This window comes from Plodia interpunctella, chromosome Z (assembly GCF_027563975.2).
Source record: "Plodia interpunctella isolate USDA-ARS_2022_Savannah chromosome Z, ilPloInte3.2, whole genome shotgun sequence".
In the NCBI taxonomy this organism is placed as follows: Eukaryota; Metazoa; Arthropoda; class Insecta; order Lepidoptera; family Pyralidae; genus Plodia; species Plodia interpunctella.
The window spans coordinates 9,031,191-9,274,983 of NC_071324.2; the positions used below are offsets into that span (position 1 = coordinate 9,031,191).

Consider the following 243,793-nt stretch of genomic DNA (forward strand, 5'->3'; position numbering starts at 1 on the left):
CTATAAATATAATGAACACAGAATTGGAGTCACCTACGGTCAATTACAGAGTCATGTAAATACAGTCCATTTTACACATTTTGAATAATGCGCAAAAACGAAGCTAGAACTTTTCCTATTAATTGTTAGATGTGAAACAATTCAACTGCTTAAATTTCAATAAAATCACTATAAGCAATATCATCTATATATATGATAATTCTTGTGAAGCATGGTCAAAAGGGAAGTCTTATTTGGATGCCACTAAACAAGAGAGAGAAAGAGCTTCCTTTGCACTTTCAATATTTTGTATATTATGAAACACAATGCGAATTCAAACAGCATTGGGCCACCCTTTGTGCTAGCAAGATTAACTTATATTGACAATCGTTGACGCACGAAGTTTTTGTTCTTTAATAACTTGATATTGGATCTGGTGAGAGTGGTTAGACAGTCTTTTCATCTTTCCTCTATTCAATTTTGACGGCATAAAGTTGAGAAGATTTCCATCAACTTAGGATTATGTGAGATCTAAATCAATTTACGTTTTCTATTTTTTATCGGGAAAAATATTAAGAGAGAACCAAATATTAAAAAAAAAATAAAAAAAACTATATATGCTTGTAAAACAAATCATCTGACAAATTACACCCATTATTAAACTACACCTTTCTCGTATATCCACTCATTAGTATTTTGATTAAGTTCTTAGCACCAACCCCCGGCCGAACCGCTGATAATGTCGGGATAATGTTTCAACACTGGAGTTAATAGTGAGGCGGCAAGCATTGCACCTCACCCTCCTCCCGTGGGAGCATCTTGGAGGGGTGACCTCGCAGACAAACTCTTAATCATTCCCTGTCTCCTAATGCGCCAAAATACGCATGAAATTTGAATGGCTCGAAAAAAATCGCAACAAAAGCTGTACCACCAACGCGGACGCTCCGCACCCCGCAGCGATACGCCTGAATAGAATAATATCATACACAAAACCCGTGCTAGCGAAACTCATCAATCAATGTAAACTCGAAATGTTTCATTAGTAAACATTAAGATGTTTGCTTACATGTCCAAGTGTTGTCCGTAATATGGCCAGATTCCGTGAAATGAGGGTTTAAAATATTGTCAGTGAAGATGTTTCTGGACAATAAGGTAGAGGTGAAATATAGCCGTGTGGCCACGCGGTAGGTGTCTCGATTTCCCTCTGTGAGAATATAAGTCATTACAAATGCAGTTCACCCATTATACTCCGGACAAGATCGTCCCTTTTTGGCCAAACATCTTTCTGCACAGTGGCAACTAAGTTATCATTTTTTTGTGCGACTATTGTGTAGGTGGTCATCCGTTTTGGACAAAAATCGAGCAATTTTAAACTAATGCCTATCAGTTTGATCTATTGTCCGGTGCCGTGGGACACTTTTATTTGGCATGCCATCGTGCTTTTGTTTTAACGATTTCTATCTATAACAGCATCTGGAATAACTCAGACTTTTTCTTTTTGGGGTCCATTTTGCATCCTTCAAATAAATCTAAATTAGATGACTAAAAAGAAAACGATTTAACAATGTGTGAACTGAATTAATTAGGAGGGAATGAAAAATAAAACAAATTAATAAAGCTTTTTTTTAGTACTACATAAAATTAAATAAATATAGACAGGTATGTGGTAACAGTTACTTACTTTATCCGGCTGAATTAAATATGAATTAGATTATTATTCAAAAATTTGAAAATAATTATTAGGAAGGTAAATAGGTATAAAAATGTTTATCTAAATATTGGAGTTGTATCATCGACTGACTTATATTACATTACAACTAAATGTAGCTGTTAGTCTTAGGTACACTGACAATTAAAAATTAACAATTCAGACTTAGATTGATGCTATATCATCAACATATAAAAAAAAAATTATCGTTGAATACGTGTAAAGTCTTAGATTTCTGTAGGTGGTTAATTTACGCCTACCGCAAAGTTTTAAAACAAACCTCCTGGCAACATTGCTTCTTGCGCTTGCTCAGGCGTTCCTCTCTTCAACCATTTCAACTTGTGATCCCAGTCACGGTTAATATATAACACAAACACTGCAAGTGACAAAGATAATCTTTGGGCAGATACTAAATAAACATCACAAACGTACACCTACCTGGTATAAACAGGTGTTACTTTTGCAAAGAATCTAAGGTTAGCAAATATACGAGCTATATTTACAAAGTTACGGGCGGTCGTTTAGTGTCGATTTTTTGTTGGGGACCTAACTAAATATCTCGGAAATCTGCAGGCTGCAGACGTGTTTTTATATACGTAGATACTTATGACACTTTGAGAGTGTCAATCATGGTACAATCTGAAATTTGTCGCCTAAGGAAAATGGTGACCGCAGCGCAGCGCAAGTGGCTAATTAATCGATAAAAGTGATAGATTCTCCTATGATTGTTACTATGGTTTTCCAATAAAATTCGTAGATTCTCGAATACTCGAATTCTAGATTAGGTATGTGTTATGAATGATAAAGATGAAGAAGATAAGGAAGATTTCCTTGTAAATCACCTAATCCTGAACTTAAATCCTCTCAAATTAGGAAATAAGAAATATGATCAATAAAAATACAATCAGCGTACTGCCAACAGTATATTGAAATAAATAATGATCATTAGCGATGTTTTATTAAGAAAATTAGTTTGTATAGAATTGTAAGTAATATCTTACATGCCTTTATGTAAGCAAGGTATATGATGTGAACTCAGTGATCGATGACTGGCAGGCAAGGACACCCACACGAATGGCTGCCACCGATTTATATGTCGCGGATATGACAAGAATAAGATTATGAATTCAATTCAAGTACCAAATATTTATTAGTATTAAACATTACAAATAGGTAGTATTAAACATAACAAGCATTTTTTTTTACTTAAAAGACGACTCCAGCATCTAATGTTGAGTTTGTTGTTACCACATAAAACTATTTTGTTATTATAAATAAGTTTGAATAATAATCAGGCTTTGGATTTTCAAAGTTTAAATATTCTCATTGATAGTAGTTAGTTATTTCCAATTTCAGAAAATATAATGTGTTAAATGGTTGGTTATATACCTACTATTTTCAGATCTATTTTGATGAAAATACCTGGTACATAACGTATAAATACTTCCCGGTAAAAAACAATACTTATAAATATCAGGATTAATTTAGAAATTATTAAATGAAATCCATAGCCGCGATACTTAGTTTATGTTTGATAACAATACGTTTGTAGGTATATACCTAGTTAGATTTTTTATGTTTTTGTGGGGTAAAATTTCTTTCATTTTTTTTTCGGAATTATGCCCGCGATCTTCTATCGATTCCAGTCAGCGTCACTGTCGTTCGTCGTCGTCGTCGTTTGGTGTTAGAATTAGATTTTTTTTATCATGTCACCTCCAGTAGAGTAAATACAGTTTCTGTGATCGATGGTGTTGGAACTCAACTCGATACATCAGCATCATTGACCGCGGCACGAGTCGCTCGCGTCATGTTTACTAGATCAGACATGAACAGAACACCCCATGTTGTTCAACTCTCATTATCAAAATTAATGACGTTTCGCCTTCGTCTTCAATCCATTGATGATTCACTAATGAATCGACAAACGATACGATGTTTGCCTAAACTATTAAGGCATGTTTAATTTATTTTCGGGCTGTGATTAGAATCATTAGTCTAGTCAAATAAATGGGAATGTGTTAACGATTAGATTTATTTCTTAATTTCAGAACTATAATACTAAAACTAGAATTTAAAATAAACATCTTTTGTTTGATCAGTCAAGTATGTTGAGTTAAAAACTGTATTCATTTTCATCATGCCCGTGATCGATATCTAATTATGAATTTGTGACATGAAACAGCATTTTATTAAAAAGTCACTTTATCAACGTATCGCTTCAGATCATCATAAAAACTCGCACCACTGCCAAACAAACATTATATGGTATACGGTCTAAAATAAACTTTAAAATAAATCGTATTGACAACTCCATAATAACTTCATAAAAGAACAAAAGTATTGGTCTTAATCCCAAAGTTAACAATAAGGAATAACAAGCAAAATTAAATAAAAAAGCTATTAACGACGTACTCGTACAGGAGCATTTCAATCATCAGAATGTTCTATAGGACGATCTTTTATTCAGTCCAAACATTTCGAAAGTGGTCACTTAACGAACTCTTTTCTTTATAAAATTATATTAAATTGAGTTCTAAAAGTGAATAGGTAACTAAAATGTTTGTTTTAGAATTCAGAAAACTTTTGCTAAGATTGGATTTGCTAAGAGATTATAGTAACATCATGTCAACAACATGGTATTTTATTAAAATCTGATATTTGTCTCAGATATTAGTAAAATGTTACATCATTACATCTTAACAAAAGTTTTCTGAATTCTGAAAACAAACATTTTCGTTACCTATCTTACTGTAAATGTTTACTTTACATAACTATCAATATTTACTTTTCATAAAAATATCAACCTGTATTGGAAACCCTTTGGATACGTGTGCGTAACAGTCGTTTTAATTTTTATTCTCTTAACGACTGGTTTTAATAACAGTGCTTATTGAATAGTCCTGCCCTTTTACTGTCACAACGAACTTATACAATATCTAACGAAGGCATAAATTTAGATTTATGTTTCCTGAAGTTAACTAAAAATATGCGAATAGTGTCCTGACAGGACGAAAATTTCTTTTAGGAGTTAGTATTAAAATATTATTATGTTAATACTCAGCTTTATACAAGATATCAGTCACATAATAAAATCATTTTAAAAATATGAAATGTTATCGTGTTACATCAGACTAGCAGTCAACAAGATTATAACCTAACAGTTCATAAACCCAACATTGGGAAAACCATTCCAAACCAAATTACCATTTTAAACTGTCAAAACAGCTCATAAAATCGACACATCAAAAATTATTACCAATACAAAAAGAACTATATCTAAATCTTCATGTCAACACAAAACAACTAATAAAACTTAATACGTACACGCATTCCTCAGATTCAAAGCATATTTCTAAAGTGCCTGGTAATGATTATAACACACATATATTCATTAATCTTTGGATAAATTATAATTTATAATTCCACGTGAAGGCAGCATTAATAAATTTGGACGAGTGTATTGAAAAGTTTCGGGTTATGATAAATAAATAATTCCATCTTTGGATTAGTTCCCTCTGCATCCTCCAGTTGTGGGAAAAACAAATACTGCAAAAATGTATTTAATAGTCAGGAGCACTTCGTCAAAATTTCATTAAAGCCCTCCTTGGCCTTGGTTCACTGGATATGTCCAGCCTTTGTTTGAAATTTAAGCACTTTTGCTTGGACCCTAATACCGGAGACAATGGGACAAGCACTATGGGGTAGACATAGGTCGACTCCGAGGTCCTGAGCGCGTGCCACGGCTTATTCATATTTTCATTTCAAAAGCCCTTGTCCGAGTATTTCCCTTGTGCCCTTCGATATCTTTCTTTAAAGGCACATTTTGCGTGGGAGAATTTAATTTGTTGCACTTTGTTAATCGCATTATGAATTTCGTATCTTCATTTACATGGGGCCTGTTATCTCCCATTCACATAGCAAATTTTAGTTATTAATAAAGAGGGATTAGTCATATAAAGTTAAATAGATATGTTTGCAAATGACGGTCGCCCGATGATATTGCTCTTTTACTGCTGTTATTTGCCGGTCGAGGTTGAAGTGTAATCGTTACTTTGAATGATTTAATAAGGTATAGTTTTAGCCTTGTTGCTTTCAACTAGAATCTACAAATCTGAGTCTACAGAACTCTGATAAAAATATTATCTCCTTATCAATGACGATAATATAATCAGAAACCATAGTTGCTTTAATACAAACTTACTCATCGTCCTTATTTTATTACTAAATACAGTAAATAATAATTTAAAATCTATAAATAATTTGTTTGCTAAAGATGTCAACCCAATATAACAAGCGGAATCTGTGTTTCAAGGCAACAAGGCACGGCCAAGCAAGGCAAAATGCGTGACCCATCGGAGGACGACATTATACGATTCGCGGTGGACCACCAGCTTCGGCATTGTCAGATTTGTCCCTATTTCCATGAATTTTGTTTATTCAACATTGCCTGTTTGTTTTGTTCTTTTTTTCATATGATTTATCCCCGCCCATTAGGTCACAGTGAGTAATGCATCCAGCCTGGGCCTCACCACAGGGCGCCGATCTCACTGCGAGATAGCGGCTACACGTGTTGTCAACTTGTATGTTTTCATCCAAATACTACGTTTTGATAAATTTAACATTCTACATTAGTATGATATCCCGATAATGACACCGTTTTATTTCGAGGTGTCAGTTAATAAAGATGTCAAAGCACACGTTTATGCCGCTTGATTCGGTTTGATGAAATATTTTATTTGTATCAAATTATTGATGAATCGTTTGTTGTTTTCATTTAAAACTGCCAAGGTACACAAAATGGTTATGAATTGGTAATTTCTTCAACTTGAGCAGAATTACTCGACACTTTTAAATTAGATTGCAAAATTTCTAAACTAAAATGAACGAACTGTGATAAATCAAAATAAGTATTATCTGCTTTGCTATTTGCGGCTGTAGGAAATTATGAATTCGTAATTAATTTATTTTGATCACTTATTTCGAGATCAAATTTTAATTATAGAACCGAGTAATATTCCTTATTGTTAAGTTGTTTGTCATATTTCTCAGGAAGGTCCTTTAAGGCTCTAGACGAATCATTGCACTCACAATACATTATTTATTAGTTATTGTGATCACTCCTTTATTTTTGAACATCCAATCAATAAGTAATCTCTGAGATATGAGTTGATTTTAAAATAGGGATTTTTTAAATTTTTGATTTGTATTAAACATAACGTTTTTAGGCCGGTATTACACATATAAGTTACTACGTTACTTTACTTTGAGAAATTGCAATTAAAGGAAATAATATAGATATGAAGATATTGGGAGAAAGTAATGATGAAAGCAATTTACAGACCTTAATTTACATTTGGACGCTTTATCTTTCTGCAACGCTATTAACAAACAAACCAAGCAGACAATGATATATAATTTTTGACACAATCTTTTATTATTGCCATAGCATTATACAAATGTTGATGCATGTCATAATAATTAATTGTCATCATAGATAAAATTATATTTCTTTTATCTATGATTGTCATCCGAACTAAATGTACAGAATTCCAGCTCAATTGGTTGACAATATCTGCTTCTAAATTAATTTTCAACACTTCACTCGAACAATCATACTTAGTTGCCCTCGTCATAGGAATTACAAATTTAATAAAAGTACGTAAAATGATGATGTTGTCGAATCACTGTCCATTTATAAAGCAAGATTTCCAAAACATCTTAGAGTTATAAAAGTATAGAGCAAAGTAGACATTTCCGAAGTAACAAGAGAATAACTCGCAAAAGAGGATCGATCCATCCATTATCCGTCGACAGAGCGGCCACCTCTAGCAAAAGCACTTTGTATTAAGTCAACAAATCCAAAAACCATTCAAAGTACATTTGTTTCGATGAATAATAATATGTAAATACCTTTGTTTGAATCAGATACTACTTTTGTTTTTAAAATCTGGGTGGTTTCAGTCATATGTAGCTACAACCTCGTGTCGTGGATGGATTCTGGTGTCTACTCAACTTCATTTTACTGCCTAATACTCGAACACTATATTTTTGAATGTATAATAGTCTATACTAAAATTGGTGTGAATATTTTTATGGACGATGTGTACCGCTCAGTCTTTTCAACTAATTATGAAAACAAAAAATGATCAAGTACACGAATATCAAAGTACTTGTTACGCAATCCCAATGTTAAAAAAGGACGAATCAGCAAACGTTACCTCATTCTCAAAGGTTTTCTATTAACAAATGCGCATTTGTCCGCGGGACGGTCCCAAGAGTTTTACAGATTTGAATTTTCCTTTTGTCTTAAGGATCACGAAATGTTTTGTATGTACTGGGACCCCGGGAGGGCAGGACCCCTGCGGCGGCTTCCTTCCTACCTCGTCCCAACAAAAACTCTCGTTATAAAAATGCGAGATCAAAAAAAACGCTTACTCTGGCCCTGGGTGACAAGTGTTCTTTGTTATTATATTTGTTTATGTTCTTGTTGGTAACGCCTCGTGACGTTGCTCTTTTGGTTTCGGTCCGCGCTGTCGATCAAGTCTACTTGGAGTTTGTAGTTGTTCCCAATTAGTTTTCATTTATTAGTATACAAATGTTTTTCCTGTGTCTTATTTTTAATGAACTAAATGCAAAATAATTTCACAATGTTAATTTAAGCCGTAGTGCCTACATATCTAGTACGCGCGAACGTTATTCTATAAACTCTTTTTAGCACTAAGATTAGGTATAATGATGTGAAAATTTGATTCTTAATTGTGCATTTACAAATTATTACTTAGACAACATTTACAATCTTATTTGTTTGCAACAGTTTTATCATTTTAATTCCGGTACGTTGTAGAGCGTAGGAAAGTCGTCGAAGTCCAGTGCGCACGCGCACACGTTCACATCGTCCGGAAATCATATCATATAATAAAGAACAGCGCCATAACCCGGCCGCGTGCTGCGAGATCGATGCCCAGGCACAACGACAAAAAAACAATAAAATCGACTTAGCAAACATGTTTCATAAAATGAATGAGACGCCCGTATATCTTCACCTGCTTATGACATAAATTATAATAACATTATGTTTAAGAACTCCCAACAAATTCTTGAAAATAAGACGTTTCACAAAAAAATATTATTAAGATGACTTTCAAAATAGAATAAAAATAGAAATTCTTCTAATGTCACCCCGCTGTTGAACAGAGCATGGAGTGCTTTTGTATGTTTACATGAATAATGCGATGTGATTTGAGCTGGCTGTTAACTTCTTGTGGAGTAATTTCGTATACCTACCGAAATCGAGATTTATTTTTGTAAGTATATTAAAATTTTAGAAGTTGTGTACTCCTTCGTGAAAGTACCGATGAGCATGTTGTTACACGATACAAATAAAAAAGGAATAACTTGTAGGGACCAACTGCAAAATAGTGATTGCCCCAGTCAAGGAAGAAGTTAAAGCTACAGAAAAGAACAAAGCAGGTGCTCACTCATTGTAGAATGTAAAATCCACTTGGGAGTAAAAATGTCACAATGGAGTGAGTTAAAACTGAATTTCACCACATCGCAGTAGCCATATCAATAAATAAGTAGGGTTATGGGGTAGTTAGAGTGCTATCATGCCAAAGATCAAGTAATTAGCAACAACAGACTCGTCTAACCCTTATTTACCACCGATAAACCCAATGAAGCGCTTTTGCGAGAAGTCACAGAAGCAGCCATAAAGTCCAATTAAACGGTAGAATTGTCTCATTTTATTGACCACAGGGGTTCGATCCGGCTGAAAACAATAAACGAATAATATTAAATTAGTTTTTGGAACATCGTACTTTAACTTGTGAAAAATTTTACATATTAGATAGATGTCGATAATATATACCAACGGTATTTTTTTACTACAAAAGTTAAAATTTCAAAAATTAGAATAAAGTCATATGAGCCAAATGAAGTGTAAAATTAACAGTGTGAAAAGACTTAGAATCTCGTTAGTCCGAAAGGGAGTGACGCAAAGTTGAGTCGTATTGAGTCCCGAATTACTTTTATTATCAATTAGATAGGTTTATGTGGAGAGGTGCGGATTATCCTGGGTCTAGCGTGCGTGTCTCCGCTAGCCTGCGAGAGCTTAGCCCCGAGGGACGGGCGGCCCCTCAAATACACGTTGACAGCTGCCTTTGTCATGTCCACAGAGGAATTTTATGCTGCGAAATTGACAGTGCATTGCGGATCGTGTTACCTACGGAATCTAGGGACTTGGATGTGGTAATATTTTTGAACTTATATTTAAAAAAGGTGTTTTGAGCAGAATAGCCTGCTTAATGTATGCTTAAACCAGTACTTGTAAATACAGTTTATAAAAATTCAAGATGGCAATTACATTTGTTATTAGAATTAGAATCAATCTATAAATCTTCTATACGAAAAGATACATAGAACGTGGTTGAGTCGTATAAATTGTACAAAGACCCGCTTCGCTTTCATTCGTCATGATCTCGTAAGTTTAAAGGTAGTTGGTATGTTTTCACTCGGACCAACTACGTCTGAGTTTGCCTGCAAAATTGACAGTAAGTAACACCGTAAGTCAGGTCCATGATCGATGGTATCAATAAGCCACGGTTCTTTTGCGCATGGCTGCAAAATGACGAAATCGTAGAATTGTAATAAATAACAACATTTAAAACGTGAAAGTAAATTTGTTTTTTTACTTCCTTCTCTTCTTATTTACTTAACCAATCTTCTCGAAATTTTGTAAACATGTAGTTAAAAGTACAGAGAAGGACATAGCATACCATTCATTTCGGAAAATATAAATGTTCGCGCCGGTATTTCACACGGGTCGAGCTTAGTATAATTTTCAGCCAAATAGAATTTCAGAAGTGATATTTTCGGTACGATAATGAACAAAAAGTAAGTATAAATCAACTACCTATTCTGTAAATTCCATCTTTCACAACATGAGTGACTTGGGTTCACGCGGCGAAGCTACGTTACATTTATATCGTAATATATCGTGTCTGCTTTTGTTAATGCGCGAACTAAATCAGTTTGATTTTACAGTACGTACCTACATAGGTACCTTATTATTTTATGATCCTATTATTTTCATTTGAGCTTAGATATTGTTTGCAGATTGGAGGATGGTGGTGGTGGTGCATGTTTGTGTAAGGATTAAAAACTATTTTAATTGGAATTATATAATACTAGATGTTGCCCGGGGCTTCGCTCCCATCGAAATTTTGAGATAAAATGTAACCTATAGCAATATTGGATAATGCACCTTTCTAATGGTGAAAGATTTTTTTTAAATTGGTTCAGTAGTTTGAAACATTACCCGCCTCAAACATACAAACTCACTAACGCTTACCTTTATAATAATAATCTATATCAGATATGTGACTGATAAGTGCTTCTGACTTTTTTTTTCTACCTAGCATTTTAGCCAGTTATTTAAATTCTACTATCTTTTTTCATTAATTACAGATGTTTATTTATTTTTTATTAAGAAAAATGATGATTTTTCCCAAGCCAAGAATTTTGAACCTTGATTCAAATAACTTGGCGCAATGAAATCTTTCGATTCTCGGCGGAAGTTGGCAAGTCATTTGAAGCCTCCGAATCGAGGCGTGAAGGAATGTTCTATTGATTTCTGGATTATTTTGCATGGAGGTATGCACGGGGATCCAATCCTAATATAAATGGGGAAATCTTTGTTCCTGCTTCTTTAGGAGACTTGTGATTACGGTATTTGCATAGGTTCTCTCTATCCATTTGGTTTCCCAATGTTGAGATGATATACCTATATTCGAATAAAATAGAAAAATGTATTTTGACAAATTATGTTGGGGATTTAATACTATTTTAAAATAACTAAACTGTTTGTTGTTTTTGATGTAATTATGAAAATATTTGCCAACAAAACAAACCAAGCAAAATAAATAATAAGCAACAAGAATATAAAGAGTACATTATTAAAAATCCGGGTTGCTCCGACGGGTCGGCAGACGTATAGCTACAGATAAATTACAATAATGTTTCAGTTATCTCCGATGTCCCCGGGAATGTGTAGATCTCATCACGATGAGGACGATACCGACACATCTGGTAGCAGCCTCCACGCGAACCTCCGTCCAGGCCTATTTGTCCAAGTCAAACAGATATATTAAGTCCATTTACTTTAATATTGTTCATCAACTACTAATTCGTTCCATAAATAAATGTTTGATACGAATTTTAAACGAAAATTCAAATGATCGATGTTTATTCTTCCATATGCACTTGTATTTTAATAACTGAAATAAATGGCAAACCAAAAATGTAAACAATTCAAAATGTCTAATTACATGACCACATTAGGTATGATAAAATAATAACATCATCAAACTATAGGTCGCTCAGTAAAAAAATAATAATTCCGAGCATACAAATTGCTAATCATGTAACTTCTACAGCTGATAGTATAGCGGTCAACGTTCGAATGATTGTTAAACAACAGCTTGGTAAAACATTTTAAAAAATCTGTTTAGAATCGCTATAAATAAAACAGGGCCGGTGATATTCATGCATACGGGGGATATTACGCAATAGTTTGATTTATTGTTTTGGGCAAGGTGCACGGCGAATTTCTAACGGGCCCTCAGGAAGCGTGATAGAATTTTGCCTCGGCAATTTTCTCGTATGAAAAACTACTTGAGAGACTGTCGATGATAAATGCGAGGGTATGAATAAATTTGCCTGTCCGTTAAGAAATCTGGTGTGATTAGGCTCGACACCTCGGGCCATCAGGTGCTTACTAAAACACGTTACAATGTTTAACGCGTTATTGATAACTGTATTAAATAATGTAATAATACTGATGCTGTTTAGAAAGACTTTTCAATACAATTTAATATTGTTCTTAGTGATATCTAGGTCTGCCTCTGGAACTTTCATTGGGAATGCTAAAGATTGTCCAGAACCAGGAAACTCCTAAAAGAGCAAAGCTGTGGGCTGCCGCTGATGATTACTTTTAATTTTTATTAATTATTATTACTAGATAGGTGCAGAAATTACTTATGTTTGAGATGATGATGCACAGATTTATTTTTTAATCTATGGACAGAAATAGTACACACCAAAAAGTTGTATAAATTAGTTTTAATGTTATAATCAAATTCTATTTACCTCTCAAAACAGTGATCTCATTTAAGTTCATATTTACCAACAAAACAGAATTAATTATACAGTATACAGTTGCGGATATTATGATAATACTTACTGTTTGATATCTGAGCGTATTTCTGATTGCTTCCTCAGCTGTTGAGCGTCTATGTCCAGATTTCGCTTATATTCATGTGACAGTAAATAATTAGATTTTTTAAAATAACTTACCAAACAACAAATATAATTTATCTCGTTCGATGTTTTTTTTGTCTTGCTCTAACGACGACGATCCAGAATAAAGTTTGCCTAAGGATATATTTTACGAGCACTGACTTCGGCTACTGAATGCTCGCAGCTTCTTGATGAATTATAGGGGCAATGGATATTAAATATTTGAATGAAGATAGTAAAGGGAAAGATTTTTTGATGAGCTTAATTTTAACTTATATTAGAATGTAGTTTTACAATAATATGATAATTTATGCCTGTTGTTTTTTGTAGATCTGTTAAACTTATATACATATACAACTGTATATGTATATAAGTTTAACATTTTAGATCTCTTCTTCTTCTTCACATACTGAACTTAACCCCGCATTCTCTACCGGTACTAAAAATATTCGTCGTTTTAAATAATAATGTTCCTTAAGTTTTAGCGAAAGAGAAATTTTTACTTCTGTTTTTACAAAATTGTTCAATAAAATCTGTAGGAAATATTTAGTAAATTATGCAATAGCCTACAAGCCTTTCACAGCTTCGTTACGCAATAAAATTTAGCTAACATTAAACACGCAGTTGTAACAGTTAAAGCCTATATCGCTCGTAATGAACTCTCAAATATCACTAAATCACGGCAGTTGGCCGTGCATTTGTTTTTATTCCCGATTCCACGGCAATGTGTGTGCACCTAATAAATTTAACAAGCCTAAAAAAAGGTCGCATTTGCAATAAGGACCGGCGAACAATAGAATAACATAAAGCGGTATCGTTGGGAATCTAAATATTTATATGAATTACAGGCGGGCCGCAGCAGCCGACGGTTCGGACCGGACGCTCCCCACTTAGCCGAAAACTCTAAAATATTTACGGCTAACCGTTTATTATGTAATATTCAAACGACGTGGGAGATCAGAGGGTTCATTGCGGTTTTATGTCCTTCTTATTTGCCAATTGTGAGATAAACAGTACAGAATTAATGTACTGCTTACTAAACTTGTTATTACAGAATTGTTACGAATTGTTTCTATAGAGGTAAACATTGTATTTTATGTAAGAGCATAAGATATTGGGGTTTTACAAAAGAAACATGGAAAACTAATCGATATGAAGTGAAGAGTGTACCTATGTATGCAATTGAAGGTAGCACCGGGTCTGCCATCTGTCGGGCTCCGATGGAAACACGTGGAGCTGCGGTAAAGCAAGTACTTACTGGCTACTGGGTATGCACTTTACCTGGATTTTGAAGAGAAACTATTAGTTCTGAGTAATTATTGACGATGGGGTCAATGATTTCTCTATTTCATAACCAATTCTATGTACTTTATGAATCAGTTTTCTAAATTACAAACACGATTTCAGGTTAGGTACCTTCAAGTAAGTGAATACATGTTTGCTTATACATATTTATATCAATAGATTTATCTATCTATATATATTGGTCTATTAAGGACCATAAAATTCGTACAGTTATTTTTCTATTACAGAGGATAACAAATTAGTCATGATTACTAGAAATGTAAATATCCAACGATATTAAAGCCGTGAGTCTAGCAAACATCTTTACTGCGCCAATCATGAGCCACGCTCTCGGATCTTATAAAGGTGTCTATAAAATATCTTCTGCTGTGCTTGTGGTCTGATTGGTCCTTTCATTATTAGATGCTATTTGTGTTGTCAATGTTTATGGCTATTTTATGATCAGTGTGGTTTTATTGCACGTGGAATTGCTATAGTAACGAATTTGATTAAGTAAAGCAATCGTTATGTTTTGTTTGTCGCTAAATGAGTGCATTTTATTACCACTATCTGATCTCTATATAGAATATTTTATCGTCCACGCCATAAAATTAACTTACCGATTTCAATAGCACATTTATTGCTTTATAATATTTGGTTATTACAACAGTTTTATTTTCTTCAAACTTCAAATATTAACTCATAAATAATAGGAAATGTGACCTCACTCAAAACCTGTTATAGTGACAAAAATTATGTGATGAATTGTTTCCTTTTCTAATTTCTTGTTTCTGCTCTAGAACTTGTTAAATTAGTCTTTCTTGTTCTAAATGTATACCTACCCTACATTTACACTCTCGGAAGCCTTGTGTTGACGTCACTATTTACACACAAAAATCATTCTTTCGATGCGAACTAAACGTGTAATGTAATCAATAAAAGTAACGTTATATTAGTCAAGTTATTATAAGTAGAAAATTTAAATCACTGAACTAGGTATAGTTCAGTGATTTAAATTTTTTACGTCTTATTTTTTACCCATATGAATTAACCATTTTTATAACTTTGTTTATGTTTTCACAAATATTTTGAAAATATTTCAATCAATATCAGTACTTGATGGCTTTTCGTAGAAAATCCTCCAATAATCCATATCCTCCCGTGGATGTCGTACAAGGCATAAAATATAAGGGACAAAAGCATTTTCAAAAAGGCTTAGCGTCAGACAGTCGGCCGCTTGTAAAATCACATTTTAATCTTGATTTTAAGTTTTTTTTACACTATCATCGTGAAGCCTGTGTTGTTGCGTCACAATCTTGAATGCAACCAGGATCAAGCGCAGACGGGAGAGAACTAATGAATGAATATGGGGGAAATGTGGTGAATGGAATTTGATAATTATATCACTTATTAAATCTTAGTTATTAGACCGGCTTTATAAAGTTTTTACAGACTGTAAGTAATTGTTATTAACCTTAAACGTACTGAAGTTTGTTTAATTTGCCACGTAAGTACACCATAAGGTACCTCGATAAATAATTTGATGACTAACGTTATGGCATATCTAATAATCTGTTTGTTTGTTCAACATTTCTAAATACGTATAATTTTTTGTCAAAATAATCTCCAGAACTTCACTGCAATTATCATGATCTCCGGCATTTAATTAAAATCCCTTTAATCAAAGTAATTCAGTAAACTGGGCAAACGACGGACCCCATCATTTTGCTACTACGAAAGAAAAAAAGGAGTTCTTTTATTACCCTTTAAGCATTGTTTAAGAGGTAAGGGAGAAGACCCTCCTCACTTCGGGTGTCATTATCGACTTTTTCACGTTTTGTTTAAACATTCTTCAACAGTAAACCGTTTCTCGGTTAACCCTGATTTTCTTAGATCATTAATGAGTTTTCATTAGTTTATTAGATGGTTTGTTTGTTCTTTACTTAATTTGAGTGTCTTGTTAGTAAAATTATTATAATTGTTTTAATAACTAATTTACTTTTTATAACAACAGAAATCTAGTTTTCTGTAAGCATTACCATATTTTTTTAAATTGTCCATCTTATTTGATTGACACCTAATCTTATTACGGTTTCTTCTTCAAATTTTCCCAACTTTTATATTTATATTTTACATATATATGTAACGGTAAAATGGAATGCATCCTGAGCACCGACACTTAGCGGCGGCGGAAGAAACTGACAAAACGCTCTGATGAGAGAAAGAGAGAGGGTAAAATGAAATGAATTTTTGAAATAAAGATTTAATTACAATCGTTACATAATTTTACTCATAATAATAATAAGTATATATTCTATAAATATCTATATAGAACATTTAATAGTAAGCGAATGTATTCGATTTGGTCACATAGAAATGTTCGTTTGATTGCGTTGTGTTTCATAAAAAGCCTCAAACTATTAAATTAAGTTATTTTGTGACCTGTACCACATACAGACTAAAAAATTTACAAGAAATTAATATTGCTGGCGAGATTAGGCCATTCCCAACTAACGAAAGTCTGTTAGTTTTTGTTACTCTAAACAATATGTTCGGTGTTTTTATCTTAGTCATATTGAATATTGTTACACACCCTTACAGAGTAGGTACTTATTGAAATTAACAGAAAAAAATAAACTTTTGTTTTGTCCCAGAACATTGCTGAGTGTTTAATTTATCTAGTGTTTTAACTTGACTGATATTCTAAAATATTCGACTAAGATATTTTTCTCTGTAACTTTAATCCAAAGTAACTCTAAATTTCTTGTCGATGTACGTAACTATTTGTAATTCCAAAATATTTTCTCCATTATACCCAGATGCTTACTCATACAAATATGGCATCACACTAATATTATCATACCTTCCATAAAACATATCCATTGCAATATATAACCTTTATCATCATTTTAATTAACTAAATTTAACCCACATGACTAAAACCGACATCAAACAAATAAAATTCTATTTCAAAACCCCGGATCCTGTCGATAGACTGTGACCGATTTGAAAATAAAAATATTATAAGTATATATTTATTTACATTGTATTCTAATAATACTTTAAACAATATTTATAAAATACAATTCGATGCGTCACACCTCAACATCGATGTTAGAGAAACCATATCAAATACTTTGTACACTTGTCAAGAAACTGAATATAGAAAATCTACAAAACATTTTATTTACAATGACAACAACAATAACCAAATCGACGATTGTCTGTAGTCTATCGATATCATCTAGGTTTCACAAAATTAAACTGTTTCAACGTGAGAGCCAAAGTGCAATTTATCTGAACACACCATCAAAGGCGCTGAGCTCACAATATGACATTGTAATACATAGATTTTACACAGTTTTATTTTGATGATGATCTTCACCGGGTTAGTCTGTAATATGTCTGTATTGTTGAGCTGTCTTTCAAAATTATTGTGTCAAAATTCTATAAACTGTGTAGATACTGTGTACGAATTTACAATGCACTTAACTACTAATGAAAAGGTGGCACCTGAACAGAACTAAAAATTTAACTTATCTTTCACAAGATAAAATTATATTTAGACATGACGGAAGAACTGAAAAGTAATTATTATCCCTACTACAATCACTTAACTTACAAATACCCATTCGGGTGTACAATGTACAATATTTACTAAAAAACCAATTCTTTTAGGTCAATTTTACACATAATTGCGCGTCTTTTGTATCTATAAATAATTTGGATTATCATTTTCGTAATATTCTTATATCTATAAAAATACTGAGCAAAGTTTATTCCACACGACGATACGTTTACAGTCACATGCTTAGTTTAGGACAACCGTCGATTAAAACCTGAACATAATTAAGTACTTAACGAATTCTTTATACATTATAATAATCTGTGCATTAATTTAGTAGTTTAGAAATTACCCTATGCGATATACAAATAAAGGTATTTACCAAATGAATAGTTTTACAATGCACGATTGAAGTACGTAACAAAGTTCGGAGCCCTATTTTGTAAACACTGTGCCACTAATTGTGTTGTCCCTGATGATGCGCCCCGTGGCGACCCAGGTTTCACTTGCTTTACCTGAAACAAACAACAATATCATTAGTTGTAACTCAGGAAGCTTTTAGCGAATCATTCGACAACTAATGTTAAGAAAAAAAAATACAAATCGATTCATAAAGTACCAAATAATTTTGGTTTACTCTGTTCTCAAATAGAATAAATACATTTTTGTCACCAGCCAAACAAAATGTGCTTTATATTAAATCAAATTTATATGTGAACAATAACAGACCCTTAAAAAGAATAGCAGCATATAAATGAAATAAAAAAGGGTGTCCAGAGGAATAGGTGCCGATTCTATCGCAGGCCGCGAGCGCCCGCCGCCGCCGCGTTCACACAACAAACCCGCGCTGACCCAAAAAGTAAAAAGCCAAACCAATCGAGATGAGGTGACGAAACGTTCAGTCTCATTATCTGAGAATTTATTAACGAATCGCCCGGACCGGAAAACCTAAATGTTAAAGAAATAAAAATTCGACCTCGGCCGCGGTCATCTAAAGTTTGTACGGCGTCAATGAAAAAAGAAGTCAAACAGGTTGGCCCAGCGACCTGGGACTGAATGAAACAGAGGACCCGAGCGAGGATCAACAGATAAGAGGAAAGATTAGAGCATCGAAAAAAAGTAAAGCGGCTTTAATGCAGAGGTAGTGTTGTGAATGAAGAGGATCCATTGAGTTGCGCCCACGCACGCTCGGGACGCTGTGTGTTATCGCGCAGACTCTGGCGATGCGTACCGCAACAATACTCCTTGTACGTCTTGCATTAACGTTTCTGTCTTTCGAACAATTCCATCTTTGTATTATTCAAATTGGGCGCCGGCCGCGGGATTAGAGCTAGGAGCGCCCGCATTACACGATCGCATTCAACAATTATGCACTTCCTGTCGGACGAGAAAGGGTTAAAATAAGGCCGAGTGCATACCAACTGCTAATATTTGCGTGCTTTTTAGCATTGAGTTGTGGGTGGATGCGTAGACGCATGTAACTCCATACAAAATTGCGCACGCGCACGCGTTACATAGTATAGGTATACCGGTCTTAAATCAGCAGCCGCAGCGCTGTCTCGAATTAAGTATTTAATGGCATAAACTCGCGATTTGGTAGCGATAACATTTAACAAATAATAAGTTAAAACGATACAGATGCAGGTATGTTATTTAAGTCGAAGACAAAAACTGTTGATTTCGATGGGTTCTTTTTGGGGCTACTTTAAAAGAATGCCGCGATAAGGAGTTATTTTCGCGTCAAGGAATTCGAGGGACAAAAAAGCGTGAAAACGAAAATAATACAAAAGGTTTATAGAAGTGAATTTGTGAGCGTTTGGCTAAAACAAAATTCTTGGCGAATCCGTTCTGTGCGGCGGCGTCGCCTCTCCGGATTTATTGTAATGAGACGAGGATGCCGATACTGTTAAAGAAACTCTTGGCGACTCTCAGAAATATGCGGGCCTAAAGTTTGAATGGCTCTCGGTATTTTCGATTCCTCTACCATCGACTTTAGCAATTTCCTAGTTATCACAATTCTTTAAGCATGAATGGAATTTTACTTTAAAGACAGGTTAACAAATTTTATTGTAAGTTAAGAACATAGATCGTCATTCAATATCCTTAGATTGTGAAATATGAAATACATTACTTTGATACAGTTTATAGCACCACCATTTTTATGCTCAAAATTGAGCATGATATTGTTGCAGAGTGTTTTTCTGCTGACATGAAAATAACAAGTTCATACAGCTTAGAGCTAAATTTGGGCAGGTCACCGAACACCGTGGCGTGGGCGTACGAACGCGCACCGCTGACACTGACAAATGACGCAAGATTGCAATCTTGCCCTCGACGCGACGCTACGCCCTTCCGCGCTACTCTACTCCATTGTTTTCAATTACCGGCATGACACCCCGGCGCGACTTGGCTACTAAACCGCAACTCTGTTTATGGCTTCCTCGATATCTTTACTACGATCATCCATTTACGAACCTCTCATTTACATGTGTGCGTTACTTTCCTACTCTCCACAATTTGAATCAATCAGACACTCACCGCCAGTGGTGCGTGGCTCGCTTTCAGACGGCCGACACGAAACCGTTGAGATGTTCTTGTGAGCTGGAATAGGAAATTCACTCTTTTCACGTGGTGTTGGGGTTGATGGGCTTACCATGTTATTTATGAGCCTGTTACTCTATCTAAAGTAAATCAAAAATATTTACCTTTTATAGAAGGGCTTAAAAGCGGCAGATCCTTCGTTGTGGTGCGGCTGGTTAGGTTGATGGTTGTTTGCCGCATGATGAGGATTATGGTACGGGTCACGCTGAGGCGATTGCTGATGTCTGGGGAAGCAGTAGCCGGAGCCGCCGCCACTCCCAAGTGGATTGGCGACGCTCGGCACTTTCATGTTGGGCGGTGTCTGCGGCGGCGTATCAGTCTGGACGTCGGGGAATGCAGCTGGATGCACGCACGGGTGCTGGCCGCCGTACTGTGCTCCGGGAAAGCCACCGTATCGTCCGTATGCTCCGCTAGCAGGACTGGCGGCTGCAGTTGCCGGTAGCGCGAATCCATTCGAGCTCCCGTCTCCCACGCCCGATCGGTCCGGCCCATATGCATGCTGGGGCCATGGCTGTGCTGCAGGCGGAGGAGTCTTGCACGCTGCCGTATCCGCCAGGGACCAAATTTTCGGCTTAGATGCTGGAATAGGCACGCCGCAATCTGACGTGCCCCGCTTCGTTTCCTCCTTTATCCCGTACCCCAGCAGCTGATGATGCATACCCTGCAGCATTTCGTCTCCCTTGCGCTCGTCATCTGTAAAGATAATCGTATTCATCGATCATATTTATGTCCGATCAGCAATAAAAGCGTGGGCACACGACATTGCAATCAGATTAATCGCAACGGCTAATGTTATAGCTAATGCGACAACAATAAAAGGAGCTTAAAAAATCGATACGGTTGGGTCGGTGTATTGAATCGTCGACGTGACCGTTACAAGAGGGACGTAAGTTTTAGCTCGTAAGATGCGGAATCACTGGCTCCCTTCAGAAAAGTCGTGTGAAAATACGTTTGGCGTGCAGTGACCCATTCGTTAAGTGGTTATCCGATTAGCGAAGTGAAAATACCACTTTGGGGCGCGCCTCCCCTGCCGCGGGCAGTCGATCCCTTTCGTATTTAAGCTGAGCATTTATTTCGCATTTGGAGGCGCGCGGGCGCCCTGTGGCAGTGTGCACTCACTCCACGGAGTGTACCCGCGACACAATTAATGGTCAACCTCGCTTCTCACATATTCTTTTATTTTGACCGCTTTTTGAGTTCCGTTTATGATTTCCGCAAAATGGGAAAGCGATTGTTTTCCTAAAATCCGAACGCAGTTATCCTACTTACGATCGCGAGTCGAGGCATAATCCCCGGCGGCGCTGATACGATCTAACATTAGGTCGACTCCGCTTATTTTAAAGCTGCAATGAAATTAATCCAAACACCGATTTCGCTTCGAAAAAATTTTATGTTATTGTACAATTACACAAAAATGTTTATTCAGCAAAATTTTATAAGGCTCTAAGTATTATCATAATGCCATTTTCCGTTGTAAAGTGGCTTTCGGAGGGCGCGGGGCGGGTTGGGGCGACTAATGAAATTCAGAGGCCCGTTCTGGCGGGGGTGCGGGCGCAGTGTGCGGGGGGGCCGCAACCGCTCGACTTCATTCTCTTTATTCCATTTAATGCTGACTGCTCCTAGCTTTTAAGAGGGGTTATCCGCGTTGCCCTTCACTAGGGATAAATAGGGACGCCACTGATACTCCGCGCGAAGATATTTATCCGGCAAATTGTTTTAATTTTCATTGTATTAATCTAATAAAGGCCCACAACGACGGGAGATAAGCGAAAATTGGATGATTTCGTAATGTTTTATTTCAGCAATATGTTTAATGTGTTCTCGTGTTAATTTCTTCGCAAATTGTTCAGGGAGTTGTTTATTGAATTAGGCTGTCATATTTAGTTACAGATTTCTATTACCAGTTTTATGAACAATAATTTAAAAATTTTCAGCTAAGAATTATGTACCTAATTACTTATTTAAGTACCTATATAAAAATATTTTATACAGTATTTCCATTCGGTGATTTATTTTAAGTATGGTGGGCGAGAGCATTTGGGTACCTGATAGTAAGCAAACATCACTGCTCATGGACACCGGCATATAAAGATTATAGTAAAATAAGCAGATAATGTTTAGTTACTGTTTAGGTATATGTCCTTATTTCTCTTGTATTGGGTATCCTAGTTATATATGAGCATCTGACATGACTCCACGACCACCTTTTTTATACAAAAAGATCAAAAGAAATTGTAATAATAGGTTTTTTATTATTACAATTTGTTATTTTAACCATCATTAAAAACACAGAACAACTGTAAATATTCATTGAAAATGTGGCGGTTAGTTCGGTAATTGTCATTCATATTTATTGGATCGTCCAATTCCTGTGGATATGCAAACTAGTTGGGAGCCGCTGGGAGCGAGGAAATCGGGGATGCTCACACGTCGAATCGAGTGGTTTTTACCTTTAGTCATCGAGGGCGAAGGCATAATAAAAACGCGTCTTGCTGCCAGTGAAAACCCCCAGTACCCAAAGCTCGAGTGCAATACACGACCCTGCAATTTATTACTGCTTCGGACGACGTCCGCCCCGACGTTCACTTGCTTGTGTTAGCTAAACTCGTTTGCCATTAACGCCAGCGGGATTAATATTTTGGGATGCGTGCGCGCGCTACAAAAATTAACATTTATTGGCGGGGGTCACAAAATGAACCTTTTATTCATGAGTGGCTTAGTCCGGGATAGTTGTGAAGTTTGTTTGCCGACGACGTCCTAGGGATCGCGTGTGAAAGCTTTTATATTGGCGTTGTTTGCCATGACTCCAAATGATATATTACATGTCGCTAACATTGATGTTTTAGAACGGTTATGCATGTCGAGTGAATGTTACGCTTTATTTGTTCTGCAAGTCTGGTTCGTTCGCGAGAGTTTTTGCTATGCGTGCCTTGAGTAATAACATGTCGACGACGGCCGACTCTTGTTACAATTTTTTTTCATTCCCAACTCACTTAATACGACTTAATGAAATACATAAATCGTAGTTTCACTTGTATTTCTTTATTACTTTTCGTTTCTTTACACGCATACGTCAAATTATATGATTAATTGAGGCTTTCTATTAAATTGTTTTTAACCAGATCGGAAAACTAATTTCACTATTTTCAAAATACCTAGTTGCTTTTGTGAAAAATGTTTCCAAGGTTTTGCGTTATGGTAGTCTTCAGATTTATTAATCTCTCTAGAGATCTGTAACAAATCTTCTGTAGAATAGGATTTTAAAAAAATATTGAATGAAAACAGCAGTTTTGTGAGAAAAAATAGGAACATTTAATTAAGTTCCAGTAACTTTTTTTTAATGCATGTTAACTCTACAAATTTAACCTTAAATAGAGTATATATTGCGTTTTGATATATAATAACAGCTATTTAAAGTATTAATGAAATGCTAAACCTATCTAGTGGAAACATAACAAGGAGCAAAATTGAAAAACTTTCAAGGCTCACATGTCGTTGCGCACTTGAAATTTCAATTAAGCAAGATTTGCATCGGCGTCGAAATAAAGTGAGCTGGGCTCAGTTCGTTTGTGAATTGTATTGAATTAAACAGAGTCATAACAATCAGATGAACCCCCACACGCGGAAGTCGCCGCGAGGGCGCGTGGCGGTAATCCCAGGCAACGCCAGGGGAGCAGTCTTGCGATTTTTTTGTCGCAAACCTAGGGTTGGTGTGATGTTATCGATGTACTGTTACTAGAAGCACTACACGAAAAAAAAATATTTTAATTTCATTAACTAATTTATAAAAAAAAATTTTTTTTTCATACCTATAGATGTTTTTTTTTAAGTTCACGTGAAATTATTATATGAAAATTTTAAGAGTGAATGAAGGTGTGAAAGGATATGGATAGTTGTGGAAGGAACATACATTATGTCCCGTTACATTTAGAAAACAAGAATAAGAAGACTAATCCCATGATTGATTTCTGAATCGATTGTGTATCATTAACATTGTTTGTTGTCGGTTTCAGAAGCGACTTAAAAGTAGATTAGCTCATATGCTTTACAAAAGCTAAAGTTAAACAAGATGGTTTTAAACTAGAGCCCTGAGGTACACCAGTTTAAACAAATAATACCTAGTTCTTTATGTATTTTGAAGAATGTTGTTATGGAATTTTAACTTAAGCCTCTCAATCCGTAACTGATTTCGATGTCTATTGTCACATTAAAGTGACAGAAATACAGAAATATAAAGCAAATTCATTAAATTACTTTTGAGTACGGTACGGAGCGACTAATAATTCGAGGCGTTTAATTGTCACTGTGATTATTAGTTAATATACCTTATTACGATCTTAGTGCGACTTAGTTTAGGTATTTTTTTGAGGTCAATAAGTGATGTATATCATCCTAAATTGAATAAAGAATTTTGAATTTGAATTTGAATTAATCTAATGATCACTTTCTTCAAATGTTTTATTTACATTACTGAATTTTTTCAATTGTTATTAAATCCATCTTCTATTTACGTATCTTTAAAATAAAATAAATATGCATTCATTACAATATCCTCATTTGATACAATATTTACAATATTTTAAATCATGCATTAAATCTTTATTGTTTAATCACCTTACTAAAAGTGTAGTTCATTTTTTACGTTCTACTGCACTTGACAACGCTTGTAATTCCAGCAATTGAACATCTCGGTCACAATAGGCAAGCGCATTTCGGCTCCCTGCCATCTCGACACTTCGTAATATCGGTATTTTATGACCCTCGCTCCCGCGCGGCGGCGTGCGGCGACCGAGACGGCATTCAAACCGCGAATTAAGTATACTCGTGTCCCAACAATACCCAGCTTCATTAGCCGGCGTATGGCAAGCGCTAGCCGTGACGCCCTCTAACACTTCCATTAGCGCCGTGAAGTTTGCAATGAAAACACTCCATTCCAAACCATCTTTATTGTTACAATGCCTACTTATAATTTATGTTGTTGACAAGCGAAACTAACATCCACTTTTGTTATTGCAGCTCGCACGCTCTGCCTGCAGTTTATTATTGCACTTACTCTGTGGAAACAATCCACATTATCACAACACTCTTGAAAATACGCGCCGTTCGAAGCGAAGGTGATGACAAAAACCACAGAGAAAACGTTCCACATTCAATTGGAACACATTATAAATCCCCAAAACCGTACTTACTTACGTTCCAACGGAATATCCTCATAAAAGAAACGATCCACGAACTCGACAAATCCTTTGGCAAGAACATGAAGTAGGGCAGATCGTCTGACAAGCCAAACGCGACCTCCGCGCGGCGCCCCGATGTACCGGCGAACGGAAAAAGCGTTATATGAAATTTGGGAAAGGCGCCGCCCACTACTACGAATAGGAAATCCGGGAGCGAGGAGCGGTTACGCACAGTTACACGCCTGAGACCCACTCCCCCTCCGCAAGCACCGCTGCCTCCTCTCACCTCCTCCGTATCCCGTTCACCCTGCAGCCCTCAGTAACGCCAATTCACTCGACGATTTATACACCGACAAAATTAAAGCAATTTTAAGCGTTCAACACTGACTTCATCTGAACTTGAAAACACGGTTAGAAGAATTAGCGTAGCAATAAACGTATATATTCGCTGCAGCATTAAAATATACTATATATAGTCACATTTTTAACTTAGTTAATAAATGATATTAGGTATATTCGCATTGCAAAAGACACAGACATGGGAGTTACAGACAATTTTCATCGGCTCAGAAACTTATAGTGACACAGATAAAACAACATTTGACAGTGAACATAGGTAGTTGACTATCCAATGTTGCGTAGCATTGTTTAAAACCATTCAGTGTCACTGATCATTCTGTTCTGGTTGAGCTTGAACTCATGCTTCGAGTAAGCGTACCATAGAATAGGTTTAAACAGCGCTGATATAATAGAATTCGGCTCACCTTTGTGGCTTTTTATTTTTTCGTCTTGCTCGTCTTTGTCCTTTTCTTCGTCAGAGAGCATTGTGTCGTCATCATCATCGGTTTTATTCTTGGGCTCCCACGTCATCTTGTTTTCCTTCTTGAGCCGTCGACGCGCGTTCGCAAACCATGTCGACACCTGCGTCAGTGTCATCTTGGTGATTATTGCGAGCATTATTTTTTCCCCTTTTGTCGGGTAGGGATTCTTCTTGTGCTCATTCAGCCAAGCTTTTAGCGTCGCCGTCGATTCTCGCGTCGCATTCTTCCGTCGGGCCGCTAAATCGTACCCAGCGCCATATCTGTCGACAAACATGTTTATACTTACATAAACCTAATGGGCAAAATTATCCGCTTCTGGCCTTAAACGGAAAACATTCGCTTATGCAACAAGACATGTTAATAATTTGGAACCATGCGACGTTTCATTTAGTGATAAATTGATTCATACATTTTACGACTTTACAAAGAAAATATATATGTATGTCTACGTAATTTTACAAACAAGCAGCCCAATTCATTGTTTATATTCACATAGTAGGTACACCCATAAAGTGCTTCTAAAATCGTAACAGATAGGCGCTTTATTTGGGGCTATAGATTTCTCGTAACGACAGAAAAAATAAAGCTACTGTGGCAATGGCAACAGAACGACACTCGATATACCTTTTACGGGTATAGTCCCATTTGCATCCGCATTCTGAAAGTAATTGTGGCGAGATATTCGTCCCCCAGCAGCCTCGCGTCTACCTGATTTCGATTTCTAGACGACATGACAAAGGCGCGGTCTAAAGGGCCCAATAAATAGGTATCACGCGTGAAAATTGTTAAAAATGAAGTGATCCGGTGTAAGTTCTTGCAAATTGTGTCTTGGGGTTTATGCTTTAGAATTGAATATAGAAATATACTAAGATTTGCGTTTCACAGACTTTATCACGCGGTGTAGAGTTAAAAAAGTGAGTTGCTGTATTTATTTTGTACCTTGGGTAGGTATGTTAATATCGACTCTGCATTATGAACCATAATACAATCTATTTCCAGTTTATTGTAGTTTGATTGAATATTTTCAAGTAGGTGTATTATTTTAAAATTTTCACTCTATAACGAAAATATTTCGTTTCGTAGACTATTTAACAACGAGAAAAAAAAAGTACGGCACTTTTTCCAGTGAATGGCCAATTAATCTTTCATAAGGAGCAGAGACCGTCGTTCAAGAAGACACTTGGACCGTGGAAGGCGGTCCGTTGCACCTCTGCAACTGCAGGGCGGTGCAGCGCAGGCGTGGGCAGCGTGGGCGTAGTCGACACTCGACACCAATCGATTGAGACGCCATCTTGCGTGCCGGACACCGGTATTGTTAGTCGTTCAACAACCGCCGGCCGCTGGTGTTGCCTATACTCACTCCAATTAACGAAACAGTAAATATTTTTTAAATAACCTTCTTAACACCAACTCATGGTCTAATTTTGAAAACTACTTCGATGTCAAAGTTGTCTCTTCAAAAAGCAATTTTGTTCAGCCCGTAACAATTACAAATCTAATCGATCTTAAAATACCCACATCGAGAAAGTATTAATACGTGTGTCACAGGCGCGTCTTCGCTAAGCCTCTGAAACCATACCGCATTAGTTTGAACACGAATAAGCTTTTCAGATATCTACGGCGGTTAGTGACGACAGGGGCGCGGTTTGAGAAAAATTCAGCGTTTTGCCGCTGAAACATTTTGTGGGGTTAGCTACGCGCCGCCGGTTTCAGCGCTTCAGCCGCTGTCGGCAGTATACTCCCTTAAAGCTTTCTAATTAATTTAGACAGTCCACTTACTCTTCCCGCCCGCCTGTGAGATCACATGCACTTGGTTTGGATATGTTAATACTTCTATGGCGGAAATGCTTTGTCTCTTCGTTAATTTGAGGACAAGAACATAATGCCGATGGTCGAGTTAAGAAGTTTATATTCGTACCCAAACAAATGGTTAGATTAATTCATTGTGACATTTCCTGGCTCAACTCTGCTAAACGAATTCTCAACTTTAAAATGTCTACTATTACCACCTAAGTCAAGATTACGCGTGATAAAAATTTAAAATTCATGACAGCGTGTATAATTAGATGGCTAATTTGATATTTTAAACAATTATCGAGCATATCGAGCCTGGATACTGGTTCTGATAAATATATTACGTCCTTGATTTTCTTATTAATTAAAGAGTTGTTAACAATAGTTCTGTTTTTGTTAGCCAATGTGAAACCGCCATAAAACAGTCATTACGTGTTCTGATAAACAGTTGTAAATTTATTTTATAGCTCTTTGGCGTTTATTAGCGGGTATGTGTAGGAATAACTTAGATTTAGCTGTACTAAAGCAAGGCCTTCGGATGTACGTCAAGCCTACTAATATTGGAAAACGCGGAGGGCATTCAATTCGCGGTATCAGAGGTTTACAATCTGCCCGCTTAGGGGAATTGCGGCCTATACGTGCCCTCCCCCTAGTAGGTACGTAGGAGTACATAAGTAATGTACCCCCTTCTCGCCTACCGCTCCGGGTCGTATTAGAATTAGGATTCGCTACACAGGCGCGACTCGAGTATCGTTTATACCATTGTATCACTTTATCCTTTGTCGTATACTTGGCGACATCCTATCCCTGTGTTTATCAAGTGACGTGTATAGTATTATTAATACAAAAGAGAGGTGCAATAAGGTGCGGCCGACTTAATTAATATATTTATAAAAAGGTGGTATTATAATACCACCTTTTAAATATTAACTATAGTTAACTATAGTTAACCGACTTCCAAAAATAGAACAAGTGTATATGTACTTTTTTTTAGTATGTTCAACGATTTCACTGCCAATAATTGTGGGCCGACTTTTCAAAATTTTTATTTTGTTTGAAACAGTATACTCTTCATTTCGTTTAATTTGGACTTGGGCTGAGTTTTTTATATAGAAATAGCTATCTACCGTGGCTTCCCCCGTGGTCAAAAGTAGCTTCAGACTTTTAATATAGTCTTGAGACCTGATAGCATTTTTTGTTGATAACTTTTAGGCGCCATTTATGCTAAGTACATTGTCATCATGTTAAACAGTTTTTTTTTATTTATATGTATATTTCAGTTTAACTGGTCTATTGTACCTTGTTAGTTTTCGTAAAAACTTTCAATAAGTATATACTTATATATATACTTATATATATTGGAAACATCTTTTCTAAGAAACATTCGCCTACTTAGCTATACTGAAATATTTGATAAATGGAACCCATTGAACAAACAAAATATTAATATATTGCCTAAATATGAATATAATATCCTCTACATTATATTTTCTATGATGATGATAAACAACAATCATCCGTACAAGTTCCCCATGGTGAAACGCCAGCTCATTATCAAACGTTTTAAATAAATTGCTATAAATTTTGCTCAAGCAGTGCCTTAGATTTGGTTGCACCGTCAAATTTGACGTTGATTTTAACCGGTGCTCCGCTGACAAAATGGCGTATTTCACTTTTTAGTGCGCACGTTAAAGTTAACGTCAAAATTTACGGTGCAACCCACCCTTAAACTGCCGTTTGAACGGCACATTTCTTTAACAAGTGTTCCGTACTCGGTTTATTTAAAGGTAACAACCCGGATCGCTGGCACACAAAATAATTCCCAAAGAATGTAGCTCGCTCGGGGCACAGTAATTTCCTGCTTATTTTGATCTCAATGGAGCTTCAAGTGCTCCCTCGTCTCCTTCCTCTAATTTTTGTACGTTTTCTCTGCATCAGAGTTGTGTTAAAAATAGCTGAGTAATTTTTCATTTCGGCGCTCGGCGGGCGTGGCAGATTACAGGCTGTTCCAAAAAATACGCCAACGGTACTTAACTGAAGTGGGCCTACAGTCACAGGCAACTTTTGTTGTTCATGTACACTTTTCATCGTACTTGTTTCTTTGTGTGGAATTTTATTTGGCACGGCTAACTTATTGCTGCTGGCCCCGGTGACTTTTTATGGCGCTCACTCGTAAACTTTCCTTGCCAAAACGAAAACTCAACAAACCCACGTCAACCCTTTCAGTTTATAACTGAATTATGCTTTGTACAACTTGAATGTTGAATTATGTCGAAATAGTGGGTGTGGTTAGTACATTTTTATTAGTAGTGCTGAATACATTGCCGCTTACTGACGATTTGTGGTTGAACAAAATCATCCTATGGTTCGAATAGAGCAGTGAACAATTGGGTATGAGAGCGAGGGCGCGATATATCACGAAGTATTTCCGTGCCTGTCCCGGTACGCTGCCGTATCGCTACGTCTTTTTTACGTATAAAAACTAATGTCGTTTCTAATTATTTTTAGATTACAACGCACCGCCTGCAATATATTAAGTCGAGCGCGACCGAATTGTCAGCGTAACTCCGCTTTGATGTATCATGATTTGTTTTTATTTTCAGCCACTTCCAACGTGATTCATGGACGGATAAATTTCAAGTACGCCGTGAAACGTATAATTTAATCGATGCGTCCGCATAATACATTGTTATGACACTCTTACGACGACTCCACCCGGATTATAGATGTCTCTTTTTACAGCCGGCGACTTGAAGTGTGACGGCTTGTTTTTAAAATGCTAATTATCTACTTTTAAAAATTAAGTATGGCCTCTGTAAAAATTCTTAACGATTTTATCTTAATATCGAGTTTGATATTTATCTTTTTTAGAATCATTATAATGACAGTTGAGTTTCATGACGGTTTATCTATGTTAATTAAACTAAGACGTCCGTTCTCAAGAATATATTATTTAGATAGAGTTTTCATAAACGTAAGTATATCTGTATAAGCCTTGAAGGTAAGTGAGGATACGAATACTGGGGTGTTTGCTCTGATACGTCTGTCGGGTTGATAAGTTTGCCGAAAACGTCAACACAAGGCGTCGAGCGATCGCGTTTCAAAGAAAAAACTGTGAATTAATCAGGCACTATCGCAGAATGGATGTAGTGTAATTCGTCTCTGTCAGTCTCGTGGGTGGGCACATGAGGGACTGAGATGGAGGACAACCAGGAGTGGTTACCCAGCCGTTTGTCCTGGCGAGTGACACGCACCAGCGCGGCTACGTGCTTTCACAAAAAAAAATAGAATTTTAACGGAATGGGCTGAGGTAATTACAGGTGTTTACTATGAGTAACTATAATAAATTATCAATTAATTTCTAATTATTGATAATAATCATTATCAATTAGTAAAAAATACACATAAATGAAATTTACTTCAATCTACTACGAGCAAATCTATGTACTACCTTGTCTGTAGGGTGAACACAATTTGGGGTTATTCATTTGCACTCTCAATATTTTTTTCTTCAACTGAGCAGCTGAATATTTTGTATCAAATGGATTATCAAAACTTCATTATAAGTGTGTAGAGACACGCACGCGCTGCACGCAGCCTTATTTTTCGTACTCGTACAGGTGTCAACGCAAAAGCATGTTTCGTAAAGACCTCATTACACAGTTGTGAATAAGAATGATTTATACAGCTTGCACGCATCAATCATTAAATGAATATTGGAGCAGTTTCGATGGATATTCTTGACAAAAGTTTTTGGACACAGCTAGGCTTTTAGTCTATAAATAATTCGTCACTTACTGCAACATTAATCATGATACCATCAAAAAATAATTGAATTGTTATTAAAGAGGAGAAGAAAAACTAAACTGAAAGGTATAAGATGATTTTTAATATATTTAAATATAATTTATTATTATGAATATAAATATAAAACTGAAATGTGAAACATTAGCGAAAATTTGTACAGCTTCGTTATGTGTCATTGAAAAAAATCGGATTCATATTATACATACCTAATTGATGGCCGATAATAAAAGTACTAGTTAACAATCTAATCACACGATTGACAAGTGATTTTGCGATGTCGGCACCGAATCTGAAGATCGTCTAATTATATGTGAGATCAAGTATATTTCCAATAATTTAGTCCAAAGTAGCAATAATTGGGAAGTATGTTGACAGTTGACAGTTTTCTCAAAATAAACATATATATGTGGCTTGAAGTATTTTCCTCAACATAGTAAATACAGAGAGGCAAGTGCTAGTTAGTACAATATCGTAGTCACATTTGAAATTAATGAATTGTCTCAACACTATTGATACGGATTAGTATCGATAAGCGTGAGAATGCTTTATACACATCACTAAAATAAACGGTCTAATAACTGCTAGACATATCAATATCAATATCTCATCGCGTGGAATATTTTAAAGTTTGAACGAAAGCGATTCATATTAAATTCGTTGTAGGTATAATCATAACAAGCCGAACACCTATTCCATCTTATTAGCATATTAAAAGTTTAGTTCAGTTTTTTCTAAACATGTAAATTTTGAGATAATTCTTTAACTCGCAAGGGACTATCGCGTACGAACAGGAGTAATTTAATTAAATTGACGATAAAAATATATATGCAAATTAAGTGTTTTCATTTCAATACGCTTTATAAAGTATGGCAATTTATCACTAAACGAAACGTAGCCTGGCTCTATCGAAACCAAAAGGGGGTAGATACATTTGCACAACATTACAAAATTTAATAAAGTCAATGCGAGCCAAATACAAATACGATCCTTCGCATAGCACACTATTAGAGAGATAAGTCCTGATAGGGTAGTGTTATGTTAATCCGGATGGCTTTATCTAAAGTGGCACGGATGGACCTATGGGCCTGATAGACCCTTGGGACTTACCCGTAGGCAGCCAGTGTGGGGTCGTACGGGTAGTAGCCGCCCGAGGGTTGCAGCCCTGCGGATGTCCACGCCGACATCTCTCCTCCACCCTCTTTCAGGGCGTAAGGGTTGCTCTGAAACACCACAACAAACAATAAAGTCAACATCACAAAGGTAACTAAAATAATAATAATTAAATATCTATTTGGTTTTGGGATTATTGTACTAAATATAATTGATGTAAGTAGTGATTGATGCGGTATTGTAGACAAAATTATCATCATCTCAGAAATAAAACAAGTCCACTACTGAAATAAGTCTCATACTGTGACCTTAGGCCTCTCCCACAGATACAGATAAAGGGACACGATGTCCTTTACTTACAAATTGAAATGTTTTATGATGTAAATTTCCAAAAAAGCATAGAAAGATACAAAATACATAAACGATAAAAAATAGTAATGCTGTAGTAACATTTTTCAGCTCGTACGCATTCTTAACTCGACATGCTCCATATGGATTCCAATTTGATTAAATCAGATTAGAATCAGAGGCACGCGAGACCGGTTCGCTCTTGACCTAATTTTGTAACTGCCCTAAGGATTCAATATAAAAACTAAATCCAATTCCATCGTCATTATTAAATTGGCACTTCCCTAACCGTACATGTAATCTGAATCTTTTTTAATGCCATCAAATACGCCATTTTGGATTTAATTAAAGTTAACTCCGAACAGGCTAACAATAAAAGTCCCAAGTGTACGAGCATATCACTATCCTATTTGCATAATGCCGGGATAAACTATTAGGCATTTGCACCCTCAGTGACTGATAGTGAGGGACGTCGTAGGGTTGACAGATATTTTTGTCATTTATTTTCTACCACTGAACACAATTTATTTTACTTCTTTATGATCCTAAAATCTAAGTTTCAAGTGAAACTAGAGCTTAGTTTAATAAATAAATCCTAACTATAACATTGTAACTTGGATAATCCGCTTTAGATTAATTCGGGGTTTGATTAGACCCGGATTATCGTATAATGTTTTAAATGTTGTATGAAATCCAAAAATTACTATTGGATGAAATTCCTAAACACGTTACAAGAAGTCATAAATTAGTTTTTCAAATGATTTATTTTATTTTATATTTTTTATCACTGGCAGCCCTGAAGACTGCATACATTAAGACAGACTAAATTAAAAGTGTGAACCCCAATCCCGCGCATTTCGATAATACGAGAAGTATTATGATACATATGGTGCCCCGGAATGGAGGGCCGAAGGAAGAGGACTTATTTGTTCCCTCTCGGAGGGTCGGTCCTTCTTTGGCGCAACATGTTTGTTTATTGCTTGCTCAATCTTTTACCAACTTTATTGCTATTTGAAAATATGAACTCAATTGGCGAGAACTAATTAATTAATATCTTTTTTTTGAGGCCCAATTTGTTAATTAAAATAATACTATTTAAAACAACAGAGTAATAGTTTTATGCAAAAATTGCCTAGTTTGGATCAATTTATCGGAAGATAAATTATAACTGAGTATTGAATTTGACCATGACATGACCTGACAAACCCAGAAATAGCTCTCAATGAGGAACTTTAAGTATTTATGTACTTTAAGTATGTGTGTTATTATGAACGTTATGAATGATTGCATGCCAATAGTCTGACATTAGTTGTCGAGCGAAGTGGATTTGAAAAAAAAACCGGTCAAGTGCTAGTTGAACTCGCTTGAAGAAGGTTACGTAGAATTTATAAATGTTTCATAGGTTTTCCTGTAATCGAAAGTTAATTGCTTATAGGTAAGCAATTAACTTTATTTTGTAGTATTCAACTTTGTTTCGGAGATCAGGGGGCATCACGCGCGTGCAAGTTCAAGTGCGTATTAGTTTTGTATGGCAGTATTATTAAACTTTAAACAATATTTTTAAATAAAAACAACAGAGCGCAAACTCAAAATCCCTAGCGCCAGTTGATTCGGAGCAAATTGGCTGTGACAGACTGATGGACAGACAAATGATCCTAGAAGCTTTCCGTTCTTTTAATTTTTTGTGTCTATCTGTGAGTTGTCGTTGTTTTTTGGATAGTAGTTGTGAAAATACTAGGCATAAATCCATCTATGTGATATTTTTTATTGACTACACTACAATATCTGTTCTCAATTGAGTAGTGAGAATGTGTAAATTCATAACAACAATTTGTTAGACAGCGATATCTCTGCCGCGATCTAACCTTCCCTTAAACTTGTCCAGTGACATTTTAGCATATTAACGTCTTGGAATATCGCTTAAATTGCAATTCCAAGTAAGAAAATACATATATGCAACATCTACTGGCTGTAATGAACAGCTGTAGGTACGTGGAATAAGGCAATACGGTAACTTAATAATACGATATTTATAGTATTGATTATAAATGTGTTTTATATTTAAATCGAGGTGCACATATATTATATTTATACACCTGATTCTAAAGGGTATAATAATCTCTACCTAATAGGTACTTCTACTGAACAAAATGTTATAATTTTAAGGGAATTTATATATCTATATTAAAAAATAGCATGCTGACTGACTGTCTGATTGTCATCAATAGAGAGATTGAGCATTCTTTTATAACGAAATTGTGCACTAAGAAAATATTTTTGATAAAGAGGTGAAATAGGGGGTGAAAGTTTGTATGAAAAATAAATAAAATTAATACTTATTACTACGAGCATAGTTTTGAGCAACAGCTACTTATTTCTATTATAGAAATAAGTGCCGATGATTTGGGATGAGTATAATACTCATGCCAAATCTTCGGCAAAAATTTTTCATTGCGAAAAATTATATTATTTCAGAATTGTGATTCCCTGGTGCAGCAGACATTCCTAAGAATTGTTCACTATGCGCCTCTCTTAGTTAAAGCTAAATAAAATAATATTTCACCGCCTTTACATAAAGTCAAAAGTACTGTTCAATTAATTTGCGGCTTTGGTATAAACATACCTAATATGAGTTACGAATACAAATTGCACATAAAAAATGAATTGTTGATGCAGAAATTATAGCCTTGAAAGGACATAAAAAGAGACATCAAATGGTGCCCACGCGTCTTGCATACATAATCGTAGTTGTATTTAATCAGTTAATCCACTCAGTGGATAATTGTTGTGAATGCCATTATTATTTTATTATTAAATATGATACTAGCCGTTTTATATCAACGCATAATTAAGTAAACATTATACAATGTTATGTTTAACTAGAGAGAATACCACGCGGGCGAAACCGCGGATAAATGTTAGAATGTTCACGATCGTAGCATTGACGATAACCTCTGACGTTTTTGACATAATGTTGATGTTAATCGTAGTTTGTTATTTATGTATGTTAAATCATGTGAATGTATTACCTAGTTATTTCTATTATTCTGCGATTTATAACCAATTCTTACATGTAAATTACAACTAATTCTTACGTACTCGCTCACTTATTTAGTCTGTGTCACAAATTATACTATTTGTACTCGAAGCCATCATAATTACTAGCAGAAATTCAAGTTCTCATACATACACATTAACCTTTTCAGTAAAACATAAAAATAATAATTTAACTATGCATGTTAATTGGAGACTATTTTGCTAGCTCGTACACGGTGCCAAGTTTAGCAGTATAAGTGCCCTGGGTGAAATTTTGACCTCACCCCCTAGGAGGTCGGCCGCATGGTATGCGACCTAAATAGCTCGGGGAAGCAATTACTAAGTGATGGATTCAGTAGACGTAAAAATATAGTACAACATTGATTAAAAAACGTAGGACCTGAATTAAAAACATGAGTCATTGTTTTTTCAATAAATATTATGTATTGTGTATTAAGTATTGGGATGCTTACTGACATATTCGTAGTAAAGGTTAAAACATCAAAAATATTAGATGCTATATTATATTAAAGTTGGCAACCCTAACGCGATGTAGTATTACATTACATCCAACGTATCGATTATTCTAGGATGGTGGTATGTGTGATCGACTTTGCAAAAGAAATTCGCAAACCCGCGGCGGGACGTCCTTTTGTAGTCAGCGCCCTGAGCATTAGCCCAACCACGCCCGGCGCTGCTCGCATTTGTAATTACAAATCACTCGGTCAATGTGAAGTATTCTTAACGAACTGCATGTACTACTAATTGGTCAAGTTAAGTAAAACGTTATCGACGTTAATTTCTTATAGGAATTACTTAAGAGTTTACTTCAATTCACGGAGGTAATGGCGAATGTAACTACGGGATGAAAATTGCATCAGCCTGTTACACCTGCTTAGCATATTTTATAGCACATACAAAGAATACTAAAGTAAATAATTAAAAAAGTGTAGGTAGAAGCTCTTTTTGTAACAGAGCGAGCGAGACGAGCATAGGCTGATCATAAAATGACCGATAAGTTTTGAAAATCAACAACATTTAATATTGTATAGAAAGAAAATCAATAACATATATATGTTATTATATTTTAAATGATTTATTTCATGATAGACTCAGATAGAATTTAGTGGTAGTATACATTATATTTCTTTTTTTTTATTTGTTGTATAGTAGATAGCATGCTCCTCTTTATTTATTTATATTTGCATACCTATATTCGGTAAAACTTGTAGGTTTAATTCATTTTGACATCAATTTGTATATTTGTACTCATGTTTTTGGCAAATAAATGTTTTCTTTTTTTTTCTTCTTTCTTTATTTCTAACACTGTACCTATTTGAAATACATAAAAATGTACATAAAAAATCTAAATAAACATATAATTATTTTTTAGCTAATTTCTTGTATTTCTCATTCTCCGGTGTCTGGTGAATTTTCTAACACTTCAAGCTTAGATGTAAAGTTTTGGAAAATACCAAAACAAAGCTGGTCTTAGAAACCTTATTATCCTGAAAGGAAGGCAGCTGCAAATGATATCTGTGTCATCAATATCTATCAGTGCATATAAACAGTCGCAAAAAGAGTGACAAATTCACATCCGCAACTCTTTAGCGGGGGAGATAAAAATCCTTTTTCCTGGGTGTGACGTACCCCGGTCCCCGAGGTAACTATGACTGATGGCTGCCTCTCCCTCAGCATTACCCCAAGATACGTGGTTGGTCATTAATGATCATTGTGTTACCGGTAACATCGCCTTTTCCAGTTTTTCTGAGATTACATTTGTTAAAGACATGTTCTTCGTTTCGCCACACTATTAACCGATATTAATGAATGAAAATAGAGATCATTCAATATCACAACTATCTCACATAATGGTGAGGAGTGCTGATTTTGGCTCTCCATTTTAAAGGCAAGGATTTAATGATAAATTGTCGGATTTGGAAGTTAATGCGTATTGAATTTTAAAGTATGAAAAATGTTAGTTATAAAAAATTTAAATGCATGTTATAATGTTGATTTAGTGAAGAAATGTCAATGAACAAACCTAATAAACAAAACGCGAATAGGCTACAAATCATTTCCAAGCTAACCGTGTGATAAATCTCATATACAAACTGAAAGACTACCCTTCTTTCCGTAAGACTGAGTCCTAACAACATTTTAATCAATTCTCCACAGAGTTCGCGAGTCAGCGCACAGATAGACTCATTACACCAACCCCAAATAAATATAAACAGTAGCAAAGGGGCCGACCCCACTATTAACGTTATTCACACGACTCGGTGGCTCCATAAATAAAACGCAAACTAGGACCCTAGAGCAAAAACAACTTCACGTTTGGGTGATAGTGGTTCATAAATAAGGCTGGTTTTCATTGCATTATCTGGTGATAAGTTATTTGACGCTTCATAAAGCGGAGTGGCGCCGGCGCGTCCCGCGATGCTGCCAAATTGGAGACTCTTTGCTTCTCAGATAGTGTCAGCTAGCGCTGGTGATACCATTTTCTGCCCCATAAACCGGGATTTAGTGCATGGCCACCAGAGCAGGCAAGTGCCTCATTTAGCCGCTCCGCTAGTGTGATTTGGAACGATTTCCGTAACTATTATGCTTGCCATGCTTGCCAGTAATGTCCAAATGACTGAATATCGTTAGATAATTACCGAAAATATTAAAAATTTTCATGTGACATACTGTAATTGAACTTTGAATTAAAATTGTAAGTGATGACAACTTATACTAGTTAACATCATCAAAAGGGAGAGACAGAAATTTTGCAAACATTATACCAAAACAAATTCATAATCAAAATCAATTGATCAAAAGTTATAATTAATATAAATGTTTATGTTCTCCGATGCTTTAATTTTAACATTCTAAATAGGGAAATATGAAATTCAAATGAAGATCGTAATTGATAGCCTCCAAAATAAGTTAAACTGGAAAGCAGTTGGAGTTAACATAGTCCATAAAAGTCGTGCTCAATGGAAATGAAGAAGTAGATAGATACTTTTATTCGTTAGAACGAAATAATATTCATGCAATAAAATAATAAAGGCAAACACCACCGTCTAGCAAAATCTGAAAGTGAATTGTAGCGAGTGGAAAAAAGAATGACTCTAAGTGGATAAAAAGCGAACACAAGCGAAAAAGTCATTTCATGCCGCACAGCGGTGACGCAACCGGTTGCAGTTACACGAATTACAACCTTGAGCCTAGCAGGTTAGGGGTCGATATCGTCACGGCCGAAGACAACGTGGTTAAGTTCAATAAAGCTTTCCCCCAAATAAGCCATAAAATGGTGCGGGCGCCCGCTGCCGCGCCGTTGCCGGCGTAGGTATGTTCCTGTTCCAATTATTTGTTTGTGGAGGCACAATAATTTTATTTTACGTTTTATTTAACATTTATTTCGTTACGGCAATTTCACGGGTATCAAAGAATTGCTAGATTGTGATTTAAACGAAATTGGTTATTTTCCACATCGACGAATATAAGTTGAGTATATTTCATTGGGTATCGAGTTAATTCTGTTTTATTATGCGCGATATTATGTCCATAATCGGAAAACAATCTAACAATAACTTATTATTGGAAATTGAGTGGTCAATCATGATTGAAAATTAAGTAGGGTGTCGCCGATTAAATTTCCAATATAAATATTTTATGTTCAGAACGGCGCAGTTGATTGTATGTGTGTGCAAAATAATTACTGCAAAGCCATAATAGCTGCTTAATCAATTTTGTGATTGAACCCAATGGTTGTAGTAATTTTAATCAATAAGTCATTAGTGGAACAGCAAACACAGTAATGAAGTTAACACATTCATGCTTGCCGTATTATTTTATACTAGACTTGACATATCTTATGTAAAAAGAAAGTGTACTATTTTGAGTGTAAATAGGTATGATCATTGTCCTTAAGTCAAAATACTTCAATTCGATTACATGTACATATGAGTAATTACTAGGCACTTTATTAGTGGTGGTTAGGACAGGATTAAGTTCGGTTGAGGCCGCACTCAAATCAATCACGGGGCCAATAAATTGATCGGGCCACCCTTATTACCTCCCCCGCACTCACGGCTCATTAAAGGCCGTCTGTTGTTTGTTTTCCTAATTAAACTGGAGCTTTATCGGTCTCAACCGTCTAATTGATACCGTTTACGATGCCAGAGTTACGGCCCGACACAACCTGACCGCACATTGTCTGCAGAGCTCCAATTGACTTGTTTAATTCCACTTTATTGTTTATTTATTTATGGGATGGCGACAGCATGACGCTAATATATATTTAGATCAATCGAATTACTTGTTAATTGGTTATAATAATATCTCCTACTCATAATTTTTTAGATTGTGTAATTACAAAGTCAAAACTCATTTAATTTTAATAAATGTCGTTACGTTCCTACGTTTACTAGCATCATCTTAATGTTCGTGAAAAGAAAAAGAAAATGTAGCCACAGCAAACCGCGCACGACTCTGCATAATAATAGCTTACGATTCACAAGATTATAAATTATGGTTATCAGCGAGCTACTCCATGCATGACATATGAAAAAGTCTTGTTTGACGTCTATAATGCGAGTGACAACGTACAAATTAAAAGTTAAGCAAGCCGCGGGTTTCCGGCTCGCCGTTTATCGCATAACATATTTATCTGATGCGCAGCTAATAGCCATCACTCGGCCGTCGAGGGTACAAAGCAGCTGTATACCTCGTATAAATTACTTATAAAATAAGGACATTAAAAACCATTTAGAGCAATAACTATGAATAAAGCTATATAAATAAATTATACTTATTATTTAGATACAAAAATAAATGTTGGAGGTGTCAGTGTTAATGGGCGACGTCAAAGTTCGGGAGAGGACAATACGCCCCCGGGGATCCTTTGTGCGGGGAATCCTGGCTGTGACATCTGTCCGAAGAGTTACAATAACTGGCAAAAAACTCTCTCCGAATTCACCAAATGTAAAGCTGTGCGCGATTATTTTCCGCTGAATGTACAATGACTAGTGGTGCCATTTCACGAAATATCTTCATTGGCTTTGTTGTCACTGACGTATCATTTATTCTGCTCTGAATTAGGGCCCGCTCCGCGGTGGTCCCGGATCTCTTCAGCAGTCATAATATTATAAACGGCATTAAACTCGCCATTTCAAGGTAATTGTATTAATTTTTTTGCGATACGGATGTAGAGATGACAAAAACACATTGTCGACTAATCTTATTCATACCAATCGTGAGTATTATTCAATTTGAGTAAGACGTTGGACAAGACTTTCATAACTCATAAAAAAAATCTTACCTAAGTAAATTTCACTACACGATGTTTTGGGAACATGTAATTATTTTCTTATATCTACCTCTAATACAAAGTAATGTAGGTACTTAAAAATTGGAGACAGGTTATGTTATGTGGTGATAAACGACAAGGTGTAAAATTAAACACGTCGTTTCAATTTTTTACCCACGGAACTCTAAAACAAACTTGAAACTTAAATTAAATAATAATGTGGCTATCTCAAGTTCAATCGACACCTTATTTTTTATTCAACTAATGCGCAGAGGTGGTTCTTCGGCCGGCGCGGTCAGAAATTATGCTCGGATCACGTTTTTTATTCAACTTCCGGCCAAGATAACGGTCGAAATAAGCACCTTTATGTTGTTAAATGGTCACAGAATGCTTCGTAAACGACACGTCTAATATAATTGTTTGTATTCAAAGCGGATGCGACCCTTTCACCCCGTCGCCTCCTTTCAATTATCTCCCATTATGCGATTTCCTTCGGTCAAGCGACCGCGCAAACTTTTCGCTTAAGATTAATCGCGCCGCCTCATACTGCGGAAAGTCCATAATATTCTCGGTTCCGGACCAAAACAAAGGGCTCTAACAAATTTCCGGTATCGTCCGCAGATTGCTGACTAACGTCTGCCGTGCAACCTCCGATGAAATATGCAGCGCCGATTACGATAGTTGTAGGTGTATTCAAACAATAGTAAATACATTTAGGCTGGCCATTCTTTGATTTATAGTGAAAGCGTGTTGGTAATTTATAAGAGTGTGAGTGGACGAGGGACGGCTCGACGGGAGTCCGGGGAAATCGGGAAAAGCCGAAGATTTATGAGCGGGCGCGGGCGCGGCGACCGCGGTCAGCGCGCGCTGTTTGCTTACTCATTAAAGTCAGCAAGTGAACGCTTACTGCAAAGACGAGTATATTTGTGGAGTAATTAACGCGTCCGAGGTGAGATTAGGGTTGCGGCCTGCCGACCTATTGTTTGTAAATGATTATGAATGCTAAATGGCCAACGACAGATGACACAGTTGACAGCCCTTCCACTTAGTGCGGAAGTGGAAAACTTTGTGATTTATGTATCGTTAGAACAGTTGTTCTTTGTTTTTAAATTGTAAATCTCGTTTAAGTAGCGGGACCGTTTTGATGTTCCCAACGATGGAACGTATTTATGTGTTCTCTCGAAATTATTGCGTTTTGATGGCAATGGAAAACGGGGAAACGATGTGCGAAAATCGTTTCAAATAACATCAAATTTGTGTAATTTTGGAAAAGGAGACAGTGCGGTATTTGATTATGTTAATGAGTGTTGACATGTGGAAAATATAGGTATTTTAGGCGTTAATTCAACCATCTTGGTTGGAAAGCGTTGTGCGGCAGATAAGGCCGACACAGAAGACCGTCACGATATCACAGTGTAAACACGGGCGATGTCAATCACTGCGAGGCGGCGCTTCACAACATTTTATCGGTTGTCACATAGGTAATCAGACTATAACGCATTTGACATAAATCGCTGATGTACCTATAGATAAGCCCACCCACGTTTCACTGGCGATATCGTAAAGCGATGGCGGCCAGCATTTGGACAAATAGGCCGGGGCAAAATGACATATGTCGACATGTGTCGGTTTATCTTGCACATGGTATAGTGCGAATGTTATTAAAATAGGTAGCTGATAATCCGTTAATCAATAATAATACTACATAATGTTTCGAAAAACAAAATGCTACTGATTGCTAAAATTAATATACTAGATATTTTAGAGCATTAACTAGAACAGGCAGTGAAGCGCACCTGTAATTTCTAGTAACTATAGTGACACACTCTTATAGTGAGACCACACTTCGGTATTTATGTCATCTAGGTTGTCAAAATTATAATGTTACCAAAATTATAAAGACACAGTGTTATCAAAATTATAAAAAAAATATGAATGGATGCAATAAAAAAATAAGCTTCTTTGGATTTTATTCAGGTCTGATCATTTATAAGTTTTAAAACGAATCTTGAGTCTAATTAAAATAAAACTGTCTCTTTATATTTGGGAAGCAAGGTCGCTCCAAACTAATTTATGGGATAGGAATGATGGGTCATTCTCATGTCATTCTCGTCCGGGATATAAATAAAACTCCGGCTAAACATTACAGTCAACCGCATGTCAAATTACCCTACATAGGTCTCTAGGCCGTTGTAATAGTGACGAATTTTAAACGAATTAGGATAGGTTTATGTGCTATAGACTGTACCATAAAAGGCCACCTTTAGAACATGGGCCATTAAAATAATAGTTAAATAAATACTTTATTCTTTACAACACTAATTAAGTATTAATTTACATTTCAGAACTGGTTTTATATCTCTTTCTCATCTCAGGCTATATTATATAATATACGTGAGTGTCCCTTAGTCGCCTGGTACGACATCCACGGGAGGATATGGAGTTGTCCTATCCTAAAGGGAAACCACTCGCTTGGAACTGGTTTTAATATTCTATGTATCGAAAAACGAAATTAAAGTTGAATGAATGGTAAAATTATTATTTTAGTATAGGTACTTTAATACCACAATTGCTTAATCTGTAAAAAAGGCAACTTCACATATTTAACATATTCATTGGATGTTAGATATTATATTAATTTCAATTTTAGTGCAAATCAACTTTAGTGACAGAAATCTTAGTAATTAAACATTCCTTCAGTGAACACACCAATGTCGTAACATTTAATTATTTTCTATAAATAAAGCCAACGTTCACATACTATGTGGTACAGTCGACGCCACATCAAATCGACCTAACCAAAATTGCAAAATTTATTACAAGAAAAAGTGAAGGAAAACACCGTGTGGGATCCTGCACTCTTGTTAATAATTTATAACGTAGTGTGTGAATTGTAGAAGCGATGGATATTGCCAAGAAGGTTGATGTGTGTGTTTCATTCCACTTAATGTCGACGATTCTCTACCATGAAAGAATTCGAGTGTATGGAAGGAACCTTAGTTGCTTGATGACAATTATTTAATGAACAAGCATGGTAACTGGCAATACATTTTACTGTAGCTACATTATTGTATCAGGCTGTGTTAGGGTCAGGCCTCACTGCTACGTTGCGTCAACGTAGCGAGTTGCGGCTCCGTTGTGCTTCATTGTATTCCATAGGTTGTCATGTTACATTACATATCTTGACATTCGTCGACGTACGTCAGTAACGTCCGTTGACGGATGTCAGAACAATGGACGCGTGCTCCGTAACGTCCACGAACTTCATGAGCGCGCGGTTTGCTATAAGTCTATGTCAGTTCTTAAATTTTTCGTTTATTTGTTTGTAAAAACAATACCTACGTTTTTTCCACGGAAATAATATTTTTGTTTTATTTCATTTTTAAACGTTTGCAGAATATTATTATCAATTAAGCCAACAATAATATTGAGATCTAAAATAAAATAAACGCCAGATTTTAACATTTAATGAGTTGGCTTTTACACTCCTGTAATATCAGGCATAAATGCAGGTAAGTAGGATAATGCGGTCATCATAAAAGCGGAATTCTGTATAAATCCAATAATATGAATTAGTTAACATGAATGGGTACCTATATGCCATTTTATAGAAATTACTAGATTTTATAAGAATCTCCTATACAACATGATTGTCATTCGTTGTTGGGTGCTTATTAAATTATAGCACCATAATCCTATAAGAACTATAAATACAATTATTCTCAATTCATTGTGTAAATAGGCTATGCAGCCAGCCTTTTGGGCACGTAGCCGAAGCTGAACAAATTGCACAGCCCATCAAGGGCGTACCTTGATGGGCTGTGCAATTTGTATTTTTTTAAGATCATATTAAGTTTGTATTTAATTTATTAGTCATTAATTTATGGCACTTATTTTAATTTAGTAAATATAGGTATTGGTAAATAATTTTAATTTACTTAATTAGTGTTCAATGCAATAATTTAGATAATGTAGTCGGCCAAGATGATTAATATCACTATAATCTGATCATTTAGACATACTAATTACATTATAGAAGCACAATTTATAACCCTATCCTCACTTTTGAACAAAGAGCATCAGATAAGGTATCAGAAACCGCGGGCTATTGTTGTATATCGATACAGATTTGATAATTAGGGCGAGCTTTAATCTGTGATTAATGAACAAGCCTCTTTCGACCACCCACTGGGAGTAGACGGCTTAATAAGGTTCTCATTAACACCTTAATGGCTATTCTCAATTCGCCTGATTCTTTTAAACTTTTATTTATTTTCTCCCATCTCGTTCTTTCGTCGTCTCACGCGCATCGTCCCATTTCCTTCCAACGCCCTTGTAATTGAATCAGGTCTCTCCGAACTTATTCTCTTTGACTTAAGATTAGTGATGTATTTAAATCGACGTTTTGTTACGTTTTTACAGTCGCGACCGACTGTTTCTTCCTTCGCTTATCCGCCGTTTAATTTAGAGTCGTGATAATGAAATGGCTAAAGTTTCGTGCTTGAATACCGACTTGTTAAGAGATTTTTTTTTTTGGTGTTTGACGTCATCTTTATGATTTCATCAATAATGATTGATTAAATGCGAGATGAATTGGGATGATTAACTACTACTCAAGTATTGTTTGACAGCAATTTTATTGTTGTTCTTTGTTCATTTCAGTAATAATACATACTTTTACGTTTACTTCACCATAATTTTCCATATTTTTTATCGCCGATAGACATTTAAATGTATAAGTAGCAATTTCGTGGTTGTCGCCGTTTTCCATATTGAATTTTGATTATTACTTGAAATCAGCCGTGATTATTTTAACGTAATGGACGGAAATTGAAAACAATTGAATATTTTTTTATTAATAGCGTGCAATCTTTTTTTGCTCTTTATTTTCAACTTGTCAGGGTTATTTTAAATTTAATGTAAGCATTGCAGTGTGAACAATAATTCTTCTAAAGTTTTTTGCTTTTCAGATTGAGCTACTTCACATAACAAGCTGGCTAAATGTTTGGGCATCCTTCTTTATATAATACTTGTACAATTCATCCTTACATATTATAAAACAAATTCCTTAGCCGCGTCTGTTTGCGATAAACTCAAAAATTACTGCGCGGTTTTTTATGCGGATTTCTCGGTACATAATTTATTATAGTTCATATAACTGAACGTTCACACATATGTTTAGACTATGGGATATAAGTGAGTCTTAACTGGCTAAAGCTAAAGCACTAAATAATTTAGATATAATGACAAATGTCTGCGCAAGAGACATCAATTCGGAATGTCGTCGTCATATGTCCATCATTCGGTTATAAAGTATAATGCAGCGAGGGTTGAGTTCAGAGATTTCCGCTTGCAATAAACATTTGAGATGCGTACGAGCACGACACACATGCAGTTGGTTTGACGACGGATTTTATAACGCACATTCTCAGTGCCAGCAGTCGGTTAAATGGAGATTAAACTGTTTGTCATGCTCTACTGGTTGTGAAGCTTTAACAAAGACTGAACTTTTAAATAGCAGAATGTGAGAATCTTTACAAAATGTTTAGCATTTGTTATAAAAGAGAAAGCTGACTTCCATATTCAGGAACTGAAGCCGATGAATGAAGATATTTAAAATTGAGTGTGAACACAAGATAATTTTGCTTTTCTACGTAAAAAAGGTCTAATACACAAATTTTAAGCTGCTAGAAATTAGTTCTATTTATATAATAGTCTTACCCAGTCAAGTAGCGGTCAAAATTAATGATCTTATTAAAATAAAAAATCTTACGTCAACTAACAAAGTATTAAAGACCATATAGGTACCCCAAAATTATTACAAAACTAAAGGAGTTATTTGTCAGAGTTCAAGAGGAGTTTTCCATTTTCCAACTTTCAGGATATTTCTATGGGAGAACCCATTTAGCCCAGAAGCGCTGATAAATATAAACACTTCATTGTTTTACAACTGAAAACGTAGTAGTAAAAACAAACTTTACATAGGTTATATTATCTAAAACATGGTTTATTTACGTTGTCATTACTTTGAAATGTCTGTGAAAATGTGACAGCGTTGATAAGCAACACCGTGACACAATGTATGTATGTTTACATTCATGCACAACATAAAATATCTTGTTTGCAATTAATTATGACCTAGTAAAACGTACAGGCAGTTTTTATTCAAAGTAATATTCCGTGACTTCAATGGAATTAAAAAGAGTGGCTTTTAAAACACCTACTTTTTTGTTTAGTTTTATTTTATACTATTTTCTGTATTATTTAAATAAATAGGTTTTCTCAACCAAAGCATAGTTACGTTTAATTTTTCTGTAATGTATCGATGTATGTACACCTAACACACACGTACGATATATATATATATATAAACTTCGTCATAGAAAGTGGTTACCGACAATGTTCACTAGCAAGGTCGATGCCCTGCTTTCCCTCAAGAAAAGATGGCATGTCCATTTCCAAAAACAGAAGTAATTCTTTTAAAGACCACCGAGAGTTAAGAATCAATATGCGCATTTCAATAAGGTATGATAAAATTTTGCATTGCGTTTGCTTAGAATACACGGCAAAAATAAATTTACTCATCTCAAGACATAATATGGACTCAATCCACTCTTTTAATTTTAATGATTATTTTTTAAATATTGACAGCACAAACCAAGGACTCCTCGAGCGTTTTATATTTATATCCGTATCAATACCAAAGGTAGCAATTCCATAGTAGTGTTAATGAAGAAACCTGTTAACCGTTGAAACGGCAGCGCTAATACATCGTTAAAAAAATATGAGCGCGGGCCCGACTACACAAACCAACCCTTTATTGATTATCAAAGGCGCACAATAGATAAAAGATGGCGCTGCATGCATTGTTAGTAAGTCACAACTCAACAGGACGGCGCCACCGGCGTCGCCAGTCTACAAAAATGGCAGTTGAATATTTTCTCCTTCAACCTTAATCAGACTTACACCCCTGAAATAAACCTTATTACTCAACTCGTAAAGTTTTTTTTCACTTAAGGTGGTCTTACTCACAGCCGCAAACAGCGCAGCGTGTTCGTGGCAGAGCATCGTCATTGTTCGCTAAATTGTCGCTGGCACGAAACCGGCCCGGCTTGGCGTGAGTTAGGTATGAGCACAGAGCACACAATGACACCATATTATACATACATTTAAACACCTGTTATTAAACATGCACAGGTCACAGTAGGTACAGGCGGGCTCGTTAAATACAATGACAGATAGAGATCTAACTGTTGCCGCTTTAGGATGCATCCACATTTATCCAGTTGCCAGTGCCACTTGATATTATAATTACCTTGAGTTGACTGAACTCATATTTTCATAAAAACGTCCGGAACGATTCGCGGCTTACTTATCTCTACTGCAATCTACAAATTAAGACGGAACGCAATACGCAATCATGATGATATGTAAACCGCGACCAAAGGCACTAAAACAAAGAACGAAAATAATTATGAAGCACGAGAAAATGTTATGAGCGCTTTTCAAGATTAAAGGGAGAATATACCGCTTAACTACTTGACGAAAAAGGATCACGCATTGAATAGGATTTTCAGGGCTTAACGGATTTCACATGTATTCAGCAGGAAAAGGTTTAAGTCTCGATAACACAGTAAAATAGCCGGAAAACGAACTGGTTTTATCCGAAAGACAGATTTCACACAATGGCATTTCTATAAAAAGTTATATTTATAGAGTCCTCGTTTGCACTGGAGAACGGACAATCGATTCTTTCGCGACTTTAGTAATCCCTTATAGGGATTACGAGCGGCACACACAGCGACCGCCCATTTGTCCCCTATACCCAGACAAGGTGTTAACCGAAGTAGTTTCACCGCGCCATCGACCGCAAATTGGATACATTTCATATTTTATAGATCAAAACATCATAGATAGACACGAATTTTTGTGTCACCTTGAATAAAAGACAAAGAGTGTCCGATATAGGTAATTGGTGTAATAATAGCGGTTGGATTTTACGTTTATTTGGTGTTTAAATATTAATGCTTCGTGACAGGGCGGTGGCGCGGGCCTGCGAGGTGTCGGTGGTTTTCTGGGCGAGCGCGCACGGACCGGTTAGCGCGCTGCTGGCACGCTACGCCAGAACAGCCAAACACGTATCCGAGAGCGATAAACCTTGCTTCATATACGGCAAACGGCCTATTGATACCAATTTGCACTTGGCTAAAAGAAATTGGCTATTGGACTCGATTGTTATTTACAATGTGTATTTTCAATAAAAATTCTAGAATACGGAACCGGTTAGTACCGGAAAGTAATGTGCAAGCTACATACCAGTGGCGAGTAGAATGCGGAGCTGTCTACGCCGATGCTAGGATAGGGGTTCTGGTCTGTCGACGGGTAGGGCGTTCCATAAACTCCCACAGCTGCGCTCGAGAGCCTCGGATAGGACGAGAGGGCAAGTCTTGCGCCGTCGTACTGACAGGAACAGACGGTCTGGCCGGAGACGGGATCCGTGATGATTGGCCTCGGGGTGTCGCAGCAAGACGCGGCGGGGGTGCTTGCGTGGCTGCCGGCTCCGGGAGACAAGGCCCCTCCGGCCACGGCCGACCCGCCCGGGGACAGCGGGGGCGCCGAGCTGGACCCGCCGTCAGGACTGGTCGCCGCTCCACCCGTGCCCGCCCCGCTGTTGCTCACGAGCAACTGCAAACACAAATTGCCTCATCACAATTCATCCTTACTTCGGTACATACGACCACAAACGATAAGACCTTTACTTATATGGATTCTAGATAAGCTCGCAGCTGCATTAAGTGTCACCTGTCTGCTTACGATGTAATTATTTTTAACGTCAAAATGAAAATCAGCTCTTGAAATTAAGTGACTTTTAACATTTACGTCGCGCAACTATTTTCAAAATTTCCAAAATGTTTCCATTCTGAAGATGCAATAAAGAGACTCCGGATCTCAGACTAAACTGTCTCTAAATCTTAAAATAAAATTAGGACAAAACAGAACATGCAGCCATATTGTCGGAAAACATGCTATATAAAAAGAAATTTTGAGTAATGAACAATTTTTTGGAGCTTGCTGAGCTGAGAATGCACACACACTGTATTACGCCTAATTTACAGAAGATTGTCGAACGGTCGATTAGAGAGCACCGTACCCACATAAATGGACCGTTTTTTAAGTAAATAGTTTATCTTCGTTATTCAATCCATTTCTATTAAGGCTTGAAAATTATTATGTACCTACATTGAAACTGTCTTGATTCATTAGCTTAGGTCACATAGGGATTTTTTGTGCATATAATTTAGTAAAGTACCTAATAATTGATACAAAAATCAGAAAAAATAACACTCAATTAATCAAACGACTGTGTGATCATTTGTTATATTCCATTTAATGTCTTGTTTAGACACTTATTATTGCGTGTTGATTATGTATAAATAGTTAATCTTTAGATTGATGATGGCGTGTCTGGGATACTTAATAAAACATTCCTCATTGGTCATTACGATCAATATTTCAAGATTTAGAAAGAGGTGACTATTAATTTAAATACAATTTTTATGTCAGTTCCTTATGTACAAATACTAGATTAATATTTAAACTATTGACGATGCAAGTGTACGGGTGAAGTAATAAGTTGAACGATGCATATAGCAAATAAAAGATATTTATTGAATAAATAGTATCGTAGATTGGTCGGTAAAAGATTAAAGAGCAGAGAAGGGACGTCAACAGATTTGGTCAAACACAGGGAAGGTTGACTTAGAAATAATAGCATAAGTTACTCTGCACACACAACCCCACTCAAACTCTGAGAGACGTTGAGTGCCCAGACTTGTTTTCTTTAAACAGAGCGGAATGTCGACAAAGACTTGTTCACTTTCTTTTTCATGTAAATTTAATTTCAAATTTCATATTTTTATGTTCAAATTAGACATAAATAAAAAATTGCCATGTTTTTCTATATATCTAAAACATTTATACACATTGGATGTGATGTGAGAAATGTTTTGGAGAGATCAAGTTTAGTAATTGCAATGTTTACAATAAGCAAAAAAATGGTTATTTTTGTGATCTGGTAACAAAACTACTATTAACTTGAATACTTTTAAATTTACTTTGGCATAACAAAATCGTTACTAATAATATTGGAAATTGAAACAACTTTATCGATACTGAAGCGCGGTATCATTGGTTGGCGCCCGCGCGTTCAAACATAACGCTTATCTATGGATTTATATTATCTATGATGGTTTATAACGCGTATGTAAAAATTATGTAATGATAAAGTATATATTTCAACCCTGGGGGTTGGTTGGAAAGTGTTTATTGAAGGCGCTATTCTAAAGGACTACGTTAAAATAACTTAAGAATTCTTCTAGTAAGAATAACTAAACCCGCAAAACAAGCTGTTTTCCGTAGGATTCCTTACACTGTTAGACTAAATAAGTACACAATTTGAGACAAGTTACATATAAATGTAAAGATTTACAATATGCCACTTTGTGTTTCTTTTCTTGAATACGAAAAAAGTAATATACTACAGAAAATTGCCAAGTATTTTCACTCCTAAGAACTCGAGGTATTTTGAACGAAACGCAGCTAAAATATTGTCGCAGCGATAGGAGATATGGATGAGTCCCATTAGAGTAAGAGATTCAATAATAGAGAACCACTGAAGGGTACCAATAAAGGCCGTTGACATAACTAAGGCTTCGTAATTGCTCCACTCCGAGGTGGTCATATTTTGTCATATGGTGTCACCGATAGGTTCAGTGTTGGTGTGGGTCTACACCAGGGATGCGGAGGCATTAAGTCCTTTTCTATTTATTCTTATAATGGATGCACTAACATCAGACATCCAAGAGGAAGCGTCCTGGTGTATGATGTTCGCTGATGATATCGTTTTAGTTGGAGAAGATGGGTCGGAGATACAGAGCAGACTGGGAAAATGCATGCAAGCATTTATTCAACAGAGTTTAACCTGGTTTATTAAAACAAATTTTGAACAATATCGAAACCGACTCCAACCCAGGACTCCACATATACAGACCCAGGACTGTGTTTGTGAAACCGGCATGACAGAGTATAAGGTATATAGCATACATACATAATATACATAGCAATTAGGCATAGGAACTGATATTAATAGCCATTGTAACTCCTACGCCAAATAAAGTCAACCCAATGATGTGCTATATTAAGATTGTGATTTTTAATATTTTACCTGTGCGACTTGCAAGTATAATGATGATAATAAGGACAATAAATATGTCTTTCCTTGTCTTTCCATTAGCTAGAAGCTTGCGTGTATTGTTGTAATTAGTAAAAACATAGATAAAGCAAGGAAACCACTAACGATGTACTAGTTCTATACGTATATAATGTACCTTTTATACATTTGTGTTCGAATGACATTACCTTGTGTCAATCTGATTTTTTTAGCTAAATGTTTTGGGATTCAACATGTATTATTAATTACATATACAATAGTACCTAATAATCTATTTTGATATAGAATCTAAGCTATAATAAGAGATACTAATGTGGTCACAGAAACTGAATTCCCGTCTTTTGCCGAAAAATAATTGTAAAAACGTTGCTCCACAAGGAACCTAACAATAAATAAATAAACTCGAAAATTACTCTATGAATAATCTAATTCTCTATTCTCATTTTTATTAAATCTAGTATCACCTGAGATATGACTTATCTGTATTGATAGTATATGTTACATTAATACATCATAGTACAGTACTGTGATAAGCATACGCTTTGTCGGAACTAAATATTACGATGCCATTAGCCCGTAAACATACATTTCTATGCTAATGCATTATTGCTAAAGTATTTGTTCAATCGTTTATGATTCATTATTTGGATTTCATAGACAAATAATAATTGTGTGTTTCCACGTATCGTCCATTTTAGCTATGGATATAACGTGTAATGATTGTAATTAAGCGATAAATAAAGGCGCCATATTTTATGGAAATAGTACGAAATAAAAGATAAAGTAGATACAACTGGAGAAATAAATATTGTATTTTTGGATAACGAAATAGTTATCGATGGATGGTGGAAATATAAAAAAATATTTATCTGTGGAGTATCAAAGAAATTTCATAAATAAAGAAGACAATGATAGAACTGGAATAGAATGATGCAATACCCATCCGTCTATAAAGTCACCAAGAATTAAACAGATATTATTTGTTTCTTAAGAAATTATGTTGTGAAAAAATCAGAGACAAAATTATTTTATTCGGTCTAATCTTACCTACTTGCTAACTATAGTAGGTCCCAACCAACACCCTTTTGTGCACATAGGTAACTATTTATAGGCTACAGTATTACTGCACAAACAAAGAATCGCTGTAATAATACGGCTTCCTAAGCCTTATACGAAGGGCTCATCAAATCAAGTATTGTACGCCAATAATATACCAGTGCAAACAAGGGCGGAAGGACAGTAAACATAATAAAAACACACTTGGAAGAAATAAACACGGAAAATGAGTATTGCCCTAAAATTAAATAAAAAAAGCTTTAATAATTTATTCCGATCTGTCAAATGAAGAGTACTGAGCAAAGAGAGGGGAGCAAAATTATGTTTTATGTGTGTGGCTATCAGTTGTCGAGTGGGGGTGCTAAGATGGTGTCGAGTGTGTTTGCCGATTGTCAGTTTTGAGTTGGATCTGTTTTAATTTACTTTGAATGATTATAGATAGCGGCCCATCCTCCACCTTCCTCAGGAATCTCACTATCTATTGGTGAAAACCGCATAAAAATAAGTGAAGTATTTTTCAGTATATCGCGAACAGATAGTTAGACGACGCAGAGGACTTTGTTTTATAATATGTAAGAATTATTGATGGTCCTTTGTTTGTCTATCTTTAACTTTGAATAGGATCATTGGATTGAGGTAACCTTTTTTGATATGCAGATACGGGCTACTGCACGGATGGAGCCGCTGGCAACAGCTTGTATGTGAAAAGTATATTGTGTTCTTCATAATTTTGTTCAATGAATAGGGTTTGATTAAGTGTAGGATATCTATTCCACTGAAAATTGCCTACCATTCGCGCCAACCCAACCTTCAATCGACAGTCGATCGTCAAGCCTAATCATTTATGAATGTATCGAGTATAATACACTGCAAATGGGCGTGGTCTCATTTTATATGCGTCTAGCAGGTATGCGGCTATATGTATATACATGTATCGGGAAGGGAAGCTTTCAGTGCCATCAATAATTGATCACCCTTGGACAGTAGTTAAGCGAGTGGCCGCGCCATCATACCTACCTTTATTAAATTGGTTTATTTTCTTTTCAACGTAGGTACATCACACTGATTTTATCGGAAGAGGAAAAAAGTCATATTTATTTTGGGGCAGTAGATAGATGAGCATTATATATGCAATATATATATATATATATTGTATACTCTTTTGTACGAAATGAGTTATTCATTTTCATTTATATTCAATTCAATTTCAGTGAATACATTTACGTATAGTACATTAAGGTATAGACAAGTTCACAAAAAGAGCGCAAAAGACCCTGGGTTACAAAGGCGGCAACTTGCGTGTGACAACTATATCGAGAATCGTATAAAATGTACATAGGACATACTAACATAGGTGCATATATTTGACCTCGCGTCGCGTCGCATCGCGCTGTCTTGTCTCAATGAGGAAAAGCCGTTAATTCAAATTGATTAGCTACTATTTTAGATCTAAATCAAATGTAAGATACCTTTGGTTAAGATTTTGAATAGCGAAATGGTGAAATATCCTAGATAATTTAATCGTCATAAATATCTAATGAAACGAACCGAACCTGAACTAGGGTAGAATCCGAAGTGATCTATATAATATGAGGTTTACCGTAATGTTGCGGACAAAACTTGAACCTGCGTCAAAGCCCCTAATTAAAAATAGCTAGGCTCTACTAAAATTGCGGCAGTCTACTTTGACGTTGACTTTGACCTGCCCGCCGCTGACATTTATAAAAAATTTCTTGCGTTTTTCTGTGCAGTGTTAACGTTAAAGTTGATTAGTGCAACCCACTCTAAGTTTATCTCAGTTAAATTAATAAAAATATGACGATCAAAGATACGTGACTGCACTATGAGTTGTATAGAATTGTGTAAGCAATTAAACCTATCATAAATCGGTAGTAGATAAATTTGAACGTTTCATTTTCTGTACCTACGGTTAATTAAATTACGATTGTAATCTCGATTATAACCATTCTAGTTTCTATTTTATTCATATTCGCATTGCAATCCCGTATTTTTATTAGTTTTCAACTCAGTATAGGTATTGTCATATAGAGCGCGCTGTGCCACGTGGTCGTAGTTACATATTGGCGGCTCATACAATCTAGTAAATGTAAGGAAACAAATGGTATAAAATAAGTAATATGTAAAAGTAGTAGTACTCTTCTATCACTTTTTATTTCATAAACGATCCCAACAAGAGATAGTCCGCTTTTTTATATTTACCTTCTTGTTGTATAATATTAGCGGCCTACCCCGGCTTCGCTCGGGTAAAACCATAATTTTACAAAAAATGCTATGTTACTTCTAAACGTTTCGTCTGTCTCTGTGCCAAACTTAATTAAAATCGGTTCAGTAGTTTATAGTTAATTCATTACAAACAAAAATACAATCTTTATAATTATATGATTCATCCTTTGGGTTCTTTATTTTGGTATCTTTTCACAATAAAAATACTACAAACGATTCAATAATCCAGTGATAAATAGAATCTCCCTTATAAATAAATATATTGAAATTTCAAAGTTGTGTTATTTTAATTCTTCAGATTCAATTTACGTTACGTAGATTAGTTGATTTATTTAAAGGCTCACTGTCTCAGTTGTATTGCGTGCGCTCTACTACAACTCTAGGTCATCTTAGCTCTAACTTGAAAGGCTGTGAGACTGTCTTGTTTTATTAATGTTAATAAGACTGTTGATAATAAGTTAACTGATTTATTGTGAATATAACGGTTGTTAACATTTCCATAAAACTGTTAAATTACGTCAAGCATTAAACATAATAAAATTCTATTTTTGAAATGAAAATTTCTTTGGCGGCCATGTGCACTTCGTGTGATGAGTAAAAAATGTTACAACTCGCGTCAGGACACGTGACCCGAAAATTCGTAAGACGTATAAAAATCACGTCGTCAAGTTTTCACTTCTTCTAGAACTCCCGGAGTGCAACCCGTTATTTTTTGCTGTTTTCTTTAAAGTGAAAATATGGAAATCGTATCAAATATTTACGAAGAGAAAATTAGAATGTTTTTATTATCATATTTTTTATTTTGTGTTTCAAACTAAAATATTAGTAAACAAGAGGTAGAATGATAGTAAATGTTATCTTTATATGTTGGCAATACTTGTTAATGAAAATCTAGTACCTAAATAAACTTTTCCGTGCGTCAGGGTCGATGGAGGTCCGAAAAGCCTCAAGTAACTGCTGACAATAAAATCGCTATAACTGTAACACAGTGTAAAATCTATATTTCAACGTTACACTATCAAAGTTTTGAATATAAAACTTCGTAATTACAAACACGTGCAATTTTTTTCACCACTTGTTCCTTAAAACTCCTAAGTCCTTAAATAACTTTCCTAAGAAAGGGAATAAAGGTCAGTAAAAACAATGAATGGCAAAAAATGAGTCAAATAGGAAGACGTTGTTAATTAGACAGGATGTATAAGTGGTTTCTTTTAATATGAAAAAGTAATACAATGGTTAAGAGGAAAAATATTCTCTTTTATTTAGTCGGATTTTTGGGGAAGACAAATATAAGACTATAATGCCAACATCACAAAAAGTCAAAGTTAACAGACATAAATCAGTATTACTTGCCGGAACCTCGGCTCGAACACTCATCGGCTGAGGAAGTAACCGGGAAAACGCTCAGATGAGAGAGAGTCATAAACCAGTAGTTTTTCCGTATTAAATAATAACCGAAGTTTTTACATTAGTTTGGTCTTTATATATTGACTCCGCCATTGCACTCTTTATGTTTGAATATCTTGTTGTAACTTATAACTCCTTTGAGAATGGTGCAATAAGGAGTTTATCTATCTATCTACTACTAAAAGGAGTTTTTTATTTTTATTTTTTATTGTAGTACCTAGGTACATATTTTTTATGTAGTTCTCAGGTCCCACTGCTGGGCAAACGCCCTTTTTGTTTCCAACCATTTCTATTCCTCGCCAGGTTGTTGGGAGCAACATAAAAGAAACATTGCATTTTATTATATATTTTTTATTCTACTTTAAAATAGATGCACAGACTAAACCGTGATATTACAGTAAAATTAAATTCTTCAATTCGCGTTCAATACTATAAGACGCGTAAAACAAATGAATTTTATTTTATATGTACAAAAAATGTAAACATATAATTGCAGAACTATTGTATGGTTTTCTTGTGAATTCGACCATTATAAACCTTGACCATGACCACAGAACGGGAGCATAATGTGTTTATTTCGAAAGCACTGTTAAAAGATACAACGATCATTTTAAAATTTCCATGGCATTAGCACAAATATCAGAGCTGAGATGCTGCCTCCAATTTTCAACTTCGGTTATGTTAAAGAGAACATTATAATAATTAGGTTGTTATCAGATCTTATTATATGAATTTCGAAAAAATTATAAGTGACTATCTTAAAGTTTGTTGATTAGTTGGGAATAGCGGTGAGCCGCAGGCAATGGGGTCTCTCAAATTTGGTCGTCTTAAACATGCCAATCGATGGCCGATCATTATAATGATTAGGGTCTAGACGCTTCCCCAACAGATCGAACGGGAGTCGGATTACTTGTTCATGGTGTGAATCCCGGTGAAAGTGAAATTAGAAGCTGTTTGCGTTCATGTGTATTGAATTCAAAGTCATTTTTAGCACGCTATTCATTACTGTTTTTTTTTACCCCCGACGAGAGAAGTTATAAGTTTAATGTGTCTGTGTATCTGTATATCTGTCCGTGGCATCGTAGCAGGCCAACGGCTGCTTTTGCTATTATAACTTTAGTAAATTAAGTAAACTGGATTATCTGAAGAGATGTGAATTATAAGATAGTATAAGATATTTAATTTTTTTAATCGTATACATGACCTCGTAAAATGTAATTTGTATGTTGATGTAAAACTACTTTCACAAAATAAATAAAATATGGAAAAAGAAATATAATTGCATAATGCGTGTTGTGAGTAATATTAAATGTTTAGTAAAAACGCGGGTATCGGATATATAAATTTGTTACCAAGTTCTTTACTTTTCGGTTTTGTGCAGATGGGTTTTATAAGATACGATCTTTGTCTCTTTCTCGTTTGAGCGTTTATCGGCTTCCTCAGCCTTTGAGCTTCGGAGCCCAGGGTCCACTATCTCACTTGGTCATCAACTTCGCGCACGGTCGTTGGCAACTCTAGTTATAGGACCACTTCTTGGGTTTGCCTTTCGGCCATGGGAAGTGGGAGGATATTAGAATATTCTGCATACGGTTGTGCTGTGACTTCATTTACCCCACTTTGACTTAGTATTTTTTTTAATTGATCGCTCTAAAGTTTTACTGAAGAATCTAATTACTTATTTTTTTTTAGAAGCCAAATGAATAAATTTAGAAGTAATTATAACAATTTCATATATTTCAAGTAATAAAATAATAAGTAATAAAAAAGTTATGCGGCATTAAAATGTCATGAATTTGTTTATTATATATTTTATATTTTTATACTAACTTTATTAATGTAATCAATCATGACGTTCAACTAACAATTTTCTTTCAAACTCAGCACATACCGTATACCTAATCTATTTAATTTTAGTTTGATGACATCATTAATTAATTAGTTTAAAAATAACGTAATCATATAACATGTGAACTGAATGCGTATTATTCTTTTAGCTGTAGCTACACTTCTGTTGTTTATATGTTTTGTGCCACTGGATATTTAATTAATTTGTACCTTTCCGTGTTATCGAAGACCTCACATAAAATGAAGAGAGACTGAAAGACCCGGAGATAAAGCCTCGGATGTTGGGTTAAGGGCAGTAGCCGCTCTTTTTGTAGCTATATTGCTATTAATATGGTGTAATTTAAACCCATATAAATACAGGACTAATTGGCAGGCGAATAGGGTGTACTAACCTCTATATCTGCCATACGACGGAAAAAAACTAATTGTAAAATGCAATTTTTAATTGCATAACATTTAACGTATCATGTAAGCCGCTTTTTAGCATTAAGAATAATAATGAATGTGAATTGTGGTGTGTGGTTCCGCCCTAAAATTGGACTACTCCATATTCTCCCATGGATATCGTACAATGCGACTAACACACATAGGTGTATAGTTTTAGCAAATGATAGGCAATAACTGCATTCCCAAAGAGGATTGACGTCAGACGGCCGTACATAAAATCAGAGCCAAATCTCCCACTTTTCACACAAAATGGTGGAGTTCTCTCGGTCTTTTTTAAAATCCCAAGATTGCCGTAACGTTAACTGAGTAATGTCGTACGTGTGTAAGCCCCTTAAGGGCAATGCACATGAGTGGAAGGCTCGACGCAGAAGTGGCGCGGATTAGAGACGACGCGGCGCACAATGACGGCTATGCGCCGGCAACATGGGAATACGTTAACCCGCCACTCCCTACCTATCACACCCAAATAAAATACTCTCCAGAATAACAAAGATCCCGATCATTTTTCTCGTAAACACATACGACATCCTTTTTTCATGTACTCAGTATTTACGATACCAAAAAATTATTTGTAACTTTATAAATGGGCAAACAATGTGAGATGTGTTTTAGTATGACAAAAATCCTCGCCCCCGCTGTGCCGGTCGTGCCGCCCGCTGATACTACACTTACTCGCCGTGTACGACTTAAGTGCATACATTCACAGACCATTTCAGACTATAGAGTGTAGAAAAATAACTACACTGCATTTTAAAACCAGCATTATCTTAGAAATGTCTCTTTACTTCGAAATCACAAACACCTTCCTACATCACAATAATGTGTCCTCGAGTGAACATTTACATAGCGTTGACATAATGTTATTATGTGTACATACTAGAGTGCCAGAGCCAGGAGACAGAGACATAATGTGCTACATTGCATTATACAATGTGTCATACGTGTAGGTATTAACGTTTACTTTTGTCAGAAAGTTTGACGAGGCTTCATAAAGTCGAGCGTATGGTACCTTAGGAAATGTTAAACATCATTAACAATACTAGCCATTATGCGGTGAATATCTTGGTTCATAAAGTAAAATTGAAATGAGGTGTGTGCGTGACGAAAATGGTCACGAAAAACGAGTTGGCGTGGTGCTTGGTGATCACAACATGACACACGACGAGGAAATAGCGAAGCGCATTAGTGATGAGTTGCGGTTCGGCACTTCGATCCATCGGCCTATCGATAAATTTCAGCCGCAATCGCTGCAACTATTAATGGTTATTTAACGCGCTTCGGTTTAACTATTGTCAGGCGGTTTGCACCGATAATTCCAATGAATTCCCAACAGTTCATACCGAGCCGGTATTTCATTATGCGGCTCTTGAATGTGAGCGCTGCAAACTCTCATAGTGGCTGTCCATTTGACAGCGGCGTAACAATAATTCTGTAATATAACAATCGACGTGCAAAATTATGCTAAAATAACGTATACTTTTATACGAGTAATAAACTGAGCGAGCAAAAAGTGACACCTGATATTGCATTAATTAGTCGTCGGAATACGATGACAAAGTCACGATAACGATTATGAAAATGAATATATCAAGCCGTCTCGGAGCGGTGCCGTAGTCTCACGCCGCCGTTGTCGATTTAAAAATTACAGAAACAAAAAAGCATCACTCACACGTATATGAAGTCGCGAGTAGTCGTGCGTGCCATACATCGCTAACAAATCACGTCTAATCGCTCGCAACCAACACAATATAAGCAAACGCGAAAGAGCAATCGGCCGCGAAGAGCAATTTGAGACTCATGTTCCATCTTAAATTATCGACAAGTTTAATAACAAGCGTAAAGGCAACGGCAATTATTGCTGCAAATTAATTATCAGGTGGCACCGTGTGAAAAAAAAAACAGAAAAAAGTAATGTCGATGCTGAAATGCCGCGTACTACTTACATAGGGTGCTAGGCTTAAATTTATAAGCGACCGGAGTATGGAGCGGTGCCGGCGGCTGTTTGGAGTTTGGGTATAAATAACATTTAGCGGGCGGGGCGAAGCGCGGATTATGAGGTCGGAGGACTCAATTAAACTGTGCTACCGGTCCCGGCTTTTATTGTGGACTTTTCCCGTGACCTCCCGCCGGATTCCCAAATAAATGGGCCCACTTTAGGCGCAACGTTGCGTTCGCGCGGGACTCGGACAAATTAACGATAATGATTGTGCCGCAATGAGAGTGCCAGTTATTGTGTATTACGCGCATAGATTTCATGCTGTCGTTTCACTACTTTATTTAGTTCGTAAATGTAGATAAATAATAATTAATAATGCTGTTATTACACAACATAAATATCATAATAATAAATATAAATATATTAGAACAAATCACACAGATTGAACTAGCCCCAAAGTAAGTTCGAGACTTGTGTTATGGGATGATACTAACTCAACTCAAATATAAATTCACAACATAAGAATCCTATGGATAATATTCCATTAGGATTAAAAATTAAATGTACATTATAATATTGTTTTTTTTTTGTCTCAAATAACATAGGCGAAGTCGATTTAGTTCAGGAGCTAAGTATTTGTGAAGAAGCAACTTGTATATTTATTTTTGTGACAATTTCCTATATTGTACAGCATTTATCTTTCGACTATTATCATGTCTGATATGTGAATAACTGAATTGTTTAATATTAGTTACACAACATGATTGTATATTCAAGAGCTGGTGAGAAATTATCGGGCGTATAGCAAAAACTATAAGTATAGTGGTGCAAATTCTTCGCTTCACTTACGACGATCATTATATTTTACATAATTACTAACAAATTTTAGTGAAGTGTTTGTTTTACACGTTGTTCCTATTTATTAATAACACGTAGAAAAGATATTCAGCTTTTTGCAATTTCACATCATATAGATACCTAGGTTCTAAGTGATTGTCATTAGTTTCATTCAAAATTCATATATATCTATAGATAAAGATCCAAGACCAGGGTCAATCAGAAAAATGATCATTTTCCATGACTGGGTATCGAACCCGAGACCTCTCGGTTCAGAGGCAAGCACTTTTCCACTGTGCCACCGAGGTCGTCCAGGCATATACTCGTAAAGCACACAATCAATTAATTATTTTTATAACAATACTTTTAAATTATAATTGTTTTTACATTCTTCAAAACGGTATAAGTTAAATTTATTATTTAAATTGAGCTAACTATGTAACTTAGTCTAATGATCCTTCATTAGACTAAGTTACATAGTTATATATATGGACAAAAGTTTAATAAAAAAATTGATCAAGCGCGAGTCGGACTCACCCATGAAAGGTCCAGTGGTAGCAAGTATTTTAATATAAAAAAAATAAATTTGTTTTTTTAGTTTTTTTATAGAAGACAAAGCTATATTTGTAATTTTGGAAAATGTGAAGAAAATTTTGCAATCTCAAAACCTACCGGCTGTGTCTCGTTCAAACCAATTTTCGTGGAAAGTTTTTATTGAGATCTATATTTATTATAATGTAGATCTCGAAAGAATATTAATTCTTTTTATATTTTTCACGTTATCACTTTAGAAGTTAGAGGAGGGAGACAGGCATCACCGTAGTCATCAAGTGGTGAGAAGCTATTTTGGAAACGTCCGTCATTGAAATAATGAACTATAAGAAAAAGGGTTTTAGGAACCTCATCAGTGTCATATTTAAAGACTTATCTGCAGATACTCTGAAGGATGTTCTTATCCTTATATCTAATAAAACAAAGCCCTTTATCGCGTCTGTCTGTTTCTTGTGATTTATAGAGGTTGACAGACAGATATATCACGAATTTAAAAAGTTATTTTGTTACGGAACCCTAAAATGCAACAACCAAACGTAACATCAAGCATCATTGTCGAGACTAAGCCAATTATGAGCGTTAAATTAATGTAATTAGCTGTTAAATTCATTAGACATTGCAGATGTTTGACTTTTTCAAGCGTTATCGCTCATAGTTCTTTGGCATTTATTTTTGCGCCACGTCTGTGAAGTCACGCGCATCAAAGACCCTTTCTAGTCGCCGGAGGGAGTAGTTTCTTGTCCACTGGACCTCAATTGTTCGACCTCAACTATGCTGTAAATAGAGTACCGATTCCACCTCCAATTAAAAACTTGGTTACACATTAGAAATTCAAAAACATCTTTCTTATCCAATTTTGATCACCGTGTCGTAAAATCTTATTTTTTTTTATTTAATCGATCATTGTTATCATTACAAGACTAGCAAAGTGTTTCACTAATTCTTACTAAACTGAATAAATAATACAATTGAGGGTTGGATACATTAAATGAAAATTAAAATAAGACCAAAATTACAAAAAAACCTTCTCAAACGCGCCGCACCGAGGCAACGTGCCGAGAATGCTGGCAGCATTTCCTCGCCAGACTTATACGCTAAGTAAAAAAAATACTTGATATTAATCTTCTTTGGTCTAATCTCGAAACTGGTACCAGCTAATTACGTAGGATGCCAATGTTTGGCTGTACCGCTTCTGTTTGGCTCTGGCAGACGTGGATAACCCAAGAAATGCTGGCTCGATGTAGTCAATAACTATTTGCGTGCCAGAACTAAGAATGCAGAAGACATTGTGAAAACCGAGAAAACACTAAGTTGAAAGAGAGAGATGTCTAATCTCAAAGGTCAATTGTAATCAGTCAAGTGTACCAGATAAATTCCATAAAATAAGTTTAATGGGAAATTATTAAGTCGGGTCGAATCTTACAGGTTCAGTGGGGACTCCACCATTTGCGAAAAATGCAAAATATTACTGGCTTTGTAAGCAGGTATAAACTGTTGTTTGTTTGACTTCTACGTGGCCGTATCAAAAACGCATTAAAAGCTCTCGCCCACTCAAATGCTCGATTGCATTGAGTCAATTAATCGTAAAATTGTTACGGAATTGCCGCGTTCTGGACGCCATTGTGTTCCCGAGCTGATGTGAATGAAATATTTTGTTTTGTACACCAAGTCTAAATGACCTAACGATTCCGTTTAGAGTATGAATATTTTTCAGATGTTGTCCGTAAAACTGGTACTAGGTATTATTTCAATGTTAGTAAATAATTAAAAAGATTTTTCTCCCAGATTCTTTTTATTACGTTCCTGTTTGGTGAGAAACGTAAAATGTGTATGTACCTATCAAATTTTATTTTGAGCGAATACTTTTCAAGGCTTAACCTTATCATGTTCAAAAATTTTATGTTTCGAGGAAATGCGAGTATTTGCGCCTGCGTAATATTTTGATTAACACCCGTATCAAGCATCATATGCGTCAAGATAAAAATAATCATCCGTTGATTAGTTAAAAAGACAATAGTCCAACATTTGTATTATTTAATTAGAATCATTATATCGTGTTATTTCATACGTCAGTAGCGGCCCGTCTTGACTTCACTCGGGTAAAAACTATAAATTACACACCTAATCCTTTCTCAGGAATCATACTATCTATTGGTGAAAACCGCATGAAAATCCGTGCAGTACTTTTTGTGTTTATCACGAAGAGACAGTTAGACGCGGCAGAGAACTTTGTTTTAAAATAAGTAATGATTACTTGGGGTAATTAATAGTGAATCATCAAATAACATAAACAATTATGGACAGTCATAGTTAAAGTACTACTTTATTCCCAACTATCCATAATCAGTCGCATTATTTACAATAGTATTAGGTTAAATTGAAAAACTGAGTTTGTTTCATGCTCTATGTGTAACGTGTTGTCCGCATTCTGACAAAACGACGCGGTGCGACGCGATACTGAATTACCAAATGACTCGTATGAACGTATGCCTGTTCTATAAAGTCGCTTTAACAATCTACAACGCGACTATTGCCGTATCGCGTCGCATCGCATCGCGTAGCATCGCATCGCGTCGCGAACTTTAAATAAAATAAATTCATATATCCGACGTATATATATATATATATGTGAGGTTTGTATAAATAAAAAAATAAGATTTTAAAAGGCTTGCCAACATTGCTTTGGTTTACACACAAAATTTTATAGATGCTGTCTGTTTTTTTGTGCAATAAAAGGGGTCAAATCTACCTGACTGTGATCTGATTTCATAGATACGGAGGCGCCAACTTTTTTTTAGCATTGGGACCTTTTTTGACTGTAAATGGGTCTATGAAGATTTATTATGGACAAATACAGAGTAGCGACAATGCATCTATAGCCGCTGTTTTCCTAGGTAGAAATCAAATTTATATATGTTCAAAAGTCTAAAAGTCCTCATAGGATTTTAGAAAAAACCTTATAAATTTAGAGGAAGCTTACTACTACTTACATCTGTTACATAATATGTGTAGGTATAATTTGACACTAAATGAACCAATGAAATTGAATCCAATTCATACAAAAATGTTATCCAACCACACAGCGCAGGTCGTAGTTTATCGATCGTTGTAATTATTTTTAATAGGTAAATACTTTTTATTTGTATGCATAGTAGCGCCATCTACTTTATAAAGCGCCATTGACTACCTATCAGACTTTTTTAACAAATCCGTACTTAATGAATGAAAGAAGTCCAAGGTATATTTCATAACCATTGGCCCAGCTGTTTTAGCGTCAACAAGTAGGTAACAAACATACTAACAAACTTTCGCCTTTATAATATTCTATAATTAAAAAAAAAGTAAATACCATATTGTTTTGCAAGCTTTACCAAATTTCATCAAAACCCATCTAGTAGATTTAGCGTTCTTTACAAACTTTCACGTTTAAAATATACTTAACTATAGCAGTTGCGGCTAAAAATAACCTGTCACTCTCCAATCTGTCAGCTATCTCCACAATTAATTGCTCCGTTTCTAAATGAAAAAAGGACAAACAAACAAACAAACACACAAACGATAATAAGTATACTTAGTATAATTTTCATCAATTACCTAACGTATTTATTCGTAAAGTATATACAAAAGTTAACATTATTTCTACTAATAAAATATGTAAGTATGTTACTGGTTTATATGACCACGATGATAGTGCCGTGTGGTGCCGTCCTAGAATTGGACCACTCGTATCCACCCTTGGATGTCGTACGAGGCAACTTCAGAGGGACACATAGCTTTGGCAACTGATAGGTAACAATAACATTCCCGTGGATTTGGCATCAGACAGGCGATCGGTTATATAATCACAGCTGAGACTTCAACATTTTAAGATTCATTTTTATAATCCCAAACTTCGCTTGGTCATAACTCCGAAGAATACGCAAAAATAATAGAGACAAAGGTTTTCACTCCATTAAATATAAAAAAATATAATTATATAATTAACCTATGGGTCTGATACTGAGCTTGCAGTATGTTATAAAGTGGGTGAAGCGGTGCTGGTGAATTTTCTATTAATTAGTTCTGATATAACTAGTAAATAATTATTAGGTACTACTATTTCTAGTACTACTACATTTATATAAAACCTCTACTAAATTTTATATAACTGCCACAATATAAATAAAAGTAAACACTTCTCTCGTTGACAGTACAGCCGCCATCTTCCCGGCATTCAAATGAAGCCCTTGATTTTTATTCGACGACTCCAAGCCCCGTGTGGTCGACGCAAAAGCACTTTTTACACACATTTTTCCGAGATTTCGCAGTTACGGCCAATACAATAGTAAATTCTAAAGGAAATTTATTGATCTTTGCATTTAATGTTTATATAAGCTGTTAAAACAGCGTTATGCTAACTTGTTGTTCTGTCTACCTGAAACCAAAGTTAAACCTATCAGAGTTGAAATTTTTAATATTGCTTCAATTTACATGAAAATCAAGATCAGCTCCCAACAAGGAAACTCCGCAACGGTTTCGACTTGGCATGATTTTTTTTATACACGTTGAATGTGGCAAGATCTCCTTGACGGCAATAAAAACTCGTGGTAAAAATGATGTTTTTGTAAAATCATCATTTTGATTTACATATAAGATTAACATGAATTTGCAGCAATTTAAAATATAGGTAGGTATGTAATATAACATTCTGGAAAAGGTTGACATAAATACATTATAATAATTCATAATAAAGAAAGAAATTCTCTGTCAAGACGTTTTTTGAAGACTGAAACAATTTCCCTTTGGTATTGACTATGGAATTGATATTTAGATTTGGTTTACTAGACTATTTTAAAGAAATGATGTTTTTACCGAATTCACAAGTAAATATACTTACTTAGTTATGTTTTACGAAACCATTATTTTACCAAAGATCTCAACAATCCCCTGATAAATTTCCAAGTATCGCTATTCTCGTTATTAATTGTTTAGCACAAACATTAACTGGTAAGTGCCTAGTTAGGCGCTGGGCAGGTTAGTAAGCCGTTTAGTACAGAATTAAATGCCCGCCTGAGCTTGATAAATTCTCAACTTGGATATCGGAATGTAGTATATTTACGATCAAGTATCTATAACGTTTATGTCATTATGTTAAGCACTTTTCAATGTCAGTGTATTTTTATGTGATATTTCGATAGAATTAAAGTAGCGAAATGAACTAACCGGGATTTTGTTTATTAGCAACATAGAATGGAATGGAATATTGAATTATCTGAATAAAGTAAGTAAGTACCTATTCATTACGTCAATTAAAATGGATAAGTAGGTATCTACTTCATAAATTAATATAAGAAAAAAATCAAAGAAAACAATTTTTGTGTCTCTAATTAAAGTAAAATTCTAGCGATTTGTTCTGTTTACTATTGAAACTTGCGACTGAAGGATATATTTTTGTCTCAACACTTTTCGGTATCTTTTTGATCATTTCTAAGTTGAACATTTTCTACAGAAAACAGCTGTAAATGATGCCAATAAGAACTTGCGTTTGATATAGGTTGAACTAATTAATTATAAGTATATAGTATAGACTAATAGAAGTTCATTATAAGTATATAAAGTATAGACAGTTAACAAAATACAGAAACTACAGCATTTGGGTCTTCAGTTTTTGTTTGTAAAGAAATATTATTTGAAAATCGATTTCAATAACAACTACTTACTTATATAATGTTTTAATGAGAATCTAATAAGAATAATGTATTTTAAAACCTATATTAATTGTTATTATACAATGTAACAGTAGCTACTTAGGGGTAGAAAATTTATTCTCATTAGATTTGTCTAAACAATCAGACCTAAAGGACATAATTATTAGTAAGTATATGATGTAGCAAATGGATTACGTTGATTTTTTATACAACTGATCTAAACAATAAATTATTATTATGAAAATAGTAAACTATAATAGAAATTTATATATTGTAATAATAAAAATAACTATATAATATTAGGCACTTAAGTATACTATTTTTATGTATATTTTATGCAATTTAATTATTATACGGAATTAAATCTTGCAATGTATATAACATTGCAAGATTTAATTCCGTTTTATATTATTGTTTAATCAAACAATAATATAAATATTTTAGTAAAGGTTTTATTATTTGTGCTAAATTAATATAAATGTCATATTTTAGCCTAAATACTAAATGGAATATACAATATTCGGCAATAGTTCATCAGTTTCTTCTAGATATAAGTTATTTTAATTAAAAACCAATGAACTCTTGATTAATCATGTACCTATAAGTTAACTAAACTTATTTCAACGACTAGCATCAAATTAAGTATCAATGGTAATATGCCAATCTTTCTTACCATACACATAAAAAAGGGAGACAATAGAGAAAAAAACAATAATGACACTTTGTTAAGTAAACATTTAAATATTCGGCTTGCGAAATGAGTGATTTCCTCCAATTGTTTTTAAATTATTCTACCTATACTTAAAAAATATGAAACCAACATATTTTTTTATCATTTTTAGTTACCTTCGTTAAGAAAATATTAAACAGTAGTTATATAATATCAAAACTAATATTAACAGGTACTTGTAGGTTCTACAACAATATTAATATTAGATGACTAGTAACCATACGTGAGTCGGTATATTAGTAAATTTATGTATAGCAAATATTATACCTAGCCTAAAAAATAAATAATGTTTGACTGTGTTTACCAAGTTCATAAATCGAATTCCAAATATAAGTGAATGATTCAACACGCATACTAGGTAGGTATATCAATACTGAGACAGAAGAAAATCATATACAATTACAGTAACCGAATTATTTACTCTCCTAATTGCAGTAAACTTTTTAATAAGTAACAATATAATATAACTATATAATTTTAATTTTACTTAAACTAAGTATATTAATATTTTGATAATAAAAATTAGATCATTTACTTACTTCCAACCGTCAAATAATTTAGGCCTACATTTTTTTTTTCTAAATTATATCGTCATTTTTGTATAAAATAACTAACAACTTATTAAATTATTTCTGTACTTTGAATCAATAAATTTATACATAAAAAACTAAAACAATACTTACACACTTTCTATAACTATATTAATGCTATCTATGCGATGCGATGATATTACTACTTTGTCGAGTTATGTAAGTTACGTTAATTTAACAATATCGCACGTTGCCTTATTTACATGGTCATTACTAAAGCAAGTATGTTTTAAAATTAAGTGTGGTCAGCTGAAAGAGAAGTCGGTACTTATTTAAGTTCTATTATGTCATCTACTCTATTAAAGCATAATCATAAAGAAAAACATTAATATTAGAATGTTGTTCAAAGTTGGACTAACCTGCGAGGCGGGCGGGTACGAATAGCCAAATTGCGCATACGCTGCCATCGGGACGATCATATGGGCGGCTTCACACTAAACACTGTCTCTCAAAGTCTAAACGTAGGACGTATTTAGTTTCCTAATACTAAATTAAGTTAAGGTATCACAGATGATTTGCGCGGCGGCAAAGCGACGCGCGGCCATCACGGGCGTCAGCGGGTTGCGCGCGCGCTTCTCATACCGAACCTGGTTCCAACAGGGATGTACCAAGTTCACGCGATCGAGTCTCGACACCGACTAGCGCGCGGACCGGCTCACACGCCCCTCCGCCGTAGGCCAGCGCCAAATTAGCTCCGCCTTTTGGGCGGAGTCTCACGATACGCGCCAATAAACGCAACAATTTTCTGTCCTTTTCGAAAGATGCAGCGCATCGAGTCAGTTCTATTGGATAAAATCATCCCCACTTTTACTTAGCCCCACCCACTATAATGACCGCGCCTTTCACCGGGTGGGGCGCAAGAAAAAAGCGGCAGACTCGCCCTGGTCGGATCATGTTTATGACTTTCCGCCGAGTCCAGCCCTGTACCGAGCACAGAGCCGTGGTGGCAAAAAATGGTCGCCGAAGACAAGTTGTTTCACCTCGTCAGATTTACGAACATTGCAATACAGAGTTAAGAGCTGATTTTTTTGTACTAGGCTGAAGTAGGTACATACATATGCGAAACCAGTTTGTGATTTATTGAAGAATTGTTTAGGGCAAGGAATGAGACTGATACGTAGGTACCTATTTATTTACATTTTTGAATCCTACCTAATTAAAAATAAATCGTATCATGTAGCTATTAGATAGATTACAAAAACTATACATAAGTATAACTTTTTCTAGGAAAAACAATACTCTATTTAATAAGAGAGAAGCTACTGTTTTATACTTCGTCTATACGTAGGTATAGATAAAAAGAATTATTATTTTTTAAAAATAATACAATAAATATACTTCGTTCTGTATTTAGTGAAGAATTTGCGTATTTATTAAAAAGCAAGACGGCAAAATGACGAACTTAGTAAAGTAGCTAAAACACCCCAATTTCAGACAATGTTTGCACAAAAGTTGAATAGATGGCGCTGCCTTCGTGGAAATCTCTCAGCGGTTTGCGCTTTGTGTGCGCGATTGTACTTCCAAGTAAAAATGTATGATGAATTAAATACATGCAAAATTAGAGTATTTTGGTATGAGTATAGTTTTATTAACAGTTTAAATTTAAAATATACCTAATTTCATAGATTTTACACAATTTGTCAAGCGAATTAAATCACTTTACCTATTTATTCTATTAAACAATGCCAAGATAGGTAGGTATATTACTTTTTTTTAATCAAATAGCTTACTAAGTGCTGCACTGTTTCTTATTGCTCTAATTTTTACTCAAGATGTGTAGGTACAAGGTATCTTTATACTTAGGTATACTTTGTTATAGACCAACATGACTAACCTACCTCTTCACATTTTATTATTATTTTAATCATACTAGTTATAGCGTCAGCAATCACATCCGAAGGTTTTTACTTACCCAGTAAATAGATAGGTATATACAGTATATACGTAATATACACCTATTTACAAAAATATAATTCTTGTCTTTTTCACCATACCTACCTATTTATTATTTTACGTACTAAATGTTTATTTTTTTTTATTTTAATGACATCAATAATTCATTAAACTGGCTTCAGGAAGATTTTTAAAATTTACTGCTTATTATGTTCTTCTAGTCAATAGACCGATGAGTAATTAATTTAAGTTTTTATATAATTTATTCCCGTTTAAAATTACTTGTGTACATGCAATATTATTTAAAAAACTTGGTACATGCAATATAAAACAATTTACGCTGTCCTCTATATTTCATCCCAGCCGTGCGTGACCTAATGACGTCTCGACAACACTTATTATGTTCCACTTCTATATAGAATACGTTTAGCTAATTTTACACAGCATAAACATGAAACTGTACATAATCACACTTAATTTAGGTAGGTTTCACTGAATGTAACCATCATAAAAAATAAAAATGAATTTTATAAAACAGGGTTTCATAATATATTACTGCCGTCGTCATACGAAAAAAAAGACGCATGTGACTTTTTTTAAATATATTCGAGCCCGTCCCAGCTTCGCTCGGGTAATACAACAGTAAAACTTTCACAGAAATCACCCTATAGATTTAATCAGATTTACTTCAAAATAATTGAAGTTCAGGATTCGAACCATCATATCTTTAGTTGACGAAATTTTGAATGGGATTATTCGATATGTCTTTTCACCCTCATTTAACTATAGCCTAAAGGTCAAATTTTAAAAAATCCTGAAATATGGGTTGCATTATTTTTGTTGCATAGCATTTGTGGCAAGTTTCAAATAGATCAGTAAAGATTTTCGTTATTTTTCATACAAACTTTACCCCAAATTTTTACCCTTTTAGGGGTCGAATTTTGAAAATTCTTTTCTTATCTGAGCATTACGTAATAACCTAAAGCTACTGCCCAAATTTCGCGTTTATAGCATCTATGGTTTAGCTTGGGACTTGATTAGTAAAAAACGCTTGCTCTTTTATATAATAGATTGGACGATTTTGATCAGGCACCTATTTTACTCAATATAGAAAAAAGAATTTGCGTTTTTTTTAATGACGGTAAAATATTTCGGCCACTACACCACTAAATTTATATTTAAAGTAGCTTTTATCCGCGGCTTCGCCAGTGTAAATTTTCCACGAGAAAAGTTATTTTTCCGGAATGAAACTACACGTAATGTAAAATTTTAAGAAGATTGGTAAAGTAGATAGAGCTTGAAGGGGTAACAAACAAAATTACTTTCTCATTTGTTAATATTAGATTAGAATAGTTAGAATTTTCGCCCGATTCATATTTAGGCTTTATACTCGTATGTTATCTAGTATACCATATTAAAAATACATTATGTGTTAAACTGCATATCCCTATACCTAGCACCAATCAACGCATCCTATCACAACTTCTAAACACATTTATAATGTGCAACATAGAGAATAAGTCATAACCGTTTAATCATACGGTTCATATTTTATTGAAAACCAAACAAGTCGGGCGCCAAGACATCTGTCATCGTTAATAACAAGCAATTTGAGCTAATTTTGCATTTTTCGAATATATATGCGCGACCGGGCGTCACTCGCGGGCGGAAGTTTTGTAAAAAGCGTCACTAAATAAACTATTGACATGTCAGTTTTTGCAGCAAGTAATTACTTGTAGGTGGGTGCTTGCCCGTGGGTCCGCGCGAAAATCAAACAACCAAATGAAAACGCGAAGAATTAATACCCATTGGACCTAAACATTCGACCCCACTAATATTATTTGGCTCCCGGGATGTAGACGTCCCAGCGAATACTTATTGCCCACAGGACTTTCTACATTTTACTTCGTCTACTTTATACTATTTTATAGTGCCCAATCGATCTTCTGATAATAACACGCCCAATGAAAAAGACTTTTCAAATTACTTCTCTCTGAAATGTTAAAGAATACCTCTACAACACAATGTTTAATTGTTCTCGTATTTTCTTAATTAACCAGTAATATTCATGAAATATATATTCAAAAAAAGGCACAAAGCATTGAATGTTTAAAGAGGTTGAGTAAAAATAAGTGAACACACAAAGCTTTTGGGTCGAATCTTGAGGGTTCAAATGTACTAGACCAATATGAGTGCAGTTTAGATATTTATGAACATGTGTACGTAATTAATTTTTACGACCGATCAGATAAAGGAGTCGGCGAGGGATACACGTCATTGTGTCTAAGAAAAGGTTAATTAGGGAGTTTTCACCGTTAAACCCGCGCCACAGGCGTACTTAGTAAGGTCTACTACTCTCTAGGTTCTACTTCACGACTGTGTTGTGTAACTGTTGTACCTACGTTTGGAGTTTTGTTTTTAACTTCAAACTGTTCATAAGTGTCATTGGCATTTTTAAACGCAACGCATATCTTTGGATGTGATTCGAATTAAGAGGGATTATTTTGGTAACTTTATTTAAAAGCATTATTCCTTACTTGTATTGTGATATTAAGAAAATTGATGGTATTATTTATGAACCTCGATTTTCCATGGATTATGTGCTTATTCATAGATAAATTTGTATTACGAATTCAATGCCAAAGTGTCTAATCCACCATAATAAGTAACAATTTATCAATTAAATTAAAGTTAGAAAAACAAGAAAAGTCGCTCACCGTCGCGCCGGGGATATGAATTAAGAGACGAGTTACAAGTTAAATCTTCTTATTAGAATAATCTTTGTCGCAATAAAATTTGATGCCATGTACGGACAGATACGAACTGGGTAATATTATGGAGGTTGTCGCTACAGAATGAAATGTTTCGCCGATTCTACTTTGAATGATGTGTCGTGTTACTTAATTCTTTAATTGCTTAGAGTAATAGTAATGAGATATAATGCAATTCCTTACATTGTTACCAGTAGGGCAGGTCATTATCATTATAGACGACCTCGGTGACGTAGTGGCAAAGTGCTTGCATCTGAGAGGTCCCGGGTTCGATCTCCGGTCGGGTCATGATGGAAAATGATCTTTGTCTGATTGGCCCGGGTCTTGGATGTTCATATTTTTTATATGTATATGTTATAAAATATGGGCTAGCTCAATCTGTGTGATATTATATTTATATATTTATATTATATTCACAGCCCTCTTATTTCCACTGCTGGGCCTAGGCCTCTCTCAATGTCAGGTACTTACGGATAATTTAATCATCTTTTTATACTTTAAAATATTTGATGTAAATTTTACAATGAAGTTTAATGAAGTGGTAATTTATTTTCATACTCTTCAAAACATCCCTTCATAATACCATATACCTTTGTATTATGAAAATATTTTGTAAAAACGTTGTTTTTACATAACATTCTTATGTACCCATACCTGCCTGTTACACAGACATGAATATTTAAATTTCATCTTTCCTCACATAATTTCGTAAGAGTCACTAATGTGTTTTTCGTGTACCGTGTAAAAATAGAGAAAATAAATATATTTTTTTTAAACTAAGCGAAAAGGAACTATGCATGTTGTACGTCAGCCGACAGATCAAAAGAAACACTTTTGACCTTCGACCTCGCCGTTGTCTTTATTGAGATGACTACAGGAGACTTCATGTTGTAACGTAAGACTCTGATGCTGTGGTGATGCAGTAGCTAAGACGCCCGCCTGTGAACCGAAAGATCCCTAGTTCTAATCCTACTCGTGCCACATGAATTTATATACCAATGTGACATATATATAGTAATTTTGATAGGCCACAACTAGTTTCCGGTGAAGGAAAACATCGTGAGGAAATCTGCACACTGGTTGACGTTGAATTTTACACCAGACTTAGCAATAACACATTCGAAACGAAAGAGAAGCACCTAAACCAAGTGAAAATTTAGATGTATCTGCAGTTTGTATTATGAGTACGAAAAATAAATGCACATTGGCGTTTGCATTCCACAAACATGTACAAATTCATGCACATTTGTGCATGAATTTCACGATTCAAGCCTGAAATCTAAAACCTCTTTAAGGCCAGAAATATATTATTATAAATCAAGGCAAAATTTTAAAACATTATATATCCTCCCATTTTTTATGATTATTGTTTTCAGTAAATTGACATTACTTAAAATATTCTACGATATGTGGAAACTTAGAAAGTACATCGACGATGTCATAATGAGATCAATTTATAGATTTCATCATATCTACTTATTCACTATAAATATTCCTGTGTTGATATCAGGTAGATATTAATTCTGCAATTTAGATACAAAAAATATATTTTTAATAATGCAATAAAAACATTTATTTATTTACACAACAATTTTATATAAAATTACACGTAAAAAAAACTAAAAGAAACAAACTAAAGATAAGGTTTAAAGCATACTGGAATCAATATAGATTTTTGGAAAAAGAAAGGGGAACTGGTACTAACAGGATAACAATTAAAAATGTAAATTTGTGTTCAATTTTTTTTTACAAAACCATTTGAAATTTATATCAGATTACGGTTAGGTAGAACCGGCTAATCACAAAGCTAATTTATATGCCTAATTAACTAGGCTTTGGCGACCTAATGAGCCACTGATAATCCAGCATGCGTGTATCTAACTAGATCTTCGCAACACGGCGCGATAGGACTCAACAATGAAGTTATTGCTTGAATCAGAGTTAATTATTACATAGTTTCATTACAAAATTGTAAGTTGGGGAAAGATATTTAAGACTGTGGTTAAAAACTTAAATAGCAAAAAGAAAAGTGGACCTTTGTTCATGATACCATTTTAATTTTAGAAGTCGGTTAAACTTCATGTGTATATATTTTAAATGATCATATTATAATGTGCGATTTTAACCTCCAAATACAACGTGGATTTCATTATTTGTTTAGTTTTGTTCAAATAATAAAAATAAAATAAGGAGAATATTGACGCGATATAAGGTGTAAAAATATCGCCAAAGAAAATTATGTCTTTTAAAAGAAAAATATAGCTAAGTAAACCCTCGGGGATTCACTGTAATAAATCATTACAAATTATAAATCACATGTTACAAACAATTTAAATACATAAGTTTGAAAATAGGTATGTTAAATCAATTAGTATTTACTTACTATTATAAGTTACCATTATGAATCAGTTCGAAGAACAGCTGCTGCCTCAGGATGGCAGAGACGCGGGTTTGATCCCAGCACTCAAATCATTTCATTTAATTAATTATTATAAGATATATACATGTCAAGCAATATTCATATCTAAAAGGTGCATACATTTTAAGTTATTATTAGTACTGCTATCAAAATAACCGAAATATCTCTTCACACCCTAAAAACGGGCGCAGAAACAAAAAAAAACTCGCATTAATTCGCATTAATTAAACCACCATAAAGGGAAAAAGTCCATAAACCAGCCTTCCCGCGGTGAAATTCGCATAGAAATTGTATCAAAATGTGTGAAAAAAACTCCCTTTTGGTTTCGACCGCTATACATATGTAAGGGGGTCCATGGAGTCGGTTGACTAAAGCATGTTTACCCGTTGATTAAACCAGGCATAGCCGCAATGCGCTTGCAACCAGTCAACATATTACCAGGGCTCGAATTCTGATTGTTTAGAGAATTTATTACCCTTGTGCCATGTACTGTTAATTGAATTCGGGCGAATAGGCACGGAGGCCCGAGCGCACGGGTATCTTACGTTTTTGATGCTGTAGATGGACCACAGCAAAGGGCTGTTTGGGTACTGAATTGGAATAATTGACTTTAATTTAAAATATGTTTTTGCATATATGAACTAACATCATGAGATTTTAAAGAATTTGTTTTTATATATGATAATTCTCAACACAACGTGTATTGTGTTAGTTTAATAAAAATAAAGTAGTACCTAATACAATTTACATTTTGATGTCATGTAATTGAAATTTTAGAGGTTTATTATTACGGTCGATTGACGTCAGACAGGCGACAGTTACAAGTTGTAACTTCACAGTCGAATCTTCAAATTTTTTATTTTATTTGCTTAAACATAAAACGTTAAAATTTGACTTGGCTTGTCACTCGGTTTCGTTGTAGCTCCATAAGGAAACGAAAACACGCGAGGATGAGAAAGGGAGTAAATTTCGCAGATATTATAGATATTCATCATTCGTAAGCATTACAATCCAATCTCTCTGTCAGTGATAATCTCTACCTACACAATCAAACATTGCAGTGCAGTCCCCTCGAACCCAAAATCGATCAAGTATTACGACGTGTAGGTATATGAAGTAGTACACGGGTACAATCAGCGACACATGCAGATTTTCCCATACTGCGACGTGTAAATGCATTCGTAGCCGCCCCAAGCTCTAACTCGAGATGCTGTAGGTGTCTTGAGTGTTATAGAGAGGTATATACAATCGACTTAAGTGTTAGGTATAGAATCGAACTTCCTTGAATTGTAACTCGGCTGTCAGAAATTTTTGCACCGTTTGAGTGGCAGCTAAATAAAAACTCGAACTCGCGCTGTAAGTTTCTCATTGGAAATGACTTAGCTTGACTTGACGTTAATATACCTAACTTCAATAAAGATACTATTAATAGGTAAGTCGGTGTATCTTTGTGTGTGTAGTGTGTGTTTATAAAACGAATTTCATTCTATTATTTTATTATGTTCTTATTATATTTAATTTAGTTTACTTTTTAACATACGTTAACAATATTTTAAGATTTGGTTTAGTTAAAGTAAATGAAGTATATTGCGATAAGTAAAGAATGAAAACATGTTCTGTTGTTATTCACTAATTTGATATCGACAGAACATTATTTAACTTTTTGTGTATAAAAAAGGGTGTTATAATATTTTTTCCTACAAAAAAAGCTACGATTTCCGTGGGCATAGAATAAGTAACCGTGTAGTAAGTTCATTTTCCATTCCCCAAGTTACAATAGTGAATTCCGTGCGGACGACGTCGCGGGCGAAAGGTCGTTAATGAAAAAGCAATTTATCTGTAGTCGATAAGAAAGGGAACAACTGTAAACACTTTAGACACGTGTATAGTCACAAGTGAGTAACACACTTCCGCTAGTATCCGGTACAATTTTTTTACGACACCACTCCAGTTGAGAACCTTTCGACAGATACTGTTTTAGTTTTTGCACATGTTTACGTTTATTTTATAAACGTGGCTCCCAGTCTAATATTTCATTGACTGCGTGACAGACTCCAACTGAAAGATATAGGTACCTTTTGCAGAATAAAAGCAGAATTTGATAGACTAATAAACTAACCGTATAGATACCTGCATGCAAGTTTCCTCAAGTAATGATCACGCCGAAAATAAATGGTCTCTGAAATCTTGTACGTGAGGCAGATTGGCATTTATAACTTCATGCTCCACGAGTAGAATTCGAACCTGGGTTCTTTGGATCACAGATCATACTTATAACTATAATGTTTTGAAAGCTTTTTAACAGTTATTTTCGTTTATACCTACTATACAAAAGCATTCTCATATTAACATAAAATATTCATAAAAACATTCGAAAATTTTATGCACCCAATTTGTAAAAGTATAATTGATATAGCCAAGTTTTTTTTTAGATCTTTTTGATTAATGATCTTAGCCTTGTGGCAACAATGAAAAAATTGTGTTTTGTTTTTGGATAATGAGCGTTAAGTTGATACATAATTAATAGGCTTGTTCCATAGATATAATCGATGGACTTGGTAAAATATTATTTAAAGATAACGTACTATTTATTTTTAAGTTAGTACAGTCAACAGCAAAGCCATACAAAATCATTGCAAATTGGCCGCTATTGCAATAGAAATAGCATAGAGTTAGTTCTATGCAATGTAACTTGAAGTGCGGTTGACTGTAAATATATGAGTCTGTGGTACCTATATATACCCAATAGGTAGGTACTTTTAGTCCATTATTTTTTTAATACAGTACATGTGGCGGCTCGGTTAATTTCTATCTTAAATAAAAAAAAAGAATATTATCGGTTCACCCGTAACTCCTGTCGTCGGAGTTTAAAAATAGATTTAACGTTGAATTGGAACGTTCCAAGATAGAAGTGATACCTAAAGATAACATATCGGTCTTATCACTTCGTATGTATATAGGTAGTAGTGTTATGTATGTAATACCCAGTTTATGTAGGTAAGTAAGCATTTATTTTATTTGACAAACTAAACATTAGGAGTATGTAATAGTTATCTTAAGTTACTCAAACCGTGGTCGTGTAATATTGATCTAAATGTCCCAGGTTCGAATACTACACGTACCATGAGTCTCTCTACCATTCCGACTCATGTATAGTAAGTTTTCATAGACCACAACCTGCTTCCGTTGAAAGAAAACATCGTGAGGAAACCTGCACACTGGTTGATTATAAACTTGTATGGGAAATGGAGAAGGTGATGGCAAACCACTTCATCAATAATGCCAAGAAAGTTGTTGTGTGTGTTTCATTCCACGTAATGATCGCGACCCTCAGCCATGAGGAAATACGACGAAAGTTACTGGAAAATAGTTTTAACTTTTTAATTTTGACCATGAAGCTTTCACTGGTTAAGTACTTTTTTATTACCGACTTGCACTTAGAACTTCTTAATTATATTTATTTAACTTCCAAAAAGGCCGAGCAGGCTCATTAACTCTTAAATACTTGTATTCTGCTATTCAAAGTAGCGATATTATATTATTAATCATAAAAACAAAACTCTTTTTTCGCTTTTTTATTTCCTTTTTATAAATAGGGATGTTAAATGGAATACATCATTTAATATCAAATGGTGTAAGGAGACATAATTTACAAGTAATCTGTAGCGCAAAGTTACATCCAAACGTAAATATACGTGGGCGAAGCTTAAAATCTCTCTGTTTGTCTATTACACTTTTATGGGACAATTTTGATGAAATTTTGTATAGATATTGTTAATGATGTGATGAGTTAAATACAAGATACTGCGGGTGCAGCTACGGGCAACACCTAGTTGTTATAACAAATGACATAATTACATTATAATGTGCAGTGGTAGTAATATATTTCTGTAGAAAAACATATAAATTCACTTGTTATTCTTTGTAGATGCACAGAGCCGTCTTAGGATCATTATGTAGTGTGGATATAAAGCAAGTTAGCATTCTAAGTAGACAAACAAGGTACCCAAGTAATCTACCCGTGTTTACATAGGCCGTGCTAAAGTTCACGCAGGTTCATTATGTGGAGATCCGACGTTGTTTGTCATCTACCTTACTTGGGAGTGATTTAATGAATTAAATGTGACTTTGTGGGCGTGTGGTTCCCGTCCAAAAATGGGACTATTGCAAATCATTCCTTGGATGTCGCACAATGCGACTACGGGATAAGCTTTAACAGCTAAATAGGAAACAAGCACATCTGAAGAAAGTGACGGCTGGCAGTAACATTACAGCAGAATTTTCCTTATGAAAACTTGGTCCTTCTGACTAGTCCGATCGGTCGGATGACGTATTTGTATTTTTACGTTGACCCCAGGCTTCGGGGCAACACAGCCGCAAATGACACTGAAGAGTGGGAGACTTTGAACCGTTACCCAAACGAAATATTGAAATACAAATCTGAATAGATCAAAACCTGTGACCGCGGAAAGTTAAAAATAATAAATAAAAAAATTGGAATATGTTAAATCAATTATTCACAAAACGTCATATGGCAGAGGAAGTTTAAAGCAGTCTGTCGAACAACCTCGACGGGGTCTTCAGGAACTTTCCGAGGAGCAGGGACGACTTGCTCTACGCTAATATATTCTATGTTTAGAATAAGATTATAATATTAAAGAGGCTTACTCGAGGTATTCCCGAGTCGCCCGAATGCGTCTATTTCTTGAATTATAATTGGAGATTACTTGACAGTTTATAATTTAGCAGATGGTGATTCATATTAATAAAGAAACTTATACACCGACCTGTTCATCATTTTGATGACAACGGATGTACAATGAAACCGAGTATTGCTTGTTTATTTATTTATATAAAGATTATTGCATATAAAATTAATATGTTGAAGTATAAGGATGAGTATATAGTGCTAAAAGCATTTGATTGTGTAACATTTAATCTTTTGGTCTATATACCTAGAGAAATGGAAGATTATATGGATTTCAAAAAAATTTATTAAATTTCCTACTAATATTATAAATGCCACAGTTTGTGAGGATGTGTTGTTACTCTTTCAAGCAAAATCTACTGGACCGATTGTCATGAAAATTGGTACACGAGTAGAATAGAAGCTGGAATAACCTAAGCGCAGCTAGTTTATTATAATAGTACCAACTCGTCCTATAACACAAGTCTCGAACATACTTTGGGGGCAATATGTGTGATTTTATTTTTATAATAAAATATTGTAACTTAAATAAAGAAATAAAAGAATTTCACATATTCGCGTCCTCCCAATTTCACATAAACTTTAGCTTACTTTAGTGAGGTTAATAGTAAATCAAGACGATCGTTGCTCCATGAAAGCCAGTTATATTGCGTTCGAGATGTAGATTAAACGTAACCGTAGCAATTAGTGTTACAACGTTAAACGATATCTGAACTGGAGGCATCCATTGCATTCGATTCTAGTAATTACTAACTAATTACAATTTATCGCAAGCAAACTGATTTCATTCTACTTTTTACAGGCTTGTTAATTATATTGATTGTTTCATGATTAGTTTAAAATACTTGGGTTGAAGTGAAAACGGGGGGGTTTTAAAATCGCTGTTAGAACAGAAATTAAATAATCTATTTTAATTTATATATTTGTTGATCATTGAAAAACAATTGTTTTTAGAGTTTTTGATTGATAACATTAATAACACTTTTTGTAAATATTGATTCTTACTCGTGTGTAATTTTTTTTATCCCATTGCCTGGAAAATATCTCGTATCACCTTCCAATACTCTACTTGTTTTATATATCTTCAATCCTTACATATTATAAAACAAACTGCTCTGCCACGTGTCTGTCTGTTCGCGATGAACTCAGAAACTACTGCACAGATATTGCGGTTATCGCAAATAGATATTGTGATTCCTGAGAAAGGTTTGGATGTATAGTTATGATTTTGTAGCGAAGCCGGGCGTCTAGTATTGTATAATTCTGTACAAAAAAAAGACTCATTTCCTAATACAACGACAATGTCCATGGCAGACCACAGATAAAATGTAAGTCTGATACTTAAAAGGCAATAACATTAAAGTCGATCTACATGGTCTACAAAACAAACAAGAACACACACACACACACACCTACATACATCGGATTCATTCAAGGAACCTGTCCTTTGTCCCTTCTCTTATCTCAGTTCATTCATTACCATCTAACTGGACGAGAGGCGACGGGTCGAAAACATATTGAGCTTCGATTTTTTGTCACACCACTTAATTATCTAGATATATAATCACGATAAAATCGAGATAGTGATATAAAAAGCATTTCTGTAAAATATATCAGAGTAAAATATACTTTTTGGTGAAACAGGTTTGTTTGGATATTGATATATCGATTTTTGACAATTTATTACTACGGAATTAGGTGTGTTTAGGTTAAGTATCCTAAATAAACTGCCTTCTAAGTAATAAAAATAATAAGACAAGACATATTTGCCATTTTTATAAGTACAATTAATATTTTGGTGTAAATGATAGAGTAAAAAATTGTAATCCTGAAACTTACGTATTTGTCTCAAAACATGTACGTTGTAGAAAAAAAAATGTTTTATACTTAAATTCTCTTTAACCGCTTGAGCTTCTAACGTCAATAGCTTTTGCTTGAAATCATCCTGACTACACAGCGTACAAAACCTAGAGATAAATGTATGCAAAGAACCGAAGTTTTGAGTAATCCAACTATGAATTTGTATTAGAAACAATTCACTAATTTTGAGCATTAAGAAATAAATTTTAGAATAAATTTGTATTAGGTTAAGAGCAGTTTTTTTAAACATAATATACGATCTAATCCTTGTTGAATTCTCTTGAAATTGACAGAAAGAAATCGTTAATTGCAAACCTTGCGCAGATCGACACGGGCGCGTCAAACAAACTTACGAAACGCGCCTACATATACATATTACCTAAAATGTAAAATGTAAATAAAATTTCTTTCATTTTTTCTAAGCTCTTCTTCTTCTTCTATTCGATTTCAAAGCAATCAATTCGTTTAGTTGAGTAAATACATTTATTTCACTCATGAAGAAGTCCATAAAAATTTGCTTCACGTCTCATCGGTTATGCGGGTAGCACCTGATACCGTAAAAACAATTTCCCACGGTTAACTTGAAGGAATATTTGTTAAAACACCACTAGTCAATAATTATGCCCATATATAATTTTTTTCACCGTTCAAATAAAACAGCCGATGAAATAAAATAGCAGTTTCCTATTATGGATTCCTAGCCAGTGGGATTTCAGTCATGAACTGTCATTTTTTTGACGTTAGCAGAAAACTCAAAGTACGCCATTTTATCGAAATATCAGCGGTGCTCAGGTTAAAATCAACGTCGTTGACTGGGATAATTCACACTTAATATGATTATTTGTAAACATAAGCTTTATTTTTTTTACGACGACCACGGGCTTCGGGCTCTCACTGACCTAATCTCTGCCCTAAGGCACTAATTTGAACACAAATAACACTTCATCAAATATGGTCAAGCTTTTTCAAATATTTATATAAAAAATTTAAAAAATATTTACTTAGGAAAAAGACAACGGAAAGATGGGAAAAAATGAAAATATGATAAATTATGTCAAGTAGGACATAACGTTTAAAAATAAACCTGTGTTATTATCCACCTGCAATTCCTATCAACATTAAAAAAAAGTATTTTTCCATACGTGTTTCAGAAAGTTGTGTAAATAAAATATTTACATTTTCTTTTCGAAATTTTAACACCCCATCGAAATGGTAAATACAACAAAATACCTACTTCGTTTCGCCTTGCTTAAGATCCATAGGTTGACTTAATATGTTTGATGTTCGCTGTACTTGTTCAAAAATATTACATTTCATTATAAAATGTACATTATCGGTATGTAGCTATAGATGTATGCTGCTAGATTGATATAACTAATTTAAAAACTAAGATAATTGGGTACATGGGTAAACATCAAGCAGGTGTATGCAGAATTGTACAAGAAGGTCGGTGATATCATAATAATCTGTAATGTTTTCTTACAGATAACGACTTTTTAACTATCTCCTTTATTCGAGTTAATTGAAATAATTATTAGATTCGGTGACATTTCGCATAAATTACCATCGACAATTTAATAGCACTCACAGTTTATTACACCATTACTTTGATAATGAGTAATATCAAGAAAGGAACAGTTGTAAAATACTGTAGCAATTGCATACAACATGTTAAGAAAAAAACAAGCTATCAAATTGATATTAACGACTAAAGTGATCTAGATCAGACTAGAGATCCTTAGAAATAATGAAAACATATATTTATTCATTATAGTGTTATCAAAATTATTCTGAAACAAAATAAGGGCTACAATGGCTACAATCTACCCTGCGGGAAATTCGGAACATGGCTCGGAATGGTAACAATCCCTAAATTCAAACCGATTCGACCCCTCGGGCTGCCCGGACCACTAACAACCAGAAGACTAATTAATGTCATTGACACAAAAAATGTACTCGTGCAAAGAATAAGGCACAATTTTGTACTAAAACTAACGATAACAACACTGATAACTCACTACATAGACAAAAAGTAGGATTTAGAAAGATATTTTTTTGACATTGACATGTTGCAAGCGTCAGAACTACGAAATTTATTTGATAGTACAGTCGATCACCTTATCAATCTACACAAACCCATTGCGAATTTGCCATAATAAAGGTCTTGGGTTGGTCAAGGTAAACTTGATGTGCGGTTGACTGTATACTAACTACTAGGCATAGGTACTCGACTCGTATAAGTACTGCTCGATTCACCTATATCAGATGTGCTTGGACTTCATTGCATTACTAGGAACTATTAACAAATGTAAGTTAATTTCCTGAATAGCTATAACATATTGCGTGTAAATAAACTAGACGTTACCAACATGTTTATGGCTTTATACATTATGATATATTTTTCTAATTAAATTACATAATTTACGGAACACAACAATTCTATTTAAATAATAATAAGATATTAATCCATTTTGTTCACTGATTCTAAAATATATATTTATACGAAAAATATATGAAACACATGCAAGTTTTTTCAAAATATTTTCAAACAAGGATATCCTAAAATTACATAGTAATTTTCTGTTTGGTCTTTAATTTTGTCTGGCAGGATTTTGGCTAAATCCAACTGTTGTTCGTTCTAATTTGTGAAATTCTCCAGATAATAAAGAATGATGAATGAAAGAATTTATGATTAGCTTGAGGCGACTAATACAAAATGTGTTTTTGGTTAAATCATCCAATGCAATGAGATGAGATCGGGCGGCCTAAATTGACTAAAGAGCCAGCAATTCGATATTGACAAATGGATACACTTGTATCCGTTCACGCTTGTCTGTTCTGTAATTTGACGAGGCTATTAATGCTGTTGATTGACAATACATGGCGCCTCTATCAGATTAGTGGTCTGTGCGTCGGACGTGTCGACGTACGACTCGATTCGCTCGGATTTAGTTAATTACTGCTGCAACTAAGATCGGCCCAGTGCATCCTTGGTGGCCACAAACAAAAGCGTCTCGATGCCATCGATAACGAAGGCAAGTTTTTATCTTCTTATTTCGACGCTTTTAATTAGTTAGGAAAATATTTTCGAACAAAAAAAACAGATTGTCTTTGCTCCGACGGTATGGCCGCTCCTGAGACCCTCGGGCGGTATAATGGAGCACCCGATATTACGGTGAGCTTCTGTATAACCAATATAATTTTAGTGGCAATAATTTTATAGACGGTATATTATATAACATGCACAACTAACATTAAAATATAATGCACTTTTATATTAACGATGTTTGTTAATTAATTTCCATGCGAATTCTAATGATCAATAAAATTCTTTGATGAAACATAATTAAACAAAAATTTATTGTTCTACAACTACCTGCATATTTATGTGAATGTACTTATGTAAATAACTATATAGATGTTTTTCGCACATATGATTATAATTTGTAATTAATCTATAGGTATATATAGATCTATGTATTATTTCTCCTCTCTATTTATTTTTCTACGTAAATATATCCGACGTAGCTTAAAAAAGACACAATCAACTATTTAATTTCGAACTACTACAGGATATGAATTTATTATCCTAATAGAGAAAATACAACAACATACATACAACAATCATATAAAGGAATCAATAAGAATAATTACACACTAGTCTAACGAGTGAAATCAAGTGTTAATTATACTTTTATTGTGTATTCATAATTTTTTAAATATATTCATTAATGAAATACCAATACAGCTAAATGTATCAGCATCAGTAATAACAATAGCAGATTTTTGTATAACGTAATAATAGCCAACGAAATAATAATTATAGCAGACGTCAGTTGCATCCTCATATAATTAAAATCCATGAATAATGATTCAGCACTGAGTAGGTATATTCCGAGTAATAAAAATTTAAACGGCTTTTGTGTTGAAATATTTCGACGAAACAAAACGATGCCCAGGTTAATTTTCATTTGTGTACAATCGACCGCATGTCAAGTTATCATGCGTAGATCTTGATGCATTGGGCATAAGGGAGAATTTGCTATGAATTTGGGTTGATGTGCGTTGACGTACAATTTCAATGTTTATCAGTCCACTGCCCGTTTATATGGAGAACTGGCGTGTACTAGGTAATAACATTGTATTAAATAATAAGATGTAATTAGTATCTACCTGCTGCAAAGATAAGAAGGGACAACGGAGTTTTAAAGGCTGTTTACAACCGGCCTTAAGTGGGGGTACAGTCATGCGAACAACTCATTTCTTGCATTTGATGTCGACACTGAACACGTTATAATTAGTTGGGTAATTATTGTTTAAAATTTTGAAGAACCCAGCCGTGATTATTTTATATTGCCTTTTTTTTATATCTTAATGTTTAATGATTTTATTTGCGATAGGCTAGAATGCGGATTCCTTTAGCTTCTCAATTATATTTGTAATTCTTTTTACAACGCTTTGATTTTAATCATATTTTAAGTACATGGTCCTAAAAAGGATGTCTTGTTTGGTTTAATATTCAGATTTAAGTATTACATGGTACTCGTATAATATATATTTCCCAAGATAGTTAAAGTCTACTTCTTTCAAACACCAACAGTCATTCATAAGTTACGTGGAATGAAACTTAAGGCAGGCGAACTTTTGCCTTTTCTATATCAAGCACACTTCATACCAACTTCATATAATTAGCTGATTATCACTAACAAAAAATCACAAAATAATAGCAAGCTATTTTAGCCTGCGACTGTACCGCAGACATTCTTGTTAGCACACGGTATCAACCTGTGTTATCGCATGTATCTATAGCATCATCATCATCCACCAATGCAACTTTTCGACCTTCATAAATGACTTAGTCAACAAGTAAAGCTGACTTGTAGACGAATATTTATAATAATATAATAATTTTTTTATTTCAAAAACACATGCTTACAAAAAATGTTTAGTTGATTGGTGTCCCCTTTTACATATAAATCCCCTTTTACCTGTGCCTGGCAGGAGACACCGCTCTTCCGTAATATGACGCACCTAATATTCAATTTGAAAGATTATTTTAAATTTATAAATGAAAATATTGACTAGATAATAACTAGTAAAATTTTTCATTCAATTATACACATTTTATTTTAGGTATAAATTTAAACTTGGGTCAATATTTTTAATGGCGAAAAGCATGTGCATATCTTCAATCTAGTATGTGTTATTGTCATCATTATACGTGAGTACGTTAAGCGACATAAATACAGGTAAAAAATTGAATGCTTTGTATGAACGTTGCGTGCTCGACACACGCAACCCTGACCAGCCACGATGCAGCGACTATGACGCGACGATGACACGACGACGAGTCGTGCGCGACGCGATCACAAGCTGACCAGACGTTATAGGCAAGTTATAGGAGTATATACGCTATCAACACAAACTAGCGTGTATACGAAGGTATGACCCTATAATACTTTGGTGTCAGTTCTGGTTAGATTTAGAATAAAATCGATACAAATCTTTAAGTTTTGCTACTATCATGTAAAAATAACAACTTTCATCCACTCGACGTGGACAACATTTATTAAGAAGTAGCTGTCGAATAACAGCTTTTATCGCTAAGATCGCTTTATCGTGACGTCACGGACGGAGAGTTTGGACGAGTGCAAAAATGTGTGTATTTTATTTTTGTCATATCTCTGAAAGCATTGTCATTATCACAGTATATTTTTTACTGGTGTTTTTAATAATCAAAGGGCCTTCGTATAATCAACAGAATAAAAATTTGTCACCTATCCTACTCCGCACGTTCCATATTTCGTGAGGTCGCCCCGTCCGCTTCTTATGAATAAATTATTACACGGCAGGTGGAATGACCTGACACAAATGTTTTGATGGAATTGCTTTAATTGGACGTTATCTTGGCTTGACTATCGCGGATATTCCGTTCAAAAATTCATATTTTGTTCGCGTTCACACCAACCTCTTCATTATGACTTCATTATAGATATTGATTAGAAAACAAATATGTATCCGTTCCGAACGGAAACGAAAAAAAGTATGCAATTAATTTTGAGATTGACTGGTGCAGTTTGAAAAATATGCTGCTATTATAAGTTTGTATATCTTACCAACGCACGAAAGTGTGCTTTATTTATAGTTTCAATGGTGTCATAGAAACATTGTATGTATTGAATTAGAGTCAACAATAGCAGGAGTTCATCTACTCGAGTATTTTCATTACGAAATCCTGACCCTGCAACTGGTTCTACAGGCAAAAAGTAACATTAATCTTATTTTCTTTTTTAAGTTACCTACCTACTAATAACTTTATTTTAAGAAAATAAGTACAGAGATTAAAAGTAATACAAAAAAATAATATGCTGTAACTATAAAAAAAAAGTATTTGTAAATATGTTTTTACGTATAAGGCATCGAATAATGTGCACAACTCTTTTATAGGTAACGCCAGTTTTACGTCATTACGATGTTTAAAGTACGAAATAACAAAATATTACCTACGTTGTAAGTCAGACTGAATATTCAACATAAAAAAAATAAACATCATTTGGCTGTTACATAAGTTCTTCGAAATTTAAATTTCCACGATGAAAACATGAAAATAATATTTCCACCGTTGAATATATGTAAAAACTGACTTTTGCCCGCGGCTTCGCCCGTGTAATTTCCCACGGGAGTAGTTATTTTTCCGGTATGAAAGCTAAATATGTCCTTCTCCATACTTCAAACTACATGTATGCAAAATTTCAAGATTGGTTGAATAGTTAGAGCATGAAGAGCTGACAAACAAACAAAATTACTTTCTCATTCATAATATTAGTATGTAAAAATATTAAATAACGTCAGAAGTTCAATCATCGGTGATCGTAATGGCACACATTTTGACAAATGTTTCAATGCGTAGTTGTATGTTTAACATTGTATTTAAATTAATTTTGAAGTAACACTTTAATGTTAACCTACGTTTACATTGTTCCTTAGGTATAGACAAATCACACATCGTACATGTGTTTTTATAATCTAAATGACATATCAACAAAAAGGCATCAGACACGAACTCTGAGTTTAATTAGTACCGTCAAAATAATAAATGCTACACGAATTATATCAGCTCGCGATGGTCGAGATAGGAAATATTCTGATCTGATAAATGACATTCCTAAAACTTAGGTATTTGTAGGACTGGTAATTTTTGTTGTGAAACTCCACGAATGTCAAATGCATGTCAAGTGAACATGACAAACTGATGAGCTGGTAATAGAAGCGAATTTATAAAGATGACGTGTAGGAAGCTGTGTTGTTGACTGTACGCCGTGTCCCGGGTCCGGTCCGGAAGCCCTCGCGTGCACCGATGCACCCTTGAATTATTTATACTTTTAATATTGTAATTATCCAACGGCTGCCTTATTATCATTTGTTATTATATTAAATGTTATAATAACACCATCCTTGATATTAAGATTGTGAAAACGAAACCGCTTAATGACTGTTGTGCCCACTTGCACGATTTTGACAGGTTCTTATTGTAAAAACGTCGTCACAATTTGTACTTGTTTGTTAGACTTCACATCGTAAGTGATATCTTGTACAGAGAGTATGACCGAATATTATAATGAGTGAAGAAATATATTACGTGTCAAAATTTTTTTTTATGCGTACAAAAAAAGCGTTGCATATTCAACAGAATAGAAGACAAAGATCGCGGTTACTGAAATGTATTGACATCGTGAACTTCAGAAGTAAGTATTAGTGCATTTGAATTTCATTTCTAAAGACATAATATATTTTGCCCACAAAAATTTGACAGGTTTTATTAAAACTCATCGTCAGTATTAAACAAGTAGTTAGTTGTCAAAGTCATGTCAGACACCTTTAGGCGACTTGAATAAAGTCTGACACCAGTGTTACCAATTAACACATACTTGGAAAGGTATTAAATAATTTAGTACATTTAAATGCATTTCTAAAAAATACATGTTTTAGTGTACACTTGCATGGAGAGAAGTTTTTGGACGAGTCAAAAATGTTTCTATCGAGCCAAAATCATAGCAAAATGTAGAGTTGATCTATCTCTTAAGCGAAATTAACAGTTGCCTAGGTGTCAGTACATATTATAAAATATTTAAAAATGTAAATTTAGAATTGGAGACTTATGAAAACAAATCGTTGGAGACACGTTCCAGTTTCAAGTTATATGGCATCCATCAAAATATTCAAAAGAGGGATTTTGATCATCATATCCACTTAAAGTTTAATCCTTGTAAAACACTTTCCGCTACGATGTTTTCTGAAACGTTTCTAATAAATCCGTGTGCGAATAACGTAATCATTATTATTCACTCATTGATTTCTTAACAAGGTCTTGAAATCATCACAATTTTCTAAACAAAAAAAAAATTCCCATTTAATAAGCTAAATAAAAATTACCACAGCGAATTCTTGTTTTATGCAATATTATGCAGTAAGAACGGTTAAAGACCGTTCTATTCTACCCTCTAGTATGATACTAGCGCAAACTAATAATTTTATAGAATATTAATAATGTTCTATAAAATTACTTAAAGATCATTTCAAATTAACACGATTAATATTCAGTATCCATTTGATGTATGAAATTTATTCGGCCTTTGAGCTATCCTCGAGTGCAGCACAGCTGCGCTTGAGTGTGTTCCCTACTGACCAACTGGCTTCCTTCCGTTGAAGAAAATAAATAAATTCAAACAAAACTAAGGCACCATTCATTTTAGTGAAACTTATGTTTTGGGAAAACGAACGAAAGATTTACAGCTTTTGCAGCAGTCGACAATTGAACTAATAAAAAAAAATATATAATAACAACATGTTTATATACCTATGAAGTTAGGATACGGTAGGTCAAAGACAGATCTTTTATGCGAAGTTTCAATACTCAAATGGTACTTGTAGTAAGGAGGTCTCTTGTTCATGACTCTTGACGTGACTGAAGACAAGAAGTCTTCGATAAGGAGTGTTAAATTAACTTGAAACTATTTTACCACTTCGTATGTATTTGGTACAATGTGTCTCAGAATAAAAATTACAGATTTAATTATAAGTTCCTGTACTTTTCTATCTTTTAATGACTTCATCATATTTTGTAGATTTTGTGTAAAATGGGTGATAAATATTAAAACTCACAACTTATCTTAGTCTTGGTTTCAGCATGGCCAAAAGTGCTTTCGTATGTATGTGTGTTCTCCTCTAGAGGTCGCATTTCTCAACCGATTCCCGTGAAATTTTGGGAGCAGTGAAAAATATATGAAAATCGATTGTCGAGCCATTTTTTGGAAATTTTTAAAAATGGCGGAGTTGGCACAAATGGCCTAAGCGACTTTGGAATTGATTGCTTATGACTATTTTGTGTTTGTAGTGACAACGAAATAAAAAAGGTATTTCATTTTCTATTATGACATACACATATACAAACAATACTTGTCAAAAGAGGAACAGTCCAGTTCGTTTACAGAGATAATGACTGATTGACTTGAGCGTCTAGAGTTCGAATCCCGCTAGAAGCCGACCTCTTTTTAGTTCACTATAGGTATTTAATTTTGTTTTTACGAACGCCATTTCGAAGTTTATTTTACAATTTTTTTTTTACATTATACTTGGGACAAGAATACTTTTTTGTATGTATGTATGTTTGTTTGTCGGTTTGTAACGCGATAACTTTTGAAACGTTGGTCCGATTGTGATAAAATTTAAAAGGTATGTAGGATATGCAAATGGAATTTTTAAGTTCGTGGAGCAACAAAATCGGTTAAGCCGTTTTTGAAATATTCACAATTTTGTAAAATATCATTAAAATTTATTGTATTCGCGAGGTCTACGTTCGCGGCGAACAACTAGTATTATAATGCTTGAGCTCGAATAACACGAGTACAATGGGAGTACATCCACTAAAGTATAGAATTTCATTAAAATTACCGGTTCCTGGGCAGAATGCGGGTGGAAGACGGTTGGCAAATGGCGAACGCGTGTCTAAGGAAGTAGTGCACCTGAGCGGTGGACTTTCTCACGAAACTGTGGCTATTATCGGCGATTGCAGTAATGTGGGAGACTACTTAGCGACGACAAAAACGAATGTTCCGACGACACGGTTCAGTGCGCGAGATGGACAGTGGAAACTTTTTTAACTCCTTTCTTCTGTAGGTACTGTCACTTTTGTATGCGGCGTGAGGAGGCAGAATGTGACGTCTTAAGTCGTATTTTAGGTACAGTTAATTACACATCAGAATATCTAAATAACTTTAAGCAACAGCGGCGAATTTGCGATAATTTCGTATAGGTTGATGTGCTGTTGACTGTGCTTCAGGAGAAAATCTTTAACCTTAATAAATAACGGTTAAAATTTTTAGACCTAGAGTGCTCTGCTACCCCGCAGTAATATCGGTATACTATTATGTGCTCTTCCACGTTGTATTCTACCTATTTACCAAATTTCATTGAACGACTTGATTTGAAACTTTTGCATTTATGAACTATTCTAATAACATCCTATAATTAGGTGATGAATCGATCAATAGTAATTTCGTAAATAAATTAGGATTATACACTTTACATCTTGATGATACCATGAAGTTATGTGTGGTTACTTCAAATATACTTACATAGTCGTCAAAGTATAGTCGTCACGTAAAGATATATTACCCTGCAAGAATGCTGCGGTGATATTGACGAATTTGCAATGTATTTGGATAGCTTGGTGTGATTTTTGTTCGTACTTAAATTATATATTTTCGTATTTCGATGATAGATTTTTCACTTCACTCTTTATATGTCTCGGAGTATAAACAAGCGTACAAATAAATTAGGTATTTTTTCTACAGGAACTAACTAACCAATGGCAAATCTGAATAAATCAACGAGTAAGTAATCAATTACATAGAAAAGGGATCCGGCAAAAAGTGTCGTTGAGCTGAAATAGTGGTATTTTATCTTTTTATTTCGCTATAATCGTAACATAAATATTGAGTAGTGGGTCGTTTAGTACCGCTTAGTATGTCGTAGGCCTTTGAGAATTAACCATAAAGAAAATAAGTTGTGTGCGCACATTACTTTTAAAGACATATCGTTCGTTGTAAAACGTGTTGCAATGTGGGAGAATGTACAGTCGGACACAACTGGTGATTTCTGGATTCAGTGAAGAAATTCCCTGATGGAGATCGATGCAATTTAAGTTATCAGCGCACATTATATGATCTGAACGAATGAACTACATTGTTGAAACAGTTTACTTTTAATTAGAAATCTCGTATTCGGAATACTCCCCGACATTGTATCTAGTCTAAGAACATTCAAAATTTATCTACTTACTTAGATTAATAAATGTAATTACCACTTTGCATGCTTGGTAGTATAATAAAAAAAATCGGTTCATTCATTTGCCAGCTGCGATTGCATAGGCATTGAGATACTTATTACACGACAAACTTAAAACATCCCTCTTGTCAACGGCTAAAAGAAAACCTTTTTAAATAACCAAAGTAAATTTTCATAAACATACAATTTTATTTTTGCTGTTTCTAAGCAAAATTGAATTAAACCAGACAATATTTTTCTTTAGATAATGAAGCAACTGCTTTGCATAAAAAATATATTACTTATCTATTCATTAACACATAATGTCAACAACAAGTAAAAACTTGATAATGAAATATCAATTTCTAAAAGATTCTATAACAGCATCCATTCTTATCTGTGGAGCTGCCTCCATTTACATCTATCGTCTGCCATGAAGCCAAGGGCATGGATTTAATAAGTACCTACTTCGTACTAATTCCATGGCCAAGGATCGTGTCGTGTACGGAGATAAAATCTATGGCAGATTAAATATAATTTTTATGCAAAATTCTGAGTACATACGTATTTTGTTTATGGACAATAAATAAAAATTCAGAAGACGTCGCGTTAATTAGGTACCTACAACTATTTTTTTTCTAAAAATCGATTTCGATAAGATCAAGCCGAAGAGAAAGTACTAAAAGTACGTTACATTTTAATATACAAAGTAAAGTTTTTCTTTACAAAATATAGGTAATTAGTATGCGACTGACGTGCGTCGTATTCCTACGCACCCAGTCGAAGACAAACGTTCCGGATCACGCGAATTTTAAGCTTCGTTGCTTGTAATTATAAATATAAACTAACGTACACCTTTATTTAGCTTTCATAAATTTCATTGGGGTAGAAATAAAATATAAAGAAGAAAGAATTTCAGCCGATTATGCCGTACATGAGGAGCTCAATGGCAGATGCACTCGGCCTACGATAGTGGCTGTTAAGTGACTCTCACAATGGTCGGTCATTTCATTAGGTGGGTGACAAAAACTGAATTATCTCGAGCTATCCCTTGCTTCGGAAGGCACGATAAGCCGCAGGTATGTAATTGTGTTATACACAAGTATGTAATTGTGTTTTCAAATATGAGTTCATGATATTGATATTGGTATCATTTTTCAAAGCATTTTAGTTAAAAAAGTAATTATTAAGTCAGGTTTAGTTAATAAAATTAATACACCATAACAATATGATGATGGTGAAGATGTTGATGATGATTGTATACGAACTCTTCAACAATAGCATTTCGGGTAGGACCAACATCTGGCAGATAGCCGTTCTTAAAATAACATCCGGGTCTTTAAAAATGTGGAAATTTGGCTTTGCGGAGACAGCCCCGCAACAACAGCTATGCACCAGGGAACACGAAGCGAGTATTAGAGACAGTGGGCTCTCTTCAAAGTCTGAACGCATCAGTGATTTTATTGGGTTGCTGTTGTCCATGGACAACGGTGTTTGCTTACACATGGCAGCCGGCGCTAACACAAAGGTGCTAACATAGATGTACGTATGTCAGGACAGGACAATAAAAACTTGAAAACTCATTTTTATCTTTACTTCACTTTTCCCAATACAATTTTATTAATGTATATATTTGTTATAAAAACACATAGAACAGACGTTGTTTATGATGATCAGTTTTTTTTATATATAACAGTGGGCAAACGAGTGTGCGGGCTGCCAGATGGTAAGCAAACACCCATGGACACCAGCAGATTTCCAGTCCTTTGAGTTTGCTGGTGTTTTACCAGAACGTAGCTAAAATAATATGATAATAAAAAAACGAATTGTTTTAAAATTATTAAACATTTATTTTCAAGACTTAGTATTTCCAATTGCATCGTAAAATTCATTAGATATTTATTTTTTATTTCACTGAAATGTTTTTCATTTTTAGTCACACCATTTCAAAGATGGAAACAATCGTGAAATGTCAGAATTCCGTAGAATAAAAAATCGGAGTTTTAGTAATCTAGTCTCTGATCTACCTCCTCCTTTCAAGAAGATTAATTAAATTATAAGTACGGTATAAGTATTGATTAAAAAAACATGGAAGTTGTTTGTAGCCACATTATATAAAAACATTAAATTGTTGTACTGATATTTTTGTCACATATAATAAACTTTTAGGTGTATAATGAAAAACAGGTCAAGTGCGCGTCTTAACCCTCTTAACGCTATTCAAGTTAAGAGGGTTAAGACGTGCAATTTATAGAATTCTAATAGATTTACAGTATTTTGTAACTATCGTCATCTTTCCAAATTTTCTCGAATGAAGCAGAAAAACAATAGCACGCACATTTTAAAAAATCCGATAACACCATCTATTTAATGTTTCTCGAATTCATTAATAAGTAATTATTAATTTTCGTTTTTTTTTCATGAATAACATCGAAACAAGACAATAAAAATATATTCGAGATCCTCATTACAGGCCCTTTTATTTGATATAATGACACAATAAGGTTTTCATTTACGTTTTATTTCTTAATTTACCTTAATATATTTAAAAAAACGCATGTGTTTAGGACATAGGAATGCACCATCGTACTAAATTGGCTGTGACAGATGGACGTACAGACAACAGCACGAGTGATCGTATAAAGGTACCGTTTTTTATTTTTTTACGGAACCCTAATATAGGAACCAATTATATGACATATCACACAGATTGAGTTATTAATTATATTTTTAAATATTGCGAAGTCGGGAATCGTGAAATTTTGTAAAATGTAATGGACCGTTCATTAGGTACATTTACAAATTTTTTATGATTCTCGACCCTTCGAAATTTTAATAGCGAATTCTATATTCGGTTGCAATGTCTCACTGCTTTTCTTTCTCACAAAACTACATATGTTTACATATTCTTCGGACTAGATTATAACTCTTTATGATTCACAACCACTTGTAGAACACGACGCAAATATTCATACACGAATGTTTACTATATATTATTGGCATTCAAATGTAACAAATACTTTTTACAAAGTATACTTCAGTTCAATACTGATTTTAACGGTCAAGAGCGAGTGGGATTCATGCATCTAGGGTAAAACTTTCATAGCTAGAAATTGTTATCGTTATCACTCTGTCTGTCCATTTTTCTACGCGGTTTAAATTGAATTTTTTAACAGAGTAACTGCGACCCAAGCTTCGCTCCCGTAGAAATAATGGAATAAAATTACCTATAATCATTTAATAAAGTAGCTTTCCACTGGTGAAATATTTTTTTAAGTAGTTAGGTAGAGTAGCTCAAAATAACCTCCAACTTTGCAATTTGTACCAAACACCAAATAAAATTTTCTAATATTATCATAATACTAGCTGCAAACTGGGGCTCATCTCACATGAGAATACCGGGATAAAAAAATAAATATACTTGGGAAAAAATATTATAGCTTCCTCCTGGTAAAAAAAATCTACGTTCGTTCGTACGTTAAACCTTAAATATTGTGTTTATGGTGATGACTTCATAATAAAAGTTGTTACAATTTTTTTTTGTTTTTTTTTTTTATTGTTGTGTTTGCTTTTATTATTTCATACTTTCTGAAAATGAACTTTCCTACCAACTTTAAGTATTCGTACTTACTAGTAATTACTGCAATAATGAAGCTGCATTTATATAATAAAATATTAAATATTTTTTATTATATGAATGCTATTATATTAATATTATATAATTTATTTTCAATTCACACTTTGTCATATTCCCTATTCCGAAGACTAATATCCTACACAAATACTTACAAACACTTCGTCTTTATAATATTAGTGGTGTAGATTAATATACCTGTGTATATTAGTAGGTAATATATGTATAGTTAACTAATTGAAACTGGTTCTTTATCTCCTATGAAGAGATAAAAGGAAACGCGATCAAAAGATCGGATCATTGATCGCGACACTGTTGCTTGCCAAATTTTACGGTTCTAGATCACGGAACTTTTGCCTCGCGCAACACTTGTTCCAATAATCAAAAACTATATATGTATGTATACTTTATATAACTATATATAATGAAATGTCACTTTTATTAATTACGCGATTTATTCTTTTTTGTGTTCTCATTAAATTATATTAGAAGTGCTATTACACGCCATAATAGTGACTTCACGGAATATCACTGTCCACATATAAAATGATAATAATAATAATGTTTTGTTTTGATTTTAAATAATAGTAATATGATTTGATCTGAATGGTTGGAAAAAGTTAACATACGTGGCTATTTAAGAAAGCCGCGACGGGAGCCGTAGTTTCTGGGATCTTCTCATCCAATAGAAAAGAATTACTCCAAACGGCTGTATACAGTCAAATGTATGTTCACATACATTTTGTAAACTTAGCTAAGAGTGTGTGTCTTTCAAATAAAACTAACTAGATCAAAATCGGTTCTAGCGCTACGATGTCACAGACAGACATACATACATATACAGACACGTTAAACTTGTAACTCTCCTTCTTCTGTACTCGAGTTTAGGTACAATAAAAAACCAATCAGTATCGGTCCATTTTTAGGTACTTTTTGACTACACAAATGTCATGATGGAGTTTATTATAATTTTGTGTTATTTACTCGACTTCCAAATAACATGTTACATTGTGATAATTACATGCGTAGGGGCTGGCACTTATCTTTTCTTTCATCTAGTTATGAAATGAAATGGATAGTGACACTGTTATTATTCAGCCCTGTTATTGTTTTGCCATGTCGCATGTCGCCCAGAAGTGACCATTAAACATTATTATATTTAAATGTTTTATTTCTTCTGTTTCTGACTTCTCATGGTTATGAAAAATTCTGAACAGAAAAACACAAACAAAATCTATTTCCGTTAATCTAATAAGTTATACTATTGTACGCAATATAATTGATTGGTTTTTCTGGTCGATTATTTTACTATTACTGTACAAATATATAGACTAACCCATATTTTTATGCCGTAGAGCTTAGACAAGATCAAAACAAGGAAATGTTATTTTGGGTCTTTCATTATCGTTGAATTAATCTATCCGTGTTCTAAATCGTAACTCGTCAGTCAAACACTGCAAAATGAAATTCTGGTAATTCTCAAACTACACATATAAATGTGATGTGATGATAGTTGTTGAAAAGTCGATACCTATTGGAATGGGTTTGAGTAAAAGACGTGTTTCAAAGATTTTTCATAAGTAATTAGCACTTTTTGACATGAAATAGAAGAAGCACTGCTGATAAACGATAGAGACACGAATCGATTATTGAAGTGAAAACTTATTTATTAGCGTTGTGCACTTTTTGTGATGGATAAAAATTGTTAAACTCGCGTTAGAATAATCGATAATTCTTGAGACGTCAAAAATGCACAACGTTAACGTTCAAGATTTCACTTCTGCCGGCACTCCCGGAGTGCAACCTTTTTTTTACTCATAGTTATATCAAATTGACAATCAGTTTTTTTTTCTACTTCCTGGGGCAGTCTTCTTATTTACCTATCATTTCATTGCCTATCATTTGCAAGGCTTCGTGTCCTTTAGTCGCTTTATACGTCATCAACGGGAGGTTAGGCATAGTGTTGAGTTACAAGCAGCAGAGCCGGTAGCCAGTAACTATTTGTCTAGGAAGTCAATATGGGAAAATAATGTACAAAACCACATAGTTTCCTCATAATATGGAGTTTCGGCCAATAAAGCTTTGCTTAACTGCTGGATCAGGGTCTGGGCACCTTGCCACATGGCGACGTTACATTTTATGGTATCATACAGTGGCGCTAAAGAATTTGGCAAGCCTGTTTGTTTAGGAAGCCACGTTGGCCAAGGGAGACCGTTAATTTTGCCTCTTACTAACTGTTATGGTCTTGGTCATATGCCGGGTAAACTTTACCATCTACATGACGATGATAGTAATAAATAAAAAGTTAAAATATTTAATAAAAAAAATCCACATTGAAAGTGCAGAATTTACACTATTAAATGGCTTATCAACGAATGTAAGACTTAATTAATATTTAAAATTGATTTATGCTGCGATGAGAATTATTGGCTCTGGAAAATTAACCCAGAGGGAAGAGAAGAAAGTTACAAACACAACCACCATAAACTTCATCATCAATAGCATTGTTATATAAATCTCATCCAAGATGGAAGATTAATTTGTGCCTTTGAGCAACCAAGACAATAGATGCAGTCCCCTGAGACGAAAGGAGCCAGACACTGTATTAATGCATGTGTTGTCTCGTATCCCAGGTTTGTTCAAACACTTCCGACAATATGTTATTGAGCACACAGGTTCTTACAGTTGAACGTGTTCCATGCTTCGTGAGTGAGAACACAACCAGAAGTTGGCACATATTTTTGGCGCACGATTGGGAATACATTGTACGGATTATGCGTAAGACAGTCGTATACTCAGACGGTAATGGAAAGGTACTCGTAACTGAATATAGTCGGGGCCAATTTTTATATACTGTGCCTTACTCTTAACATGGATAGATGAGGGATCCACTTGTCCTGCTTCTTCTCGAACTTTATGAAATGTAATGGTCAAAGATCTTTTATTTTTGACCCCTATGCAAAAAATTAGAATCCGCTAGAATATTATATGATTCTCTTTTGATTCCACTGCATGGGAGCAAATTAAAAAGTACGAAAATAAAAGTAGTTCCCTATCAAATCTGAAACGTTTTAATGTTGCAAAGTTGGCCTGTATCAACCGCAAGACAAACTTTTGCGAAATAAACGTCGAGATCTACTATCAGTAATGAAATTATGCTAATGGTAGGCACTCTTTTCTGCGAACTAATAAAATATTTAGTCTTTGACGGAGCCTATTTGATGATTGGAAATGTTTCCAGGGTTTCCAAAGTATACACATACATTTTTATAAGTTATTTATGTCTACAGACGAGAATTCATATATACTGTACTACGTTACATGTACATACTTATTATACGAGCAATATTAGTATATTTATATTCGTACTCGTGTTTTCGAAAATGACTAACGATTATGTTGAAATTTAAAAATGAAAAATATTAGAACTTAATGGAAAAATTAGTTTTTTCCATTAAGTTCTAATATTTGGACAATGTGCTCATTACAGGTACATGTATGATAAAATAAATGTTTCACATTATTTTATATACATCAAGTGTGATTCGACTTTTCAGCGTTTCTTCTCAGCAGTGGTGGTTCTGAAATAGGTACTATAAGCTTAAGAATTAGGACGGAATTACAAGTGTTGTAAATCGAGTTTTGTAAATTTACTTAAATTTCTATTCCAATTAATGAGGAAGAGGAATATCTAAAATGAAACACTGATCATATGAAATCAACCCCGTATCAAAACAAATAAAATAAATATATAATAAATTCAAATACAGATATGACAATTCCTTACAACATTATTGAGAACATTACCTTTACGATTACTATCAGTGAGAATAATTCAGTAGTCGCTTATCAGTTTCCATAAAAAACAATGTTCTGTTTCTGATATAGGTGCCTTAAAGTTTATTGCTTTTTTTACAGGCAAACACTGTATTTTAATCAAAAGTATTTCAAGGGTCAAAGAGCACTACTGACCGCTCGACTCGTGATCCTGTGACTTACATGGTTGTTTAAATAACTTTTTCACTTCTCACACCCATAAATTTCGAATTCATGCTGAATGCATGCTGTATAAAATTATTTTTATGCTACATAAAACAAAATCTTTGTATGAAACCAAGACTATCGGAAAATTTTAAATTGTTTGGCCACAGTTTAACTAAGCTGCCATCGCAACGCACAAATCAATTTTATTATAGAAACAATTGCAATACAACTGTATAATTTCCTCGCGATCAAAGTGAAAATCAGAGTATAGAAATCGTGTACAAAATTAAAATATAATTGATCACAGAATAAGCAAATCGATTGATATGCTCAATCACTTTTAACTAACTTGATTTGTTAATACAGAGATCCTAAAGTGGGTCCTGGAGAAACTTTATTATCGTCTAGCTCCGCCCCAGGGCTTCGCTCCTGTGGGAATTTCGAGATTCGGGATAAAACGTACTGTATGTGTTATTGCAGGTTATATTATTCTACCCGTGTTCCAAATTTCAAAACAATCCGTCTAGAGTGTATTTTGCGTGAAATAGTAACTAACATACACACATATACATATACTTTCGCATTTAGTGGGAAAATTTATGACAAAATGTTTATTATTTTAAAAATATAAATAACAATGTATACTATTTTTTATTATTTTTCCTTAGCAGTAGACCATTGGAAATAAGACAGAAACCTTACTACAAAAGTTTTTCTTGAATTGTTCCAATCTTCTGCCACCGTTCATTCTAAAATTACCGATTTTTCCCTAACACGAAGTGAGAAAATATGGAATAGATACTTTTATATACATTTGTAAATTTTATACTAAGTATAGTGACTCAGTGTATGTATTTGGATGTTCAAAAACGTATTTTTAATTTAATCAATAAATATTTATTTATTCAGCCCTGATAAAGTAAGTAATTTAATTGGCCCAAAATATGGTACAAAAAATTATGTTTTTTTCTTTTCCATTACTGTAGATGTGAGGTATGAGGGTATTATTTTATGATAATATTGAAAAGTAATTACCACTTTTCAATATTATTAACATTATGTATGTATATATTGTAATAATGTATAGATAATAATGTGTTAGTTTCGTGTGTAGTAGTGTGTATATGTAAATATATCGAAAGCCTGGTGAAAATTTCCGGGCTATCTGTGAAATAATTACAAAATGCCAAGACTATGTAATATGTTGCTTCTTTGAAAATATTTTAATTTGTGTATAGTATCTACTTCGTGTTAAGCCGTCTAATTAGTTTGACCAAAAGTTACCGTAAAGTTAAGTAAAATTACAGTAAAAGTTAGAATAGGAAACAGAACGGAATATCGTTCGCTGCTCGTAGTAAATATGTATTTTATTGCTTCTTAAGGATAGTATTATGTCGTAATAACTCTACTCTTGGTTACTATCGCTCTGCATAATTGTTAGAAATAAAGTAGCTTATCATTTTTATTTTCCAAAAGTGATACTCTCTTGATGATTGTCTATTCAATAGGCTAATTGTAATATTCATCTTGCTAATAAACTTACTCTTTCATTGATTATTAATTTACCTACTCCATTTTATCGTACTTGTTACTTGTATTTGCATATTTCATTTGTTACTTAGTATGTTCAGGGGTTCCAACTTCTTCTCTATCTTATGAATATCTATTAGCTATAAGTTTATCGATTAGAGCTCAAAACTTACATCTTGCTGGTTAAAGAAGTCGTCTTGGGCGTCCTCGCTGGAGCACCCCATGTCCTGGAGGAGGGGAGTGACGTGTCGCTCCCAGTCATCCATAATTATTGCAAACTTTCCCTAAGCAGTTATTACTCCAATCGATAATCACAGCCCAACAATCTTCACACAAGAAACCGCAGTCATTTGTGTCTACCACTTAAATCCAGCATTCCGATTATAAGTGGCGATTCGAACATTTCGCGCCAAAAACTTGAGACTTTTTTTGCTCGCTTTCCGGGATGGAAGTGGCGGGAAATGGTCGCGATCGCACGCAACACTCAGCTGTCACAAACTCGAGCGAAAGAGAAAAAAATAGCAGCCGCTGTGAGCGTATCACGTGCCCGCTGTTACCGGCGCACATTCAAAAACGTACTAGAAGAAAAGTGTGCGTATTCAGCGTGCGGAGTCAGTGTGGCGAGGCGCGGGTTCCCGGCCGCCCGTCGTCGCGACCGGAACAGGAGTGCGTGGTGCTTTGCGAGCTCGTACGCCCTCTGCGTCGCGCCGCCTCGCAGCCCTCTCGCTCCCGCGCCGCGACGCCCCATCGTGCCGTCCTGCTCGCACACGCCGCCGCCGTACGCCTCCCATGGGCGGCTGCGATTTCCCGCCGTCTGACCGTGGCCGCAACATGGCCGTGCTCAGAAGAGCCCGTTCACCAGCCGCATCAGCAATCATCATCGACATGTCCTCCGTTACCTCCTAGAACCTCCAATAGAAAACACATACATTTTCCGAACTTTTAAAACTCCGCCCACTGGTTGGGTGGTTTCAGAATTGTTAAGAAGAAAGTTTAAAAAAGTTTATGTTATCTTACTATAAACTAAAGACGAGTATAGAGTATGTTGTACTACCATTTTAAACGTTGATGAACGTTAATTTTACTGAAACTTTGTACTCAAGTACTAACAACTGACAGAAAATGTATGCGTTTTCAAAACTATACTAGGTTTAATACTGAATATTTAATTAAAGTTCTAACATTCAATTGATTTTTTAGTAATAGCATTGTACAAATACTCCATGAAAATAGACTCAATATTCAAAATATATCAAACGGGAAAGTAGTCTCGTTCCAAAGAGAGTATATAACCTTATAATAACCTTGGAAATAAAGAAATTGATTAATTAATATAAGAACTAACTATAGAGACATAAAAAACAAAATTGACGACAAAATTCCGTCGTAGATGCGTCGTAGCCGCATCGTAGCATTTGTGGTAGCAAATCGCTACACATGCGTCACGTCACCCTATAAAAATTACGGAAGTCAAAAAGACAATTTTTGCCTACTTGACATCCCAACCTGATTTGATTCTACTTGATTAGTACTAGCGACCCGTCCCGGCTTCACTCGGGTAAAAATATAATAAATTATACACCTTAACCTTCCTCAGGAAGCCTCACCACTATCTATCAAATAACAATCCGGCACCAGATAGACGGAGGCGGCAGAGGAATTTGTTGTATATAAAGATTAGGATTTGAAATTCATTCATATTGACCCTATCGCTATATTCCAATGGCTTTATATTTTATTTTTATTGCGTTAATTGATAGCAACTGCAGTGTAGATCCAGGGTGGATCTGCATTCCCAATTTTCCTTCTGAGCTATCCCTATTGTTGGGTAGACTCTAATTTCTGATATATTTATTTCGTTCTTATGATAGTATAGTCTCCTCATTCGTAATAAATAGGCCCTAACAGACAAATTGATATCAAATTGATAAATTATAGGATCGGGTATTTTTATTTTTTAGGTCGAAAATTTAAAAAGCACCTCAACTATATAAATCCATTCAAAGGAATAATCTATTGCACTACATTATATTATACTATTGTTACTAGTACATACTACTTATGGCATTAATAAAAACAAACATACACGCATATAATATCCTCACAAACTTTTGCATTTATAATTTTAGTAGGATGTGATTTGTAATTACAATTTATATGTATTTATATGTATTTATAATTATAATGAAACATTATACCTAACATCGATTTTGTGGAACTATCAGAGTTTAGCCCACCAAGCCCAACTTGGGTCATTATTAAAAGCGTATAACATAGTTTAACACTTACGGGGCAAAGTTTGTGAAGATACAAGCGGCCAATTAAAAGTTAAATGTCTAATTCTTGTTAGTTACGGGAAGTACAAACCAGTAGCCGCGTCTTCCACTTTATAGATTAGAAGTTTCGACGGAGCCCCGTTACGGTGAATGTGGTCTATCTATTGATATTATTGATAAAATTTAATTTATACGTGAATATGACTTACTTGCCTCTCCTATGTGAGCGTTGAGCGTCTGAGCCCCGCGTCCGCTATCCAATTCGTACCGACGTCGGCATCCTTTGTTGTCAGACCAGTGGCCTGAATATAACTATTGTGTCGTCAAGGACGCTGAAAACCGTGAGAACTGGTGAAGAAAAAGTAGGGACCCTGGGCGTTGACGCTTTACGGCTAATGAAGTAACCGGAATAACGCTCAGATGAGAGAGGAGACTATCTATATATCTATCGAGAACTTACGTAGTGAGAAGAGTATGATGACGGTACGTTATGAATGGAGTTCGTTTAGCAGGATATGACTAAGAAGATAGCAACAGATTGGTTATTATCATTACTGTATCGACCGCATATTAAAGTGTCAAATAGCACACAGTTATGACTAGGTAGTAATTATCATTTTAAGTAATTAAAGCGGTTGTGGGACACCCACATCATATAAAATGGTTCTTAGTTCGAATTCAGTTAGTAGTTATTACATGATATTTTATAGTTCATTGCAAGTTAAATAAAAATTGTAAGCTTTGTAATAAGGGTCTACTGGACGAAGAAGAAACTTGAAAATAGGTATTCTCAAGATGATTTGTATTTGTTTGTATTTTATATCCCTTAATCGTCGCGTACGACATCCACGGGAGGATTGGAACTAGTCATGATCCAGCGCTGGAACTAGATATCTCTTATAGGTAGGTAGGTACCTATAGTTCCAATCCTCCCGTGGATGTCGTACGCGACGATTAAGGGGTATAAAATAATAAAAAAATACAAACCAACAGCATTCTCAATGAGAGTTGACATCAATTAAGCAGGACAGGACGTCATAAAAATCAGAGACGAGTTTTTTAGGATGTCATAATTTACAGAAAATACGTGAGAATGAGAAAGAATTAGAAAAAAGTTTTGCTTCTGTACTGAACACGATAATCAAATGTCAATTTCATTGATCAATTCTATTTAAATTAAGTAACATTAAGTATTTTTTGTTCTCATTAAAGCTTAATTTAAAACCATTTTTGATTCCAACATTTGTGACATCACTTTGTGCCCACTGTCATACATTACAAGCCCCATATATTTTTTGTTTTTAACACATGTAAAAACGTATCTTGACTTATTGTAATAATAAATACAAATCTTAATAAATGCAGTATTGAAAATACGAAAAAAATATGACTACGCAAATATCGGAAGTAATAGGTAAATGAATTACATATCATACTTGTAAAATAAAATTTATTTTAGGAATCCCTCCTCGAAACGAGCATATTTATTTAGGTAAGTATTACGTTTGAAACTTATATGCAAATCATCTTTTCGCACTTGAAGTGAGTGAAATTTTCTTAAATCTAATAATATTTCATAATCCATTGAATGGATCTTATTTAAATAATGAAACTCTGCATTTACAAGTACCTACTACTATTCTAGTTAAGCTCTCTATACCTTGTACTTAGGTACAATACTCCAATCCATAAAAATTTGATAAGCAACGATGTGCTTACATGCCCACAATGTTCAAGAAACTTCACCAATAACATTGGCTACAAAAGCCACATGCGAGCACACCAGCGAGTTCATCAATTGTTGAAGCTCTCGCCGTGACCGAAATTGGTCGGATATCATCATCATCATCAACTCCGAACAAAATTCCATAAAAATTTGATAAGCCAAGTTTCGAAGCCCCCTGGAACGTACATAACTATAGGTATCTACATAATATTTTTAAGTGTACTACGTACATTGTAAAAGTTTATCAATTAGGCTTTCCCTAGACTTCGGCTATAAACTGGAGACTTTTAGTAGGCGATATGCTAGCAATCTATCACTGTTTTAATCTCAACCCCACCAATAACCCGATTGGTTCTGTCACAGATGAACATTAAATTTTGTTCTTATATCTGTGGGTTCTTTCTTGTTACGTGGTAAACCCGGCAATAATTTAAAAAAACTAAATTAAATAAATTAACTAGGTAATATTTATTTTGTTAGAAAAAATACACACACCCACACAGGGCGTAGCTGCCTATCTGATACCCACTACTAGATGCCCACCTGGCTCTGTCAGCAATAAAGACGGTAATACATTACGGTTTTACTATTTGTTTCGTGGTTGTTTCATATGCTTGCCTAAAAACAGTTCACATCTTTGGCGAATTCTACATAGGTACCCAATTTCTAGGTTCTAATTACAATCATGAAAACTACGCAATATATACAAAACATTCAGTATGAGTTCGACATAGTGTGAAGCCAGCGTGTACTTGTATTCGGATCAACTTAATTCAATACCCATCGAATAAAGTACTCAATTGCAAAAGGGATTTTTTTATATAAAGAAAATATTATACGAATGAAAAATTTATATATCATTTATATTTATCTATCAAGCGGTTGATAATGGGTAACGGAACGTATTTTCTAAATAAACGTCATTCATGTGTCACTAATGTCAAAATTATACTAAAACGGAACGTACCGCTTCTGATTTTGTGTTGTGTATTGTGTGAAAATAACTTTTTTTGATGTTTTACTATTTTAATGTACAAAATGTCTGCACCATCGGAATTGAGTTTTGATGAAATACTCAAGTTTATGTTGGTACATAATGGCAGAGTCACCAACCATGAGCTAGTCAAGCATTTCAAAGTGTTTCTCAAGAATCCAGATATGAGAGGTTAAACATTTTTGTTACCACTATTTCTTTAAAATTATAATAGGTTAAATATATTTGTCGCATACTGTGTAGATACCTAATATCTATCTTGTAAAGCAAAGAAATTGCACCTGTTATGGGCTATATCTTAGAATTTAAAACATCCAGGGAGCTTGTACTAATGAGTCATTCATTGACAGTGCGTAGTTAAATATTGTATCTGATATTCATATAAGAAGTTAACTAGTTTCTTATTATATAAGGTCAATGCTCTTGACTGTATACCATGCATTGCCACAGCACTCTCTCAGACTTTCTCTCATCTTCGTGTGTTAACCTTCAAATTTTGAAATTTAGTGTGATGTGCCGTTGACTTGATGTCAATTCTTGAACCCCTGTATTGCCCATCAGCCAAGGCAATTATCCCTTAGTCACCTTGCACTATACCTTTTACACTATGTTTGTCTATTTTATCCTTAGATTGTTGTAAATTTATTTTTACAAATAAAAAAGATTTTTAAAGCCCAAATATCAAAGACATACCTGCAGAAAATAGTCCTTGAGGGAAATAAGTAACATTATCATAAGTAACATTAAAATAAGTAACACAATATTTAAATTCTCTAACACATGCTCTTGTTTCTCCAACACAGATGAAGCTCGGAGCACATTTAAGAAACATGTTAATACCCTTGCAAATATTAAAAATCAAGATAATGAGAAATGGTTGATCCTTAAAAAAAAGTATATGCCAAGTGGCAAAGAATCGGAAGAAGATGTTACTGAGATCAAAGTTAATGATCCTGTACCAGTTACTACACCAGATCCTATTATGGACTGTAGACCAGAACCTGAACCAGTTCCCTACCGACCTCCACCACCGGTTCAACTTAACCAAGACTTCAGCATATTGAATAATTTGATTCAAGACAGTACCAATGGCAGGAATTCTCAGGAATACATATTAAAACAGTCTAATGAAGACAACAGTAACTCTGTTATCCAATCTCCGAATATGACAGACACCCCTATGGAAGAGGATGGACCTCCTAAAGTTTTTCCTCGTCGTAGGTCAGCAGATAAAATATCAAATGAAAAACGTTCAAGCATACCTGGACCAGACCAAAGAACGTCTATTCCAAATCATGAAACATTGAATGAGGAACCTATGTCACCGGCACTAACAACATCCCGGAGTGAGAGCATGCTTGTGGATAGTGAACAGAAAATCTCTGTGAAAGAACGGAAGCAAATGTTTAATAGAATGGCTTCGGAAAGTGATGACTTGAAATCTAACAAACTTGGTGTCAACTTTAGTATGCAGGTAAGAAGTTTTCTTTACATCTTGTTTTATACTTGTCTTGCAAAAAAAAATAATTACTATTTTTTCTTTTTTTTTTCATATTACACAGTACAGTTACCTCATACTGAAGCAAAACAATATAAAATGTTCTCTCGTCCATTTACAATTAATCTATAATTTAATGATTCTCTAATATAATTTGACCAAATATACACTATTCATTTAAAATACATTGCCGGATTTTTGTTGTGTTATTAAAAAGCCCTGACATAGAGAAGGGTATCTACTTTTGCATTGCTCCAATGTTACACTGACATCACGTAAAGGTGATTACTTCGTTTTCCGTTAGAAAAGGTGCAAAGCCATGGCGGAACCGCTTCCCCACTCGTCTGCCTTAGCCCCGCGTGATGTCACACAACCTTTGCTAATAAATGGAAAACGGATCTCCTCTTTGTTTATCATGTAAAAAGCCCACATCAAAATTCAACGCGCACTAAAAAGCATTTAACTGTATGTAGTTGATTATGCCTATGTTTGGCAATAATTTTGTATCATGAACTGTGTTTGTTACTCCTTAAATGTCATTTTTGTATAGGACGTTTTGCTTGACACAATTTAAATAGATAATAAGAAAACCAAGATGCCTCGAATCATTAGCAAAGCAACGAAAACAAAGACAAAATACGTTGAGGAGATACCGATCTCAGCAGTTATAATAAGGCCTCATTTATCCGACAAACGCTCTCATTCGTCTATCAAAGAATAATTTCATTTTAATTATATACTTAACTCGTTAGTGTCTGTTGTGTAGTATTTACTTAGATAATTATAACTGAATAATTATGGAGTTTGGACACCGCGTGCGTTGGCACCTGTTGACGGCGGACCATTAACAAAATTCGAAACGATAATGAAGAGTTGACATAGGACGGAATTTTTATCTTCTCGGATACCTACGGGTATCGATGAATAATGTATTTTTGATTGGTTTATAAACAGCTGTCATATAGTTAGCCCCGAATTTCGTTTGTAGAACAGTTACTCGAGATATAAATACATAAGTTGCAGGAGCTCAATCGAGTTTAAAATGCAATTAGCAAATATTTGCATAAACCTAAGTATGTTTTGTCTCGTTCTATCAATGTCAAAGGTTGTAAAGTGCGATAGTGAGAAAACATATTTTAATTAAATAGTACTCGCATGCTTTAACTTTTGATAAACAAGGGTAAGTTTCTGGTAGAGTTTTACGTTTCTGCTGTTTATCATAAGCATCCTCATCCTCATCCTCATAAATTATATATAGGTGAAAGTAATGATGAAGTACTTATAAAAAACGAACGAGGTAGCTAAAGAATACATTTTTATAAACGAGCGGCGGTCCATTCAGCTTCGCTCGGGTAAAACCATAATTTAAAAAAAATGCCTATGTTACTCCGGAAGGTTTCGTAAATCTCTGTGCCAAAATTTCATCAAAATGTCAACATTTTGATTAATTAATATTCTCAAGAATATTAATTACAAACAGAAAAATTAAAATACAAATATTTTCTATTTATAATATTAGTATAGAAGCATGGATTAGATATGTTTCTTTTAGTCACAATGAGCATTTGTTCAAGATAAGCCCTTCATTATTAGACCACTTAAACCATTATACGACCTCACATTTACGCCGATGGAGAGGGCAACTGTAAATTACTAAAACAGAACTATGAATACGTTATCTGTTCTAATAAACTCTTTTGAATATTAAATTGTTGGGCAGTTTCCTGGACGGCACCTGGTAGGTTAATTGAATTGTAAAACTTCACGGCCCTTTGTCGGTACGGGCGTCCAATCAGATTATTATCGATATTTTTCGTGATCGCGCCGGGATATCGACTGCTCGAGGGAAATCGCTAATATACACTTTATAAAGAGATGGACCGTTTATAAAAAAATTGCAATCGCTTAATAATTTTGGGATTATTTTTATCATTTACGTCTGAAATTATGATTTAACTCAAAATCTGGAACTCTTAAAATATTATATATCTACATACCTTAAACATTTACACTTAAAATATTATATACCACCAATGGTCACACCATTACTTTACAATGTAAGAATTTTGCCATACGATTAATATAATTAGAGTTGCTTTTTTGTTAAATGGTCAATTGTGTTATTGTCCTAATTGTGCATTTTTGTAAATTTAATTTAATCAGGTTAAACAATTTTTAACAATTATCGTAAGGTTTAACAATTTTCGTAATATTAATTGATACGAATAAGAACACGACTCACATGTTATATCGGTCAAAGCCGAAGTTTGGGACTCCGTATAGGGCATCCATCTTCAGGGCGAGTTAGAATCAAGTCGCTATAGTTTTAATTGAATGACCATAATCGAATACCTCTACTCAGTTCGAAACCTCTATCAATCTCGCTATTATGTTGTGAAACTGAGATCGTGTCGCATTATCAAGCATTTTTTATCCAATTAATATTATCTTCTGAAGAATTAGCTTTTGCCCCCGGCTCCGCCCGCGTGAATTTCGCACGGATGTCTTCACTTCAAAGTATATGTATGCACAATTTCAAGAAAGTAACAATAAACAAACTTAGTTTATTAGTATTTCATATTTATATTAGTATACGATAGTTACATTTATTGGTGGTTGAAGTATTACGCAATACCTATGTAATTTAATGGATGACATCCGATTTGTACGTTAATATAACAATTTCAGCTTTGTTTAAATCACATGACATTCTATTCTTGTTTTAATATCCCAACCGACACTACACCCGGAGGGCACATTTGGTAAACAAGAGGAGAGGGATGTTTGCGCAAAAATTTATAATATAATAATTTGGACCCATCCGAACGGGCCAACCCTGCATCATAAAATAATGAAATACGGAAGGAAAATCATTTACTCACCTAATTTTTTATTCTTCTTCTATGATATATATATATATATATATATATATATATATATATATATATATATATATATATATATATATATATATATATATAATAATGATTTACTGTTCTTTATGAATGTACAAAAATGTTACAAATATTGCATAATAGACACAAGCATTGACCCATTTTAGACGACAACATACAACTTAGATTTCGCCTTTGGCATCCCATTTGTTACGTACCATTTGTACGCATATCCTCCTTGACAACGTCTTTCGCAACATAAATGCCGTCAACATCAACACATTTTGCAACGCAACATTTTTTTGCCCCTGCTATGCCCAGGCGGAAGCGGCGCGCCCAGGCTTCTGTTCCGTGCACAAAATGTCAGTTTTAAATAAAGAATTATGAAAGCATTGTAGGGTCATTGTATCAATTCTGCGATTACAATATTTTGCATCTACACGAGGGGCTTACAACGCGAACAACAAAACTCTTAATGACAATATTAGGTAGAGTCGGCGTGCGCCTTTACTAATGGACTTTACAATTGCGATCTCTCATTGCAGTACGAGCACATTAACTGCGTAACGTCACGTATTCAGCTGAATAGAAGGAAGGTAACTTTGCAGGTGTGAGCTTTGGAAAATAACATTTTAGAGTGCTCTCTCTTTCACTCTCTCTCTTAGCGTGTTCCCTGTTACATTTGGAGCTGTGTCGCCCCAAAGCCCAGGGTTCGCCTAAAAACTAACCATAAATCTTTGTAGATTGGGCTATGATTTTACAACCGGCCGCCCGCCTGAAAATAACATTTTAGAGTGCTCTCTCTTTCACTCTCTCTCTTAGCGTGTTCCCTGTTACATTTGGAGCTGTGTCGCCCCAAAGCCCAGGGTTCGCCTAAAAACTAACCATAAATCTTTGTAGATTGGGCTATGATTTTACAACCGGCCCGCCTGACCGTGTTTGTCGGTAGGTAATCGTAAAAGTCATATCAGATATCTTTAGGTGACTTTGATAAAATCTGACATCAGTGCCTAAGTAGTGCAATGGACATGAAAAGAAGACAGATTATCATACTATTTATATCTGTACTCTAAAATAATTGTGTAAACACGAAATAACTAGGTACATTAATTCGTTGTTATGTCAAAATCTAGATAATGCGAACGCTCGGTCGTATTTGGGTGAATTTCACGAGCGTTTTGAATTCCGCCGTGGGCTATCATTAGTGATTATTAAATTGTACCATGTACAGTAATCAATTTGATTATCCTATTTTATAAATAAGTAAAGTACTGGTAACAATGTTAATTTTATAAATCTTTAATTTTTTTAAAAGATTCTTTATATAAAAAAAAATATGCGACACTAATGAAACGCTACACACCGCGTTCAAACAGTCGTGAAATTCACTTATTTGTCTAAACGGCACTTTAGCGTGATTTCTGTATGTGCGTACACGCACCAAGGCACATCACATCACAGAAAATCACATCACAAAAAATTAAACATCGTCATATCATAAGCGTTTAATAAATTTAGTGATGTTCTTTTCGTTTTTATTAAATTATATATGGACAAATCACAATGATTGAGTTAGCCACATATTGAGTTCTAGACTTGTGATGGTATACTTATTAACTTAACAATACATAACGATATAGATAAACATCCAAAACCCAGTTCAATCTGAAAAATATGAACTTTCTACCATGACCAAGGATTGAACCCCCTTTGACCTACGCAGTAGTACACGTTGAGCATGATGATGATGACGATTGCGGATGCGAAGTTCGTAAAATTTTGCGAAAAGACATATTTTAGACATATTTTTTTAACGCTAGCTGCTTTGTAGATCTCATCTCCCGTAGGGGTCTTGAGCTAAAATTAAAAACGGATTTGGTTCCTGTAAACTATCTTATGTGCTCTTTCAGTCTATATTGCCCGTGTTGTAACAAATTTCATCCATTTAGACGGGAATTGTGAAAATGCATGATATCATTATTTTAAAACTGTCATATAATTACTTATAGAAGACACTAATAAATTTTTAAATGAAATATTTCTTTATACGTTTTTCCTAGCACATGTCCGAAAGTATCACATAAATCAAACGAGAATAGACGAGACGTATTCTTCACTTCCGCTCTCCTACTAAAAAATTAATCTACACGGATTTTATGAAAGTGACTATAAAAGGATGCGTTCGGTGAGCGTTGACGTTATGTTTTCATCCGCATCTTTTTCAGAGCCAACTGTAAAAGTTCTTGTTTAGCTGCAGTAGTTTTAACGATCAAAATTGAAATTATCATCCATAGAAAATGTTATACGTGCAAAAGTCACGCTTTTAGGGCTTAACCACTAAGCTATTTTTTTTACCTCCAAAGACCCCAAAGACCAAAAAGGGGTTTGTATGACAAATGCACCCGATACATTTGGCCCATTACATGCATTATTATTAGAGAAGATCAAATCGTGACACATAACTACTTGATAAAAAAGAACGGTAGTGTAGTCTTTTTGAGAATTTCAATATTGACATCATTATTCACCGAGTATAGCTTTGGACAGACTCGTGACTTGCGGTCAATTGTGCCCTGACGATTGCCGTCGTGTGACGTCGTGCGCACGTGCGCCATTAAATCTGAAAAAAACTTATTCGTGCTTGGCCGACCACGTTGATCCTGCGACCCGCTTACTAATTGTCCTCGCCAAATACTCAGTTTAAGGCCGTGGGTATGCTTCTTTTTCTACTTTAACTTTTGCCTACTTTTATATAAGATCACTAAGTATTAGACATTATGTCCATTTCGATCTATCGTTATTTCATTCGATACTTCATTCCTATATCTGTAACCCAGCACATATTTTTTCTATAGAAGAAACCTTGTAGTTTCTGTATCTTCTGTACCTATTAACTTCTATATTAAGACACTTGATATGATTTTCCAATTTTACCCGATTTGACTTTGGTCGCAAAGAACAATTGTGTGATACAAATTCCAGTGTTATTTCGGTGGCAAACTCTGTTTTTATAACTTCCGACAAATTGCACATTTCTAACCATTAACTTGTTAATAGTATACGTGAGGTACTTTTAATCTCACGCTGTGTTTAAGGCCTTCCTTAGCATGTGCTAAACGCGAAATTCAATTCGTTTTTAGTGACTAAGCACTCAATAAACATTTTTATTGCGGCATCTTCGCCTTCCATCTTACGTTTAAATTTAGCTTTGTACTGGTGTGATGGTGTCATGAAAAGTTTAGGCATGTTAACGTATATCATGAGCTTGTACAAGCATCTTTATCAACTTCAACGTAAAGCAAATTTACTCGTTGCGGTTATGATCTCATTTAATTATTCAAGCCAGCCAATAAATCCTTCAGAGAGTTAGCGAAAATAACCTTACTTTTAAGTATAGGTCATGATTGTTTTTAATAACGCATGGTAGTTGTTATGCGTGATGCCGTAGATAAGGGAACACGCTCCGTTGCAGTTTGGCAGGAAAATATGACCGATTTCATTGTTCTTTCTCTGCTATTCGCCTGAGAATCACTTGCAGCCATCAACGGCGCGGATGCCACACTTAACGAGGCTTGTCGAACTTATGGAAAATAGCTGCAGACGAATTGGCTGTCAGCTATCCAGATAACAGCGAGACGCTATTATACGCCTCGCTCGCAACAAACAATCAACTGTTTTTGTCAATCATTTCTGTAGCATTTTGTGGAATAGAGAAGATATCTACTATATTACGCAAACAGACGGCAAATACTCGTACGTCCGGTCTTTTTTTCTTTATTGAGTCTATGCTTATAAATACCTAACGGTATGTAAACTTACTAATGCGTTGCCTAGATTGTATTTCGTTGTTATATTTCGGTACTTACTAAATATAATATTTACTTGTAATGCTAGTGTGCGTAGAGTGCTGTACACAGGGAGAATTGCTGTAATTAATAAAAAATCTTTGAGAAATATTTTGTTTGTAAATATTGTTAGACAACATTCTATATTCTATGATTTTATTCTGTCTAACACACCTGACAGACCTAGAAAACATTTATCTACAAAACTTTCTAAACATTTTAATCTAAAGACTATTTCGATTCGCTTTTGATCCTCTTCCTCATGGCTTTCGTCTGACAAAATTCTTTGATTCGTTCACGCCTCGCCCTCGACGCTCTACGAATTGCCAAATAAAATGATCTTTTAAATTTTATGTCATCAAGTATTAAGAAAATATTGAGTTGTAGACACATAAAGACAACTTTTAAATATGTAATCTAATAATGAAGTGTGAAATTCCCGTAATATCTGGCATTTTGTTTGCTCTACAACGATGATAAAGAATATGAATCAAACGAGTTATAATAAAATTAGCATAATATTTTCCCTTGGTGTTATGATTTTGTTGACGTCAAATGTGGTTCGCTATTTTGTTCAATAAGAGACATTTTTAACCTCTACTTCGCATATTTATGATTATGTTAGTTCGTATGAAAATAATCCAAGTTCAAAATGTCCTAGATAAGTGTTTTACATTAACATAAAACTACATGTATATAAAACCATTTGTAGTACTTTTTACTTGTATATTGTGTTAATACGCTAAAATAAAGCTGTGGCATCTTGGCACAACGGAATAGCTTTAAGTCATTCCCAGTCATAATTTAGTGACCATCAAAAGTTGGAATTATGATCGTACAGTGTAAAAAATGGTATTGTTTTTAATACAAGTGGACGCATGCGCCGGCGCCGGACGGCGGTCGCGTCTTCACCGCAGGATGCCCGGACGCATTGCCAGTACCACATGCCACACAACTTATAAATATAGGAACAAATAGCATTAAAATATTGTTGGTGCACGACATTAAACTATTAACACATACTTTGGAGACATACAAATCATCTGACACGGAATGGTATTTTTGAAGGCAGAGGTACATTTTTGACTTTGAATGCATTTCTAATTCTTCCGACACCAAATGTCTTTGAATAGTTTTTAGGAGATATATACGTAATAAAATAAGTATTTTCTTCAGTGAAAATTATTAGGTTTACTTTCCATAAGGCCTCCTAAGATCCGTCGATTTTCTTGACCGGTGATTGTCACGTATTCACACATATCCGATCCATTTGCGTCTTCACAAACACCCAATTACGATGTAATAAAACAAGGATGGACTAAGTCTTAAAAATGTATGCTGAGGTGTGTTCTTCTATTCATTTGAAAATAGGCTATTGCTTATTATCTGCCTATTGGAAGTATATATAATCTGTGACAGTACCCACTCTGTTCTAATTCGAGATCAACGCTATACTACGTATAAAAGCAATTTTATTGATCTTAAAATACAACGGTCAGTCTTTTTTTGGTATTCAAATTACATAGTAATTTTGAGCTAGAAATAAGTAAGACGATTAATTAAGTTTTCTGACTCAAACTTTTATTTTATTCTTAGCGTGTCGACTTGACGAATCAGATTTGAGGATACCAGTAAGACTTGATGCCTAACTTTTATTTTAATAAACTATGAAAATCATATGTTTTTGGTAAACTCCTATAGTTTCCCAAGTTAACGATCTTGCTAAATTTAATGACTGGCCTTGTTTTCTCCAGTTGGAGGGTGAGAAAAATGATTTTGTGAAGCCTATTAGCATAAAAACTATAGAATCGCCAGTTCGGCATCCACAAAGTCAAATGTTTTAGAAATGAGACTAAAATTAGTTGCTTTAGTAGCCATTTAAATTACGTCACAAATGATACAAATCAAATTACAGCCATTAGAAATAGTCAGAAAGACGTGGCGTGGGCGCACACACCCGGGTGCTGTAACATTGTCTTATATAATTTGACACGTGCTTTGCGGCATTTCGTAGTATTTGTCTTCAGTCAACTGGTCGCAGTGTATGTCTTCGAGTTCTGAAAAGTAATTAATAGAGCTTTAAATTTTCATTGGTTTTAAGAAAATACTTAAAAGCAAAAACAAGATTGTATAAAAATACGAATGCCCATAATGAAAACCTTAGGCGTCCAAGACAAGTACGGTAACGCCGTGTGGTAAAATACAATAAAGTGGTATTGCTATACTGAACCGATCGGCGATTGGAAATTATTTTGATATTGTAGCACATTGCCCGAGTTTTTCAATAATGTTTATGCCCATCTTGAAATTAATCCCAGCGACGTGGGACAGTATTTATAGGAACTAGATTTGACACTTATAATTTCGCTGTTCTGGGTTACATACTACATTAAATGCTATGTAATTAGTTTTGTGCGGGCCATTCAATTATTATGCACCTTTGCGAGCAGTGTGACCAAACGCTTTAAATTTCCAACCAGTATGATCTAAAGCGACAACCAATTTCTGTATTCATAAACATAATTCAATTTCAATACGATTATTGCCGATTAATGAAAGCAATTTGAATTTAATTGTCTCTGCGCATTTTAAAAACGGACTGTACAAACTTAATCTTATTATTAAATCAAACACATCACATTAAGGATGTTATCTTGTCAATATCGAAGTCCCTAACAGTGAAGTCAATAGTGTAGACATAAATATCTAACGACAGGTGGTAAAGTGGCCATGCTGAGCAGCGCACGCCCAATTCACAATCGACAGTTATTACAAGTCCGATTTAATCCCAAACAAAAACCAACTGTATTTTAATTGATATAAAGTTTCTAATTAAATTTGCAACAGCTAGGCACTTACGATACTCTCCTCGACCTCAAGATCGCAGCGCAAGCCTGAAGACGGGAGAATTCGAATTTATTGACCATTAATTCAAAATATTATTTTCACAATATAAGTACTCATTTATTAATTTTGAAATATTAGGTTCCGATTAATTTATATGTGTCGTTAAGATATTTATTATGTATGTAAATATCGTCTTTATTTATAAAGCTAATCTTTTGTTTCTAGACGTTAAGTATGTGTAGATGTCGTTATATTAAAGATAGTGTACATGAGAATAGCACGATTTTCACTGAAATGGTGTTATAATTATTTATTAATTCATCCCTACTTTATAGTCCTCATGGCTGAGGGTCGTGATGGTAATTTGGAATTAAATACACACAACAACTTTCTTGGAACTATGAATTGAATGGTTTGCCATTTGCCTTCTCCATTTCACACACAAGTTGATAATCAACCAGAGTGCAGGTTTCCTCACGATGTTTTCCTTACTTATAAAAACTACTATAAATGACTCAGATTGATATACAACCTTATGTGGCACGAGTAGGATTACCAGTAGACCACCACCGCTTCAAAGAAGTTCGATTGAATTCGGAATGACTGGAAAAGGTCATTAATTTCGTTGCTAAATGCAAATAAAGATAAAACTATTTACATATACGGTATTGAAAGATATGATGAAGTGCTTCCTGATGATACATTTATTTAAATCACAAATGACATCTTAACAATACAAAAATGAAAGAGATGTTTGATTTCCCGTAATTATTTTAAGTTTTGTCTCGTGATTTCATTAACCACCAATTACTCATTCTTGCTGTACTTTCTTCTTCTTCGTCCCCCTTCCCTCAGTCTGAGAGTCTGAACTTTATGGGTTGACAATGCATTTGATACTCTGTGTCCACCTTAATTAAATGAGCCATCAATCTAATGGTAATATATAAAATGACTTTTTAATAAGTACAAATTTCTTTTACACATGCATTTGACATGCCAAAAAGACAAGATGAAGTATGTACATAGCATGCCAATACGGCAAAATTGGTTCGTCACTTCTCCAAATCCAATCTCCATCTAACGGTGTAGTAAATAAATCTACAAAATTAATTACGATATTAATAGGAAGAGCGGTAATATATTTCGTGTAGGAAATATCGGGTCGCGTTATCAATTTAATCTATCATTGAGGCACGAGTCACTCGAACACACATTTTAACACTACGGAAATTAATATGCGAATGAGATAAAAAAAGGGTTTCTTTTTTACACAACTCTGTGTATAATGTTCAGTGAATGTAGGATTGTGTGTTTAACAGTTTTTTCTTTATTTTATTTAGTAACAATACAAATATTTGTTCCCAGGGTGTAGACGAGGAGGACCGGGTGTCGGTAAGTCCTTTATATTTACTATTACACAGTTTTTGTCAACATAACCTTTCTACTTCTGCTGCTCCCAAAGCCATTCAAAATATTCATAAACCACTAACATTGTGAGTTACTGTAGTTTACTATTATAATACTGAGAACAACGATGATAAAGCTTCTGTTCATGTGTCCTATATTGGACATGTTAGAGCTTGCTTGTTTATAATCATTTATATTATTTGCCAGTAGTATAATTCAAGATGTAACAGAAACATTTTTTAATGTAAATTTTTAAGACAATTGATTTTTGATAACAAATTCTTGTAAAATTTTGTAAACCGTTATTAGTTTACTTCGCTTGGGGGGGACAAGAGAGTCACGTTGATGATGTTAATGATATGTCTCGGTTTTAACAGAGCAAGAGTGAAAACGAACCACTGGACAATAAGCAAAAACAGTGGATACTGTGTGCGGCGCGAGGCGAGTACCATGCTCTCGCCAAGATGTGTAAAGAAAACGCCAAGCTAGCTAAAACTAAGGTGAGTTTTCTTTTCTTCTTTCTTTTAAAGCCCGTACGACCGCACACTAGCGCCACATTATCGATTTCTTTCATTTATTAGCAAAAGCTATAAAATAATTTTAACAAATTATGCTACATTAGATAGGATTTTATTAGAAAGTATTTTTGATTATAGAATGTATGTACTAAACCGACTGAGGGTAGGATGCAAAATCTTAACATAGTAAAATGGAAGTAATAAATTGGTTAAATTTGTTTAAAATGAGTGTTAATGTGAGTAATGTGAGTTATAATACCTATTCGTAAACTAAATATACAGACCTTGTGAGCCGAAAACAAGCAAAGGAAAGAATCAAAAACAATTACAAAAAAAAGTTTCCCTTGTTACTTGTGGGATGTAGATGCACGGGAACATTATTGGGATTGCAAAGTTTGATCGGAATCTGAACCCTCGGGCCTGGGCAACTCTGGCGTTTGACCAGTTTTCTTTATTTTAGTAAAATAACAACTTTTAAGTACATTTCTATCGAGTTGTATTACCATATCCGCTTTAGTTCATTAAATTGTATGTTTTGACTATGAATTGTGTCAAAACACGAAACTGACCATGTTTTACTATGCTAATAAGTTCATTAATGGTTTATTTACAAGTAATTAAAAGATTCTCGATAGAATTGATTGTTATAGACCAACGCTGGGCCACCTACACTGAAATGTTTAAGATTTCTAAAGTTAATTATGAGTTATAGGTCTCTCTTTCATTTTTGCGTATTCCTTGTTTCATTTAGGGGTGTGATGCCGCGAAGCCCAAGGTCAGCATTACTACATACGTACTATTTAAAACAAATAAAACGAGGTCGTTTCCAGCTTTCTGTCTCTTAGATCTTTAAAACTACGCAACAGATTTTGATGCTGGTTTTTTTTAATATATAGAATGATTCAAGGGGAAGGTTTAGGTACACATAATACTTTCTAAATTGTACATAATTTAATTATACATAATATGGTTTTACCCGAGCGAAGCCGGGACGAGCTGATGGTAAAAAATAAACCTTAAAATTTGGCTTAAAACTTGACGTCAATCCTTCTTATGAATGCTATTGTTGACAAGGCTATATGCCTGTATACGACTATACTTGTCCCTCTCCCTCGTACGATACCACTATGTATGCCAATACATTATTGTCTCTTGGTTTAAATCTTATTGGTGTTATTTAACGGTTCTGGGTGTAATAAATTTTGAAGTCTCACTTTGTCGGCGTGATTAATGTCTATACCCATACCAAAATACAACATTCTAGTACCAATAGTTTTTGAGTTAGAACCCTAAAAGCCATTTATATAATTTCGACACTGTTCCCTAGCTCATAAATGACCCAGCTTTGCTATAGAGGAAGTAACTCCTTTGCAAGAAAATCTGTTTGTCTTCCATATCATTTGTGGTTTTCCTGCTCTACATTTTCTGGCCCATGGTGTCTAGCAGTCGTCTGTACCACGAGTATTTTCTGTCTATATGACCAACCCATATCACGCCCCTCTTCATAGAAAATGCAGTATATTAATTTTGTTCTATTTTGGCTGTTACTGTAATAATATGTAATAAAAAAATGACATTTTTATCACAGTGATGGTTGTGTAAAAACGAGATAGAGATTGTTAATGTTAGTATGGTATATTCAAGCATCTAACACGACCTCTTCCATAGATTTAGTAACCCAGCATCTTCCTCGTTGCTGGGAATCGAGCTTAATTACTGCCTGTAAAAGCGCAATTTGTCGGGGATTTCCTTATCATGTATTATACGTACAGTGAACCTCACGTCAAGTTGCCCTGCATTTATCTCTATGGCGCGGTAATAGCGACAAAAACGCAATGAATTATGTACTGTTAGGTACATAATTCATTGCATTTTTGTCCTACCTTACCTGTAGGTAGTTTTATGTACTGTTGACTGTTGTAAGTTGAAAAGTTGTTTAAAATCCTTTATAGGTAGCAACAATCTTATGTTGAATGTCGTTGTTGAATCGACGAGTTTAGTTCTCAAAATTGACTGTAGATCATTTAAACTAACAAACTAATACTGAAATATTATAAATATTTTATTAGGCCATTCATTTGTGGACCCCAAATTAATTCTAACAGAACTGCAAACTAAATCAAATCGCAGAGACCGGACATGTACCACAAAAAAAGTGATAAACGATAACGGATGTAGTTGTCCCGTATCGTCGAGTTTTTAGGCGTTAGTTAGCGTCAAACGAGCGCACATGTCCAAAAGGTGTGCTCCTAATTGGTCCCGGGAAGTTCGGACGGCGCCGGGCCTGCACCCCCCGCCGCATCCTATCTTGACACATCTCTACGTCCCTTGTTTTATTTTACGAGCCATCTCTCAGTCTACTTTTTTTTCTACTATTGTAGTGAGTTCCAACTCGCGTACTTAATATATAGGCCTCATATAAACCGTCGCCAATTCTGAGCTGTTTTATTTCGGTCGAGTTTGTAAATTACAACTGATTGTCTAAGTTTCCACATAGTTGTACTTTCTACTTCGTTATATCTAGCCACTCTTACAAAAAATAAACTTGAACGTTAAGTCGTAAAATCAGGAATAAACAAACATATTGGGTCGTACATTTTCCTTTGCGGCACAGTTCATAAAAACCAATTATTTCATTAGCTAAATATAATTAAAATAGGGCTAAGTGCTTTCGGCGGCACTAGGTTGTTAGGTTACTGTTGGCGTCCTTTTTCGCTGTCGCATTGATGATATTACTTTTATTGAAACCGCAGTAAAAAGGTAATGATAGCCTTCCATTTTATTGATTCCCTGTAAATCAAGGGTCGACGCAATCGGATTTAAATTTTATTGACATCCTTTCTTAGCTATGAGAATAGTTTTTACTTAACTCAAATTAATAAGATTTAGGTTTTATTTGTTTATTTTCAGTACAGCGCAGCTAAACTGGTATATTATTAATCCATATATAATGTATATATTCCTCAAACATAATTCTTTATTTGTTTCCAATTAGTCAGAGTATGTATTACTCATAACACGTGCTTTGAAATTCTGAACGTCGGTTACACTCATTTTCTCGGAGGCCGAAGCTCCTCCCGTTCCCGGGCTAATAAAGCAACTGTAAATATTGTCAGACAATATGTAACACGTGTTAGCTACTGCGCTTTGCTGGTTCACATTTGTCGTCTTTATACTAAAAAACACTTTGATGCTTATTTTCGTATTTGCCGGCCCTGCTGATAGAATTATAGATTTGTGGAAACTTCTCACTGTGTGGGTTCTTAACGATACTTTTATTACATGCCTTTCTTGTATCTCTTTGAAATCATATTTAAATGTGTCATCGTCGTTTCCTATTTAAAAGAGCTCCATTTAAAATGCATAATAAATAGATGATTACTTTGATACGAATTAGTCAAAGTTCTTAGATCTGTTGACAATATATTACGTACCCGTTTTCACGTTATTAATCTTGAGCAAACTACGTAGGAATGTCTATATTAGTGAATATTGGAATCTTACCAATTTCGCCAGAACTTGCCGCCTGGCGCCTATTAAAAAAACATGTTGTTTTTTCATCGAATTCCCAAGTCCGTTTAATCGCAGTAACAAAGCGTTCTCATGTTACCAACTTAGATAATGCGACTCCAGATAAAATGTTTTTCGAAGCTCCCTTATGAGTCACGATGATTTTTCTATAGAAATGTCACAGTTCGTATTTTAACCGAAGACACACCTAAAAATAAGTTTATACCACTTAGTAAGCCTTTGTATCCAAAACCAATACACGATGTGAAGGTCTATATTTAATTATTCCTTAACGATCATGTAATTGTGTTGATAAAGATTTGTTTAGTCAATAAAAAGACGAAGCTTAGTGTTATTATTGTTGATTTACGGCCGTCGGATTGGAGTCGAGCGGGGCGGAGCCCGTGATCGAGGTAATTAAATCCAAATCATTTGATGAGAGTTGCCATACCAACAGTATATTGATGCGGTCGAATAATCGTATTGTTAATTGCATTTATATCGGGTGGTTTTAACTGGAATTTATTTGTTTATTGTAAATCAAGTGTTTATACGTCGTTGTCGTTTATTTTTTATTTGATTCGTTTCAAGAGTTTTTTCGTTATAGCTCTCACTAATTGGCGAGTCAAGCTGCATGCGATTATGTTGGTTTTTGCATGTTTGTGGCGCCTGTTTGTAGACAGGGGATTCAATATCAACGTAAAAAAATATTTTGGGAGCCAAACATTCGGTTGCACGCGCTATTAACGCCGAGTCGACTGTGGGAGTGTCGTTGCGGAAAGCAATAAGTCCTGATTTATTCCTGTGCATGGCATCGTCTCCGTTGACATCTCTTAGTCTAATTAAGACAGTGATTTTCCGAATGATTTATATGCGTTTAAATTTACAGCACACGTCTTGACTAGTACCATTTAATTGATCAATTAAACTAATTCTAGAATTGTCTCCACCGGGGCTTTTAACTTGAGCTAAAAGTTATTGCGAAGCCTTAAGTTCTTGTTGGTGATTTTATTTGCGAGTTCTGTTAAGTTCCATTTGAAGTACGTCTCCACTAACAATCTTATTAGATATGTTTTTTTCTGCTATCCTTATAAAATTTTCTACCATTATTTTGTTTGGAAAAAGATCTGTAAATAAATCGTGGCGTTCTCTATACTCTTGTTTATTTTGGTTGTCGCTATTTTCCAATCGAATTTAACCTTAATCCTCGGATTGGCAGATATTATGTCCAGACTTATATTTCACGCATCCAGGCTTTACACGAAATCGATTCCCCGCGAGTCGTTTGTTACGCTCGCTTGTTACACTGTGAAGTGAAGCACGTCGAACTTTTGGTGCATTGTTGTTTTTTGTCGACTTTCAGTGGGTGTGCTAAGTTCTCGAATGTGTCGGCGTACGGCCGGCGCCAACCGAGTGCAACCCGAGATTTGACGGCGCGCCTCATTTGACCCGCCGCGCTTCGTCCGTCGGAACGTGCTATTGTTTATGCATGCTGAACAGGTTGGCTATTGTGCGTTTTTATACGTGTCACCCTTAAGACGCATCATTCTTATCTTATTAAACAAATAACTAATATTCGAACACTGTTATCAGATTTTCATTATATTTACCAGAATTTGTTTGTATTTTTCTTCTTCTTCGTGTCGATGGCAAATCTACAAACAGTATTGGATACTAAATATTTTCTTGCCAGAACCGAGTCAATATGTAGCTTTCGAAAATAGCCTTACGAATATGTGCAATAATGATGATGAATTGGCTAAAAGGCCAATCAAATAAAAATAAAATCTAGTGACCTTTAAAATGGTCACTTTTTGGACATAGATTTTATTCACCTTAAGCTGGATTTGTGGATTTAAGGTGGATTTGTGGGTGTTGATATTATAATAATTTTGGACATATTTCAAATAGATATAGATATATATGGCCTACATATAATTCAAAATACAATATGGCCTGACTATGGATTCGGTCGCAAGTGGCAATGATTGATGCAGTCCAAATTGAGCATGTATTTTTTGGATGGGAACACGGCGCAAATCAATAAAAAATAAGGATTCTATAATGTTAGAACAATGCATTAAAAGATTGAATGTCTGTGCCACATGTATTACTGTTATTTTTGCATAGTTATAGTTGTACTTGAATATTTTGAATTCTATTTCATAGAACTACAGTCTTCAATCCAAATCCATCCATCAAAAAAATACTCTGTCCTCCTTTGCTGCTATACCGATTGGCGAACTTCAAAAAGGCTTGCGACTCGCGATATATTTTGGTCACTGTTAGTTGCAATGTTTTTCCATGTTCTTCTTTGTGTGTACTGTGGGGATTTGCCATTGTGAAAATCTATGAATGCTGTCATTGGATACTATTTTTTTTTTCATGTTTGAATAGGTTATCTAAAATAGGACTAAAAAAATGACAATTTGAACAGGAAATATGAACAAAAGTGACAATGGAGAACTGGAAGACGAATAAAGATATTATTAGTTATGAACATTTGAAAATTTAAAATATTTTCATAAGCATTACTCATTTCAGCGTATGAATTTCATATGAGCGTTTGATTTGTGAGTTAACATTATTACTACAAGATAGCAAATAATTTCACATATGCTATGATCTAATATAACTCGAATGTAACCATATTTCATTAGAATAAAAAGTGTTCAGCAAAAGCGACGTCACGTTCGATTGCGTGGTTAAATTCAATTTCTCAACGAGCGATGACTAACGTGGTGCCAGAGAATTGTCCGTAGCTGACCTTTGGAGCAGGCTCAGTGATGATATTGTATAGAACGTAACCGTTAAAACGGGGGTCCCGTATGGGGCATTGCCTATGCGCGCATAAGCCACAGCTCGGCATGCAAGTCACTCCCACAATAAGTGATTTCTAGCTCGGTGACGCAGCGATATTATTTTATTGTTTGTTTTGTGGTTCTACCTTCCTCATGTATCGAACTAATCATATATGCCCATAGTTTTGTTTTTATATGGACGTTTCATTATAGAGTTCATGGGCGTATCAGGCGCAATCAAATTTGAAAGGAGACAGGTTCAGAGTTTGGTGTTTTGGTAATTTGGTGCCGGCGCCATAGGTGTTGGCAGTGCCCAATTGAATCTCTGTAGATGTATTCTATTGTTTGTTATTACCAACTTATATTTTGTAAGTTGTTTGTTCGCTTATGAAATGTTAATTTATTCTCATTGCTTTTATATGCATTCATTAGTCTTTGTCTCACTGTTTTCGTTTGCATGATTTGTTATTGATAGTTGGGTGATTGAGACAGATGCAACACCAGCATTAACGAATGGTTTTACTACACATTTCTATTCACTGAATAAATGTATTTTGTTATTTAACAAAAATACACCTCAAAAGTATTGTAAAGATTTTTACAATTCATATAAGCAACGAATAGATCACAGTGTAATATTTGCTTCAACAGTTCACAACGGGCGATTTAAAACTCAGAATCAAAACCAGGTGATCGCATCCTTCCCTCATCGGATGGATATTATTTTCCGGCTAGTACATATATCTAGTTTGTCATGTGAACTCCGCGGTGCTAGGAGTGACGAATCCGGGGCACCCTCCTTCATTATCCCTTTCATGCTGAATTTCAATTAGAATGCTTTCATGTTTTGCAATAACAGACCGAGGCCCGTTTGTGAATATAGTCACGAAATATACCAAGTGCGAAGGATAACCTATCATTAAGTCTACTTAATCTGAGTTCGAATTTATTACATGTAAATCTACCATGTTGTTTAAAAAAAGAGCTTCATGTTTGGTCGGACGCGGAGCAACTTTAATTTCACCGATTTGTTTTTGTCACCCTTTCCAATGCCGCACATGTCACATTATCCGCGAACAATTGTTATCCACACTTTGCCTGATTCGGTTCTATTTACTGATTTTTCATAGCTGTAAATAAAAGCACCCATACAAATTCGCAATGTTCATAGCACAGGTTCATGCATTCGCGTCAGCATCTGTCAGAATTCAGCAATAGTTTGGAGCCTACATAAAACACTAATCCTAGAAAGTAAAATTTCAGTCGTATGATCTTCATGCGCTTCAATGTTATATTGTAATTAGTATATTGTAGTTTGCGAAATTGATTTAAGCACTTCTACTTTCTGAAGCATTCCTACAGCTTTGTCTGTGGGTGGGTCAGACATGTCACTGTCTAAAGGCACGTGCCCGCTAGCGCCTTTGAGGAAGCTTTCTCTTTGCATTAGACATTCTGTGACGCAGTGGACGATCTATGCCGTAAGCGTATGCCCAATCTTAGTCGAATGGTAACGCCCCCAAATAATGAGAGGTATTTATGTCAACCTCGATATTGTTCGCATATAGTTAAAGTTTAAGTGCTTAAACTTGTTAATGTGCCGCCAAACGCAAATAGTATTTTTCAGCTTCAAAGTGTATTCTCATGCAACATTGTAATTTGAGTTCATGGGTATGTAAACAAGTTTCTTTCAGTTGTGTTAGAATTACGACATCACGTTCATAGTTTCATTTTTACAAAAGTTATTTTTTGATAAAAACTTTGTTGTCATGGACTTTTATTGCATTGCATTCATCCTGTGAAAATATAGTGTCAGTGCAGTAAACCGTTTAGGAGTTCCTTCTTTAGAAGGGTCCTGGGTACACCATCTGGTCTTGCTTATCACTGTAATGCATTATCATGAAAACTGAAGCGACAGTCAAAATATCAAATTACGACTTGTACGACAAGCGGAAGTAGGCGAAATTTAACTTTTCGGATTAGATTATTGACAGACGAGACTATAATATTCGACGTGGCTGTAATGTTCTAGACGTCGATTTTTCTTAACTGCCTTCATAAGGATGATGTTCACTTTTATCTCGGCAATAACGATCTTGTTTATTCGCCTCTTATGCGAATAATCATTCCATGAACCGAACAACAATGAAGGTATAATAATTAAAAGCAAAATAGGTAGACCTAACAAAGAGGAACATTTATTCGCTAACCAAAAATCTCTTTAGGCGTCGAATTTTAATTTGCCAAAATTGGAGCTATTGTAGGAGGGAGATGGGTGCGCAATTTACAGAAACCGACTAGGGACGAGGGAGCCTCGCACTTTAGCATGGCACATTAATTAACCGAGCTGAATCTACATACGGTGCGGCAACTCCAGCGCCCACTGGCGGTACAGGGAAGATTTACGACTCGTTCGACCACCATCTATCGGATAAACTAATTGCAGTGCAGAGCTATTGTTTCTAAACACTAGGCAGAAATAGAGCCAGGGTTAGCCGGGCGATTGTCCACGGCATAGGACAATTGTGCGATTGTTCCGCTTGAATGCACCGATCTTTGTGTGCTGGATGATAAATATGTTGTGGCTTCTGTACTCCAGCATATTACGATCATTGCTGTAGAAATTAATTAGTCTCTTAATTCGATTTAGCATATGAGTTACGATACTTTTAGGTAATAGTGATTTGCTGTTTAAATAATTTGTTTAATTTTCAACTATTCGATATGAAATAAATCAACTAATTTTCTTTGAATTACGTTACATTGTCTAATTTTGAAAGGTAGAAAGAAGATAATATTCCAATTCATCGAATCGGTAAAGCGTGAAGAGTTGGTAAAATCTTTAAGGAAAACATAAAGTTTACATCATATTGTTGCTCACATCATACTGGATGGTGCCACTACTGACATTTTCCCGAAATAAATGGTATACTTGCATCACGGACATGGGGTCTGCGCCCGGGGGTGCGGGGGGCGCAGCTTGTCGTCGCAATGGATGCCGCCGGCGTACAAGCGCGCCTCTTTTGCGCAGCCCCTTTGAAAACCTTCAGGGTTTGTTTCAATTTCCACTGGAGATGCGGTTGATCCATAACATGTTATTTATTGTTTGATTTTATTTGGACATTTTAAGTACGATTTACTGATAACTTATGTATGTCTCATGAGGCTTTAACGCTATTTTAGAATATATGACTATGCTGTCTTTAATCATATTTATTTCACCCAAATATAAATTTATAGCTTACCTGATACCTGACTTTGTTCATAGCCCAGGCTCAATTCTCATCCCTCTGATTATAAAAATGTTATGTCATCAATATTTTAACGTTTTCGAAACTCATTTATAAATTTTTAACTACAAATACGTATCTGCAAAATCAAGACAAATATTCTAAAGTCATTAATAGCATTTTCTTAATATTACAGCATTAAAAATGTAATGTAATTTTCACCGTGTACTGAGGAATAGCAACGTATGAATAATCTAGTCAGTGCACACCGCACATCCGATTTGGTTTCTAAATTTATCGCTACCTACAAACTCGTGCCGCGTACCGAAACACTTCTAATCGGCTAATCCTTGGAAAGTAGCTGGGCGTCAACTTGTCTCGATTCGCTTTCATCTCGATCTATAGTCGCTTCGCTATCGAGACAAAAATAATTATAACCGAGTCGGTAGGCAAAGCCCGCGGTGCTCCGCTAAGCCACTACAATTCGTTTGCGGCGGCAATGAGCGGCTTGTAAATCAAAGGGATTCTACATAATTAAGCTCATAATTAATGTAAAGACTCCTTTATTTATAGGCGCAGTCATTCTTAAAATTGCTCCCGTTTTGATAACGCGGCCCTAAGAGGATGTGATTAACACATGTAACATGTTAATGGGTGTAGATAATGGACTCGCATGGATTCCGAGACTCCGAAACTCTGTAATGCGTGTTTTTATTTTAATAATATTTTAGATAATAGTTAATGATGAATATAACATATTCGTCATTAAACAAGAAGGAAGTTATCTGTCAAGATATTTAATATTGGACTAGAAGTAAAGATTGGTTTATAAACCAATAAAAAACAAATCAAATTAAACTTTATTTTCATGTTTTGGTATATATCAAACCCCATTTGTATATTCGGTATTAGGTTCCCACGTTTCCTGTCCTTAATAAAACGACAAATAGGCGGACAATTAAGTGGGATTCCAATAATTTACTCGAGTTAGGAACCCTACAACTTAACCGAGATTTACTGCATGCAGCGCGTAATATTTTTCTCTGAGATGCATAAATGACGTGCGGAGTGAGGCGTCGTCTAAATAAATCTGAAGCCACCCTATTAATTTGTTTATATTAGAAGCTGCTCACTTGCGCAGTCCATCACGATTGTCGTCAAGCGGCCGATCCACGATTTGTTTTCGAAAGATCTTAACCGTGTTTTGGTTATTCCTGTACAATTGAAGCTTTTAAATTTAGTGTCACCGCAGCTCCTCGGAGACGGTCTAAACATTTGTCTCGGAATATTTATTGCCGCGACTCGTGGAGTATATCATTCGGTGTATATTCTGGCAATCGATCAGCGGGTAGGCTGAATTGATTATTTATTCAGGCTTAGTTAAATCTTTGGGAGCATATATTTGTAGATATTTGTAGAGCCGACTAAAGTGACAGGAAGTGGTTATAATGCCGTTTAAAATGTTAAGTGATTTTCGACAGTCGTTAGCTCTTCTGGCAAATTCCTGTGGGATTATCTAATGTTGTTTATGTTTGGATGAAATTTATAGGTTACATGATGAAATGATATTATGGCAGTTTTTTAATTGGATATAAGTTTGACAAAGTTTATTTCAAACAATGCTTCCTTGACCAAAATAGCCGGTTGGTCATAGCTGACTTAAATGCCTCTAGACGGTTTGCATTATCTTCGTGGAAGTGTTCGCACATGTCCGGCAAAGGGTTGTGTTGCATCTATTCATAGTACATGATTTATCCACAAGGCATGTATGTATGACCATAAAGGCTAACGGCATACATATTTATTTCTATATTTAAAGCATAAAAATATACTTTATTACCGACTGATTGCCATGGTAATCGATTTCGCACCACCTGCATTCTGGATATCGAAGGGAATCAATAAATAAACTTATGCTAAAGGTCAAAGCAAGAGAAGGATATTAATTAAGTATGTACCTGTCTTGTGAGCTGTTACTCATGTAATAATGTCTACACTCAATTTGCGTGTAGTATTATAACGAAGCCGACAATGACACCAGGTCCTCTGGTGGTAAACTATAACATTGGTGGTGAATTCAGTCCCAGAATAGAGTAAAAGCATATTTCGAAAATTACGTAAACTTCCTTAACAAAATAACTCTGTCTTGCGAGATTTAAAAAAGTGCAGATATCTCAATGTTTCAATTGTTACCGTTTCCTTTATTAGTAAACAATGCAACACAAATCCTAACAATAGCCACTTGAGTTTGTATGGGAAGTGTACTAGACTCGGAGTCATACAAAGCAGACTTTACATCCGAAATTCTAACGGCCCCTTTATACGCACTTCAAAATATGTGCGTGTTTAACTATAGTCGTTGATTATCGATCGAACGCAGTGATTGTCGATAACTATATAGTTATTTCTGTCTCTCTCTCTCATTTGCTGGCTACTTCCGCCGCCATAGAGTAACGGAGCCTAGCGGCCGCTTTTTTTCATTTCGTGCAATTGTCAGACAACTGGACCACGTGAACGTTGAACACTTCGTGAGTTTTCCCCTTCTGCTAGGACTTTCTCCAAATCTGTACTACTTCCTATACAGAAATAATAAATATTTATTTATTTGTTATATTTATAACACACTAGCAGCTCATTAAGCTAATGCGTGCGCGTCTTGAAGTCTGGAGAATATGCAGAATTTATTTTAACGCTCTCAATTTTGGACTAATAATCCGATATGAAAAATAATTTCTGTGGCACGACTATAACAGCATTAAAATGGAGGTATTTATATTTCTATACTATGTTAAGTATTTTATGTGTTTAAAAAAATCCTCATGTCTTTAGCTATTTCAATATCTACATTGTTCTTTTTTATTCTCAATAGGATATAATAAAACGAACCCGAGATGCAAGATTTCCTGTGTATAATATTTTTGTGGTTTTTCTTTTAAAGCAAATTTATCGACTATGTCGGAATCGAACTTCCCCATCTCTAGCGCATGACCTCCCGGGGCAAACCGGGATAACTGGGATAAGTACACGCCGCACTCCCGTGGAAATATAAAACATGTTCATTATTTTAGTACTAATTGGGAGAGGTCGTGTGTAGTAGGTGCGATCCTGTAGCCGCCCTCGGCGTACCGAACGCTCCGACAACTCATTACGGCACAATGTATCCTATATACACTGTTTCTGCATTAACCTGAATTACAAAGACGTTATGGAGTTTACGCTGTATATAGACACACAACAAAATTCGATATTTCAATAAGACACACCGATGTATCACCGTTCCAAAATGGTTTTTACTTGCTCTGTTGTTTCCAAAGTTTAAATAGTATCGTTTCTTACTCTAAAAGTTGACAAAAATCACTTGTACTTTAATGTTCTGAGTGTAGTATAATCAAATACGGTCGTCGTTGACTGTGCTCTGGAAAATATTTTTAATTTCAATTTCCTCCTTCACTTGCAGTTAGGTTCTAGGTACAGTCAACAGTAGATCAAGTTACCCTGCATGAAACACTATGGCGCGGTAATAGTGACGAGTTTACAAAGGTAGGTTGATGTGCTGTACGAATTCTACTCGTGTGAGTTTGTAATTGTATGTTATTTACACTTTTGTATCAATATAATATCAATGTTTTTCTGCCGGCAATATATGATTTACATTTATTTATTCCTATGATAGTAGAGTTAACTATTTTTATATATAAAACTAATTAGCATTCAAAATTTGTGGGACATAAGAGGTAATTTTTTGTTTTAAAAAAGGTTTGCATAAACAGATATTTACTATTAATTGAAATATTCTTGTCATTCCTTGATAATTAAAATCCTTTTAACGTAACAAAAGGGATACCAATGTACCAATCATTTACTAAATATTACGAAATAATTCAAAATTTCAACTCGGATCAGAGAAGGTCGCGAGCACAATGTAAAACCATTTTAGTGGTATTGTCCTTTTATGTTAATCTTTATTAATTTCTTCGGAATAATACTTTTCATTGGATAAAATTTAAAGGGATTTCACTTTGATGATCTCGTTGCCCCAGGCGTGTACGTTATCGTGAAACTTTTATATTCTGCTGCAGATCCACCGTTGTTTCACTGAAAAACTTTTCTTTATAAGACAAAATACAAAAGAACTTCACCGAGTACAACCCTTGCGTTAAGATTACTCTTTTAATGCAAAACTTTTAATTAATCAAAATTAAAAGGGACGGCTCTTGCCTTATTTTGAGTAATGCCTGTTTCCGTTTATTATTTTGGTGGTTCTAAAATTATTATTTACTTATAATTAAAGCTATATCTACCATTAGGTAGATATAATGATTTCTCATAAATATAGATTTCATATCAGACGCATGAGCGTCATGAGCTGAATTTGTATGATATTAAAATAATTTATTCGTACACTGTGTACCACATTATGTCACCCTGTAGAATTTATACTACACTTTAGCTTGCTTCAATTGACTATTCCCAGTTCCCACATATACCTCCATTCTGTCCTGCTCTGAAAGGCTATTTATATCTCATAAATACAACAATCGGTTACTACGCTAGAATCAATGAACCCCTTTGGGACATGTTAATCGGGGTGACAGTTATTGAAATATACCCCTTAGCAATCCTATTTCGGTTTCGGCCAAAATGGCATAGGCCAGTAAGCGACGGCGACGAGCGTAGGGCCTGTTAACGGAGCGGAGGTCGGCATCTGAGTTACGAGATTCAGTTGAGTTGAGTGGCTTGCCGTGGCGAAGCGCCGCGGGACGCAAAGCCAAACCAATTCAATGTAACAGGAAATATATTAAATGAAATTAGATTTTCACATGGATATTTGAATTATTTTCTTGAGGAAAATTTTGGCTAAGTACACATTCACGACAATTACATCTCGTTTTAACAATAAAGACATGGCAGACATTTTGATCGCATGCGAATCTAGATGTCATGTAAAATGTTATGGGTACTCAAAGCAACAGAAAGTATTACCGCTGCGTCATTTAGGCTTAGTCCCGGCTACTACATACCTTACCTAACGACACGCTTAATCACTAATAGGCATCTGCGATGAAGTGTGGCTCCAGTGTAATTACTTCGTGTGTTGATTTAAGCTTTATCACGTTGAGCGGAGAAGGCTCGGCCGGCCCCGGACTGTATATTGAATTTATTCCTCCAGAGATACTTTATACAATTACTGGTCGACTTGCCGCCACGGGAACCTATTAAAATATTGGAGATAAGATCGAATTTTTAGTGCGGACGAGGTGGGCAGGGCCTTATAAACGAGACTCGAGCAGAATAAAGATTACACAGAAATGACACAATTAAATAAAACGTTTTAAGGAATATTGAAATACCATATAAAATCCGTATTTCACATTGCAGCAATTCAGGAGGTCACATGTCAGGAGCACCTGGAGTTGTCCGTGAGTAATGGAGTTGTCAGTGACTGCCATATATGTATGACTCTTGACTGAAGTGCACTACATGGTTTCCGTATATCGCGTATTTCTGATAAAACTATGATTTGTTGTGTTGTGATATACTGTTTCTGCTAATATAGTGTTCATATGGATATTTTTAACAAGGCTTTTATAAAAGTCACCAAGTTAGTAACTGTTTGTGAATACAGTATACCTATTTGGTTTTTTCCTACCAGACCCAATGAACTCAAAAGAAATGTGTAAATTTGTAGATTCTAGACTAAGTTTAAGTATGCTAAGCACATAGCGCGAAGAAGAATAAAAATCCGCGCAGTTTTTTGGTTTATCGCGAACAAACAGACAGACGCAGCAGAGGACTTTGTCTGTTAACAATATGTAAAGATAAAGATATCCATACTTTCTCTATTTTGTGATCGAGCGCCGGGCAGCGGCTACCTCCACCTCCTGCTCGCTTATAGCTTTTGTACGTACAATTGTTTCTAATTATGAATTGATCAAACATTCAATTCGTTTGCCTTTATTTGTAATTTGTTATTTAATTGGCTTCTGATTATGAAGTGGTTCGAGGGGTTTAGTAGCATGCTTGTTAGCCTCGTCAGTTTGTGTGCTCTTTTGTGTTTATTTATACGATGTTTGCTTTTTGGATGGATTAAAAACAGAACTTTGTCTTAAATTTTTGTCAGTATTTCTTCAGTACTCTTTAGCCCAAGTAAAATTGATATGTTCGTTGGTTGTTCCTACCAAAATGCTTAACTAAATACAATGACCTAATTATTCATAAGGAAATCAAATTACAAATATCCACTTGTAATCGATGTCTAACAACAACAAAACTGATCACTACTAAGGTACTAAATGATTGGGAGCCGACGCCGAGAGAGGTCGCCCTAGGGTCCATCCGCGTAATATACGACAGCGGCTGCATATAGTTTTAAATTAGAATCTGCATAGCGACCTAACAAGGACCTAACCTCTATTTGTTTAACGGAAAGCAAAGATATCGGCTATCGAAAATCCTCGTCGTGGTTTTATTTGTGCATCATCCGTTAGGGAGATATACGCGCGCCGGTGCAGACGGGTTAAATAGCACAATCAATTCGCCAAATAGAAACAGTCGAGGATAGCGAACCTGAACAGCTTCCATTACAAATACCTAATTAAGAATCACTCCCAAATTTCCTTTTATAATAACAATGCCCATTTTTCGCCCACATTATTTATATCGTCAAAATATTTACTTCCTACTTTTTTCCTACTTCGACGTTGCGCGGGGGTGGTCGTGTGAGTTTTAATAAGATTAATGATGTTGCCGTCATCGCAAATTAAAGTTCTCTTCAAGATTTTAATAACGCCTTTGTCATGCGAAAGTTTCGAATTTATGTAAATTGCTAAGTTTGAGGCATTACTTAGGTAGGTTATTCTCAATAGAATCGACCGCGTTGACTGTTATAATTTAATGTCCGCTGAAAAATTGTTTGTTTACGACTCCGATTGCGTGTAATATGTTAACTTTCAATTAAAGATCCCTTCGCTACCGCCACTGAATTGGTCCAATGAACAGGTCGCTTTGCATAAATGCCCGCCAGCTGTTTACAATAATCGATGATATGTTTTTACGAGTTACATTTTCAATTTATTGATATTCATTCTTGGACGGACAATTTATTTGTATCGATAATGTTTCAAAGACTTCTGTTTATTTTTACCGTAGCCTGATGACGGCTTTACGATGGCTCCACTGGGCGAAATGATATATCGGCGTGGCTAATTACGAGTTCGTCATTAACCGTTTTTTAATTAACATTTAACTGGACCAGTCATTATACAGTTCCATTATATTCAACCGGATTTAGAATATGCAATTCAATTTGTTGTTTCAATTTTGATATTTTCGATTTGATATCCGTTTTTTATCGCGATAAGTGACGTTTTTTTTATGTTATAATATTAGATAAAAAAATAAGTTGTGCTTGTTGTAAGTTGTTATTGTAAGATTTAAGTTACGTTAGAGTTATAAATATTAGCTGTTGAGTGCAGTAGGTACCTCGCGTAAGAAGTGACGAGGTGAAAATTCATAGACTGCAGACAATCACACGCACGTTCCCTTTGCAGCCAGCCGTCCATACCAAAGGTTAAGTGCACTGACGTGCTAGATGTCGTGAGAGGTTCGTGTCAAAAGCCGTAGTCGAACCTCGGTGCTAAAAGAATACAATGGAATAAAATAAACATGGATAAGTGTTACTTCTTATTGTTTCCTCGGTTGGGCCCATTTTGAATGAGTCTTTTATTTGTTGGGTCCCAAAATCCTGTTCGTACGTAACCTGTGGATCATTGACTCGAGTTTAGTGGGATGCATTGTTGGCGCACTAACCGGCGGCGGCGTCGACAGCGCTCGTGGTTTCTCACATCCCGGTAAGATAAGTGCATTTGCTTGTCGCGCCGCGGCGGCCGCCTCGCTCGCAAGCCGCTCTCTCAATGACCAACACTTCTTTATTTATATACTCCCTTCTGTAATTAACGCTAGTAAAAAAAATACATCTTTTGATTTATATCATATCTTCCCTTCCTCTTGTTTTAGTTGGAATCTGATTTCTTTATCTGATCTTAATTTGTCGCGCCTTTTACATTTGATTATATTATATTTATCTTGGGCTTTTTTGCTCCACTTCCGATTTTATGTGGATCTGATGCTGAAAGCATTTGGAGTTCAATTACGAAGTCGAAGGCGAATTTCAGCGACAGTTCGTAGGCCTATTTCTGTTTTAACAAATCGCCAATTATCATGTCACCATAAGAATTCAGATGTTTTAATATTTCGATTTGCAATTTTTACATTAAATTAACCAGTCTTCATTTTAAGTTACATATCAGAAACGACAAGTGAGTAAATATCGCCGCTTTTCTTCATTGAGCCATATAAATCTACTTCGTTGTGTTTCGGCCGTATTTATTTAAGTACCAGTATACCTGCGAAAAAATCTCGGTTGCGTTGTTTATCTCCGCGGATGCAGTTTACCGTATCCCAATAAATTCGATTCCCTTGCGTTTATGCCTTTTTCGGAAATTGTTTTTGTTTTATACAAATACTTCAACGTTTGTCCCAATAGCTTTTGCTAACTATACTATTATGTGTGGTTTAATCAATCTTAGATGTTTTTGTAATTTGATCAGTATATTATAAGATATGCAGTGTGACTTATCAAAATGTTTCACACTTGGTAATATACAAAAGAAGCATGAGTGCATGAGGCTAAAAAACTGCAACCAAAATAGCAATCAACAATAACTGATCAATAATGCGCTACTGTTCGATGCAGCATAATTGCGCAAATCAACGTGCGACAGCGGACCGCTCCAGGCGAAATTTCGGCAATACATTTGGTACATTTGATCGCGTGTGTGTATTCACTACACCCGCAGGACGTCGCGTTAATAGAGCGTTGTGTCTCCTCGTTTTGTTCCAACGTTCACTGACTCTGTTATTTCGGAGCGGGTAATAAATTGCGTGATGACAGGTGTCAGCTGCTCCGCCGCCTCTGCACTCTTGCGTCGATGTCTCATTCCTAACGTTCTACTCCTAAATTCTCTTATTTTATCAACGCTCCGTTCAATTTTCGTAGCGTTCCTTCCAATTTCTATTTGTTTCCTTTCCAATCATCGTGTTAGTTTTGCTAATCCGAATCGCACTTTATTTACATACTTGAAGATAATTCTTTTTTTTTACCAAGTGAAATATTGGTCGTTTCGAATTGGTCATTTGTCTAGCGTAATGTATGCGGCGAATAATTTTGATTTTTATCAGCTCATCATGAATATTTTTATGATTGTTGTATTATCTTGTATCAAATAAGAATGGAGGTTTTGAACTTATTCACGGTTATAAATAACCTAGCACTCGTAATTTAAATATAAAGGTTTCGTGGAACCCCAAAGCAGTGTTAAAATTTTTCTGCGGTTTACTCTTCAAAAGGCAGAGATACTAAAAATAAAAATACGTAGCTGGACTAAGAAACTGTATTAACTGGGAAACCTATTCTCGACATACCAATGATTGATCCTGCAATAAGAAACTTGAAATAAATAAAGCTTGAGCTATCGAGAAGAATTTAAAAATGGCTGATGTTAAAAAATAATTAGTAAATTTCTCGTTGACATCATCAATACGCCCCACACGAATTTAATGCTGGAAAAAGAGAAATGGGATCATATTTGTCTCTTTGATTTATGAGCTAGTTTCAGCGTAACTGATGCAGAAAGGGACGACGATAGCTGGTATCGTGTTCTCCGCTGCGTTTTAGCTCTTAATAACTGTCTACGAGCGTTCGCGTCTCCTTGCAATGATTTGGATAATAAATTACTGCTTATTTTAGTATTCTCATTCACGTATATCCTCAGACGTATCAAACGCAACATTTCTCTTCGAGTGATCGCTTTACTGCTCTTCTGATTGATTGTGTCGAGGAAATGCCACGTTATTTGGCTTTCTATCTTTTTTCTATCTAGTGTTATTAAACTTAGATTGAATGTTAATCTGATAAGTTCAACCTATTCTTGAATCGTTTAAATATTAGACTGCTAAGCTGATAAAAGAGAAAGTTTATACGACGTGATTTTTGTTCTTCTTTCATGACATGCCAATCATATCGAACGTCAAATCGAATTTAAAGCCTCTCACTGCGAAAAATTTCGACGTTCACATTTGAATTTCAAGCTCGCCCCATGCTTTAATTGTAATCTTAATAAACAACAGCAAATACTAAATCTAACTACAACAGTTTATTAAATAAAGGAGCATTATAGCGCAAGCTATCGGCGCCATTAAACCCGTCTTTGTACACGCACGGCCAGCACTGCCCTTATGGGATATTAAAGTTATTACGAAAAGTAAAATTGGCCAAGCGACCGCTGAGGAAGCCCTACACCTATTAGTGGTATTACACATTTCATATATTACGATCCGACGTCGATCGACGATTATGGGTGTATTAAAATGCCGTCCATACGTCTCCGATCCCTGGGAAGATGCTGGGCGCACTTTTATCTACGTTTTTTACAGTTTAGTTGGTAATTCGGTGATCACGGGCACAAAATCTTGAGCACAGATATGCCAATGATCATGTCATGTAATTTAGACAATCGTAGTCGTGTAATATATAAATCTGTGATCGTAGTCGTCCTACGGCTTTGTTCATCTAAACTTTTTTAAATATGTAAATATAATAAATATAAAATGTTATGTAATTAAGTTTTTTTTTGTAATGGAGACACTCAAATATTTTTTCACCCATTTAACTAATATTTGTATATAATGGGTATGTACAATGTTCAAAAAATTACGAAAAATAATTTGAGGGAAGGTAGTATATATATTTGGGCTCCAAAACTAGTTTTATTCACTAAAATATCGGCTTATTAATACATATCTTCTTTATTCTTCAAAGTATCGAAAATAATCATAATAATTCATTTCTTCTTTAAACATGAAAAAGAAGGACAAATATACAACAAATATTTAATATTAAGAACGCATTTCTGTCGCTTATTTTCCTGTTCCATTTCTGTACTCTTAATTATGTATGCAGCGTCCGAACATTATGGGAAGTGATTCAAAAGTTAATGGTGTTTTTAGTTTCGCGCGGTCCGTGGGATCCTCATAATTGACACAATTACGTTGCTTAGCTGATTTTCATTATATCTGTAACTAGCGCCCCTTCCAAACTTCACACGGTTGTAATGCCTGAAACATTTGCCAAGTATCGTGTGAATGACAATGGAGAAAACATCAAAATACGCGTTTTGATTACGAGTACGAGATTTGGTAATACGAGTATGATTAGTCCCCACCAGTAGTTTATTGAATTAATATTGTACTGTTTCAAGCCTATTTGAAGAAGGGTCATTGGGAGAGACTTTTGCCCATAATTGGGACGGATTAAGTATTTTATTTAGTAGAGTAATTCTAATTTCTATAAAATGAAGATACATACATTATGTTAGCTACCTAACTATTAACTTAATATAGACATAATCTGAAGTAAAATTTAATTCAGTTTCAATTTACCACTTAAAATAAAACACCTTGTAGATGAACCTTAAATGCTTAATAACTGCCCGTTTTATCACGTAAGCTACTACTGGATATTAAAGAATACTTACATGCAGTTTATCGGAAATTTTCTCATAATGCTAGCCTATTCGGAATTTCGCGGCAGCGGAGATTTAATTCCCTGTTATAACATATACGATGCAGCAAACACGAAGTAAGGGCCTCGCTCCATTGCTCTGTCGTCATACGTTTTGAGATGAAAGTGCATTGCATAGACGTACGTCGAAATTCCATACGACGGATCAACGTTTCTACGTTGATCCGTCGACGGACGTCAAAACAACAAAGCAATCGAGCTGTGTTTTTCTGCCCACGCCACTCTCTCCGATGTGATGCAAAAAATCACATTTTTTGCTGAAATGAAATCGATTAAGCTTTGATTAGCGATCGTGTAATATAATGCAATCACTCATAATTTAGCGTGTATTAATTTTCGTTTTTCTTGTTTCAGGATTCATTTACGGTAAGATCCGGTGGTATAGGTAGAGGTATTATAACAATTGTAATAATATAATATTAATGCAATCTGTCATTGGATGTTGGACCGTAATAGGATTTAAATATGAATGTGGCACCTTTTGTTGAATTTGTTGAAGTTGAATGGTGAAACAAAATTGAGATATCCTCTATTTTCATTATTTTGCCTACAAAAAATTCTGCAATCAACGAATTGGAAAGGTTTATTTTTAAATATTTTCAAAAATATTTTAAGTAAATATATATGCCATATTAGTCCATGTAGTTATGTATTCCAAGCGCGTAAGCTCAAGTTGGTTCTAACTACACATAGAGTGATTAATTTTGACAACTTATTTTTCTAGCAATGTTTTTCTATAATATAATTCCTTATAACGGCTCTCTTGCTCTCTATCATAGCTTCTTTATCAAAAACATTAACTTCACCATTATGTTTTCCGGTACCACGTCGCTGCGGGGGGCTACAGGGTGTAAGTATAATTCTTATTTATTATACCTTACTGTTTAACCGAAAGTCGATTTTTGGCCGAAGACAAAGCTGTGTCTGCTGTCTGAGTATTAAAAATCTCTAAAAAAACTCACTTCAAGTTTGGCCAAATAAGTACCTAACTATATTTTGAACTACATAACGGTACGCAATAAAAATTGAATCTACAAAATAAAATATTAGTTCTATTTTGCCGCTGACTGCTAATACCTTCGTTGAGTAGTGACCAATTTTGGTTAGTTATTGGGCCGAAATCCGAACTATGCGGTTGGACACAAATGTATATATTAGTTATGTATAGGGCTTGGAAACAGTAGATTTTGATATAAGGAAAACGCAAATAAGTGCTTTATATAAAAAGCGGAAATTAAAAAAATCAACCGTTGGCCTAAAATAGACAGCGTTTGGCAGAGGGGCTTTTAGTTTGCAATTATTATATTATTTGGATAATAATATAATAATTGCAAACTAAAAGCCAACAAGGAATCAACGTTCAGACGGTCAGACATACATAGGTTCTGTACATATTAACGAAGCGGTGTTATGGCGACGCCCGCCTGTGAGCAGAAAGGTACCAGGTTCGGATCTTATTCGTGCCACATGGGTTTGTATACCATTCTGACATGTATAGTAATTTTCATCGACCACTACTTGCTTCCGGTGAAAGGAAACAAAACAAGGATGAGGAATCCTGCATTCTGGTTGTGTCAACTTGTGTGTGAAATGAGAATGCAATGGTAAACCACTCCAATAATAGTGCCAAGAAAGTCGTCATTGTGTGTTTCATTCCATTTAATAAGTACGACCCTCATTTAGCAGGAATACGTCTATAAAGAAGAAGAGACGTTTCGTAGTTGATATGTGTAATAATTACTTTGATTTTCATAGTATTTGTAAAATAGACAAAGTTATATAGTTTCGGGTACTTTATCTCGCTCGAACCAGTTCTTTCTGTACTTTGGAGTATTACATATAACTTAATCAAGTGACTAAGATCAAGACAGTAGCAATTTGCACGCATTAGTACGTTCATCGCCATAGCTGTCAGTCTATGCATAATGACATATACTCTGTGACAAGACGATAATTAGCCGGGCTGAAGACGCATCGTTCTGGTGATCCTAATTGACATACATGCAAACGCAATCAATATGAGTTGCTAGCGGATATTGCTAGCAAGAGGACAACCCATAAGCTCCACTTGGAATATATCACTCGGCTAAACAATAGGCCTCATTTACACAGTAGAATTTATAAGAAAATTGAAAACATAAATACTAAATAAATCAATGACATGTAATTATTATCAAATCTCTAGGAAACGAAGAAGCTAAGATGCCACAAAAACAGTCTTAGAGCGCACAACTTGGTTTTTGATACTCTACTTTTCTTCTTTGTCGTCTGGCCAAAACGAGAACTTCTGAATTTAGTCTTTTCAATGTACTTGTCTTGGTGAACAGTCTTATCAGTCCTTAAATTTTTCCTATATGGAAGTAGAATATATTATAGTAATAAATTTTATTATTACCATTCTATGACGAATCTCAACCAAATAATCTCAATTGAAAGATAACTCATCGATTGGATGTATAAAAAATAGTATCCAGGATGGCAATAGCAATAAGATCAATTTGCTTTTGTTAAAGTGCGATCGATCTATGTGGCTTTAGTCACACCGCAGCGTAACCAGTAACTATTTCAGTAGAAATGAATTAAAGAAATTAAAATAGTTCGAAGTTTCAAGAAAATAAATCAAGAATATTATGATAATAGCTTAGGATTTATTGTTCTGTAAAATGTTAATTAATTACATGATGTTTACAAGAAATGATCCAATCTTTATCGATATTTCTATTATGTATTAATGGCATTTAATTTTATCTTCAAAATGTTTAGATATGTGCACAACTAAATTGCGTGCGATTTTGATCACCTTAAATTACATTCAGTAACCAAATTGCCAGTAAAATACTTAAAATGCTAGCTCATCAAATTCTCTGCTTGCCTTATTTATTTTTGAAAATTGATATAATAATGTTGTATGTGTTCTTAGCATACAATGTAGGTATACCTTTTTTAATTTCTATATCAGATTAAAGATATTGAATGCTTCGATGTTATTGCTGTCAAGCAAGTGTGAGCCGTTGGTCACAAAACACGAATACGCTTTTGAAACGGCTAAATAAAATCGTCTATAACAATTTACACTTTAAAGTGGACGGAAGTCAAATAATTTTATAGCCTCTAAAACGGTAGATGATTTCAAAACTATTTTACCTCTCCTAGTTGACATCCAAGATTCTTTTTAATTTAATACGGAAATTATGTCCATTTCCGACGATGAAAACACTCAAATTAAAATTAGTTTTGCACGCATTTATACTGGTAAACAATTACCTACCATATTTCGGTTTGTCATTAATTTATACACTTTGAAATGAATACAAAAACTTAACTGATGCAAGTTTTTCGAAAGCCTATGATAACCCCATTCGAACAGTGCATTGTTTAAAAATATCAGAGGCAGATTAACAAGTTAATCAAAATATCTTCATAAGAACATGGGAAGGATGATATACGTAGGAAATAGCGGACGTCTTTCGGATGCATAAAATTCTTGTAAGCGATAACGACTCACCCAGAAGATTTATTTTCAGGCAAATTATAAAGCCACTCTGTGCGCGCATAATCCCGCCTCGAATTTATTAGCTAAACCCACAATAAATTAGTAAATTCGGCCGTCGGTTGACCCGGAAACGCTTTAATGAGCCCTTTTTTGTTTAAAGGGACATTTTTGTGCAGGATGTCCAAAACTAGCGTATTAATGGCCGGCCGTGTCCGTCCATGTGTGTGTAAAGTCACTTGTAATACATGGACAAAGCAAATTTAAACATAACTATCAACACAATGTAGTAAATTAAACAAAAAAAATCACAAATATTTTTTTTTCTAAATCAGATAGACACCTAGGTAAAAAGTGCTTAAATCGAATTGCATAATTATTTATCGGACCCGCGCGCGGGGCTCTTTCTAATCTATGATATGATCTATGCAATTACTAATTTATTTATTTTTTATTTTCACATGGTGACCCCAATCTGCAATGGACGTGTGAAAGCAGTATGTAAGTTGATTTTTAATTTTCTATTTCATGTTACTAAAACAACAACACGTGTTGACATCTTCACACCATTTACAACCGCCATCATGCATACACATAAAAAAGAATAATAACACTAACATAGAATTAAAGACAAAAATCTGTACCGCTATGTATACCTATTCGATTGTTACAGTATAGTATATAATACTAAAATTAAAAAAGTACAGTTCGTGAATTATACTGAAAACGATAGATATCAACCGACACCGTCCAAAACCCGCTGAAAATATACAATCGAATTTCATTACCCATTGAACATGGGCAATAAAATTGAACAGAATGGCTGTTGGGAAAGCCCACCAATCGATGTAAACCACGGACTATCCCTACACGTATACGTACGTGGAAAATCGTACCCAAAGCGCTCGGCAAATTAACAGTCCCTCCCAGTGGGCCAATATTTCTCTGAGCTCGAAGCCAGCGCCGCCTGCCACCACCCGACTGAATCAGCGGTGATCACGCCTACATCGTGTATAAACCCCCAACAAGTATTAGTTTCTGACTCCGCACTACTCCGCTCCTTATCACCTCGGATGTCGTAATGAATTTCAGGGAACAATTGCTTTTGATCTTGCGCTTCGTGCGGAAAAGATCGCAGGCGCTGGGGATAAGGCCCCGGTAACATTCAATACATTATTCAAATTAAGTCCAATTCAAATCTACGTATTGCAACGATTGTAATCTTAAATCCAGTTTAGTGATCGCGTTTAGATAGCGAGCTTGAATAGCAGACTCAGCCTTTGGTCCTGTACCTGCTCATCCTTAGGAACTTGAATGCAAAGTATCGCGTTTAAGTTAATGAGTTTCACATTAATGTTACTTAATGTGGTTAGAGGCTCAATATGAAATGAGGCTCCCACTAATAGCCGAGGAACAAGTCCCAAACTTGCCTCTGCCGAACACAATAAGTATTACTTGTATTAACTTAATCTTCTATCTAAACAACCGTTCTTTAAAATTATCCTTAGCATAACGTTTTAAAAATTAAAATGACCACCGATGATAGCAAGTTAATTCATATAACTATGCTAATAACACCTACCATCAACAAAATATAATCTTTAATCTGAATGCAAATCAAGCTAATGCGTTCCGATTATAAAGAGCTATAATTTGGACATTATATTGTCCATCAAAGTGTTTTACATAGGTATATAAAACCGGCAATCAAGTAATTTGTTCGCCGACCTACTAAACAGTTTCGTGATCCTATGCCGTTTTAGGATTTGAATATTTGGTCCTAATCATTTTGGATGCGTCCAAATTGCACATTTCATTATTCTTACCCTATTTTGACAGCTTGGTTTGTATTTTTTTTATAGTATTTTAAAGATTCCGTGTCGATTTTCAATGATTCCAAAAACGTTGGATTTCGATAAATGTTTGAATTTGGTTTTAATCTAATGAAGCCTGAAGAAATTATGTACCTACATAATATATGCCTACTTATTTTTTCTTATTAATGTAGATACAGACTTATTTAATATGCTGGTAAATAAGTTTTACAACTAGTAGTGATTATTATTATAATGTGTTTTTTTTTTCAAATCCTCTTATTAAATATTCTAGGAGACCATCCAAGCGCTTTGAAAATCGCATGATTTTGCTACGTTCAAGTTTCAATGAATTAATTTATAGCTTCATCGACATCACTGATCAGTCGATCAGCTGTTGATTGGAATGATTAAGGTGGCATTACAGAAGAGTTCCATTCAGGGAATTGGATCAAAACTTAAAAATTTTAAGCTTAAAAGTATTTCAGAACTAGAAAGTGTCACCTATACTCTATCTTTATATGTAACTAGCTGCGCCCCGGGGCTTCGCTCTCGTGAGAATTTTGGGATCAAAAGTACCCCATGTGTTATTCCGGGTTATATTTAATCCAGTCCAGATTTTGCGTGAAAGAGTAAAAAACACAAACACATACACCTCACAAACTTTAGCATTTAGTAGAAGTAATACTTGCTCCTTAAAAAGGGGTCTATCGTAAGTGTGACAAAATCCTGCACTGTATTTCAGACGGCGATGCACTGGGCATGCAAGCGCGGCGATGAGAACCTTGTCAAATTGCTGGCTGGAGTGGCTCGGCATCTGGTCAATGAACGATCGGTGAGCTATACTTACCTATATAATGTTTGCTTGCACTGTACTATAATATAAAACAGTTAGTCTAGTGGCTGAATTTATGTAACTTTCGCCTTTAGTAATACCGTATAACTGTATGAATCTCATTGTGGTACTATATTGATATTCCACCATTTCATCAAATACAAACGAAGAAACATTCCACCCATTGATTCTCAAGTATTCACAAATCCCTCGTTAACAGTTTAATTAGGCATTACTGGAGTGATGGTCGTAAAAACTGTATTTAGGTTTGATTACGTGACGACTATTAAAACAACCGCGCTCGTCTTAACGGATACCTAGAATCTTTAATGCCAAATTAAACTCTCTTTTATATTGCCACTTTGTGTTTAAGTGTTTCTGAGACACAAAGACACTAGTAGATTTTTATATAGCAGTAACTATAACGTTTTTTTTTTACTTGCATTAAATACTACAATCTAGCTCCGTCCCGGGGCTTCGTTTCCGTGGGAAAATTTAAATATTGAAATAAAATAAATACTTTACCAATACCACGGATGTACCCTATTACTTCAGGAATAATGCAACTTCCTCTGGAGAAAGATTTGTATAAATTGGATTATTACTTTCATACAGGCAAAGACGCATGTGGTCCCACCAGACAGACAGCCAGACACGATGGCTTTTGTTTTAGCCTAGTGTCTTTTGCCACAATACCCTGTAATTACCTGCTTCTCTCACCCTTCACTCCTAATGTATGTGCAAATGTTTTCTAGAAGTGTATTTAGTGTAGATAAGAATATTTTTTATTGGCTCAGGCTTAGCATCGTCTTTCATTTCATTTTTAACTTTCATGTTTGTTCATTTTGAAGCACCTGAACTGATGACCCTTTTAAAATGTAATAGGTGATGACACCCAGCGTTCATCCATCATCCATCATCCATTATTTATGATTATAGATATTGTTTAAGAAAAATCTGCCCTTTGGTTTACCGAAAGTTAATTTGCCACTCCGTTGTTTATGCATATTCTTGATGACGAAATGACGATTATGGCAAATCGATTCTAACCCATCCGATTTTTATAATCGTTTTTTAACATTTCAATATTCCTAAAGTATTTTTATTTGTTCCTTATGGTTTTGAGTTATTTTACTGTATCGTTAAAAAGGCATTATTCTTTTCATGTGGCGATTCGTTTGGCGATAGAATGGGGTAAGTTTTTATTGTCCCTTACTTAATCAGATTTTGTAAAAAGTAGAGACCGAGTGTTATAATAATTACATAATAATAATCATCAAATTATTATGTATGACTTGACATTTAGATACCATAAAAGTTATCTCTATCTCTGTCATCTTCACTTGGAATTGAGAGAGATGCATGAGTGATGCTTTCTGGGCGTTGACGCCGTGAAGCCCAGGGTCAGGGAAAAAAAATAAAAATCTATATCAGTGTTAATTGAAAGATAGAAAAATAATGTAAATTACCTTTGAAAACAATTGATTAGTCAGACTAAATGACCATTTTCTGCGAAGCAAATAAATAATTCAGATTACACTGGAATATTTAGCAAGTCTCGAAAGTAAAATTTTGTTGTTGCTTAACATAATTTCTTTAAACATGGGTAAACTCCTATTAAAACAAAATACTATATACTTTTGACGACGAGACGTTATTGTTACGTATCATGCTGCGTCTTTACTTTTTACTTTGCTACTTGTGGATTCGGGGTAGACGGTTTAATGTCAGTTTTACTAACAATTATTTAGTTTTATTACGCAGTGCGGGCAGTAGCAATGGCATTCAGAACATTACCATCAAATCTACAGGAAAAGTTCTTAGGCTGTACTATCACTTAAAGTTAAATGGTCATTCGTTTAATTTTAAAGCCCGCTCAATTTCAGAAATGTGGTTTTGTATATATTGAGTTTTTTAAATTTGATGACCTTATAACAGTGATGATGTCACGTCATGAATTGGTAGGTAATAAAATGTTTGTTTAACATTACTAAATTCATACTTATGTATAGAAATATCACGTATGGTCCCCAGTGCCGTAAATATAGGTGTGCCAACGGTGCCCAGGCGCGGGGCGCAGATCCTGAGGGTACGCAGAAATGGCCACACACAAAGACTACAACACTACTAGCCATTTAGATCGATAAGCATATCGTTTCTAATAGAAAATATTGTCATTACATATCTCACTGTGAATAATATTGAATAAGATAATATTGAATATAGGTAACATATTAAAGAGATTTTCTTTATAAAATATATGATAAAAACATAATTCTTCTAGTTTTTAAAGTGTAATCGGTGCGTACGTATACTAGTCCTTGCCTATGATATGTATACAACAAAAAAATTAAGGGCGCAGTTGTAGAAGCACGCCCGGTTCACAAAACGCTAGTTACAGCATTGTTGATCCCGCCCTGGAATAGGACCACTCCATATCCTCCGTGGATACCGAACAAAGTGAGTAAGGGACATCAAGTCGCCTTGACAGCTGATAGGCAACAATAGAATATTCAAATATTATTTAGCGTCAGGAATACAGCCGGTTGTAAAATCTTAGCCCAATCTACGAAATGTAATGGCATTTGTTACGCTAACCCTTGCCTTTTGGCGTCGCAGCCCCGAATGTAACCATATTCATATTATTTATTCGACAGCCAAGTTTTCCAGTGATCTTGAAGTAATTACAATTAGTGCTTATAACTTATTCACCTCACATGAATATGAGAATGCAACAAAAATAAGAATACTATTTTGAAAATAAATTATTTTCTTGGTGTTTTAAATAACAAAGTATTGAAAAATTATATTATTCATATATTACTAAAGGCATTCACCGTTTCCCAATCTCTACTCAATCGATGTCGAAATATTATAAGTAAATCGATTAATAACACGTTTTTCCTGTAAGTATGTGATATTTTTTGAAAATACTTCCTTCTTTGAACATCTGCTGGTGTGTAGTAATATCGGAAATTTAATATCTGAGATATTATTGGATAATCGCACGGGGCAAGCCGCTAGTGCGGGGTATGTCATAATATTACTATCGTATCGTACCGTACTATATCGCAATGGCCATTCGCTGACATTGCACACATTCAATTTCAACAAAATCTATTAAGCCGTTTTGGAAATTGGACTGTGTAAAAATGAATCAATAAAACATAATATCTCAATTTTCAGACTACGATCTGAAATCTACAGTTTTAGGCTTCTGAATTATAAATAGATTAATAAATGGCAGCCTTATAATATATAATGTATTTTGTCAATTTCAGGGATACACGCCATTGCATATAGCAAAGCAGTTTCGTCACGAAAACGTGTACAATTTGCTGATCGAAGTTTACGGTACGTTGTGTTGAAACTTTAGAAGAGTTATGCCGGCTCCACACAGTTCGCCAAACTTTGGTGGATTCGGTATACAGCACTGGCTTTTCATTGCGATAAATAAAAGCTCTCATACAAATGATGCAATGTTCACGCATTCACGTGATGTGTGTGAGTTCGGCGGCAGTATGGAGTTGGCATTAGAGCGTGTTCCCATCCTCCATCCTCTCTCACATTGACATGCGTCGACGGATCAACTCATAAGAACGTGGAAGTATGGAGTTTCGACGTACGTTAACTCATGTCAGTGTGAAACCTTATAGAAAACAAGGAAGTACGTGGTGGGTCGCGCCCTTTCTGCCGGCTCCACACTACCCGCGAACAATTCGCCAAACTTTGGCGTAAACACACGAAGATACGGACTACAATTTCCGCGTGGCGCCATCTATCCTCTCTTCTCAGTAATATTTCAGATTACTACTATACAAACCGAGTGCTTTATGCCAGATATACATTTTCGGTGAACTCAAACAGATGTCGACGTGAATAAATGAACATTGCTTAGTTTGTATGAGAACTTTTATTTACCGCATGAAAATGAAAAGCCAGCAATGTATGCCAAATCCAAAGTTTGGCGAACTGTTTACCGATAGTGTATAGTCGGCTACTGTACATTTAAGCTAGATATACACTTTCAGCAAACTCTGACGAATGCGTACGCGAATCAACGTAGAATAGGTACTTAGTTCATGAACATTGTTAACAATAAATAAGCATGAAGTATATATCTGGCATAATTAACCAATGTAAATATTAAAATATATAGAATTGCGGTCGACATCAGTTTTCTAATAGATTGTACAATTAGATTAAGTAATTTTCATGTTTCATAAAATGTATTGTAACATTTGTAGAGAAACCTAATTAATACATTAAAGATTTAGGACAACCGCACATTAATAAAGAAGCATCGAATAAATGGCTTAGTACTGGATACTTGTTTTCAGAAACTGAAGGTTTTCTTATTGCTATTCAAGACCAAGTTATAACAACAAGAAACTACAGGAAGTATATAATTAAGAAGAATTAACTTTATTATGATAGGACTATTCTTACAAATCACACAATCCATAACAACAGGCCCGACATAACCCTTGTAGATAAACACAATAAACACGTATATATTATAGACATCGCAGTTCCCAACACTCATAATATACAATCAACTATAGAAGAAAAGATCGGAAAATATACAGAGTTGCAGGAAGAAGTTAAGAGAATGTGGAAGATGAATCTAGTATCAATAGTTCCCATTATTGTCTCCACTACAGGCGTTATACCTTCAGATATTTTCAATAGACTAAATCAATTAGACCTACCTAAATTTATCTATATGACTCTACAGAAAGCTGCAATATTACTAATATACTTGTCGAATAGTGAGAAAATTCCTACAGTTATATTCAGAAAATTCATTGATATCCTCATCATCCTCATCGTAAACCATAACGTGTGTTTGCACTTGGCAAAATGCCCGTGCTTTTTACCAAATATACCAGGCTCGACCTGAGAATTCCTTTTGGAAAAACAACAAAAATATTAATAAAATTGCCGTGAAAAAAAGTCTATATTACTCTCAAAGGTCTAGTCTTTGTGTCAAATTTCGTAATAAGTCTAAGGTTTGAGTTTATCCATCTATTTTTATTGCCTCAGACGCTGATCCAAACGTGCGCGATTGGTCGGGAAGAAAGCCCAAGCAGTATTCTGGTCACATGGACACCTCGTTGTCGCCAGGCTCATATCGCAGTAAGTATGACTGTTCATTAGGTAACTAGCGCAACACACGGGCGTGTACATTTATATTAAGTATGTAACTTATAAAATGATTCTACAATTTTGTAATGAAATAAAATAATATAAAAAATATTAAACAAACTCAACATCCAAGGTCCAAAACCCAAAGAAAGTGCATTATTTTATGTAACTAATAAAATACTTTTGTAATTGCTTTACTTTTCTGTTGTAGTTACTCACGTATACCATAGATTTGCCCGCAGCATTGCCCACCTCATTTTTCCGGGATAAAATATACTTATTTCCTCCTAACTATATAATATGCGCAATATCAAGAACTTTGGTTGAGTAGAGCGATAAAAGGTAAAAAAACAAATTTCTCATTTAGAATGCTACTTGGGAATTTCACGTATTTATATAACTTAATTACATTTCTTGAGTAGACTGAGCATCAAAAGGTAAAAAAACACAACTTCACTGTGTAATATTACTTGGTATTTTCACATGTTTATTTATTTAACTATATTACAAAATTGTAAATTGCACACTAAAAACCTAGATGTTTTTTTCTATCAGCCAACCGTCAGTGATTTTGAGAAAGTAGTGGGAAGTGCAATATTAAAGAACAAAACTGTTTAGTTTGTGCTATTGCAGCGAAAAGTCTTTTACAGAAGCAGAATCGTATGACGTACAGCGATCGGTAACCGCTCCACCGACCCCACATACAATAAATACGATGTCAAGTAAGAATGTAAAAAGATACCAAACAGGGTGGTCTTCTGGTTGCACTGATTTCAATGTTGTCCATCATTATTTGGGTTAGTGGTCTAGGTTGTATGGTTTCAACACACTTGTTTTAAATTTTGAGTACCCATTGTAATGAGTACAGTGTAATAATATGTTGTGATTTCTAACACACACTATTTCATTAATTTTTCTGTATTTCTGAGGTTTTTATTTCAAGCTTTAATGTTCTCTGTAATACCTATGGCATGGTGGTCGTGGTTCACGCCACGGCATATACAATCTTACAACATAACATTAGGTAGTGTATAATTAAAATTTACGTCACAAGTATCGTCATCAAGTGTGTTGAAAATAACCGTGTGACACACGCGTGCATTGTTTGTTTGCACACTTGTTTCATAATGCACAGTCAACAGCACATCAAGCATTCCAAAATCATTGCAAATTCGCTATTGCCGCTGCATACAGCTCTCTGCAGGGTCGCTTGAAGTGCGGTCGACTGTGCTATGATTCGATTATACGCGCTTTTAAAATCTATCTATTTTTTCTGTCGCAATTTATATGTGATTTTTCATCACATATAAATTACTACTACACAAAGCCCGTGTAAACTTTATACGTATTTTATAAAGATGCACATTATCTTTTTGTAGAATAGAAATTACACAATTTCTTACGTGTCACGTCCGTACAATGTTGGGAAAGGATAACAACCTGTTTGTATATTTGTTTAACATATTCGTAGATTAACACTTGACTAGTTACGTTTTTGAGCTTGTCTAAGTTGATATGAAATCCGTTGTCGCTGAAAATTAATTTTTGTTTGAAACACAACAGCGAAGCGCCTCTTTTCTTTTTATGCTAATTATGTTTCTAATTGAAATCTATTCAGTGTTACTAGAGACTTAAAATATCAATAAGTATATTCAAATGCCAATTGCTGAATTGTTATGAATTGTGAAGTCTTCAGAATATGCCATTCCAAAAATGTTCGCGGATTCTAAAACATATAACTATATATGTATTTAATTGATGGTACCTTTAAAAATAGTTTTGTGAATACACATTTTGGGAAACGGCTATATACTTAAACAGCACCAAATTCTTCTGTTCACCAAAACCTTACTGGCAACATTTTTTACAGAAAAGGAGAGTTTCCTCCGCATCGGTTCGCTGAACGTGCGCGTGAAGAAGACCACGGAGGCCTTCAGCAACTTCCTCGGCGTGGGCGCCACCAGGTCTTCAGCTTACATCCCGAAGAGGGACCGAGAGGACTGGCGTTCTGATGACGGTGAGCTCTTGAAGACCTGGAGCTCTGCTGATAACATACAGGTAAATGCGATATTCTAAAACATAATAATAAATATTTATAATAAAATTTATTTTTCTCCCCCAACTTACATATCAATAGGGTAAATGAATAATTTTTATTTTGGTGATTATTCGAAGGGCTATATTATTAGAAATACTAGTGAAAAAGAAATACTGTGATAAATAAAATAATTAAAATTACACATTTTTGAACTCGTCCAAACGCTCTATACTAAATGGTACTCTAAGGTTACGTCACGATTGTGTATATGAAATCAGATTTTTTAACCTTACAGAAGGACGACAAGCTGATGCCTCCGCCAATGAGCAGCAAGGTGCGGCGACGCGCAGCCAATGGCAGGAGAGGGTTGGCTGCCCACAGCAGAAGCACCCCGTCCACTCCTGATCAGGTGGTTACACACCTTTTGTTATTTGTTCATTAATTGTGAACTTATTTAGTTAAAATTAATAACCTTAATAATTAGTTTGATTCTTCTTCTTCATAGTCGTATTCCTCATGGCTGAGGCTCGTGGTCACTATGTAGAATGAAACACACACAACAACATTCATGGCACTATTAATGGAGTGGTTTGCCATTGCCTACTCCATTTCACACACGGGTTAATAATCAACCAGTGTGCAGGTTTCCTCACGATGTTTTACTTCAAGGGAAGCAAATGGTCTATGAAAACTACTATACATGAGTCAAATTGGTATAAAAACTCATGTGGCACGAGTAGGATTCGAATCTGTCGGCAGAAGTCGTCAGATAATTTTTAATATTTGTTTTATTACCAGCCCCGGGCACAGATCGGCGGCAGCGAAGACGGGGACTCCGATTCGGACTCCGCTGCCGGCTTCCACGCGGCTTGGCGACAACAACGCGCCTCTAACTGTACATGAACAACTGTTAAGACAAGTGCCTTGACAGTTGTTCATGTACATGAGATGGTTTCGGTTGGACCTGAAGTTTCAGCTGCACACTAGCGACACCATCTCATTTTCAACCATTTATTTCTTACCGAAAATTCGATCGTATTTTATTATTCGCTAAGAAATTTAAGAAATTGATTTCAATGTGATGGTGGTTTCTAACCACGCTTTAGGTAAACATTTAATGTTAAAACCGCGAATACACTAGGGAACATTTGACGCACAACACGTCGCTCTATCTCACTCATTGCCATTGATTCGAGTGAAATAGCACATCTTCGATCTCGCTTATTTTAATTGTAATAAAAAGGAAAGTACGATATTTTGCGCGTCAAACGTTTCTTAATGTATTCGTGGCTTTATTCTATGTGAATGTACATAATATTCCGCTTTCAAGTCATTTAGACAATGTTTTTGTCCTTGGAGATTGACAAGGACAAATTTAATACACTAACTTTTATAATTCAATTTATATGATGCTTGGTACATATGTTAAATCAACATAGTATTGTAAGTAATAACTACAAAAGAACCAATAGTGAAGTGTGTTGTTCGCTTTGGAAGAACCAAATGTTTTGTAATCAATATCTATATATTGATTACAAAACATTTGGTTCTTACTAATATAAACGATAGTTTAGTATTATAATATGTAATAGTATAGTAGTAAGAAGTGTGGTACTTACATTCCGAGATGGAACGCGAAACTTTGCTTTTGAATATTTTTTTCAAGAGCACGAATTCTATTACATCCTATCGTACTAATATTATAAATGCAAAAATGTGTGAGGATGTATATATGTTCGTTAGTCTTTCACGCAAAATCTATTGAAATTTGGTACACGGGTAGAATATTACCTGGAATAATACATATGGTACTTTTTATCCCGAAATTCCAATGAAAGTGAAGCCCTGGGGCGCAGCTAGTACTTAATATTAATGTTTTAATCGTTATATATTATAAAAATTTAATGAATTTACAAGTTTTCTTGTCTTTACAGTTTTTTTTTTTATTATTATTATACTAATTCTCGATATTAGACACATTTTTACCCTGAACAGAACCAACTATATTTATTATACCATTTTTTCTAGGCGAAGATTTTCTTGACATTTTAAAATAAGTCCCAATGATATATTCGTAACACAAATAAATGAAATTAGAATTAATTTTAAATGAATTTTCATGATTATTTTCTTAAATATCAAGTTTAATTAAGCACACAATAATATATTTTATGAAATATGCGTCGATATAATTACATTATATCCTATTTTAATTTCCACTTTGGTTTCATATGACGTTGATTGCTTTGTTAATGTTTCATTTGTTCACATAGCCAGCCATTGCTCCGTCGTCCTCCGTAGCGACGACGCAGCACGTTGCGGCTCCGTTGTGCGCCGATGTTTCCTATTGGGTTTGACACTGACGTGCGTTCATGAGCGCAACGGAGCCGCAACGGATAACACATGGTTCTAATGCTGCCTAACTCAGTATTTGCATTCCAGATTGTTACAATTTATTGGCATGAAATTAGTTACGTAATTGTTAAAGGTCACAATATTTTTCTTTTTATATGATAATGATAAGCTTCTATGAAATTGTTATTTGCATTTAAGATTTAAGTATAACATATATAATTATACTCTTTGTAGAACAAAATTAGTTAATAAGCATTTATGTCAAAAATATTTTTCTTATAATTTTGTACAATATAATGCAAAACGAAAAAAGGTACCTATACACAAATACTTGTATGCATTTTCCAAATGTAATATTATCAAAATCATTCCTTTTAATACGATATCATTTTATAGATTAAGTCATTCTGTTTTATATGAAATAAATCATTTTTGACTAAATATTTTTTCTCTCTTCCTTGTCTAATCTACCTAATTAATAGACAACACGCAGACATGTATGTTTTAAAATAAATAATTATATCAACAAATTTGAGAAGAAAGCTGTTTTTTTTTATTTATCAGAAAAAATATAACCGCATTCTACCGCGTGTCGGAACTGTAGAAACAGTTAATACTAATATTGTGATGCTAATTTTTTTTCCACACTAGCTTTATTGATGGATTTGTCGGAAATCAGCTAACAGCTTTGTAAACATTGAATGTTAAAAAAATTAAAGTCAGTGGGACTTTTTTATGTTTGTTTTAAGATGACAAAAGTCAAGTTTACTGCAGTCAAATTGACCTAACGACCCACAAACAGTCAAACCAGTCATCAATAAATTGAAAAATGATTAATTTTTAGACATATTTTTAAAACTTTATTAGGAATAAATTTTAATAAACATAATATTTTTAAATGGGACCTAGACTTTAATGGTGTTGCGAAAATATTTTTTATTTATGTTTCTAATTTGTGTACAAATTGATACATACTTATATTGTTAAATGTTATAATAGGCTGTTTATGATAATTTTCTTTTAAATGACTGTGTTAAAACGTAACGTTATGGACCATCCTCAAATAATAATTTATTGGGATATTTCAGAAGTTACCTTTCTTCTCCACGGCGTACTGTACGGGGACTGAGACTGGATACACACAGGTTTTCATCAAAGCAAATTCATAGGTGGTAAATTTAATTCGCAATGATTTACAAAACTGATACCACATTAATTCTCTCACACCCGGTTTCATTCGCATTTCAAGTCCATCCTTCGGTGTCCGCTTTTGAAAATATGCTTAAAATATTGCCAGCCGCCAAGCTCACATCAATCCTCTTTAGGAATGCTGTTGTTGCCTCTCAGCTGACAAAGCTGTTTATATTAGTCGCCTTATACGTTATCCCCGGTAGGATATGGACTTGTCCAATTTTAGGAAAAGAGCATTGAGTAGGTATTCGTGTTATATCAGTTTACATGTACTAAGGTTGGAGCACGGGACCTTAAAAGTCCCCTGTGTGAAGTGCTTCACCCAGGTGGAGAACTTAGGTGAAGCACGGGTCTGGACCCTAAGAAACAATGATGGACCTTCAATTGCTTCTTGGTATAATTAAATCGGTTTTCATAATACAATAAACCACTAGGTTATCTACACGATATAGCGAGACAAAAACAAATTTTACTCTTTAATTAACATTGAAGATCACACACACAGCTAAACCTCGAATAACCGCGTGAGCAAACGTGTCAATTCCAATCAGTAAATCGGAAATAAACAATAATGATGGCTCTCGAAACAAGGGTGCGTTCAGGCAGAGCGGTGCGGCGTGCGGCGGCTGAAACAACTTGAATGAATTCAGAATCAGAAGCTTTCCATCCTCCGAGAGCGATCGACGCGAATACGCGCGGCGCGCCGTGAGCCGCCAACTTCAAATTGTTCCTAACATGTTCATCTCTTCACATCTATAAGTGATGCGAAAATAAGTTTCGGACTTTAGCCAATACGAGGTAAGAATATATTTTCATAAATAAATTCTCAACCCCCGACGTTCCATAAAGGCTTGTGATAATAAAAAGACAGCAATAAAAATTGTAGCGGATAAGAAATGCTCTAAGTGCCCATCAAGACTCTTATGTGGATTAATGTAGGACGTAACCAGTATAGTTGTTTGTGTGGAAAACTTGGCCCGTGGAAATGCACAAGTGCTTTTATGTGCACTTTTCAATCATTTTATTTCAGCGTTGTATCAATGTTTATTTTGCAAATGGAATCATCCTTTTCCGCGTCCGGCGATTAAACCATTGTTTAATCTTTGGGATTTATTTTATTTGGTTATAATAAGATTTACCTAATTTGATGAATTATGATTCGAGATTTAGAGAATATCCTCTTCCTCTCAGACTCTTAACTATTCATCACGGCCCAGGGTCGTGGTCATTAAGTGGATAAACACACATTAACGACTCTCTTGGCAATATTTACCATTGTGTTCTCAATTTCACACACTGGTGATAAATGATCATTAAAGTGCAGGTTTCCTCACGATGTTTTCCTTCGCCGAAAGCAAATGGTGGTCTATGATAACTTTTAACCATGAGTTGCCAATCTGGCATACAAACTCATGTGGCACGAGTAATTTGAATCTGTGATCTTATGCGGACTATCCACCACCGCTGCAAAGTTTGAGAGTTTAGTTCTTTTTGTGTCATAGATGATTTTATCCCGAGTGTTCTTGACCATGTTTCATGAAGATCGGTTTAGCCATTCAGAAGTTGTAGCGAAATGAATATTGAAAGTGGAGGATTTTTAAATTTGTCTCACAAATAAACTTGTATTAAAACGTCGACGGCGCGCAGATAATGTTAATGTTAAAGCTGACATGTACATGTGCAACCCTGTCACAATGTATTTCTATCCTAACATCCACCTTAGCCCATCAATTTCGCACTTATTACCACGGCATTTAGGTCCATGCTGGCAGGAAACTTGATATGCATTTGACTGGCACTGGGTGCATACCTACTCCTAAAACTCATATATTTACAAATCGTGCTTATCGATTAGAATTAAGTAAACAACGGACTCATGAACTTATTAATTATGGTCTGTAATTATTTATTTATAAAAACTAATTGAAAAAGCATTTAATTGTATTACCTAATAAGACGGAAATATTATAAAAGGTCGAAATCAAAACCTTGCACTTTTAATTCATAATTGGTGAAATAAAAATTTAATACTACCTATATTTTGAAACTAGTTTTTGCCCGCGGCTTCGCGGGCGATTTTCATAGAAAAATCTCAGTATTTTTTTTATCGCGTACTCTGTAAGAGTATATATATATATATATATATATATATATATATATATATATATATATATATATATATATATATATATATATATATATATATATATATATATATATATATATATATATATATATATATATATATACATACATATATACATATACATCTATATATATCTATTTACCGTGTAGATTAAACTATTTTACTTACTGCTACGTATTTCATTTATCTATACTTACATGTAATAAAACTGTAAGTGGACTATGTCTGTTCATAGGAGATATTACAGAAAAATATTTATGGGGATCTTTATAGACACAAAAACAATTATTTTTAGATAAAATATAAAATATTCCCTATAGTCACTTACAATTCTGAAAAATCGTTAAATATCACATACACATTGAGCCTTTGGAGCTCGCGTAAGCACTTTCTATTCGTGGTAAATTTAACAATTACTTGTAAAAACTAATTGCTCGTTTTGCACTGCCGTACTGCTGGTTTAGAAGAATCGGTCCTATTGCGTTTGGTTAATTAGTTAATAGTCCAGACTCCTCCCTGCCCCCGTCACCCCTCGAAAGGCGAAAGATAGCCCACAATTAATGGGTATTACTTCAGCTGGGTTTCAACTGAATTAAATTCATTCCCTTATTCACCTTCCACGTAAAACTTATTGCAAACAGGCCGCGTTTTGTTAACATTGACACATTTTGAACGTTGGTTGGTTTTGTATCTTTTTATTTGCAAAAAGTGTGTCTTTCTTTCATCTGGGCGTCACATTACCTATACTTACCTGTATAATTAATTTTACTTGTCTACAATGTTCAGTCTGGTATGACAGAACACGAATATATATCGCCATATTTAATAGCGATCAAACTCAGTCAACAGTCCATTTATGGAAAATATTGAAGTTATAGTGTTAAATCCTTGTACATATAACTACTTAAGTCGGGTTATATGTAAACTTGCCATTAGGCTTCATCCTCCTCCGTCCTAATCCTTAAACAAGAAACAAAAAAGCCCTAATGCTAATGGAGCATGAGTTCGATTTGCTACTTCAACCTTTACATCATTATATAGGATTGTTGTAACATAGTTTGGATTCTGAATGAAAATTCAACCGCGAAAGACGTAGGTAGACTGCGTGTTGTTTTGCGATTGATTACGTGTTGTGACTAAAGTTTAGTTTTTATTAATATTTACTACTGGCAGCATTGTAATGTATCTGTCCTTGTTCCTTCCACAATAAACGCATCGTCTCGAAGCCCGCAATTTTAATTCCCAACCCAGCCCCAACCCCCCCAAACCCCAAAACACAGTCCACTTGATTGAAATAAGCGTAAAAATATTTTCCGCGCGTGTGGAGCTCACCTGAAATATGATAATTGTAATCTTAGTTTACTTTAAAAGATTATTTCTAACAGGTGTCTATGGCCTTTATTGCTAACTTAGAATAACTGATTTCAAGTTCTCCCATGTTCGCCGTACGAAGCGACTAAGGGATAAAAGTTTACGCGATAAGCAAAAAAGTATTATTATATGTATTAATTCGACAGACGGACAACGAAGCGATCCTACAAGAATTCCGGTTCCGTCTACCCGAGTTACGGGACCCTTAAACTAACTGCGACTTTTTCCTCTTCATTTCCTGCTTTTAGTGTTGAACAAAATAGAAGGCAACTGAAATCGATAAAAATGTTATTGCAATTTTTCCTGGCAAGTGCCTTGAATTTCCGCTTAAATCGAATCAAACTCTAGTTCCACGGAGCGAAAACGCGGTGGCTTACACTACCTATAGGAAATATTCCGTCCTCACTTTAGACATATCTACCTACATAAGTTAATCCTTTTGTAAGTTACAGAATGTGGCGTGGAAACGTTTCAAAATAGCGATTATTTAAAGCGTTTTGTGTAACGTTTTGTTCAATTAATTAGTTGAATCGATAAGCAAATAAATAAACTTTTAAGTAAAATGGAAGATGATAAATATGTTAAGAGATAACATATTGAAGAGCGAGAATAGCAAAAATAGTTGTAATTATAGTAGTCATTCATTTATAGGAATAATTCCTCACAATAACATAATTTACCAAACCCAGTAAACAGAATATTTTGTGCTATTTTTATTTGATATCGATTTGTGATTAGATGTTTGTGCTAGAAATGTCATAAAGTCTATTCCAAGGAATTTTGAACGGATATTTGAAAGCGAGCCTGAGCGCGGCAAAAATATTCAATTATATATATATATATATATATATATATATATATATATATATATATATATATATATATATATATATATATATATATATATAGATATATTATAAATAACATTGAGCAATAATTTTATAGAATTACCTCTATTTCATGCGTACATCTATTTTTCTAGTTTCTAAAAAACTCAATTGGTAGCCAACGAGGCCAAATTACATTTAAAAATAAAAAAGGAATTGAGAGAGGTATAAAAAATATATAGCTCACATAAGCCGAGTCAAATCGCCTTCTTATGCAGTTGTTTTTGGTCCGGAAGCAAGAAATGTGAAGATAAATGAATGGTAGTTTATTTCTTCGTGTCGCAATCACAGATAAGACCCGAGAGACACTTCGACCGCGCTGTATGGGAATATGAATCGGTGGCTATTCCTTGAGTACCCAGTGATAGTAACAGCTAACTTTTTATCTAGGTATAATATATCTAGGTAAGTACTTCGTAATTTTGTATTCATATAACTAAATGCAAAACATTAAAGCTAGTAGGTACATAGGTTTTCAATCAGGTTGAAAGAGAACTGATTTTATACAATATACTTAATACGTCAATTTTCGTTTTGTAAATAACTATTGTTATATTAAAACTACAAAAACTACAAAATTTCGCAAGGCATGTTTGTGCCCAGAGTCTATTCAGGTTTCAGCAGATTTGGCTTAGTCGAGGTTCCCGATGTCATCGCCGAATTTCTCTCTTTATTAAGACTCGGCCGATCCCCATGCTAGCACCAGCATCACATTTTTATCAATTTATTTTAAATTAGCGACAATCATTGACAGAGAGTAACATTAACTCTTAGAAAACATTATAATTTTCTATTGGACACAGTTGCCACAATTTACTGAAAAGAAAACGTTGGCCATAAAAATTCTTGTTGGAAATTGTGACTAAATTTTGTTTAATGGAAATCTATTATATTGTATACTAGCTTTTGCCCGCGGCTTCGCCCGCGTAAATTTCCCACGGTAACATTTAATTTCAGTGATGAAAGGCACTCTATGTCCTCCATATTTCAAACTATATGTATGCAAAATTTCAAGAAGATTAGTTGAGTTAGATAGAGCGTGAAGAGGTAACATACTTTCGTATTTATAATATTAGTTAGGACAGGATTAGGATATTAGTTCATTAGGAGATCGATTTTATGACTTTGTTGTATAGAATACCTACTGCTTGTTGTAAATATGGGTGAATTTCACGAGCGTTTTGAAGTCCGCCGCGGACTGTCATAGGTGTTTATTAAACTTTACCATAGACGGTGATCAATTAATTACCTTATTATATAAATAAGTAAAGTACTGCTACAATGTTAATTTAAATGATTGATATTAAAAAAATGATTCTTTATTCAATAAAATTGTCGGACACGAATGAAACGCTACACGCTGAGTTCAAACGCTCGTCAAATTCATTAATAGATATATCTAAAAAAATTTGTATCTTGTGAGACATAACCTACTGTAGTGTTTTTAATTTCCGAAGACATTGACAAAATTGTAACGTTGGCGCTAGTGTACAAGGAGCGCCCTCTTAAGTTACTTGAGGATAACAGCGGGGCGCCATCGCCAGGCAATAGCCAATTGAAATATTTGTAATGGCTTTGTCAGTGAGTATATGCGCAATATCGGCCTTTGCCAAAAGCTACCGATTTGGCAATAGGTATCCCATTTTACAAAATTAATTGCTGTGGCATATTTTATTTTTTGTCGAATTGATTTTTCATCATATCGACTTCTTATTTTCTTTTCCAACTCCACTCTTGCCATTAGCCAAAATATCTATTAGTGTCAAATTTATTTTATATGAGGAAAACTTTTTTTCACCCATGTCGACTCTAGTATTTTTTTTAATCCCTGTGAAAAATTAAGACACTGCGTAAACACGTGGTTAAAATACTTGTTAATGTATATGTACCTAAATACTATAATAAATATTTAATACATTTTGTTATAGATACGACGCCATTATTAAATTAATGTAGGTATACCGGTTGATTGGAAGAGATTATCTTCCCGCCCTATTATTTAAGTATGTTACTTAATTAGCGTTTATGTATGGTACGCATAAAATCACCAAAAGTACCTTACTTTACGTTAACATAGTAGCAACTTTAACATATTAGAAGCTAAAACTGGTTTATGAAAACCAGCATTTGATTAACAAGACATATCTCTGAACTGTTGAAAACCTTTCATATTTTTTCATACTTTTACGAACAATGGAATAAACGCTCCGATAACAGGTTGACGCAAAATACTTATATACATACAAAGTCTATACAGCACCGCGGGAAGATCCTTTGTGCGTAGTTTCAATTTAATATTAATACTTAAAAAGGGTCCTCGTAAGGAGGTTTTTGTAACCGTTACAGACGGCGACTGACGTTTACTTCAAGTGTTAATATTAACTTGCATCTTCGCATAGGATCTACCCAAGGTATATACCATATCTTAACACTTCGTATGTATTTTGTAATGTATAATACACATTATATGAACTTTGTCTGATGCTTCATCAAAAACTTCTTAGCTTTTATTTCATCATCATCATCTTCAGTCCTCCGTGACCCACTGGTGGACATAGACCTCCTTCCGTCTATGCCAACCATCTCTGTCCTGGGGCATTCTTACCCAGTTGTTGCCAGCAATTTCCTTTACACCATCGACCCATCTAGCTGCCGGATGTCCACGCTCCTGTTAGGTCTTATTTATTTAATGTATTCATTAGCTTGTTTTGGGTGTTTGTCAAAAATTTGTATAAGTGACAATATTTTGCACATCGTCTATTCCTTCTCTTTTCTTTATCCGCTTCATAACTAAGGTCATCAAGAAAAGAAATTGATTTGAATGTTCCTCTAATCAATCAAAGTCGAGACTCCCCAAGCGAATGTTAGGGCGCGTCTAGACAGACGTCTCGTAATTACAGAATAAATTAAAGTCACTTTAATCGATGCACGATCAACCTTACGTGGGATGGAATTAATAACATCATAATTATGTCCTCTTGGAAGGTATATTATTTGAAATTAATTATATTCATTGTCTACGATAGGTACACATTGTAAATCTAAAAACATATTTGCATGTTTTGAGGTTGAAAAAAAAAACAAATATGAAAATACACCTAGTGAAAAATAGTACTACAACTAAAATCACAGGAACTTTTTATTTTAAAAACTTGTGTGTGTAGATGTGGTTTTTGCATTAAGTAATGCATTAAGTACTTTTTTTTAACAAGCTAACTTCGATGACAATATTTCTATAATTCAGTAGGAGAAACTTTGGGGTGAGATCTATAATAAATACAATATGATTAGTCTTACTGGATGATAGAAATATATTCATCGTAGTTAGTACTTCTTAAAAGTAAAGAAGAAAATATGATAAATCCCTTTCGGATATTATACCATACATCATTTTATTCTGGATTTGTATTCAGCTGACCGGAATCTCACCCGGCAAGCCGAATATCGTAGAAAATGCCGACAGTTTGTTTATTTCGTACTATCTGTAAACGGGTGAATTTCTGTAAACGGGTGGCTTTCTGTAAACGGTCAATTACAGACTGTCTATAAAGAGTAGAAAATAAATGAGGACACGTGTCTTCTTGGCTGACAATACTGGGTTTGTTTATCTACTTATAAGCAATGATAGTTCGTTAAAAATGCGCAATCATGAATGAATGAAAATAATACTTGAACAAATTGAAAAGTTTATTTTCTGTTAGACTTATTCAGCCCAGCGACTCGTTCAGCGGACTAGATATCCTTTTTAGGGTTCATTTTTTTCCGAAACTATAAGGACTATACTGTTGAAACTTGGTAAGTAAATGTATTCCGTGAATCGCATTAGGATTTTACACAAAAATAGAAAAAAAAACAGTAAATTTTGGGGGACCCCATAGTTAGAACTGAAACTAAATTTTTTTTATCAAACCCATACGTGTGGGTTTTCTATGGATAAGTCTTTAAAAATGATATTGAGGTTTCTAATATATTTTTTTTTCTAAACTGAATAGTTTGCGCGAGAAACACTTCCAAAGTGGTAAAATGTGTAACTTCTAAAATAAGAGAATTATAAAAAAAATATATGATGTACATTACTATGTTAACTTCCACCGAAAATTGGTTTGTAAGAGATCTAGTAAGTAGTTTTTTATACATCATAAATCGTAAACCGCCATCTATGTTATATTACTTGCTGCTACGGAACCCTTCATGGGCGAGTCCGACTCCCACTTGGCCGCTTTTTGTTCATTATACCTAATTGATCGTCTAGGGTCCACTGTGATTTAAAATTCATTTCTACATTCACCAATCTAAGCTAATTCCACAATCTTTTATACACAAACGTCACTTGCATTGTACTACATGTAACATATTAACTAAATAAGCATAGAATATACTATTGTAACTATATATAAATTTATATATGTATATATAAATTTTGTCCAATAGTCAAGTACAAGAAGTATAATGTGCGAAAATAAATATATTTCAGACTGCAAAATAACACTCATAAAAATGGTGAATTAAAAAAATATTTTTTACAGACAGATCACGAATACCTGTTATGGTATTTCTATAATTAGACAGCATTGAAACGTGGTTTTGTCAATAATTTTCAATTAAGCAACTTTTATTGCGAGCTCATTGGTCACACTAATGAGCCGGGCATCTTATAAATAAGAAAAGAGCTTCTTCTAAATATAGAAAAAGTTTTCGAGAAGGAAAAGTCAGATAAATAAACAAAAATAAAGTAGATAGTTAACAAGATCGTTCCTTAAGTTAGTCGGTTCAAAGTTAGTCCAAATAATAATTTATTAATACAAATACAATATAGGTTAGCTTGATAGATATTTGAACTTTTAAATAAAGGGTGTTTCTCAGATCGTTTCGACCGCGGCGGTCGCGCTATCATTACAATTTTTCAAATGTTTACAAAGACAAGAATTAGTTTTACTATCTGACTTTAGAAATAATTAACCGGTATTGTGGTGATGTAGATTTTAAGAATGATTTTGTAAATTATTCCTTCCTCAAGAAAATTGACGGATCGTAATGACAGCGCGGCCGCAGCGGTCTATACTAATTTATAGTATTTATTATTTTATTATTTCTAAATTAGTAATATTATATCAATACGACTTTATCTGTCCCTGTGAATGATAGATCTTTGAAACTACATAACAGTAATGTGGGTTTTTTAATAGATAGTGTGATTTCTGAGGAAGGTTTAGGTGTATTATGTTTATTGTTTTGTGTGTGTTGATTGTGGTGCTAAACGACTAAAAACCCGAGGTTCCATTTCACTTCTCACTTCTCACTATCGAATCGATTCGAATTAAGACGCAGCGAACTAAGCACATCGCGGTGTGGTTGTCGTTGCTTCACAATGGTGCACTGTGATTGGTTAGCCCCTCCGAAGCCGAAACGGGTCGCTAGTAAATTTATAAAACATGTCAGTTATTTTGTTACAACTGAATTATAAGAATAAAACTCGTATTTTAATAGGTACTACCTAATTATAAGTTTCTTTTAGGTAATGTTCTTTTATGTTAAAAATTATTTTGTTTTTCAGTAGGCTTATTAGGCTTTTATTGTTTTCTAAGATCATAGTTACATGTATTTAAGATTACAGTTACATGAATTTAAAATTTAATGCGTCTTCCTTAAAACAATTTCAAGTTTCATACAAACTGGCCCCCTTTAGTTCTTCCCTTCTGGATAGAATTTCCGTCGGGTAGTATATTTCTCTGTGCCAAATTTCATTCAGACCCGTTTAGTAGATATTGCGTGAAACGCTTACACACATAAGTATAGACACAGTCAAGCAAAAATTTTTGAAAAAAGTATTGTTGATTTTTGTGTACTCTATAGAGGCCCTATAGTTGTTTGAATAACGAAGATATTCAATCATGTACATTATATATTTACATTTTTATGTATAAGTACCTACTTATTATAAATATATTTAAAAACTCGATGATCAATCTTTCTTAATGATGTCAGCTTTCTACTGCGAGGTGGTTGGCGATAGGTACAGTTACCTAGAATTTATCTTAATTTATTCATTAACAAAAGTTTCTATAAAATTTTAACCATCAACAGGTCAGGCAGAACCGAACGCGGTCAGATTATCGCATTGATTTTGACCAAGCAATAGTTGATAAGAGTGATCTTGATAATAAACGTACCATAACTGTACTTTTGATTTAGCATTGATATATTTTACGTCCGCAGTGACAGAGATAAGGTATGATAATTGAAATTGGGCTTGTATTGATAGGTATGTTTTTTCTGTGAAATTTTTGGGTTTGGGCGCTAAACGTTGACTGCGGATGCGTGTGCGTTTATTATATCGAATTGTCACTGGATACGTGACGTGTTTGTTATAATTTGATACAGTAATCGCGAACGCATCCCATATAAAAATGTACAAGATGTGTAATACGAGAACGCGTACGCGTTACATAAAGCTTTATTGGGAACCTTAGCTTAATTTGAACAGATTTTGTGTAGTCGCAATATACGTTCGTGTGAAGGGCAAGCCCGAACGACCTGTCTACGCATATTAATTTTTTAAAATAAATTAACATAATAAATTTTACCCACTGATAATGTATGTACTTTACGTACAGTGATTTGATTTGACATAACCACCCGAACGAAAAATAGTCCTCTGTCAAACGAACTGACTCATCTAACCGCAGCTGCCAATTATAGTGCTAATTGCGATAACTGAATTTGGTTACGCTACGGGAGTCCTGCAGTTTCCTGGTATACGGGGAAGTTAGCCATAAAATATTGATAGAAATTTTACTTCGGTTCTTTATTTTGGGGAGGTAATTCACGCGGGCGAAGCCGCGGCTAACGCTAGCGATTAGATGTTTTCCTAGTTAGTAAAACCACGTGTTTATTTTGCTTGGCACGTAGATAATGTATAAAAATGACTGTACAAACTTAACTAATGAAACTTTACTTTGATGTTTACTTTAATTGGGTACTTATTTATATTATTTAACTAGCGTCCCGTCCTGGCTTTGCTTGGTTAAAAGCATAATAAATTAGAGACCTAAACTTGCTTAAGAATCACACTATCTATTGGTGAAAGCCGCATGAAAGTAGTTTTTGAGTTTATCGCGAACAGACAGCCAGACGCGGCAGAGGACTTTGTTTATAAAAGATACTCGTATATAGAAGTCTAATAAAAATATACTAGTTAATATTGGTTACCACTTTTGGATTTGAAGGGAATATTAAATGAACCTTTTAGGCGATCTTTACCAGAACATTTTAATGCCACTGGTACGTGATCCGATGCTTTTTATTTTTAGCCCCGCAAGGATCAAGAATAATCTACATATATTTTGTGATACTTGGACCCCGCAATGAACTGAATTTTGAAAGTTCTTTTTTTATTTAAGTTATGTTGTTTGGTAATAGTCTCCCATATAATTGTTCCTAGAATACTAGATTTAGAAAGGTGATGTTAAAAAGGATAGATTTAGTGTTATTGGTCTTGTTAAAATGCAATTTATATAGTGCATAACTTATCTCTGCTAGAATGCATCGATTTAGAAAGGACATCGCGCGCGGTTTCAGCATCAATAGATCTGCTACATTTCCTTCCTCAGACATATTTTTATTTATTTATTTAATATTTTATTTTATTAATAACACGTAAATATATGTGAACGTAGTAGGCCTTATCTATGTGCTGATAGCGTACCAGCACTATAGTCTTCCTCTGCAACGTCGGCCACTTTCTGGGAAACACAATGGAATGCCTTTCGCCCATTTTGCAAAACATTGATCACTCTCTCTCTTACCTGTTCGATTTCCCGGTGTTTTCCCTAGTCATTGAACGTCGGAGCCCAAAGTCCGCTTTCCTATTTTTTCGTCTCCACTTCGCATGGTCGTCGGCACCATAGTTGTCAGAGCAATGGCGCGCATATCATCCTTGACGACATCAAACCAGCATGTCTCGGGTTTGCATTGACCACTGTCTGCCTTTAATTTGAGTCTTATGTCTTCTGTGTCCTATGTCTTATGATGATGATGATGACATGAGTCATAAAACTAAAATTAAATTGCTGCATAATTTTGAGCAAAGGCAAGCTCAAAATTATGTGTAGATATTATGTATTACTAGAGACAAATTTGCTCACTATGCTTGTATAAGGTACGCAAAAGATTGCCGAAAAATTCGTCATTCATTTCTGAGAAATACTCATCATTTATTACACAAATAATCCTTCCATTACATAAGTTTCTAGTTTACTTATAACATGTTACTTAGCAGTAATATATACTTCCACTAAGTTATATGTGACAAAGATCCCTCGAGACAGAAAAGGGAACTTTCCTAGTTAGTAGACTGACACCTCAATCACTTTGACGGATTCTCTATGCTAATATGGGTTCATGCAATAGTTCATTTCGTTACTATAATAATCGTAGACGTAATATTTAATTCACATAGCATAATTCACATTACATACTATTTACAATGTATTCTGAAATTAGGCCTTCACATCAAAATTATACTAATACTAGCTTTTTACCCGCGGCCTCGGCTGCGTCAGTTTCCCACGGAGATAGTGTATTGTATGGGTTGAAAGGTACTATATATAAATTCCTTGCAATATTTCACTAATGTCAGTTGATCAACTTCATATGATCACTTTCATATTTATAGTAGAATATTAATTGAGATCGAAAAAATTAATTTTATTTCAGTAATTTGTTTTAAAGAATATTTATTTATTTATTTATTTTATTGCAGATGCGTTTATAACGTATCTATATAAACAACGAACGTATACTTTCTCATTTTCAGTCCTTTTTGTTTTAAGAGCTAATTGCTCAGTCGCACTCCGTCACTTTGACGTCTCTCAACAGACAACGCTCAAAATGTATGAAGTTTCGATGTGCGTCATTCAACGCACGTCATTGTCGGAACCTACAGAAAACAACGGATCACGTCGGAGCGCGACTGAAAAATGAGGCATGGCTCTTAGTCGGTTTCGAAGACAATAATACAACGGAAACAGATTTCGCATTTCAAAATACACTCAGCGCCATCTACTGATTTTTGTAGTACTGAAATTTTAAATACTTATGCATTGACATAGTCGTTTAAATTGCAAATCCCACGTCAATGCGCGTTTTTGGGATAAAAGGCATGTCGCCCATCCCCATTTTATGAATATCTGTTAGATTTGAGTAGTTCGGATACTAAATTCAAATTTTAATGACGCAAAATGACCAAGTTGCCCCTAGTTCACCCCCGTAGAGATAGAATTTCCAAAATTCCTTTCTCAGCTGACTTATATCCATAATCTTCCTTCCTGCCAAATTTTGTCGATTTATTTGAAATTCACTCAATAAATGTAAATATATTTGTACAAATTACACAGATTGAGCTAGGCCCAAAGTAAGTTCTAGACTTGTGTTACGGGATATCTAACTCAACGATACTATATTTTATAACAAATACATATATAGATAATCCTCCAAGACCCGGTTCAATCGGAAAAAGATCATTTGCCAATCCGGGAACCTCTGAACCTCTCGGTTCAGAAGCAAGCAGTTCACCACTGCGTCACCGAGGTCGTCAATATAGGTATTTATTTGTCGATTTATTTGACATTCACTCAGTGAATGTAGGTTTTCGCAAATACCACGGGTAGAATAGTTTTTCCGGAATGAAAGGTGTAAACCCCATGTTATTTTCCATTACACTTAATTATAAATATGCGAAATTTCAAGAAGATTAATTGAGTAGATAATGCGTGGAAGAGGTAACAAACTTACTTTCTCATTTCTAATATTAGTTATATTACAAAATTTTTGTTTTTGTTTAGTCTATCATTCTTGTAATTAACTCATTGTTTACAAAGAAAGCAGACAGTTAATTAAAAAACAAGTTTATTTTCACACGGTATAAGTAAGTCTCTCTAGACATCATAGAGAGAAATTATGCAGACACCGCGATCTTTGTATAAAGTACATGATTAATTTTGTTAATTCCACCTTCAAACAGATGGAAAATTCAATCAATCTTTAGAGTATATTAGGCTAAACCTAAATGTAGGCGCACGTCGAGGTGTAGCCGAAACAATTAAACAAGACTAGCCCGCACCTTCGCCCCCGTGTATTGGAAACAAAAGTGATTTTCATACAATCTTTCACCCAAAAAGTAATTTGGATCCCCAAATTACTTGGTTTGAAAAAAATAGCCTATTTCGGAACGGGTATATGAAACTACCTGGTCCGTCAGATAAGCGATACATGCTTAGCGCTAAGTGTGGGCCGTTGAGTGTTGTCGATTTATTATTATTTATTAGCTAACTACGTTTTCCGAGCCAAGGCCTTCCGCTTTGTAGTAGCTAGACATTTCATGTATAGGTCTTTAGTTAATCATATCAATCTGTTGGTTGGCCTTTATAGCTCCATATCATCTCAATATCCCAGTTATTTGTCGTTGGTACTCAGTACTGATATTTTATTTGTCCATGTACCTATTATAATAAGTGGGTACTTTTAGATATTATGTTTGCTCTTTTGTTCGGCTTTTTTGAAATGCTCAGTAATAAGAGTAATTCCGCAAAAAAATGTTTTGTTTATATGGATTACATAAAGTTTTGTATCTGTGAGATAAACAAATGAAAAAACACCTTAAGAGGCCTTTTTAAAAGTAGTTAGTAAAAGTGCCTAAATAAAATGCCGTGTAAAAAATATTTAAAATATTAATCAAAACTAGAGAGCAAATTTTAGAATAAAAAAAAAACATTTTATTTGTGCCTCATATATATGGCAAACTATTTGTAGGTTTTACACTAATTACATGAGATAATAACAAATATATATAAACAAAGTCCTCTGCCGCGTCTGTCTGTTCGCGATAAACTCAAAAATTACTGCACGGATTTTCATGTGGTTTTCACCAATAGATAGTATGATTCCTGAGGAAGGTACAAGTATATAATTTATTATGTTTTACCCGAGCGAAGTCGGGACGGGCGGCTTTTAGTATGTACTTTTTATACTACTGAGCAAGCAAACGGATATGCGGCTCACCTGATGGAAAATGGTCACCACAGCCTATACTATAACCTGCATATCATATTGTATCGTGTGAGGTTGCCATAAATCTATAGGAGAAAAAAAAGGGGGATAAATAGGGGGTATGTTCAGTACTCTACTGATCACTGAACAGAACGGAGAAACCATGAATGAGAATGAGAGACTCAACAGTATACTGTTGAGCGGTATCCTGGTTTCTCCCGCCGTTGTGGAGTGTCGGAACTAAGAGATCTCTTTCATACTTTTTCCACACCACGTCCCGGGGTTTTTGGCATCCTGACTTATCTGATTATTGGCACGCATGTCATACATGACTACATCAAGACAGCACTTCTTGGGCTTGTCCCTTCTGCTAAGAGATACATCACGAACACTTGTGTAATTTAGCCCATTTTATTTTATTTCAGTAGTATTAATGACAACAGCCACTCTTGAACTCTTGACCTGACTGTCATGTCACCAAATAAATGCCCACAGAACTATAAATAATAGAGCAGACTAAATATCTAAGTACTGATTTATACTTATTTCAAGTTCGAATTTTGTATGGCAGAAAGAGGTAGATAAATCAATAAAAAAAAAATTAAATCAATATAGAAAATGACTGACAACTGACAGTCAGTTGTCTACTGGGCGTGAAAAACTGATAAGGAATGTGCATTTTCTTGACGAGTACGATGTATGAGAAAGCGTGCGAAGTCGTCGAAGTAGAAGTATTTTATCAGTGACTAATACTTTATGATAATTTCACTTTATCATCATCTGAGATGAATAGCTAACTTAGTGCTTATAAAAATCTAATTTCTTCACTACACTTGAGTATTTTTCTTTAGGAAAAACTCAGTCCAATGATTAATAACACAAAAAATAGAGATAATTTTTATTTATTTAATTATATTCTATTAATCTCTTAAAATGTATCTTTTTTCGGGATATCATGTCGTCTCCATACGAATACCAAGACCATGTCCTTAGACATCGATGGTGCCATAAACTGCAACACAGTAAAATAGGGCTTTACGTGTTAATCGATACAAACAGGCAAAGCCCCCATCTCTAGCACGAGCGGCGAATATAAAGTGTGCCGGAAAATATTGTCGAGGACAATGTTTTATGTTGTAATAACTATGGCTCTTCACTTTCTGACTATTCTAATTATTTTCTTGGGAAATAATGTAAAAAATACACTATTATAATGGAATATGATGAGATAACAGGTAATTTTAATGACACGTGTAAAGTGAAATAATATTGAATAATTTGTCACTAAATTGAGCACAGTACAGGGTGAGTGTAAGAAATCTATCTCTATATGGGATAAGTCTGCAGTTGTATATGTATTAATTTAAATCTGTGTACCTTCTTATTTTCGTACACTAAAATAGTTACAAACAGTAATCTTGCTAATATTATAAATGCGAAAGTTTGTAAGGATGTATGTAAGTATGTATTTATGTATATATTTATTCACTATGTATGTATACGTATATATGTGTGTGTGTGTATGTATGTTTGTTAGTCTTTCACGCAAAATGTACTGGACCGATTGTTATGAAATTTGGTACTTATAATTTCAATATTTCCATGGGAGCGAAGCCCCGGGCGCAGTTAGTTATGATATATATCATTTTGATGAGGCTAGTTCAAAAACTACACCTAGTTACGTTTAAAAGTTTCGATACTATAATGAAATCATAAGACGATTAATTGTAATTTTCTTACGATTTGATGAACAATTTGAAGAAAACAATTGCCAGCACAATTTTCTTTTTTCTCTTTGTAGATCATTTGTAGTAATTTATAAATTCGCAAAGGTTATACTTAATTTAGCATTTTAAATGTTCTCTATTTCGAGTACTCATACTGATAGAATCGACCACGGTTGTGCGGACAGTACCTCATATATTTTTGACCGCTGTCCTTCTACGCTTACAAATTAGGAACTCGTACCATTGTGTAATGTTCCGTGGTTTGTCCCGTACACATTTCTAATGAGGTGTATTAATTGTGTAGATTAACTTCTAACGAATATTTACAATGGATAAAAAAAACCTAATTTGTGTAATATAGGATTTAAATAACTAGATGTTGCCCGGGACCTCGGTCTGCGGGAATTTTGAGTTAAAATATAGTCTAAGTATAGCAATTTTAGATAATGTACCTTCGTAATGGTGATATATTTTTTTAAATCGGTTCGGTAGTTTCGGAGTTACCCGCCTCTAACATACAAACTAACAAACGCTTACCTCTATATAATATAGCCTGTCTGTCATCAGAGAATGCGATTTAATTATTGGTTAACCGCCTCCAAGCTCGTGCGCTTTGAAATAAACTAAGAGTCGGCTGTGATATTACGACCGGCCGCCTCCCTATCATCAATCCTCTTTGAGAATGCTGTTATTGATTATCCGCTGTCAAGCCTCGCTTTGTACAGTCGACTGCATGTTAAGCTACCTTGCATCTTTAGGCCGCGGTAATAGTGACGAGTTTACTATGAATCTGGATGGTTTGAGGTGCTGTGCTGGAGCTGGAGGTGTTTGCTGTGATATATTAAGGCGAGAACCACACGCCATAGGCTTTATACAAATAATGTGTATTTCTTTCAGCCCGATGATTGGCGGGCGAGGTGACCATGTGGGCATACATCATCGCGGCCACGCGCGGGGATTCCCGTCACTCGATTCAGAAGCGGGACGCCACAGCCAACGCAGCCGACGATCATTTGTACACGTAATATTTTTTCTACACTTTTGATATCAGCTTTTAGAAATAACAGAAATGCTAAATCATTTAAGTGAGTTTGTATATTAACATTAATATTTACATGTCGGTGCATTATTGGTGGCAAATATACAATTTTCTATTATATTCTACAATAATGTTTATCCAAAGGTGATGATCATGAATCAGATGGATAGAAAAACTCACTTGGTACTGGAAAAATTTGAACCTGGGACCTTTCGGTCACGGTCGGACGTCTTAACCACTGGACTACCACCGCTCAAAAGCAGTACCTACACTGTTGATTTCATATTTTTACTTCCGAAATCCAAAGGCGAATATTTATTAAAATTCAAGCGGCTATTGAAACCTAACCTCGCAAGCAAGATTTCTAACACATCGATGTTTGATAAGTGGATAAAGTAAACATCATAATTCGAAGGGCGCCGCCGTGACCTGCCTTCAAATCAGCTCCAGCCCTGTCCCTAAGTTCTCATCATTGAACAAGAAATGTTGCTCGCCATAGTACAATGTTTTACAACATTTATAAGCAAGTGATGTCGTACATAACGATGGCTGAAGAGAGAGAGAGAGATGGATATAACTCTAACGACGAGTAGATACATTGTTCTTCAAAATGTTGAATTAATAAAAGGACATTTAAAAAGACATTTCTCTCTTTCATCCTCGCGTGTTCCATTTTCATTGTTGGCTGCGATGCCCCAAAGCAATGGTAGGTGGAAACAAATACATTTCGAAGATTCAGCTATTTTTTAATGAGTCGTATGCCTAAATTCAACACTCTTTGAGAATGTTGTTGTTGCCTCGTATGACACAACAGAATATGGAATTATCCTATTCTACGACGGGAAAAACAAGCCAAAATTGTTGTTTGTCAGCAACCAATTGTGTATCCATTAATCGTCTCGTACAACATCGACAGCTGAATAATAATCATCAATATACATAAAACTCTTCCGTTACTGAGTGACTGACTAACTGACTGACTGACAGATAATGTACAGCCGAAACTACTGGGCGTAGGAAGCTGAAATTTGGCATGTAGGTTACTTGGTAAGAGAATAACTTCGTAGCACGTGACACAAATTCGAAGCATCTCTGGTTGAAAATCACCCTAATAAGCGTTCGACTTCTTATAAACGACTTATGTGACTAATTAAGGTTCAAGTCGAAAGTAAATATTAAACTTGGCCGCAGTCATTATTCTAATTCTAAAACAAACAACGCGCCTCAGTAGATGAGGTGAGCGTCAAATAAGGTACAGTCGAAATCATATAAAGTTATGCTGCTTGCGCGTACGCGGTGTGTTTATTGTTTCGTTCAATAAAGTAATATTGTTTTGGTATATTCCCTAACTTATTCGTTTTTGGGATTAAACTTTATTACAAAAACTTTTATTGTCGTCAGAGATCTTATAGCATTCAACGCCTGACAAAAATCCCATGTTCGTGCTGTAAACGGTTGAAAAGTTCCCTCGTTTAGGGCCGACCGGGGTTGCACCGTCACATATATGCTTGTCATGGAAACTGAAGCGACTTGGGAAATTTCAACTATGTACATAGTAGTTATCAACTGGAAGTATGAGAAATCGAAATAGCAAGATTTGATTGCAGACAACGGGTCAGGTGGAACTAAATAAAAACAAGTAATGTTATTCATTTGTACACGAGTTTTCATTTGCATGTAGTAGGTTATATGCAAGTTGCAATATAACTGTACCCTTGTCGGAACGGATGGCGCGTTTTATACAAAGGAGTGTCAATGTGTTGTTCACACTAAGCGTCCGCTCGCCGCGTATTTCATAACTCTTTTGTGAATTTTCAAGCACTTTCGCATTTTATATTGCGCCTCTTCTATCCTTCACAGTAATCGTATTTATGAAATCTAGGTATTAAAACAGGGATGTCGATGTCGAATCTACATAAAACATTAGTTACATAACATTTTCATTATTGATCACAAATTCGCTCGTTTATGGCCTAATAGAAAGTTGGTTTAATACTGCACTATGAGATCTAAGAACATATACTTACTTAACTTTTGAATAAAAATTACTGTACGATAATTTTCGTTTTTCGACTTTAGTGCGTATATAATTAAAAGCGGCTTCCATTCATCGTCTTCTATCCACTGTATAGTCGTGTACCCAAAACCTTTATGGTCAAATTAGCCCAAAAGCATCTGCTTCTTATGAAACCAGTATATTCCGACATAATTTTCTCCTGAATTCATAAAATGCACTTTATTGTCAGCAGGTACCGAGATGGCAAGGTATTCGCGGTGTCCACGGCTCCGCGAGCTACCCCCGGCCCGTCAGGGCTGAACACAAGGGAAACCAGCTGTAGCTCCCGGTACTACGCCAACCAGTCTCTGCCGCAGACCTCGTCCGCGTTGAACGTGCAAAACGAGTACAGGAACCAGATGGAGGAAGGCATCGAACCTTTTGAAGAGGTCAGTTAGCGCTAATTAAAGTATACCATAATACAATTCTGATGTCTGTGATCGTTACCCTTAGAAATCCAAACCACAGATTTTTTTTTGTTAGAAGAGACGAGAGAAGGAGCGAGTTATGTGCAAAGAGCTTGGCCCGATTGCTCCGTTGCGACCACGCAGCACGTTGAGGCTCCGTTGTTTTGACATGTATGTGTGGCGACGTACATCGGAACAATTTCTGTGTTATTCTGCGTTGATCCGTCAACGGACGTCAACATATACCTATGTTGACGTGACGTATGAAATACTTCTGATTGCAAATACCTACAAATGAAATTGAATCCTTGGAAATAAGAATCCAAAGAACTCCTAGAATCATACACGTGTATTATACCACTTTACCCTTTGAATATCTACCTAACGAGCATAAGCTTTCTTAATGAGGCAAATAAGAATCGATTTACGACCGCTTATAGCAATTTTCAACTCTGAAAGAAACGGAGATCATCGCTAATGTATGAAGACGGTACGGCATTTCCACCACATGCTTCAGGTAAAGGAAAAAATCGTGAGGAAACCGGACTACCCGCCACTAGATGGCGGGGTAACCGTAAAAGTCATGTAGGATGGCATTAGGTGAAACCAGTGTTTGCAATAACACACTCGATATGATGGCATTTCGCATGTAGATCGGATTCAAATATGTAGACAGTATTTAGAGATTATCTCAATGAACTTATTACATCTAAAAAGGGGTGGTAGCGCGTCGTCTCGTCTGGGAAAAATTCTGAAATGATGAACATATTGTACCGTACAGTGTGTATATTGATGCGATTAGGGTTTGGATTTGAACCCTTTTAGCGAACACGGTATGCATATGATTTCTACCAGCCGCCGTGAAAGTTGTGGTATTTATAGTTATCTTCATTGATTTTTAGGGTGGTCTTTTTCATAGTCGGATTCTTCTTGGCCGAGAGTCGTGATCGTTACGTGGAATGAAACAAGTCCAACGACTTGGCAATATTAATGGATTGGTTTGCCATTGCCTTCTCCATTTCACATGATAATCGACCAGAGTGCAGGTGTCCTTATGATGTTTTTCTTCCCGGGAATGAGTCAGATTAATGTACAAACTCGTGCGGCATGAATAGGATTCGAAGCCGAGACCTTCCGTCTCACAGGCGAGCGTCTTAACCATTACACCACCACCGCTTCAAATTACCGCCGCTATAATATGCCGCTATAATAACAAAATATATATAATACGGAACCTTATATTGGTGAATCCGACTCGCACTTGGCCAGTATTTTGTTATTAGTTCTATTTAATTAATATTTTTTTTGTTTTCAATTACATCCGTTTAACTTCACCTTAATTCAACTAAAACGTTTTGATTACAAATATCCGGTTAATGGCGATGAAGCATTGGAAAATGATCAAGTTAATGCATTAACTTTGAAAGTGGCAATTAGACATATTAGGTTGAACAGTGACCGTTGGTGGCAATCAGTATTTATGGGGCTATGTCCACAAACTGACGAGCGTTCAAAAGTAAAGTTCAATCAGAGACATGTATTCAACTAAATATGTAACTTGCAGAAAAAAAACTTATATAGGTCATTATCTGGGATTATTATATTTTTAGTTTAGACTAAAAATACAGAACTAGCTGCGCCCCGCGGCTTTGCTATCGTGTGAAATATCGGGATAAAAAGTGCTTTCTATCAGTGTACCAAATTTCACAGCAATCCGTCCCGTAGATTTTGCGTGAAAGAATAAAAATCATACACACATATATCCTCAGAAAAACGCATTTATATATTAAATAGGACACATGTATTTTTTACTTTCTTAATTTCGAAAATGAAAAAACATCTTGGGTGGATCAATTTTCCGACCCATAGACGGTGAAGCATGTAGGATAAATTTTATTTTTAACTTCAGATTGTAAACATTCATAAACTCGTGTTAACGAAAATAAATTTATATTAGCACTTTTTTTTTTTTTAAATGTAGAACAGATAAGGTTTACGCCTACCCTGATTGATGTGTACACGCACGTAGGTACTCATCTCACTCGCAGATCAGAACACCGTTTTGGTGTATTTCTTTACTGTCAATGTTTTACGGCAGGGTCGTCACGGATGGCCCTCCGACGCCGCCTGTTGCGCGGCTCCACTCCTCGCTGTCATTGTTTAGTTTCGCTGCCTTGAGCACGCACCGGCCAACCAACAAATTCCAACCAATCGTTCATTTCCTTCCCGACTCAACAACCTGCGGACGTAGAACCTTAGTCATTTTAATTGCCTCACTCATAACTATTAGTGGTAACTAAATTCCTTTAATTGGAGTCTATACTCGGTGTCGTGCCTTATATCAATTACGTTGATAGCGATCTCTATTTGAGGTAATGACTCCATTTGTATTGAAGACTCTGTGATGGACAGGAGTCGTCGCAGTGAAATAAGAGTGTCTTGTGGCTGGAGCGGCTGCAAGGACAACATGAGCCCAGTGTATACTATTCCTAAGATCGGCTTGAACAGCGTGGGTGGCATAGCACCGGTGAGTTTCACTTCTAGTTTCGTCCGAATTGCACAGTATTATTAATTTCTAATCTAGCGAAAATGCTACACAACGCTATTTAACTCAGGCAATGATCAATGACTCCGCCCGCCCATCCAAGCGTCTTAATGTAACAATGAAAATTACGATCCTATTACAACTCAAAATAAAAGAATTTTATCCACCTACTCCAATACACATTGCATATTATGATGAGTTTCTTTGTACACTTGGCAATTTACGTGGGTACGTTAAGTATATTTACACGACTTCCTAAAAGAGAAACAGTGTGTTATTTCTTTCTTATTGAAAACATAATGATCTACTGAGTTAATTAGGTTCTCGTTTGAAAACAAGTGTAGTTTAATTATTACAAACGGTATTGTTGTTTCCCTGCGGCGTTTTGTGGCAAAATGTAATTATATTGTGTCGTATAATGTCATCATTCGTCATTTTATTGATGATCACTAATTCAATTGTTCACTAGGGAGTTAAAAAATAAAGTTTTAATGCGATAAAACGACATGTGTTACAATATTATTTATGAAGAAATTGATGTACTTAGAAAATAAAATACATTGAATATGTGGAAAACTGTTTTTTCCTACAGAAATCTCAGCGAACCCGAGAGGAAAGAGATAGAAAAGCACACAGCTACCTACTGAGAGAGGACATTAAATTTATTTATTTTCTAATTCAGGGTGGGTTGCACCATTTAGCTTTAACGAAGCGCCGCTAACGTTATAAAATGCGTACTTTGCGTTTTCCTACGCAGCTCAGAGTTAACGTCACCATAACAGTGACTGGTATCCTAATGGGAAGCAGGCGTGACAATATCTTCGTAATATTGCACGAACGTAAGATCTTTTGGAAAATTCCGTAGCGTTAAAAATATTGTGTGGCGTGTGGTTCCGCTCTAGAATAGGCATTCCCGTAGATATCCTACGGAGCGACTAAGGAACACAAAGCGTAGGCTTCTGATTGGCAACAATAATATTCCCAAGGAGGGTTGACGTCAGGCAGGCGGCCGGTTGTAAAATCACAGCCGAATGTTCTAAGTTTTAAGGGTATTTGTACGCCGACCCAGGGCTTCGCTGCTTCACAGCCCTGAATGAAAACGGGAACATGCAGAAAAGAATTTTAGTTAGTTGGTTTACTAGAATTTCACTTTTCCATAGTCCATTCAAAGACAGATTAGATTAAATCATTTCTTTTTGTAGAAATAGGTAAGTACACACAATTAAAATGGATAAATCTTTAGAACGAACCTTATAGGTATATCATAAATGGTTATGAAATTAGGAGGATCGCATCACATTGGAAGATTAACTGCTTTAAACTAGCAAAAATTGTTCTTCCTAAACCTGGCCAGGGCTCAGGTTCATTCAAGCAGTCAGGACTGCTTTGAAAGTTTTCCATCCTTTCTTAATCTTAACAAAGTGTGGATGGTAATTATCGTGACATTTAATTGCCTTCGGAAATTAAATGTCTTTGGATCGACGTTCATTTTATTGCCTCCAATATACCTAGTACCTAATAACAACTTTTATGGTACAAATTGGTTTAAACAATGTTGACCTATTTTGCGTTGGGTTATTGGGTTATTAGCGTTAGAATATTTGTCCTGGAATATTCAAATTGATGCACAAGGAGTAGTCCATTCTAAATTATTCTTAGAATAAGATTTGGCCAGTGCTCTAAATGGATCATAAGTGATACTCGCGTCGTTACCATTCGCTCTAATTCGCAGTACGGTACACTCATTAAATTTTGCTAGCACTGTGTACCGTCGTATGCTCTGCCGCTCAAATGCATAGATCGCAATGGCGGAAAACTATGCATAGGAATAGGAATTGTGTCACATATGCATCCCGACCCACAGCCATGAACATACGATGCGAGGAGGGAGAGGTGTACAGTCGACTGCGTATCAATTCGCACTGATCGGAATGTTCGCATCTGTATATATTTTTATGTTGCAGCGTTTTGCAATTAATTTTATAGGCAAGATAATCTGCTGACTGTACAACACCTTTTACAAATACACAGGTATTTGTAAATAAATATACTATAAATGAGTTTCTCACTTCATCGTAGTTTCTTCTTCAGCTAATAAGCATTGGAGTTCAGGATCCGCTTTTCTACGTTTTTCTTCCACTACACATGGTCATCATTGACGACACTAAGCCAGTACTTTTTTGGATCAGTAGATCGATGAGTATTTCTGGATAATTATTTAGATAATTAGTTATATCGGCAAGGGAATGTTCGCATCGACAGTAAGTATAATGTATACAAAACACGCGGGAGCGAATGACCTTGAACCCTGCCAATCCCACGGGGCTCTCCATCGTCCTTTGATACGATCTTGTTTTGTAAATTTAATTAAGTACGTCTCATGCTTTCATTCAGACAATAGCATGTCACGGATCCCTAATGTCCTCAGAATAACAACGAATTTGCGATGACTTTGAGTTGGTCGGTGTGGTGTTGGCTGTACAGTACGAGTGAGGTTCTGAGCTCATGGTTAGATTAAATTGTAAAAAATATCAAACAATATGTTTGTTTGTTATATTACTCTGTCACATATTCTCGCATGTTTTCAATGCGGCGAAGCTCAAACAAAAATTTAAAGATCTTAAAACCTGCCTGTGTAGTCAGCTGTCTTTGGGAATGTTGTTATTACCTGTCAAACTGTGAAGACTTTTTATTCGTTTCAGGTCACCATGGAAGGTTATGGAGTGACCTATTCTATGACGAAACTACAAGCCGTAAACAAATACGCAAACATTTCAGTGTGTTTCGTGTTCTTATATACACGATTAGACCTGGAATATATTTTCACATTAGACATTAGACATTTAACTTTAGACATTTTTCATATTAGCAGACAGACGTACGTTGACGTACGTCAATATTTCATACAATTTCTGCGTTCTCTGTCTACGGACGTCAAAACGAAGGAACGCGACTTAGTAATGGGGCATGGCTCAGGGCACCTATGTATCTCGATACATATGTGTGCGTCTCCATTTCTGTTTGCCCTATGTATGTATGTATGTATGTTTTCGATCTCGCAGCAGTGCACTAATGAGACACTTTCCATACACCCAGCGTATTCGGACGCTTGATACTCAGGTCTAATACGCACAGCCGATAACAAACGATTCTTATGTCATTGTATGCTTTTGCATTTTAATTGCCTGTTATTTTTAACGCTGCAGGTTCTCATTGATATGATCATCGATATTGCCCAGATTCTTGCAACTTGGAAGACTTAATCAAGAGCACAATTAATTGGCTATAAATATTTGTTCAAAATAATTTGATTAAATTTGTTGTAGCAATTAGAATGATCGACTCGAAGAAGGTCCTAGAATAGAGCCACTCCATGGCATATATACGTTTTATTTTGATACAGTTTCTCTCATCTCTGCGTATTCCCGGCTGCGTTCGGGGTTGTGAATCCGCGAAGCCTGGGGTCAGCGTAAAAAATACCGTTAAAATTTTGAAGATTCGGCTGTGATTTTACAACCGGCCGCTTGCCTGACGTCGACCCTTCTTGGGAATTTAAAAATGATTTTTTTTACATAACACACGAATCTTCTAGATGTTTCTGTTCATATTTGCTTCTCGATTCAAAAGATCATAAAGTGCTACAGTGCGTCAATATAGTGCAAAATAATATCGTGCTACGAAATATAAGAATTCGTAGCAATTCGTAGCATGTTCTACGATTCTTACGGTCTACGAAAACAAGTCGAGCGTTGTTCGCTTGTTGTTGTTTTTAATTAGGTAAAATCTAACGTAGAATCACGAAATCCCGTCTTTGTGCCTACGAGGTTTACAGAGTCGTAAGTCGATGAACATAGTTTTCGTTTATCTCAACAGTACAGATGGAATATTTCAATTGGACTTACATTTTCATCATATTTAATTTTTTTATTTTAAATACATATCAATTTATTTTCAACAAATACTAGCTCTATTATGAAATTTCTCTCTCATTTCTGACGCTGAACGCTGAGACGCTGCGCCCGCTATCAGCTGTTGCCCGCGGTTCCGATCATAGAATGTATGTTTCTCATACAAACTTTCACCTCCGATCACAGTATTGGAGGGCCTATTGTGCTTTTAGGTGACTTAAATATAATTGACACAACTGTTAGCAATATCACACTCGAAAAAAAAAGAAAGAGGGGCAAACAAAGTAGTATAATAACCTCACATGATATAATTAGATTTTTACAAAAATATGACAGTCTATATTATTATTATTATATTTTTTTTTTATCACTTAAGCTCTCAGCCGAGGCTGGCATTCTAATGATAGACACGGGCCATGACCAAGTGGCTATCATTTTTAGGGTAGATTAAGGGGATCAGTCCGTGTGTCGTTGGTATTTATGTTGTAGGTGTCAGTGTCTGTAGAGTCCATAAACTTCCTAACTATTCGACAGGTATTAAGAATTGCTGCTTTCTGCATATTAATATATGTAAGGGGTTTGAGATTGAGTAGCTTGAGGGAATTATGCAAATGCTTAGGAATGACACCAGTTGTGGACAATACAATGGGAACTATGAAAACTTTATCTTGATTCCATATCCTATATATTTCATCTTTTAGGTCTGTGTATTTGTGAATTTTTTCTGTAATAGTTTTTGTGAGATTATGCGTATTCGGTACTGCTATGTCTATAAGGTATGTAGTTTTATTTAGTTTATCTTGTAGTACAATGTCAGGTCTGTTATAGTGTATGGTTCTATCGGTAAGGATGCTTCGATCATAATATAGTTTATGTGTATTGTTTTCTAGGTTATTATTGTATTATTGTCAGAGAGGTCTTAATGCATTCAAAGTTCACTTCAGGCTTTGGGGCCTCATTACATGCAGGCCGAGAATGCATAGAATAAAACGGAGATCCTTCAATAAATCATACTAATATGACATTGATAGCGCTGCATTGTGAAATTTAACCTTTCGCTTCCTAATAAAGCGATACCAATATGTTTCAATGAGACACTTGGCATAGGCTGTTTAAAATTCATGGATCATCGCTCGCTCACAGACTGTAAAATGATATGGGAAAGACACGTATCGTTTAGTGATTGGTACATAGTTATTAATCAATTATTAATTGATGTGTGATTTCATGAAACGGGATGGACGTTGAAGCGGTTCAGATTATCTGAAGGCAAGTTTAAATAAACGTACTTAACAATGTGTTTCTGTGTTTCTGTACACAAGAGAAAACAATGTGGTTCAGACGTTGATTAATAGAAAATGTAGATTTAATGAATGATGTTACTATGTCGATAGAATTTTAAAAGCAGATGCGTCAAGATTTCTTCAAATTTCGTCGTATTCTGTCTGTTATTAAGTACTAGCTGCGCCCCGGTGCTTCGATCTCGTAAAAGTACCCTATGTGTCAATTCAGATATATTCTATTGCGTACCGAATTTCATTAAAATCTGTTCGAGTAGATTTGCGTGAAAGAGTATTATACCATATAGATACGGCTGTAGGTACGCCTCTGATCCATGCATAAAAACCCCTAATGTAACCGTCATAAACGAGTTATCTATACGTCTCTACTATTATTAAAAAGAGATAAGCGTTGGTGAGTTTGTATGTTTGAGGCGGGTAATCTACGAAACTACCGAACCGATTTCAAAAATTCTTTCACCATTGGAAAGCTACATATTCCAAGATTGCTATAGGCTATATTTTATCTCAAAATTCCCACGAGAGCGAAGTCCGGGCAACATCTAGTTACTAATATAATAAAACATTACCTGTTTATTTCGTTGACATAATTTTGGAACGACATCCTTTTAGTTATAATGGTTTATATTTAAACAATTTATTATTGTATCTACCTACTTTTATTAATCTGCCATTTATAAAAGGTTGGAATCGGAACAAGAGGTTACCAACCTTTATGTATGGAAAAGCGTCATTCACATATTCATATACCAAATTCTTTAATAAATATGTAAATAGACATGGAACGTGACTGCCTAAAATATATTATACAGTTGCTGTCAATAGAAGATACAAAATCGCAAAATAAATGGGATTTTCGGTGGAAATGTGCAATGTAAATTTCGGTGGAAAAGTGGAAATGTGTTCATCTGTTCTCTCGAGATATAGATTTATGATTTAAATTGTTATTACCTTGATTGTAATATATATGTTAAACATAAAATATTTGATGTGACAAAATGCTTGTAAAATTTTTGAATTAGATATATTTTAATTTATATAATTTCCGAATAAATTATGTCCGAATAGACAATAGAAAGAGTTACAAATAAAATCATTGTTTTGGCGAACGATCGAGCCATAACATAAGAAAAGAAGAAAAATGGTTCAAATAAACTTTTAATTAGGATATACAAAATTAGTAAACTAGTCTTATCCATGAGGCAATTTTAATTAACTGAAATAAATTGTATTTATCCACCTTTTACGACCTACCTAGTTTGCTACAATTGAGATAATAAGATAACCATACCCGGACAAAACACTCCGGAAATTTCGAGTCCGTTCCATGATTTTACCGCTCAAATAAATTATTCCCGAATTCTGAATTTTTGATTGTTAGCAGGCGACGACTGAGGCGAACACTGGCGCCAACTGGTTTCAACGCCACCTGGCGAGACTGACGCGAAACCTTCGCTGCAGGATCAGTGGCGAGCGTCGGGTCAAGCCTCCAGATGCCTTCCTGGACAAATACTCTGCTCAGACCTTCAATGATCCGCAAGAACCTCTGTACCAAGCGAAGAGGTCCAAATTACTATGTGGCCTGAAGCTAGCATTCGATCCTACGATTCCTGCACATTATCATGTAAGTTTTTTTACGCCAGCTCCACACTGTCGCCGAACTCCGACACATGCCGACGCAAATTGCGTAGTTAGTACGAGTGCTTTTATTTACCGCGATGAAAAACCAGCAATGTATACCGGAACGCCACAGTTTGGCAAACTACAGCGTTTGGCAAACAGTGACAGTGTGAAGCCGGCATTAGATACAATACTTATTCAATTTGAAATAGGTAGGTAGGTAAGTAGTTCAATTTGAAAATAATTACGAATTAGCAATTTCATAGTTGAAATATTATGTAGAAATAATATATCGGCTTTGAAATTACTAATTCTAAATAATTAATATTAATAAATTCTAAATTTTCAAGGTTATTCCTAAGCACATTTTTGACAAAAGCCATCATCGTATTCCAAAAGAAAGTTTGTACGGAACAGCTATATTTCCATCAAGATTTAGCACTTATAATTTCGCCTTGCTATTACGTATTCGTGCCACGAAAAGACAAAATGTCAGATAACAAATGACGCGTATTATTTCCGTCCGTCTTCAAAATTAAATTCGTTTTTATCTAGATCGTTATCTTATTTTAAACCAAATTAGTTAGTCAAATCACGAAAGTCAAGTGGCGACTACCGAAGTAAATGTACAATAATAATAATAATAGCTACAATAAGAAATTACATTTAATTTCTGATAGCACGTTTGTGCACGGGAGAGATTTGCGAACATTTTATGAAAAAATACATGTTGAATATCCAACGCAAAGCAGTTCCATTAGTGAGAAAAATATATGAAGTAGATATGTAACCAAACCAAATTATAGCGATGCCCCAGCTTTTGTGATTGATGTTAACGACCCGGAAATATTTTTTAAAAGCTTCTCAACATCACAATTCATCATTCTTGGCGGCTTTCTCGTAAAAATTGAAGAATATTGCTTTATATGACAAAATTGTCTAATCTATACTTCCATGCCCACACTTATAAAGAGAAAAGATTATTTTTTTGTTTCTTTGTTTGTAACGAATAAACTCGAAAACTACTAGACCAATTTTGATGAAATTACACAGAGACAGACGAAACCTTTAGGAGTAACATAGGCTTATACATTTTATTAAGTCAGTTACTTATTTAGATAACAGACGACAATTTACCTTAGATGGGTATGGACGCGCCGTAACGACCATTACCAATCAAAGAAGATGAAAATTGACCCTATTTTATTCTTCAAACAGTGGCTGGCGGTAGTCTCGCTGGCCATCCTCTACAACGTGGTTTTCGTGATTGGTCGAGCGGTGTTCTGGGAGCTGGACAACCTCACACCGATGTGGTTCGTGCTTGACTACCTCTGCGACACCATCTATCTCATCGACACGGTCGTGCACGTGCACGAAGGTTCGTATTATGATTAGTGGAAGTTGACATTTCTCATTTTTGTTCTCCTTGCACCTATACACAGCTGTATCGTAATCTAAGGGACTAAACGGTACCATGATTTATTTTTCTCCAAATCTACTATAATAGTATATAATTTACATTAGATGCATAAGACGTTTGGAAGCCAAAATTTTGTACCTAATTGGGTCATGTTCGTAGCAAATTTATTTCAGCTTTAGCGTAAATTATCCTATAACCAATATCCATATTTTACAATGAGTCCAGCCTTCTCATTAGAGTTAATATAATTAGTTTAAACCAGGTACACTATTTAGGCTGACTTGCACAAGCGAATTTCCTTTTTTTTATTCTAAAATCACACTTTGAAAAGCGAATTAAACTAAATCTGTTTTTCGTCCAAATTTACAGTGCCTTATTAAGTTTAAATAACGGTTTTTGTGGTTAAATTAATTTATGAAGACATGAGTAATGGATACATTTATAAACACATTGGTTCTGTTCTGATTTTATTCTAGAGTAAAATAATTTATCTTTTCTTTCCGATTATATTTACTGTTTACAAAAACGGTTTAAAAACAATCTGTATCCATAGTCGCACCACGATGACCGTCGCTTACCGTCATGAAAACTAGTCGAGCTGACGTTTACGAGTTACTGGAGTCCAAAGCGACAGTGCTGCCACAAATCAACCGCAGACACCCACACAGCCGCGCCCTGCGTCATCAAATTTAGCTAACGTGTAGACAAACATTTGACCATGCCTTGTTGCTTTTTCCGAACAAATATTGCACTGCGATACTCTCCAACATCCAACTGCCAGACTATATGATCGATGGCCGAGGTATCATTTCCGAAATAATGTGATGTCTTTTGACAATATTGGACACTATATAGTTACCTATATCTAGGCAACTCTTGTATGCTCACACAACTTTGTTTGATGGAATGTTATGTACCATTCTTATTTAGGTAAAAAATATAGTTACGAAAAAGAAGAAATTAAAAGATAAGTGCTTATAATACGCTACTAGAAAATATAACTGATTAAATTTAATTTAGTATTTGCTAGAAAATCTAGCGTTGAAATAAAATTCTGTAATCGTAATATTGTATGCTAATACTATGCTGGGCGTAATCCATGGCATTTGCGATTATTTAATAAACTGTGTTATCATTTACAATATATGAAATACGTATATCTGTAGGGAAATTCGTCTCTTTTACAGGTTATTTGGAACAAGGACTCATGGTAAAGGACTCGAAAAAACTTAGACAACACTATCTCGAATCGGACTCGTGGAGATATGACGTCATATCTATGCTACCCACTGATATAGCATACTACTGGTGGAAGCCGGGATCGTGCGACTATGTTGGTATTTGGTTGAACATTTGCAAATCGATCGATGAAGAAATATTCCAGTGAGACGTTATTTAAGTTCGTTATGGCTGAACCGTCAATATTGGCTGTGTTTCAGAATCGTTTGCCATGCCCTGTTATTGTGCGTCTCAATCGTCTCTTTCGCATGCCCCGAATGTGGGTGTGGTTCGACCGCACCGAGACCGCCACCAGCTATCCGAACGCTTTCAGGATATGCAAGGTATAATAAAATATTCTCAACATCACTAAACTTTAATTTGTTACAAAATTTGTGAACAATTTATTTATTTTTCAGGTCGTAATGGCCATCCTCGTACTTATCCACTGGAATGCGTGCATATATTTTGTCATAAGCTACGCTATAGGCTTCGGCACAGACAACTGGGTTTACAATATAACAGGCACCCGTAATGAATCTCTAGCTCATCAGTATATATACAGTTTTTATTGGTCCACCCTCACTCTAACTACAATCGGGGAAACGCCACAACCGGAAATCGATGCTGAGTATTTGTTTGTCGTGGCCGACTTTCTAGCGGGAGTTTTAATTTTTGCCACGATCGTCGGAAACATCGGCTCCATGATTTCCAATATGAATGTTGCAAGAGTTGAATTCCAAAACAAAATGGATGGTGTCAAACAATACATGGCTTTTAGGAAAGTTAGCGGAGAATTAGAAGCTAGAGTTATCAGATGGTTTGCATATACATGGGCTCAAAGCGGTGCTTTAGATGAGGAAAATGTTTTGTCTTCTTTGCCCGACAAACTGAAAGCAGAAATTGCTATAAGAGTTCACATGGATACTCTGAAACAAGTTAAGATATTTCAAAACTGTGAACCAGGACTTTTGGAAGCATTGGTTCTGAAACTGCGGCTTCAAGTTTTCAGTCCTGGAGATTACATATGTCGTAAAGGCGACGTGGGGAAAGAAATGTATATTGTCAAAAGAGGCAGATTGCAAGTGGTCGCTGATGACGGCAGGACAGTTCTGGCTACGCTAAGTGCCGGGTCTGTGTTTGGAGAAGTAAGTGTTCTAGAAATTGCTGGAAATGTGACAGGAAACCGACGAACGGCCAATGTCCGGGCCCTTGGTTATTCGGATCTATTTTGTTTGGCAAAACGAGACTTGTGGGAAGCCCTTGCTGACTATCCTGATGCTAGAGTGACATTAACCGAAGTTGGATGTGGACTTCTCCGCAAGGTATTTTTTTGAATATGTCGTAATTGTAATAAATATTTAAGAACAATTAAGTAATATTATTTATGTATTTTATACATATTTTAGGATGGTCTATTAGATGAAAACATATTCAAAAATGCACAAACCACCCAGATGAGTTTAGAGGAAACAGTTCAAAAACTAGAAACTACAGTTGAAATGTTGAATAATCGTTTACAAGGACTGTTAACCGATGTTGGTGAAGATCAGGCCAAAATAAAGCAACGGATCAACAAAATTGAAGTCAGGTTAGACCGAGTGTGATAGTTATAAGACTCAATAACAGTTATACACATTGTCACTAAAAGTATGTAAGCTAATTCCATTAACAAATGAATTATGAATAAATTGTTATTCACTGAGACTCCCAGTCCAAAATATTCAAATCGGTATCGTTCATGAACGAATGAAACATAATTAAGTGTCTTACGAAAAAAATGGGGCGTTCAGGGCTTATCTGAATACCTATTTAAATATGATATTAATATAGTATTAGTGCATTGGGCGAATTTTATCATGTAGAACTCTTCACTATATTAATGCACAGCGAATGTATAAATATTTATTATCTTTCTTACATACTTTATCACAGCTTTGATTTATATTTCTTGCAGAGTATTAGAAAATGAGGATGACAATACGGATTCAGATGATATCACATCAATGGAGGCGTCTGAATTGCGGAGCGAAATCGCAAGGACGTGTGATGTTTCGGGTTACAGTGAGATACCTATGAGTTCCACACACGACACATCACTATTTCTTCTCAGTAACCCCATCCCTATCCGAGAGAGGGGACACTCCCTGAGTGTTGAGAGGACCACGGAGTTACTCAAGTTTGCACCAGAACCACGCAGCAAATCCCTGCGTTTGAAAAGGGTCCCCAAAGATCTCAAGTGAACAAGTCAGGACTATAAATACCAAATTTAGTTATGTATGTGAAATGAAAAAAAAAATGTAAAAATTGTAATTATTTTTGATACGGAAAGCTTTATAGATTTGAATAGAAAAATGAAGCAAACCAATCAGCGTTTACGAGGGCAAGGATTGTACTACAATAGTACGATACTGCGACTTCCAATCGATTCATTATTGATAACGGTTGGTTTATATTTAAAACAAGTATTGCAATATTTCTGGAAAGCATATTAAAAATATTGTCAAGTAGAAATATATTTTTTCTAGGAAAACGTAAGTATACGTAATATATTTATCTCTGTACTACACAATAGTCTCGATTTCTATGCAATGTTTATTATGCCTAATTTTTAAATTCGTTTAACATCCATAAATATAAGCTTAGTTACAAACACTGTCTAAAATTAACAACATATCAAAATGGTTTAATTTATTCAGTATTTTAATTCACAAATATCCAAATTGAAATCATTAAAACTGTAGTTTGGTGTTGTAGGGCACAATAGAATAATACTTAAAGTCCTAATCTTATAAAGCTGTGTGACGGGCCTTCTACAATACTATATCTCAGGAGAACAATCTCACGAGATCATTAGAGCGGGTCTTCCAAATTATAGACCACAGAATCCTACTGCAAGTACTTATTTAAATATAATGTCAAGCAGTCTACAGAGGAGTCGAGATGTCGATCAATTTTCATTCAAACTATACAACAAGATACATCCAAATACAGATTATGAAAGAAAATTATTTTATAATATCTATGTAATTTCCATGTATAGTTTTGCTAATGTCCTCTTTAACAATCATCATAGAAAATATAATAATATCTTAATACATGTTAAAATGTTTGATGTACTATCTAGGTAAAAATATAATTTACTACTATTCATTGTTAGTTAATGTAAGTATATAGTATATTTATTTGTTTAAGCTATAAAACGTGTGTCAATATAGAAAATGGCTTTAACGTGAGGTGTTTTAAAGATGACATATATAGGGTTGTAATGTAAAACAAGGAATGATGTTTTTGTACGGCATTTCAGAAATGTGTAAGTAATGACTTGGCGTAGATCTTGTGTAGATTTTTGTATTATTAGATAAAGAATTAATGCAAATATATTATATTAACTTGTTTCACTAATGGATAACAGAAATTATATCTGTTTCTGTCGATTAGGTGAACTTCATTTGTGTATATTTATTAATCTTCTAAAGTACATCTTAACTTCTATACAAGTCAGGTTGTTTTTAGAGTTCTTACATAATGTTATATTCAATTTAGTAGTATAATAATTATTATATTATAAAAAAAATTGTTATATGTTTAGAAAATATTTAAGTGGAGATTTTTGATTTTTGAAAAATATTATTTATATAATATTAAATACCTATGCAATTCATATTGTTGTAATTTAGGCCCTTCCTAGCCGCAGACTAATAAAAAATGGTATGGTGGCGCCATCACATTTTTATCAATTCCGTTACTTGATTAGCGGAATATAAAATCTCGAATCCGCTTAGTCCACTGTTGTGTAATGAAACCGTTACATAATACATTCTAATGAAATCTTTAAAGTAATGTGGCATATTTTTGTAATGTTATGTTTTTAATTTTCGCTAATAAAAGTGATGGTGGCGCACATGCGGCCCCAAGACAGTGAATAAACCCAGTCCGAAACAATCCCATAATATTCTTATTTTGTCCATATGTGTAAATGTAATATTACCAATTATATCTACATAGCCATACGTAGCTCATTGTCTCATGGTCTGTCATAGTTATAGTAGTACCACAGTATACGCTGCATGCAACTTTAATATGTTAACAGTGAATCAAATCTAAATGTGTGATTTTATCTATATAAAATTATTAAAATAAAGAATTATCAAAGAAAACATTGTTTCTTTATTTTTTTTATTTATTTACACATTCAAAAGGAACATTACCCTTGTGAAATCACTTCAACGTTGTGGTCGAAGGATAAAAGATATACTTCAATAATAATATCATTTTATACATCAACAATTACCTTTACATAACATGATCCACATCACAAATATTGACGAACACGATAACGTATAACAAAATCATAAGATCCCACACAATACAACAATTTTAATTTCCTATGTCGATACGTGATTACTACACCGGTGCTAAATAACATAAATGATTCTTTAAAACGTCGCTCACAAACATACGACAAAAGGAGAGAATAGGGTAATTACTAGCTTAGAAAAATACATTTTTATACATGTCATGTATAAAATAAAATATCTCTTCAGCCCGACGTAAATTAAATACGCGTACCCACTTTCCGCTTACTACTTTGAAACTTTCGCATAATAGGTACGATACATACATGTGGACATGGTCAGATAATTCAATCAATAATTAAAAAACTAAAAATGCTATTTGTAATAAATTTATGAACTCCAACAAACATAGCTTTTTTTGACGACATTACCTGACGAATTATTATGGAGCTATTGGACGAGTCTATAAATGTGTGATTTTGTTTTTGCCATATCTTTGAAAGCATTGCCATTATCACAGTAACAGTTTCACTGCTGTTTCTAATCTATAATCATCAAAACAAAAATAAGTCGTCCATTTTTTACAGGTCAAACAAGTACCTATACTATAAAGTAAGTCGATAACAGTTTTATGAGTTTGAACTTGAACTGAAGTATATATTTTATAATCTTAATTTATTTATTTAAAAAATACACAATTTATACAAGTAAGAAATATATTAATATTGGCTAAATAATGACATGAAATGACGGCACACGATAATAGGATTAGTTACATTAGAATTGTTGAATATAATGATACAATACGGTTGAGATCTGTCTCCTTCAAATTTTATATACATTTAATCATGTTTTCGAAAGTCTCGAAAACAGAAAAGTAAGCACTTTTACGCTTTTTTCTAAACTAAAAATCACTACAGCTCCCATTGCTTCATTTTCCCCTAAAATACATACCACTGAAAGGTAAATACGTTTTAATTATTAAGTAGTAAGTAGTAAATTTATTTACTGAAGGGAAGGTCTTTGCCCAGCAATGGGACACGTCGTTGGGCTAATAAAGACGGTACTATTTAACTTGTCGATATTTTGTTGATAAATATAATAACACCACAAAGTATTATGGTAAGTCCTTTAAAATCTACAAATGATTTCACTGAATCCAGTTTATATTAGAATAATTTTTTTTCGAAATAAAATAAGAATGTAAATATCGATTTATAATGTACAAAATAATATACATCTATGATAACCTTCTGCAACTGACTTGTATTTGACAGACACCAAGTAAAAAATAACCCTTCTTTAATTTGGTTCCGATTCTTTGATTTTCTCATGAAAAAGTTTTCAAAATCGTAATTATCACTTTAAATATCATACGCAGTATATGATGCCATATTATGTAATATTTAATCCTATTGCGAACAATAAAGTTAAATACTTACCCGGTTATTCATGAAGTCAAAGAACACTTTAAGGTAAAGTATGTTTTGTCACTATCGCTCTTTATAATATTTGCCGTTTGCAAACGAGACAAAACATAGTTTAGCTTAATGCTTTAACTTTTGCATAAATGATAGAGGGCAAGTGCGGGTTTGCATTTCACTTTGGTGAATAATGTTGTTATTGGTGAATAAAGTTATTATTGTCACTATCGAATCAATTCGAATAGAAAAGCCGCGAACCAATCACATTGCGGTGTGGTTGTCGTTGCATCACATCAGCGCACTATGCACTACGCCGTGTTGGAAGTTAGCTCTGTATGAGCTAACTTCCAACCCAAATAAACAAATACTAAGCTCAAATATATTTTTATGTAATTATTTTTTGTAAAGATGAAATAATATAATATTGACTTCGCAGTTTTGTGAGTGACGCGATTAATGTACCCATATTAACTTTACGGTGGGTTCCCGATGCATCCTAACGTATCGATCATAATTTTTGCTTATTAGGGTTACCCTGAAACACAAAATATGATTTGGGATTACCTACAGATAATATAAAAATTCTCACAGGCAGTCCTTTCCATTTGATATCCTATTCTGACAAATACATTATCTCATATTCAAATCTACATACCTACCTACATATTACTACCTGCGATTCTACACTTACCTATTTTTTCCGATATTACTTGACACAAACTTAGTTTTTTATTTGAATCGATTTAATTATGGCAAGCGCTGGCTGGCATAATAGCTAGTAGTTGTAATTATGCAATATATTTAAAATATTCAGGCAGTGTCTACTACACTGTGACTCTTTACGCAATTCACTGACAATTTGCAAAACACTTCATTTATACCGATGTATAAAATTTAATTTAATCACAGGGATCGCATGATTCATTATAATTGGCAACCCTAACTTTATGTAAATATAAAAATGTGTCAAAATCCAATTGCTTAAACTTAAAGACCATACCACGAAAGAAGGCCAGAGGAAATATGAGGTAACTACCAATAACAGATAGGCGAAATGTTGTTTGCAGCTACAGTAGCGCCACGTCTTCGGGAGTTCTTTCCTGATATGGACCCTACTTCTTTACACATTGATCACTACTACATCAAATTTAAATTACAGTCGTGTAGTCCACTATATCTCATATTCACTGAGTGCGTATAATGGATATATTGTAGTCTTGTTTCCCTCCAACTTTGGTATTACATAAAATATTTTGAGTAAGGCGGCCCGTTGGACACGAGGCTCGAAGAAGCTTCTTCTTTGACACCAACTGTAAAAAAAAAATACTTTATTAAAAAAAGGTGCTAGGTACATACGTTATAGGCTGGCCTCTCGTTATTTATAAAATATGTTTTGTCACTATCGCACTTTATACTGCCTTTAACTGAAAGAGACAAAACATACCTTAGCTTAAAGTATATTTAACATTTTTATGATTAGCCGGATAAGACACTACAATTTTAAAAAATCACGAGAAATTAATTATTTTACAAGGAGACTGTAAACTACTTTTATACAAACTACCTACTCCAGTTCACATCTTGCCCAGAAACTTATTAGGATGCTGAATGTATGTTCAGCCGTAAGGAAACCACCAGCTCTTTTCTAGCGGAGAGGTTGGCAGCAACGTCGGGCTCTGCTCCCGAAAGAATTTAGGAATAAAAAGTACCCTGTGTGTTATTCCAGGTTATATTTTACCCGTGCACCAAATTTCATAACAATCCGTCCAGTAGATTTCGCATGAAAGAATGACAAACATACACATAACACGAGCTGCTCCCCCGGGCTTCGCTCCCGTTTAGTAAGAAGATATAATTTAATTATAATAAAGACTAAGTTCTGAATGAGTTCAGCCATAACACAGAAAAAATACAAGTTCAACAAAAAACAACAGTGCAAATTATTAGAAAAGCTTTTCCTAAAAAATGTTAGCACAGCTTAGGCAGTTTTGAAGTTTAATAATAGAATGTAACTAATAGATATGTGTCTGATGGATTGTGTATATTTTCAACGTAGTATAAAATAAAAGTTAAATTAAAAATAATAGCAAGCAATATTTCTGTACATATTTAAACGTTGTCGCAACTAGATACATTTCTTTGTATTTAGGAATAATATTTTTATATAATAAACCTTTAAGGTAAAATAATTTAAAGGCCTATTAAATATTATTTCTCACGTTTGAAGAAAAGGATTTTTTAAATTTTTAATTTTAACTTTTACAAACTAGTTATTTATTTGTAGATATACCTATTCTTCCCTCTTTCAACTTCGACGGTTCCCGATTATCCGAATCAGCGTAAAAAATCACCTAAAAATTTTGAACATTCGCTGTGTGTGTAGTCCAACACGTCACGCTACGAAAAAAATTATTGTACCAAAGAGTGTTTCTCTGTACTGATTATTGTGATCTTGATCTTGCTCGATGAGGAAACAATAATAATTTAGTAAGTAAATAGTGTAGGAAAATCTTGATGTATGATAAATGTGGCCATGAATGTAACTATATAGTTAGAAAATTAAACACAGCCCCGAATTCCTGCCTGCCAGCCTTCTGCGAAAATTTAGCATATCATCCACTTTGAAAATTAGTTATTGATAGAAAAAGAGTCAAAGGAATGTTTTCTAAATAGAGTGTGCACTTTGTTTGAATATTAAACTTTTAAAAGAACCTTAAGATTAGTTATTCACCGTCAGGCCAAAACGAGAAACGCGCGCCGGCCGCCGCGTCTGATGACGTCACCTCGTGGCGTCGAGGGGGAGAGAAACTGCTGCTCGGGACGTACCCAGCGTTGGGGCTAGGGGACCCTCCTGGGAGAACAATTTGCACATAATAAAACTTTTCGTCAGAATGTTGCGAAAAGCGTCGCGGCCTAAACCCGTGTCATTATGCTGAGCGGGAATCAATTTGGTTGTATGTGTATACACATACAACCAAATTGAATTGAACATACATTTTATAATGATGACTTTGTGATAATTAATTAAATTATTTTTTCTTTCTTTCTTCATCAGTCAGTTTTCTATAGGCATGCCATAAACATTGACATGCCGTCATATACGTCAAAACTCCATATAATTTAGCGTTGTTCTGTGTTGATCCGACGGAGCACAACGTAACTGGGGCCCTGGCTTTAAACAGATTTTCCATATTGACACATTTTCATCTGACCATTTTCCTGGTTTGTTCCTCAGCTGTAAAACGTCGGAATCCGGGATCTGTTTTGGTACTTTTTATTTTCCATTTTGCTCTGTCTTCGTCATCCATAATAGTCAGACTATTGGCCCACTAATATGCCACTGGGCCAAACTAACTATGCCACTGGGCCGCACCCGTAAAATTTTTAGGTCATTTTTTACCAATCACTATTCGGCAAACGAGTCCCAAATGAGATTAGGTACTATTCATAATATCAAGTATTTGCTGTAATATATTGTGAGTACCCTTTGACTTAATTTAATATGCCATCCAAAGTTACTTGTTTATAATATTATATAATTGTTTTTTACACCAATTATTTTTTTCAGTCATGCCAGATATAAACAATTCGGTAATGATCGTGAAGAATCAAAGTACATTCCAGTTGGTAACTTGCGTTGATACAAATGCTGCCCTCTACACAAAGTTTCAGATACTATTTCTCAACCCTCGGGAAATGGGAACCACAGAACCGAAAACCGTTTGGTTGTCGCAAACTAAACATTATCGCCGAACTAAGACAGATACCAACGCGAATGTACGAATATTGCGTAGTTTGTATGAGAGTTTTAATTTACTGCAATGAAAAACCAGCAATGAATGCCGAATCCGCTAAAGTTTGGCAGATTGATCAAACTTTAGCAGATTCGGCATTCATTGCTGGCTTGTATATAGCTTTTTGATCTTTCAGCTTCTCATAGATGGCATTTGTTCATTTTTATACCACCTGAATTCCGACAGATCGCGACACGTAATTTGAAAGCTTTGATTTACCGCAACGAAAACCAGCAGTATCACGATGTGTGGGCATTACAAAAATCTAAATATTGGCTATTTTTCTTCACGCCGTTTAACTTTTTTTGTTAGCGAATTTATTTTATATAGTTTGCGATAGTTAGGGTTCCGTAACCGCCATTGGCCGCCTGAAACCCGTAGAGATAACCAGTCGATTTATTTTCCGTTGAATATAAAGGTTAGGTACCTGAAGTGAAGGAAGTGTCATATTGAGTTTCAGTAAAAAAAAATGAATATTACTGTGGAGTACTGTGTAAAACTTTGGAGACTGTGTACCTACCTACCGCTTTTGCTTTATAAATTTCCAAGAGTCATTAAGTTTTACAACCTTTTGTTCTACCAATCTTGCCTACCGTATTTGACAGATTAGCGTTTTTTGTATAACATAGGATATAATTAATTACTCAGATACCTTTTCCTAGAATGTTTTGGCCCCATGGAACTTATCACTAAAATGGCAAATCATCATTATACATGTACTCATTTACAAAGTAACAACGCGAACAGTTCACATAATGCAAGCGCTATACTATAGTGGAAAAGTTCGCCGAACTTTGACTAATTCTGTATACATTGCTGGTTTTTCATTGCGGTAAATAATAGCACTCGTACAAATTACGCAATGTTTGCTTTCGCGTCGGCATTTCTCCGAGTTCGGCGATAGTCTGGAGCCTAAATAAAAAATATAGGTACGCAACAATTGGCAGTACGTCTTTAGGAGGTATAACAAAATACTTGATACAAAGGTATTCAGTGTTGTTTACAAAAAAAAAACTGTCTAAGATAAGATAATAAATTTGTGATTGAACTTTATGGTTATACCCACCCTGTACCTGTACTTTCCTGCAGTCTAAATGATTAATTAATTTAATTGTTACCCTCGGGCCAGAAAGAGAATCTGGAGACGGCAGCGTCCGACGAAGTGACGATGTCGTGGTGTCGACTCGGGGAGAACCCTCCCGAAGAGGGGGCGTATCCGGGACCGGGACTCGACGAACCATCTAACACGATAATATCAATCAATGTAAAACTCTCTCTCATTTCATTTGACGACCTCCGTGGCCTGATGGTCACCATTCCGGACTGTACACTGGAGATCTCGGTTTCGATCCCCGGTCAGGTCAACATGGAAAATAATCTTTTTCAGATTGACCTGGGTCTTGGATTATGTTATAGAATATAGTATCGTTAAGTTAGTATCCCATAACGCAAGTTTCAAACTTACTTTGGGGATAACTTAATCTGTGTGATTTGTCCTTATATATTTATTTATCTCTGCGTGTTCCCGGTTGCGTTTGGAGTTTTGAAGCCGCGAAGCTCGGGGTCAGCATAAAAAAAACTTAATTATTTGCATCTGCTGGACAGATATGTTCTAGAAAATTCGGCCGCTTCTTGATGGGTCTGCGGGACCTTTTGAGAATAAACTAGGAATCGTCCCCAATCGGGTCAACGGTTGGATATTTTAGACAGACGGACGGATAAATTTGAGATAAAAATGTTACAAAATATAGATATAACTTACCCAAAGCCGACACTCCGATGGTATTATAACTGTTCATAGGTAAAGACTGCATTGGCTGCAGCGAATTCTGTAACTGAACACGATGTACATAAGTATAATTGTTAGAAAATAAAGTATAATATTTTTTAATGTTTTTTGTTCTAGTTTATATTATATGTATATCTATAATATCTATACAATTATTATAAAGAGGTAAGCGTTTGTGAGTTTGTATGTTTGAGGCGGGTAATCTCCGAATCTACCGAACCGATTTCAAAAATTCTTTCACAATTAGGGAGACACATTAACCAAGATTGCTATAGGATATATTTTATCTCAAAATAATTCTCATGGGAGCGAAGCCCCAGGCAATATTTAGTATGAAATAAAAATCTCAATTCACAGAACACATTGCATTTTTACGAGGCATACCTATAAATATCCAATTTCTTTGCATGGATTATATGTTATGTTCATTATATGGATTGTAAAATCGATTGATTCAAATAAATTCATTCCGTTCCGGGACTTAGCTGTTCATCGTCCATTTGATTTGAAGACGGCCATGCTTTTTCTCTTTCATTCTAGATTTTTGATTGGCAACGCATGAACTATTTGTCCGTTTCAGTGATATATTAAATCCCAACAAATGCGACTATAGCACATAGCTATCATATCGCAATTATGTGCCAATATAATTTTGTTGTTAACGTCTTCAAGCTGTATCTACTAAATCAATCATCTTGTAATTTTCCAAATGATACCTTTTCGCCCGTGTTAAATTCACGCGGGTGTAGCTATGGGCTAAAACTTGTATTTAATTATAACCATTACTAGGTAACATATTATTAGATATAAAATGCAAACAGAGGAAGTTGAGAGAACATATATTATTACAATTGAACTTACACGTACGTAACGTGCATTTCAAGGCACCGATTTGATAGACTGGTGATTCGGAACTTTGGAAAACAAAGTATTATTTCATTTAAAGTAAACGCAACCTTGATCTAGTTAAATAAATAGCTCATAACTGATAAACTAAATTCAATCTTGAACTAGCTAAAAAATAGCTTGGAACTGAAAAGCTCGCGTAATTACTAATAATTTATTTATTCTCGTACGTGTTCGCGATTTGCTCCCATAAAGGTTTTAAATTAAATTTATTTTAAACTAGAAAACTACCCGACCCGGCATCGCTCGCGTAACTAGTACTTACTGTAATAAATGATGTACAATTTAAGGTTTATGTGCACATAAACCTTCCTTAGAAATCACACTATCAATTGGTGAAAACCGTACAAAAACTCGTTCGTTATACCTAGTTTTTGAGTTTATCGCGTTCAGATAGATTGACGCGACAGAGAGGACTTCTTTTTGTAATACCTACGATAACGACTGGAATTTTAGTTCTTTAACTGACCAAAAACAGTACGTTTTCCCAACATTTTTTTTTCTCAATATTTCGAATATTGAATAGTTTTTTTCATGACTTTATTTTTGTAAAATTTTCGTGTTCGTTGTTCAAGGTTTCTACAACCTGAGATATTGTTAACAGCCAAATGTATTGTCCGTTAATTTATTTATAGTAAGTTGACCCTCAATTAAGTTGTCAAATTTGAAACAATAAAGCTATAACGAAAGGAGTTTCTCCATTTCAAGGCTTAAGCATTAATTCAGAAATGAGACGTTCACAGGCACTTTTTACGTTTAATTTAGGTACTATGATAATATATATTTACAGGCATAGGTACAGATTAAAAATACACAGATTTAACACATTTGTTTGCGTTGAGGGTTAAAATTGTTTTCAAAGTCCAAATTTAAAAATATGGACAGACGCGCGCCTTTTGCACAAATATTCAAATAATTAGTTTTCCGAGTATCTCTAACTGACAGCAGTAGAATAGTGATAACTTAGCCAACAACAATTTACCTGGCCCTGGAGCTGGTGTGGGGCAAACGGGTGGACGGCCACGGGCGAGGATTGGTGCGGCATGGCACCGTGCGGGGAGCACCCCGGCGGGCTTCTCCCCATGGCCCCGCAAGTGCTGGCGTACCCAAGACCAGAGGTAGACTGCGTCAGCCACGCGCTGGAATATGCAAGACTACCTAGATTAATCGTCGACCTCAATAGCTTACAGATTTTCATGGGACACAACTGAAAATATAGGATAAAGATGAAACTAAAACTTGATCTCTGTGGCCTAATTGATCTTCATGAAGGACTACTGCATAGTTTAGATATCGGTCAGGGCAAGATTGAAAATGTTCTTTTTCAGATTGACCTGGATCTTGGACGTAAGTACATGTTATTTGTATAGATTCGTTGAGGTCATATCCCATAACACGAGTCGATAATTTAAATTGGGCCGAAGTATTTATATATTATTTATTAAATCAAGGAAGGAATCCTAAAAAATAAATTAGCACGATTGTCAAAATTTTAACTGCCATAAAAAATATATAATCTACTCAATAAATATTTTTTTATTATTTCAAGTACGAACTAGTTTTATTCGGTACAATCAAGCAAACCACAACTTTGTACTGTATCATGGAATTATTTGCACGCTCAGAGACACTGACCACCAAACATCAATTCTTGATAAATATTCTTGATAAATATTGTAACTAGGCAATAAAAGTTATAATCAGCGGAATGTTTTTATAACTATGACCATATCGACTTCACCTGACACCTTAAACAAAACAAGGTCACATGGTATGCACCTGTGTTCTACCTCTAAAATAAATAAAACATTCGATGAAGATCTGTATTATGTTGTATGTAACGAATGACATAACTTCATAAAAGCGTAAAAACGGAAAGAAAAACTTTAAGACGTAATCTATGTATCATTAACATTTGTTTTGTAAACATGGGAACGAGAAACGTAAATATTTATTGTAATTAATTTGTAATACTAGACTCGGGCAGTTAATTCACCATTTGATTGACATTTTAAGTGCGTGATTATGTAAGTTAACATAACATCGCAAACTGAAGATTATGTGTATTTTTATTATAATGACAACCAAGAATTTTTAAACCAATGTCGCAAAAATATTTTTGTCAACGACAGAAATTATGGTGTTACCGAAGTAGACACTGTTTTTTTTTGTTTATTCAGATCAATCCGTTATTTAATTGCTATTAAATATGTATCAGTGCAGTAATTTACATTTATTTAACAGTTTATGTACACAGATACATAGACAAAAATTGGACAGTAAATACAAAGATGCTTCTTATTTCGAATGAATATTTCTTTACTTTCCAGATCATATGAGGATATTAGAAAGACAGACAAACGCGTTACACTTAATACTTACGTGTCATATCGAGGGTAAGAAGGTGGATAAGGTGATGTGGAGCCAAAGTAATTTCTGGCTCCAAGCGGGAGAGGCTGCATGTGGGGAGGCACGTGCTGGGCCACCTGGGCCACATGGTACCCGTCCCCGAACAGCGCCTTGGAGTACGGAGTGGTCCGGAACGGCCGCTTCATCCTGCGCCGGCGCCGAAAGTTGCCGTTCTCGAACATGTCCCCGCACTGGGGATCTATAACAATACGACACTCACAACCAGAAATTACAAAGAAAAGACTCGAGTCTTTCGCTTGTTGCTGATGATAATTAATGATGGAAATCGCTTAGCAATTCGCGGAGGCAACTAATAGTAATTATTAATTACAATCAATCTCTAGCTAGAGCTCACCTAGAGTCCAATAATTCCCCTTTCTCTCCCCGCCACCTTCCCGGGGCACTTTTAAGAAACATTCGTTGAGACTAAGATTGTGCCGGATTGAATTCTGCCAGCCTTTCTTGTTCTTCTCGAAATAGGGAAATTCCTTGGTGATGTAAGCGTATATTTCACTGAGAGTGGCTCGTTTGGTCTCGCTGTTCTGGATGGCCATCGTGATAAGGGCCACGTAGGAGTAGGGCGGCTTGGTGAGGGCTTGTGACGTGGAAGTAGTGGATTGCGGCTTCATCTCCGAGTTGCCGGGGCTGGGAGGCGCCGTCTTTGGTTTACTTTTCGTTTCTGTCCCATTGCTAATCAAAAATAATAAAATACTATTAATTTCTCTCACAACATGATCTTTGCGAAGAGCACATAGGTATATGCATTTCATTATAGGTCATCATATATATATATGTATATGTTATTCAAACATTCTCAAAAACTGTATTTTGAATTCATCAAATTAAACCTAATTTAATAAATTATTTATATTAACAGTGTAAATCTAGGTTAGACGAATTACGATAAATAGAAATAGAACAAAGACCTGTTATTAGAACTATTGTTGTCCTCCCTGGAGAGTGCCGGTAGACTGAGGGTTTGGTACACACGAGATAAATCCTCCTCGCCTTTCACGCCAGGGTTGGAGGCATCGTTACCTTCCTGGATGCAGATCCGACTATCATACGGCGATGTACCTGTAAAAAACGAAAAAAATATATAATCACAAACAATTTTTTGATGTTTTTTTTTATAGTATACAGGGTAAGTTGGAGTTCTTCAGAAACAGCTTGAAAAATATCGGGCCAGCAACGCACTTCTTTAGGCTGGTGTTGCAGGCTTCTTCGGATGGCCGTATGCTTGTTTGTTTGCTCGGCAATATTAAAAAATATATTCTTAAGCTAGTAACTTCGCAGGATTAGATAGCTAACATTATAAACATCTACATTCTGTCTATATACGTAAGAGTTATAGTAATAATTTAGGAAATCGCAATTGTTGTAAAACGAGCAAGATAATTTTGAACACCCTTACTGATAAATAAGAGACAATGAGTAGTAACATATCTTGAACACTTTGTGTACTGACAAAAAATTGATGATTTTAACTGCGTATATTAAATTGATTTTATGTTTTTCAGATAATATGACTAAACGCTCATATCATATTGACTCTGACTGTGGACTGTATTATCTGTTTTCTGTAATAAAACTTCGCTTACAGACTAGATGTAAGTTGTCAAAACTAAATTATTAATTCGAAAGTCTATAGTCTGCCTGTCATGGTTTCACGGTTAAACCGCTGTGCCGATTTTGATGAAATTTTGAATAGATATAGTTATTACTAAGGATAGAAATATACGAAGGTACGAGCAACTAATAGTCATATTATATAACTATACAAAGTTTACAAAACCGATAAAAAGTACACAGTCTCGCCAGTTTTTATTGTCTGCCAATGCAAATAGTAAGGAGAGCATCTGATTCTGATATAATTTTGCAGTTCTTTGTATACGAGCAATCGGCTCGTGTTTCCAGACGATTGATACCAGCCAGTACGTAATTGACTTGGGTTCCTTGAAATTCTTTGTGACGAAATCGAGGTAGGTTATGTAACGATTATAAAAATGTTTTAGCTACGTTGCACAAAATTCATCTTCATCATTCTTCTTCATTAAAAAGAGTGAAATAAAGTTATAGAAAATAAATTAATTGGCTATTTGGCTGGTAAAAAATAGAATGCATACGGGTATTTTAATAATCGACGCGATCTAATTCGTCCGTTTTATCGATTAGACGATTTAATGATAAAAGTATTTTATTTTACTAGTAATAAAATAGCTTTATACTTAAAAACCCTTCTATAAATTAACAGTTAAATTCACAGTTTGTAATTTAACGTTTATTAATTAACGTAATGTATTAAGTGAAACACACTCGGCGTAGGTTTATAGATAACTGAATAATACTGATCTACTCATTATAATGATCTTTTATTGTTGGTAAACAGGGTTTATATACATGATGGAAGTAGTACATAAAAGGTCGTAAGTACGTTATCTAGATCTAGGATAAGCTATCTTGAAGATCTACATATAAGGTTGCATAGTTAAAGTTACAAGGTTTAGATGAGACAACAATGAGGTGTGTCGTGCTCTGTCACACACATGTTTTTTTTTAAGGAAATTAAATTTCATATTACATATTTTATGGTATTCATAAATCAGTATTCTAAGTTCCTGTTTTACTTGCACCCAGTTGCGTTACAAAGAGAGCAGGCGCGTGTAATGTGCTATTTATTATATCGGGTCATGTAATGCGCGATTTAGCCAATCAGCTCGTACGTGCCTCCAGATATGGAATTCTCAGAACCGACATCGTGGCAAAACAGGCAACTTTTGTAAGTACCTTCTAGTGATGGAAAACAAACTTTCCTAAATGTATAACTACTAATATTATATTCATTTAAAAAAAATATTTTTTTTTATTGCCCATAATATTTTCATAATTCAAAATAACTTTAACAAGCCTGGCACTGTCCTCTCAATCTTACCAAAAAACGTTTAGGTACTTACCTACAGGAAAAATCGAATTAGTGGCAAAAGTAAAAAAAGGCGAGAAAATTTTTACTATATTTTTTGGTTCTAAATTCTGGTAGAAGATGAAAATAAATTACTGTATTTTGGTAAATTTGTTCCTCACCAGTTCATTATTATATAATTTAGGCAACAGTGCTAGAGAAGCAGTTTTATCCAACTCGAAAACGCTCAACTGACGTCAGCTAGTGTGTGACTTCGAGAAATCACACACTAGCTGACGTCATCAGTTAGATAGAAAATTTTCTCATAATATTTTCGTTCGCCGGAATCAAGGGTACTTACTTAGTCCATGAAATCTAGCAAACAAGAGATGGTATATATCTAGGGGGGTATTCCTACTTCATGTCTGCTTACAGCTACGCTACTATCATTCTCTCCCTGCTATTTTCTATTTTTGTTGTTACGTTTATTACTTTATAACGCATATTTTAATGAAATTTGGTGTACCGGTAGAATATAACCGGGAAGAATATAACCTCCTCTAAAATTTTCATAAAAACACGAGGGTGATCCTTTAGGGCGCATAGCTAGTATTATAATGCGAATGTTCAACCAAATCAAATCACCCAAAATCTACTGGGCCAATTCTAATGACATTTGGAACACGGATGGAATATAATTTGGATTAGTATATAGGGTACAATTTAAACCAAAAACGAAGTTTCTAGGCGCATCTAGTAATTGATATATTTAATACAAGACCAAATTACTCTACTTGTATTTATTGTTTTGAAACATCTTGTGATTGGAATATATGTTTAAGATATTTATAAAGTGATAAATAATCTTTAAAATAATATCGAAATAGCATAAAGCAGTGTAATAATTTCATAAATCCAGCAAGAATGCGTCAGACAGGCAGCCCCGCCAGTCGCATATCGGATTCGAGCCGGGCTGTGAACGCCGTGCGCATTGTGTCGCTTATAGAACAATGCATATTTATAAAACATTAAAAGCCGTCGTATCGTTCGTGAAATTAATAACAAATAACAATTGTGGAACGTTAGTTCGGGAGCAGTGCGAATTACCCATGTCGTTGAATATCTCACCGGTGAGTGTTCGGTGGGATTCGCCGTTGAGGAAATAGATTTACAATGCCTTGAAAATCTGACACCGTCATTATCTATCACACACTAATTAATAGCTATGGATGTTCCTCCTGCTATAGTTTCTCCCATCAAAACTATTTTTTAAATCGAATATTCATTCATACAAATATTATATAAAAAGGAAAGATTTGTATTTTTGTTTGTAATGAATTAACTCAAAATCTACTACTACTAATTTTGATGAAATTTGGAGATAGAGAGAGGTACGCGAAACCTTCAGAAGTGGTATAGAATACTTTTTATTATGATTTTAACCGAGCGAAGCCGGGACGAGGCGCTAGTTCTGTGATAAAATGATTAGGATGTAAATGAAATCTAATTATTTTTGATATAACTAAAAGTATGATATGATAGCTCAGTTTGGTTTTGCCTACAGAAGTTAAGTTGTTGAAGTTACTTTAAAATAATAACTACAATACTTTATTTTAAAATAATGCTTGTTATACATTATACGTTATTATGTAGTGTATATAATAAATAATAATTAAATGGATGCTGAAATTCAGTCGTGCTGTATACATATCCCTGCATAAATAGGTATATTCCTTTATTTGACTTAAAGCAGGCTTACACAGTTTCTACATATAAAATTTTACATACCTATATATTATGTACATTAACATACCAAATACTTTTACTAAAGAAGTCACATAATAAAAGTTACGATGTTCTTAAAACTTGATCAATTCAAACAGTGAAAAGTTATTTAATTATTGTAGTTAAAGAGAATATCTGTTATATTAAAGTATTAGATGATTTAAAACTAAATATTTCTTTTATAACAAAGTATTTTGTATTTATGCTTCAAAAACAAAGAATTCATGCAAATAATCTCTTGAAAAATAAGGTTCAGTAGCAACGTTGCATTTTTTCACGAATATTGATAATTCGTTTAATTTTAATCTAACAGCAATGAAAACTTCCCACACACAGGAATGAAATTAGATCTTAAAATTTTATAGGTAAAAAGTACCTACACAAAATAATACTTTTAACCAATTTTTGGTACCTAATAATTATTCAGGTATTTCTGGTAGTGAAAGCAATACATTATAAATAAATTGATATTGAAAAAATGGTAAGCCCTTCTGGCATAATAGGGACCAACACTGTTTGAATGAGTTTCTTTCGGCATTTCTTCTCAGCAGTGGTTGTTCCGAAATGCTAGTATTTTGTAGCTTTGGTCAATATCATTTAATTTAGAATTTCATACTCTATTCAGTGAAAAAGTGCCTGTGAAGGCCTAATTTCTGAATAAATGATTTGATTTTGATTTGGAATAGTGAAATTTTTTTACAAAAATGCAATTTTTGCCACAAACTTTTATTGTATAAGACTTTCTTGACAAATAGTGGAAAAACGCGTGACAAATATATCATTTGTGTGTATGCTGTGCTTATCATAATAATGTATTGTCATGGAAACTGCAGCGACATGAAAAATGTCAACTCTGCTGACAAGTGGAAGTAGGTATTAATACGAAATACCTACAAATTCTATGGTATTAATATTAAAAGTGTGTCACTTACATGCAAAGTGTCCCGATCACTGATGAGTGATCACACTGATAAAGAATTTATCAATGTCGTTCGGAACATTTAAAAAAAATTAATCAAAATTTCTGATCACAATGGGTATAAATTATATTATATCCCAACTAATATTAGGTCCTTACATATGAAATGAAATATAATGTATGTATGTCCTTACATCCACCGTACATTTTTTTCGAAATTTGGATAACTTCTTCCAAGGGAAAAAAAATAACTCCGATGGGCAGTCCAAACCGCCTTCAAAGATTTTATTGATTCTCGTCCGAATGTTTTTTTTAGTAAAGGGATCAATGAACTACCTATGAGATGGCAAAAGTGCATAGATAATAGGTGCTAATGGTTCTTACCTTGATTAAATAAAAATATTATATTATAAAATATTCGACTCTTTGTTCCTCCTATACCAAACGCCAATTTCATACGTAAGTACCTAATATTATAAATGCGATAGTAAAATTGTTTGAATAGAAAACAAATGAGGACGCTTTATCTTTATCCTCTTGGCTGGCAATATTCAGTGTTTGTCAACCAATCTTGACATACTTTTTGGTATTGCAATGACAAAAAATGTAACGTTTTCTACTCTTTACAGAAAGATTGTTTATATATAGATATGTTCTAAATAAATTTAAAAATAGATAAAGAATTTTCTAAGTGCTACGAAGGTCCACAAAGACTAAGGCAACGACGATATTTTAGGACGAACGCTATCACCCTAAGGCTGGTAACGTGAAATACAATCTATCGGATCAATTAGCAAACAAGTTCTAGGGAAGAAATTAGCCAACACTTGGTTACGGAAGTTGCCATTGGTTACGAAAATATTTAAGTATCTTCATTACAAGCTTTTACTTAATTAGTACGTTTGGATGGTTCGTAAGCATTGCTTCTTATCTTACCGAGTTGAAGACATTATTTCTGTTTTCATAAAGATTAATTATTATTTTTAATTAATTAATTTATTTAAACTTATACAATTGGTAATAGTATATTAAGCGGAGTTAATGCTAAATGCAATATTATAGTTACTCGATGATAATATTGTATAAATGAATGTGAGTTGCTCCTAAACGCAGATATAAAGTAAAAGAAATAGTAGTAAACAAAAGGTGAACCATTCTCTTTCAGGGTTGGAATGATTCTACTACTAGTTACTAGGAGAACAGATATATATATATATATATAGGATCGGCATATTTTTAATGCAATTAATGTACCCATATCAAACAATCAGCAGGTGACATTAATACTCCTAACTTGTCGTATTGTTTTTACGATTTCATTCAATGACGTTTGACGTCCAGACCACTAGACAATTTATTTCCAATTGAGGCCATATCTCATGTTGAATTTTCCAGCACAGCACCACTATAGATTATACACGAACATAGTAAAGTGAAGAATTACAGTCAAGTCTTAACTATCCGAGAAGGAGAGTTACGTCGAGAGTGAAAATGTCGCTTTACTGCCGAGGTTACATAGGTACTCTATTTTCACTTCGTTTGCGAGGAAATTGACTGCAATATTATAAATGAGCTAATAATAATATGTCTAATATTCGTAGTTATCTTGTTACCCCGTTTATCTTAGCCTATTAAATTATAGTCCCAACAAAGTCCCACAAGACAAATAAGATTGCACGAAGGTTTTGCTCTTATGTTCTAGAACATTACACTTTTATATGAAAATTTATTTTAAGATATTAAGCAAAAAAGAAATTTATAGTTACAGATTTTACTTTATGCTCTAGAGCTTAAAATTTATTTTTAGGCGGCATACATCAATTCAAACATTATAACACATATATTTAATTAATATACACTTGGCTTCTAAAAATATATTTTACAATCTTTTATTATCTTACTTACAAGTTACATTACATATATGAACAATATGAACATACATAATGTAATGTTCGAGTAAACATTTTGTCACTTATTTTGTATCAGATAACTTCAACCGATTGAGCTGATATTTTGTATACACGTTTAGTTTGGAAGACAATATATTGTTATGATATTCATGCATGACCTGATGGTACAGTGCACACATGATCGGCTCCCGACGAGGGTACGTGTTGAATGCATTTGGATCTTTCTGATGACAATTAAAACTGGATGTAAAAATGTATATATATATATATATATATATATACAGATATATATATATATATATATCTGTAAAAAACTTATTGTTCAATATTTTATATGTATACACATATACAGGTTAGTTCCAGTTTTATGTATATATAAATGTACATATAGATACATATAGAGATGTAGGAGGAATAGATAAAATTGTTATTGACTCACTTTAAAAATTACAAATTTTCAAACAAACTTCGTTTTTGTTTGAAATTTCCAGTAGTAATAATTGTGCTATTTCAGCTCATAAATATCTCTGTGCCAAATTACATTCCGTATACTTTATGCGATGCGTGTAGATACTAACATAAAGACCAAAGTGATCCAAAAAGTGTTGGCTTCTGAAGACCCTATGTATATTTTCATTAATGTATCTATGTACAGACAGTAATGTATGTATGTACAGACAGGATAATTGCAGTTGCGTTATATGTAAATATATATAAGTTATCTGATGAGGAGTCATCGTCGCCGCGACGCTACTCAGTTTTTAGACTATTCGCGTAAACCGAACAAAGAGATATTAAGGAGTGTTAATGGTTACTTATGTTTTACGTCAAATAGTCGAACTCGATCCTGCGTTACTTAACGCGTCTACTGATAGTATCGATATAACCACTCTCACAAAGGCTAATTGTTCTCTCAAACAATAAAGTTTAATAACGTAAGGTTCTAGGTAAGCTGCGCGCACGCATTGTAGCAGAAGTAATACGCCTCGATGACGACCGATCCGTGTTATAGTTAGATAACACCATACAAACTTATGTAACGTTAAGTAAAGTGTAATGTTTCTAGACTTTTCGCTTACAGTTAAGATTTTGACATAATATTTCAGTTCAAAGATTTTCTTGCAGTGACATTATTTCTGTGGTAATTTGTTACAATTTGTCAGGGCGATGAGTATCGAAGGATAAGCCGTCTGAAATTCAGAATTTAAATATTTTTTTCATAAATTAAATATATTTCAATATATTTTTCATGAGTGAAAAATTGACGTAAAATAATTTTAATTCCACATTGTTTTGTGATTTAGCCAGGAATCGAGTAAAATTATATATACTTAGTAAATAGAGTATCTTCTTCACGTGTCTCTAACGATATCAGAATTATTGCCCGGACATAGACGTAGATATTAGGAAAGTATTTTTTTATGTCATCATTTGAAAATTCATTTCAAATTAGTCGTTGATTTTTAGGTAAGTTTAGTCTAATATATTGTAAGTTATCTGTAAAGCTATGGTTTAGATTTAAACTGTGATTAAATTGTTTAATATCTTTAGTGTCCATCTTGCCCAAAGTCCTTATGATGGGCACTAATAATACGCTGGTGGTGGTAAACTTGTATTCTAAATTTATTTTGCAAGGTGATCGACACAACGAAGATTTTATACGAAAAATATAATATATATTATCTATGAACACATTCGATTTTATCAAATTAGTGTGAGAAATATTCAAGAACAGCATTATAATTTAGTATCAGGTCCAAGAGCGGCGAGGTTAACAGGACGCGACCGCTGCTGACGGCATTCGAGGGCGGAGCGCCCGCTAAATACACACGCGATAACACAGATGTCAACACGAATCTTACCGCGCGATTTTCGTTAATATTTTACGAATAGGAGTTACTTCTTCGTCTTTTCGAGTATTATTGCTAACACGGATTGTATACAGTTCACATAAAACAATCTTCACCGAAAGCACGTTTCGCCGTTTCGAAAAAATTAGGTTGAATTATTATATATTAAATTATCGGTAATTTAGATAAGTAATATGTTTATAAACTTAAAGTAACTTGATATATAAAAAAAATCAGCGAAACGTTAATAATTGTACGAACGCACAATAAATACTTGAATTTGGTACAGTCAGCTCAATAAAAGTTAATCTATAAATAAAAAACTATTTTGGATGCCCAAGGTATTTTAATTTTTCACGACGCATTTTTTTTGACTGACTAGAGTCAGTTTGATTTTTATGATTTTGGTATTAGTTTAACATATAATATTTATTTTATCTATGAGTTTAACAATGGCATTCGTTCGAACTATCAACTTATCTTATGCCAACAAATAAAATTTTTGCTGATTTATAATCTGGAATTCAAGCCTTTAAATTATTTTATTACAATTATTTTTTTATTTCTTGTTATATTTTTATTTCTTGTTATATTTCTATGTATATAAACCTAGTGATCGCGCGGTTCTTCAAAGCGTAACAATCAATTAATGTGGATACGGTTATACCTTTATTTTGAAAATAGGCTGAACATTTCGTTATTGAGTGTGAGTCCTGTGTTACTCGTGAAATGTTGTGTTCCACATCTACATAACATTCAAATATTATCTAAGATATTTGGATTTCAAAAATGTTATGTGTAAGATGTTAAAGCTACCCAATATGCAAATACATAAAGTTTTATTGCAACTTAACTATATTTTACGGTGTTGAAGCCGATGTAAAGTGTAAATGATAAAGGCATCGTAAATGGATTATCGTTCACAAGTCAAATCGATTTCTTTCGATGTCTAATCGATTTAAGTGTAAACTGTGCTAAAAGTACCTACTGTGCTAATACCGGTTAAATACTCGTTCTTATTTGTAGTTCATTCGATACGGACTGCTTTATGGTTCGCAATCTTTTTAGTACGATGTGGCCGAGTGTGAACTTCATATGTGGAACTCCTCCACCACTACTCACGCTATGCAATGTACTTGTATTGTGTCTGCAACAAGAATCGAGAAAACATCTTTACGGACATCAAAGACAATGCATAGACCATGGATTCAGTAAGTGCCTACTAATTTGATGGCATAGACATCACCCAACATCACGATGCTCAAAGATAGATCAAGTCTCAGATCAATTACTAAAGCCGATCAAATGTATTGAAATTAATTTAATATATTCGATCGGCTAGAATTAAGTAATATATTTTAGGTAATTTACAATGGCAGTATATAAGTACAAAGAAGCTTTTTGTAAGTCAATTTCAAAATATGTTTATTTACAATACATACATTCATGACACTTTGATCACTTTGATTGTAAACTTAAGACTAAAGACTCAAAACTATGACTTAGTTTTGAATTCTTTAGAGTTTACAATTGCCTCTATAAATAGAAAATCGATCAACCCATGATCAGAAATAAAACAGTACATTTCATAAAATATAATTAGTACATAATAATAGAAGTTTGAGACAGATTTTATTATTAAGCAAAACAGAACAAAGACTTACAGAGATAATCAATAGAGAAGTACAAGAGCGGAAACGGAAATAACTAGCACAGACAACGTAGAAATAAATAACCAACAAAACTTTTTAAATTATCAACTTGCAACAAAAGTCATGAAGATATTTCAATAAACAAACACTATTAATTAATTAATACAATTAATCGTTACTTTATAAGTTTTATTAACACGATTTACTTTTTTTTCTTCTGGAATGCTTTTTGACTCTAAAATCGTGATGTCACAGGTATTACTGTCATACAATCTGATTTGACAATGGATTCAGTAAGTACTTCGTAAAGGAGTACCATGGATTTGACTAGTTGGAAAACAAGATCCTACCACGCATAGTATAGCGGTGGATTTCTAGCTTTAGTATAAACGTGTGGTACTCAGCTGTGGACCGCAAGCCTTATGAATTCAGAATAAGGTTGCTGACGTGAGCATTCATGCCGACGACGAAGTTAATATGAATTGTTGATTATAAGTGTGAACTGCGGCTTTGAAACTGAGAACTTTCAACACTACAATGCCTAATATATATGGACTTAAACTTTTGTATACACACATTGATCACTCATACACTCTCTTTATTTTCTTTTGAGTATTTTTTTTTTCTTATTTTAATCCAAGTTTAATCTAATGTATTTTAAGAGTTGTGAGTTTGTTTTATTCTGTATTTTTATAAACATACATTATAATTAGTTAATCTAAGATTAAGCATTCTGTATTGTATATATTTATATCTATAGTAACGATAATGAAAAATGGTTCGAAGTAAGAATTGTACCCAAATATTTTGAGTTCCAATTGTAGGTGCCATTAGGAATACATTTTTTACATGTGCTGTTGGTCCAACAGTAAAACGTGTCTAAATTTTTTAAACTGAAACTAAATTCTAAATTACAGTGCTAGGTGCTATTACGCACACTATATGTTACTAGTGATGTACTAGATGTGAGTGTGCATAAAAAAATACATTCTCCCAGAATTTATTTATAATACGTTGGCCGATTGAACGATAGAATATTCTGAAATTATTCAATTCAAAGTGAAACAAGAGTGAGAGTCACGTGAGATATAATTTCGAGATTTTATAAATTAATAATGTTTCATATTTATTGAATAATAATTCAAGTTAGTACTTTACGCCTTCAAAATACACTAATCGATCAATATTTTTGACATCTTTTTCTATTGCGAACATGATATTTCATATTACAAATCACAACTATTTAATACCAAGGCATTAAATCCAATAATATACACGCGATCTAGTCGCGTATATCTTCTTTATAATTAGCCTGTCACGATAGTGTTGATCATATGAAAAGTATTCTAAAGCTAGCTAATGATGACGCATAAAATCACGATTCATAGTCCAAAGATCAGATTACATTCACATGAAAATGCTTTGTAATGAATACTAGATAACGCGTCCATTCTCATTGTCCCTCATGTTTCTATTTTTATTTTATATTGAAGACTTCGAAAAGTTTGCACATGAGTAGATTTTAGCATATTGCCTTAATGGTCTGACATCTATAGGTATGCCAACGACGTGCGAAGTGGAGACACGAAAGTAGGAAAGCGGAGCCTAGGCTCCGATGCTCAACGGCTACGGAAGAAACCGAGAAAACGCTTAGATAAGAGAGAGAAGTAAAATTAAGTTTAGCCTAAGTAGCCTAATCCACATTAGATCATTCCATCATATTGAACTATCCTTGATACTGTTATAGATTTCAATGAAAGCTCATTTTATATTCGCTATTCAGTAGTTATCATTAAGTTTAGTCCATCAAAAAGTGGCTATGTTCATCAGTAATCAGTAAGTACAAAGTTATATTTTATAGGGGACAGAGTGTAAGAGACAATAGGAATAAACGGTAAGTATAAAGTACTTTATTTATTGCATAGGTACTTAAATAAAAAAATAAGTTTCTTGTCATGTGAAACATAAACAGCAAGTAATAAGACTCGAATCCTCTCAAGTCGTATTTCCGTCAACATTACACCTCATTTTTAAAAGTTTGGTAATTCATATTTATTGCATTTTTACACTTAGTACATATTTTTACACGACTGACCAAATTAAAAGGAATGTTATGTTTTCAGGGTTCATTTTTTGTTGTTTCTTTATAAAATGTCGTCTTATCAGGTAAAGATTATGAATGAGGAATATAATTAGTTTCTTTATATTATTTCAGGTAAAATAACCGTTATATTAAAGTCAGTAAAGTTCGATGTATTTTAAAATACCACTCTTTAAATACTATATTTTCATTCGACGCCCTCGGTGGCGCGGTAAAGTGCTTGCCTTTGAACCGAGTGGTCCCGTGTTCGATCCCGGTCGGGTCATGATGGAAAATGATCTTTTTCTGATTGGCCCGGGTCTTGGATGTTTATCTATATATGTATATGTTATAAAATATAGTATCGTTGAGTTAATATCCCATAAAACAAGTCGCGAACTTACTTTGGGGCTAGCTCAATCTGTGTGATTTGTCTTAATATAATATATTTATTTATTTATTATTATTATTACCTATTCCAGTACATACTTTATGACTTATTCTTAAAGCAGTTGGAAAATAAGTAAATTATTGTGAGAATCCTAAATAATTTACAATTATTTTAGACGACTCATGTGAAATAATTATGAACGCAATTATAACGCATTGTTTAGCAACTATAAACCTATGAACTAAGACGCGCACAGAAATGAGGCATTGACGCAAATCGGGTTTATTTCGAAATTCAAGGATCCCAGTAGCCCCAAAAATAGCCCCAGTACTTAATGCAGGAGCCGCGTCCACCGGACGGCAGTAATGACTTAGCAATTTTCCTTCAAATCAAATGCGACGAACGCTCATACGTTATTTCAGTACAGGGCGATTAAATCTATCAATGAATTTCCGGCAGCGAACGCTTGACACTTTTAATATCGACAATCAACCCGAGACCGTTCGCCCGTTCTGAATGAACAATGCTGGTTAGGTCGTAAATTAAATATTCCTAAGTTCGTGCCAACGTAGTTTCAAGTGCCAGCCATAGAATCCGCCGGAAACCTGCAAGCGATTTTGATCCCTGTTACACTCTTCGCAAGTATTTATTGTATAACGCCAGTGTAAAGTTTAAATCAGAAGTTGTACACTTGAATACAATAAGAGCAGTGTGATCGAAGACAGAAATATGACACTCAATTTTAAGAATTCAAATGATTTTAAGCTTATCTTGAATTTTGGACAAAGGAACTTTGAACTTGATTATGTGTTGATGTCGATATAACTAATATTACATCAGCAATGCATGTATTACTTTAGTTTGTTTGTCTAGGTAGGAACCAATAGATAGATCTTTAAATTGTTATTAGGTTTTAGCTTTTACTACAGTTCATCAAAATTTTGTGTATTGAAATAATTGTAAGGGTACTTAGTATGAAAATTATAATAACAGTGTTCCCCAAATGTTGAATGTTTGAGATACAGAGAAGGTTCCAGCATTGAATACTCCTGGGCCCACCCTATCTTACTCAATTAATCAAATTGTACTTAAAGAAAACAGGGAATTTTTAAGTATATAGTTATACTATATACTAGAAAAGAGAGAAATAAAATCCTAATTGTAACTGTTTGATAGTACTATTTTTATACTGTGACCTTAGTATATTTAAAAACCCGGTCATTAACTGGAAGTAAAGGTTGTTTAAAATTAGCAAAATAACTGTAGGGCAAATGCCCTAAAGTTGTGTAACTTGAAACTCATCGTCTCGATGATGTAATAATATGCCCTAAGAAATTAAATAGTATTTGAAATCAAACCAACGGCTAGGATTAGTTTAGTAGTAATTAATAAATATAGAATATTTGCATATTCTATACTTAGTAGCCGTGAAAAGTTCAGCCACATTCATACAAAATCGCACCTTTAAATCTAAGTCTTAAGCAGTTTTGGCTGAAGTATTCGCCCAAGACGAAGGAAAACGGAGAAATTTATTTTGATGTTTCAATTTTTAAATGTGTAATGTCAAACAAATAACATTGTGTCTCGCCTAGTGCTTTTAGTTAAATTTATTTTGCAAATTTTAAACTCTATTTGTTAAGTTCAATGATAAGTATTTAATAACTCTTCTTAAAATCACCGGCGGCATCTAAGAACAATAGATGTGTTTAATTGGTTGAAATCCAATCTTCATGCCGTAGGCGAGCTGCTCCCTACTTGAACAGATCCATTGCATTTGACCCGAGACAACGACTGGATACATGAGTATTTTAGGGTGGATCAAATTATTATCTATAGATCTTATTTCTTTTTATTTTATTTTTTACATTTAACGATTTTTTAACTCAATTTTTTTTTTCATTTCTTATATTATTTTCAGTATACGATTCTTTGTATTACATAGTAATAACTCCGCGGAATCAGCTAGAATTTAAATTAATTCATGTTGTTAGTATTTCAATGGTTGTTTATTAAAAAATATTGGAATACTGGTATATTATCCGCGGTAACGGAGAATTACGTTAAGTAGTACAACCAAAATTGCAGATGGATATTGTACGTTAGACTTACTATTGAGCGACAAAATAGAAATGTTATTAGGTTTCACATAACCTATACAATTATGGAATTTGATAATTTTATATTACGTATTTGCGAAGGTATATTTCGAAACGAACGAACCTTTAGATGAAGAGTGTATGGCTGAAATGACAGCTCACACCAGATTAGAAGGGGTGGCAAAACTTGAATTGCCTGCTTGTGGCATTTATGTTAATCAGCCACAGAGTCTAACCAGCTCTATCTTGTGTCTACGTGGCCGGAGCAGTATTCTAATATGTATATATTTTTTACACTTTCATAGTTTATTAATATAAGGGCATATTAATATAGGCATTATAATTACATGTTTTCCATCTTCTCCAATAGTACAATGCGCATGTTCAAGTTACCCTGCATGGACCTTTATGTCACTGTTATAGAGGCGAGTTTGCAATGAATTTGTACATGTTGTTTTTATTACATATGAGAATATGCATTGAAATTGACTCTATGTTATCCGAATATAATAAAATTAATAAACCATTTTTAAATCCTCGACAATTGAGTAACTATAACAGCTGTACAGTGGTCAATAGTTATGGCTCGTGTGTAACATTATATTATGGTAACATATAGTATAATATCGTAACATTCGATAGATACAGTTACCAAGGGAAATACTTTTTATATGACATTTAAGTTCATAGTTTTCAACATAATTAACAGCCGTTGAAGAAAATTTAATTCTCTTGCCATCGTGTATCTGTGGTTGCGAACATGTATTCAACTGGTAAAAAAAATCTGTGTGGAGGCACAGTGTAAAGTAACTCACAGTATGTACCTACATTATTTTACATGATATTAACTAAACATGTATTATATATTTTTTTTTTAAATCAACGTGATTGGCACGAAACAGTCCGAGACAGAAACCTATGTAAAACAAAAGGGTAAGCTTTTGCTCAGCAGTGGGATACTTAAAGGTAAAAAAAAAAAACAAAACACTGACCTGTATGATGTAAATTAACCGAACAGAGGTTGGTGGAAGCAGCCAGAGAGTACGATGGTTCATCCTTAGGTTTTAGCAGCTCGTGGGTGGACACCGCATGTATCGACAGCTCCTGCATGAAATAATAAATCACATCAACTTACTTATTAATACAATATTAAAATATATATCCCTATGGTCGGTCCCTATGGTCGAGTAAGTAGACTAGTCAGTCATGTAAAGAATTAACAGCTGAGTTAATGACTTTTCAATGAAAGGTTTTGATGCAGGCGGCCGGTCGTAAAACCATCAATGCCGAATCTTCAAAAAAAACTTTAAGAGTTGTTTTTCACGTGGACTTTGAGAACAAAATGAGATGAAGTCAGATGAGAAGTAGGGGTTAAGTAGTAATAAGTAGTAATAGTAAAGTTAGAAAAAAAAGTAAGTACTTAATAAGTACGACGTCAAGACTTCTTTCTTTTTACAAGCTTTTATTTAGTTTGACCATATATATTTATTTTCTTTATGTTTTCACCTATCCGGTCTCTTTGTTATCCAATGTTGCACGTATTTCCGCTCGTCCTGAAAAAGTTGAAATTTTCCAATTCGCCTCAGTTTCCATGACAGTGCAATATTATGACAAGTGTGACTTGATGCTGCACCCAGGATCGACTACCAACGACGGAACACCGAAACCATTTTCTGCACATAGGTACATGATATTTTGTTGCGCGTTGAATACAACAGAGATAAGGACAATAAAAGTTTTTACAACACTTAAAACGACACTATTAGACAGAAGGGTGTAGGAAGAGAAATTACAATTGCTACAACTAAAATCATTATAGCTGGCCACAATACCTACGACAAAATTCTAATACTAAAGATGAGTCGTGCGAATTCACATTTATATTCGCATATACCACACACTAACTCACGCACTAATGAGATGTCCAAACAACTTCATCAGATTCATTCCAACATCTCCATTAACTGGAGAAGTGTATAATTAATAACTAACCTGCGTAATCATTCAAGAGGTTATCTTTGGATAATTTTAGAAAATCCCAAAGTCCCTGAAGAAATTAGCATCCATCGTCCAAACACGTGTGTACTATATTTTTCTAATGTTAATATTAAATCGAATCTCGAAGAGGTGGCCAATAAATATTCTACAATATCTATTTTTACATACGTAAGATGCTTTCTCCGATCTTGAATGAACACTGAGTCGACCCTCCTCGTATGTTTGGCTGATGCTATTTGGTTCATGTCATGCACTTTTGCTAATATCTTAATATGGTTATATTAAAATCAAAAAGATCCCAGTGAAAGCTTTTAACAATAATATTATTTATCCAACCAAAACAAATTTCAATATGTTGTTTACAATAGTTGACAAAACAAAACATTTTGTTAATACATAATTAACTTGGAACATAATTTACGTTACGGCTTTTAAAATAACACTGGACATTTGTAAATAAATATAATTGGAATTACTAGGTGAGGTATGCCCGTCAAGCTTTATCTTTGTTAATTATATTTACTATAAAAACAATTACGATGCGTAATATATTCATCAAGCATTTAAAAATACTCTCAAAAATATTAATTTTTAGGGAATAGTGAGATTAATTTGGCAAAATACCTGTAGTAATTCATCATCGTAACTTTTTCCCGGTTTCTTTCTCGTCCACAAAGCATCAGAGGCAGTATCTTAGCATTGTTCTTGATAAATGGGAATATTGAGACCCATTTTTGCCCCATGTTAGAATGACGTCACAGTTGTGTCATCGACGCCCGCCAGCGCTCGTGGCGTGCGCCGTAGCGTCAGCTTTTTGACAGAGTCAGCTATATCCGAGCTGATTTGTTCGCAACAGCTGCCGCGCACCTATTAACCGCTGATACATGTTTGTCAGTCGGCTATTAGGGAGAAAGAGATAAAATTTCAGAATCATCTATATAAGAGCGAGATCGATTTATTTCTCCAATTCACCACCAATATTTATTTGTTGCACCGTGACACTCGAGAAAAATTCTTGTACCAAAAAATTAGAAGCAGAGTATAAATGGGACATTTCTGGCAGGTCATTTTTCTTGTTTCTATATAAAGAAATATTGGTCAAGGAGTTTAACTGTTTGTGACAGCTCGTTGGTTATTCTATCGGTGAAAAAATCGTGATAACGATTTTCAAAATGTCATCACAGTTTTCTGATTATTCGATGACAGCAACAGGATATTAACAATTATTTTATGGTCGAAAAGTAGATTTATAGGCTGCCTCGCAGCATATTATTAACAAGATAATCAAGACATTTATTACGTGTCCACTGTTTTCAGAAAAAAATATGTTCTTGGCTTGATATCAAATGGAAGCATATGTCAACGCATTATACTATAAAATGACGATTCAGATTTACCAAAGATTTGTATTTTTAAACACTGCACACAAACCTAAAAGCATTTCTATAATATTAGTGTAGATAAGTGTAGTTCAGGCTTTTCATTTCCCAACAATAGAAAGTGGTGTTCACTTTCAATAAAGTTTACGAAGATACATTTAAACTAAAAGAAGAAGAAGAATTATTTTGGTGATTTATAACGATATGTGTACTTACTGTATCCAGTCCCAAAACGTAATAACCAAATAAATCATGTCATGTTGATGGTGTTGTATGGAACTAATTTGTTAAAATACCATTATTTCCGCTTTCATAAGTCATTCCCGTTTAACTTCTGTTTAGGTTCTGTATTCATCTGTTATCGTCTCATTCTATTCAATATTTTTTCCTTAGGTACACCTACTATTCGGAGTAGCCGAATAAAATTTAATTCCAATTATATACCATTTAATTTTTGGGTAATATTGGAGTACCTAAGTAATCACCGGGATTACGAAAATATAAGGAACACTAATTTCGTATGAGCGAAGAAATGGAATGAGATGTCTATACCTTCAAGCTATCGGGTACATATTGGGGGTATACCCCCAATATGTACCCGATAGCTTGAAGGTTCACAATACACTCATGATATTGCTTATTTTTAAAGTTGAGTTGCAACTTTAACCTACGCGTCGCTGTTAATTTATTAACAATAGTTGAAAACTTATCACCCATTACTAATTATACGATGACAGTAAATCTAAATTGTCAAACATTTAAAAGATTACAAAACAAATGTCAACGGGTAAAATATAATACAATAAAAAGCGAGGAAACCCCGGTTGATAGATTAATTGACGAAATTAAATTAAGTTTGTTATTGTTGACACTAAAAATAAACTAAAGCAACTGCCAAAAGATGTGTCGATTGGATTGGACAGCATTAGTATTAGACACTGGCTTGCTTGCACCGTAAACTTTAACATTAAACGTAACGAAAAACGCAAAGTACGACATTTTGTCTAAACGTCAGCGGCGCGCCGGTTAAAAGCAACGTCAAATTTGACGGTGCAATACACCCTAAACAAGTTGAATACTCAGTTCTTGTCAAATGTATACTTATAAATAGAAAAACTACTTACTTACTACAAATTAAGCTTTTTTGATCTAAATTGTGTAATTGTTTACGCATTTTTGTGAAAGAATCAATGAACAAGACTAAAAACAGCACAAATAAAAATCACGTTTATTTCAGAGAGTTACAATTCACATATTTGACATTATTAAAGATTAAATTAAATAACATTAAAATATTATTAAAATCATACTAAATAAAATCACATTTCTTTTTCCAAATAATATTTATTAATTTATATTAATTATGACATCTTTATCCTTCTTATGATGCATCAGCAAGAGGACAGACCATCCACAAATATTTTCAAAATGTTCTTTAGACAACATCTGACTCTGTCGATTAGGGACAATCAAAATATAAACCTATATGTTTATACATTTATTTTGAATTCATAAGTAGGTATACATTTATAAATAAATGCAATATTTTTAAGAAGTGGCGGGTAATTCGACATAGTGACAAGACGCGCGGGGTGGGATTAACCCGAAATAGCCAGTAATTGATGGGAGTGCCCAGGGCCGCAATCTGAAAGCGAGACGCATTTCGTGAATTCCTACTTGAACGCAATTAAATTGTATATTACATGAACTAGAATAAATATTTTTTAGTTATTACATTATCACACACAAAACATTGCTCGAGAAATCCTTACATAATTATGTAGCATCAGTCTGAATTAATGCGATAAACTCAAAAACTATCGGACATTTTTTTGTACATTTTTCACCAAATAGACAGCGTGGTTATTTAGGAAGGTTTAGCCGCCAGTAAAGAATATTCTAACACTCGAATAAGTACCGTTTTAATTTAAAACTAGCTCTTTAGCCATTCCTATAGATATATAATATACTTCTTTATTTTTTCATTTCACTATAATAGGTATCTGGAATTATACCGAAATTCCGTAACGGGAAGTTCTTAGAAATGATTTAATTTGTCTAAAACAATAATCTGAGGATTAATTCCAGACATCAATCTTGTTCTAAGTACTACGACATAAGTAAATATTCGTATAAATACAAATGACTAGTGTCTCGTCGCGGCTTCGCTCAGGTAAAACCATAATAAATAATTGTAGCGCACATTATCACATCCTGAAGGTTTCGTCTACCTCATTGCCAAATTTCATTAAACACCGTCCAGTAGTTTTTGACTTTATTATAATTAGGTACAAACAAAAACGAATTTTCTATAGTTTTGTAACTTCAATTACTAATTAAACTCGTTGCCAGAATTCAAGTGAATATACTCATAAAGTTACAAGTAAGTACTCCTTAAAATTTTATGCCAATTATAGTATTCTACATTTACGAAAGTGTCTTGTGGTCACAATTCACATTAATTCTACGACTTGATCGCTGTCAAAACATCATTAAGGCCGAATTAAAAATAATCAAATTGAGACGCGTGTCCTGAAAGAGTTCGAGATTATAATATAGATAGAGTTATTACATCTATACATATAATATATGTAAGTAAGTGGGCTATGTCTGTACATAGGAGATATTAAAAAATAAATGTTTTTTTTTCTCTGTCCATTTGCTCGCGCATAACGCTAAAGCTACTGAATGGAATAAGATGTGGTTTTCATAGGTTTTCGTTACGTTTCGTTTCTTCGAACCCGAGACATTGACAATAATAAATTATAAGCGGACGCACGAGATGAAAGGCAAGTGCTAGTGCTAAAAAAATTGATTTCAGTTCTAGCAATCACACTCAAAAATAAAGAAAATGCCAAATTGAGACATAATCACATATGTAAAGCGGAATAAAAAAATATGTATATACGTACACATGAAAAAGCTATCGTGTGTATTAAGAAAGCACGCCAAGCTTATCATTTATGTTCTCGGTATAATCTGAACCACTACTTTAAGTAAAATGTTTAGAACGTTTGTATTGCTTTTCTTGGCTTTGGTATCGACTGGAATGCACCGGTAATCGGTAATATTAAGAGGCCTTATTTTTCAGTGCGTGATATTAACACAGTATTTAAATGATTGATTGATTGATGATGATGATTTATTTTCGAAACTGGACTTTAACAGGCACGTCTTCTTTTACATAATTTTTGTTGATACGGTTTTTTAAATATTTTATACCATCTGATCTGTTAATTTAAAGCGCCGTTAATTAATTTGTAACAAAATGCGGCGAGATTCATTTGGAAGAAACATACTACGTAAGAAACGTACGAGCTTTACATTTCCTAAACTTTTTTTATTTATCATGTGGATGTTGTGTCCCACTGCTGGGCCAAGGCTTCCCCTTCTCTTTCATTCGTCTCATTCTGTTGAAAATTCTGGCCATTCCGGCAGAGCCATAGAGGTAGTCAAGAATAAAGTCACAAATCATTTAATCATATTTAGTTTAAGATTATATGCTTGTTTTATTTTAATTATAATTAGTTACTATATATGGTCTATAATATTTATGTTATTAACTGAAATTAAAGTTAAGTAGGTACGCACATAAGTATATATAGAAAAAAACATTGATGAAAATTAATCGATATTGATTTTCTCTTCTTGTTAAGATATGGAATATGAAAAGAATCAAACATTAAAAATTGCAACAAAGTTAATTGGTACGTGAAATAGCTCCATTGTGTACGCGACCGAATTAGCCAAGTAGCTTAGTAGCATATCCGATAAACAAATATTGTATTCATTTAGTCCTTATTATCCTAACGTTAAGATTGATTTTCGATCGGTATAAGCATGAAATGCAAGTTGACGCTTGAGTAAAATATACACATGTAAAAAAGTATGAAAGGCCACCCACGAACACAAAACAGAGTATACTCATTCTGTTGCCGAGAGCAAGTATAATGAATTGGACGCAGGATTTTCTAAAATAATTGAGGCGCGATTTTTTCAATTAAAAACTGAGCTACCGGATAATATACAAACGACGACGATTATGAGCACCTTCCGTTTAAATAAAGGACTCTCACAAATCATGAAGAAGAAATAAAAGTAAATAGAGAGAAAAACAAGAAATAAAAACATATAGAAAATGCATTTTTACAACTTGTGAACAAAGGTAATGAAAAGGTATCTATCACTCAGCAACACATTTATGTGACACAGCGCAGAGCCAAGGCACTAATTTAAAGTGAAACCAACACTAATAGTATTTATATACTAATTTGGTAAGTAGATGGCACTGACAGAAACTACAAAAAATACAATTTAATACTTATCTATAACACAGAGTCCTTAATAATAGAAAAGAAATTAGTATTATATTGACCTAAAATAATACCTATTTAAGATTTCTTTTTATACATATCATCAATATAAGTTTGCCAAGGCCCCTAAAAGATTGTTGACATAATATTGTGATTTTTTTTCCTTATAGGAGGAATTTACTTCAATAAAAAACTTGTAACCTCCGATCGCTCTACAAAGTTCCGGGTCTTCTACAATCAGGAAAAATCCGTAACGCAATTTAGATACTTGTTTTTTAATTGCACCTAATTCTGATACTTAAAACATTGAAATAAACGGTCTTACGGAAAATGGAAAATATTTGAGCGAAATAAAAACAATACGTTTAAAAAAATGTCACGTTTCAATTAGAAATGCTAAAATTTAAAAATCTATTGTTATAATTTTGAAATAGTAATTAGATTTTTTAAGGTTTGCTCTTTGGGTTTATCTTCAATGTAATGTTTTTATCTGTGGGGTTTATCTTTTCTGAAGTGTCGAAAAATGACACATATCAGAATTCCGTGAAATTAAAAATCTGAGTTCAAGGAGTTTCTTTAAACCTATATTATTGCAAATCGACCGCTATTAATTAATAAATTAAATAATCAAATATACAATGCATTAGTATAAGATGACCTCAATAAAATTAAACTTAGTAATAATGGTAATTGTGTCAATGTTATACCTACTTGTTACGAAAGAAAATCTGATGATGTTGCATGCTGGGCAAGCAGAATCAAGCTTATTATACACTTGCGTCGTTGTAATTTCATACATAGAAAATTATAATGCTTATAGATAAGTTAGTAGGTAATAACATAGCACCTAGCTGCTAAAGATTCAATTAGCTATTGCCTGCTTGGTCATGTATCGACATTTTCAGTCTAGATTTTATTCCAGAAGCTTCAAATTATATAATTACTATGAAATATATCCCACTAATATTATAAATACGAAAGTTTGATCTTTCACGCAAATTCTACTACACGATTTTTACTTTTTATCCCGAAATTCCATAAACATTTAATAAATTGAAATAATCAATATCAATTTTTAAGCGACTGCAAGAGAAGGGTATTGATTTTCACGCAAAATGGAAAATAGGAAATATTAGAAAGATAATAACTTTGTCTCTAATCTCTAAATTTGGTACCTAAAAATAACGCAAGGTACCAAATTGGCAAAATAAAAAAAAATAAAAAAGTCTAGGAACAGCTATTAGTTAGATAACTAACAAATTAAAACAATTATCAAGCTATAACCAAATCGTTTCATATTATTATTACTACTTAATATTATTCCCGTCGATTTCAACCGAAGCATTGATACAAATGCCTATTTCTGCAACAAAGGATTATAAGTTCCAGTGATTTAAGGCTTCCCGATCAGCGACCCAGGTTATAATTCACGTTGGAATAAATGGAGTTCTTTCATGAGCGCGTACGCAAGTGGCCGAGGCGAAGGAGCGCAGGAGCACTTTAAAAACCCAATACTTTTCACATTTGTCACAGCCGCACTCACATTACAAGTCATTCGGTTACCGGCAGCTGGAAGTACGTCATCACCTTCCACATCAACTACATGCCTCGTCCTAAACCTTAAAGAATAGAGCACAAAATCCAATGGCAACTGGAAAGTTATTGTGCCAGCCATTTATGCAAGCAAGACGGGCACGATTTGCGAAAAGCATATATTTTATTTTTATTGCAGTGTAGTTGTATCAAATTAAATCAGCTGTTTGACCCCACAAACAAAGGCTTTTTTGTGGAGTAAGTACCTATTTCACTTGTTTTCAGAAGATTAAGTTTATCGAAATAAAAACGTTCAAGCCAAGGAGCAGAAAAATTGTGAGAAATAAATTGTGTAAGGAACTTAATTCTCAAACTAAAATAATGCAATACCTAGTTTCTATTTATATAAATCTTCAATGTGTCGTCGGTTCAGTCCTACTAATCCTACTAATAATATAAATTCAAAAGTTTTTGAGGATATATGACTGTATGTATTGTTGTGTTTGTTACTCTTTCATGCGAAATCCGCTGGACGGTTGTAATGAAATGGTATACTGGTAGAATATAACCTGGAATAACACATAGGGTACATTTATCCCGAAATTAGACACGCCTAGACATCCTGATTTGAGTAAATACTCTATGTCATTCAGTAATAAAAATATCCTAATGGTGAAGGAACATTGAAAACGATAGTCTAGATATTGTAGAAGAGTAGACCGATGTGGATTAATGTAACTAGATTCTGTAAATAAATTCCTGAAGGATTCACTAAAAGGAAAATTGCCTGAAACTTCAGAAATTAAACAAAGCTATATTCTAGATAAAGATTTTTTTAAATATTGTTATAACTTAAATGGCTCAGTAATCTTATTGACAATAAATGGCTCAGTTTGTGATGAACCTGTGTCAGGGCCGATTGATAAAACCGACTCTAGGCATTATCTTCAATTTTCATGAGTTACCACGTTGCCAGAATGTACAGTCAAATGCAAATCAATCTACCTACATCAATTGCGAATTATATCAACTTCTATTCACTTTTTTTCGATTTATTTTGATACATCATCACAGCTCATTTATAACAATACCTACTAATATTATAAATATGCGAAAGTTTGTATGTGAGGATGTATGTGTGTGTGTACGTTTTTTACTCTTTCACGGAAAAACTACTAGACAAATTGTTATATAACTTGGAATAACACATAAGGTACATTTTATCCCGAAATTCCGGCAAAGCCCCGGCACGCAGCTAGTACATTACAAATTTATTTTGGGAATATAAAAAAGGCATGGTATAAACAGTTGTTGAGTGAAGAATATTGATTGTCGTCGGAATATAAATCGGTTGAATATGGAAAAAATACTGAATAGGATGAGACGTCGCTGGTTGAAGACGGATCAACCAAAATGCTTTTTAACGGCTTCCCACAATTTATGCAGATTCTAGTTGAAGGCCCAAGAAATCTAAATAATATAGTTAGACTAGATATTACATATCACGTGTTGAGTGTAAGTACTTATAATAAGTAAAGTCAAATAAACAAGGTCGATGATGTAACTTGCCGTGACGAAGGCAACTGATAACTTAAGTAAAGACCCGATAGCACAGACCCGGCGTCATGATGACACTGACTCCAGAACTTAAACCAATTATATATAAATAAATCAATCAATTAACCGCCATTAAACATTTATTTCATCGTAAATAATCCAATGTTATTGTTTATTATTCCAACAAAAACGTACACAATTCGCCAAGTTTATCATAATTCATCAGTGTTACAGTTTCACTGAAATATAAAACTTTTAAGACCCAAAATAAAATTTTAATTTCTCCGATTACACTAGTTTCAGCGATAAGGAAAGCAAACAAATATGTATCGGAACACATAAACGAATATTAAAACCGAGCGGAATTATTACTTATACGGGACATTTAACTCTGCATTGAATAATTTTTATACGCGTACCCAACTAGGATATCTTGTTCAATAGTCGCTAGACCAATTTTTGATTTAGGTAAACCTAAGTAAATAGGTTTAAGTAGTATATTCGAAATAAAAACTTGAGTGTTTCGCGGTCTATCGCTGATCTATCATTTTTATTGGGGATTAAGAAATAAACCTCAAAATTTGAAGATTCGTGACGTGACGTGACCCTCCTTGGGAATACTATTGTTACTAAGGAAGGATATGGAGTCGTCCAATTCAACACCGGAACGATAGGCCACAAAAGCCGGGTTTTCGTTTCGTAATTACAAGTACTAAATACTTTGTAAGAAATAAATAAGTAGGTACGCAATGTTTTTGTATCTAACAAAGCAGATTAGAATCTGACCCTAAGATACCGCGTCAAGAAAGTGACCTCAACCAGATCTGTCGTCATGCCTGGGCGAAGAATAACAACTGTTAAACTAGCTATGTGTTTGTGGTATGGAATATTTCCGTTAAAAATATCAAAAATCACTGCACTGATAAAATTTTTACTAGTACTTACAGAGCCTAATTATTAATAATGAATAACCATCAGGCTAATTAGACTTCGGCCTAGGGCGCAAGGATCGTAGGGGCGTTGAAATCGACCTTCGCACGCACTATTGACCTTTATCATCACGTACCATACATACAACTAACAACTACTTTCAACTAGACCCGGATATAACGTTATCTATTAAATTATTAAATGTACTACGAACCGAATGCTTGGCAACCCTTGATTAAAGGTTTTACACTTTTCCCGCATCTCTTCATTCCGGCAAGATGACCTTCATATTACCAAATACTTTTATAAAGTTTTTGTGTCTTTTTTGAAGTTCTGTCGTCTTGCTACTAACTTCTGTACTTTAGCGGAATAAAGATTTTACAAGGTTATGTTGGTTTAAAACAATTGTTTAAATATACATTATATGATGTGTCTGTGATGCCAAAGAATGTGAGGGCTGAAAACCACTAGGTATCTTGTTCAAAATAACACTGAGACATCACCTACTCGGTGTACATCCAATAGTTAAATGTTGTCTTCTATTGTGATGTGTTACAGAAATGTAGTGTAGTGTATGTGTATTCAATAAAATCACTACATGTAGACTATATGGTATAAAGCGTCTATTTTGTAAGCGTTCTTCTTTTAAACGCAACGGATTTTGATACAAACTTCAATATTGCTTCGACAATTTATAACCGGAGGGTTAGAGATTTGCGTAGCCAGCCGGTCGCCAGTTCGAATATTGTATTACATAAAAGAGACTCACCGCTGCGTGGATGTGAGGGTGGGCATACAGTTGCATTCTCCGAGTGTCCACGCTGTAGTTGGTGAGGGGGATATCGTTCATGTCGAAGGTGTCTGCGAGGCCGGTCAGCCGTGAGACGCCGTCGCAATCGCCATCGAGACCCGCACCGTCGGCACTGCCGGCCACTGAGGGCAAAAAAAAAAAAATCAACTCGTGAACATGCTGGGTACTCGTCGATTCTAATAATATATTTTATTTTGTTCTTTTTGCTAGGGGTGTTTGTCGATTCTCATAATATATTTTGTTTTACACTTCTTTTTATTGTTTGATTACACCCAGGTGTTGCCTGTTTATCTTCGGCTAGAATTCCTTTAAATTAAATAATATTTATTAGAAAAAAAATCGTATTTGGTTCTCCCAAACGGCATGCAGAAATATATATATATATATATTATAATAATAATATTTTTCTTTATCAAAAAACTACAAAAATAAAAAAACTAAAAACTACTAGACTACTACATTTCGGAAAAACAGCTGGATAGAAAAATTCAGATTTCAGATTCATAATTTAGAAAATTCATAGGTACATTGATAAATCAGAAAACAATATATTTGACAAGATTCCTACATGAGTAAAGCCCCAAGGCTAATATCATGGGTATCAAAAGTTCTGATAGAGGTAAGTATGTGTGTTTGTAACCATGTTTACATAACATATGCTGTATAGCGTTACGTACTAGTTGACTTGACACTAGGTAGAAGATAAATTAGTCATCCAAGGAAGCTCAGTTAACTACTTATCACGATCTATTATCACCTATATATCCGGTTGGAGTCACGTGTATTTGTGTTGTTGTTGAAGTATATAGGTACTTAGATTTAAAGATTTAATCAATCAATATAAAATATCTATAAAGCTATTTCGTTGCTGACAGACAGAAAAGGGACAGTCAAAACTGGGGGTAAAATCACTGTTAATAATAAATTATTACCGCCGCGTATCTATGTGATATCCACGCTGGAGCGGCTCTACAACATGTAGCGCCCGTGCAAAGTATGCCCTGGCGCCTTCTTATATAAAAACTAGATGTTACCCGGGGCTCTTGGGAATTTTGAGATCAAATATAGCCTATAGCAATCTTGGATAATGTACCTTTCTAGTGGTGAAATATTTTTTGAAATCGGTTCGAAAGTTTCGTAAATTATCCGCCTCAAACATACAAACTTACAAAGTCACAAACTCTTACCACTTTATAATAATATAAGTAGTATAGATTTGCTATCAAAGTGCCTATAAATATAGGGATAGACTCGCCGGATCCATGAAAGGTATATTAACATGACATATTTAGGTATGTTAACATGCTGTTAACTTGTGGTACAATCAACAGCACATCACCCAACCCAAATTCATTTCAAATTCGCCGCTATTACCGCGTCATAGAAGTGCATGCAAGGTAACTTGATGTGCTTTTGACTGTAGGTACACTAGTACTTAAAAATTCCATTGGCAAATCCTACATACCTTTTAAATTTCATCAAAATCGTACCAACGGTTCGAAAGTTATCGCATTACAAACATACATACTTACATACATACATTCCAAAAATGTATTTTTGTCCCAAGTAGAATGTTAGACCTTGCTTCGCTCGCTCGGTCAATAATGTAGTGTTAGATCGTAATTTAGTGAGGTTTTGATTGTTAGGAAACATTATGCCAGCTCCATACTGTCGCCGAACTCGTACGGCGAATGCGTGAACATTGCGTAAATTGTATAAGAGTTTTGATTTACCGCAATCTAAAACCAGCAATGTATACGCAATCAGCCAAAGTTTGGCAAACTGTTCGACGACATTGTGGAGCCGGCATTAGAGTCTTGCTTGTCCGGCAGGTGGATGTAGTGGAATGAGATTCATCGCATCATTACTTTTATTTACAAATGGTTAGCGTAATTGATGCCCAATTTCACAATTTTTTCTATAGCATTTTATTTAGAACGCAAAACATATATTGAAAAATATAGTTTACTAGATGTTGCCCGGAGTTTCGCTTCCGTGGGAATTTTGGGATAAAATATAGCCATATAGCAATCTTGAATAATGTACTTACCTATCTAATGGTGAAAAACAATTTTTGGAATCGGTTCGGTACCTACTTTCGGAGATTACCCACCTCAAATATACAAAATAACAAACGCTTACCTCTTTACAATAATAGATAAATTTGATGATCGTTACACATATTAAAGAACTATGTAGCTGCGCCTGCAACTTCATATGCCTACTTTACTTGACATATTGAAGTTTAAGTGCTGCGCAAAGGCACTTACCTATTTGCGCGAAAACATATCAACGCAAATGGACAGTTCGCAAAAAGCGACTTGCGCTATACGTTGAAGATGTTTGTGCGAAACATGTTGTTCAAATACAACAAAAATGTAACTCCACGTTCTTAATACCTATGTACTGCATATAATATTTGGAAATAAACAAATCATTTATTTGACAAACACAACACTTATGAGTAGGAAACAATACAGGTTAGTAGTTTGTAGCTTTGGTAAATATTATTTAATTTAGAATATGACGTGAAAAAGTGCCTGTGAAGGCCTAATTTCAGAATAAATTATATGATTTCGAAAAAAAACGTGCGGTCAATAAGGCAACTAGCGAAACATGGTGCCATGGGACGAGTAAAAGAGCTGATTTTCTACCATTTCAAAAGTAGGTCAGGTAACATAATAATAGTAAGATAGTATGAGCGCTAATCCCTTTCCTAAGTTATTTCTCCTCTCTTCTTAGTCCACGGCATCACCATTAGCACGTATATCCTCCTTGACGACATTAAGTTAATCATATTTTAGTACGTCACCGCACCCTTATAGTATGCTGAACCTGAATAGAAGCCGGACCTATTGCTTGTGAACCTCGCAATTTAGATAAAAATGTAATACATATAAGGTGTCTTCGTACCAAATCCCAAATAAATCGTTCGTTTCCAAATAAATAATCGTTTCAAATTCCACATCTAGTCGTTCATTACTTGACTTTTAAACGCATTTTTCCGGGATAAAAAGTATACTTATAAGATGTTATGCCGGTACTTAGGGTAGCTTCCATAGCAAATTTCAAGTTGTTTCTCGGATCAGGTCATTATTTGACATTCCTACGGGAACTCAGCAATTTTCCGGAATAAGTAAATAATTTATCTATTACCATACAAAGTAAACTTCATACCAACTTTCAAGTATATCGGTGGATTAGATTAAGCGTAATTCGCGTTCATTGGCAGACTGAAAGATAGACAGACAAGTCCAATATTATATATTCGCCAAGATAAGTCCAACTTTAAAAAAATATACATTGTGCTAATATGTCCCTTCTTCAGTTTTATTAAATGTATTATTGAAACAACAGATGGCCTCAGTGTGACATTGTCATAAAATAAAATCAGATATATTTAAAACATATCGATTCCACATAATAAATATGCGATTGTGGTATTTTATATTATGAATTACAATATTTATTAACCGTTAGATAAAAAAACTTAAACAAGAATGGGCAAGGACGTTTACATTTAATGAACATTTCTGAATCGCGCTGTTGACATTTTTTAGTTTGGTAACTATATAAGACAGAGTACATGGTAAACGTACAGGGAGTCCGTTTCTACTCAGGAAATCGGTGTTTGAGGTACGAGCCGTGCTAAGTCTATCCCTCATTGCATAATGACATTAAGCGATTGAACGAAGGAATATTGCGAGAATGTACGAATATATAGACATCGGCCGGTTGGCTGAAAAGCTTAAGACGACTGAACTAAATATAGCTCAAGATGAATTGATCGAGGATGTCCTCAACCCTACTGAGTAGAAAATTTGACTCTCTTTTTCTATGGCAAAAACTGATTATTTTTTATTCTCATCCAATAGTTCACAGAAAAACAAAACGACGACGCGATGCGCCGTGTTGCCTAAATGTTGGTTTCCAATGGACTTACGTATACTCCTGTACTTAGCGAATTTTATCTCAATAGTAAGTACCTACTCAGCTATTGATTGATCTTGTAAGCAATTTTAAGTGTTACGTAGGTACATAAAATTAGTTCAAGATAAGATGTATGACAATGACCCTATCCGATCGCCTCGATACTTGACACATTGCATTCTTTCGGCTCATTTTATTTCATTACATAATCCACAGTTATTGAAATGGGGTTTTGTTTATAATATGCAGTAGCTCCACGCCTATCACATCCGTGGGAACTTTGGTATAGAAAATGCCCATGAGACTATCCAGATTTGTTCCAGGTTTTATTATCCTTACATATTAGCATAAAAAGAAGAAAAGTACCTATCCCTGTTGCGTCTGTCTGTATGGAAGCGTTAAACTCAAATCATCGGACGTTTTGTACGGTTTTCACCAATATATACTTACCTAGTATGATTCCTGAGGAAAGTTTATGTGTATACTTAACTTGTTATTTTTTACCCGAGCGAAGCCGGTACGCGCCGCTAATATTTACTATTTGCCTTCTGATCTGAATAAAGAAACACAGACTAATACCGTAAATATAAATCTGACACCAGGGGCTTACCATCATCTCTTAAAGCGATCCACTTTACGACCTAAACTGACCTGCATTGCAAATTCGTACCATCGACTTAATTTTTTGTATAAATGCGATTCATTTTAGGTTCCAAAATTGAACTGAGTTGCATTGGAATCGTTCTGTAAAAGTTGATGGTAGGCCTGCAGCTAACAATTAACACACTCGAAAGGGAAAAAGAAGTTGCTACTAGTGAAACTTTAAGATTTATTTTTGATGGTGTCACAGCTCCAAATGCAAACAGAATCACAGGATGAGTGTTGGCAGGAAAATATGACTTTGATTATGACTAAAATTAAAACGGAAACTAAACGTAGGTACATAGGTAAGTACTTTGGGACGTTTAGGAATAACAAAATTAAAACGCATATTGCATAAGTTAATATAGCTATCTTACCTATATATTTCATTATTTAAGTTACTTCTTAATATCTAGATAAGTAATATATCATAATAGCTGATTGTTAGTTTTTTTATAATTTCAGATGCCTAGCTATATGTTAGTATTTATTAATGATGTGCTCGGTCTTAGGTCGCTAATTACTTGTCCGTTTTTATTATTTTTGTAGTTAAAATTCTAAGTAGCTAAGTATACCTATCTTCCACAACAAATAAGAAAATTATCAAAATTGCATACTGAAAACAAAACAAAGTATGTTAACACAGGTAAATAGCTGTTATAAGCTTAATAATTACTCCAATATGACTGATTTACAATGCTGTAACCCTGCAAAGTGCACATTAACTATTAAACGCGTGCGTTCATTTCATAGCCTATAAGCGGCTTTACAGCTATTCGCTATTACTCACCCACTTTTTCAAAACTACGAAGTTTTCCTCAAAAGCCTCTCGTGTCCGTCGTCAGCGAAAACATGTACATCCTTTAAAAACACCACTTGAGTCCACTGTTGAAAAAGTTCAGTATACTTAAAACACTAAAATTCGGTTGGGAAATGTTTAGTTTAGAACGAAGAAGTTTGGGCGGGCGGCGGATTCATTCGCGCGTTGAGTGATCGCGGACGGTCGTTGAGGCCGCGCGTGCGTCGACCGACTGACTGAGCTGTTCGCGCGTCGCTCGGCGTGCAGCAACGCCAGCGGTTCCACGCAGCGTAGGCGGATCGCCGGTGCTCGACAATAGGTTATCAGGATTTTCTCAGTGTACAAAAGAAAAACCAAAAAAATTGAACGCCTTATCGGCCCACACTGAACGCTCTTTACGCAACGCTGCAAATGTTACATTCGCCACTGTTACGCATTCGAGGCATAATTGTTGAAAAATAAAACGCTTTTCTTAATAGAGGAAAATGTAATCTACATAATATAGCGTGGCATGGAGTGGGGCAAGCTCTCTCATTGGCGGGATGCGAGCGCCTAACGCCAATCGCGCGGGGGGGGTGGAGTCGCCATTCGCACTGAAATTCGGCGAGTCTATATATCCTTGCTCCTAATTTTCCACTTTGTGTGTATCCGAGTAAATAGGCTACGTTCCCGAGTACGTGCCTATTTAAGTAAAGTCTCAATCCACATGACTGTTCAATTAAACCGAGAAATTCCTTTATTAGATCTCAATGTCGTACCTAGATGCAGCCCGCAATGCAGTCTATGTTACTGAGTTTTGACTTTTAAAATTTGTACAGAATCGAAATAATTAACCATTTTACTTATTTATACCTATCATACAAATATTTATAAACAAATTTTATCGAAGTCCATCAGATCTAGTATTTAGGTAAATATAGAGTAACACAAGTCGTCTCAATAACCCTCTCTGTATGGCCTTGTCACGTTGCAGAGTTCATGAAAAATATTTTGTGTTAAGTAATTGTGAATCGACAGCCAATAAGCGCCTGGCCCTTGGACCAGCACATAATTATATCTGGTCATGCAGGCCTTCTTCTACATGAGTGTACGTTACGGGTAAGTAAAAATAAAATAATCAAGATTTAACATACCTCGGACGCTGCATGTAAATGATAATGACATACATCCTTACATCCAAACGGTTGCATTCATAGATAAATAAAATAATTTATTTCAGGCATAGTCCCACATTATTACTTAGGTAGGTACTCTAAGAGATTAAGTACCTAGTACGAACGCCCCTGGGCACCGACACTCAACGGCTTCGGAAGGAGCCGAGAATAAGCTCAGATGAGAATGAGGGATCCTTAGGAAGGATAAGTACTTAATAAGTTGAATTTTATATTATACACAGAATATATCAAATTACATTGAAATGTATTTATTTCTGTGATATCATTATATTTTATAGCTGAATATTCAACAGCCTTGCAGTCGCCGTGGGCGCACAGTACAGGTATATCAACAATCACACTAAGTACCCAAATTGTAGATGTGTTGAAAATGGGAAAGTTTAAAAAATAATAAGTTTCACTATTATAACGATCTAGTCTGTGTAGGTAAGAACCTATCTATATTCATTTACGAATAATTTTTCAACGAGTAAGTAGAACTTAAGACAGTAACCACAATTTTTCCAAGTCTTTCATTTATTGTATATGTAGATCATGAACTTGAGCCTATGCACCACACCCAGCTAGCTCGGAGGCTGAAACGGACAAGCCGAATACACGCCGTAGGCCGTACCTATGCGACGATGCTTCCATCCATCAAAGTCACGTTTGCTGGAATATACGTCCTTCGTCTACATGCTTCATCATTTATTGTAAATGTAGATCAAATAAAAAAGAAAAAAAAAAAATGATGTATGGTCAACAAATAGGTACGCAGTGGTAATTCCGCCGACCACTTGCACTACTAAAAACAGTTAAGCATATCACAAGTAGGTATTCATTGTCGTTCAAACAAAACGTGTGTACTTACTTGTGTGTGGGTACATACTTACATACATTGCAAGCTTAGATTATAGAATTATTTTAAACTAGATGCACCCAGCGGTGTTACCCGCGTAATTAATTTTAAAAAACTCCTTACGTTTTTATGCAGAGTAAAGTTTGTAAGTATTGACTATCCGACTTTTTGAGCAAATCCTAAGGGAATTTTCAAAATAAAAAGTACCTACCAAATTTCATAAAATATCGCCCAGCCGTTTGAGCGTGAAGAAGTAACAAACATATTCACAAACTTTCGGCTTTACAGTATTAGTGGGATGGGAAGTGGGATTCTATGATTGCAAGCTTGTAAAAATCTCAATACGAAGCCAGTGGATAAGTACATCAAAGTTTAATGGATAATTACACAGACACACGATTATAAAATATTGATGGAGTTCCTGTAGTTTTGCT

The 243,793-nt window shown here is 34.6% G+C and overlaps 5 protein-coding genes across 24 annotated transcripts; 3 read left to right on the plus strand and 2 right to left on the minus strand.

The window, feature by feature from the left end:
• Positions 1–16,513: 16,513 nt before the first annotated feature.
• On the minus strand, positions 16,514–105,156 carry LOC128683049 (homeobox protein araucan-like). 3 transcript variants are annotated; one of them, XM_053768243.2, is made up of 7 exons: positions 104,680–105,156; positions 50,138–50,506; positions 33,139–33,251; positions 26,374–26,690; positions 20,537–21,125; positions 20,370–20,432; positions 16,514–18,346 (listed from the first exon to the last, which is right to left on the minus strand). In XM_053768243.2, exons 1-6 carry the CDS (start codon positions 104,770–104,772, stop codon positions 20,393–20,395), a joined length of 1,521 nt encoding a protein of 506 aa, XP_053624218.1. In that variant the 5' UTR covers positions 104,773–105,156; the 3' UTR covers positions 16,514–18,346; positions 20,370–20,392. The 3 variants fall into 3 exon arrangements, with proteins under 3 accessions (XP_053624218.1, XP_053624219.1, XP_053624220.1); XM_053768244.2 differs by lacking the exon at positions 104,680–105,156 and adding an exon at positions 70,742–71,031; XM_053768245.2 differs by lacking the exon at positions 20,370–20,432.
• A 4,284-nt stretch (positions 105,157–109,440) lies between these two features.
• sowah (sosondowah) lies at positions 109,441–151,233 on the plus strand. 5 transcript variants are annotated; one of them, XM_053768195.1, is made up of 6 exons: positions 109,441–109,673; positions 110,306–110,976; positions 121,952–121,978; positions 122,371–122,493; positions 149,740–149,829; positions 151,018–151,233. In XM_053768195.1, the coding sequence occupies exons 1-6, from the start codon at positions 109,538–109,540 to the stop codon at positions 151,060–151,062; spliced, it is 1,092 nt and encodes a 363-aa protein (XP_053624170.1). In that variant the 5' UTR covers positions 109,441–109,537; the 3' UTR covers positions 151,063–151,233. The 5 variants fall into 5 exon arrangements, 4 of the variants coding, with proteins under 4 accessions (XP_053624170.1, XP_053624169.1, XP_053624171.1 ...); XM_053768194.2 differs by lacking the exon at positions 151,018–151,233 and adding an exon at positions 150,445–150,952; XR_008406246.1 differs by lacking the exon at positions 151,018–151,233 and adding an exon at positions 144,045–147,681 and having other exon boundaries at positions 109,442–109,673.
• A 1,795-nt stretch (positions 151,234–153,028) lies between these two features.
• On the plus strand, positions 153,029–159,813 carry LOC128683030 (uncharacterized). 2 transcript variants are annotated; one of them, XM_053768198.2, is made up of 6 exons: positions 153,029–153,183; positions 154,876–154,968; positions 155,628–155,699; positions 156,848–157,035; positions 157,311–157,424; positions 157,814–159,813. In XM_053768198.2, the coding sequence occupies exons 2-6, from the start codon at positions 154,935–154,937 to the stop codon at positions 157,916–157,918; spliced, it is 513 nt and encodes a 170-aa protein (XP_053624173.1). In that variant the 5' UTR covers positions 153,029–153,183; positions 154,876–154,934; the 3' UTR covers positions 157,919–159,813. The 2 variants fall into 2 exon arrangements, with proteins under 2 accessions (XP_053624173.1, XP_053624175.1); XM_053768200.2 differs by lacking the exon at positions 155,628–155,699 and having other exon boundaries at positions 153,031–153,183.
• Positions 159,814–161,221: 1,408 nt separating this feature from the next.
• LOC128683005 (cyclic nucleotide-gated cation channel subunit A-like) lies at positions 161,222–197,406 on the plus strand. 8 transcript variants are annotated; one of them, XM_053768120.2, is made up of 10 exons: positions 161,222–161,359; positions 178,636–178,759; positions 181,024–181,222; positions 190,376–190,618; positions 191,833–191,992; positions 193,222–193,367; positions 193,474–193,596; positions 193,672–194,577; positions 194,662–194,843; positions 195,210–197,406. In XM_053768120.2, exons 2-10 carry the CDS (start codon positions 178,662–178,664, stop codon positions 195,493–195,495), a joined length of 2,343 nt encoding a protein of 780 aa, XP_053624095.1. In that variant the 5' UTR covers positions 161,222–161,359; positions 178,636–178,661; the 3' UTR covers positions 195,496–197,406. The 8 variants fall into 8 exon arrangements, with proteins under 8 accessions (XP_053624095.1, XP_053624097.1, XP_053624096.1 ...); XM_053768122.2 differs by having other exon boundaries at positions 190,379–190,618; XM_053768121.2 differs by having other exon boundaries at positions 181,027–181,222.
• A 1,878-nt stretch (positions 197,407–199,284) lies between these two features.
• On the minus strand, positions 199,285–241,797 carry LOC128683006 (forkhead box protein L2-like). Of its 6 annotated transcripts, none has more exons than XM_053768130.2 (11): positions 241,342–241,797; positions 235,934–236,097; positions 224,447–224,558; positions 208,799–208,949; positions 208,228–208,562; positions 207,846–208,071; positions 206,446–206,617; positions 204,531–204,597; positions 203,887–204,009; positions 201,706–201,825; positions 199,285–200,284 (listed from the first exon to the last, which is right to left on the minus strand). In XM_053768130.2, coding segments are annotated over exons 1-11 (1,542 nt in total). In that variant the 5' UTR covers positions 241,343–241,797; the 3' UTR covers positions 199,285–200,213. The 6 variants fall into 6 exon arrangements, with proteins under 6 accessions (XP_053624105.1, XP_053624104.1, XP_053624107.1 ...); XM_053768129.2 differs by having other exon boundaries at positions 204,531–204,603; positions 241,342–241,796; XM_053768132.2 differs by having other exon boundaries at positions 201,687–201,825; positions 204,531–204,603; positions 241,342–241,796.
• Between the last annotated feature and the right edge of the window lie 1,996 nt (positions 241,798–243,793).

Coding starts and splice junctions, on each gene's coding strand:
- LOC128683006 (XM_053768129.2), bottom strand. Junction 224,559..235,933: donor ACCCTCACATCCACGCAGCG/GTGAGTCTCTTT, acceptor TATTTCATGCAG/GAGCTGTCGATACATGCGGT. Junction 208,950..224,446: donor GGTTAATTTACATCATACAG/GTCAGTGTTTTG, acceptor CGTTTTTTACAG/GTACATCGCCGTATGATAGT.
- LOC128683005 (XM_053768120.2), top strand. CDS start 178,662: ATGTGGGCATACATCATCGCGGCCACGCGCGGGGATTCCCGTCACTCG. Junction 191,993..193,221: donor GGTCGTGCACGTGCACGAAG/GTTCGTATTATG, acceptor TCTCTTTTACAG/GTTATTTGGAACAAGGACTC. Junction 193,597..193,671: donor ACGCTTTCAGGATATGCAAG/GTATAATAAAAT, acceptor TTTATTTTTCAG/GTCGTAATGGCCATCCTCGT.
- sowah (XM_053768194.2), top strand. CDS start 109,538: ATGTACAAAATGTCTGCACCATCGGAATTGAGTTTTGATGAAATACTC. Junction 121,979..122,370: donor ACGAGGAGGACCGGGTGTCG/GTAAGTCCTTTA, acceptor CGGTTTTAACAG/AGCAAGAGTGAAAACGAACC. Junction 122,494..149,739: donor CCAAGCTAGCTAAAACTAAG/GTGAGTTTTCTT, acceptor ACTGTATTTCAG/ACGGCGATGCACTGGGCATG.
- LOC128683049 (XM_053768243.2), bottom strand. CDS start 104,772: ATGGATGACTGGGAGCGACACGTCACTCCCCTCCTCCAGGACATGGGG. Junction 50,507..104,679: donor ACTTCTTTAACCAGCAAGAT/GTAAGTTTTGAG, acceptor TTGTGTTTGCAG/TTGCTCGTGAGCAACAGCGG. Junction 26,691..33,138: donor CCCACACTGGCTGCCTACGG/GTAAGTCCCAAG, acceptor GTTTGTCGACAG/ATATGGCGCTGGGTACGATT.
- LOC128683030 (XM_053768198.2), top strand. CDS start 154,935: ATGGACACCTCGTTGTCGCCAGGCTCATATCGCA. Junction 155,700..156,847: donor TACAATAAATACGATGTCAA/GTAAGAATGTAA, acceptor CATTTTTTACAG/AAAAGGAGAGTTTCCTCCGC. Junction 157,036..157,310: donor GCTCTGCTGATAACATACAG/GTAAATGCGATA, acceptor TTAACCTTACAG/AAGGACGACAAGCTGATGCC.